This window comes from Mixophyes fleayi, chromosome 4 (genome assembly GCF_038048845.1).
Source record: "Mixophyes fleayi isolate aMixFle1 chromosome 4, aMixFle1.hap1, whole genome shotgun sequence".
In the NCBI taxonomy this organism is placed as follows: domain Eukaryota; kingdom Metazoa; phylum Chordata; class Amphibia; order Anura; family Limnodynastidae; genus Mixophyes; species Mixophyes fleayi.
In genome coordinates, this window is record NC_134405.1 from 304,426,217 (window position 1) to 304,714,574 (window position 288,358).

General features: G+C 40.6%; 3 protein-coding genes across 4 annotated transcripts in view; 1 reads left to right on the plus strand and 2 right to left on the minus strand.

The window, feature by feature from the left end:
* Positions 1 to 47,129: 47,129 nt before the first annotated feature.
* Positions 47,130 to 55,090, plus strand: LOC142150170 (proteinase-activated receptor 3-like). Its single transcript, XM_075205378.1, has 2 exons — positions 47,130 to 47,337; positions 53,696 to 55,090. Exons 1-2 carry the CDS (start codon positions 47,262 to 47,264, stop codon positions 54,721 to 54,723), a joined length of 1,104 nt encoding a protein of 367 aa, XP_075061479.1. The 5' UTR covers positions 47,130 to 47,261; the 3' UTR covers positions 54,724 to 55,090.
* A 16,330-nt stretch (positions 55,091 to 71,420) lies between these two features.
* Positions 71,421 to 206,443, minus strand: ARAP3 (ArfGAP with RhoGAP domain, ankyrin repeat and PH domain 3). Of its 2 annotated transcripts, XM_075210000.1 has the most exons (34): positions 206,088 to 206,442; positions 156,502 to 157,534; positions 143,956 to 144,017; positions 140,704 to 140,774; positions 139,972 to 140,048; positions 139,305 to 139,571; positions 138,258 to 138,327; positions 135,062 to 135,182; positions 128,575 to 128,762; positions 126,541 to 126,647; positions 125,091 to 125,290; positions 123,806 to 123,891; positions 121,851 to 122,033; positions 120,559 to 120,709; positions 116,658 to 116,792; positions 115,148 to 115,301; positions 114,275 to 114,377; positions 113,989 to 114,187; positions 113,029 to 113,092; positions 112,380 to 112,543; positions 111,366 to 111,578; positions 103,969 to 104,074; positions 100,298 to 100,445; positions 99,123 to 99,191; positions 98,874 to 98,948; positions 96,909 to 97,023; positions 96,481 to 96,609; positions 96,160 to 96,293; positions 86,254 to 86,336; positions 80,545 to 80,580; positions 76,899 to 76,962; positions 75,584 to 75,721; positions 74,450 to 74,488; positions 71,421 to 72,696 (listed from the first exon to the last, which is right to left on the minus strand). In XM_075210000.1, exons 2-34 carry the CDS (start codon positions 157,461 to 157,463, stop codon positions 72,061 to 72,063), a joined length of 5,349 nt encoding a protein of 1,782 aa, XP_075066101.1. In that variant the 5' UTR covers positions 157,464 to 157,534; positions 206,088 to 206,442; the 3' UTR covers positions 71,421 to 72,060. The 2 variants fall into 2 exon arrangements, with proteins under 2 accessions (XP_075066101.1, XP_075066102.1); XM_075210001.1 differs by lacking the exon at positions 74,450 to 74,488 and having other exon boundaries at positions 206,088 to 206,443.
* A 62,731-nt stretch (positions 206,444 to 269,174) lies between these two features.
* Positions 269,175 to 288,358, minus strand: part of LOC142150834 (START domain-containing protein 10-like) — a gene marked incomplete at its 5' end in the record, with an annotated part of 54,514 nt that continues 35,330 nt past the window's right edge. The window contains 5 exons of the mRNA XM_075206016.1: positions 269,175 to 270,066; positions 270,830 to 270,882; positions 277,217 to 277,334; positions 286,295 to 286,398; positions 288,057 to 288,204. Coding sequence (XP_075062117.1) covers positions 269,836 to 270,066; positions 270,830 to 270,882; positions 277,217 to 277,334; positions 286,295 to 286,398; positions 288,057 to 288,204 — 654 coding nt within the window. The remainder of the gene's footprint in view (positions 270,067 to 270,829; positions 270,883 to 277,216; positions 277,335 to 286,294; positions 286,399 to 288,056; positions 288,205 to 288,358) is intronic.

Consider the following 288,358-nt stretch of genomic DNA (forward strand, 5'->3'; position numbering starts at 1 on the left):
GAACAGTCTGACACTGTGAGATCCCTGGTTAGGTCTCTCCTCTGCATTTCCTTTATGCAATCTGGGTGTCTGTGTCCTAATCTTCTATGCCACTTGTGAATACAGTCAGCGTGTTTCTGTGCGCTCAGCTTTGCCTGCTGTTCTGCGATATCCAGACAGTATAAATGTTCTCTTATTCTGGCTGTAGCTAGCGTTTCTCTTCCATTTTGGATAAAACACTTATTATTCTGAAACTTTACAGTAAGTCCTTTTTCTACTAGATTATTTACTGACAGCAGTGCTCCTTCAAGCTTGGAAACATATAGCACATCTGTTACGGGTATCTCTGCATAGCTGCCATTACCCTTGGAGCATAGGAATTGACCATTCCCTTTCCCTTCTGCAATGATATTTGTTCCATCTGCCAGGTAGATTGTTTCTTTATGGTTCAAATCAAGTTCAGTAAAGAAGTCCTTGTTGTTTGTCATATGACTAGTCGCTCCTGAGTTTACATACCACTTTTCCGACAATTGGCTTACTGTCGCTTTAAATGTTCCATTCCAATTGTGTGCTCCTGTATCTGTAAGTGTGGCTTTGGCTCTTTGTTTGTGTAATCTTTCTGGTGGTTTATGCTGCTCTGTCTTCCATATGGTGTAATCTTTTTTCAGGTGACCCACTTTCTTGCATCTGAAACATGCTCTTGTTTCCCTGGTGTGTGGCTTAGTGTCCACCATTTTAAGTGCTTTCTCTATGTCACTCTCAGTATTGCACTCTGCAAGCTCCTTTCTGCGTTGATACTCCTCTATAAGCCTATTCTTCACAAAGTCTAGTGTGATTTCTGCTTCAGGTCTCATTTCTAGTGCATTTATAAGTGCACTGTATGTATCTGGTAAGCTGCACAGGAGGATAGTTACTATGTGGTTGCTTTTGATTTCTTCTCCCATTGACCTGAGCTGTATGGTTATCTCTAGTAGTGCACTGATGTGTTCTTGCATTGTCTTGCCTTTGTTAAATCTCATTTGGTATAGTTTTCTTAATAGGAATAGTTTGCTGTTCAAACTTGATCCTTCATGCACCCTCTGTAATGCAATCCACATGTCTTTAGATGTACTCTCTTGTCTTATGTGTATAAGCTGATCATCTTCCACCAGTAAACTTATGGTGGCTCTTGGCTGTTTGTCCTTCTTAATCCACTGCTGATCCTCTCCTTCAGGTCTGTCTGCACTTATGACTTCCCATAAATCATCTCTGGTTAATAGCATTTCTACTTTAAACTTCCATGTCTGATAGTTCTCATTAGAAAGCTTGCTAGCAGCTAGTCTGAGATCTGTGTAATTGGCCATAACCCTTCCTTGTATGAATCTCTCTATTCTTCTGTGGTATTAAACTTGTTTTACTCACAGTTTTCTCTTCAAGGTTCTTCTGGGTGTTTCTTGTGTACGTTACACAGTCTGATGTCTGTGCCTGCTGGGACTTGCAGTGCAGCTCGTGATCTGGATGCTGCTTAGGATGCACTCCTGATAACTTTATCTTGTATAGACTCCAGTCTGGGCCCATAACCTATTGGCATTCTGCGATGGATGATACCATAGGTGTGCAGCAGGAGGTCTCATGGATAAAGAATCACCTCAGGAGTTACCTTATATTCAGACAGAACGAGTCTTGAGATGTATATCTTCTTTATATAGTACTAAGTACCAGGATCAGTATAACAACAGCTTTCAGTAACAGCTTCTTAACATAACATATCAGTAACATGAGCTGCTCAGCTCATCTCCTTTCCCGGAGAGAATCTTCTAGAACACACAGAGTTGGGACAGGAAATATACAAACAAGTACATGCATATACAGCAGACAAACAATACACCTCTGTATGAATACAGCGCCATCTGCTGACCCTCCATGGTAACTACATGCATATAAACAAACCCATAGTCTGTTGTACATATTTCAACATGGTACTGCAGCATCACAGATTTCCATTAACAATGCTATGGGGTGCGAACAGAAAACTTCGGTATTGCGCTAACACGAAGTGCCTTCGGGTCTGTTCCGAATATGCCCATTAAAGCTCCATACTATGTATTACAAAATAGCCATATATGACACATTATTTAAAAGCTATGCAATCCAATTCTTCTCTTACCACTATGCATATCACAGTAGTAACTCTCATAACATCATAATTTTCACACATTCTGGGTCCTTCCGGAGGCACTTCGTGCTTAGTTGAATATGCCCCATAATATGATGCCCACTCAGTTCTCCCTTTGGTTGAAAAAAAAAAAAAGAAAATAAGTGGTTGAAGCACTTTGTGATGATAAAATGTTTGTTCTATTATTTTTTTTTACTGATCCCTGTATTTGTATGTACTAGCTCTCACACAGCTGGAGGCGATGGAGTACATGTGGGGATTCCTTGAGTATGGCACCTAAGGAAGCTGTATTGGAGGTCCAGAAAACAATATTTCAACACTTTTCCACTTTGATGCAGTGGTTATTGCACCTAATAACACAACACTAGACAACAATACTCTGACACTATCCCCATTTACTGTGGTCTCTTGGAATGTTGGTGGTCTAAAGTCTACAATAAAATGAAAGCGGGCAGTGGCACATCTTAAAATATGATGTCCTAAAGTAGTGTTTCCTCAAGAGACACAGTGGGATAATGGAGACCGTTCCATCATTAGGGTTCAAGGACATGGAAGTGTATCTCAGTTTCTTTTCATAGGAAAGCTAGATGAGTGGCAGTGCTTCTCCATAGGGATCTACAATACACTATTTTAAACAAAATTATAGACCCGGAAGCTCACTATTTGATCTTACATAATGGGATTTGGCAAAACAAATATTTACATTGGTAAACACATGAGGGCTACTAAAGAATTGTTCTGTAAACTTTTACAGACTCTGGCTCAGATAGATAACTACCCTCTTATTCTTGGAGACCTAAATATGGTTGATGATTCCTCAATAAATAAGTAACCTCCAATTTGAGGCAATCATGTCACTGGATGGAGGTATATTCAGTTACTCAAACACATACCAGTTGACAGACCCTTGGCATATACAGCGCCCTTCTGAAAAAGCCTTCCCATGTTATTTTGCTGTCCATCAATCATGGTTATGTTAAGGGCAAGTTGTATGTAATTCTCAACTACTAGAACCGGGTTTAGCAGCCCTATTTTCCCAGGGACTAGATACGTTCCACAGTACTCAGTTGCCCCCAGGACTTAAGCTCGGGTAGTAGAAGTTGTTGATTTACAATTGACTGGGGAGTGGTCAGAACATGGTAGGAAGTAGTGAGCAACCAAGATATATTGACAGAACTCAGAGGCAGACAGGCAGAGGATAACACGGATTGATCTGGAATTTGCCTTGTGAAATGGACCGCACAAGGTAGCACATAGTGAGCAAACAGATTGTGTAGTGTTACAAACTGACAATCTGACAGGCAATGGTTAATGCAAACTACAGACAGACCATGCTCTCTGGCTTTTATCACCTCTTACTCCCATTCATTGGGAGACTAATTATCCCACAGGAAATTTAAAGAACCTTTTCCACAGCTTTCCCCAGCGCTCAGATTTGGCTTCCTCTGCTCTTCTGCTCCTTGGACCGCAGATTATTGCTCCAGTCTCCAGAAACTCTGCAGCAAACCACAATGGTCTCTATAACCGCCGCAGACTATCGCTCCTATCTCCAGAAACTCTGCAGCAATCCACAGTGGTTTCTATAACACATATGTATGGCCCAAATATATGGGACTCTCATTGTTTAGAGTAGGACCACCCTATTAGCAAAAACACCTTGGCGTGGTGGGTGGCTTCAACATACATTTGCAAATGTGTGCAACTGAGACTTTTGCATTTTTATCTACAGTAGAAATAGCAGATCTGTTGCTGGCTATAGCAGTGTGCTGGGGAAATTTGTCTCGGTCTCTATAACTGTCTCAGACTATCGCTCCTGTCTCCAGCAACTCTGCAGCAATCCACAGTGGCCTCTATAACTGCCGCAGACTATGGCTTCTGTCTCCATCAACCGCAGCAATCCACAGGGGTCTCTATAACTGCCGCAGACTATCGCTTCTGTCTCCATCAACTGCAGCAATTCACAGTGGTCTCTATATTTGACGCAGACTATCGCTCCTGTCTCCAGCAACTCTGCAGCAATCCACAGTGGTCTCTATATGTCACGGGCACTAGGAGTCTTTACCCAGGGATCACCAGGTGATGGACTTACCAGAGCCGTATAGATGGTAATATGGTACTCTGGTAGCGGGGTGATCACGGAACAGGAGACAGCAGATGGTAGAGAATGCTCGTGAAAGTCTATGACTAGCAGCACTGGTAATATAGATGTAATAGTACACGAGGAACTGAATGGACAAAGGAAACGTGAGCGTAGTCAGTGGTCTGCGGTAGCAAGTTGTACCACTGCTATAGTGAGGAGGAATGTCCAGAAGCAACGAGGAGGTGATGAAAGTCAGCGGTCTGCATTTAGCAAGTTGTACCGCTGTCTAGGTGAGGGAACGGAATCCAGGTGGGGGTATTCGGGAAGTCAGTGGTCTGCGTTAGCAAGTTGTACCACTGCTATATGGAAGGATACTGGAACAGGAATCAGTGGTCTGCCTCTAGCAAGTTGTACCACTGAAATATATATGTGAGGAGGAGCACGGGGAGACAAATGTAAAGCAAAGTATACACGGGCACACTGAACTTGATCCCACGAAGATATGCACAAAGTAGTAATAACAGAGCAGCACTGCAATAATATACAAAGTCACAGGAACTATCCAGACTACAAGGTAACACAGTCAAATGATGGCAATAGTCTCAGTGGATAGGCAACTTCAGGAGAACAACTCAGTCCAGCAAGGTATGCAATACACGAGCACAGTCAATGATAAGTATGCATACCGTGGTTCAGAAGAGCAGGCTGTCAGAAAGGAGTGCAGAGATACCTGAGCTGCAGGAGGCCGGCAGGGTGCGGAGTCCCAGGGAAATGGAAGCGGTATCCAAGTAGGTACAGCGCACAGGTAGGTGGACCAGCAACGATGGAACAATACTCAGGAAGCAGTAGTATATAGGACTGGTCACCAGGAGATCACTGAAGAGTAGCAGCGGTATCCAAGTAGGTGCAGCGCACATGTAGGTAGACCAGCAACGATGGAACAATACTCAGGAAGCAGTAGTATATAGGACTGGTCACCAGGAGATCACTGAAGAGTAGAAGCGGTATGGCAGCGAAGACAGCAGCGGAGCGTTGATCCAATGCAGACAGGCAAGTAGACACAGGCAGGAACGCTGTAGAAGCACGGAGAGCGGATCAGCTGGCTGCAGACACGAGTAGGACTGAAGGGTAGCGGCAATCAGGACACTGCAGGTACACGGAGGTAGCGGATAGGATTCAGCAGGTGCAGTCGCGAGGAAACACGGGAGAGTAGAGGTGAGCAGGAACTGTTGAGCACGGAGGCAGCAGATAGGAATCAGCTGGAGCAGTCTCGTTGAAACACGGGAGAGTTGAAAAGAGTAGATGACTGTGGTGCACGGAGGCAGCGGATAGGAATCAGCTAATACAGTCACGATGAAACACAGGAGAGCTGAAGTGAGTAGATAACTGTAGTGCACGGAGGCAGCGGATAGGAATCAGCTAATACAGTCACGATGAAACACAGGAGAGTTGAAGTGAGTAGATAACTGTAGTGCACGGAGGCAGCGGATAGGAATCAGCTAATACAGTCACGATGAAACACAGGAGAGTTGAAGTGAGTAGATAACTGTAGTGCACGGAGGCAGCGGATAGGAATCAGCTAATACAGTCACGATGAAACACAGGAGAGTTGAAGTGAGTAGATAACTGTAGTGCACGGAGGCAGCGGATAGGAATCAGCTAATACAGTCACGATGAAACACAGGGGAGTTAAAGTGGTCTGGAAACCACAGGAGAGTTGAAGTGGTCTGGAAACCACAGGAATCAGCTGGGCTGAATACACGAGGAAACACAGGAACACCTTCAGAGGCTCATGGGGAATGAGACTCCAAGATCAGGCAACGAGGTATAGACAGCAGGTGCTTAAATAGGGAGTGTTGCCTGATCAGCCAATTAACTAAAAGGAACAGGTACTGAAGGTTTGAAAGGGCTGCACATGCGCAGACCCTCAGGATGGTGGACGGCCACGGTTCCTAAACACACGGGAAGAAGCACTCACAGTCTGGTGAGTGACACTATAACTGCCGCAGACTATCGCTTCTGTCTCCATCAACTGCAGCTATCCACAGTGGTCTCCAAATCCACTGCAGTCTATAGCTCCTTAACTTTAGCTACACTGCAGCTGTCCTCAGTGGTTTCCACACTTACTGCAGGCTATCTTACCGGGCCTTCTCATGTCTCAGTTGGATCATAACCTATTCTCAGCCTCTGGGTTCTCTCTCTGGGTTCTCTCTCTGAGTGAGTGCTAGGCGAGACGCTTAGCACTCATTCAGAGGACCAGGACTTGCGGAGCAGAGGCCGCAAAGTCCATTCCTCCTTCCAGGGATCCCTGGCGAAAACCATCTGCCTCGTTAGACCTGTGGGCTGGGTAGCGCCTAGCCAGATAGACCTCAGGGTTCCGATCATCATAGTGACTTTGACACGGGGAGGAATAGTTTTCCTGTAAGTCACAGGTTGTAGTTGGGGTGGTTCACTGTTAGGAACCGAGAAATCTATAGGCGCTGATATACGAAACGTGGACTAGTGTCCGGAGAAGACAGTGAGTCCCGGTGAGTATCACCATCCAGGTAAGTGGTCTTCTTCGTGCAAAGGCCCTCACCAGTATGATGGTGGGTAAGATACTCCAGCGGGATTTGTGCTTGTCCCGAGTGTATGCAACCCCGTGATCAGGCCAGAGTAATTTGAGGACCAGCAAGTCTCTATACTCCTAACTGATACCTCATACACCCCTTTACTTAAGTGGTTGCCTGCCTTTAATTGTGTTACTCTCCACCCTAGGTGGTTTGATGGAGAAGTTGGACACTTAGGTTGATCCATGGTGTTCTCTGGAAAAGAGCATCTGGTGCATGCAATAGTTGTCCCTCAGGATCAGGTACCTGTGGGTGCAGAGAAGGAAGCTGTGGTTTGTTTGGCCCTGTTTCCTAGGCAGCCTTACACATAGACAAAATACTACATACCTTGGCTTCAATGAAGCCCATACTAACCTGATTCTCAAGTCTAGCTATGACCCTCATATGGTGGGCTCCTACCAACATATAAACACAGATTGTAAAATGTGGGCCAAAATAGGGTAGTTTTAGGAATACTTCAGAGAAACCAAAGAACCACAGGTAAACCAGGTAAGCGCACCGAACGACCATAGGCATGCCGGAGGATCCTTGTTATAACCTTTACCACTCTGGGCCAGTACACTGGGGCAGCCAAGTATTGCTCACCTGTCCAGTACTATTATTTTGTTAAATTGCAGCGATAATTTTGTTTTGGCATTAAAAACAAAAACAGCATTATTTCCGCAATTGGGGCTCTAATGATAAATGCCTACTTAGACTTTGAAGGCTCGTCCTTACTGACAATATAAAAATCTATATCCCCATTGCAGGAGCTGTAACTTCAGGAAAAGAGGATTTTTATACTTACGTTATATGCGCCTCATACAGCCCCTGGTAGCAGGGGTTGGGTATAGTATACCGACTACCACAATCCCGATAACACTTAACACTTAACCTGACAAGGATTGGCTGACAGTCTGTTTCCTGACACAGTTGTAATCCCAAATGATTGTTAAACTGATTTGCAAGAATTCCAAACAGCAGAGCCGTAACTTAGAATACTAGTGCCTGGGGCAAGAAAGACAAATGCCTCCCCCCTAGCACTCAATTTTAAGCAAATGAACCTAAAATATTCCTAAATAGCGCCCCCCTTCAGTGTTGTGCCATGGGCGATCACCCCTGTCACACAGCCCTAGTTACGGCCCTGCCAAACAGATAACACGCCAGCAGCTTTAAATGACATCACTTTTAAAAGCAGCAGTATTATTTCTGGGATAATTTGAGGAGGTGCCGGCTCTACAGTTTGTTTTAGTATGGATTTTAAATTATAGAGACGGCGCCTCCTTAAATTATCCATTTAAGACCAGAAATAATAATACTGTCGCCATTAAAAGTGACGTCATTTAGAGGTGCCGGCATGTTATCTGATCAGTCAACATTCGGGTTTACAACTGTTTAGGGAAACAGACGTTTGAGTAGTCCTTGTCGAGGAAAGTGTTATCGGGTTTGTGGTAGTCAGTGTAATGACTACCATCGGGTAGCAGTGTCCCCCAGAGTGGATGATGGAGAAATACTTTTTATATAGCAGTCTGTTACTATAATGTATTACCAATAGGTATTCATAGTATAACATAATTCCACCTACAGACAGACTGCTGTGTCCTGTTTAGAGCATACTTGCCAACTCTCCCGGAATGTCCGGGAGACTCCCACATTTCGGGTGGGTCTCCCGGACTCCCGGGAGAGAGTGACAATCTCCCGCATCTGCCCGAATTGGGGCCAAAATGCTGCGATTCTCCGGGAATCGCGGCATTTGGCCCCACCCCCACTGTCAAATGACGCGATTTGCGCCATTACGTCACAGGGGCGGGGGCAAAATGACACGATTTCGGAGCCCCGCCCCCCGCACAGCCATCTGCCACAGAGAGTCTCCCGGACACCAACTGAAAAAAGTTGGTAAGTATGGTTTAGAGCTCAGTGTATGGTAGGGTTTCCTGCTAAGCTTGTGTAGTGAAATAGATGTAAAGGTCATTCCTGGAAGTAACAATTTGTGCAATGGAGATGTGGATTTAAGCCTTTTTACAGAATTAGTCTTGGTCAGCACATATTACAGAGGAAAAATGAACTGTTGCAGGAATTAATACATGCTAGTGTGCTGGCACCCACCACTTCCTGATGAAGTCATGTTGTGGTTTCAAGAGTTCTCACTTTGTGTTACTGGAAAATATAGTACACAATACAACGGAAGTCAGCGAAAAATAAAACAGATAAAAATTCCTAGTGAAAATCAGATATTACCTGAAATGAAGCCTCCAGGATGTCCACAAGTCATTCTTTTCCTGACTTACAGTTATGAAGTTAATTCTCATAGCAGAAAAATGGATTTCCATAGCAATCAGATTCTAAAGGTTTTTCTATTGCAGTTAAGAGAATAAAGAAATACGTTCATTGGTTGCTCTGAGCAACACCATCTTTTTTGCACCAGTTTTCAGAAATGTTCCCTAAAGACTGCTGTGGAGATCAATATACTAGATGATTCTCAAAATCACAAAGCCCATACAATAATGTAGAAACAACCAAATCTTACACAGTATGAATTAGATAAAATCTAGAAGCTAATCTGAGGTTTCATAGAAAGACTTTGATGTTAGCATAATGAGAATCATTCATGCAAAAAATAAAAATAAAACTACATATATGTTGTGCCTGCAATACTACATTTTCCACACAGGGTGGTGCCACTAGTGTATTTTTCTTCTGCATTTGTACTGAGACCACTGTTTTGCAGCGCTTCAATACAGTTAAACAAACTAGCTCTTTACCAGGAAAAATTATTTTGAATCATAAAGTAGAAAATGTATAACTAAGTAATTGAAGAAAAGACAAGATTAAAGCAAATACTGTGATAAGATTAGAGAGAAGTTTCTAAATACAGATCTCTTCCGGGACACATTAAGGCATACTTGCCAACATAGGCAACTTGTTTCCTGGGAGCTGGAGGGGACAGGTGGGTGTGTGGGGGCAGAGCTTGGAGAATCACGTCATTAGCCACGCACCCTAAACTGTCATTGCTGCGATGACGTGTCCACTGCATCACTAAGCCCTGCCCCTCCATTTAATTTACAGAACTGGTCGGGATGCGGGAGAATAGCCTGCTCTCATGGGAGTCCGGGAAGACTCCCAGAAATTCGTTAGTCTCCTGGACATTTCGGGAGAGTAGGCAACTATACATTAGGGTAGGCCTGGCCAACCTGTGGCTTTCCAGGAGCTGTGAAACTACAAGTCCCAGCATGCCCTGCTAGTTATAGGCTGACTATCTACTGGCAAAGTATGCTGGGGCTTTATAGCTTCATAACACCTGGAGACTAGGGGATATTCTGGCAACTTGTAGCCCGGGAAGCAAGACTCAACTCATCAGCCGAATAGGAACATTTTAAAGGAAAAAAAATGCAGGTGGCCCAGTGACCCAGCCCAAGGTAGCCCACTGTGGGACTGGCCCAGGGGCATATGCCCCCTGACCCTCAGCCCAGACTGCCCCTGCTGGAGAGCCACGGGTTAGCCAGGCCTATATTAGGGGATATAGGGAGGGTGGTATGATGACTACACACACATTTACAGTCATCTCCTGACTGTTATTACCAACATGCCCAATAATCACTCACATTATTATTGGGATCATTTTGGAGCCACAGACACTGTGATAATGAGACAATTGCCCAACATTCTGACCTTTTATTTTCTTTCCACTGTAATTACTCATACCCATGAACTGTTTATTATAATATGCACCTCTGCAGCCAGCCACTAAGCATCCATATACAGGAGATTCAGTAAAACATATAGAAGCTGGTGTTATAGAAGAAAACCCATTCACTCATTTGGCTGTAACACAAGAGAGAGGGTGCGATTGTATAGCTGTAAATACTATACTCTCACTACTATCTCTACCATCTCTCTACAACTTCCTATCAGTATATATTAATAACAAGGTAAACATTATGATCTGATAACTGCAAGGGGGAAGGATATCAGACAGTCACAAACCTCCACGTATACAGAGCCGGATTAAGGGAATGGAGGCCCCTGGGCTAAGGGGCCCTCCATTCCCCGCGAGGCCCCCAATGTGAGCCGTCCGCCGCCCCCCACCCCCCGCGAGGACCCCCCCAAGCACTTACCTGTCAGTGCAGTCCTCCGTCCCGGCGCGCTGTAAGCTCCTTACTGAGGAGATCTCGCGAGAGTTCATGAACTCTCGCGAGATATCCTCAGTAAGCAGACTACAGCGCGCCGGGACGGAGGACTGCACTGACAGTACTCAGCAGCATCGATCGGGCCGGGGGCGCCCCCGCCCCCGACCGATCAATAATGCTGCTGAGGAGTTTGAAGGGCCCCCTGGATGCCCGAGGCCCCTGGGCTATAGCCCAGTTAGACCTCGGGTTAATCCGGCCCTGCACGTATATGAGCGAGCAACCAGTGATAATTCTTTTAAAGCTTCAATTTATATAGCACTAAATGTGTCTGGGACACAAGTTGAAGAGCAGAACATGATAACACTTAAAATACAACAGAATCTGTTATAAGAAAGTGTCACCCACGAATTAAGTTTTTTCAGCTAACAAAAATCAGCAGACCCCAGCATCATGGAACTCTTCAATCAGATAATATATTTATATACAATTTACAAGAATGAAGGGTGCCTTAGGAAGGTGACTGGTCATTGCTTGCCCCCCCTCCCCTCTTAGCCCCGTAGCGGCTGCGCCCCAAGCAATGTTGGTAGCACCATCACTGTTTACTGCTTTGAACCAGTATAGCCAGGGCCATGGATCATTACTTTTATGATAAATTGTGTTGATAAGGAAAAAAGGGGGGTCTATTGTTATTGTGGTCATTGCTTTGACAAACTACTGTTCTGCAACAAGATAAAATGACTGCATGCAACATAAACTCAAGATCGATAAAACTTTTACAATAAACTGGGCACTGCAGTGACAACTCAAGGTCCAAACATGTAAAAGAAAATTATGGGATAAAACATTTCAACAACCATCAAATAGCCTATATATAATCTCAAATCATTTTATTTGATTTAAGGAAGCAACTGAAATGGACATTTAACAGTAACAGAAGTAAGTAGATTTAACAAAAAATTAATAGTTTGGAAACAGAAGGTTTGACTTTTTTTGACTGTGGGTTCCGTAAATTGTTTTAGCTTTTCTTCTTGTTGTCCTATCTGGATTATCTTATTATCTTATTATTTCTGTTTTACTAGAGTTTTGTATAGTGTTTAGAAGGAGAGTAAAATCTGCTTTTGTTGCTAAGGATGTCAAGTAAGTGACAGGATCATCATCATCATCATCATCATCATCATTTATTCATCAGGATCTTTTTTCCCCAGAAATCCTCCAGCTGCTCTACATCTCCGAGATCAAAATCCTGCTCTGACTCCGGTAAAATGAAATCTGGGCTGAGCTAGAACCATCTTTGCTGAACTATGCCCACATGCCCAGGCAAGTAGGTGTCCCCAATAATGTTTGGTTTTAGTTTGTTAAGAGACGCACCTGTGTTCTTGTGGGGGGTTTTTAATTTTGTCCATCGTGGGTTTAGGACTGAGATCCAAGCAGATTCCCCACTACCTGGGAGCTCTGTCCCCCAAAACAGGAAATCCAGCTCAATGTTAATGGGCGGTCTGGCTTCCTGCTTCTGGCTCTCTGCTTCTTTAAGCAACGCGGATGTCAACTACTGACAATGCAACCAGGGGTGGATTGGGAACTCAAAGTGACCCTGTAAAAAATTCTGGAAGTGATCTTATGTGGGCAGGACCAAATCAATTGTGGGCAGGGCTAACGCAAAAGTAGGCGGGATTAGCAGACAGTTATCCATACCCACACTGGTGGTAGGTGATGCTAGTGCAACACGCAATGGTAGGCAGAGTCATATCAACGCAAGGCAGAATAGCACTCACAAAAATGGCTATAACGTATTGTGCTCTACCCAAAGTATTTAATGAATGCAAAGGTCTGAAAACTGGGCTGCGACCACATTAAGTAAACAAAAATATTTTTGCTCCTCTGTCCTTACCAAATACATTATTAATGCTATTCTAGCTCCTTCAAGCTGTACAGGGAGTGTTAGTTCCCCATTCTGCTATATATGTTAAGCTGACCAACCAACGCCAAAGTCCAGTCCTATGCTGAATATAAATATAAATTCAATCTAAATTTTAACATGACCATTGCTATCCTCTGTAACTGGGTTGAGTGCACATAGCTTGTGCAGGCCCAAGCAATAGCAGCTAGTAGACACTGAGGGATCACCTGACACAAGTTGGATGGAAAGGGAACTTAAAATAAGGGTTTGGTCACGAAACCCATTTTAACAAAAAAGGCTATAAAATATTATTCTCTATCCCAAGTATTTAATGAATGTAAAGTACTGAATTAATGTAAGTAAATGAAAACACAATGTTCAGGAGAAAATGTACTCCTTTTTTGCCTTACCTTCCTTAATGAATCAGGCCCAGTGTGTATAAACTCACAGTTAAAATCTGTGGTTCTGTATGACAAGCAGGGGAGGATTAACAACTTTTGGCCTGGGGAGGAAATACAGGAAAGTGTCCCAGGCTCCTCTACCAGTGCACTCACGAGCAACAGAAAAACGGGCTTTTAAGAAAACTGTACAGATGTGGTTTGTCTCATGGGGGTGTGATTATATATGATGATAATCGTTTCTTTATACGGCGCTATAGATTCCGTAGCATCAGACATATACATACATTAGAACAGTAAGAGTAACAATGGGAACAGAGATGCAAAATAATAAATGCATTTAACAGCAAATCACATGGCATACAGAAACAGTTCAGCATAAGACATGACATTGACAATTTCTCGAGACATATTGTTGTAAGGCAGGTGTGGTGCACTGTGGGAATATGTCGAGCTATATATAATATATACAGTAATTGTCAGGCGCTCCTTCAGGACAGCCGCCTGTTACTGCCCCCATCCAGACGCAATACTTCCGGCCGGCCCTGGTGTGCATGCGCGTCCGTTTGCCAGGCAACGGGACGCTGCTTGGATCTCTGGCGGCAGCGGCCGATGACCTCACGCCGTCGGCATTTTCATTGGCGTCCTGCCCTATTTAAACCAGACTTGCTGGTGCCAGAGTATTGGATTTTCCCTGCTCCAGCGTTCCAGTGTGTGTCTTGGCTTGTCCTGACCTTTATCCTGTTCCTCTGCGTTTCCTATTGACCCGGCTTGTTTGACCACTCTGTTTGGGTTCTCCCTGTGCATTGATATTGTTTGGAAGTTACCGACCCGGCTTGCCTGACCATTCTTCTGGATTCCTCCCTGTGTACCTCCATTGCCAGCACATTACCGAACTGGCTCACCTGACTACTCTCTCTGGTACTTCGCTATATGGCTCAGTAAAGGGCCGCGACCTGTGCGTCTCCTGCAGCACAAACCCATACCTGCTTGCGGGGGTTCCTGGCGAAGAACTCGAGCTGCGTCAACATTAGCAGGTACCCCTCGTGTATAATTGTGACAGTAATGATATCCAGGAAGATATAATTTACCCAGCAATTGTGCTCAGAACAAAAATTAGTGATAATCCCCAGCAAAGTGCAGTTTGCCCGGTGAAATATCCTAGTCAGCGTCGGTGCTATTGTCCTTGGCGCCCTAGGCACACTGTGAAAATCAGCGCCCCCCCCCCTTTAAAAATCGGCGCCCCCCCGCCGTGGGTACCCTGTTAAAATTGGCGCTTCCCTCCCCTCCCCACGTCTTTCTTTATCTTACCTGCATTAAGCTGCTCCTCTCTGCTCTGTCTTCTCCCCTCCACTCACAGACACTGTCGGGCCGTGATGATGATGTCACGCCCGACAGTCAGTAAGCGGAGGGGAGGAGACAGAGCAGAGAGGAGCAGCTTAATGCAAGTAAGATTCATAGCCCCTTCCCCCCTCCCCTCCCCTCCCCGTGGACTTCTCGGCCGCCGCACAGTTTTAAACAACCATAGGCATTTTTTTTAAATTTTGAGGCGCCCTGCAGAGCCCTGCGCCCTAGGCAATTGCCTAACCTTGCCTAATGGGAGCGCCGGGCCTGATCCTAGTGATGATGCCCAGCAAGATGAAATTTCCTCAGGAGTATTGTCCCGCATGCATATAATATGCAGTTAAGATGCACAGCACGATCTAGTGTGTAAGTGATAATATGCAATAATATGTAAAATATCACTTAAAATGCACAGCAGGATGTGTTATATGCAATACAATGTAAAATACCTGAAATAATGTCCATTAGATTTTAATATGTCAGTGGGTCACCATGATTCTCTTTTTGTAAACTGATTAATCTATTTTCTAAACATATTTGGATGTTATTATTTTGTGTATTTGTTATTTTGATTCACAATGATATGCTTAAGTAGACACCAGTAAAGTAATTATCAGGAAGTACATCAAGTAAAAATGAAACCATGAGCACCGAGACGGATTTACAGACGTATACAGGACAATGACCACATTTTATCACTCACATTTATAGACATATAGCACCGGTAGACTTATGAATAATCTCACAACAACAAACAACCACAATTTCTGTTTATCAGAGATGATTTTAGGATAAAGAAATTTTTCAAGATCCTCAATCTGGGTTTGCTTTGAATCATCACCATCATCTATTTATTTCTATAGCGCCACTAATTCCACAGCGCTGCACAGAGAACTCATTCACATCAGTCCCTACCCCATTGGAGCTTACAGTCTAATTCCCCTAACATACACACACAGACACACAGACTGAGAGAGGCTAAGGGCGGTTTAATAGCAGCCAATTAACCTACCAGTATGTTTTTGGAGTGTGGGAGGAAACCGGAGCACCTGGAGGAAACCCACACTAACACGGGAGGAACATACAAACTCCACACAGATAAGGCCATCCAAAACTCAGTTCAGTAATCAGCTATAATAATGTTTTAAGCAAAGTTTATGAGTTTGAATGAAGTCTTAGAATTTAGCTAATTGAAATTGAATGTTGATTTTCCTGAGATCTGCCATAGCCCACAGCAACTGGTCACACATTGTTATTTGTATCTAACCTGAACACCATCAATCAATACTCATTTATGATTAGTTGCTATGTGTTACTGCACTTTTTCACCTTGTTAGTAAACTAGCTAGACCTGTGCTGTATAATATGTGTCCCAGAAAAATTGTTTGCGTCCTTGTTGGAAGCTGAACAGATAGAGAGAGACCAGGGACATGAATAATATTTAAAGCATTAATTGAATTCAATTTTATTGTGTTTGTAATCACACATATCCAGCAGCAGGGCAACACTTATAGAAACAGCGTGAATACTATATGATTTGTTCATCCGAGTTACATCAAGCTAATACTATGAATGAATTCACAAACACATATTTGCTGTTTTATATGACTAATAATTAACATGCATATGACAGTAACTTTAAACCCTTTTTCTGGGTTCCATCCAGAGTGGAGGCATTAACTTAATCTATCTACTGTTAGAATTTTTGTAGGACACTACATGCGTCCTCTCCCTCAATTTGTAGTGCAAGCATTGCCCATAGCTGATAGAGCATGCTGAATCTTGGAACTACAAGCACCAGTATACCCTGGCTACCAGGGTCCACAGAAACATGTGGTTCCACAATAACACATAAGACATCTAATTTCAGAGACTTTTAATTAAAATAAAAACTCCCCTAAAGCCTTTGATTACCTCTTTATCAGACTCCTAAATCCAGAAGCAATGACATTTATTCTTTCCAGAATGTCAAATGGATTAAAAATAAAAAAAAACTGTGTCAGAATGACATTATTGCTCCTTGAGACACAAATTAATTTTCTTAATTGACTTAGGGGTAGATAGGCGACAAACCAATCAGGACTGTTTTCCTACGGTCCAGGTAATCAGACGCAAGCCTCTCAGATTTGATTTTCTCCTACTGACTCTTTGATTCACGGTGTTATAGTAACGTATTTTGCACTTGTGGGCCCTTATCTTTGGAGAGATAGATCAGGGGTGTTAATACTGTACATTAAGCGGGCGCAGGCAAGCTAAGCACATCTCTTAAAGATGCATCTTATATTGAGTGTCCTGAATCTTGAAATATGCTACCCAAGAGGGAACATTTTTCACCTAGTTGAACCTAGAAAAATAAAAGCAAGTTTTGAAGTTGATGATTATTGTTGCATTGTTGCTCCGGATGCATCGATAAGCTAGTTTAAGGTTGCACGTATTTTAAGATCAAAACACAGACATGTAAAACCAAATGTGTAAACACATCTCTGCTCATATGCAATATGTAATTGGCTCATCTTTATGTACTCTGCATTAGGCTAATGAACCTGTTGTTCCATGTTGTTTTGTGTGTTTGTGTTCGGATTTTTGATTTACAAAAATAACTTCCGGACAAAAAATATGTTTGCTTCACATGTGTAAATGATATGTCTTTTAAATATCCGTATCTGACAATGTAAAAAAAAATAGTCATACTTGTTTCCCAGTTATGTACTTGTGTTTAAATAAGACATTTTATATAAAACAACATCTGCAGAGAAAGGCTGCAAGGAGGACATATGTGTGACAAAATAATAGTATAAAGTTTGATTTAACTTATATGGTTTGAAGTGTTTTGTTTTTTCCACAGCTGACAGGGTGTGTCTGTAGTCAGAGCAAGCAAGAACAGCTAATGAGAACTCTCTTTTAAAGGGAAGGTGGGAGTGTCACCTGCCCATCAAGTTAGGGCTGTGGGAGGAGTGTAAGGTATAAATGCCTGATTGTTTCACTGTTCAGTGTGACCGATGCTAGAGAAGCTGGCTGGTGGCTAGAGAGCTGGTCTCTGTTTATTTAGTGTTTAGGGTCACAAGAAACTGTGTGGAATCATTAATTTATGGTGTCAAATACTTTACCATCATGATATTAAAACAAAGTAAAAAGCAAAAAGTTGCTCATGTGTGTTTCTAACTCCCATTTAGTGGTCTACATGCCGTAAACTGGATGAGTTGGGAGCACAACCAGCCGGATCAGGAATCAATGGTAGGATCAGAAGATTTAAAAGGCTCTTTCCAATTCCCATTAAAAAAAGCCGTAGAGAGCCTTATACCTAGCAATGGGGAGTCCATTGGAGCTTGACATATTATTTGAATCTAGTTCAAGTTCAAGAATATCAATATAGCATTGACCTTGCCTAGTGACTGATCAGAGTTATATAGTCCCGTCAATTGTTACTCTGGTTGAGTTCTGAATAGGAGATTAGTGAGAGTCTGCAGAGCTGCTGAGACTTAAAGTGTATATGAGGACACAGTGGTACCAATAGTGCACCAAGATTATCCCACTATCTAAAGACAGGTCACCAAGCTTACAGATAGAACCCATCACTATTGCAATAAGACATGGAGTGACCTGATGCTGGATGATCAGGGGACCTTTCGAGAAGGATAATGCATAAGTCGAGAGACTGAGTGATAATTATCCCAATGGCACGTGAGTGTCAGCTCCTGTATAGAACTTGTGAATCAATTTCAAATATTGATTGCGACTACTGGACGAGTTTAATAAAGGAGTGAGTTTTATAGAGAGATAGTCTGACATACATTAAAATAATATGGTATGGTAAGCACATTTTCATCATCACCATCTATTTATTTATTTATATATAGGGCAACTTATTCCGCAGCGCTGTACAGAGAACTCATTCACATCTGTCTCTGCCCCATTGGAGCTTACAGATTAATTTTCTTCTTTATCCTATTTTTGTATTCAATAGAAGTTTCTTAAACTTATTAATCCATCAATTCCTGATGGTCTATTATGTGCTCAATTTATTAGCAATAATACCACCATAATGTTGGCAGCAGCAGTAAATAAGTGTGCAGATCTTGTGAGTGGCAGACATATCAACGCCTGGAATTGTGAAAGTGTGGATAAGGGTTTCAAGTGACATAAACCGTGGCAGGATTTGTGTTGCGTAACCTCAAATATCAATACACAAAATGTGAATTTTCTATGGATTCTGCTACGTAAGAAATACCACTCAGTAATGGAGTCTGCTCTCTGAATAGGAATTGCAATCATATTTAAATAGATACTGGCAGATAATAAATATTGTATGTTTAGCCATACTTTTCACAATCCTCAGAATGTATATTGGTTTGCAGTATTGGATGCAATATAAGCATATCCATTCATAAATTGTTCCACCTGTTTAGTAGAATGCTAGAAACATTGGGACATGTTTAAATAACTATATAAATATTTAATTCTTACGTATAACAAGGAGATTAAAGACACACACACTTTACAGACTGTTTTGGCAAATGAAAAGATGGGGTGCATTGTGGGGGAGATGGCCTTAATCTGGGAGCACAAGCTCTATCTCGGCTGTGGGTCTGGTTGTGTGGCTGGTGATGGTAACTCTGCCTCAGGAGAAGTTGGACAGGTCAGGGTACCCTGGTTTGCCAAAAAGGAGCTTCAAGAAGATGGAATAAAGGGCATTTTTATAAGAGGGCTCAAGGCCATTTTTCTGGTGATATCACTTATTTAACCGACTTCATTGATCGTTGCGGTGAGCCCTGATTGGCTCGCGACGGCGCAAAAAGTTCAAATGGCCGGAGGCGAGTCAGGATTGGCTCGCCTGTTCGGCCACTGATTGGCCCGCAGCGGGAAGTAAACCCTTATTGGATCACTTGCCCGCGGCCACTAGGTCCTGCAAGGAAAGAAGGAGAATATTCACCACTGGAAAGCCGGACGGTGAGTAGCTTCCTTCTTCGTTCTTCGCCCACTTTACGGGCACCTCATCCGTGGGGCACCTCTCCACATATTCAAACCACATTTAAAGTAATTATGTGAATCTGAAAAAAGTAAAGGCCTCACTTCAAGCTGAGCACCATTTTGGGGCCTGAACCTATGCTTAAAATGTGGTACACAAATAGTGACTCCATCCCCTCTCTCCCCAAAGTGAAACTAGCAATTGTGCTTATAGCCTGCCTGCATACAGCTAATGCAGAGAGTCAACAACTGCAGGACCCCCTTCTCCCATAAGAGTTGCAACTAGCAACCAAGCAATGACAGGCTGGGCCTGGTCACATTGTAACAGTGAAAGTGAAAATGAAGAAAAAGAAGAACATGTGAGCTGGCATGTTTAATATTTTCAAAGTGTGGCCAATGTGAATAAAAGTGGAGAGCTGAATCCAATTTAGGAGGAAAGTAAAAACTAATATTAGTGATTTAGGAGCTTCTTTAACATTCATCATCATCATTTATTTATATAGCGCCACTAATTCCACAGTGCTGTACAGAGAGTTCATTCATGGTCGGGAATTGAACTCATGATCCCACTGCTGTGAGGCAGAAGTGTTAACTACTAAGCCACCATGCTGCCACATATTCCCCTGTTATGTAGCATTCTTTATCACCTTATTTTGAAACAATAAGGGCTGCATCTTCGCAGCTATTTACCATGAAATAATGACAAAATAATGAACCCGATAGTGACTCAATGGGCCTGAGTCATTAAGGCAAGCAAAGGAGTAAATGTTCTCTGGGACAAACCATGTTACAATGCAAGGGGTGCAAATCAGTTTATTATTTTGTACATAAGTTAAATACTAGGGATGTGCACCGGCGACTTTTGAGGTCTCGTGTTTTGTGTTTTGGATCCGGATTTTCGTTATTTTTGGGGTTCGGATTTGTCTCACAAAACACTTGACGAAAGGTCTCGGTTCGGATTTAAGGTTTTGGATTCGGATTTTTTTTGAAAAAAACATAAAAAGTTTAAAAATCAAGTTTTGGGGCTTATTTTCACTCCTAGGCTATTATTAACCTCAATAACATTCAATAACAAGCATTTCCACTAATTTACAGTGTATTCTGAACACCTCACAATATAGTTATTAGTCCAAAACGTTGCAACAAGGTATCTTTCTGGACTGCGTAGAGGAGTGGGTCACCACAATATATATTAAAAACCCTGAACTTTTATGATTCGCACCAATAAATGTACCTGGACTGCGTAGAGGAGTGGGTCACCACAATATATATTAAAAACCCTGAACTTTTATGAATCGCACCAATAAATGTACCTGGACTGCGTAGAGGAGTGGGTCACCACAATATATATTAAAAACCCTGAACTTTTATGAATCGCACCAATAAATGTACCTGGACTGCGTAGAGGAGTGGGTCACCACAATATATATTAAAAACCCTGAACTTTTATGATTCGCACCAATAAATGTACCTGGACTGCGTAGAGGAGTGGGTCACCACAATATATATTAAAAACCCTGAACTTTTATGAATCGCACCAATAAATGTACCTGGACTGCGTAGAGGAGTGGGTCACCACAATATATATTAAAAACCCTGAACTTTTATGAATCGCACCAATAAATGTACCTGGACTGCGTAGAGGAGTGGGTCACCACAATATATATTAAAAACCCTGAACTTTTATGATTCGCACCAATAAATGTACCTGGACTGCCTAGAGGAGTGGGTCACCACAATATATATTAAAAACCCTGAACTTTTATGAATCGCACCAATAAATGTACCTGGACTGCGTAGAGGAGTGGGTCACCACAATATATATAATAAGAAAACCATCAACTTTTATGAATCGCACCAATAAATGTACCTGGACTGCGTAGAGGAGTGGGTCACCACAATATATTAAAAACCCTGAACTTTTATGAATCGCACCAATAAATGTACCTGGACTGCGTAGAGGAGTGGGTCACCACAATATATTAAAAACCCTGAACTTTTATGAATCGCACCAATAAATGTACCTGGACTGCGTAGAGGAGTGGGTCACCACAATATATATTAAAAACCCTGAACTTTTATGATTCGCACCAATAAATGTACCTGGACTGCGTAGAGGAGTGGGTCACCACAATATATTAAAAACCCTGAACTTTTATGATTCGCACCAATAAATGTACCTGGACTGCGTAGAGGAGTGGTTCACCACAATATATATTAAAAACCCTGAACTTTTATGATTCGCACCAATAAATGTACCTGGACTGCGTAGAGAAGTGGGTCACCACAATATATTAAAAACCCTGAACTTTTATGAATCGCACCAATAAATGTACCTGGACTGCGTAGAGGAGTGGGTCACCACAATATATATAATAAGAAAACCATCAACTTTTATGAATCGCACCAATAAATGTACCTGGACTGCGTAGAGGAGTGGGTCACCACAATATATTAAAAACCCTGAACTTTTATGAATCGCACCAATAAATGTACCTGGACTGCGTAGAGGAGTGGGTCACCACAATATATTAAAAACCCTGAACTTTTATGAATCGCAGCAATAAATGTACCTGGACTGCGTAGAGGAGTGGGTCACCACAATATATATTAAAAACCCTGAACTTTTATGATTCGCACCAATAAATGTACCTGGACTGCGTAGAGGAGTGGGTCACCACAATATATTAAAAACCCTGAACTTTTATGAATCGCACCAATAAATGTACCTGGACTGCGTAGAGGAGTGGGTCACCACAATATATATTAAAAACCCTGAACTTTTATGATTCGCACCAATAAATGTACCTGGACTGCGTAGAGGAGTGGGTCACCACAATATATTAAAAACCCTGAACTTTTATGAATCGCACCAATAAATGTACCTGGACTGCGTAGAGGAGTGGGTCACCACAATATATATAATAAGAAAACCATCAACTTGTTTGATTCGCACCAATAAATGTACCTGGACTGCGTAGAGGAGTGGGTCACCACAATATATTAAAAACCCTGAACTTTTATGAATCGCACCAATAAATGTACCTGGACTGCGTAGAGGAGTGGGTCACCACAATATATATAATAAGAAAACCATCAACTTGTTTGATTCGCACCAATAAATGTACCTGGACTGCGTAGAGGAGTGGGTCACCACAATATATTAAAAACCCTGAACTTTTATGAATCGCACCAATAAATGTACCTGGACTGCGTAGAGGAGTGGGTCACCACAATATATATAATAAGAAAACCATCAACTTGTTTGATTCGCACCAATAAATGTACCTGGACTGCGTAGAGGAGTGGGTCACCACAATTTATTAAAAACCCTGAACTTTTATGAATCTCACCAATAAATGTACCTGGACTGCGTAGAGGAGTGGGTCACCACAATATATATAATAAGAAAACCATCAACTTGTTTGATTCGCACCAATAAATGTACCTGGACTGCGTAGAGGAGTGGGTCACCACAATATATTAAAAACCATGAACTTTTATGAATCGCACCAATAAATGTACCTGGACTGCCTAGAGGAGTGGGCACTAGGCACCACAATAAAATATATAAAAAACCTTCAACAGGTCTGCATTACACTACACATACGGCTGCTCCTCCATCCTCTCCATCATATACATGTTGGAGTTTTAGCGTGTGACAACCTCTTGTTTTTGATAATGTCAGTGCATTTTGAATATTTTTCAATTTGCCCCACACCACTGAATGTACTTTATCTATGATACGCATCTACTGCGTAGTGTGGTGGCCCCGGTACACAATTTGGTACCGAGGCCACAATATAATTAAAAAACCCTCCACGTGTCAGAATTCCACCAAACAAGTATCTGGACTGCGTAGTGGGGTGGCCCCGGTACCCAATTTGATACCGGGGCCACAATAAAATAAATACACCCTCCACGTGTCAGAATTCCACCAAACAAGTATCTGGACTGCGTAGTGGGGTGGCCCCGGTACCCAATTTGATACCGGGGCCACAATACCTCCTCCAAACATGGTACAGACAATTCGTCATTGAGATCCCATCAAGTATGTTAAAGACAGACAGGGTCCAAGTGTTATTGGTTGACTTTGTAAACCAAAAAACTGTCCCGGTTGCACATAGTCGTGCAATGAAGACTGACTTTTTCATTTAAAGGCACCATCTTTCAAGTGTAGTGTTTGTAAGTCTAAGTCATATTATACTTTTGGTAAAATTGGTTTATTTTGTTCCTCTTTATGGTAACTACTAATAGAATTAAAGTATTAAATAGAAGCGGCAGTTCCTCTTTATGGTAATTAGTAATAGAATTAAAGTATTAAATAGAATTAAAGTATGAAATAGAATTAAAGTATTAAATAGAATTAAAGTATGAAATAGAATTAAAGTATTAAATAGAATTAAAGTATGAAATAGAGTGGTATAGAGTTGTAGTGTGGTATAGATAGAGTGGTCCCCACAATATAATAATAAAACCCTCAACTGGTCTGAATTCCACCAAACAAGTATCTGGACTGCGTAGTGTGGTGGCCCCGGTACACAATTTGGTACCGAGGCCACAATATAATTAAAAAATTGGGCATCAACTGTCACCGTTGTTTAATATCTGATACACCTAAATATGGACTGCACAGTGGAGTGGCCCCGGTAGTAAATTTGGTGCCGGGGCCACAATACCTCCTCCAACTTCCAAGTGTAGTGTTTATAAAGACAGACAGCGTCGAAGTGTTATTAGTTGACTTTCTTAACCCTAAAATTGTCCCTGTTGCAAATATTCGTGCAATGGACAGTTACTTTTTTATTGAAAGACTCAAGCTTTCAAGTGTAGTGTTTATAAAATATAAACAACAATACAGTAGTTTTAGAGCACGTCAATACCTCTTGTTTTAAATTATGACACGGCATTTTACTTTTGGTTTAATTTCTTGAATTTTTTAAAATTTGGTTTTACTTTTTGAACATGGCAAACGACTGTTGATTGGTCATATAATGCAAAAAAAAAAGTTCCAATGGAATTGTCCTTGGGCCCTCACACCCACCCTTATGTTGTTGAAATAGGACATGCACACTTTAACAAACCAATCATTTCAGCGACAGGGCCTACCAAACAACTTTGGCTGAAATGATTGGTTTGTTTGGGCCCCCACACCAAAAAAGCTATTCATCTCTCCCTGTACAGACTAAACAGGCTCTACTGAGGCAAGATGTCATCCTCATCCTCAACCTCTGATTCCTCTCCCCCTACAGTGTGTACTTCCTCCTCATCACACATTATCAATTTGTCCCCGCTGGACTCCACAACCACAGGTCCCTCTGTAGTATCTGGAGGGCAGTGCTGTACTTCATTGAGGAATTGATTATTCATTTTTATAAACATCATTTTTTTAACGTTGTGAGGAAGCAACCTCCTTCGCCGCTCACTGACCAGGTTCCCCGCTGCACTAAAAACTCTTTCCGAGTACACACTGGAGGGGGGACAACTCAGGTAAAATAGAGCCAGTTTGTACAGGGGCTTCCAAACTGCCTTTTTTTCCTGCCAGTAACAATATGGACTGTCTGACATGTCTACTTGGATGGTGTCAGCAAAGTAATCATCCACAATTTTTTCTATTGTGACAGCATCCAATGCAGCGAGAGTAGACATGTCTGCAATGGTTGGCAGGTCCTTCAGTCCGGACCAGATGTTATCAGCATCCCCGCCAGTGCCTCTTTTGGGAAAACTGAGCTTTTTCCTCGCAGCCATAGATGTGGAAGAAAATGAGGGTGGAGCTGTTGGCATGTCACGGTCCTCTTCAGAGGACAATCTCCTGACCAGCAGGTCTTTGCACCGCTGTAGACTTGTGTCCGCCGGAAACAGAGACACAACATACGCTTTAAACCGAGGATCGAGCACGGTGGCCAGAATGTATTCCTCTGACTTTAAAAGAGTGACCACCCTCGGATCCTGGCAAAGCGTACGAAGGGCTACATCCACAAGAGCTACATGCTTGGTGTAATCGCAATGGCTTACCAGCTCCTCCCTCACTTTCTCCAGCTGCTTTTGCAACAGCCTGATCAGGGGAATGACCTGACTCAAGCTGGCAGTGTCGGAACTGACTTCTCGTGTGGCAAGTTCAAATGGCTGCAGAACCTTGCACAACACGGAAATCAGTCTCCACTGCGCTTGACTGAGGCGCATCCCCACTCCTTTGCCTATGTCGTAGGTGGCTGTGTAGGCCTGAATGGCCTTTTGCTGCTCCTCCATCCTCTGCAGCATATAGAGGGTGGAGTTCCAGCGCGTCACAACCTCTTGTTTGAGGTGATGGCAGGGCAGGTTCATGCTTTTTTGATGTGCCTCTAGTCTGCGGTAGGCACTGGCTGAATGCCGAAAGTGTCCAGCAATTTTGCGCGCCACCGCAAGCATCTCCTGCACACCCCTGTCACTCTTGAGGTAATGCTGCACCACCAAATTAATGGTGTAGGCAAAACATGGGGCGTGCTGGAAATTGCCCATATTTAATGCCCGCACAATGTTACTGGCATTGTCTGACACCACAAATCCCCATGAGAGTCTAAGTGGGGTAAGCCACTGGGAGATAATTTCCCTCATTTTCTCTAATATGTTGTCAGCGTTGTGCCTCTTATTAAAGCCTGTAATACACAATGTTGCCTGCCTTTGCATGAGCAGCCATTTTGTAGATGCTGCTACTGATGCAGCTGTTGCTGTTGCTGCGGAAGGGGATGCATCTACCCAGTGGGCTGTCACAGTCATATAGTCCTTCGTTTGCCCAGAACCACTTGTCCACATGTCCGTGGTTAAGTGGACAGTGGGTACAACCGCATTTTTAAGAGCACTGAGGACACTTGATCGTACTTCTCTGTACATTTTTGGTATCGCCTGCCTAGTGAAGTGGAATCTCGAGGGGATTTGGTACCGGGGACACAATACCTCCATCAACCCTCTAAATCCCACTCCACTGATGGCGGACACCGGGCGCACGTCTAACACCAACATTGCAGTTACAGCCGCAGTTATACGCTTTGCAATAGGGTGACTACTATCGTATTTTGTGGTCATGGCAAACGACTGTTGGATGGACAATTGTTTTGTGAAAGACTTAGCGGTCTTACGACTTCCCCTCTGGGAAGATGACCGACTAACAGCAGCAACAGCAGCAGTGGCAGTAGTAGGCGTACCGCTGCAGGATTCCTCGGATGAATCCCGTATTGAGGAGGACTCAGTCTGGCTGCTGACTTGGGCTGCAGGACTGAATCTGATGGAGATTGTGGAGGAAGTTGACGAGGAGGGTGTTGCTGGTGTGTATCCAACTGGACCACGGGATTTAGGTGTCCCTGTACCGATGAGGGTCCTAGCCCCAGTTCCTGAACTAACCACTGAACTATGAAGGTTATTCAGGTGACGTATAAGGGAGGATGTTCCTAGGTGGGCAAGATCCTTACCCCTGCTTATTTGAGCTTTACATAAGCTACATATGGCCATACATTGGTTGTCTGGATTTGGATAAAAATAACTCCAGACCGAAGAGGTGCATTTTTTGGTCTTCTGACCAGGCATGACGATGGGCTTTTTCATCCCATGGACATCAGCTGTTTCCCCCCCTGGTGCCTCATTTACAATAACCACATCACCATCCTCATCATCAAGTTCCTCCACAGCGCCAGCTACATCATCAATAGCCTCCTCCCGAGCCACCTCTTCCCGTACAGTGATGGGAAGGTCAGGCTTGACAACCACCAACATCCTTGGACTCGCCTTGTGGATTTGTGATAATTTCTCTTTAGAAGGCAGAGTTGTTTGCTGTTTTGTTGCTGACAGCATAACTCTCTTCAATTTTTTGTAGGGGGGGGAGGAGGAGGAGGGCTAAGATCCGTGGGTGAAGCTGAACCACTAGTCATGAACACGGGCCAGGGCCTAAGCCGTTCCTTGCCACTCCGTGTCGTAAATGGCATATTGGCAACTTTACGTTTCTCCTCAGATGATTTTAAGTTTCTCTTTTTGCTACTTTTTCTTAACTTGGGCTTTTTGGATTTTACATGCCCGGTACTACGAGATTGGGCATCGGGCTTGGAAGACGACGTTGATGGCATTTCATCGTCTATGTCATGACTAGTGGCAGCAGCTTCAGCATTAGGAGGAAGTGGGTCTTGATCTTTCCCTACTTTATCCTCCAAATTTTTGGTCTCCATTATATGTAGCACAAGATACTGCAGAATGTGTGAACTTGGTAATATTGCAGTACCAATGGACTTATACTGCTGTATTGGTTTTGCAAATTTGGTTATAATTATTATATATTTTTTTTTTTACTTTTTTTTTTTTTTTAAAAAACTTGGGAATAGTGGGGAAATAACTATGCCCTTAGAAGCACAGAGCACAGGACACAGCACCACTGGACTGAACAGGACACGGCACAGGACCCAGCAGCACTACGGAACTCAGCAGGACAGAGCACAGGACACAGCACCACTGGACTGATACTGCAGAATGTGTGAACTTTGTAATATTGCAGTACCAATGGACTTATACTGCTGGATTGGTTTTGCAAATTTGGTTATAATTATTATATATATTATTTTTTTTTTACATTTTTTATTTTTTTTTACTTTTTTTTTATTTTTTAAAAACTTGGGAATAATAGGGAAATAACTATGCCCTTAGAAGCACAGAGCACAGGACACAGCACCACTGGACTGAACAGGACACGGCACAGGACCCAGCAGCACTACGGAACTCAGCAGGACAGAGCACAGGACACAGCACCACTGGACTGATACTGCAGAATGTGTAAACTTTGTAATATTGCAGTACCACTGGACTTTTACTGCTGAATGTGTGAACTTGGTAATATTGCAGTACCAATGGGCTTATACTGCAGGATTGGTTGTGCAAATTTTGTGGTAATTAAAAAAAATTAAAGTAGTTTTTGGTATTTTTTTAAAAAACTTTTTTTTATTTTTTTAAACACAGGGGAATATTGGGGAAATAACTATGCCCTTAGAAGCACAGAGCACAGGACACAGCACCACTGGACTGAACAGGACACAGCACAGGACCCAGCAGCACCACTGACCTCAGAAGGACAGAGCACAGCACACAGCACCACTGGACTGATACTGCAGAACACAGCACAGCACAGCACAGCACAGCACAGCAAAGCACAGAACTAAACAGCACAGCACAGAACTAAACAGCACAGCACGAGATCTACCAGGACAGAGGACCACCTAACACACCCTCCCTCTACCCTGATCAATGCCCGAGTGAAGATGGCGGCGACTAGCGGGGAATTTATAGGATCCGAGTATCGCGAGATCCGACAACGGGATTATGAGTCAGAGCCTCAGTTTCACATTTGAATTTGGCGCCAATACCCGGATCTGTCTCGGATCCGACTCGGATCCGCAACGTTCGGGTGGGCTCGGATTTCATAAATCCGAGTGCGCTCATCCCTATTAAATACTGGCTGTTTTTTTATCTAGCACACAAATACTTGCTAGCTTTGTTATTACATTGAAATATAAAGATGATCTAGGACATGCCCTACCCAAACTATAAATCTGCCTCACATTTTAAATTTATCTCCCCCTCCAATACAACATGGTTTTGCCCAGGTGCAAATGTTACTCCTTTTTTATGCTTTACTCTCCTTAATGACTCAGGCCCAATGTCTTTACTACATATGTGTAGCCAGGTTCCATTAAAATTAAACAAAGAAACCTTAAGACCGCCTACTCTGAGCTGGTGCAAAATTCAAATTGTTTTGCATTGCGGTGGCATGCACATATAAACTTCTTTCTTCTTATTGTCTATGTAGCAGCTGTGCTGACAAAGATCCTGTACTGCACTGAAACAATGACATACTATGTAAGAGATATTAACCTGAAATAGAGAATATATAGATAGAATATATCAAAATGGTGAGTGCCCTCTATAACTTGAAGATATATTAGTCTCTGTCAAAATGGAACTATTGACTTCTTGAAGATGTGAGTGCAGATTTTTAATTTTTTTCATATATATATATATTTACAGAGATATATATATATATATATATATATATATATATATATATATATATTGTCGAAGTCAGCAAATTGGATAAAGTCATTTCAATTAAAATCGAGCAAACTTGGTTGTCTTTGTCTGAAAAGATGCGTACGGTACGCTACGGCGTAAAAGGGCGTACGCAGCCGCAACATGTGGCAGCAACAGTATTTCGCCTTTTACATACATTCGGACAAACATGCATACTTGTAAAATAGTACACATTAATGGTAGTTGCAACACATAGTCATTTATGTCAAAATATAGTAGTATTTATGTTATATATTATAAGTTATATGCACATTAGTGAAATATATGGAACAGGTTGAAGGAATCATATCATGTGTGGTATCATAATAAACCTCTTAACATTTGCTACTGTTTGGTTCACTCTGCGAAGGAATCGCAGAGTGCATACACAAGTTATGAATGATAGGGAATTATGAACTACTTAAGACTAAGGAATCTTGGCGGGAAGAGCAGAGCATACCCCCTGGAGAGATGACCCCCTCCTTTGGATTCTTTAGGATGAACTAGCCAATGATTGACAACCCCTTGGACCTTCCTGAAACCTGGACCAATAGAAGCAAGCTATACCATCTTCATTGTTTTACTGTATTTCTGTGTGCATATAAGCAGCAGCTTCTCATCTAGTGTTCAGACATCTTGTCCCCAGACTTCAGGATTGAATGACTGTACACTGGATCCAGAGCGCCTGCGATAAGTGACGGCTGTACTTATTATTATTTCGCTTGAATATATTTTGCTACTTTAAGAGAATAAATCTTTGTGCGTTGGAAACACAAATCGAGATTCGACAATCGTTATTGGTTAGCGACAATACGCACTTAACAATATATATATATATATATTCTTGTGAGGAAACCACCCTTAGCTGGGACAGTGGTCATCCTTCGAGGGAGTCAAGTCACTTGAGCATACCAGGATATATCCAACATAAGGCTTTATTGTGACAACAAAACAACTTAAGACCCTCCACAGCCTTGCAGCCCTCTTCTTCATCTCTTGCCTCTGAGCATTAGGGTGGTAGGTCTTCTGGGGTGTCTCAAATCCATACCTCACAGATGTCCAACTGGCCTCCCTGTTTGGGGCACCATCTCTCTGATGTGCCCCAGGTGCCCACACTTATGGCACCATCGTCTGACATTTCCAGAGAGTGCAAGTCCTGGGATGTGGATGTGTCTCCTGTTTTCTTTTCAACTTGGGATATTGACACTTCTCCATCCAGGTCGAATGGATGCTGCTGCGTCTGCCAATTCTGTCCTCAGCACCCAGTGTACGGTTTCCACCATCTCAGCCTCCTCCCCATAGGTTCACCGATTCATTAACTACCGCAGCTCCCAGCAAAGCTCAAGTAGTCTGCATTTCTGCTGTGAACATTCTGCTGTGCTCCTCTCGCAGTGGTAACGCCTGGTAGCTTAAACCGGCCATCTGGGACATTTCTCCACTTGGGGACGAACAGCCTTCTTTCCTTCGACCTCCATTACTTGCTGCAACTTGACAGGGATCCACTGGAGAAGGCACTTCCTTCAGGTGTGAACAGAGAAGTACAAATTTGGAGGGGGTCGTAACTATGAACCCTCCATCACTCAACGCCATTAGATGAGGCTTCTCTCGCTCCTCTTTCAAGTTGCTATCCTCTGGCACCTTCTTGTCATAAGCCCAGCTATGGGCTTCCTTGATCTCCTTATGATCATGGCTATTAGTTCCACTGACTCCTGGGACGTCCACGATATCAGTCTCAATATCCTCATCAAACTGGCTCATGTCCCACTGGCATAGCTTCTCTGCCAGCACCTCCCGTGAGTCCCCTTGGCTGACAGTTTCTGCAGCAGTGCTAATTTTAAGAACTGTAAGTGTGATCCATGCTTCTGGTCACTGCTTTCTCCACTGACTGAACGGCTTCTCCTTTGAAAAGCATACACTGTTACTCTGCTGTTTTTGGAGTGTGGGATTCCTTTTTGGGTGATATGCTTGGTAACCGTGCTGTCCTTGAAAGGCTCTGGTTGCAGCCTTACTGGTTCTTGCGACACCAGACCAAGTGATCCAACTGCTTGCCACCAAATTTGAGGAAACCATCCTTAGCTGGTCACCCTCCATGGAATTCAGCTCACTCGGACATACCAGAATATATCCAAACTAAGGCTTTATTACAACAGTACAACACCATAAGACATTCACAAGGTACAGGGTAAATGACAGTGTGTACGATCCAGTAACCTCTTGCAGTCAGCACTCCAAAGTAACAATTTCAGTATCCTTCAAAGTCATATCCACCCACTACAGTTTAGTTAGTTTCTATATCGCCCAGCCTGGCATAGTGGCTCACACAGGCCCTGTCCTGGAAGGTTTTCCTCCCGCAGCACTACAATGCCTGGCCCAGTGTACTTTGTGCTGGTGTTACAAACACCAGGATCCTCCAAGATAAATTAATCTATTGACATTCTGCTCTCCTTATATTCATGGGGCTAAATTTATCAAGCTGCGGGTTGCCTATAGCAACCAATCAGATTCTAGTTATCATTTATTTAGTACATTATACAAATTGACAGCTAGAATCTGATTGGTTGATATAGGCAGCATCTCCACTTTTTCAAACCATAAGCTTGATAAATTTACCTTAAGGCTGCCTACACATGGAGTAAGGTTAAGATGTCCCAATCCTCCCTCTTTCAACAGGAGTCTATCATTAGACTTTTAAATTATTTAACTGTTAGACATACCACCTCTGTTACCTTGATTATACAATAGAATGACTTTACTGAATTAACTATATGGCTGGATACACTTAACAGAGGGTTACAATAATACATCAGGGAATAGCATGACACTTCACATTTGCACGAAACATTAAGACATTTGACACACTGCATCTGCAGCATTACAAAATCAAAGTCTGAGATAAATTTTGATACAATAGCATTTATATTGATGCATATTAATACATTTCCCAATGCTATTTCAGGCAGTATAGTTTTGTGTATTGTAGAGACACATTGCATATCATCTGACCTAATTACCTCTCGGATTACCTGTTGAGCAAGGTAATTGACTAGGGTTGCCAGCTAGCTTTCTCAGCAGTCACTCAGACATCATCCTAATTACATTACTAAAAAGCCAGATCTTAACCACAACTCATAGCAATGGACATTTGAGATAAATGGTAATTACCTTAGCTAGCGCAAGCAAAATGGTTTCTGCTGTGTTTTCACGCAATATGGCAACAGTCTTTATATTTGTAATAGATACCATATTTCAGGTAATAGCAAGGGCAAAATGTAGCTAATAACATGAAATATCATACACATAATTGTCATGAGCCGCAGCGGTACTCCGCATCCTGGCGTGATCTAGCAGCCGGGCGCGTGCATTGGTTACAATGCACTGTTATTTTTCCTTGAGCTTATCTTTGTGGCATAGAGTAGGAGGGTGTAGGGACATCCTCCAACACCAGGGGGAGCTCTCCTATGATTTAAATTGGTTCATTTATATATTTAAACATGTTACTGGTTTATGTTATTATCTATGCCAGTTCTAGCTAGTAAATTAATTAGCAGCCTCCTGAGGCTGATTGTCAGCCCTGTCCTCCTATTTTCTGATTGGCCCACCAAAGTATTTAAGGGAGGGCTTAGCCTCACTGCCGGTTATAGCGTCCAGTTCCCTGTCTGCTAACCTGCTCCTGTGCTGTTTGGTGTATATCTTCTGGATTGAACTTCTGTGTATGGCCCGTGCCTGTACCTTGGACCTTGCCTGTTTGCCTGTGACCCTGATTCGTTTGCCTGTAACTTGGACCCCACTGTAATGCCTGTGACCCTGACCTTTGGCATGTTACCTGATTATTCTGCTTGCTAGTGACCTCTGACCACTGCTATCGTCTGACCATCCGCTGCCATCTACGCTGCCTCCTGGCCTGCCGCTACGTTTTTTTATTACAAACTTACACTACATCTGGAGTTAAGTCCTGGGGACATCTGAGTACCGGTGAGCATATAAAGCTCTATGGGAAAGGCGGCTGCTAAGGTGAAGACCTCCGTCAACTAGTTCTGTGAGTTTGTGAACAGACCGTCAGCGTAACAATAATACACCAATGCTCTGGTGTGTATACTTAGACTGGGCCAAGGATTAAAAAGTACATTAAACTGTGAGAAACGGGTGATAAATTAAAAGTCTATAGTCCAGTGGGACCCCATTTCTTTACAATATTGCTGCTTAAAGATTAATAGATATTACACATCTGGTGAGTGCTATTCTATTCTTACTTGTATTGGATTAGCTGAAGAATTTTACAGGATCTACAAGGGAGCAGCCCAACTAAATATAGTGTACTCGTGAGTTCAAGCCTTATGTGGATATATTTATATGTACAAAATAGAGGCGCTTATCTTGTGAAGTTTGTATGTAAGCCAAGGAGGGAACTATCATCACCATAAATCTTTATTGACAGATAAGCTATCTTAATTGCAAAGTTTTATTTAAGTGTTTTTAATCTTTGTGGAAATAAAAATGGTTTAATGACATTACACTTTGCTCTATTCCCATTTTTGTATTAATAAGGCATCACTCTGCATCAAAAACAGAGCACTGCAGCTCTATGTACATCAGTACATAGATCTAGGAAGTCAAGAGAAACTTCGGCCCTTAGTACAGTGGCTTTGTGGTCCTCTTCCCTAGGCTACATCTGCAGCCTAGAAGGGTATGACTGCATGAACCACGTCTATGGCTGTGTGCATAGCTTTGGCAAAGCGTGTGTGTGTGTGTGCGTGTGTGTGTGTTAGGGAATTTATAAAGTTCCAATGGGGCAGGGACTGGTGTAAATGATTCAATAGAGTAGTAGGTGAGCCCATCCAAAATGGCTGCCTTAGTCTCTAAAACAATGTAAAGTGCTTTGAATCCTATTGAGTGCTGTGTAAATAAAAAAATATTATTATTATTATTATTATTTTTAGAATAGTATACATTCCAGTGCTACCCTTACAATAGTAGATACCAATCAGAACAACAATAGTCCAATATACTAGCTGCTCCGCCATGCAGGGGTTGTCATATCACTGGTCCACTCATTTACACCGACACTGTAAATAGAACTGTGTTCATGCTATAGATTTCAAAGGCCAGTCCTTTTTCATCAGGCTCTGGATCACAAGTATTGTCACTCACTCACTGTTAGTTCCTCTGGCTCAAGACCTAGGTCTCTCTCCACTCTGCCGGCGCCTGTCTTGCGCCACGGCCATCCGCCATCTTGACCAGGGGTCTGCGCATGTGCAGACCTATAGGACTGATAAAACCTTGTTCCTCTCCTCATTGGATGATTAATTACTTCTCACTATTTAAGACACCTGCTGCCCTACTACCTTTGCCTGTTCTTGGTCCTCATTCCTCTGAGGTAACCAAGGAGTTCTCTGTTCCTGTTCGTGGTTCCTGTTTGCTGTGGACGCTTACCTGCAATCTGGACAAGTCTCTACTCCACGCCAGTGGTAATATCTGTCAGCCGCAGACCGCTCCACGCTACCTTTTATCTTACCTGCACCTGGACAAGTCTCTACTCCACGGCAGTGGTAATACCTGTCAGCCGCAGACCGCTCCACGCTACCTTGTATCTTATCTGCACCTGGACAAGTCTCTACTCCACGCCAGTGGTAATACCTGTCAGCCGCAGACCGCTCCACGCTACCTTGTATCTTACCTGCTCCTGGACAAGTCTCTACTCCACGCCAGTGGTAATACCTGTCAGCCGAAGACCGCTCCACGCTACCTTGTATCTTACCTGCACAAGTCTCTACTCCACGCCAGTGGTAATACCTGTCAGCCGCAGACCGTTCCACGCTACCTTGTATCTTACCTGCACCAGGACAAGTCTCTACTCCACGCCAGTGGTAATACCTGTCAGCCGCAGACCGCTCCACGCTACCTTGTATCTTACCTGCTCCTGGACAAGTCTCTACTCCACGCCAGTGGTAATACCTGTCAGCCGAAGACCGCTCCACGCTACCTTGTATCTTACCTGCACCTGGACAAGTCTCTACTCCACGCTAGTGGTAATACCTGTCAGCCGCAGACCGCTCCACGCTACCTTGTATCTTACCTGCTCCTGGACAAGTCTCTACTCCACGCCAGTGGTAATACCTGTCAGCCGAAGACCGCTCCACGCTACCTTGTATCTTACCTGCACCTGGACAAGTCTCTACTCCATGCCAGTGGTAATACCTGTCAGTCGCAGACCGCTCCACGCTACCTTGTATCTTACCTGCAATCTGGACAAGTCTCTATTCCACGCCAGTGGTAATACCTGTCAGTCGCAGACCACTCCAAGCTACTTTGTATCTTTCCTGCACCTGGACAAGTCTCTACTCCATGCCAGTGGTAAAACCTGTCAGCCGCAGACTGCTCCACGCTACCTTGTATCTTACCTGCAATCTGGACAAGTCTCTATTCCACGCCAGTGGTAATACCTGTCAGTCGCAGACCACTCCACGCTACTTTGTATCTTACCTGCACCTGGACAAGTCTCTACTCCACGCCAGTGGTAATACCTGTCAGTCGCAGACCGCTCCATGCTACCTTGTATGTTATCTATTACAGGGACTAAGTTTCTACTTTGCATCTGTGGTAATATCTGCTAGTCGCTGACTTCTCTGCTACTTCATAGTTTGGCTGCTCGTATAGTCTTTTCCTACAGCTGTGAAGTATCCATGTGCTACAGTTTACCTGCACTCTAGGCACTGCGGAACTTCTCATTCCCAGTTACTACTGGTCATCATTCTCGCTGTGTCAGTACTACTCCTATTACTCAGAGACTATCTAATCTCCTGGCATTCCTCCTCCTATCCAGCTCAAGTAGGTCCTTGCTCTCATCGTGTATAGCTGTATCCGTCAATTTACCATACTCTCCAGGGGGCCGCGACCTGCACAGTGGAAGCCGCTAAAACCTATACTTCCTTGCGGGAGTTCCTGGAGAAGACCAGCCACTGTGTTAGACTCCGCGCCTCTGGTGAATAAAGCTACATCTGGTAAATTCTGGGTCAAGACTCCTAGTTACCGTGACAATCATCAACTATTTTGTAGCTGCAATTTTAATTGCTAATACATTTTCCATTTTCCAATAACCCGCCTGGGCTATGTGCGGTTTCCTTGTCATTTAAAGCGCCTTACATATCTATATGGCATATACTGTGTATATATATATATATATATATATATATATATACATACATACATGCAGCCAGATGGTCGGCACTCCTCCTTAACATATTTCTCTGCCCGGGTGCCCTCCCGGAAAAAAACTTTTTCAAAATATATCACCACATGGGGGTGGCACTCCTTGGACTTCCAAAGAATCTATACACAAAGTTGTTCTTATTCCAACGTTTCAACCACGTTTAATGATTTTCCTCAGGGATAGAACATAGTACCCACATTCACCATGTGCACATCACCCAGCAACTCCCCCTGGAAGTGAGCTCATTCTGGTGTTTTCAGCCCACTTCCAGGGGGGACTACAATCAGAGTGGCAGAAATCTGTAAGACACCTCACGTTGATTTTTTTTTTGCAGAAATCTCACTCATTTGTGCTTGCACCCCATAAATGTTCATTTTTACCGTACTACCAGTAAAAAATGCACGGCCGCAGTGTTCCTCAGAGCAATTGAATCTGCCCCGAAATGTCTCAATTTTCCCAGAACATTGAATTTTTCTCTTGAAACAACTTAGAATGCTAATTTCCTTGGTATTCAGACTACTGATGATCTTAATTAACAGGTCATGTGGAATAGATTACTATAATGTTTTGCCTATATTTGGCACTTAATAGAAAGCATAGGATTGTTTATATTATGGACATGATGGATATGATGTTAAACTGCAAAAGCTCATGTTACAGGGGTTTCCTTTGCAGTATATGGCTATTAATTCTGAGTGTGTCCTGTAAAATTGTTATGTTTATCTCTTCTGATTGCCGTGTTTTTCTTGCGGAGCAGCTGGGGGTAGAATTCTACAAGGGTGTTGCCTGCATAGTTGTGTATGTTTCTTTATAGCTGTTTATTCAGAATAAACACAGGAGGGGTCTGTTATTGTTAACTCTGCATTTTACATTCTGAAATAAATTTAGCTAAGTTGGATGTGTGAGCATCACTTAAATAGAATCCCGCTCCACAACTGAAACTAGCTATAGATGTGTTTTTCCGTTTCATGCATGGAACCCTGCACATTCACATGACGCTTATTATTTATTTATTTATAATGCAACGCAGATTCTGTAGCGCCAATCGTACAAATACAAATAGGACATAACTAAGAAAATAAGCATAATCACAAAAATATGAGGCAGTTACACATAAGTAGCACAGATGAGTGTGAGCAACTGTGTGGAACTCACACAGAATGTAGCAAAAGCCTTGACATGACATACGAGGAGGACTTTTACAGAGGTGGTGAGGGCTGGGCTATTAATTTAATTGTAAGAGTGGGTGCTAATCATTTAATAATGGGTGAGAGCTCCATCCGTCTGTCCCCTAATCTGAGCACCTTAAAAGTGCTCTCAAAACCCATCTGTTCCTTAAAGCCTACCAGCCATCCACCTAACCTGCTCCTTCCTTGCTCTCCCTACTTTCCACTTCCCTGTTTGCGCTCCTCATGCGCTTGCTTCCCACCACTGACTCCTCTTGTGCCTGATGCCTAGTTCCCCTCCTTTAGTATGTAAGTTCTTATGAGCAGGGCCCTCTTCCCTTCTGTTTCAACACCATTTCTACTTCTCCTAAGTCATTGTACTGGTTTCCTTGGAGCTTTTGGAGTCTTGGTATTACTCGTTTATGCCCTGTACTGTTGCACTCTGTCTGGTCTACTGTTTGTATTATATTTTGTATTTTGTACGACGCTGTGGAAACCTTGTAGCGATATATAAATAAAGACTAATAATAATCTTGGTGGTGCCAATTTATTTGATGGTGGAGACTATTTAACCTAATAGTGGGGTCATAGTAGTGCCTATTAATGTAAAGTGGGGTTTTGGGTGCTAGCAATTATTTAATATTAGGACAGTTTGGGGGAAATAGGTTTATTTATTAAATATAAATGTTGTTAATGTAATGTTGGGTTGTTTGGGGGGGACTGACTGCAAGGACAGTTGAGAGGTTCCTCTTCACACTGCTCTGCTTGTGAAGGATGAACTGCATGCACTTAACAGGTTGAGGGCATTGGAGAGCAGCCTAATGCTGTATACAATAATAGTCTCTTCCTTGCATGATGTTCACGAACACTCTGGCATCATAACATGGAACCCTATGCAATGCTACTTCTATTGCCCAGTATATAATGCAGGCTGTAATACATACTTGGCAATGGAAGGGGTAAGAAAATTTATACAGGGATCCCTCTCTCAAATTTTGCATTGGGGCCCATTTACCAATAGCTATGTCACTGCTACTAGTGTTAAGCATGTTAATTATGAATTACTCAAGTATTGTATGGATGCGTGATATCTGAAAATGTATTTTGAGGTTACCATAGGTTAATAAAACAAAGGGTAGATAAGATGGGCCAAGCGGTTCTTATCTGCCGTCAAATTCTATGTTTCTATTGTGAAAAAACATATTTTGCTTTATTTGTAATGTTATAAATATATAATTGTAACCCCTGGACAGACCTACTCCAGGGCTATGGAATATCAATGACAAAGTTGCTCACTGATGTTATTGCAGTGCCTCTAGCCAGGTCTTAGGTCTTGGAGCTGATCATAGGTGATTTATACACCCTACCAAGGTTTGAACCAGGAGAAGCCCTCTCTGACTTGCCAGACAATAAGTAATTTACACAGATGAATGGAGAAAAAGCCAGTTTGGCACATTTATTATTGGGGCATAGATTGGTAAAATGGGTATGCAAATATGGGTAAAGCAGTAATGAGCAAAAGGTCACAGACAAAATATCATAGTTGCTTACTCTCCTGGTATGTCATGAGACATTCTGGGAGAGTAGGGAGTCCTTTTTTGCAGACGTGGGGCTTAGTGACGCAATTCGCGAGTCATAGTCGCCCTGCCCGCCACTGTAACTGCCCATAATTTGTGATGCACGTCTAGGGGGTGAGGCCAATTGACACAATTTTCCGTGCCCCGCCCCCAAATGCCCACCTGCCTCCCGGACCCCCCGGAGAGGAATATGCCAAAGTTGGCAAGTATGCAAAATATGTAGACAAATATAAACTTGGCATATTTAGTTAGAAATGGCTGCACTTTAGATCAGTTTTGTGCCCAACATTCCACTTAAATCATCTTCTCACACAAACAAAACACCTAAAATTTGTGAAGACAGCAGGGAAATTCCATGGTAGTGCGGATGAGTGTCATGAAGCCAAAGGCAAAGTTGTTTAGAAGCTCTACTAAATACCATCTCAATTCAGCTGCTGCAGTATATGTGGAACAAGTTTCTTGACTTCCTTGTTTTCAGCAGTGAGCACAATGCTAAAGAAAGACAGTGAGCTCAGCTGCTTTAAACTGGTGGATAACCACAAGTGTGTGTGTGCAGTACAAAAGTGAAAGCCTTATCTAGCACTATAAAAGGAAAGAGGTTAAGATAAAGGATGAAGGACAGTAATGTTTACCAGCAGCTGATTTTTACAATGATGTTTCATTTTTTTTGTCTCCACCTACCACTGTCTCTCCTTATTTCAATCATATTGATACTGCCTAGTACACTTGAATAAAGAAATAACACACCCCTTGTCAAGATTATATCCTAATCAGGATAATTATTAAACTAATATGTTAATGTTATCATGATCTATCCTAAAATCGGAAGTTTCTGTAGTCAAAATGGGGTCCAGCAAATTGTGCGCATGCAAAACAGGAGTTAATATATTTTGATAAAGATAACAGACATACTTCAGAAGCCTCCTTTATATTGATTGGTATCAAAACACAATACAATAATACATTGATTGTAAAACAGATTAGCATGCCTACACACCTCTTTTGGTGAGATTAAATAGGAAGGTCAGGGGGTTTGGGCAAGAAAGGTACAATTTTGTACGGTATTGAAATTATTTGGGCAATTTAGTAATCAGATAACGTGAAGGAGTATGTGGGTGTAGTTTCTGTTTCTGTGTTTGATTTCTGTATTATGCTAAGAAACTGTTTTGCATTCATATTGGCTTTGCTAAATTGTTATAACTATTTTTGTTCAATAAGCATTGTGAATTTTGTCATATTGAATCCCATTTAATAACTTGTATTTGTGTTCTTAAAAAAATGATGTGCCAGATTTAATTTGGTTTTTATAACATTGCATTTATGCAGGTGATTGTTTGGATTATGGTAAATCTGATTAGATTAGATTGTGGGTGCATTTTAGCATTTGTGAGGGATTACTTGAAGGCTTCCTAAGAGTGTCAGCTCTTGAACTAAAAACTCAATGTTGGCACCACTTTGTGTTTAATAATCAGTATCAGTTTTTTGGGGGATTTTAGTCAATTTTAGATAGATCAGTTGGATTTGTGCTGATAAACCCTTTCACAGCCATAATACACACATGCCCAGGTGAAACAACTTTAATCAATTGCTCAACTACTGCTATGACAGCTCCTTGGGGCTAGTATGGGGCCCAGCAATAAGTGGTCAGGCTTGGCAATATGTGTACATCCACTCCTTAGGACCCTGCTCTACTCTTCTGAGCATGCACTGTTCTACTATGATGCAACTGAAAGCCCAAACAGGGCTCTACTGGAGGAAGAGCGGATCTCTACACAGGTGGAGGGTAAGGTAATGTGATATTTGGTATTGTGTAGTTTACAATTTCTAACTTAGCGAGCATTCATACACATTAGCCTATAAAATGTAAGTATGGCTTTGAATATAACTTTAATTGTAGTCATCTTGGCCGCAGCTTTGTACTTTATATGGTAACAGAAATTCTATTTGACGTCTGTAAACTTTATCATTTACATTAGAGATGTTCATTGACCCCCGTGTTTTGGTTTTGGATCTGTATTTTTTTTAAAAATTGCTAAAATATGCTAAAATCACATAATGTTGCTCTTTTTTTTGTTCCTACATTATTATTAACCTCAATAACACTAATTTCCAGTCATTTTCAGTCAATTTTGAAAACCTCACAGGTCCCAATATTATTTTCATCCACTTTCAGCCAAGGACTGCAGCAAGTTGGCTGGATACTAAGCGACAGAACAATGGCACAAACACACGGCAGTTCACAGCACATCTAGGTAACATTGCCACACAGCAGTGGCAGAAAAGAAAAGTGGTGCAAGATGGAGTTGTCCCTTCCAACCACCTTTATGTAAGATATTGAAAAGAACATGTACAGTTTAACAAATCAAGCACTGCAGCAACAAGGGGTGAAACTTTTTTTGCTCAAATGCTTGGTTTGTTTGAGCCCCCACAAAACAAGCTAACAATAGCTTAGGTGCCTTAAGTCCAACAGTGCTGTCAATGAACTCTACAGTGGCAAAATATTGTTGTCATCATCCTCAGCCCTCACCCTCACCAGTGTGTACATCATCCTCCCACAATATTGAATCATCCCCAATGGAATGCACCATTTGGTGTAATTGCCGGTAAAGTCCTTCCTCATGGAATTTGTAGTTCATTTTCATGAACTACATGCTCTCACAATATTGGTGGCATTATCAGAAATGACATATCCTGAGGAGAGTCGAAGTGGGATACGCCATATATCAATGACATCCCTTAGTTTTTGTAACAGATTGTCAGCTGTATGCCTCTTAGTGAAGCCGGTGATACACAGAGTAGCCTGCCTGGGAAAAATCTGATGTAGTTGGGTACATACTGCTGCTGTTCCTGCTTGTTAAGGCGAATCACCAACCCCGTGGGCTGTCAAAGTCATATAATCTTTAATTTGCTCACTTCCGCTTGTCCACATATCTGTAGTCAAGTGTACAGTGGGTAGAATGGCATTTTTACATTTTTACTAACCTTCAGGTAGAGGTGAGAAATAGATTTTCTAGTAAAATGGTGTTGTGATGGACACAAGACCTGGGGACACAAGACCTCAATTAACTGTCAAAAACCAGCTGCATTAATAGTGAATATTGGACGCAGATCTAACACTAGCATAATCACCATAGCGTCTGTGATCTAATTTGCAACTGGGTGACAGCTTTCATACTTGCTTCCTCTTGCAAAGGTTTGTTTAACAATCAATTATTGCAAACTACTAGTAGTCTTCTTCTTGGTCTGCTTCTGGGATGAAGATTCACCCCCAGCAGCAGCAGCAGAATGGGGACTAACGCTAAAGAATTCTTCTGAGGAATCCTGGATAGTGGGGGAGTCATCTAGCCTTAGCAACTTGGATGCAGGACTAACTCTGATCACTAGTGAGGATATTGATGAGGACAGTGTTGTGGGTGTAGATTGCATTTAGGTGAGAGAAGGAAGCTAGCTGATGCTGGACTGCATATTGTTATTTTTTTAGCATAAGTTTCTGATTTTCCCAAAAGCTTCCCATGAAATCTCTTCAAATGACGTAACATGGATGAAGTTCCTAGATGGTTAAGGTCCCTACCTTTACTGACTGTGGCTTTACAAACGCTACAAATGGCTAGACAACTGTTGTCAGGATTTGAGTAAAAATAATTTCACACATAAGAGGTGGATTTTTTGGTCTTATGCCCAGGCATGACAATGGCCTTCTTATCACTGACAAGAACTGCTTCTACTGTTGCAGGACTTACACAAACAACATCATCAACATCCTCAATAGCGCCATCGTCAGCTACACAAATATCCCCCTTATCCTGTTGCAATACCAAAGTGGCATCCTCAATTTGTGTATCACCGGCTACACTTGGGCTGCTCATCTACACATCTGCAGAAATGCTGAGGTTTCTTAAAGAGTATAGTATCAGAAAGTTCAGGCTTACACATAGCACTCGTGGATAGATTCTCCTCAGTGATTTGTGTAATTTTTGAATCTGAACATACTGTTTCTTCTAATGCCTTACTGTTTTCTTCCACTTCTTTTACAATTAAAAGTATTTGGGAACCACTTTTTGAGTCAGAATGACAAGGTCTTGCATCATCATGACTGATCTTACAAGAAGATGCCTCAACGGCAGTTGCAGAACTAGCACTCATAAAGAAAGGCAAATGCCTGATTCTTTCCTTTCCACTGCATGTTTAGAATGGCATGTTAGCAATTTTATTTCTTTCTACAGTTAACTTTGCCTTGATTACAGGTGTTTTTTTTCTTTACCAAGGTAAAAGGTGTTTTTTTACATTTTAGTTTCCCTGACTTAAAAACATTATGCACTTTAAAATAGGCTTTAGCAGATGACGTAGAGGAATTACTATCATTATGACTGGTGCCAGCAGCTGCTTCTAGTCTTCTGTGGACTGATGTGAATCCATATCGATGGCACAGAGCAATGTAACTGGAGACTTTTATGAACACTGCCAGCCCTATAATTTCTGTTTCAGCGCTGACAATGAGCAATTGTAGACTGGCAAGAACACTGCCACCTCTCCTGTTTCTGTGTGAGCTATTGCGCAGTACAATGTCGCTGGAGACTTTTAAGAACACTGTCAGCCCTATTATTTCTGTTTCAGCACTAAACACTGCCAACTCTCCTGTTTCTGTGTGAGCTATGGCACAGTACAATGTCAATGGAGACTTTTAAGAACTCTGCTGTTAGGAACCCCTCCAGCCAGTGCGACAAAACCCGGAGTCTGCTCTGAAAGTCTGGTGTTCGCTGGAGCCTCTACTGGTGGGGACAGACTTGGCAGCAGACAAACAGAGGGTCGTGAGATGTGCACTGACTGGGGAGAACCCAGCGATAGTGTGTAGGAGCAAACAGCAGAGTGAATCCAAGCAAGGGTCGAGGGCCGGCAGTAGACAGCAAAACCAGTAAACAAGCCGAGGTCAGAGGTCACAGGCAAAACAGCAGCGTAAGAGTCCAGGCAATAGATCAGGGTCAGAAGCACAGGTTCAGAGTCCAGGAACAGGCAAGGGTCATACACGGGTAATCAATCAGAGGTAGAAACACCAACACAGGAACAAGGTAGCAGGCAGCACAACTGAAAACAGGACGCTATAACCAGCAGTGAGGCTTAGATCTCACTGCCTTAAATAGTACTAAGAGCCAATCAGGACAGAGGAGGATAGGGCTGACAATCAGCCTCAGGAGGCAGCTAATTAATTACTAGCTAGAACTAGCATAGGTAATAACATAACCATGAAGCATGTATAAAAATATAAGTGAACCAGTTTAAATCATATGAGAGCTCCCCCTGGTGTTGGAGGATGTCCCTATACCCTCTAACATCTATGCCACAAGAATAATAACAGAGCACAGAAACTAAAGCACACGCCCGGCTGCTAGTTCACACCAGGATGTGGCGTACCGCCGCAGCTCGTGACAACTGCCAGCCCTTTTATTTTTGTTTCAGCACTGAACACTGCCACCTCTTCTGTTTCTGTGTGAGCCATGGCTCAGTACAATGTCACTGGAGACTTTTAAGAACACTGCCAGCCCTATTATTTCTATTTCAGCACTGAACACTGCCACCTCTCCTGTTTCTGTCTGAGCTATGGCACAGTACAATGTCACTGGAGTCTTTTATGAACACTGGCAGCCCTATTATTTCTGTTTCAGCACTGAACATTATCTCCTGTTTCTGGGTGAGCTATGGCACAGTACAATGTCAATGGAGACTTTTAAGAACACTGCCAGCCCTCCTCTTTCTCTTTCATTAATCACGCTGCCCAACTGAACTGGAGACTACCAAGAACCCTACTACCCTTTCTGTGTCTCTCTGTGAAATGGTGCCGGATCTCAGTAGAGGGTGATACTTATAGAATCCAAAAACGATGACGTTTTGCCACGTTTCCAGTTCAGAGGAAATGCGGAGGAAGCGTGAAAGTACCGTGCCGAGCCGGCTCGATACTGCAATGTTCAGGTGGGGTCGGTTTTCGGAAAAACCGAGCCCGAGCATCTCTAATTTGCGCTAGGGTGCCCAAAATGCCTTTGCATTACTAAACTATACATTGTTTTTTATATACTTTATAATAATATATAACAGTAATGTAGACCTATAGGTAGGCCTAAAGTGTCCCAATTTTTAAAAATGGGGAATAAGGGGCAAATGCAGTATTTGTAGAGGGGAATTCCAAAGGCTTAATTTCAGAACAAAGCCAAAAATCTTGCTACAATGAGCCTGCAACAGACAGTTGTTTGTAGTCAAATTGAGTTTCCTACCACAGGCACATACCAATACCACAGCAGAGCTGACCCAGAAGTCAACTAACTTATGTATTTAGATTGTGAAAGGAATGTCACAAAAACAAAAAAACAAAGGACATACATACAACATCTGTTCTGATAATGCCATCATCCTCAAATGGTGTTACTAGAACAGAATCATTAAAATGTTTAATTCTTAGAATAACCTAGCCTAAACTAGCGTTATCCATATAGCCATGGGGCTTGCCAAATTTTGTTTATGTTAAACTAACCAGTTACTGCATGTACAGTGGAACTGAAAGTTCAGATTTGGACTTTCCGATTCACTAACATAAAAAAAAGTAAAAACAATATGAAACAGACTTGTGGTTAACAGATTCAGGTGATAAGAAATCATTGCTCGCAAGCAAAAATATAGTACAGAAAAATTGGATAAGACTTTTGCGTCCAACATATACTTTCTATAGGGAAATGAAAGGCGTGAAAAGCCAATAATTTTGTTGTCATAGCATAAAAAAATAAGGAATAGAAAGCCACGAAGATTTAAGTGTATTGTGTTTTGATTTGTGAAGCATTACCACATGCAAAAATGGGGAATTGTATTCCCCCAAAATAGTAGAATTGTGTACTGATGGTTTGAAAAATAGGAACTACCCCCAAGTGCGCTTTTGAAATTGTTGGGCAATTGATAGATATGTAGGTCTATATGTATGTCCAAAAACATACAAAACATACTGGTAGGTTAATTGGCTGGTAATAAATTTCTCTGTCTTGGTGTGTGTGTATGTTAGGGCATTTAGATTGTAAGCTCCAATGGCTCAGGGACTGATGTGAATGAGCTCTCTGTACAGAGCTGCGGAATTAGTGACATTATATAAATAAATAGATGATGATGATGATGATGATGATAACAATGCTGGTTTTGTTACAATACACAAAAAAAAACCTGTTTTTTTAAACTTACACTTATTCTCATTATACAAACTATTTATGATCTTATTTAAAAAGGAATAATACTTAGGATCCTGAATCATCTTGATCTGATGTAGTCCAGAGGAAAAAAAGGAAAAAATATCCCCAAATCTCTTGTGAACCCCCTAAAATTGGCCAATGTTTTATAGCTTTAAAGGTTTACTGGTTTATATAATAATACTGATGTAGGCATCATTGTTGCACAACTGATCTAGAAGTAAGTAGCCTACAGAAAACAAAACAAAATGAGATATCTAGTGATAACGTCATATCTACTATTGTAACACTGAAAGCAATTAACAAGAAAGGATGTGAGGGGAGGTATTCTGCTTTTTGACTTCCATTTACGCAAGGAACAGATGCCACTGCAGGACTTAGTTTTCTGGTGATAGATGTGTACCGTTAAACAGAAGAGTTGAGCAAGAGTGGAAGCAGCTAAGTGAAGTCGAGAAATAAAGATTTAAAACTACAGCATTTCACCATGTCTTCACGTGCTCTGTGCACTATTGTGATCCTATTAACTCTCCTGAGTGTCTCCAAGGCAGCCTGCACCAAAGGTAAATGTAACTCTTGTATGTTCGTGCTTTAAATGTTTTTCTTTTTCAGTGTTCATATTTGTAAAGTTTAGAAAGCTTGTACAAGCTTTGCCTTCAGACTAGCACAACAGAGGATGCATTAATCAATCATGCAATTAAAAGCAGAAAATGAAAAACACATTTCAGAAGAATCTTTTTGATCTTCAACAATAAAGAGTAGATAAATCTAAAACAGATGCACTTCTAAGATTGTGGATATGTTGTGAGCAGAAAATCCTACAGATAGGGGAGATTTTAAGGACATTTGTGCCCCAGTAGTCTTATTTTAGATTATTGTACACAATTTCATAGATAACACAAGGGGTATATTTACTAAACTGCGGGTTTGAAAAAGTGGAGAGGTTGCCTGTAGCAACCAATCAGATTTTAGCTGTCAATTTGTAGAATATACTACATAAATGATAACTAGAATCTCATTGGTTGCTATAGGCAACCTCTCCACTTTTTCAAACCCTCAGTTTAGTAAATATACCCCATTATCATCCAACAGTTTCTATCGTGTTTGCTACAGTCTACTAGCCAAAAATCAGACGATTGTTCTAAACTATTTTTATTTGTGTTTATAATGAACGTTCATTTTTTTCTATTATTATCCTGTATGTATATAATGGCATCATATTCTGTAGTATTTTTCAGTAGAACTCTGGTCAGGATCAAAACCAAATGCCAGTAGCAGTAATGCTTATCACTGTGCCATCCAGCCCTTATAGCTGTTTTCACATTGTGGAGCAATGAGTTAAAATCCTGTCAGGGTAGGACTGGAACTTACAAACAGCCTTGTGATACAAACCCAGCTGTGTCTAAAATCATTACAGGACATTTTTCGTTTACTGATGTTTATGTACTTATCGGTTTGTGTGCAAATTCTGCCTTATATGGTATTTTCGACTGTCTTCAATGTGCGGTTGTGTCTGTAGGATTTCAGAGATGCTACAGCAAAAACTGTTTACTTTTACACTGATTGGAAATACAGTATCCCTCTATGTGTATTTAAAGTATTTGGAGGCATGCCTATAGTATAAACATAAACGGTAGAAAATAACTCGAAACACTTTATCAATTAGCAAATGGTAAATTTAAAGATATATTAAAAAAGAGTAGATATAAAGCAATGGTAAATTTTCTGTAAAACATGATGGGGCTGAGTCATTAAGGCGCGCAAAATGAACGTATTGTGTGTTTTTGTTTTTCTTTAAAAAAAAAACACATTTGCGCGTCTGTATTCAAGTACAAGCGGATCTGAAGAAACGTCTCTTGGTGAATACGGGTCTAGGTCGGCTCTGCTTATACAGCACTGTATTCAGACAGACACAATACACTGCTGGATAGAAACAATACATATATGGAATATAAAGTCCTAGCACAACCCATATAAAATAATCAGTTTTAATTATTGTCACCTGTTAATGATATGTTTAATGAATAACTTAATGCCAATATGTTGTGTTGATTCAATAAACTACAACATCACACTCGAAAATTAAAATAAGGGGGTTGTTCCTTTCATTTATCACCCCTTACCAACTGACTGTCTGGGACATTTGAGCTGGGACTTCCTAAAATTTGTCTCCAGCTTCTCAGCCCTGCGTACTCTCTGAACAAATATGCTTTATTTCAAGAGCATTTTACAGCCTGAAGGAGGCCACATATCTGCTTGGCCATAGTCTTGTCCTGCTTTTGCTGCATTATAATCCTCACCAACTATAGCCAGCAAAAAACAAGATACCACTGACCCCCAGGATTTCTTTAAGGCTCAAGTTCACAACATCATTAAACAAGGAACTGGTCTTATTGCCCTTGTTGGATTTTTAAAATTAAATTTACACCACAGAGTCACAACTTTGGAGGACAAACTGGAGAAGTACCTGGAGGCACCTGGCAAATTTTGGTGCCTCACAGCAGCAACACTTTCCATCTTCTCACGTAGGGTAGAGCTACCATTGGTGGCCACAGGTTCTGGGGAATTTCTATCGCCTGCCCCATGGTTATAGCAAAGTTGTGCAGGATAAAACAGCAGTAGATTTTCCTGCACACCTTAACTGGGTTGCACATTAATGCAGCCCTTGTCTTATCCAAGCATTGCAAGCAGTTTCTGTGTGCACTGCAGGTCCCAGCAAACCCTTCTATACAGAGATCTTCTATCCTATCCTTGGGCCTATAAAATATGAACCTTTCATTGGATATCCGTTGTCACCTGATAATTTAAAAAAAAACAGTTACCTGACACAGGGAGCAAAATTGCTTAGAATATCTTAACTCTATTTAAATTTTTATTGGAATTGTTTATCCCCCAATTAATAACATATGAGAAAATCAACATATTTTTTCTATGTATTTTGTAGCAGTGTAGGTAGACTTCAGGATTTTAGAATCTTTTACATAAATTTATTTATAGGCAATTTTTGTTGTTGTTGTTTAAACTCTTTTATTGATGCAAAGGAAAACAGGATAATAAACATTACCATTCTTACATAAACTTTCCAGTCTTTCCATAACATCACAATAAAGGGGAAATGATAAAACATGTGGGAACAGAAGGAGTCAACAGAGGAAAAGGTAAAGGAAGGAATGGGGGTTTGGGAAGACCGTTAGGAGTCAGATTAAAAGTAGCAACCAGAGAGAGCCCAGGGGGTATATTTATTATTTACTAAACTGCGGGTTTGAAAAAGGGGAGATGTTGCCAATAGCAACCAACCAGAATCTAGCTGTCATTTTGTAGAATGTACTAAATAAATGATAACTAGAATCTGATTGGTTGCTCTAAGCAACATCTCTACTTTTTCAAACTTGCAGTTTAGTAAATCTAGCCCCAAGTGTTTCTGAACTTATAAAAAGGAATAGGAGAGACAGTTGTGGTATTCGTCGGATATCTAAAAACCAAGGACTTAACGTCTGGGGTCATATATTCTTTATAGCAATCTGTATCTTTTAATTTTAACCATTGAAGCCATGTGGCTATAAATTGAGATGACTTGTCATTGACAGCAGTAATTAGATCGTCCATGGTCATATAATAATCTATCTGGGCATACCAATCGTTAAGTGGCAATTATTAACATATAATGAGACACTCACCCACACTACTTAAAGATTTAAAAAACACAGTTATTAAAAGATATATGTTTTTTTTTTGTTTTTTGTTTTTTTATACCCCAGCAACTAAAAAAAATCATCCTATGTTAACGTCAGCTATTTCAGCATTTAGGACCTCATTTAGAGTCGGACGCAAAGTCTGTCTAAGAAGTGTAGGAGTGGGAGTGTGCCGCAGCTTGGTAGGGTATCACGAGTGGCAAGCAACCCCAGTGGCGTCCCACTTGTAATACCCTACTGACCTGCGAGCAGTTCCTGCAGCTAGCTAACTGCTTGCACCACCTAATTCCTGCCGCACAGCTTTAGCCCTTTTTTGAAGTGTGTTGTGTCTGCGCCTCACTGCGACTAGGATTTATTTACATGGTCACGCCTTCACAATTCTGCGTTCCCCCATTCTCTGGAAGTGAGTCGCAAGCTGTCGCAAGTGTTAATTGCGTCCAAGATGCAGGCGGATATGGTGCTAGCTGCACATGCGTGATAGTGGTTTTTTGTTTGATGCGCCTAAAACGGACTTTGCGTTCGACTCTAAATGAGGTCCTTGGTGTTTATTGTTTTGGTGTTTGGTAGCTCTTACCAGAGACATACTTCTTGGCACTGGGCTAGATGTCAGAGTCAGTTACTTCTCCAGCGACCTTCGCTGTCACCATCAATTTTTATTAGTTTTCTATATTCAAAAGTTAGGACATTTCTCCAGCCACACAGCAAAGAATAACATACAAATCATCCCCCATATAAATAATTTTTTGCCTTATAATTAGCTTGTAACATCAGATGGGTTCAATAACTAATATAGAATATACCTAGAATGCCAGTCACTAATGACTGCTTTATTATTATTGGCTGATCATGCTGCTACCTTATAATAGCCACACACAGCTGATACAATTGTTATTCCACTACCGTATGTATCATGTGTTCCCCACACCTCTAAGATTCTAAGATAATTTGGGCATAGTCACCATTACCTTCTGTTTCATGTCTTTGTATGTAATTTGTGTCATGATCCCTTCATTGTACAGCGTTGTGTAATCTGTCAGCACTTAATAAATTCAAATATTATAATAATAATAATAATAATAATAATAATAATAATAATAATAATATACCTGCTTTGAAAAAAACACATATGATCCTAATCTTGAACAACAGATGTGTTTACCACAATGTCAGTTGAGGTACAGTTGTTCTAATATCGATTGTACTAAAATTTGACATTGCGATAGACATTACCAAACAAGAGGACAATAAGGCACCAGCATTCTTAAGACATCCTGTATCAATTATAGTTGATTACCTGGCACAAGGGTGGACTATGATGATATGAGCTGAGCACTAGAGTCTTTTGCCTAATAATTTGCTGTGCGAACTTATGAAATGCACATTGCAAAGAACATATACAAAGTCATTAAGTACTTAGTAGACACAAATGCATCTACTCCTTAGCAACAGGCTCTTCATTTGCGATATGAGATATGGTAGATTTGAGTCCAAGCATTTTTGACATCTTGATAGTGGAATAAGCGTCTATATGTATATGCCATTTGTATACATACTGACATGTCCATGCTATATGCTCCCCTTTGTCCATCTGTGAGGTGCTGTAGGCGCATTCTCCCAGGCACTCTTACTCATTCTCTTACTCACCACCCAGCTCAGTCCTATTCATCCCAGGATCGAGGGGGTATTTACACCCACAGGTGTACCTACACATGCATGTCAAAGAACAATGTATGATTTGTAACATACATCCTAGTTATATAGCCAAGTGGTCTATATATGAACATAAACCATCCTACCAATATACATTATCCTGTTAAGTGTTTTTATAAACTATATATGCCATATGTCTTTAATCATGAACTTAAACCATTGACAAACAGTAAACTTATCACTTTAATCAGGAAACCACACAACAACTTTAAATTGGCAAAAGTTAACTTGTTTATTTATTTTATTTTAATTTTAATCCTGACCTAAATTGGCGGTAAGAGCAGAGCAGTCAGCATGCAAAAGGAATGCCAAACAGTGGGAAGTCATACCCTTGCCCACTGGTCCCAGGAGTAAACTCCTTAAATGTAAACCTTCTATCCCTTTATCTTGGGTTCTGGCTTACTTCTAACTATGTAGCATCTACCATTGTGAGGCTCTTGTAAACCTCCCTAGGCCTGTATTATGTTCCAGATACTGGATTCTGATCTGGCCATTACAATGGGACTGCTGGGAGTATGCCCTCTGGTAAGAATGTCCATCTCCAGTGTTGTAATTGTGGACTACATATATTAAGTGCCTTCATTTAGGAACTTGCCCCTAATATTTGCATGAGTGCAATAGCCCTTCCTCTATCATGTACAGAACTGCAGGACCTACAAACATATGAACATATGGGCATCATTTGTGTGTAATTTATTAATTAACTTTTCACTCTTTTAATGACTTATGGTGATAATTTTAATTATTAACTTTTTTTTTAGATAATCATCTGTTGTATTTTATTAATGCATATTTTTAGCATTCATGTTTCTAAAAAGGTATGTCCATCTCTTCCCATTTCATTGTATTTAGCCAAACCAAATACTGGACTGGGTTCATTATTATTTTCTGTAAATCTAAGTAAGTGTCTCTAAGTAAGAAGAGCCTAGCACTCTACTAGCAGAGAATAAGTGCAGCTATGATTCAGTTGTATCTGCCTACAGACTCTTCACAGGTCTATTAATACAACAATTTTATAAGTGCGTATCAATAGCCTTAATAAGTTGAATAAAATGCAATGTGATGTGAACAAGAGAAGATGACCTCACAAGGTCACAGTTACCTTCAAAGTGACATTCTCATCTTTAAACCTTTTCCTCCCATTGCACCTTTCTTTTGGATCTGTACAAGAGATCACCTCCCAAATGTTTCTGCCTGTAGTGGCTATGGGGTATAGTTACTAAACTGCGGGTTTGAAAAAGTGGAGATGTTGCCTATAGCAGCCAATCAGATTCTAGCTGTCATTTTGTAGAATGTGCTAAATAAATGACAGCTAGAATGTGATTGGTTGCTATAGGCAACATCTCCACTTTTTCAAACCCGTAGTTTAGTAAATATACCCCAAGATGTGCTGTGTGATTTACAAATGTTCTACTTAATTTTTTTTAAAAAAATCAGCTCTGATGTTTTAAAGTCGTAGGTCTTAAAATAAATGTGAATGTAATTAATATTAATTAATGTTGCTTATTTCTTTTGACAGCTGCCAAAAAAGGTAGAGGCTTTTTGCAAACTTGTAACGATTCACGACTAGACATTGACATTCAGAAACATCTGGCATCTACCATCAGTACCAACATTATTCCATCATTCTATACAGTGGTATTCCTCATTGGACTTCCAGCAAACGGTATAGCTTTGTGGGTGTTAATTTTCAAAGCCAAGAAGATCCCATCTACTCTGTTACTAATTAACCTGGCAGCTGCTGACTTGTTACTTATGTTGGCGTTGCCATTTAAGATTGCCTACCATTTCCTGGGAAACAATTGGATTTTTGGTGACGCTATGTGTATTGTAGTTACTGCCGTGTTTTATGGAAACATGTATTGCTCTATCTTCTTTCTCACGGCCATCAGCATTGATCGCTACTTTGCTTTGGTTCATCCCTTTTATTCCAAAGGTCTAAGGGGTTGGAGAAGCTCCACGTCAATTTCTATTGGAATTTGGTTAGCGGTAATAGCCGGTGTTTCTGCATTCTTTTTTGTGCCTCAGACAAAAACATTTATCATACCAGACATTACGACCTGCCATGAAGTTTGGGTCCACTGCTCAGGCTATGACTGGTACACCAAATATTTTATCGGACTTTTTATTGTGGGATTTGTCATTCCTTTGGTCGTCATTTTGTTCTGTTATGTGCCAATTTTGGTGACACTGGCAAAGAAAAAGGGATCTCACAGACATGTGATAAGACTGCTACTATTGGTGCTTCTAATATTCATTCTTTGCTTTACACCCAGTAACATCTTATTGATACTCCATTACTTGGAAACAGACCGGGAATGCCATAACCAACTCTACTTATGGTACATAATGGCACTGTCTGTAACAACATTAAACAGTTGTATTGACCCTTTTATTTACTATTATATGTCTAATGACTTCTGGACAATGGTAAAAGACACACTTTGTATCAGCAAAGAAGGAAACAGGGAGTCAACAGAGTGCACTAAAAGATCGAGGCTTCCATTGTCTTCAGACAGTAAAGAGATTGTAAGAACAGGTGCTTAGCTTATTAACACCACAAAACCAGTTTATCTGGGATCTATATCATACTGACAAATTAAAATGTGTGTATATAAATAATAATCTTTTAGTCTGTTACCTGTAATGAATTAATCGCAGTACATACCTCTGTATGCAATATTTCACTGTATATGTATGTATATATATATACATATATATATATATATATATATATATATATATATATATATATACAAGGCCATGTTTATCTTCCGTTTCATGTCATTGTATGTTATTTATCTGTATCCCCTCAATGTACCAGGCTGCGCTATATGTTAGCGCTTTATAAATTTAAGACGATGATAATATTATATCTTTATTGTGCAAATTTGAAAATCTGCATATTATGTTGCTGAACATTATTAAACAATAATTTCAGATGGTCCTAATTTATTACCTGAATAGTGAATGGTATTGGCTGCTTTAAAGTGTACTTGTCGCCTACTGTGGAGGCAGCCATCAGTTTTGAGGAACGAGTGTAATCAATGTAATATATTACTTTTTCATGCGCCCATTGTGTCCTTTTAGTTGTTTAAGAAGTGGGGTCCAGGGTCACCTTATAAAAAAAAGAAACACAATCAAAAGAAATTAACAAACAATACATACCACACAAATGCTTGATGTTTAGTAGGTCCAACAAAAGCTTTATTCCAACATAGAGACACAGGGCCTGATTCATTAAGGAAAGTTAAGCAAACAATTAAGTAACTTTTCTTACTCAATTTTTCTGGACAAAACCATGTTGTAATGCAAGGGGTGCAAATGAGTTTATTATTTTGCACATAAGGAAACATTTGGCTGTTTTTTCATGTAGCACATAAATTCTTGATAGCTTATGTGTACACTGAAATTTAAAGTTGATCTAGGACACTCCCTTCCCCAAATATAAATCTGCCATCACGTTTTAAATTTACCTCTCCCTCCAATGCAACATGGTTTTGCCTTACTTACTTTTGCTTAACTTTCCTTAATGAATCAGGCCCACAGTCACTACTACAGTGACATCATAGGTGGGTGCTAGCCTGTGATATCACTGCAGCTATGGATGAGAGAGCTGAGCATTCTTCCTGCTTCCAAATCCGAAAAGGTACACACATGATGATCCTGGCCCCTAGCCAGAGTGATCCTGGCCCCTAGCCAGAGACATATCTAGGACAGATCACTTCTTGCATCATTGGAGCCTTTTAACGTGGTCAAAGGTGATCTTTCAACCACGCTTACCAACACCTCATGATGGCGATCTGGTCACAAACTCTGCATTATCATTTTAATTAAATAAAAACTGCAGTATCACCGTGTGTGTGTGTGTGTGTGTGTGTGTGTGTGTGTGGTCGGCATAACCCAACACCTGCTGACTTTACTAAAATAGTAGCAGTTACTTACAACAATATGAGCTGGACTGCTCAGTGTTATCAGAGCCATAGTGACTTTTGGAGCAGGGAGGGGAAGTGACGGTCGCACAATGTGCCCCAATAAATAGGGTACGCAATAGAGATGCTTAAATCATTTAAACCGGTTTGTGGGTCTCAAACTTGTTTGTGATATGCCTGTGATTTTTGAAACAGTACAATTTAGGTTTGAACTTCAAATTTAAGCTGTTGCCTGATGGGGCTACATTTTCTAGTATTTGTAATGTCTTTGTATTCAAGTTTTGATCAATAGTTCAAGTTCACTGTTTATATATATATATATATATATATATATATATATATATATATATATATATATATATATATGGAACACAAAAAGACAGGGGGCGCCCCCTGTCTTTTTCTGTCTTTTTGTGTTCCATTTACTAGGTCTGACACTTGCAGACAGGTGTTGAATGACCGGGGAGCTGCCTATTACATATAAGTATTATCTTTATTTTATCACACTATATAATTAAGCGCTCTGGGCTAAAAGATTTTCTTTGGTATATATATATATATATATATATATAAAAATTAACGTAGCCTTTTAAGCTTAAACGTGTTCGTCGTTTTCAACATGGACGAAGATCGGCCTTGCTGTAATTTAGCTATAAGTTATTAGTTTATTTAGAGTTCAAGAATTTAGCGCAAATTTTCAAAAGTTAGTGGACATTAGACTAAACTGCTCTACAACCACTTTGAAACAAATGTGAGCACCCACAAGACAGCTAACTCCCATTTGTCTAAACTAAGATCTGGGCCTGGTCACCTTATTAGAGTGCAACTTACAGTTGAAATTTGGCCTAGGTAGACTAACATTGTTATATCTGCATTGATCAGCCTTCTTTACGTCTTTCAGTCACAAGTCAGTGTTCTTGTACTTCACAAATTAATTTGATTACAACACCACCTTTTACTTTTGCACAAGTTTTCACCAATGTCCCCAATAGTATATTTACCATACTCTTAAGCAAATTTTGAACCACTACTTCTAAACTCCCTAATATTGTTCTGATGCTTTGTTAAGTTAATTTTACACAATATGTAAAAAAAATATACATTATGGACCTGATTCATTAAGGAAAGTAAGTAAAAAAAATGAGTAAGTTTTTCTCCTGGACAAACCATATCACAATGCAAGGGGTGCAAATGAGTGTATTATTTTGCACATAAGTTAAATACTGGCTGCTTTTTCATGTAGAAAACAAATACTTGATAGCTTTATTTTTACACTAAAATATAAATTTGATCTAGGACATGCCCTATCCCAACTATAAATCTGTCCCCACATTTTAAATTTACCTCCCGCTCCAACCTGGTTTTGCCAAAGTGTAAAGTTACTCATTTTTTTTCGCGTTCCTTTCCTTATTGAATCAAGCCCTATATGTCTGTGAGTCTTTCAGCCTGTTTGTGAATACCTCTTTATCCATAATGCTCCATATTAGAAATAATATAGTATTTGTTCATGTAAGTTGCTTTTATCTAGTGTATTAGCAAAGATTAACATCCCATTTAAACTAGGGGCTTCATAATAGCAGAGGGGTCTTTGGAGGGTGGGCTGGTATCAGCAGGACCGCCCCAAGTTTTGCTATGGGTGCCAGTGTTGCCGTATTCTGCTTTGGAATTGAGGTCAAAAGTGGAAAATAACAGTGTAAAAAAATATTTGATCTCAGCATGCACCTAGATTCCTTTCAAATTGTTTTGCTGAGTAAGGTGGCCAATGGGATGTTGGGTGGAGTGACGTCATACCTTCATAGGTAAGTTCGCCAGTGGTAAGATAAGATTTATTTTTGCAGAAGGAAATTATTGAATGTAGATAAAGGGATGGGGTCAATGTTTAGATGTTTTCCTTGCTGTGCGGAAGGGCACAAAGGCATTGCCGCTCTGCAAAAGTACTTGAACTTTGCACCCCTCTGACACCAGGCTCATTGGTTCTGTTATATCAGAGTGGTTCTATAATCATAGTAACTCCGTAGGGGGAATCTGTTAGTTAAATAGATAAATGTACTGTGTACATACTTGCTTACTCTCGCGTGACTCCCAAGTTTAGGAAGTCTTCACAGGAGAATAGGCTACATCCCTGGTTCCCGCCTCGCTTTTTTGTAAAAGGTGTGGGGCCTTGATGCAATTTGCAAGTCAAAATAGAGATAAAAACAGCTTAGCTGGAGCCAAGGAGATCATTTACCCCCTGAAGAAGTCTTATGAGCTTTAGCACATGATGAAATGCGTTGGGATTTAGTGTGTTTACTTCTGCCTGCTGCTAATTAAAGATCTCTATTGGACAAACAAAAAAAAGAGAAAATACTGGCTGCACTCTCACTTCAATAATCTAGCCTACTATCTTGGAAAATATAGTAATGTTTATTAAAACAATAAATAATAAACATAATATACATTAAAACACCGACCTGTCACAAAGTAGAAGATAATACATAAAAATAGTAATACACCTCACAATTGTTGTTCAATAATAAGTCAGGAGCAATAATGATGTGGTCAATTAGCTGTGGGAGCTATGTCCATCCTTTAAGCAAAGCTTCCTTAGAGACTACCATTGGTGCAAATGTTATGACAATCTTAAAAGATTGCTGGAATAGAAAATATCTTCACTAAAGCATCAATCTCTTATAATCGTATATTTTCCAATATGTACATGTAAACTTGCACTCACTGAAAATCTACTCCTGTGCAGTGTTCTCCGTGTGGCTAGCTCAAACACCGCTATCCCTCATCCGCTACTAAACTGGGACCGCTGTGCGGTCTCCCACGTGTGGCCTGTCACTGTGCCGTGCCAAGAAGTAAAGGTCTACTCCCGTGATGTTCTCCATATGGCTAGTTCAAATACTGCTAAGCCTATAGCCGGCAGAACTGAGACCACTATGTCGTCTCCTCCGTGTGGTTTGTCTCGTTGCTGTTTATAGAATTCAGCTGTTGTTTCTTTAATAAACATTACTATATTTTCAGAGACAGCAGACTTGATTATTAAGTGAGAGCGCAGCCAGTAATTTTTCTATTTTTGTTTGTTTTGCTGCATTCACTTTAATGTAATTATTATTTTGTTCATCTAGCGCTTGAGTGTCCCCTACTCCGTCAATGCCTTTCCTTTTTAGTTGGATCTCCATTGGACGCTGATTTTGTCAACTGAAAGAATAACTGTTATTACAGACCGAATTTGTTCTGTTTGGTGGGACTTATCAGATAAGCTGTTTTTATCTCTATTTTGATGTACATGCATTCTCTATATTGTGCGTATTAAAGTTTGTTAAGAACATATTACACTATATTTGCCTTATTTTTTTACACTTGCCAATTTTCAAAGTTAATGGGGTCTATGCATCAATAAGATGCGGTGCTGCTAAATATGCATCACTGCACATCACAGTGATGCATATTTATGCACTGCTAAGATGCACTATGCCGGGGCTACTCTTGGAGCCCTGGCGAAGTGACCCCTCTGCTGTGATCTGTTTTTCATATACTTGCTTACTCTCGCCTGACTATCAAGTTTGGGAAGTCTTCACAGGAGGATAGGCTTCACCCCTAGTTCCCGCATTACCAGCTTTCCCGCATTTCCCATGTTCTCGCATTACCAGGATTCTCCTATTACCAGCAGCTTAGCGCTTCTGGTAATAGGAGGATCCTATGCGCACAGCACTAGCACTATAGCGGATTCTGCGAAGCCAGAGAGGCTTCAGCAGAATCACTTAGGAAATGAAAGGTAACGCTATCCTGAGATGGCGCTACCTGTCCGTGCAATGCGAAGCTTATCAAAGCTTAATGCATTGCAGAACATCGCAGTAACCATAGTAATCTATGGGGACTGCGATGTATATATAATTTCTCTCTCCATTTATACCCCAGAGATTCTTACCAGCTTTTCCTACAGCTGAAGACACTATTTGGGAAGCTTTTCTCAACCACACACAATCTTCAGATGGTGCTGATATTGCCCGATGCTGTAATTCCCGACAAGAGTTACAGCGACCTTATTACACCGAATCCTTATTTCACCTACAAACTATTCATTCCGATTGTTTAAAAAATTTACGTGGAGTATAGTCGATTGAACAAACAGCCCGACAGCACATAATGACGCGCCTGTGTACGCCGACAGTAATATTAGTACAGTTAAGGGGGAAATTAAAACAGCTGCAGTCTATTCAATGTTTATTAGTAAGGCTTACATAATGTAGCCTTAAGCAATTCCATAACTTCACCCTTACTGTACTAGTATTACTGTTGGTGTACATAGGCACATCATTATGTGTTGTCGGGCTGTTTAATCAATCGACTTTACTACAAGTTAGTTTTTTAAAGATTCACAATTAATAGTTTGTAGGTGACATAAGCGTTCGCTGTAATAATGTCGCTTTAACTCTTGTCGGGAGTTACAGCAACGGAAAATAGTACCCAACCCCAATCTCCCTGGGGTTTAAAGTAATATAAGACAGACAGCCTGGGACATATATACTGCTATTTGCCACTGTCCCAGTATATATAATATATATACAGTATATATCTCACGTGCCCTTATTGTTTTCTTCTATGATCAAATTCCCAACTGCGCTGTGGAAGCCTTGTGGCACCTTATAAATAAAAGAATAAATGATGTAAAACAATAATATTAGTATATCTGCTGTAAAGCAATTAGTGCATGAGATATTTTGCTGCTATAAAGTATTTTAGACTAGCATTAAGTCTAGACGTTATTTCCTGTCAGGAGCACATCATTTTCATTCTGAAACCACATGATCATAAATTCCATTTCTGCTGTTGTAAAAATATACCGTGTCTGGCACATGACTTCTGGTTATTTATGTTACATCATATGAGTGACTGATGTTTTTTGTAGAGATGGTCACTGACTCCTGTGAACTGGTTTTGGTTTTGGATCTGGATTAGCTTAGTGTTTTGGTTTTGGTTTTGGTTTTGGCAAAACCACCCTCGTGTGTTTTGGCTTTGGTTTTGGACTTTTTAGAAAAAAATCCTAAAATATGCTAGCATCACATAATTTTGCTCTTTTTTTGTTCCTACATTATTATTAACCTCAATAACACTAATTTCAAGTAATTTGCAGTCAAATTAGACCACCTCACAGGTCACAATATTATTTCCATACACTTTCGGACAAAGACTGCAGCGACCTGGCTGGATGCTAAGCGGCAGAGCAATGACACAAACATACGCAGTTCCTACCACAACTAGGACACATTGGCACACAGCAGTGGCAGAAAAGAAAAATGGGGGTCCGCCCTCCCTCCCACCCCTCGCTATGTTGGATCTTAAAAAGGAATTCAAAACTCGTGAGATCCGAGATCTGACGCCGTCACGATGACGTTTTGCCTCGTTTTCGATTCCGAGGATGCGCGATAGTACCAAGCCGACTTAGCTCAGTACTCGGATCCCCTAAGTTCGGGTGTGTTCGGTTCTCCAGGAACCGAGCCTGAGCAACTCTAGTTTTTTGTGGTTTGTATGTTATTCCTGATACAGCTGAACCTTGTATATAGCGCTTTCCCAGGATTTATGGCTATGCAAACTTTCATAAATAGGTCTGATGATCCTAATGATAAAGTGAAACTGTATGCACTAATGTATGCACATATTCAAGTACAAGCAGATCTTAAGAAATGTCCTCATTTAATTATGGGTATAAGTACGCTACTCGTTACTTGCCGTATGCAGACAAATACTACACAATACAGGATACGCACAATGCATATATACAATATAAAGTCCCATCCAAATGCATGCAAAAAAACGTTTTTTTATTAAATTAATTTACAACTATTAATATTATAATCATTAAAAAAATGTGTAAAATATATATTTTTTTTTACATGTAATACATAAATCAGGATGTTATTAATGCGTACCGTAAATGCATTTTTACAGTTTCTCTTACTTGTACACACATGTTCTGGCACGTATACGTGACAGTCATCACTATCAGTCGGCACCTACACCTGCCCTGTACCTAAGAGATGCCTAGAGCTTAAATTGGATCAATGTTTGTCTGTTCTACCTCGACACGCACCTCCCTGTACATTGCCTATGTGTGTCCGCCCCTTGACTCCCACGTTCCGCCCTTCAAGTTGTAGGCAGCTGTGTCATGTGCGTTCGGACATGAAGTGCAAGCAATTGCGTTCACTAGTGTATGGTCTGTTTCTTAGCATGCGCAGAGCAATTTCACGCAAGATACAACGCACAACGGGACTTACGTCCAACGATGGATCAGGCCCTGTATTTGGAACTTGAACTTTTCGATGCTTTATTTTTGTGTGGACTTTAGTGATTTGCCGGTAGAATGTCTTCCAGCTGTTGCTTTGTTACTATAAAAGCAGCTTAATTCCCATCATTAGTCACACGTGGTGCTGCAGAAGTGTAATGTTTTGTTTTCCTAAAACAATAACTTCAAAAATTAACCTAATGGGATTAAGATCTAAAATCAGATCTTGTCCTGTTGTTTTGATAACCCTGTACTGACATTAGTAGTCCTGCTTTGCGGAAGTACCAACACATTCTTCCGTCACCTTCTGCATAGACGATTTTCCGTGACCTTTGTGGGCAAGAACTTATGACTTGAAAAAAATATATAGAACTTCTGCAATGTGGCAAACAAACATGACATCAGCATAAAAAACTATTTTTAAACTCTGATGCACCCAAATGAAATCGAGTATGATAAGAGTTACTAATGGGCAATGATTCCACTAACAACAAGCAAGGAAGGAGAGGAATTAGGAGACAGAAAAAACAAATCCTTAAAGAGCAGAGTACATGTTTCCTTGTTGTGGAGTTGTTATAATTTTTCCAACTGTAAATGACGGGATATGCACTGCAGTTGCTGTGCACTTGCGGGTAGTGGCACTGACTGTAGGTAGAACTCTAGCAGACAGAAGCTGAGCACTTGCAGACAGACAGTAATGAGCTCCTCCATTGTGGTAATGGGTAGTGTGGTGCTTGATTATGTCACAGCCCAGAGCTAAACTTCCAGTCTGACAGAAGATGCTGCAGCTACCAACCTCCCAACTGCTCCACATGCAAGAAGGGCGGCCGTTAGGCTCCGCCCCCGACAGCTAACAGCCAAACGGGACGTGGCCAATGGGGATAAGCTCCAAGAGAGGGGAGCCATCTTCTAGCTGGGACCCGGGAGGGAGGAGGTGGTCCTGGGTCCCTGGCAAGCATAAAGGCAAAAGTGGCAAGCACCCCTGTAAGGAGGGGTGCTAGTCCAGTGAAGGCAGTTATGAACCCCTTTATGGGGAATGGAGCCCAGCAAGGGCAGCAACAGCCCCACATTACCCTGTGAGGGGAGGTAAGCAAGGTGGTAAGAGACACCCATTATGCAAGAGAGCCCTATAGTGAAGAATAGGGCTGCAGAGGGGATCCCCACCTTCAGGGGTACCCTAGAAGTGGCACCCGTGCAGAATGAGATAGAGCATGGAGAGGTGCAGCACTGGTATGACAGTGGACAAGAGGTGGAGAGTCCCCCACTACAAAGGCCAGCAGAAAGGTAGAGCCTTTGGAGGAGAAGTGAGCCTGAATGAGAGAGAGGCATGGATGATTATCAGCCAGAGACCCTGGGTAGGGGTGAGTGAGTGGCAGCTGCCACGGAAGCACATTTATGCGACAGCAGGGGGGAAAAGAGAGCCCCTGGATAGAGTCCCGATGAGTGTCAGCACCCGGGGAGAGAGTTCATGGCCAGATGCCCTGTTAGACTGATTTGTGTGTCCTAAGCAGGAGGGAAAGTGCCATGTGTAGCAGTACGGTTGGACCCTGCAGTCAGGGGAGTACTGTGAGCCAGTGTGTGACTATGATGAGGCGATGCAGAAATCCCTGACAACTGGGATGTGCAACATCCAGGGCTTTTTTTCTCATTAAATGCTCCAAACAGTATTCCGGCACCTTTTTCACAAGGGTTTGCGGCTTTTCCACCGGCCTTTGAAAAAAAATAAATCAAAACAAACACCCTATGTCCGGCGCAGCTGCACCCTCCTCCCTTCTCCATTTGCAATGAATGTCGGGTGTGACATCATCACACACATCGCACCCGTCATTCATTACAGACGGAGCAGTGAGGAGCGGTCAGCGGAGGATGAGGCGCACCGCCAATAGCGACAGAAGACTGGAAAAGAAGACAGAAGAGAACAAAGGAGGCAATAGAAAGGTAAGTCAGAGAAAGAAGAAGAAAGGGGCGCAGGTTTAAAGAAAGTGGCAAAAAAAAGAAATGGTGAGAAAAAAATGAAAAACGGCAGCATGAGTGGGTAAAACAATTAGTAGGGGCACAGCATGAAAAGGCAAAGGGGAGAAAAATAATGACAAAGGGCCACAGTTTGAAAGAAAGGGGAGATTAAAAAAAGGCAACGGGGAGAAAAAGTGAGAAAGGGGCTCATAAAAGACATAAAAACAGCATGATGTGCGCATTGTGAATGTGGGGAGACCTAAAAGCTTTATTATATGATTTGTATTAAAAGAAGCAAAGCATTATTGAATTTTTTTGGGCAGGGGGGCTCCATGATAGCACCGGCCCTGTCTGTAGCAGGATCCTATCAACAACGGTCCGTTTTTCCATTCTTCTTACCGTCAGCCCGATGCTCACCGTGCTGAGCCGAGGTAATCATATTTTATTGGCATTATTGAACTGAGTCTAAATTAACAGCCACGGATTTCTGGACTGCAGTAAAATCTACATGTAACATGATTGCATCTAATACAGTTTTCTTGAAGCTCCCTCTTGTGGACACATTGTAGAACTTAAGTGATCTTTGCAAAAAGACAGAGATTAACAGCCCATGTTTTAATTGTGAGTAACCTATTATAGTGGAGTTAGTACAAGACTGTCAAATGGACTCTATGCAACAAAACCATAATGGGATATTAAACATTTGGGCTGTATTTATTGACTATATAGATATCTATTATCATATATTATTACAGGCATTGGATTCAGAAAAAAAATATATTTATTGTGCTATTATATGGATGTAATTTTTTGATAAATATGGATGTGACATCAAAGTCACATTATTAATAACTAATAAAATGTTTACTTTTTAGCATCGTGTTGATCTGACTAGTCTCTGCACTGTCTATTGCTATTTCATTTTGTTCCGCATCTGTGTGCGTCCTGCTTCCGGCAGTGACGTCACTCACGCTGTCAGTGAGAGGAGCCGCGATCTTGCAGTGAAGAGAGAAAAGAGCATGTAAGGTAAGTACAGAGCATGTAGCATAAGTCTGCTTTGTAATATATAGCTGTTATTTAAGGTTCTCCATCAAGGACGACATTACCATAGATACAACAGCAAGGAAAGGAGTCGAGAAGATTTGTTGGACGAGAATTGGACAAAACTTTGGAATTTACTATGATCATTTGCCTTAAATACAATAAATTAAGGTATGTTAAGAACTGAATATATAATTTTTTTAAAATAAAATATTAACAAGATGTGAGTTCCACCACCTTTTTTATTACAAAATAAGCACTGGCAACAACTATAAAATATTATGAAAGTGGTCCCCCCAATAGTTAAATGCAGCTTCAGCAGAGAGATGAGGGGAGGTCCCTGGATAATGGGGAATTACTCTGTACAGCAGGAGTAGGAGCCCCCTTGGAAAGCACCCCCATACTTGAGGGGGGTCACTGCATGGAGGCAGTGTGGTTACAGGTTGAAAAGGAGGGTCCCTGACGTAGGGGATGGAGCGCACGAGCATAGTGCGAGAACCCCTGGACCATGCCTACTGTCTACCTGTGTATATGATTGGCTCTGCTGATGCAGTGTATTAACTGTCCCTATAACATTGGGTGTGTGAACTACCAGAGTTATTTTATTGCTGCAAAGTATGTGCTGGAGGAGTTGAAGTGGTCATACAACCATTATCTGCATCCGTTATGCTTTTCTGTGCTGGAGGAGTTGTAATAAAGTTTTATCCTGCCTTGAACTGAGATGACCTTGCACCCAATATTTCATTTGCACTACACTGGAGTCTGCCCACATGTGACTGTGTTAAACACCCGTGTATTCGGTGGGGGGGGTCCTCTGGTATTGGTTGCCCGTACCCACCAGCTAGCCGGGGCAGAAAGTACTGACCGTAATTGCTGCTATTGCCACCAGAGTGACCCTTCACAGACACAAGGTAATATCCAGCATCAGCATCTGAGTGAGGGGGCAGCGCAGTGTCTGATGGCGAGGGCAATCACCTGAGTGGTTGGGCAGCCTAGGGCACTTCTACAGGCCCTAACTACAGGCCCATCATTCACTAGAATTGCATTTTGATTATCCATAAAGCCAAATAAACTGTTACTGGGAATCACGTCTCCTACAAAAGTTATTTCTGCCATTTATAAAATAAAAGTAAAAACCAGCCATATTTCTCTGTCAAACATTAGCTTATTACAAATATTTTTAAAGATGGAGTTCCCCCTTAAACACTTTCATTGAGCCTACACAGCCCCACACACTCAATTTATAATTAGTCTTTTGCTGGTCTTCCTAAGAGGAATTTTACAATCTTATCCATTCTGACCTTACTAAGGCATTATAATACTTGTGGAGGTCATCAAATATACAGTGTGTAAGGAATTCATCTTAATGAGATGTCATGGGTCCAACATAGTTCCAAACAGACCATTTGTTATGGGGCTATTAATATCCTAAAATCTCCCGGGCCAAGTTTAAAGTCTATCAAAATGCAAATCTAATAAACATTCATCTCTGTTTCTAGCCCAATCCTAACTCTTAGTTCTAACTCTACCCCCAGTAATTAACCAAACTTTATCCATGAATCTAAACTAGTCCCAAGATTTAACTTTAATCTCAACCACAGAGCTAACATTCATCCAAGCAGCCTTCACCCTTGTCCAAGCCTGAGTGTTAAATACATGCTCAGTATACGCTAGTTTTACTTTTAATATAGATGCAAGTTACTGAGTGGACAACCAACTAGTGCATTTTTAGCCCAGGGTCTATTACTGTGTTCACCTAGCCCTGGACAGTCAGATAAGATGTCTGAACACCAGAATTTCATGACATTTTTAAATGTGTTACTGTCAGTGAATGGTTTACGGGTAACCAAGTTGGCTTCTAAAACATCAAAGGGAAGTTCGGACAGTCTGTACAGTGGTAGGTGTTAGGTGTAAACCTACTGATACTGGTACTTATTAACCTCTGTTCTTCTCCTTTCACTTCTCCTACCAGGTATTTTAGGAGATAATGTGGGGATAACATATTACAATAATGCTGAACATTTATGTCACGGTTATTGGGAAGAGCCCTGTAAATGTGGAAGCACTCCTTCTCCTGTATTGAGTACACAGTGATCAGTATGAATGTTGTGTGCAGTTTTTACAGGGCCAGGCACCATCATCATTTATTTCTATTTTGCCACCAATTCCACATTCTTATTTATCATGACCAGCAGAGAATCAATGGCATGAATTCTGGGCATATTCTGGGTCTGTGGTGAACATAGAGAACTTACAGTCATTTATAAGGGTTAACCCTTCACATAATTGTGGGGAATACGGGATAAATCATACCTGCAGTGTAAATATGTTATGTCAAATGAATCCTTTGATAGGTTCAGCTACTAAAGTGTTTAACATTTCAGTGTGAGAAGATAGGAATGTCACCTGTGGCAGATTCAAAGAGCTCCTGCTGTGAGATATATCCTGGCCAGGGAGGGAGTTGTGACACCTGAATAGACGTTTAGGAACCACTCAGCATGTTGTCTGGCTCGAAGAGGCCATGTGCTGATGTTGGCTATATGTGATATAGACATAAAGAATACAGTTTAAAAATATGCCATTTAAAATCATTAAAAGTTGATCAACCACATATTCCTCAATAGCATGATGAAGAGCAGCTCATATGTTAAATGAAGAATTCTGCCCCACAGAGAAGTTAAGGAAATGAGTATAATTTCTACAATTACACTGTATGTGGGCGTGTTTGATATCAAAAGATGGACCAGTTCATAGGGGATTTAATAATGATAAAATTGCATCTGTCTGACACTCCACAGAAAAGTTAGGTCACATAGTAGAATTGGTTAGTAAATCAGGCAACATGTAAATGGTGATTGAAAAAAGTGTCACAGGCCACAAACCCCTGGGGGTAGAAAGAGGTGTGGAAGTGTCTTTAAAAGGCTGAGACCAGGTACAGCAAATTGGCAGACTTTGGGAAATCAATTCACATTGATAAACTGTTCATCTTCCAAGTCAATTTCCCTTGGCCAGAAAATGCATCTCATGTAAGTGCTACTCTGAATGTAACCCCTTTTATTTTAAACTGCTTTGCTTGTATATGTTATCTCAATCTATTAATTGTTTATTAATTATTTTTTATATCTGAATGCCCTGTACTTTTGTATATTAAATCTATAATTTGTTTGTTGCGTCCTTGATACTCCTAACAAATCCATTAGCCTTTTAAGAAGAATATAGCTTAACCAAGTTAACCCTTTGAATGCCAGTGTGTGATTTGTTGATACATTTGATTAACAAGTTTAGTGTGTGCTTGCATTTACATTTGTGTAACAGTCTGGAGGTGTGAAGAATTAACCCTTTGTTCGCTGGTGTGGGTCTTGCTAGTCTGTGAGCAGCTATTAGCCTTGTGTGCCAGTGTGGGACACTATATTGGAGTCCTATTGCCTGTATTCAATAGGTGGTGGCAAATCTGAAGTGTGTGGAGGGTGTTAGAGCGCTGTTTAGGGCCAATTCAGTAGGTCTATAACCTGTGTGATAGGTAGAGACTGCGGGCTGGAATCATGTGTTACTTCATACAGTAAACACCCCAAAGTCACGGCAGCTGAGAGCGTGTCCATGACCTGGTCTATGAATGGTGCATCCAATATTTTCTTGGACATTTTGCCACATGTGGTGAAACGAGGTATTAATACCCAGCCTGTCCCTCATTTCTCACAAAATGTGGATTATAGTATGTACTTTTTATAGCCCTTGCTTTTGTTCCCCAGCTCAACAGAGTACAACTGCAGTGTCTAATTACGTGTGGATAAAGGGACATTATAGCTCATTGTAAATATGCATATTGTTTATTGTATATTGTTGATGTGGCAGTGAGGTTGTTATTCATTGTCTTTAAAGTGAAGCCAGGGGGGTTATGGGTAGAGATCAGGTTGCAATATACTGGTTAGGGGAAAGGTTAATAATTATCCATTGTTCTCCCAAGACTACTCCAAGGGATAAATGTATAAAGCTCCGGGTTCTTCAACACCCGCAAGTTCGGCGTCTTCGGTGTTTAAATTTAAAGCGGCGCTGCCTTGTAAAGGGAAACTTCCCTTTACAAGGCAGTGCCGCTTTAAATTTAAAAGCAGAAGACGCCGAACTCGTGGGTGTTGAAGAACCCGGAGCTTAATACATTTACCCCCAGATGTTTGGTCTACAATCTGGCAGGGGAGTTTGTCTGAGTGACTAAAAGAACCTTAGAAGGTACTGGTAAGGCTTCCCTGGCCTAGGAAGGCACCCGTGGTTGGCCAGCCAGAGTGAAGTGAGTAGAATTGGGCCAGAAAACCCGGTATCTTCACACCACACATACAGGTGTTTTTACCAATTACATTTATGGTACTATGTGCACGCCTTAACGCATGAGAAACAGGGTGTGCTGCATCCTAACATTTTAAATGCAGCATTAAAATTTTAAAATGCAATTGTGTTAACATCTTATATGTCTTACATTGAGACTCTTCTTTTATTACGTCACTATTACATTTGTGAAGTGTACTATGGAGCTCATTCACGCAAAGAGAAGCCTCGTTTGGCTTTTCAGTTCTACTCTTTTAGCCAAACTGAAACTTTAAAATCTATAGCTGTTCATCAGCCTGTACTGTCATCTCGGAATTGTAGACACCACTCCCCCATCCCCCAATCTTGTATCATTTCTTTGTCTAAAAACATAAATGAGGGTCTTACAACCCAAAAAATTATAAAACAATATCTGCAGTTTTGAGCTGGTGCAAACATGGCCATGATCATAAAATTACTCCCTTCCCACTCTTTTATTTCTTTTAAATAATTTTTTTTCCGCAAAAAAAATCTCTGAAAAGTCTCAAACATTTTAAAGGTATAATATGTTTTTCTTAACTTCCTCCCATCTCAATAACTTGTTCACAGCAACAGAGTACATAGGGAAATGTGGGATGCTATCATGGCTGGGGGTGCTGATGAAAAGCGTATTCTTGTGCAGTGTGTGTCGCTCCTCTAGACCTGGCTTAGGGCACAATTATATGCTAATCTGGAAACAGAATATAAAACAGGACTGGGTAAAATATATTGTTTAAATTCTTCAGAAATTCTAATGCTAATAAAGTTATTTTGTTTTTCTGTAACAATATGCACGAAGGTGCTTTATATCCAATTAGATCAGTGCGTCTAATGTACTGAAAATCTTGTATCACATTAGGATAAAGTGTTCATCATCACATTACCTTGATTTGAAGTTTGTTTAACTTTGGGACATCTGCGCCAATACACTATTTTGATGATTGTAGCTAGAACTACATTACACAATTTGTTTCTATCCTTTAATTGCATTCTGCATAGAGATGTTCACTGACCCCAGTGTTCTGATTTTGGATCTGTATTAACTTTGTGTTTTGGTTTTGGCAAAACCGCCCTTGCATGTTTTGGTTTTGGATCCTGATTTTTTTCTAAAATCCCTATTTCAATTCCGAGGGCGCGTGAAAGTACCGAGCCGAGCCAGCTCGGTACTCATATCTGCTAAGTTCAGGTGTGTTCGGTTCTCGGGGCACCGAGCCTGAGCATCTCTAATTCTGCATAGGTTAGCATGTGTGTAAACTCTGTGTATACTGTGTATATTTTCAATGTCCAATAAGCGTATGAGTTATACGTTTTTTCACTTTAAGTGTAAGTGGTTCTGATATTGTCTGATTACTGGTGTTCCCATTCCCTCTGTGTCTGTAACTGGCAAGGGTAGTATCAGCCTCCTGCTGCATATATCTGCAATAAGCTGAAAAAAATGAGGAGGAGGTAACGTTTGGAACAGGTTCAGGAAAAAACCTGTTATATAATTAAACAAAACTCTTCTTGATGTTGATTGTCTTTTTACACTGTTGCAGAAGGTGTGGGAAGCCATGTAGTAGGAATATTATAAGATATAGTTTTCTTCATTCCTACATTGTAAAAACAAAATATCAAAATAGACTGCCCTTGAGGACCGAGCCTGCATCGTGCAAATGTTCAAACTTTGTGTTAAAGTAGCCAAATATTTAAAATGTAAGAATTTACAGGTACATGGATGATATTTACATATTTTAATTAACAAAAAAAACTCATAGCTCAAACACACATATATATACTTACAACTTAGCTGCCAACCTTACAGCAGCCAGCCCTTTCTTCATTCTAAAGCACTTTATATTCAAGTGAAATTTACTATTGAGTAGGCTGATTACTCCAGTTGGTGATGAAGACATGAATTTGTCAAAGCCGCTGTCATGTAATTGTGCAACTCATGATTACCCCGTGTTTATTTTTTTTTACATCAATTCACAGGATTTCCTACCAACGGCAGGAAATCAAGGGTGTGATACTAAATCCGGCAGCCTTTCTTCATAAAAAATATAACTTAGTAGTTTCATGAATTAAATAGTTCTAACACGACAAGTACTCTATACATGAATGTGTGTTGAATAACATTGTGCAGAATCATATTCCTGTTCTAAAGACATACATGACCATGAATTGCTGTTTATACAAATAATATATTTAGATTACATATAACACAAGTCAAAGTTAAAAGCCAATCAGTTCCTTGCAACCATGTTAGCTCAGACTGCAGTCACCATTTCTCTGTCTACACTGTATTGAAAGACACCATGGTGCGGTATTACAGTTCAAGGTTATCCTAGTTATTCTTTGGGATGTGACTGCACTTGGTCACGTGACTTGCTGACCCGGTCCCGATCCAGTGTCATTTTTCTTATTAAGCATGGTATTGAGTTCCTGAAGCAGTTTGTCTTGCATATTATTAGAAAGAGGAGAAGTCTTCTTCCATGCAGGAATCTTGGAGTCTGAAGGGGCTGTTGGCTCAAAAAACAACGGCAATGTGCTCAAGTCCAGTGTGCTTTTTGCCCCCTGGCTTCTTGCATGGCTTGATTGAGTCCAGTTTGGCTCCACCTGCCTTTCTAGAGAAGAGGATTTTATTGCGTTAGCGCCAGCTCCTCTGTCAGGCATGGTTGTTCGAATGCTATCACTTGGGGCTGTCTTACAATTGTCCGCATTAAGGTTTCTGTCTAGAGACTGAGTCTTATTATAGTTCTCCCTTTCCGGTTTCTCCGGGGAGTGGGGCTTCATCGGGACTGAACCTGGTGGCTTTATTTGTTTTTGGCTAAGTACTGGCTTTTTTGTCCGGTCCAAGGGAGGAGGCAACTGGAGTCGTTCCGTTGAAAGGACGCAGTCCAGGTCCGGAGGTGGAACGCTCTGGAAATTTCCAACCTCTTCATACACAGGCTCGTGCTCATCATCATGTTTTTCCTGAAGCTCCTCCAGAGAGTCATGATGCATCTTCATCGGCTAGAAAATAACAGAGGGTTTTGTTAAAGAAATAAAATAAAATAACTGCAATGCATAATGTTATAACTGTATCAGGAAAACATGGTAGTTTTCACAAGTGTAGTTATTCATGCAGAGAGTGGTACAGAAACATACAAGTATGTGTACACAACAAGCACATGCCACGTGCATGCTAAGTGTAGTGCATTCATGTTAGTACTCAAACACCACACATATGATTTTTTAAGTGCCTCAGTCCTAAAGAGAACATGGGACTGTACTATATATAAAGTCTATCAGTCTCAATAATAAGTATATAATGCATTTAGACATAACAATTTAATTTCAGAATATAAACAGCATTATAGAGCAAGTCATACATTATAATCAATGTTCAGGTAAACATATATTTTTTGGTGGGGGAGAGGAGAGGTTAATAGGATTTAAAAACTTCATTAAGAAGTAACGTAACGTATTGTTTTGCTGACATACAAGTAGTGGACAAAAAACCGGAAACACCTGGGTAAATGAGGCACACCAAACATATTGAAAGAAAGGGCTTCCACACATGTTAATTAAGGAACATTCTGCATAACAATTCTGGACTGCCCTGGTTGCCTCCATAATTATGGCTAGCATGGTTGCAAGCGAACACAGTGACTCTAAAAGAGAGGTGGTTGTTGGGGCAAGTTTGACCAAGACAGCTCAACTTGCTAATATTTTCTGAGCAACGTTGTCTAAGGTGATGTTAGAAACTCTGTGGGAAAAACCTCTTCGCAATGGCAACAGTGGGCAGAAGTGCATCCACCTGTGGCAAAAGCAGAACGTTTTGTTTTACTTAAATCAAAAATGGTTCAACAAGATGTCCACAAAGCAGGAATCATAGTTGATTGCAGGGCATAAACCGCTCATCAAGCCTGGCTTGGTGCGAATTCAGAAGAGCACATGCAGTTAACTCCCGAGCAGTGGAGGATGTTGACATGGACAGATGATTCATATCTCACATGTCCTTGACAAACAGAAGAGTGAGTATGTGGCACCAACCTAAAGATCTCTATAGCCTTGAATACTTGTGAAGAGTTTCTGGTGGTTCCGTCATGTTAAGGGGTGAATTTTCCTGGAATGGTTTTTGTGTAGTCATGACCTTACAAGCCAAGGTCAATGATGCTCAGTAATTTGTAACTGAATGAACATTTTCAACCCATGTTGCAGCATTTCTTTCTGGACAGGAGGAGTGTCTTCCAGGATGTCCATCATTCACACAGCATGTAGGATCATCCGATGGTTTCATGAGCATGACACTGCTGTTATCCATATGTCATGGCCGTCTCAGTCACCAGATCTGCATCCAATCAAACATTTATAGGATAATCTGGAATGGTACCTGAGAAATCATTTTCTACCACCATGAGCCAGGTTTTAGTAGAATGACTTTTTATCGAGGAATGGCCATGTGTACCTCCTCCACAAATACAGTGATTGGTTAGTTAAATGACCCGGCACATACAGACCGCACTAGTCCTACGTGGTGGCTGAACGCCCTTGTTAGGTGACTTTATATTGGTGTTTCCAATTTTTTTGCCCATTACCTGAATTTTTTGCTTTAGCTTTGTCTCTTGCAGAAGTAGTGGTTACGGGTAACAGAATAGGAAGAGAAACCTGTTAATGCATTTGTGTCTGTCATAATAAACCTGCGGGCTAGTAAATTGCCATGCAATATGCAAAGCTTGATAGGAGCACATGCAGTTGTATATACTGCCATGTAAATACTTACAAAGAACATGGACAGAGTCCTTCGTGTGTGGAGACGACGCTGAGGAACAAGGAATAAGGTATGAAAGAGAAACAGGAAAGTGGATGACATTCTGAAAAAGGGTGACAGGGCGAAAGAACCACTCAGGGACAGGCAGTAAACAACGTGGTAGTGAGGACAGACAGTTGAGCGTTTTTAAGTTCACCTTTAAGCTTAAGGTCATTTTTATTTCCCAATTTTAGAAAGGACCCACATCAACCACACATATACCAACCATAAAGACTTTAGAACATGACACAGGTAACTGTCTGGCTGACTTGCTGAAATACTGGGTAGAGTTAAAGTTAAATTGTCCTAATATTGCAGTGATGGTCCCAAAACAACTGTGTTGCTGGATAATGATCCTATCAAAATCGATATTGTGGGCAATATGGTGAGAAGATGAGCATTCTTGTCATTGCACAGTCGGAAGATGTCTGCACTCAAATAGGCTACAGGGAAGATTAAAGGGATCCAGTTGCTCAACCTAAGAGATGTCCGCATCTCATCGGATTTGGACACTCATGTGTGCGGCCAAATTTAGAAAGATCGTTAAGTAAACTTTTGGGGGCAATATGGAAATCGGTCACTTATATTCAGGGGAAAATACTGTTGGGAAATTCTATGTTCAACTTACCACCCTAAGGGGTATATTTACTAAACTGCGGGTTTGAAATAGTGGAGATGTTGCCTATAGCAACCAATCAGATTCTAGCTGTCATTTTGTAGAGTGCACTAAATAAATGACAGCTAGAACCTGATTGGTTGCTATAGGCAACATCTCCACTTTTTCAAACCTGTAGTTTAGTAAATCTAGCCCTAAATGTTTTTGGAGGCTAGCAACTGCTAAATCACCAATTATCTTTATATAATAATCTTATTCACCATTGCAGATGGAGCAGCCTTTAATTATGTAAATTGCAATAGGAGGATAAGTGCATGGACTTCACATGTAATATTGTTTTTATACACTAAAACAGTAACCTAACACCTAACACCTAACAGTACACAACACATACGGCTCTTACAGCACATGAGTATACCATTTAATTAAACCTGCTCTACCTGTGTTTCAGTCCCATCTGTCAGCCGTGATGTGAATTTAAATAAACTCACCAATGTCTGATTAGCAGAGACCATGGTGGAATTGGTGTCATCCCCACGAATAGGCACTAAAGGCATGGTGCCAAATTTTTGTTTGGTCACATCGGAGGAGGAGTGACGTCTCAAAATGACGGGGCGGAGATCATCGTGCTGGAAAAAAAGACGGATTGTTTACTTTGCAATTATTATTAATAATGTAACTACAATCACAACTCATAGCTGTGATTTTATTATGGTATTTTTACTAATGCAGAATACAAAAATATATTCCTGGGGAAAAAATCTGTAGCTAAGCTTTAACTAATATCTAGACAGATCTTCACAAAATATATTTATGCAACCTTACAGGAAAAATATTATATTGTAACAATTAAACTGAAATCCTAGTCTATATAGATCCATTTTTCTACATTAAACCTGATTCTGTGTATCCTGTTGGAGCAGAAATAAGCATCAGTGAGGCATTATTAGTGTTATAATATACAAATGATGTGAATAATTATAAATATTGTATATGTATAAACTGCTGTAAATAATATCTGTATAAACAGTGAGTTCTGATGTCATAACATCAGTGTTTATTAGGAAAACCTATTTGTATTATAAAGGAATAAAGCACCTAGTGTAAAATAGTTTGCATATTCAAACTAACCTAATATATAATAACACTCCAGCTACAGCCTTATGCTTTTATAAAGCAATAGAACTCTTTGGTGCATTATAATACCCATATAATTAACAATGGGGAGTGCGTATGTGATTACTCAGTGGAATTGATTGATTATTTGATTACTTAGAATAGATTGTAAAATTATTAATATTTCATTTTTAGTAACTGTCTCAAAGTAATAAACAGCGCTGTTCCCTCGAGGATGTGCACTGTAAATAAGAGAGAAAAGGCCTTAATATAATGATTACTAATATAACAGTAGTGTGCTCATGGAAGCATTTTTGAGACCTCACAGAAAAATATGTAACGTGTCATTATTTTCAAAACAAGGTGCAAAGTGGTAGATTTACTAAAGCTTTAAAAAAGGAAAAGTGGGGGTGCATCCAATCAGATTCTAGCTATCATTTTCTAGAATGTACTGGATACATGATATCTACAATCTGATTGGTTGATATGGGAAACACCTCCATGTTGCACTTTTAGAAGGTTTAGTAAACCTACCCCTAAGTTATTGGACTTTTATTAGAGACAAAGTGACTCTAGAGACTGAAAGTACAAATAGTTACATGTATTGTTTAATAAGTTCAAATAGTCAAGTTTACATTAATTTTCATTAGGTTTTACCTTAAATATTAGTCATGATACTAGGATTATTACCTGGGCCTTGAGAATACTCGTAATCCAGTCCCACATCTCTGCCTGTGCTGTGCAACTTAGGTACCTGCAAAATGCAAAATGTGTATTCTTTCAAGTTAACCCATGAGGGATTACATAATCTGTGAGCAAAATAGGTTGTATTTAATATTAACCGAGCAGCAGTGCCGTAACTAGCCATTTTAGTGCCCTGGGCGAGACAGGGAATCGGCGCCCCCCATCTAAGTGGGAGTGTCAATTGTCGGGTGGGTGTGGTCAACCTACTGTGGGGGCGTGGCTAGCACTTTACAAGTTCTAGACCGCACTGAAACCCCCTCCCTCTCCATTATTCTTGGTCTGGCTTTGTAAGGATCTTTATGTAATAAGCCTTCATAGAATCAAAGTACTTTAAATGCAGCTATCACATGCTAGCTGTATAAAAAAATTAATTGGTTATTGAAATAAAACTCACTGAAACAAATTAAAACATAAATGTAATGGTACCATCTGTATCACACTGCCCCTTCATCCCACTGTGCTCTCCATAACAGTTTCTCCTTTATCACACCGTGCCATGGAGCCATCTCTATCATTGTGCCCCCTTGTCACCATCACACTGAATATAATATATATATATATATATATATATATATATATATATATATATATATAACACAAAACAAATGGGAGGGGGCGCCAAATAGTATAATACTGTATATAAAAATACAGAAAGGTATACCAAAAGTCAGAATCTTAACCACTAAATAGATATAGACACTCAGGTAATAATAGTGGATCAACAGGAAGAAGGAAATGAGGAACCACTCTAGAACACCAGCGCCGTGCCAATATAATATGCGTACCAGATAAAAGATCTTTAAAGCTTATCTGTAGGTATAACCGGTATCTTCACCAATCAAGTTGAGCCTTATTACCCCATGGGAATAGCAGATGCTTCATACAATCAGTAGTATTCAGGATAATGGAGAGGAAGAAACTCACATAGTGTAATGCTGTATAGCAATACATTTATTACATAAATAATGTGGATGTGCACTTACATAAAAAATATATATATATACACACACATGTACACACACACATACAATATAAAGAGCCTCCTAGTGTCCGCCATACCTTACAGAGAGCATTCCTGTGACCGCCATACCTTACAGAGAGCATTCCTGTGACCTCCATACTATACAGAGAGCATTCCTGTGACCGCCATACTATACAGAGAGCATTCCTGTGACCTCCATACTATACAGAGAGCATTCCTATGACCTCCATACTATACAGAGAGCATTCCTGTGACCTCCATACTATACAGAGAGCATTCCTATGACCGTCATACTATACAGAGAGCATTCCTATGACCGTCATACTATACAGAGAGCATTCCTATGACCGCCATACCTTACAGAGAGCATTCCAATGACCACCATACAATACAGAGAGCATTCCTATGACCGCCATACTATACAGAGAGCATTCCTATGACAGCCATACTATACAGAGAGCATTTCTATGACCACCATACTATACAGAGAGCATTCTTGTGACTGCAATACAGATAAATACCTCACCTGAAATTAATAGACCCCACCATTAAATTAAAAAGCCCCATCAATAAATTAAATTGACCCACCAGCACCTCACAAATAAACTAGTACCCATTAAATAATTAGCCCCCACCTAAACGTCACCATTAAATTAATAGCCTAACTCCCACCCATGTACTAAGACACCCAACCTCCCTACCCTCATATCACACATTATATTAATACATACCCCCCTTCCCTCACACATTATGGCAGCATACCACCCCATCCCTCATAAAGCATAGCAGCATCCCCCCCTCCATAATAGCAAGATGCAGCACACATTCCTCCCCTCCCTAATAGCAGCACACATTCCCCCCTCCCTAATAGCAGCATACATCCCCTCCCCCCTCCATAATTGCAGCTTACATTCCCCCCCTGCCTCCCTCCATAATTTCAGCTTACATTTCCCCCCCCCCCTTGCCTCCATCCATAATTGCAGCTTACTTTCCCCCTCCCCTTGCCTCCATCCATAATTGCAGCTTACATTCCCCCCCCCTGCCTCCATCCATAATTGCAGCTTACATCCCCCCCTCCCCTCCATAATTGCAGCTTACATCTCCTCCATAATTGCAGCTTACATCTCCTCCATAATTGCAGCTTACATCCCCTCCATAATTGAAGCTTACATCCCCCTTCCCCTGCTTTGAAACTTACCTCCTGTCCAGCCGTCGCTGCCTGGCTCCTCTCTGCTTCTCTGCTCCTCTGCTGCCTAGCAACGTCATGACATCAGACGCTGAGGCAGAGGGCAGAGTTCAGAAGGGGGTGGAGCCGGGTGCCGGCCGCCATCTTGGATGCGCCGGGCGGCCGGCAGTCTGAATCTGAGGTCTGTTTAATTTTTTTTTTTTCTTTTCACTCCTCACACAGAAGTCGGTGCGGGCGGCCACTGCGCCCCCTTGGGACTGCGCCCGGGGCGGTGGCACCGCCCGCACCGGCCTCGTTACGGCTCTGCCGAGCAGATTCAAGCTGTCATTTTTCTAGTGCTGCTTTCAAATTCATAGAGAGTGTCTGATTGCTATGGGTTACTGTCCATTTATGGCATATTTGCCTACTCTCCCGGAATGTCCGGGAGACTCCCGAATTCCTGGGAGTTCTCCCGGACTCCCGGGAGAGCAGGCAAACCTCCCGGTTACTGGCCATGTCTTTAGATGAGTGGTGGGGTGGGGGGCGTGGCTTATGATGCGATTTCTGCTTTATTGTGGCCCCACCTTCTGCTGGTATAGGCTTAGAAAGATTATGACAAGTTAGGGGGCGGGGCCACTATAACGCGATTCATCGAGCCCCGCCCTCACACGCCCACCTCTCCCTAATCCCCCGCATCGCAACTTGCCATTGGCAATGAAATACTATTACAGTGGGCAGGGCATTTGCACCATGCCACATACAGCACTGATACTACCAGTAATGGTCATTTAGAAAATTGCAGTGTAAATACTGATTTGTGATGTAACATTTATGCAAATGCAACCATTTTAATGAATAAGCACATGGATTTACGTGCCTAGATGGGGGTGCAGAAGTTTATAGCGTCTGATGGGAGGAGCTAGGCAGATCAGGAGCATTCAAATAGATCTTAGCAGTCTAGTGTTGTCAGACTAATGGAAGCTTATATGTGATTGGTTGCTATGAGTTACAGTATACAGTAGCGGCAATTCTTTTTAATTAAATAAGACTTTTGGTTCTGTGTCTAGAAACCTACAAAATATCACAGTGCAAAGACAAACCTAAAGCAACCAATCAGATATCAGCTATGTACTAGACTAAATACAGTTAATATTGGTTGCTGTGGGTTACAGCGCATGGGCTCGACTTGCATTATTTTATTATATAAACCATTTTAGGATTATTTCACAAACAGTTATTCTGTGATTAACAATTGGTCATTTTTAAATTGTATTGATTGTCCAAATTGAAAGCACAATGCAGAGCAGAAATAAGAATGTCTTTAAAACGTGAGACTATCCTGGATCTATTCACTGATTAGAGGCTCACAATACATAGTCTAGTTTCTTTAGTCATTACCAGTTTTCATTAATTGATACAAATATATTAGCACCCAATATACTTACAACTGCTGTTTATCCAAGTAAATCGTGAAACCCCACCTAGTAAATAAGCCAAAAATTGCAATTAGCACATGAACTAAATAAACACACAACACAGAAACATACTCTGGTCCTTAGGCTTTTATCTCAATACTTTTTTTAAAAAAATCGGTGATTTTCCATCTCAAAGTGGTACACTATCTTCATGAAAACATTAATATTTAGATTTCTTTTTTAAGAGAAGAGATATAGGGCAAGGTCAGGAGTTTCATGTGGGGGAGAGATGTGGGTGCTCACACTGGGCCTCATGCTGAGTTGGGTGTTCGCCAGTTTGCTTCGTGTAAGCAAACTGTGCTTGCCTAGAAAAAACAGGTGTACATCTACGGCTGCATGCAGACTTGGAACTTAAAGAAGCGGTATAAAGGAGGAAAGGGAGTGGAAATGCAGGCCGAGTAAGTTATGGCATGTTCGTGCGTCAGTAGCCATATCACTTGCAGAGCTTTAGGGTGTGTGCAAATACATATTGATGATGATGATGGTTGCCAGCACTAGCTAGCTGCTTCTGATTGCGGATTCACCTCTGAAGTAGATAGGTGCTTCCCTCATTGATCGTGCCTGTATTATATGATTTTTTGGGTGTATTTTAGAATTAATATCATGCTACTTATAATAATAATAATTCGTACATGAAATGGAAGATTATACCTGCTGCATTATAGTTTTTTTTTTTTTTAAATAAATAAAGCCTTCCAGTGAATGCATTTTCCCTAACAAAACAAATGGTAAACAACTTTTCTTGTGCTTATAGCCTGGCAGGATGTAAATGTTTAATTATATCTGGGTGTATCTGACATAAACCAATGCGACTGGTGCAGAGCTGGATGCAACGCAGAATATAGGTGTATATATGTATTTTTTATGTGTGTCTATTTAGAGCATATGCCCTCTACCTCACAATTTGCCAAGCTGTGCTATTTTCTTGTATGTGTAGCATATACACCGATCAGCCACCTGCCTAATATTGTGTAGGTCCCCCCTCGTGCCACCAAAACAGCTCTGACCCTTCGAGGTATGGACTACACAAGAGCTCTGAAGGTGTCCTCTGGTATCTGGCATTAAGTATTATAAGTTGCAAGGTGGGGCCTCCATGGCTCGGACTTGTTTTTACAGCACTTCCCACAGATACTCGACCAGATTGAGAACTGGGGACTTTCTAGTCAACACCATCAGGGAATACTGTTGCCATAAAAGGGTGTACTTGGACTGCAACAACGTTTAGGTAGGTGGCACGTGTCAAAGTAACATCCACATGAATGCCAGGACCCAAGATTTCCTAGCAGAACATTGCGCAGAGCATCACACTGCCTCCGCCGGCTTGACATAGTGTATCCTGGTGCCATCTCTTCCCCAGGTAAACGATGCACACACACCTGGACCTCCACATGATGCAAAGGAAAACATGATTCATCAGTCCAAGCCACCTTCTTCCACTGCACCATGGGCCAGTTCTGGTGCTCACATGCCCATTGTATGAGCTGTCGGTGGTGGGCAGGGGTCAGCATTGGCACTCTGACCAGTCTATGGCTATACAGCCCCATATACAAGAGCTGTGATGCACTGTGTGTTCTTACACCTTTCTATCATAGTCAGCATTAACATTTTCAGCAATTTGTTCTACAGTAGTTATTCTGTGGGATTGGACCAGACGGACTAGCCTTAGCTCCCCACGCCTTGAGCCTTAGCACCCGTGACCCTGTCGCCAGTTCACAGATTGTCCTTCCTTGGACCACTTTTGGTAGGTACAAACCACTGCATAATGGAAACCGGTTCTAGTCAATATCACAGCTATGTAAAAGCCGACATAGTTTTAAATGATGTGACCATAACGATGGGTGTAATGGCGATAATAATAAAATGACTACTTACCATATAACAGATAACAACTTTTTCCGAAGCTTGAAATGACCGCCCATTGTAACATCTGAATGGGCTCTACAGCTACACTACCAAATTATGTCATTTACCATGGGCAGAGTGAAATGCTGCTTTTAAAGCGGCAATCCCCGGACTTCACGCCATGTATAAATGAATGCTCTGACCGATCGGTGTATGTAATATATACACATACAAATGGCAAGTTTACAGGGTATATTTTCCTTGCCTTTCAATAGTCTAACTCGCAAAAAAAATTCTACAAGGGTTTAATAAATTAACACTTGAAGAATAATTTAGCTCTGTATCACCACCTGTTAAAAAGATCTCTTGTTCCTCTTGGGTCTGTTGATTTAGAGCTTTGATAACATCTCTGATAAGCTGGCTACCTGGCTACTCAGCTCCCCCATGGGGCTAGATGTCTATTAGCTAGCCATTGGAATAAAACAGCGGATCCCCTCTCCATGCAGCAAGTATACAATAAAATACGGTTCCTTGCAAATATGGAAAAAATCTCTGCCTATCTAAACAATAAAATCCACAAATTCCCCCAAATTTGGAGCTTATGGTATTTCTACAACTCTTCAGTCGGCAAAAATTCCCCACTAATGGACTCTGAGACCTTATCTTGTAGCTAACATTTACTCAACTTAATGCCCAGTTACTGAATTCAATGTTTTTTTCTATTTCCTTTTCACTGTATTTATCTGTTTATTTGGGTTTACCAGGCTCCCAGAGGTTGTCCTCAAATCCCCACCCTTTCCTTCTTCCCCCCCTCCCCACCTCTTCCTTATTATTAACTTTGTTGTGCATCTTTCTAGCTCACAGACATTTCTTTTACCTGAATATCCAAGATTCACACTTGAAGCTTTACTTTGAACGCCATTGCATGGGGAAACCTATTTCACACCTCAAGATGGCGAACACAGAGCTATTTTAAATTGTACCAAGACTAAGCCTGCTCTGTCCGGGAGCGGTAAGAGCAGGCTTACCGGCTCGCCTGGCCGGTGTCCGTGGATATGCCCATGCGAGCCCTGCTTGGGATGGAGATATCAGATGAATGATTGTGGTGGTGCGTGTACTGCTGCGATCCTTGTTAAGGTAGGTTATTGCTAGCAGGCCAGGGTTACTGCCAGCGGGGGTTACTTCTGGCTGTTAACCCCTTCATAGGCTTTTCTGTTGCCGATAGGGCCCTCCATCTCCAAGTCTGTCTCCATAATAACTTGCTTTACTCACCTTATCTGTTGCAATTTTTGCCACCTAATCTGACTTACAATACCCACCCACAGTGTTATATTACAGGTTTCTTCACCCCTCGTTTCCTTTAGATTGTAAGTTGTTTGGTGCTGGGTTCTTGTAACTATAGTTATTGATGTTGTGTAAATGTTAAAACGCTGCTGTCATAATGCCCTGCATGTACTGCTTAGTTTGTAAAGCGCTGTAGGATATACTGGCATTTTATAAAGCAATAATGATGAATTAAAAAATTATATTAATAATAATTGAACTATGAAGGCAAGATGGAAGATTGTCACATACAGCTAGGGCTGTAAAGGCAAGGGGTAAGAAGTTCATTGGTAGCATTAGCGCCCCATCTAATGTATACACAGATGGCACTGATGCCAATTGTGGTATAAATATGCCATATTTATTAGTAGAACAGTCAACATAATTTACACACAACAGCATTTCTCTCATAGTTTGAAAATAAATAAAAATAACAGAAATAGCTCTGTCACAATCTGCTCGAGCCACATCTTAATACTCCCAACCACCCCACATCTTAATACTCCCAACCACCCCACATCTTAATACTCCCAACCACCCCACATCTTAATACTCCCAACCACCCCACATCTTAATACTCCCAACCACCCCACATCTTAATACTCCCAACCACCCCACATCTTAATACTCCCAACCACCCCACATCTTAATACTCCCAACCATCCCACATCTTAATACTCCCAACCACCCCACATCTTAATACTCCCAACCATCCCACATCTAAATACTCCCAACCACCCCACATTTTACTATGTCACGTCCATACCCGTATTCACACCTGCTGCGTCCCTTTTAACCACAGAAATTGGGACCATCACAGCAAAAATAGGACTGTTGGACAATGATCTTTAAAATATGATCTATGTCAGGTGTTTTTCAAGCCTTGTTGGAGATAGAAACGTTGCCACTTGTTTGGGAGATGGATTAATACAATTGTTTTAGTTAAGATCTCCACGTTTTGCAGATCCATCACCTGTAACCCAGCACAATTTGCTGAAGCAATTTTTTTAAACACTACACCCAAAGCTTAAACTTTAGTATTGGATGGATACATTAAAATTCTTATTTTTACCTACCTGGGGTGCGCCATTTGCCAGAACCACAAGAGCATCCAAAACCTTTAATGGTCTTCTCTATACTGATACTTGTTTCAAACTATGTTGTTGATACCCCTCCACTTTAAGCTTCCCATTCAAAGTCAATGATGCCTGTTACAAACAAGACATCGGCAGTTGCAATGAGCAGGGAAAACTGAAGCACTGGAGGATTTGGGGGCTCAGTAGAACAGAATGCGGGCGTTCTCCAGGTAAGTATAACTACTAAAGTTTTGGTGGAGGTGCTGTTAAAAAGCAATCATTTTGTGATTTACATTAAACAGCTATCCTAAGAAAGGTCAAATCATCTGAAACCAGCCTACCAATGTTACCATTCTAAAGCACTAGTATTAGTAAAAATATTTTGTATAGCTAGCGTTATTACAATAGCATAACCATCATTGTAGGATGTATTTACAATGCTGCATAACAAGGAATCCAGCTGTAGCTATAGATGGCAATTACAACGTTGCCATCTGCAGGCTAAAAGAGGGTACTACAGCCCACTTAATAGGAACAAAACAAATATAGTCACAGTACTATATTATTTTTAGTGAAACTAAATGAAAAGGTCAATAATTTATTTACATACATATTTAAAAATTACAGTTTGATGATAACACTCCTTTAACAACTTGCTGACTGCTCACCAAATTAAAATGGCGGAGAGGTGGCCTCCCAAGTCAGCACTGCTGGCAGAAAATTGTGTCTGGGTTTGTGTTGATATCATCATCATCATCATTTATTTATATAGCGCCAACATATTCCATAGCGCATATTCCCTTTTGTTATTAGCAGTCAATGGAATGGGGGATCCAAAAGAAACCAGTTTCTGGCATGGAACTGATTCCTTGTTAACAGGACATCCTGTGATGTCACTTCATCCAGCACAGGGTGTGCAGGAGAGAACAGTATTATCAGGTCTCTCCTGCCTGCTAACACTATTGGATTCAAGTTCCCTGAATCTAATGAAAGCAGCTCTATTAGATCCTGGTTGCACTGAATCCTCTAATGTTGGCAAAATAAGAGACCTAACATACAAAACAGGAACTTCACAAGTAATAAATAATAATATGTAAAAAAAATACAATGGGAACAAATACTTCACTCCTTCAATTTTAAGATAAATGACAGATATTGTGTAGAGCTCATTATTTAATTAGATACATAGTGGGCTTTCACTGAGTAAAACTTATAAAAAAATTGGAAAAAGTTTATATTTTCATAGATTACCTATGTTTATTTATATACCTTTTTTTATATCAAAAATATACATATTTTAATATGCTAGCAGATGAAAGCCTTACTTCCAGCTTTGATGAACTAAAATAAATAAAAGTTTATTCTTGATGAAACTGATTCACCCTGAATGCAAAGAAAATAGTACTTAAAACATACATAAAACAACTTCATCACTTACGGAGTTGGAGGTTTTAATTTCTTCCGAATCCCCATGTAAACTTTGGCAATTTCAAGAGGCCACTCTCTCTCTGGCTTAGAACTCTGTACAATAAATAAAGACATTTTTAAATATGAATTTTTATGTAAAGGGCAGTAGACATCTGCACATAAGGAAACCATGTTGTGCACGGAACCAATATGTAAATGCAGTCTACCAATTTACTAGGAAGTAGTAAGAGCCACTCCAAGAATCAGTGATGTCACTAGCTGGAAAGCTTTCTTATTCACATATTGGTTCAGCCCACAAAATGGCTTTGAAGGAATGCTGCGGGCTCATCTTAAACAGGATGTTAAGGAAAAAATATGGAGTGATAACTACATGGACATATTTTCTTTACTTCCACTAGAATGCATTATAGACTAATCTCCAGGACATTTGAAAAGCGGTCTCACTTGATTTGTGTCACTTTGGGTAGCATAATTGGGAAAAGAGGCTGATTAGATGCTCGTCTGGTTTTGGACATATGGGGCCTGAGTCATTAAGGAGAGCACAGCATAGAAAAGGAGTAATTTTGCATGTGGGCAAAACCATGTTGCATTGGAGGAGGATGGTAAATTTAAAATATGGGGATATATTTATAGGTGGGTAAGGGCATGTCCTACATAAACATTAATTTCAGTGTAAAAATAAAGTAGAGCTGTTTACTGATTCCCGTGTTTTGTTTTTTCTAAAATCACATAATTTGTCTCTTTTTTATCCCTACATTACTATTAACCTCAATAACATTCATTTTCAATCATCTCAAGTCAATTTTTGTCAAGTGACAAGAACACTGCTTCTCCTCCTGTTTCTGTATGAGCAATGGCACTGAGTAATGTCACTAGAGACTGGAGAGTGACAAGAACACTGCTACCCCTGTTTCTGTGTGAGCAATGGCGCTGGATCTCCTGGGGAGGAATGTACTAGGAAGGTACTAGGTAAAATCCAAAACCCATGAGATCTGACAACGCAACAATGACATTTTGCCTCAATTCAGATCCGAGGACACGCGAAAGTAACGAGCCGCCTCGCAAGCCCTAAGTTCGGGTGGGTTCGGTTTTCAGAAAACCGAGCCTGAGCATCTCTAAAAAAAAGTTGTCAAGTATTTCTTTGCTACATGACAAAATAGTCAGTTTTTAACTTATGTGCAAAATAATAAGCTAATTTGCACCCTTTGCTTTGTAACATGGTTTGTCCTAGAGAACATTTACTCCTTTCTTTGCCTTACTTTCCTTAATGACTCAGGCCCATGGACACCATATTTCATTTGCTCCCAGTACATCCTGAACATCCTGAATGTGTTCTCCTGTTGGGTTGAGCATGGAAGGAATATTTCTTGGACAAATGTTGGCCCATGGGCTGTTCGATATTTTATGCTCTTTTTTTTAAAGTGTTTAGCTGCCTTCTACAGTGAGTAGTAAGAGAGGAGATGGAGATCTGCTCAATCATTCCCTGTTTGGAGGTACATGAGTAAAATGAAGGGGGATTTGTTATGATTATGGGAACTGTTTCCCAGTGGTGTGGTCAGAGATGGTTACTGTGTGTTGCTGGCAGTAGGCTAGATCTAACAGATGTGTGGCCAGGATATAAATTAAGTTTCTGATGACAAACTTTGTAACTTGCAGCAGGTGCAGATTTGTCCTAAATATATATTGGTTGAAGGAAAGAAAGAGATGGGTGTGTGGCGGGCTGCACGGATTTGAAGAGTCAGATCTGCTTGCTGTGCAGAGATCCCAGGGTGTCTTGGATTATGTGGATGCCCTTATATTGGTAAGGGAGCAGATGCATGTAAATGGGCAAGGGCTAGGTACCAAGGAGATGATGGGTATGGAAAAGATACCACCAACGGGAAAGTCTGGAGAGGATGACGGTGTTTGGTGTGGTCGAACTGTTGGGCATATATATTCAGATTTATGTGATGTTAACTGCTTTCTCCATTTATGTAATTAATAAATGCTGTTGGCATCCACACAAGTGTCGGTGTCAGCTCATGATGAGTTACAGAAATGTCATTGTGTGAGTGATGGAGAAGAGTGGAACTGACCCAGAACAGTTAAGAGCTCAGTCACACATTTCATACAATTACAGTCAGTTTGTTGACCTGAAAACCTTATGCAAAACCAAAGCACATTAAAGTTAATGTGACTGTTGCTTCATATGCAGCCAAATCACAGGAACACAGCAACTGAATTTTCCTTTACATAATGAAAGTTAAAAAATATAATCATCAGTCTGCATAAAATCCATATGCAGAGATTTACATGTGTAAAAAGTGCAATGTAAGCTTTAAGACACTTTCAAAAAGATTTGAGGATATAGAAGAGGGTGAAGCCTGTCAATTCAATAAGAACAGGATAGGTAGGCTGAGCAAGCACAATATGTATCTTTGCCTTTGACTAAACACACATAAACAGACAGTGAAGGTTTAACACTGTTGTTTTGTGGTGCATTTTGACTGGTGATGTGAAACAGTTCACACATACAATGTGTTGCCTCTGCTATCACAGAGATCAATCATGCCTATGTGGCCAGTCGCTTCTTGTCGTTTCCTAGGGTCATTGAAGACCAATGAGCTCAGTCCTGAATGGATCCTGAACTGAAAGAGCTATGCGGAGGCACTGAGAGCTTCAGAAGTGGACTGTAAGCTCCTGGGGTAGGGGATCTCTGTAAACAGGTGGTGGCTGTTGGGTGAGAGGTCTCTGTGTAACAGATGGCAGCCATGAGTGCCAAGAGGGGAGTGAGGAAGGTACAAAGTATCCGGGGCCTGTTTTGGTGCCAGCTTATGGTGAGATATGTCCATCCACGATCCCATCTGAGCCGCATTAAAGGCTGGGAAAGTGTCTGCGCGGACCAATAAGTTCTTATTGGTCTATGCAGTCACACCTCTCCGTGCACAGCCTGGGGCCAATGCAGACACACATGCACAGCATGGGGGCATCCCAGGCTATGGAAGCCCTAACCGAGATTACTATCGGCAACCCTGGGGATGGCAGTGGGGTTTCGGGTCTTCGTCCAACATACGACTGTAAGGCTAGCACCTAGAACTTGAACTCTATAGGGTGTGTAGCCGAAAATCAAAAATCAATTGTTTTACATTTGCATTGAACACAGAGGAAGCTGCAGACTTGGGAGCGGCACTAGTCCTTTAAAGTAAGGGATTGAGAATGTACAATTTTATTAGGGATGTGCACCGGCGACTTTTGAGGTCTCGTGTTTTGTGTTTTGGATCCGGATTTTCGTTATTTTTGAGGTTCGGATTTGTCTCGCAAAACACTTGAGGAAAGGTCTCGGTTCGGATTTAAGGTATTGGATTCGGATTTTTTTTGAAAAAAACATAAAAAGTTTAAAAATCAAGTTTTTGGGCTTATTTTCACTCCTAGGCTATTATTAACCTCAATAACATTCAATAACAAGCATTTCCACTAATTTACAGTGTATTCTGAACACCTCACAATATAGTTATTAGTCCAAAACGTTGCAACAAGGTATCTTTCTGGACTGCGTAGAGGAGTGGGTCACCACAATATATTATAAACCCTGAACTTTTATGATTCGCACCAATAATTGTACCTGGACTGCGTAGAGGAGTGGGTCACCACAATATATTATAAACCCTGAACTTGTATGATTCGCACCAATAATTGTACCTGGACTGCGTAGAGGAGTGGGTCACCACAATATATATTAAAAACCCTGAACTTTTATGATTCGCACCAATAATTGTACCTGGACTGCGTAGAGGAGTGGGTCACCACAATATATATTAAAAACCCTGAACTTTTATGATTCGCACCAATAAATGTACCTGGACTGCGTAGAGGAGTGGGTCACCACAATATATATTAAAAACCCTGAACTTTTATGATTCGCACCAATAAATGTACCTGGACTGCGTAGAGGAGTGGGTCACCACAATATCTTAAAAACCCTGAACTTTTATGATTCGCACCAATAATTGTACCTGGACTGCGTAGAGGAGTGGGTCACCACAATATCTTAAAAACCCTGAACTTTTATGATTCGCACCAATAATTGTACCTGGACTGCGTAGAGGAGTGGGTCACCACAATATCTTAATAACCCTGAACTTTTATGATTCGCACCAATAATTGTACCTGGACTGCGTAGAGGAGTGGGTCACCACAATATCTTAAAAACCCTGAACTTTTATGATTCGCACCAATAATTGTACCTGGACTGCGTAGAGGAGTGGGCACTGGGCACCACAATAAAATATATAAAAAACCTTCAACAGATCTGCATTACACTACACATACGGCTGCTCCTCCATCCTCTCCATCATATACATGTTGGAGTTTTAGCGTGTGACAACCTCTTGTTTTTGATAATGTCAGTGCATTTTGAATATTTTTCAATTTGCCCCACACCACTGAATGTACTTTATCTATGATACGCAATACGCATCTATCTATCTTGACTGCGTAGTGTGGTGGCCCCGGTACACAATTTGGTACCGAGGCCACAATATAATTAAAAAACCCTCCACGTGTCTGAATTCCACCAAACAAGTATCTGGACTGCATAGTGGGGTGGCCCCGGTACCCAATTTGATACCGGGGCCACAATACCTCCTCCAAACATGGTACAGACAATTCGTCATTGAGAGACCCCAGACAGACAGGGTCGAAGTGTTATTGTTTGACTTTGTAAACCCAAAAAAATGTCCCTGTTGCACATAGTCGTGCAATGAAGACTGACTTTTTCATTTAAAGGCACGATCTTTAAAGTGTAGTGTTTGTAAGTCTAAGTCATATTATACTTTTGGTAAAATTGGTTTATTTTGTTCCTCTTTATGGTAATTAATTAGTAATAGAATTAAAGTAGGAAATAGAATTAAAGTATGAAATAGAATTAAAGTAGGAAATAGAATTAAAGTATGAAATAGAATTAAAGTAGGAAATAGAGTGGTATAGAGTTGTAGTGTGGTATAGATAGAGTGGTCCACACAATATAATAATAAAACCCTCAACTGGTCTGAATTCCACCAAACAAGTATCTGGACTGCGTAGTGGGGTGGCCCCGGTACACAATTTGGTACCGAGGCCACAATATAATTAAAAAATTGGGCATCAACTGTCACCGTTGTTTAATATCTGATACACCTAAATATGGACTGCACAGTGGAGTGGCCCCGGTAGTAAATTTGGTGCCGGGGCCACAATACCTCCTCCAACTTCCAAGTGTAGTGTTTATAAAGACACACAGCGTCGAAGTGTTATTATTAGTTGACTTTCTTAACCCTAAAATTGTCCCTGTTGCAAATATTCGTGCAATGGACAGTTACTTTTCTATTGAAAGACTCAAGCTTTCAAGTGTAGTGTTTATAAAATATAAACAACAATACAGTAGTTTTAGAGCACGTCAATACCTCTTGTTTTAAATTATGACACGGCATTTTACTTTTGGTTTAATTTCTTGAATTTTTTTACATTTGGTTTTACTTTTTGAACATGGCAAACGACTGTTGCTTGGTCATATAATGCAAAAAAAAAAGTTCCAAGATGGAATTGTCCTTGGGCCCTCACACCCACCCTTATGTTGTTGAAATAGGACATGCACACTTTAACAAACCAATCATTTCAGCGACAGGGCCTACCAAACAACTTTGGCTGAAATGATTGGTTTGTTTGGGCCCCCACACCAAAAAAGCTATTCATCTCTCCCTGTACAGACTAAACAGGCTCTACTGAGGCAAGATGTCGTCCTCATCCTCAACCTCTGATTCCTCTCCCCCTACAGTGTGTACTTCCTCCTCATCACACATTATCAATTCGTCCCCGCTGGACTCCACAACCACAGGTCCCTCTGTAGTATCTGGAGGGCAGTGCTGTACTTCATTGAGGAATTGATTATTCATTTTTATAAACATCATTTTTTCAACGTTGTGAGGAAGCAACCTCCTTCGCCGCTCACTGACCAGGTTCCCCGCTGCACTAAAAACTCTTTCCGAGTACACACTGGAGGGGGGACAACTCAGGTAAAATAGAGCCAGTTTGTACAGGGGCTTCCAAACTGCCTTTTTTTCCTGCCAGTAACAATATGGACTGTCTGACATGTCTACTTGGATGGTGTCAGCAAAGTAATCATCCACAATTTTTTCTATTGTGACAGCATCCAATGCAGCGAGAGTAGACATGTCTGCAATGGTTGGCAGGTCCTTCAGTCCGGACCAGATGTTATCAGCATCCCCGCCAGTGCCTCTTTTGGGAAAACTGAGCTTTTTCCTCGCAGCCATAGATGTGGAAGAAAATGAGGGTGGAGCTGTTGGCATGTCACGGTCCTCTTCAGAGGACAATCTCCTGACCAGCAGGTCTTTGCACCGCTGTAGACTTGTGTCCGCCGGAAACAGAGACACAACATACGCTTTAAACCGAGGATCGAGCACGGTGGCCAGAATGTATTCCTCTGACTTTAAAAGAGTGACCACCCTCGGATCCTGGCAAAGCGTACGAAGGGCTACATCCACAAGAGCTACATGCTTGGTGTAATCGCAATGGCTTACCAGCTCCTCCCTCACTTTCTCCAGCTGCTTCTGCAACAGCCTGATCAGGGGAATGACCTGACTCAAGCTGGCAGTGTCGGAACTGACTTCTCGTGTGGCAAGTTCAAATGGCTGCAGAACCTTGCACAACACGAAAATCAGTCTCCACTGCGCTTGACTGAGGCGCATCCCCACTCCTTTGCCTATGTCGTAGGTGGCTGTGTAGGCCTGAATGGCCTTTTGCTGCTCCTCCATCCTCTGCAGCATATAGAGGGTGGAGTTCCAGCGCATCACAACCTCTTGTTTGAGGTGATGGCAGGGCAGGTTCATGCTTTTTTGATGTGCCTCTAGTCTGCGGTAGGCACTGGCTGAATGCCGAAAGTGTCCAGCAATTTTGCGCGCCACCGCAAGCATCTCCTGCACACCCCTGTCACTCTTGAGGTAATGCTGCACCACCAAATTAATGGTGTGGGCAAAACATGGGACGTGCTGGAAATTGCCCATATTTAATGCCCGCACAATGTTACTGGCATTGTCTGACACCACAAATCCCCATGAGAGTCTAAGTGGGGTAAGCCACTGGGAGATAATTTCCCTCATTTTCTCTAATATGTTGTCAGCGTTGTGCCTCTTATTAAAGCCTGTAATGCACAATGTTGCCTGCCTTTGCATGAGCAGCCATTTTGTAGATGCTGCTACTGATGCAGCTGTTGCTGTTGCTGCGGAAGGGGATGCATCTACCCAGTGGGCTGTCACAGTCATATAGTCCTTCGTTTGCCCAGAACCACTTGTCCACATGTCCGTGGTTAAGTGGACAGTGGGTACAACCGCATTTTTAAGAGCACTGAGGACACTTGATCATACTTCTCTGTACATTTTTGGTATCGCCTGCCTAGTGAAGTGGAATCTCGAGGGGATTTGGTACCGGGGACACAATACCTCCATCAACCCTCTAAATCCCACTCCACTGATGGCGGACACCGGGCGCACGTCTAACACCAACATTGCAGTTACAGCCGCAGTTATACGCTTTGCAATAGGGTGACTACTATCGTATTTGGTGGTCATGGCAAACGACTGTTGGACGGTCAATTGTTTTGTGAAAGACTTAGCGGTCTTACGACTTCCCCTCTGGGAAGATGACCGACTAACAGCAGCAACAGCAGCAGTGGCAGTAGTAGGCGTACCGCTGCAGGATTCCTCGGATGAATCCCGTATTGAGGAGGACTCAGTCTGGCTGCTGACTTGGGCTGCAGGACTGAATCTGATGGAGATTGTGGAGGAAGTTGACGAGGAGGGTGTTGCTGGTGTGTATCCAACTGGACCACGGGATTTAGGTGTCCCTGTACCGATGAGGGTCCTAGCCCCAGTTCCTGAACTAACCACTGAACTATGAAGGTTATTCAGGTGACGTATAAGGGAGGATGTTCCTAGGTGGGCAAGATCCTTACCCCTGCTTATTTGAGCTTTACATAAGCTACATATTGCCATACATTGGTTGTCTGGATTTGGATAAAAATAACTCCAGACCGAAGAGGTGCATTTTTTGGTCTTCTGACCAGGCATGACGATGGGCTTTTTCATCCCATGGACATCAGCTGTTTCCCCCCCTGGTGCCTCATTTACAATAACCACATCACCATCCTCATCATCAAGTTCCTCCACAGCGCCAGCTACATCATCAATAGCCTCCTCCCGAGCCACCTCTTCCCGTACAGTGATGGGAAGGTCAGGCTTGACAACCACCAACACCCTTGGACTCGCCTTGGGGATTTGTGATAATTTCTCTTTAGAAGGCAGAGTTGTTTGCTGTTTTGTTGCTGACAGCATAACTCTCTTCAATTTTTTGTAGGGGGGGGGAGGAGGAGGAGGGCTAAGATCCGTGGGTGAAGCTGAACCACTAGTCATGAACACGGGCCAGGGCCTAAGCCGTTCCTTGCCACTCCGTGTCGTAAATGGCATATTGGCAACTTTACGTTTCTCCTCAGATGATTTTAAGTTTCTCTTTTTGCTACTTTTTCTTAACTTGGGCTTTTTGGATTTTACATGCCCGGTACTACGAGATTGGGCATCGGGCTTGGAAGACGACGTTGATGGCATTTCATCATCTATGTCATGACTAGTGGCAGCAGCTTCAGCATTAGGAGGAAGTGGGTCTTGATCTTTCCCTACTTTATCCTCCAAATTTTTGGTCTCCATTATATGTAGCACAAGATACTGCAGAATGTGTGAACTTGGTAATATTGCAGTACCAATGGACTTATACTGCTGGATTGGTTTTGCAAATTTGGTTATAATTATTATATATATTTTTTTTTTTAAATTTTTTTTTTTTTTTTACTTTTTTTTTATTTTTTAAAAACTTGGGAATAATGGGGAAATAACTATGCCCTTAGAAGCACAGAGTACAGGACACAGCACCACTGGACTGAACAGGACACGGCACAGGACCCAGCAGCACTACGGAACTCAGCAGGACAGAGCACAGGACACAGCACCACTGGACTGATACTGCAGAATGTGTAAACTTTGTAATATTGCAGTACCACTGGACTTTTACTGCTGAATGTGTGAACTTGGTAATATTGCAGTACCAATGGGCTTATACTGCAGGATTGGTTGTGCAAATTTTGTGGTAATTAAAAAATATTAAAGTAGTTTTTGGTATTTTTTAAAAAAACTTTTTTTTATTTTTTTAAACACAGGGGAATATTGGGGAAATAACTATGCCCTTAGAAGCACAGAGCACAGGACACAGCACCACTGGACTGAACAGGACACAGCACAGGACCCAGCAGCACCACTGACCTCAGAAGGACAGAGCACAGCACACAGCACCACTGGACTGATACTGCAGAACACAGCACAGCACAGCACAGCACAGCACAGCACAGCACAGAACTAAACAGCACAGAACTAAACAGCACAGAACTAAACAGCACAGAACTAAACAGCACAGAGGACCACCTAACACACCCTCCCTCTACCCTGATCAATGCCCGAGTGAAGATGGCGGCGACTAGCGGGGAATTTATAGGATCCGAGTATCGCGAGATCCGACAACGGGATTATGAGTCAGAGCCTCAGTTTCACTTTTGAATTTGGCGCCAATACCCGGATCTGTCTCGGATCCGACTCGGATCCGCAACGTTCGGGTGGGCTCGGATTTCATAAATCCGAGTGCGCTCATCCCTAAATTTTATATTGTAGAAAGTTCAAAAATAAATAAAACAAGCATGCAAGTTTTTACTAGGCTTCGGGATTGGGACACATCCTAAAATAGTGGATTCGGTACATCCCTACATGATTCATCATAATAAACTGTGTTCTATCTGAAAGGTTGGATTCTTGTAGAAGTTATTATAAGTTCTATATTTGTATACCTTTTTCTCCTTAAGCAGCAGAAGCTTATGATCCCGGATAACAAAATATCTCTCCTGGAACTTACTCCCCAGCAGCTTTGGCGTTTCTTCTCTGCACTTTAGCAGTCCACACTTTGGAGATTCTCTCTTTGTACCTAATTAAAATAAAGTTGCTATAAAAGCCATATGTATAATTAGGCCTACTAGATCTTTGTCTATGCAATGTATTTATACTGTTGCCCAGTCCCTCTCATGTAGGCATAGTCTGGATTTGCTTTAAGTATTGTATTTTCTTTAAACTCTTTGAATATATTTCTTCCAAAACCTGAAGTTATAATTTACCTGTGAAAAGACAGCTTCCTTCCCCAAATGAGACCTTCTTTACAAGAAGAAAAGCAGAACTTGGCTCGGCCAACTTGCACCACTGCAGAGCTTGCTCTAGGACCTTCTCCTTTGGATGTAGAGGTCTCTCTGGGCAAAGATAATAACTGAATAAATACTGTCATACATTCAGCTGTGTGCTAAATCCCACACCTATCATGGGCTTATTGCTTTCCCTTAGTTACGCTTTAAGTGTAGGTGGTTAGGACAGTCCATCACTGGACAGTCACGAGGTAGGGAAGGGGTTCAGACTAACATAGGGATACAATATAGGAGAACATGCAGATAGAAGATTTTTATGTTAGCTACTCTAATTAAAACAAATTTATGCAAGAATCGCTTTCGATTACTTTTAAAGGGGATCTAGGTTCACTGCATGGTGAACTTACCCAATTCACCATTTTCAAAGACTTCAAAAGTCAACCAGATGTCCACGCTGGCTGCTATATTCCGCATATCCAGAACCTGATTGGTGAGTTCTTCTGCTGTCATTACTGGAGAGACCTAACAGTGAATGATGTCACAAGTCAGCTCAGTAACATTGCTCAAATAGAGTAAAACAGTTCAATTCATATATGCATCCTCCCCTTATATGTTTCTGTCCTTCAATAAAGCTTCAAGCCTGTGATCACCCTCACTTACCCACTTCACTTACCTCCCCCTCACATACATTGCGTGTTGAAACTGTGGGTCTTGTTGAAGTGATGCATAAGTAGTGCACTACTTGATGTATAGTGTAGGATGGCATATCTTGTACCATATTGTATTGTACTACAAAGTATATCTGAGTGGTTAGCACTTCTGCCTCACAGCACTGGGGTCATGAGTTCGATTCCCGACCATGGCCTTATCTGTGAGGAGTTTGTATGTTCTCCCCGTGTTTGTGTGGGTTTTCTCTGGGTGCTCTGGTTTCCTCCCACACTCCAAAAACATACTGGTAGGTTAATTGGCTGCTATTAAATTGCACTTAGTCTCTCTCAATTAGGGGATTTAGATTGTCAGCTCCAATGGGGCAGGGTCTGATGTGAGTGAGTTCTCTGTACAGCACTGCGGAATTAGTGGCGCTATATAAATAAATAGATGATGATGATGATTATGTTTCTCTGTGTATTGTGTTTTCAGCTGAATGTAATTCTTTGTGCAAAATAAAGTCAGTTCAAACAGTGTTACCTGTGTGTCAGACTGTTCTATAAGGGCTGTTTCTTCTATTTTAACACCACACAAAAAATATTTAAGTAGTTTGCCCTAATTGCCTTTCTCACTCATTTACAGCTTTAACTGGATCTATGTGTTAGTTGTTTGTCTGTAACTTTATTTACCTAGTTTATATCTGCATACAGACTGAGCACCTTTTGTTTTTGGTGAATGGCACATTGAGCATTCGTGCTCAGCATGCCCCCTCTAACAATGAAATAGACTGGACCTGAGGTGTTACTGGGGTGTAAAATGTGCTTCAGTGGTCTCCATATTGCACTTTTAACCTAAAAGACTCATCTGTAGGTATTTTAATTAATATAGTACTTTACATGAAAGTAAGAAGACCTTTAATACAACAGTGTTTAATGAAATACATCTATATTTAACAAACGCTGCTAATTGATGACACAAGAAAAAAAGGTCCCCGCACAAGGTCAATGCATATGAAAGATGTCATGATTTACAGAGTCACTATCTTTTCAGCCGATGGTTATGACAGATGAAGAGCACCGACCTTAGGGTAAACCGTGTAATATCGTGTAGGCGTGTACACATGAAACGTCATGCAGATCAGGACTTTTAGTCATTGCTGAAATCGTTAAAAATATCGCACCAGGAAAAAATTTCTGTAGGATGTACCTGGCTTTAGGAGTAACTTTAGCTGTTTTGCACCTTGGCTAAAACATGGAGCGCTGCAGGGGGGCAAATTTAAAATGTGCAGAGATTGGAGGGGGCGTGTCCTAGCTCAACAGTAATTGTGTGCCCCTTACATTGCTCCATGGCTTATTCATGTGCAAATTGGCACCTGGATTTGCTCCTAAATGAGGTCCTATATTTTTAGAAGATCAGAAGCATTTGGAGCCTCAATATTCCCCAAACTCTGATGATTTAAGTGTATTTTGCTTTATATGTTCTAGAAATGTGCCATAAACAAACAGGAGTTATAACAATATAATTATTCTTAAATATACTTACAAGGAACGAGTTCTCTCCTGAACTGATTTATTATTGCGTGACTATACACCACGGTTATCATGTACTGCTATATAAACTGCATAGTAATTACTTTACAGTCTTCACCGTTACTGCAGACCTATTGAAATACAATTATATAAAGGAAAATGTGACACATTTTAAGAGTTGTTAGAATTACTGACCTTTAAGGTGACACAGCAGTCTTGCTCCTTTCTTTCCAAGTAAATCTCAATAATGAGATCTCCAGCTTGTGATAACTGTTGACATAAAAGAGAGGTTTTCGTGTCTTGAGTACAATTGTGTTAAATCAAGTGCAAAGCGTTATTTTCTTTAGATTAAACATTTGACAAGTCTAGGCAGCAGACACGTGAAGGTTTTGCAGAACCTACATATAGGTCATGTGGTGTTAATATACTGTAGGTAGTCATTACCTGGACATCTTTCCAAGTGGTAATTAGGCTGTTTTCTAAATCCATTTGTGTCACATGCTCTTCGTCAATCTGGAGAAGAGAAAAACATATTATATATATATATATACAGAGAGAGATAACCACTATGTCAAACAGACAGTTTTTTCCAATGTTTCCTAATGTTGTCCAAGTAATGATAATTAGATTAACCAGAAACATATAGCAGAGACACAGATCATGATTAATAGGGGATGAGTATTTGGTATTTTCCCCTGTAAAAATTTTGGGTTTGCCCAGGGCCTTTCTGGTATTGAGGTGAGCCTAACTCAAGCTTAGATTATTTTATCTACTTGAGATTTATAGTACATTGGAATGTGCAGCTCTTTCCTCCATATTTGTCTTGATATTTGGACCCCTTAGTGTCTTCAAGTTATCGATAGTGCATAGTTTAATAGTGACAGAGAAACCCTGTTTTTATCTTATAAATGTGTGAAAATGACACTACATTTTTTGACTATAAGTAAATGTACTGACTGTTCTATAATGGTACACAAAAGTATTAGCATGAAAATGCCTCTAGTCATCAATGTATTTCCATCTGCTACCAGACCCTAACCTTATCTCTGCCTTTTCTAATATGTACAGTACCTGCAACCTTTAGTAACACGGAATGACAAGAGATTATGGGATACTGCTTCAGTCTGCCATCTACTGGCAGAATTGTGGAGATGCATTCAAGTCTGTGGTTGTCGAACAGATATCATCATCATCATCACCATTTATTTATATAATACCACTAATTCCGCAGCGCTGTACAGAGAACTCACTCACATCAGTTCCTGCCCCATTGGGGCTTACAGTCTAAATTCCCTAACACCCACACAGACTAGGGTCAATTTGTTAGCAACCAATTAATCTACCAGTATGTTTTTGGAGTGTGGGAGGAAACCGGAGCACCCGGAGGAAACCCACGTAAACACGGGGAGAACATACAAACTCCTCACAGATAAGGCCATGGTTGGGAATTGAACTCATGACCCCAGCGCTGTAAGGCAGAAGTGCTAACCACTTAGCCACCGTGCTGCCCATATATATGTTTCAATATGGAGAGGCGAGATGTAGGCCTGCCCAGTTATAAATACATAGGTAAGAAATCATGAAAGGTAACATAAAACACACACAAAAAAATAACTTACGCAGAAAACACTAGCATAGTTGTCTATCAAATCCTCCATGATCTTCACCTCGTGTTCTCCTTTCCCCTCAGTCTGAAACAAACTGGGAGCGAATAAAAGGGAAAGATTCTTGGTACACATCTGGTTTAAAGCTGCACATTTCTGGACCCTGAAAAAAAGGCAGATAATTTAATTTTGGAAACAATAAGATACAAAAGTTAATTCATAATTCCACCTACACTGATGCCATTGTCTCAATTAGCAAAATATTTTAAAAATGTAAATTAACGGAGAATCCTGAAAATCACAGCAGTATGCTACAGATTCTGCATGCAGACATGATCAAATCCCTAGGCTAGTGTATACATTGTTAGCACAATGCTGCACTTGAATTGAGATCAGTCTTAATGGCATAAATCCCAACATTCAATGTTTGGTAATCTGGGAAAGACTATGCCCCGTCAAAAAGAGGGTGTATCCATGTCGTGCATTTGCCCCAGAGGTGTGGCTAGCTCCTCTTGAGAGTAAGGCTGCCCTTAACCCCATCTCTTAAATACATCCCTGCAGTGCAAAGGACACACCCATTCACCACTGACTTAGAGCCGGGACTGTCCCACTTAAACTGGGACAGTTGGGAGGTATGTACTGGGACTTTCTACATTAAATAACTAATGTAATAATTACCCTCCCTAGTATTTTGATGGGTGTTCCTACTACGGCGCCTCCAGTATATGCTCTATTTAGTAAGGTCACATAACTTACAGACAGGGCTGCCATCAGATCCCAGGACAGAAGATAAGAGCAGGTTCCCTTTTCCCCATATTTCTGCCCTTTGTGCGTGGACATCTTGTGGCTGACATCTTCACCCCATCCCCACAGTTCCCACCAATCTAGTACCCACTCCTGCACTGACTTTGATAATGAACTCCACCACACGTTACATGGGAAATATTACACTCTCCCCTGGTCACATATGTCCCCCACCTTCCCTTCTGTTGTCAAATATGCCCTGAGCTTGCTCTATTATGTCACATATGCCCCGAACCCTCTTGATCTTGTCACATATGCCTCCTATCCTCCCACATCTTGTCCCAACTTTTTCCTTGTCACTTATGCCTCTCCCTACTGTCCCCTTGTCAGTTATAACCACCACACTCTCTCCTTGACACATATGATCCTGCCTCCCTACCACGTCATATATGACCTCCTCACGCTCCCCTTGTCACATATGCTCCGCCACCACTCTCTCCTTGTAACATATGCTCCGCCATCTCCAACCCATTCCCTAGTTACCCCAATCCCCATCCCACAGGTACCGAACTGCTGCATTGCAAGTTGGAGGAGGGAACTAGTCTTCCTCAAGGCAGCTCATGGCACTGCTGCTCCATGTGGGAAAGAACCCCTGCCACAACTTTAACCCCAGCCATTATATAGGAATATTATATTTTCCCCTTGTCACATATAAATCCAACCTTCCCATCCTTGTCACACATGCCCTCCATCCTTCCACTCTTGTCACATGACCTCCACACTCCATGCTATCGTCACATATAGTCTCCACTCTCCCTCTAATTGTCACATATGTCCTCCATCCTCCCACCATTTTCATATGACCTACACACTCGCTCCTATTGTCACATGACCTCCACACTCGCTTCTATTGTCACATGACCTCCACACTTACTCCTATTGTCACATGACCTCCACACTCACTCCTATTGTCACATGACCTCCACACTTGTTTATGTTGTCACATGACCTCCACACACACACTCCTATTGTTTCATATGGCCCCCATTCTCCATTTCATTGTCACGTATGGCCCCACTCTCTCATTGTCACATATGTTCCCCTCACTCTTTATTTGTTAAATATGACCCTGCCTCCCTACATTGTTACATATGTCCTCTCAACTCTATCCTTGTCACAAATGGTCCCCCAACACTGTAGCCTGATCACGTATGCGCCTCACTTTCCTTCCTCTCTCTGGGCCTGGGTGGGCTGATCCTGGTGAACCAGCCCAGGAGAGCTACCCCTGTTGTCCCCTCCTGGTGGGACATCTGCAGCTAATTTTTCGGTAGTGCTTGGGTCTCTCCGCAGCAGTAAAGCTTAGACAAAGAAATTGTAAGGCTTACAGAGAAAGTCAAGCAGTCCCAAAGGTGGTCATCAGAGGTATCTGTGAATATGTGAGTGCTTGGACCATTCTAAATTAAGCGAATGCTGTGGTATCCTATGGGAGAATCCCACCAAAGTACTATTATTGGAAAGGGTGGGGATCTAGCACAGAGGTTATTTAGAGGTTATTTAAATATTCACATTAGGAATCTGTCTTTCCACAAGAATATACATTCCTCTTTACTTCCACAGTGAATGTTTATACATTACTGGTTTATGTATAAATATATATATATCTACAGTCAACACTCCCATTGTGTATGTTCCAAACCATGGAGTCTATTTAGTTTGTGTTATAGATGATTTCACAAAACAATTTGGACTGTATACTAAAATAACGTCATTGTTTACATCTTCACAATATCTTCACTTGGCTCATGTACACATGATGTACAGCTAGGTTGGTAGATAATGGCAACGTAATGTACCTAGGTTGCTTTTTACATAAGCCAAGATGCTGATGAAACCTAAAATATCTGAGATGAATAAGATTACTATGTTTTTTCATGAAACTCTTTTGCCTCAAGTCTATGTTTTTTTCATATACATCACTTTACTACATAGCAGGTTAACAAAAAAAAGTCATTTAATAGGTATTGGGTACTGTACTGTAAATGCACAAACTAGATGCAATTCAGTTTCCACGGGCATATCGTCCCACTATATCACGTGACATCCCCCATCCAATGGCCACTCACCTCTGTCCTTATCCACCCCCCCTCCATGTAACCCCATAACCAGCAGTGATGACTCCAATCCTCTGTATGAGACAGAGCACGGTGATACACACAGTGTTGGAGCAGTGCTGTTATAGGCGGCGGTATGATAGAGAGGAGGAAAAGGAAGTAACCTATCTTTCCTGCGCCACATTTACTGCCACTGTGAGTTATCTCGCTCCTCAAACAAGAGTGCAAGAGGAATCACCCAGTGATATGTGTCACTGTGCACTTCTCATACAATGAATGTAGAAAGCAGTAATTGCAGCAGGGTGTTGGAGAGGGAATAAAAGTATGCAGGTGCCAGGAGGCTTGGTGAGAACCTCAAGTATACTGGCCCTAGCACTGCCAATGGCCTGGACGAGTTCTGAAATGGGGCTGATGCTGGATACACATGTAGTAATATCACTTATGATGTTGGTAAGATGGCCCAATATTGCCATGGGCCATGGGCGTGCTGCCCCAAAGCAATCAGCATAGCCAAACAAATCTGATCTAAATACATCAGATCATTTACAGTCATGCCCACAGGTCTGGTTGGCCTGTGTGGGCAATTATCCAACAACTGAAATAACAGCCTCCACATGGGATCTGGTTGCTCAGCCTGAAGCGCCCAATGACTGGATCTATCACATTGGCCAGCAATGTAAACTGATGCTGTAGTCATGTCCCTCTGGCCCAGGATCAGACCATGTTTGGCCAGTTTTAGTGTTACTACCATATGAAAACCACTGTATACTGTATGTACTGCACAGCTCCTTGGAACTTATAGCAATATTTGAGATTCCTAAAGCTCGTTACCGGTAGAGATGACCGATCAGTGCAACCAGTGTAGCTCGGTTGACCTTAGGAAGATGATTAATCAGCTCCATGTATTTCTCCAGTCTCTTCGACCTTTCAGGGTGTTCTGAAAAATAAGCCAGTTGGGTCACAAACCAGGACAATAATGCATGAAAGAAAAAGTTTTTTTAAACAATAGTTTGCAAGCAGAAAGCTGCCTTCAAGATTTGCTTTTGTTCTAAAAGTCTTCTGCAAGACATATAATATAACTCGGGCTGCCATCACTTTGAAATGAAAAGATAGGACTGTAATGTGACCTGTGGATTCCTCAGGCTATAAAATGAACCCAGTACTTCCTTGTAGGTCCGAAACAGGGAAAGACATAATAGGAACCTAATCCTATTCCTATTTTAATTTGAGTTTATCAGGAGTTAACATAATGGCAAACGAGAATAGTGCGTGTGCTATTTCGGGACTATAGACCAGCCTCTATCAAAAACTTGTACTAGTAATTATCTTGTTGTGTTGCACAGAAATCAAAGCTTTGTTTTTAATAGGTTTATCATTTCATCACATTTGCTACTGTTGCATATTTCTATTGCAATGTGCAGTATTACATAATTCTGCCAAGTGACGCCCAATAACTTCTGTTCTTAAGAGTACAGTATTTGTTAGTAACTAAACTGTAAAACCTTACAACCACAGCAGAATAAAACAGTAAAGGAGCCAAAATTCTCCACCCTACCAGTGGTTCCCAAACATTTTAGTGCCATGATGCCTCTGCCTGAACAAATCCCAAAATGATTTTTGTTGTGACACTCCATTGCTAACATATTGCAATAAATAACACCAGAATTATGATTAAATATGAGAATATTTAAAAATAAATTGAATTACAGCTCATATGTGTACTTTAAAATAAAAGTACACAACTACAGTACACCTGGATTGCCTCTGCTTATTTTAGGATCTTTTCCTGTTACCCATAAATTCTAGACCTACGTTTGATGTTGCAATAAACATATGTGTGCTGACACGATAGTTGGAGCCAGTAAATTCAGTGAGGCCTAAATTGGGACCATATGAAAACTCTTGTAACTGAGTAACAATATATTTCAATTAGCAAACTTTTAAATGTCACATAAATGCAGACATTGCTGCAACATGAAGCTTAGAAAAAACCCTGCATGTTTCCAGGGTCAGGTGTAATGTTAGGCAGCTGGGAGGAGGAAACAAAAATTAACTCAAGGAATTAACTGTTAACTGTCTTACATATTGTATGCTTGTATTTCTAACAGGTTTATGCTACACACATACATCCCTACACCCATACAGACCTATATCCTGTGTTCAGAACAAAGATTGAGGGGCCTATTTATAAAAGGGAGAAGATCTTTTTATTTTTCAAAGGGCTGTCCAAAAGTTTCCCAAAACATGGGGAAGCCTATTTACGAATGTTATAAGGATGGGGGGGTAGCATAGGAATTTAATAGAATTTTTTTTTTTATCTACAGTATCTTTTATCTAAAGTATTTTTTTCTAATAGGAACGGCTATGAAAGATTTTTTTCTTTACTAGTGGAACTGGAAGCCCGAATGATAGCTTCCAGTTCCACCTTGTATGTACAGGGCCGGATTAACCCGAGGTCTAACTGGGCTATAGCCCAGGGGCCTCGGGCATCCAGGGGGCCCTTCAAAGTCCCAGTCCGATCAATGCTGCTGAGCACTGTCAGTGCAGTCATCCGTCCCTGGCGCTCAGTAATCTGCTTACTGAGGAGATCTCGCGAGAGTGAACTCAGTAAAAAGATTACAGCACGCCGCGGAAGGAGGACTGTACTGACAGGTAAGCGCTTGGGGGGGCCTCACGGGGGGCGTCGGGTGACTCACATTGGGGGCCTCACGGGGGAATGGAAGCCCCCTTAGCCCAGGGGCCTCCATTCCCTTAATCCGGCCCTGTGTATGTTTGATCGGGAAGAGCCAGGTCAGGTATGTACAGATGGCAGTAGTGCCACACCTGCACTTTGGAACACCGTCCTGAACATGTGGGATTATTATTATTATTATCCTTTATTTGTTAGGCACCACAAGGTTTCCGCGGCGCTGTACACAGTACAAAACAGTCGACTATACAGGGTGAAACAGTACAAAACAATAAACAAAAATACCAATACTTCAGAAACTCTAGGCAGGCTGGTGCAAAAAACGGAGTAGAAGAACAGGTAGGGAGACATGAGGGAAGAGGGCCCTGCTCAAGTGAGCTTACATCCTAAGGGAGGGAGAACAGAACAGGCACAGGGGGAGCCAGATAAGGTAAGGGGGAGAGCGAGTTGAGAGCGAGAGGCGGGATTATGTGGATGGTTGGTAGGCTTTGAGGAAGAGGTGGGTTTTCAGCGCATGTTTGAAGGAGCACAGAGTAGGAGAGAGGCGGATGGAACGAGGGAGTTCATTCCAGTGAAGGGGGGCAGCGCGGGAAAAGTCTTGGATTCTGGAGTGGGAAGAGGTGATAAGGGTTGAGGAGAGGCGTCGATCGTAGGGCCGAGCGCAGGGAGCGGGCAGGAGTGTGAATGGAAAGGAGGCTAGAGATATAAGGGGCAGTAGAGTTGGAGAGAGCCTTGTAAGTGGTGGTGAGGAGTTTGAAAACAATTCTGTAGGGGAAGGGGAGCCAGTGTAAGGCAAGGCAGAGAGGGGAGGCAGAGGAGGAGCAGCGTGAGAGGAAGATGAGTCTCGGGCCGCATTGAGTATAGAGCGGAGGGGGGAGAGATGGGAGTGGGGGAGGCCGGTGAAGAGGAGGTTGCAGTAATCCAGGCGGGAGATGATGAGTGCGTGGATGATAGTCTTAGTGGCATCCTGAGAGAGAAAGGGACGGAATGCGGGCGATGTTGCGTAGTTGGAAGCGACAGGCTTGGGCAAGAGCATGAATATGGGGGGCAAAAGAGAGAGAGGAGTCGAGGGTGACACCCAGGCAGCGAAGTTGGGTGACAGAGGAGATGGTGGTGTTGTTGACGACAATAGAGAGGTCGTGGCGGGATGGGAGTCTGGACGGAGGAAAGACAATGAGTTCCGTCTTAGAGATATTGATTTTGAGAAAACGCTCTGACATCCAGGAGGAGATGGCGGAGAGGCAGTCAGATATACGAGAGAGGAGGGTAGAAGAAAGATCAGGAGAAGAGGTGTAGAGTTGAATGTCGTCAGCAAAAAGGTGATATTGAAGACCGAAGGAGGAGATGAGAGCACCAAGGGAGGAAGTGTAGAGCAAGAAGAGAAGAGGGCTGAGGACGGAGCTCTGCGGGACTCCTACAGGGAGAGGGTAGGAGGAGGAGGAAGAGCCGGACGTGGATACAGAGAAGGAGCGGTTAGCAAGGTATGAGGTGAACCATGCGTGGACAGATCCGGAGAGGCCGAAAGAGAGAAGGGTTTGCAGCAAGAGGGGTGATTCACGGTGTCAAAGGCTGCAGAGAGGTCAAGGAGGATTAGTAGGGAGAAGTGACCCTTGGATTTGGCGATAGGAGGTCATTAGTAACCTTGGCCAGTGCAGTTTCGGTGGAGTGAAGAGGACGGTAGCCGGATTGGAGGGGGTCAAGGAGGGAAAAGACCGAGAGGTGCCTGGTTAGTCGGCTGCAGACAATCCGCTCAAGTAATTTGGAGGCAAAGGGGAGCAGTGAGATGGGGCGATAATTAGCGAGAAAGGTGGGGTCAAGATTGGGTTTTTTGAGGATGGGAGAGATAAGAGCGTGTTTAAAGGAGGAGGGGACTACACCAGAGGAGAGTGATAAGTTGAAGAGGTGAGCAAGGTAGGAGCAGACAGTGGGAGAAAGAGAGCGAAGGAGGTGGGAGGGGATGGGATCGAGAGGACAGGTCGAGGGAGGAGAGGAAAGAATGAGGGAGCTAACTTCTTCCCCTGTTGTGGGGCAAAAGGAGCACCAGAGTTGATTGTTGGCGGGAGGAGAGGCGATGAGGGTGGCGGGAGAAGGGGAAGAGGAGATGTTCAGTCTGATGGCCTCAATTTTGGAAGAGAAAAAGGTGGCAAAGTTCGAAGCGGAGAGGGAGGGCGGGACGGGAGAGGAAGGGGGAGAGAGGAGGGAGTTGAAGGTGGCAAAGAGGCGGCGGGGGTTGGAGGATTGAGAAGAAATGAGGGACTTGAAGAAGGATTGTTTAGCGAGGGAAAGGGCGGAGCAGAAAGAGGAGAGAATGAATTTAAAGTGAAGGAAGTCGGCCAGGGAGCGAGATTTCCTCCAGAGGCGTTCAGCAGTGCGAGAGCACTTTTGCAGGAAGCGGGTGAGTTTGGAGTGCCAGAGTTGGGGAATAAGGCGGCGTCTGCAGATAGCGGAGGCCGGGGCAACAGCATCAAGGGCAGTGGTGAGGGAGAAGTTGTAGAGAGAGGACGCCTCGTCAGGACAGGCCAGGGAAGGAAGAGGTGATATTAGAGTTTTAAGAGAGGAGGAGAAAGAGGAAGGGTCAATAGCATCAAGGTTGCGCCTAGTGAGGGTGACTTTAGGCGAGGCGGGAGCGGGGGAGGACGACAGAGTGAAGGAGAGGAGATGGTGGTCAGAGAGTGGGAAGGGAGAGTTAGAGAAGTCAGAGAGATCACAGAGATGAGAGAAGACAAGGTCGAGGGAGTGACCAAGACAGTGGGTGGGGGAAGAGGTCCACTGAGTGAGGCCAAGAGAGGAGGAAAGGGCGAGAAGTTTGATGGTGGCGGGGTCAGAACGGTTGTCAATGGGGATGTTAAAGTCGCCAAGTATGATGGAGGGGAGGTCAGAGGCGAGGTAGTGGGGGAGCCAGGCAGCGAAGTTGTCGAGGAAGAGGGACAGGGGGATGGTAGATGACGGAGACACGAAGGTGGATAGGGGAGAAGAGACGGATGGAGTGAACTTCGAAGGAGGAGAAGGAGAGGGAAGGTAAAGTAGGAATAACCCGAAAAGTACAGTTAGGGGACAGGAGGAGGCCCACTCCACCTCCTGGGCGCTCATCCGGTCTGGTGGAGTGAGTGAAGGAGAGACCCCCATAGGAGAGAGCAGCAGGAGAGGCAGTGTCAGAGGAAGTAAGCCAGGTTTCAGTGATGGCAAGAAGATTTAGAGAGTTAGAGATGAAGAGGGATGACCTTCAGCTGTGTGTTATGGAGTGGGAAGGTAATTATTTACTTTTTACAGAGCTGTAATGGAAAGTGAATTTAATACTGAACAATGTATTTAACTTCCATTCTTCATTCCTGCAAATTCCAATTTTGCAGTTTAGTGATCCTTTAAGTGTCCCTTTGGCCTTTTGAAATGCTGAGATGTATGTATGTAAGAGAAATTTGAAAAATAAGCAAAACAAATTGTAAAAATCTGAAATAAATTTAATGCAAGAGGAATGTGTAAGCGTACACTCTGCCTTCCTGTTGCTTCTCGCGGGTTTTAATTTCATGGTTTACTGAGCAGTACCTTCGTTTTAGGGTAAACTAACAACAAACATAAATCTATATAGCAAGATACTGAACGTTATGTATGGAAAATAGCAACTTCAATTGTTCACATGCCTACTACAGTATAATGATGACATCTGAACATATATAACACACTGCTATTGTGTATGAGTCTCTGTGGCTGTAACGTACTTTCATTAACTGCAAAACGTAGTTTTCACCAACATTTCACATTTTTGAAAGTTGCTATTTTCCCCCCATTTATTAATGATTATTCGTCCAATGGTTAATTAATGTGCACACTAGGCGGACCAGGATTTGTGAAAAGGCCACAAAGACCAAGGCTGGCAGGTTTGCCTCTGTGCTCACTCACTGTACATATTATTGATTTTAATCTTTTTCAAATTGTATATATTAATGATGTGTTCAGGGGCTCAACACTCCACTAATCATGGGGGCTGACGCATGTGTGTGAGGCCCTGTTTGGATTCTCAGTACAGTTCTTGAACTAAAGGCCCAAACAAGGCCTCACTGAGCACAAGCTCCTTCCACAGAAGAGCACTGACCAGCATCTCTGAGACCTCCATACCTCTGGGTCCTATAGCAGCCGCATGGGCTGCTCCAGGGTAGTTCCACCAATGAATACATTATTTGTATATTATAAACATTTAACCACAATTTGTGCTAAATTATTTTCAGATACTTTTTTCATACAAATGGCAGCTGTATGGCTTAAAATCAGGGAGAGTTCATAAAATGTTGGTGTGGGCATAACACTAGGGCCATTATACCGAACCATTACTTAAAATACCACCGGCATCAAAACTGTTCTGAGCTTAATTGTGCCCAGTAAGGTGAATGTATATGATAGATATAGCTCTATGCAGGCAGGAAGCATAATTATGAAGTTGTGTTTATCACCTCCTTGACAGCTCTCTGCCATATTTTGGACCTTTCCAAACCTGACCAAGTTCTCAGTGATGCCACCCCAATGATGCCACACATATCCCTTGCCACTGGGCTATGCCCCCAAGCTATTATGTTACGATTGCTCACAAATTAATTTGATAGGAGAGCTCTGGGATGATATAACGGGATTTTGGCAGCATGAAAGAAACTAGGTAAAGTCCTATAACAAGAACATCTACAATATTCAGTCATCCTTTAACATTTATATATAACAAGTACAATGGGACAATAAAACATGTAGAGTCAGAGTCCCTTTAACCAGTGTAGCAATTTTGATGGACATTTTGGTCATTTTAGACCACATGTTTAGACCTGGTGCAAAATGCTGATGATGGTGATCAGACAGCGTGCGCAGGCAGCGGCTGAATACACCAACTGGGCCATAGCACCTAACGGCCTGATCTTTCCAGCTCTGCTCTGCACTGAAACTCATATACAAGTAACCTATAAGAACGCAGTATACATATATCATAAATCATTACTGTTACCATAGAACCTTCCCTGCTCTCAGTCTAGACAGCACAACATGCCAACTTGGACAGAACACATTATGGAAGCCCCCAGCCAGTAAAGACCAGATACTATAGTATTGATGTAACCCAGTACAAAGTACCCATCTATTATGTCCACATTTATGAATAGATAGTTCATACCTGGATTCTTAAAATAAGTGTTTTATTTATTGATTATTTTAGTTCCACTTTTAATAGTGTCACTCAGTGGCGGAACTACCATTGGTGCTGCAGGTGCGGTGCACCGGGGTCCATGGAGATAATAGGACCCGCTGCATGGGGATCTAGCAAGCTGTGGACCCCGGTCCCCTCCTCACTGCTACCCTGCACCGGGGCCCACAGCTCACTAGTTCCTCCTCTGGTGTCACTGATACTAAAAACAAGCTATATAATATACAGGAGCGTATCCCAATAAGAGTTTTCATTGCCTGCATTACAATACAGGAGTATAATGACAAGGGGCATGTAGCATTGTTTCTTAGAAGGTAACAAGAGAAAACTGTTTGGCTTACTCTTATGTAAATGTGGCATTACCTGCAGCCTCTTTCCACTGTGGGTGAAGTTCTGTGGTGAAAATGGGATCATCCAACTCCCTGAAAAACCTCTTCAATACATCTGTCACATCTTCAATAAAGTTGTCACTGATGCGGAGTTTGACGTTTCGGGCGTCTCTGCGGAATTCGTCCATCAGCAGCTTTATCCGAGACTTGGCACCGTTTTTACGGTATATTCCCTCGTGACAAAGGCCTGCAGAGAGATTCATATCAGACCATAACACTCTGATAACACTGCGTGACACTGATATTAGACATGTGATTAGTAATCCAATGTAGATACCTGCTGAGGCTTTTACAGGGGCATACGGTATTATTTTTACAGTATATTTTGGGAAGTAAATATCTGTGGATTTATTTGGTAATTTGCTGCAGTAAAATGCACAGCCAGCTATAGCATCTAGAAATGACTGCAATCTTCTAAACAATTCAATGAAATATTCATGTATCACTGGCAGGAATTTAAGTGTTCACAGGCCTTCCCCAACCACGCCAAACATCAGAGTAAGTCGTCAGTCTTTGTCCCTGCTTTATTCATCAATTGTGAAATGTGAATTTACAAAATCTGCGCGTTTGGTCATCTCTACTAGCAGCCAATGAGACATAAATTTTATTAGTCTAGCACATCTGTGCTATCTGCACCAAGGGCCTGATTCATTAAGGATCTTAACTTGAGAAACTTCTTATTTCAGTCTCCTGGACAAAACCATGCAAGGGGTGGAAATTAGATTTCTGTTTTGCACATGAAAAAACAGTCAGTATTTAACTTATGTGCAAAACAGGATACTAATTTGCACCCCTTGCATTGTTACATGGTTTTGTCCAGGAGACTGAAATAAGAAGTTTCTCAAGCTAAGATCCTTAATGAATCAGGCCCCAAGTTAGTAAATTACACCATACATCTAAATAATTATATCCACGAATACTAACTAGTTTACATTGCTGTATGAAATAGTTTGTCTTGGATGTAATATCTCTACAATACACGGCTCACCATATTGAGTAAGGAAAGCGATGCAGCTGTCCACAATGATGGGAATGTCGTTTCTACTAAGCTGCTGGTCTCGTAACATGTTGCCACCGCTGCATGCTGCTGCCTGGATGTCCGTGCTCCACGCCAAGAAGTCAGCACGTGTAAAGCCTTGTAAATATAAGGTCCTTTTAGGAGAAATAAGAAGCACAACATCATTCGGCTGACACAGGAAGGAAAGACTAGTCCCTGTGCACAATAGAAGAATAGCAGCTTCCAGAGGTCAGCATAGAAAATGACCATAAAGAAAGCAAAGTTCAAGGTCAACACAATGAAAACAAGCTGAATATATGATCTTTAATTTTAGCAAACACACTTTCATTATTTTACTGGTTCACCAATAAGGTAAATACAGTCATGGATGTAGATCTCAGACACATCAATCATTTGGTTAGCACAGCCTAAACTTTCAGATATAAAATACAAAATCATGAACACGTTTTAGCATTAAGATTGCTCTGTGAGTATCTTTGGTTTTTGTGTGTGATGTGTGTGACACACTGCAAGTTAAAATGTAATCTATGATCTGCTCTTCTGAACAGTGACCACCAGGTGGCACATGTTTCCCATGTATAGTCATCCATCTATTCCTAGGATTTCACATAAAACTTACCTTCCTTTCTCCACCAGTATTAATATATCTTTCTTTTCAGAATTTTCTGCAATTGGCGATACAGCTAGTGTCAAAAGAAAAAAGAAAGTATACAAGGATCACTATAGGCAGGAGACATATTTCACTCCAGTTACCATTATTTTAAATGTATAATTAAATAATGTACGACAGGTACTACAATGTGAACATACTATATTGTGTTCCTTACCAATGTGGTTTATTGGATAGATGGCAGGTTCTCCGACTCGCCTGTACTGGGGACCTTTGCAGGAGGTAAGGCGAAAGGTGCTGTTGTAGGGGTACAGTGTGCCCCTACTTTACAGTGTGTGAAATACAGACATGTAATGGTTGAAAGCCAACGACACTCATCCAGTTATAGTCATATGTAAATGTGATAGAACCAACCTCTCTTTTGGGGTTTAAACTTATCCTCAACCGAAGTAACCAGTTGAACTGAGTACTTGAGGCACAAGGTTGAAAATCCTCACCAAAGAAAAACTCTTTACTTAAATCTGATGTGTGCTATTATCTTATTACATTACCACTTTTACCTTGTTGTTTTGAACCATACTTGCCAACTTTCCCGGAATGTTCGGGAGACTCCCGCATTTTGCGAGAGTCTCACAGACTCCCGGGAGAGTGTGGCAATCTCCCGGATCTGCCCACTTCACTAGGAAGTGCCTACTTCCTAGTGAAATGGCCAGAATTAGGTCCCAAACGCCGCGATTCCCGGCGCAATTTGGAACCCTGCCCCCATCACGCCCACCTCCCCCAGCAGGCTCCCGGAAACCAACTTTCTACTAAAGCTGGTAAGTATGTTTTGAACTTAGCCTTTAACCTTTTATAGCCAGCATCCAGACACTGACCTGACGGTTATCTGAAAAGCATTTGCAAAGTGACTGGTGTCTTTATTGGTGACAAGAACATCAAAAATCTTCCTTTGTAAATAATAAAACTCACTGAGCTCTTGGAGACCACGCAGGTTGACGCTGTCCTCTGCCGCCCCTTGCTCCTCGGGGCAGATGAACAGGTGACATTTCTGTAACAGGAAAAAGCCTTCCATCCACTGGTTTGGGTTCAGCATTGCTTTGTAACGCATCTTCCCCACACGCTGGAACTCGTACCCCAAAAGGCAGTGACAACTGATTGGGGTGAACCACTGCAGAGAGATGAACATCTTCTATCAGCACCTCCAAACAGCATTCACAAAGAAATCTCTGAATTATTGCTAAAATAATCCCCTCACCTTCCCTATTGCACTTGTCCAGGTCTGGAGTGTTTCGGCAGCGTCAGTTCCAAATTGGTGCACTTTTTCTGACGTCAGGAAAATGTCAAATGTGAATCGAAACCTAAAACATAGGACACGTATCTTAGAGGTATTGTCCAACAAGAGCTTTCATCTACACAACAGTGGATCAGTTTTACATAATCATGTTCCAGTGACATTACATTTAGGAAAATATCTTTACTCTACTAAAAATATGTGAGCGCGGCAATGGAAATCTGTTTATGTGTTTGGTCATTTAACCAAACACCATTTGTGGTATGAGATTGTTATATGTGATTAAATTATAGGGCTAGCTAATTATAGTAGCACAAACATGTTGGTCAGTGAATAGACTGTTTTAACCTCTTCAGTGCTAAGAATAAGAGTCCCACATGTGCTTAGCACTGCAGGAGTATAAATGCAAAAATCTAGAAGCATTGGCAAGGCATTAAAACCCAGTGGAAGCTGGGGGGAGAGAAGCGGCCTTGATGATATCATCACATTGTCACGGTGACATTATAAATTGTCTACCCTACACATCCACTAAACTGCAGTAAATTGTGAAGAGTCAGGGGATGGGGATAGGGCACTAAGAGTACCAAATCTCCTCCATCCTGGGACCTAAAGACTAAGGGGTACCCTCATTCAAAAAATTAAGAGAGGAGCGACCCCTCTCTGAAATGATGTGATCCCTTAGTAGATATTGTTTGGTGATCACTTGTAATGTTACACTTAAACACCACTAGTGTAGTATTCTATGTATGCTTCTTAATGTGGGTGGCTTTTCTGTGATGATTGATTTGTAATGAACAATTTAAATCTCTACATGCACAACTTCCCCCTGACCCATACCTCTCTACGGGAACTGGGCTGTTTAAAATGTCCAGTTTATTTACTCCCATACAAACAACTTCCGATGGTTCAATCTTTCCGATTTGCTCTGTGTTCTTGTCATTCTCGTAGAAGATGAGGGTTTTCTCCAAGACACACCAGTGTTTGTGGAATTCTGAACAAAGGAAAATACACATTATATGTTCTACTACAAGGATTCAATAAAATAATCTTATAGATTGTACCAGCCTGTGTCATGTGACAGCTTCTGGTTGGCTTAGTGGACTTGATGATTTTTTTTTTTAGCTTGTCCCAACTACATCTATTTGTGGATGAGGCAAAAATGAGATTTAAGTTTGTGGACTCAGATTACTAAAATTAATTAAAGGGCTAGAGAGGGAGCATTGTGTGGAAGCTCCTTGCTTGTAGTATGATGCACAGCCATCAGCATTAGGTTTTTGCAGCAATTTAGAGGCGGGAGAAAGGAACTTATCCTATATTTTTAATGGGGCGTATTTTGCAACTTCCAGTTGCACTTCTGTCGAGAAGCGCGTTTTACCAGTGCATAAAAAATACTTGAAACATTCAAGAGTTATGTAATAAAAGCAGTTCTGATGCCCCCATCATGCTCATGATTAACTGAAGTCATAAATGAAAGTAGATCTTACAGGTATAGACTGGAATTTCCCTTTCAGGGTATTCACCAGTTAAAATCACTATCCATTTAGGGGCATCTATTATCATCAGAGTCTATTACTGCACCTAAAAGTGGGCGTGGTTTATAGTCAAGTGTAATTCTCTACCTAATGTTCCAGGAAAGAGTTCCCAGCCATGTTTACAAGGTAACCAGCCAATCAGAATGTCGGTGTAACTATATTGTTTCTGATATCTGACATTAGGATACATATTTTACTCCTGTATAGTATCACACAACATCTTAGAATGTCCGAGGTATCACAGAACAGCATATACTGAGGAGAGAAACATATCTGTCATTGATGCAGCTTAATATTGTTTCCCTAGGACAGATCAGGCCTAAAGAGGTCAAACTTCAGACTCTGAATGGTCAATGATGCTCCCAGAAGATTTTTTCAAGGGCCCCACATGTAAATGGGCCCCTAGCATGATAGATACAAAGACAGCATATGAATACTGACTTTATTACCCACTAATATAACAAAATGATATCACAAAATCAATCATTAAACAAGGTCATATTGTTGAGCACTTTGTATTTGAGGTATAAGATATTATGTGTGCTACATGAAATATATTCAAATCTATCCTTGTCGTTGAAGTGGCTGGTGGGCCTGCGCACCTCACACATTCTTAACAAGACTTTGATAGATGATTTGGTGAAGTGGTTTCACACATTTCTATATATTTTATTCCCTAGGGGTTTTCATTAGAAGCAGGTTGGTTTCACAGGATCACAGGTTTGCAATATTTTTATTTTTGCTTGCTTTTTTACTTTGTGATAATTATTTTCCACTAACTACTATGACCTGTATGTTAAACCACAGAACTTTACCATCTTTCGACTTCTTGGCTGTGAATGTCTTGCTCATGACAGCGGCCTTGTTCAAATACCCAGAATGCACCACTGGCTGCATGATCTCATCGTAGACTCTGGCTTGGTTGGAGTCATCTGGAGGAAGTCCTTCTGCTACTGAAGTAACAAGCACAACATTATAATTGGTACCGTCATCCAAACGTACTCATTGACCCTACAACACTGAAAAGATGAATCAATGTGCTAAATATGCTATCTTCCCTTCCCTTTCATCTCACACGTCATACAAATATGTTAACTAACGTCAAGCAAAACGGATGTATTCTATTGTGGTGTTTAATCATTTTGTTAACAAACGTTATAACATACTAATGTTGCAACCAGAGATTTATTTAAGTGTTTTGCAGTTTGTTTAATGTGTTACATTGTTTTATAAACCATCATATTAAGTCAGACTGCAAATACAGATCTCTGGGGAAAATTCTAACCATATAGTTGTTAGTTAAGGGCAGTAGATTAATATTTTTTCGAATGCAGTTTTAGCTCTGGTTTCCCCCACTGTCCAAAATCATAGTGTTATATTAAATGGCTGCTTCCAAAATGGACCTTAGCGTGATTTTGTGTGTTAGAAAACGTAGAATTTAAGGTCCAAATGGGCAGGGACTGATGTGAATGATTCCATATTCTCTGCACTGCATAATGTATATGAATGATAATCAATAAAAAAAATAATGTTATGTGAATGATGTAACAGGGGAAGTAGGCTGGCCAATAGACTAAACACTTACATCCGCATACACAACCAGGTCATTAGCGCAATAAGACTTTGTAAACATTTCCAAGGGGAAAACACAAGGTCCTATAATATGTGCATGATCAACTAAGAGAGCAGCCAGCTTCTTCAGAAGTGAAATCACAATCACCCAATTAGAAGCAGTTAGTTAGTGATAACGATCGCCATTATCATTACCATGTATCTGCACCATTCTCTAGGCTGGTGCACACTCTACAGCTGTAAAAGGTAGAGTGCATCTGTCTAGGTTCTGATCTTCATCAGCTCAAAATTCCGCAAACACGTCTTTACTGTACTTGCCCTATGTTAGAAGGCCCCTTCCCTCCCCCGTCACGCCTCTTGGGTGTACACAGCTCTTCACAGACGTAGCTTATTTTTTTGTGAGCATGTGTATAGTGAAATCACACAATTTATGCAAACAGGCGTACATTCAACTCTGCATAAGACCTTTTGTCTGCAGAAGGATTACCCTGCAGACAGGTTAAGCTGTTTATAGAATGGAGCTTTTACTGAAAGAACGCTGTAACCTGAAAAAAATGCAACAGATGATGTAATGTGAGGGGAAAATATATTCAGTATACAGTACATAGGGCCTGATTTTGAGTTTGGAGCAAAGCAAAGAAAATAAGCAACTTTGCACCTTGGCAAAACCACGTTGCGCTGGAGGGGGGAGGTAAATTTAAAATATAGAGACATATTTATCATTGGGATAGGGCATGTCATAGATAAACTTTAATTTCAGTGTAAAAATAAAATTATCAAGTATTTGTGTGCTACATGAAAAAACAGCCAGGGCATGAGTTATTAAGGAAAGTAAGGCAAGACAAGGAGTAAATGTTCTCTGGGGCAAACCATATTACAATGTAATGGGTGTAAACTAGTTTATTATTTTGCACATAAGTTAAATGCTGTCAGTTTTTTCATATAGAACACAAATAGTTGATAGCTTTATTTTTACACTGAAATTTAAAGTTGATCTAGAACATGTCCTACCCCAACTATAAATCTGTCCCACATTTTAAATTAACCTCTCCCTCCAATGCAACATGGTTTTGCCCAGGTGAAAAGTTACTCCTTTTTTATGCTGTGCTCTCCTTAATGACTCAGTCCCAGTATTTTCATGTCGTGCAAAAGAATAAGTCAATTTGTACCCCTTGCATTGTAACATGGTTTGTCCAGGTGCAAAGTTGCTCATTTTCTTGTCTTTGCTCCCAACTCCCAATCAGGCCCATAGTCTTTAATTTTAGTCATCAAAAACTCTTGCAGGGGGAGTTTTTCTTCAAATCAATTTATCTCCAAAATGTCCAGTGTTTTGAAGCTTTAAGATATAACTGTCAGAGTCAGCAATAGAATAGGTGGAACGGTGACTTGTAAAATACCAGACATCAGTATATGACAATACCTGGGACATCACTTAGATTATTACACATGATCAGACTGTCTAGTACAAACTACAAAGTAAGTTTTAAAAAAAGATTAATGTTTCATTCCTGTATTTCCACCTGATCTTTATATTTTTATGCTGGTGGACAATGAAACAGTAAGTAGAATTTACTGCTGTGGTATCCACAGTGCTCCTGATTATAGGGTGAGTCGGTTTTTTTTATGAATCAGATGTAAATGGCTCCATGTAGTATTCAGGCAGAAAAGCTCCCTGTGGGCAGCACGTGGACTCAAACAATGAGCTCTTGTGTTCAGTTCAGTGGAAATAAAGTTTAAGGGGAATTTATAAGCAGACTTGATTTGGGCAGTAAAAGACATGAGCTTGGCTATTGTATGCGAACAAACATGTCATCTCTCAAAGATACCACTTAGACATTGCACATATTGTTCTGCACAAATCTTGCTGATGTTTTGTAATTACTGCACAAGGTACAGAAGTGTAGCTTAAACTCTGCCAGAAATTCACTAAAGCCTATATGTATCCATACATGGGCATTAGGACTGTAAATTAATTATTTTGAAAACAATACATCTGTTTTATATGTTCCCCTATGTATTGAGTTAAATTTCCAAGTCTGAGAGATCATTCAGTCAAAAGACATTATTTTCTAACATTTCATGATCATTTAATGTAGCGGGGTGCAGTGGGAATTTCGATAATGGACATGTCGACTATCAGATGTTCGACAGCATAAGGTCGACAGTCAGAATATCGACAAAGCCTAGTGCTGGTAAAAGTTAAATCGTGGGGACGCCTCGCTTTTTGTCCCTCTAATTTCTCTAGTACCAGCCTAGGCTGGCATGACTATGATTGGTTAAGCTGTTTGGGGTGGGGGCGTATTTTTTTTTTACATTGACTTTCCTTTTATACCATTGTACTGCATTGCCGACGGTATTGCCGATTTAAATATAATGCTTTATGTGGACATTGTGACTGTCGACTTGACAGCCTGTCGATATTCACAATGTCGTCATTTTAACCATGTCAACCTAATGGACATGTCAACATTTTGAATGTCGACCTTTAAACTGTGTCGGCATTCTGACTGTTGACCTTATTGTGTCGATGTATAACGTATGTGACCCAAAGAGGCCTCCCCCTGGTGCAGGTGAGAATACAGTTAATCCCTCCACCTTTCCCATTCTGTACTCCCTCATCTTCTTCCCCCTAACACCCAGAGTAATCCCAGTGATGATTAGTAGAATAACTACCATAAGTAATAGATTGTATTGTTCTAGTGATGGCAAAAATGTATCACACAGTGGGGGTAGTCATTTTCTGGACTGAACCAATATTCATTAAAATAAAATCAATTTCTAAGAACCAATAACATCACAGAGGCACTTAATAACTAATATTTATGAGTTTGCCTAAAATTCATGAGCTGATGATTTCTAGAGACTTCACCAACTACATTCACATATTGGTTCAGCACACAAAATGGCTGTTTGCGCTGTGTGCAAGCAACAAGTGCAGTTTAAGGATTATACTTCTTTTTACCTCAGAACTTAACATGCCATCTCCTAATAACAAACATAACAACATTTTAGGCTTAGGCCACTAGTGGCTATATATTTTACTGAACATTCACAGAAAGAATAACGAATATAACATCTACTAATAAGTATTGTTTTCTTATTGGCTGTAGGTTTTAGCCTGAAATACAGCAGTGATGTAATTACTATTTATGCTGTAGGAGCTCGCTCTCCAGTTCTCAGCTGATTGCATGGACAATGTCGGACTGTCAGATGGATTGGCAACGGACTCGGCATCTGAGAAAAACTGCATAACAGTCTTCAGTAAGTTAGGTCCTGCCACAGCACCACAGAGTACCTGGAAAACATGGCAATCCTAATAAGTCACCAACACCTCTGCATTGAATACTGCAATGTTTACATTATCTTTATAACTGTGGTCGTTTGTATACCCATAATTCCTAGGAGTATTTTTCTGCTGTTAATCGATCCACGCCTACATTTTATACAAGGTTATGGAAGTATGAGACATTTTACCACAATTTCCAACTAAAGTCATTTTAAATGCACTGTCTATGGTGGGGAATAATACAGACAGCGAATTAAAACGGTCACTAAAGTAATTTTTTTTAACAGTTTCTATCAATGTAAATAGCATGTAATCTAATCCATCATTAGTGAGCTAAACAGTCATTCTGTATTTGTTCTTTACTTCTAAATAGCCTGTGTGAACTTCCACATGTGTTTACTGTTTGCTCTTCATGTTTGTTAAGCAACTGATAAAAGTCCAATAAGATAAATGCTTCAAGATAAGGGGGTAAATGTATCAATATGCGGGTTCTTCAACACCCGCGTGTTCAGCCTCTTCCGCGATTAAATTTCAAGCGGCGCTGCATTGTAAAGGGAACCCTTTACAATGCAGCGCCGCTTGAAATTTAATCGCGGAAGAGGCTGAACACGCGGGTGTTGAAGAACCCGCATATTGATACATTTACCCCTAGATTTGTTTTCTTTAACATGGACTCATCTCGCCCAGTGCATTCAATAATACATATCACTTGGCATGAGTTTGTATAAGAAATAGCAATGCAGACAACTGTCACATGTTCAAATAAGAAAAAGAAAAATACTATATTAATGAATATTGATCAATTCCAATATCTGGGGGTAAATGTATTAATGTCCGGATTCTTCAACTCCGGCGTGTTCAGCGTCTTCGGCGATTAAATTTAAAGCGGCGCTGCATTGTAAAGGGAAACTTCCCTTTACAATGCAGCGCCACTTTAAATTTAATCGCCGAAGACGCTGAACACGCCAGAGTTGAAGAATCCGGACATTAATACATTTACCCCCTGGTGTGATTGGTTACTGTTTTTTTCCTGATAAATGTGGGTGTCTTCAACCCAAAGAGCTTACATTATCCCAGGAAAGGTATGCTGAGAACACAAGGCACTACTCGGATTTACCAGTCTAACACTACCATGGTGTAATAAAAATACCTTTAGAATCTCCTCCTGTGTGCTGTATTGGGGGTGTGGCCCTCTATATTTTCCATCTCGGTACTTGTGTGCTATAAAGTCTCGTCTCTGTTCCATTCCGTCATCAGGATGAAGAACCTCTGAGGGTGGCACATGTGCAGACCAGAACCGGTTTGCTCGATCATTACCCAGGATGATGAATAGCTGCAAATGTTAACCATAGTTTTCAATGACAAACAGGACAATGGTATCCAATTAGACAGAGGCCTCTATAACAAACATAAGACCAGACACTCGAAACTGGAGGAGCGTTATCTGCAAACCCAGCCAAAATTCTAAACTTACAGTATGTCAAGGAGAGCTCAGACCCCTCCCCTTCAATTAGTAAAAAGAAAGACAATTATTGTCTTGTGCCACTGATTTATACACAGACGAGGAATATTTTTGTTTCGGGTGACTTACAAACTACCCTTCTTGTGCTGCAAAAGAAAACAGGTCCCTTTAATAAGCTCTTTGCCCAGGGCCCCATAAATATGGGTTACATTAACTAGTTAACTACTTGTCAGCAGAGCGCCAGTCATGGGGATAAGGATGAATTATATGAATGATTATTGCGTAAAGCTTAGAACTAGTTAAAATGTGTTTAAAAAAGTACAATATTTAGGACCTTTTATTCATTAAAAAATGCTTTAGTGAAAGAATAAAGCATTTTATAAACGATTATAATCTAGGATAGCGATAGCACTACCACTGCGACACTTGTTAAACAGGCTTCCTTTGCAAAAGAATGTTAAAGCGCAAATCTTAACACTGACAGGGTTATTGTGCGCAATAGCTATATTATAATGGCAGTAACACTATGATGTATAGGGCAAAATGAAGAAAAAAGCCATATCACCAGCTAAAAGTCTCATTTTCACTAGCAATAGGGCTTTTCTAAATCTGCCCGTTAGCCCTCAGACAGGGGAGAAGGGGGGACACAAACTATGTCCTAAGCATCTATGGACGGGGCCACAAAAAGTTGAAGGCTAGGCCACTAATTCCTCTTGGTGGCCATGAGTCTATCTGAAGGAACATTGTCCCACTTGTAGACCCACAAATCCCCCAGTAATGCCCATTAAGCGTACTATACACATCCGCAAACAAATACTTTTTATACAGAGAGATGCCATTTACTTTCACACAAGCAGACGCCTGTGTGCCAAAATACCCCCAATAAAACAAACTAAACGACATAATTTTTTTTATAATGAAAAAAATATCACTAATGCCTGATTTTACACAATACACCTGGGGGTAAATGTATTAACTTGCGATTTTTGCAAGTCGCCGCTATTCGGAGAGTTTTCAGTGAAATGTTAAAGCAGAAATGGCTTTAAAATGATAGTTTTGCCTTTAAAGCCATTGCCATTTTAAAATTTCACTGCAAACTCGTTGAATAGCGGCGACCTGCAAAAATTACAAGTTAATACATTTACCCCCTGGGTTTTAAACAAGCTTAGCCCAATGTTTTACTGCAATCCCATAAATGTAGATGGGAACTACTGACCCAGAGATTTCGGCAGTCTGTTAGACCTGCCGAACGGAGGCAGGGCCTATCATAAAATGACAACACCAGGTGGTTGGATGAATTACCGCGGCAGATACTGAATATTCTAATACCTGTCACAATAAATTTCACCACCACCCTGGGCGCTGATAATTACTTTGATGTATATCCATGCCTAAATCATAGAGTGTAATACACTGCCGATATCTACAAGTCGGATGTCTCTATCTCTGACTATAAAGGGCAGGTACTGCTGAGGTCTAGGGTAGGCTTAGCCCTACAGCGTACAAGGCAGGAGGAAGCTGGAGAATTACAGGATGCTTAAACCTGTCCAGACAAATAGTGTGAGACCAGATGTTATTCACAATAAATCAGTGCTTCACAACAGTAGTAGTTAGCTTAATCCGTAGACAAACACACATCACACCTGCACAATCTCATTGCTCCAGATGCTTGTGTCTAGTTTCAGACTCTGCACTTTGGAGATGTTTGTTCCCAGGCTCCTGTGCTGACCTGCAGAACAAACACAACATGTTAGTGACATGTCCCTGAGCTTCAAGGGAATTATATATACCTATAAAATATATGTAAACAAACAACGGGTGAATAAGCACACTGTACATGTAATAATATAGTCTACGCCACTCATTAACTAATTAATGAGATTAGAGAAATGTACATGCAAATAGTGAACACCAGTCAGCAAATGCGAAATGAGATGCCACCAGTTATTAATAATAAAAGGGTTTCCATAAGTTCTCCATGAAAGACTCTGTGGGGTATATTTACTAAACTGCGGGTTTGAAAAAGTGGAGATGTTGCCTATAGCAACCAATCAGATTCTAGCTGTCATTTTGTAGAATGTACTAGATAAATGATAACTAGAATCTGATTGGTTGCTATAGGCAACATCTCCACTTTTTCAAAGCCGCAGTTTAGTAAAACTAGCCCTGAATGTTGGACCAATATCTAAGGATATTAAAAGTACAATTGTTTGTGTGTTATTTGTGTTGTTTTTTAAGCTTTTACTTTTCTATTTTTGTATCAGTATGAATTACACGAAGATCACATGACACTTTAAGGTCAAATTAACACAATGATTCTAAAAACTGAAAACATATCCCACATTACAATCATACTACTAACGTGGGATGGTCTTTCTTATGCAGATAATTATTTCTCAAATTTTTGGCTGACTAAGTAAGCTAAATTTGAGAACATCGCGAAAGTTCGGCCATGTTGGAGCCCAAGCACATGGTTGAGCCAGATTTCTCATGAACGAGCTTGAATTGATAACTTTTAACCATTTTTAATTGTGAAAAGACAAACACGGCCCTGTTTGCTGTTCAAATTAAAAAAAAATATGTTAAGATACTTTCTTATTTTTTTCTAAATACTAAGTAGTGATTAAAAATAGACTTATTTAAAAACACCAATTAAAATGCGAACACAAGCTTTGAACCACAAACTTGAGTCAGGTCTACTGATGATTGTACAGCGAACATTTTCATTGGCCATAGAACTGATCAAATTTCAAACTGATTCACAATTTTTAAGCGCATCTAATTATGACATCATATAGTAGTTCTGACAATCCAGTAAGTTAGAACCCTGCTGTCCTCTAGCTCTATAAACAGATGGATAGTAGGTTTTATAGCTGGAGTTAGCAGAATTGTGGATATTACTCAGTGTTACCGCAGTCCAGCACCCACCTGCACACTGCTTGCATATTATGACACACAGGTTAATGGAGGCCCAATCAGGGTTGCAGGCTTTGCAGTCAGCGCAGGTCTTGTTTCCTTTGTTTGACCAGATCTTCTCAGCCACTTCATAGTCTGAGAGTGACTCAGATATACATTCCAGCAAGGCTTCCATCCACTCCTTCTTCTCCCTATCTGACTCTGCAGTGAAACTGGAAACAGATTTTCGTTACAGTTGAAATGTATGACGGAAATGTTTTGTTGTAGCATATATTACTGCTGCCAAGGTACGTGTAACACTAAGATTTGAATTTAGTATGGACTCTCAGAGAAATATGGCAGTGTGCATTGAGCACAAGCTGAGCTGTATTAGTTTTCATAGAAAGATGCAACCCCTAGTCTCTTTACGTTTGGCGTTTTATCAAATTTATGTTGCATGCATTGTTCTTTACAACTGAATCATAACTAGTCACTATTTTCATATTTTTCAGTAAAAGGAAAGCATGGTGGCTTAGTGGTTAGCATTTCTGCCTCACAGCACTGGGGTCATCAGTTTGATTCCCGACCATGGCCTTATCTGTGTGGAGTTTGTATGTTCTTCCTGTGTTTGCGTGGGTTTCCTCCAGGTGCTTCAGTTTCCTCCCACACTCCAAAAACATACTAGTAGGTTATTTGGCTGCTATCAAATTTACCCTAGTGTTTCTGACTGTGTGTATGTTAGGTATTTAGACTGTAAGCTCTAATGGGGCAGGGACTGATGTGAGCGAGTTCTCTGTACAGCGCTGCGGAATTAGTGGCGCTATATAAATAGCTGATGATGATGTAATTCTTGATGCTTGTGTGAGTTCTATTGCAGATCTTTCATGCAAAACAACTGATTATATATACCTTTACTAACCTCACCCTTAAGAGCAAGCTGTTTTTCTTTAAGCTCTTTTCTCAAAGCCATTTTAGGCTCTAAAAGTTTCCCTTCTATGCCATATTAATGCCATACTAACCCAAAACATGGGCAATAAACAAAAACGTATCATGTTTTCACGAGTGATAACAGCTAAAACACAAAAATGTTAGTTCAGTTTTAATATGTTTTCAAAAGTATCAGCATTATTATATGAGACAATAGAGATGTCAGTACATTTGGAATGTTACTCCTTTATGGAAAAGTTTGTACATGTATGACAAAATAACAATATGATATTCCAGACATATGGAAACATGGGGTATAACACAGGCTTTTCCAACGATAAAATTATTTGTAAACATAAAAATAGGATTACAAATATTAAGTACAAATATGATGTAAAACATAGCAAACAGACATTAGCTTTCATTGTATAATTTCCACTAGATCAATCAAGTATAATTGTTGGAAGGTTGGTTGCTATGCATACTTGCACTCTGATAGTAAATAACTCTGACAATCTTCATTCAAATCACAAATATATATCTCCTTTTGTATTACCTGAAGGTTTTATGCGGCGTAATCAACTCAAAGGTCTTGTTGCGTGCATCTCGTATGGTAGAACCATGCATTTCAATCACAAACATTCCAATCCCCATTTTGAAATACTACAAGAAACAGTTACAAACAGTGATAGTGACATTGAATTTATTACATTTATTTACTACAGTTCACATATTTTCTTCTTCTTAGCTAGATGCAAAAAGCATTATACATTATGCTATATAATATTGCAAAATGTGGCACCAAAAATGGCAGCAATCCAGCCACTCGGTCCCAGCACCAAACAGTTAGCTCTCGTGTAATTTGGCCATCCAAGTTTAGCTCCATGCAGCCACCACGTGCTGTCAAGCCATGTGACAGGAAGGCAGAGTGTCTGCTCAACTTTCAGTTGTATCTAAAATTCTTGGGGGCAGATTCAATTGTAAAAAACGGGCGCAGTGATTTTCTTTTTTAGTAAAATATCCACTCACTTTGTTTGTGCCCCATAGAGACCCAAGCAAAAGTGAGCATTACCTTTTACCCAGTGCTTTTTTTGTAAGAAAAAAGGTGCCGGACCTCACATGACGCAATCACTGTACACACTCAGGGCCTGATCAGCCAATAGGCTGACCAGCCTGCAGCCTGGGGCGCTGGAGCCTGGGGGGCGCAGCGTCACGGAGATTAATTTTTTTTCACTGCCTTTTTTTTTTTTAATTTAGGCAGCGCTGGGCCTGCATCATCGGGATCGCCCCTGGTGTAAAGGGGGCGGCCCGACTGTCACTACTACATGACAGGCAGTCTGGCAGCGATCGCTGCTAGCTGCCTGTCAGGACGGCCGCGGGAGCTTCTTACTGTGGTCACGTGAGATCAGGACTTCAGCGAGGCGGGGGAGGCGGGGGAGGCGGAGGGAGGCGGGGGGGGCGCACTGCGGCGGTAATAGCCTAGGGCGGCTGGTACCCTTGATCGGGCCCTGTACACACCTACACACGTCAGTTGTGTAACGAAACATAACGGTCGCCGCCTGCAGTAAGCTCTCAGCGCGCGACCACACGACCAATCACAAGCTGAGCAGCGCTACAAGCCGAGCAGTGCCAGTGCGGAGTAAGTACGCATCCATCGGACTCAACACACAAGCAGCCCGCATGGACCGTTTTAATGATTTTGCCGCCGACCTGGTACGCTCGACAGGGTGATTCAAGTCCACGTGGACTAAACATCAAATGTTAAAAAGTTACTTTGAAAATTTGGAAAATTTGTTGAAAAAAAGGTGCCGAAACTCAGTTCCTGTGAGTTCTATGACAAAAAAAGCACTGCTTTTACCGTACAAAAGGTAAAAATGAACAGCTAATTGAATCTGCCCCTTTGATTGTACCCAGGTGCAGTATAGAATATTTACACATAGCTGCCTATGTGTAAATTCGCAAATTAGGAAGATACCTTCTGGATTTCACAGAGAGCAAGTAATTTTCCCGCAGCAAGGTGGGTGGGGCCATGACGTCAACCAAATTATCAAGCCCAGTCCACCCCAGTAAATACCTAGTGACATGATCACACCCCTAGTGACACGATCACGCCCTTGCAACTCAGGGTGTACTGAGGTGGGTGGGGCTTGATAAAGCAACTGTCAACTCTTACCCACATTTCGTTGCAATCCGCATCAGTAAGCCCCAGCCAGCACATATATGCAATGGCTGCATTTTTAAACAATGCTCCTACAAAGCCACATTTTATTGGGAGATTCAATTGGCCGCGATGTGCCGCATACTTTGCTGGTCATTACAGCACGGAAATCCATCCTCCAAATTGGCGCAATATATTTTGTGGACTGTTCCAGAGACACATTGGGCTGAATTGAATCTCCCCCTATGAATACATGAAAACTATTTAGAATATTTGTTACTTTCACCATTGTACCTTATAAACAGATATATTTTTGGCACTTGTAGGTAAAGTAACATACTATTTATGCCATAAATATTTGCACTATATCTGTCCACATTTCCAATGAAAAAAATGACTTTCGACAACCATTTAGCAAATGGGATTCCTTACCTGTTCATTTTTATGAATCCACAATTCATCTGTAGTGAGGACAGCAAAGATCTTTGACTTAAAACCTTTTAACTCTAGGAATCCCGACCTCTGACTAGAGAAGATGCAGCTTGAGCGTGCGCGAGGGTTAAACATGCGCTGCTCTTTCACTCTGTTCTGTATCGTTGAGCACCATTCACTCCTTTGTGCTGTGGGAACAAATACAAGCAAAAATATTAAGAGAAATCCAAAGTAAAGCATTGGAACAGGACAACAATTGGTGGCCTGTTACCATTTGCAAATGCCCAAAGTGATATTCCTAAACCAGTATCAGAAGTGTGAACTCCCTCGATAAATACATTATCCCAAATTCTAAGGGGCAATAAATCATCAAACTTGGTCATGCTGTGATCCCGCCACCAGGCCTCCAGTAAACTAACCACATTTTTAAAGTGAAACCCACTTTGTCAGTTAAACTCTGAAAATTCTGGATGGGTGGGGGTTGGCTCCAACAACAAATTACCAAAATATTCTGTTACAGTCAAGTCTTTAAATACCTGTCCTTATTGATAGTAATGAAATGGGTGTGGTCTATGATGGAGTGGGCGGCCTCCTTGGAAATGGCTGTGGCACAGCAGGTCAGGCAATGGTGTCAGCAGACTGGAGATGTGGCCTAGTTTATCCAATTTTTAGATCAGGAATGTTGTGAGGTATTCATTTATGAGAACAAATTGTGGCCCACCAACACTTCCCCAATAAGGTCTGTCAGTTCTGCATTTAGTATTCAGTCACTTTATATAGCACCTGTTTGGTTTTGTGGATGCCCCACAGCCAGGTCCGCCATCAGGAGGGTATGGCCAGTACTGCTGTGAGGGTCCCGGACTGACTAGGGGGCTCGGACAGATCTCTCCATCTGTCCGAACTCCCTGGCCTGTCCGGGCCCCGCAGTCACCGACCGTGCTGCCCCTTTTTTTTCTTACCTTCTTCTCTGCGATGCTGCAGCTCCGCCTCCCAGACTCTGATAGGCTGGGAGCATGGAGCAGTGATGTCATCACTGCGCAATGCGTTCCCAGTGTATCAGTGACTGGGAGCTGCAGCATTGCGGAGGAGAAGGTAAGTTAATTAGCTATTCGTTTTTTTGAGGGGGGGGGAGAGCCCGGGGGACCTTAACTGTGGAGGGAGGGGGAAGAGCCGGGGGACCTTAACTGTGGAGGGAGGGGGGAGAGCCAGGGGGACCTTAACTGTGGAGGGAGGGGGGAGAGCCTGGGGGACCATAACTGTGGAGGGAGGGGGAAGAGGGGGACCTTAACTGTGGAGGGGGGGGGGAGGGAGAAGGAGAAGGGGACCTTAACTGTGATTGCGGGGGAGAGGGGGACCTTAACTGTGGGGGAGGGGGATTAACTGTGGGGGTTGGGAGAGGGGGACATTAACTGTGATTGGGGGGGAGAGGGGGACATTAACTGTGATTGGGGGGGAGGGGACATTAACTGTTTGCGGGGAGGGGAGAGGGGGACATTTATTTTGGGGGGAGGGGAACATTTACTGTGATGAGAGTGTGGGGGGAAATGTACTGTGATGAGGATAGGGGGCACATGTATGGCGAAGAGGGAGGGGGGTACATGTATGGGGGGGGGGGGGGGGCAGCCAGATTAATTTGTGCTGGGCCCCACAGTTTCTGATGGCAGCCCTGTCCACACCAGCAGTCACACAGCAGATCCCTCCATACAGTTCAAGGTGAGAGTATATAGTATACAAGTTCATGAGGACATACCCCACCCTACTTTTGCTATGGTGCCCGGCAATGCACTGTTCTGATCTTGGTTTCAACTACATCCAATCAGTTCAATAAAGGTTCACAAACTGCAACATATGGTGACCCACATATGGTGACCCGCATATTGCCCACTAACACACATTTCAAGGTGTGCACTCTCTTTGGAAAAATACCTGTAGAATTGCGGATTGGTGGAGGGTCTTCTGTTTTTTTCCCTTATCTACTAATTGGTTTAGCTTTATTTATGTCTTAAATTAATCACAAGAGCGAGGGAACATAAGGACTTACTACCTATCACTTTTGTGTGTTTGAACGTTTTTATTACATTACTTTGGTCCAAGTGAACCAAGAAATGTGATTTCCTGCAGAAGTGTGACTGGAAAGTTTGTTCCATTATGAGCAATCGGAGACGGGAATTTGATCCACACACCCTAATACAAAGTATGGAAAAGTGCTACACTGAAGTGTCTGTAAGCACTGAACACATTCTGAACAGTAAGCTCTGCAATATTGCTGTTTAAAATACAGTCTGAAAAAAATAGGTATTTAAGCAATGACCACAGAGAGAGGTCCCATGTTCCAGAAATAAACTAGGTGTAGGCACCCATCTGAAAGAGGCCACCTTGCTGTGGTAGATGGGTAACCACAATTTGCTAAAAATGTGTACTAGGAACCTAGGGCCTGATTCATTAGGGTTTTAACTTAAGAAACTTCTTATTTAAGTCTCCTGGACAAAACCATGTTACAATGCAAGGGGTGCAAATTAGTATTCTGTTTTGCACATAAGTTAAATACTGACTGCTAATTTGCACCCCTTGCATTGTAACATGGTTTTGTCCAGGAAACTTACATAAGAAGTTTCCTAAGTTAAGATCCTTAATGAATCAGGCCCGTAATGTTTACAGATTTTATATTACAGAGTAATATTGCAGGGATCGCTGGGACCACAGAGTTGGAACAGAATTCAAGCACTTTTTTCAAAGAGGAAAAATCTGCGCATGCTACCGTAAAACATGGGATACCCCTGAAAATCTGCACTTTACATCTCTTTATCTAATTTAAATAATCCTGTCTTGCAAAATAAAATCTCATTAGCAAGGAACTCCCTCAATCAGCCCAACTCCTCGGCCAATGTAACTTTTTCCACCACCGACACAACCATCTTTGCCCGTATACCTGCATGCTTCTTCATAAAGACAGCCGCACTTGCACATTTGATGTCACAAAAGAGCATTTTTAAATTATTGCTGTTTGTGGATGACCTTTAAAGATTTTTCCCCACTCATGGTTATTAGTACAAATAAAACCAATTCCCTTATAATTACTAAATAACAGAAACATATTATCTTCATACAAGTTGCACCAATGTTATAATAGTAAAATCTAATAATATAATAATAAAATTTAGAATTTGTCGGCTACACTCACAGAAACGTGAGGTGTCTGCTTATTGCGGGACTCCAGGATGCCAGCTATACACACTGAGAACTTAACACTCACCCAATACCACTGAGCATACAGTAAATACAGCCGCTGTCAAATAAACATTTAATTTATACAGTATGTGTGATGCGAGATAATCACATATTACAGAGTTCAGTAACTGAATTATCCCAGATAGACCATATTTACAGAACATCCAGGACAGGGACCGAACACAGCAGCCGTGCACCATAGTAAAACTTGTGGGGAGGCCTAGATGTTGCCGCTCCAACCTCCCAAGACCCCACTCTGCTGTTACATGGACCACCATATGCTCAGAACAGGACCCCGCTCAGGGGACGTGGGACCCATTGCCAGGCCTCCCAACCTCCGGGGCCGTAGCCGCCGCACCCCCTGCAGTGTCACCACTGATCTAGAATCCCTACTGAGGAAGTTGCATTATTACAGTATTATTGTTATCACCTGTTACTATATATAGACCTATACACATCCCACAGCAAGGTGCAATATGGGTTACATGTAGTGCTGTAAATAGTTTCTTATTTTCTTTAAATACTGAACACGTTGACTACTACACTGGTACCATAGAGGATCAACCATACCTCGTAACTGTCCCGCTTTTGGTCTAATGACTACCTAGCTCCACCTCCATCAGGGAACTCTTAGGATAGTTGGATGCAATTTATGCTTACAACTTAAATTGCATGCCATAATTTAGGTAGGATTCCAAGCCGCATATATCTAAAGATACATGCGACTCATAATACTATGCAAATAGCACACAGTTCTTGAGATACACTTCTTTATCTGTCTTACAGGGACACTTGGACTGATAGGCTTAATTCGTATCAGTCGCAGCGGCTCCATAAGGGTGATAAATAAATAAACAAAACACAGCGTCTTCCCCCGAAACATCTTAACCAGCCTTGGTACTGATAGCCTAGGCTGGTACTAGCGAAATTAGGGGGACAAAAAGCATGGGGTACCCTGAATTCACTAGTCCCAGCACAGGGCTGCTGGCGCTATAGCTAAGAAACCTGCAGCTCATTTGCAACGGGGCCTCTTAGGAGCTAGTATTGCGTCGTCTATTAGGGGTTTATATGGTTGAATATGCAGGGGCATTATGATGCAATATGCGCCATAATACACCTCGTCCTGCTCATTTCATGATGCAAACTGCATCATCCATCCCATCCATGTTCTCTTTTCATACAAGGAAGGTTAAAAAGTAGGTAAGTATGATTTACCCTATAGTCTTTTATGTATTAGTACTCTGCGGTGGGTATTTAGTTTCTAGGGTGCAGAACATTGACATTATAGCCATATTCAGTGAATATATAAAGATGGGTATTGTAGAGCACCAAACTCCATCCAGACAGTAGCTAGTTAGATGCACATCTACACAAGAAAATGTTGGCAAAATGTGCTCTATACCCAATAACATAAGGATGGATGAAAACCCAACAAAACTTTACTAAAAAGGCATAACATAGATTTGTATGGTAATACTGTGTCCTGAATGTTTCGCTTCCTGATCTGTTAATTTTGTGGCAAAGCATTTTCTTTTTCTATAAAATCCAGACATCCTGCTTTGTAGAACAGGAAGTCCTATTGTGCAGCTAGTAAAGGTTATGAAGCAGGAAGTAACTGAGAACAACTTATCTAACCTTGCAGAAGATAGTTGCCTGCATTCTATCTTTGTATGGAAACATTTACATGTTTATTTTATGTTTGACCTACTTAAAATGTAGGTTTAGTCACCTATAGATTTCTAAGAAATGATCACAACTTGTATATCTGCATTAATCTTCTTCAGTTTGTTTCGGCATGTTTAATTCTGCTTACAACACATTTTAGAGTTACCTTAATGAAGGCTAATATGCACATAACCAATGGAGAACACATACGTGAAAGGACAACTAATGAAAAAAAAGTAATTAAAAGCTTCTACTGCAAATTACTCATCCTCTTCTCGCCCATGTTGTTTCCCCCAAATGAATTGACAGAGAAGTCGTTTTGGAAAAACACAGTTTCCCATTATACCAGGTATTCCGTCTCCCGTTGAAGTCAATCTGTTACTATAATGACTCAGGACCACATCAGAAGACTCTTACAACATCCGTGGAGCTAGCCCTAAAGCACTTTAACTCTGTCTCTAATCATCTAAATGTCCACTTAGTACTTCTAAGAGTTTGATAATCTCACATCCATATACATTTATTTTAGTTATTACATTTATTTATATAGTGCCAGTATACTTCGCAGCCCTGTACAATTGGAAACAAACAGAGTAATAAAAGAAGAATTGGCATTGACAGACAAAGAGGTAAGCTTACAATCTATACCAAAATAGGAGTTATACACATGAGGCTAAGAGCCATAGTAAGACCAGTAAGACGGGAATTGCAATAGTCAATGTGAGAAATTGTGAGTGCATGAATTCATATTTTTACAGTGTCTTGTGTGAGATACATTCACTTTGAGATATAGGTTGTATAGATATTGCTGCATTCTCCCCATTAAGGAGCGGCTAGTCCATTTCCTATGAGATGCACTTGTGCCTCATGTACCATATATCTTATTTTCTTAGATTGTAAGCTCTTGCAAACAGGAAACACATTGTTTCATATGATGTTCTTCTCTGTACTGTAACGTAAGTAATTTTTATACTTTATACTAGCTGTTATATAAAATGAAAGCGGGGTCGGGCAGTACATGGTATTATTGTATAATCAAAGAAGTATTCCCTGGTGGTAAAAGGAAACTGAGTTTTGCTGTCCAGCTCTGCGCAACAGAAGAGACAGGGGAATGGTTAATATGGGAAGAGGGGTTTCAGTCATACTTGCCAACTCTCCCTGAATGTCAGGGAGACTCCCTGAAATAGGGGTGAGCTCCCTCACTCCCTGAAGAGTCTGGCATTCTCCCTGATGCTGAGCCAGTACAAGACATGGTTGGCTTCGCCGTCTGTGGCATGGTGACACAGTTCAGAAATTGTGTCCATGTATTATGGAGGTGGCCATTTTCATGGAGACCAAGTTATCGTATCATCTTAGCCCCGCCCCCTGCTGTAATTGACCAAAATTGTGACAATGGTTTAGAAGGTGGTGCCAAAATGATGCAATTCGTCAAGCCCCGCCCCCGCGCCCACCTCCCCCGGGATCTCCCTGAAGCCAATAAGGAAAAGTTGGCAAGTATGGTTTCAGTATAAGGTTCTTTATTTAGTCCTCCTTTAATGTTACCCCACATAATCACTGTAATAAATCTGGGTGTAGTAGAATTCGTTCAGCGCACCTTCACTCTCTGCTCTGAAGACAAAAATCCTGTGTTTTGTGACTACTTCAAACTTGTTTTCCTTGGTGGAACGGGCCATTTCAATGGAGGTCAGCGGAATCACACCTTTAGAATAGATGTCCTGAGGTGAGAAAGGAAAGAAAAGGTTTATTTCTGTATGTCTATCGCTGTTTATTTAATTACTCATAATTAACTTTTTGTATAATATTGCTTGGTCCTTTATATTTATCAATGCATCATATTTGGCTTTTATGTTTATGTGTTTATCTAACAGTTCAATTGCAGCTTAAAACATTAACCAAAGGTCAGAGACAACAACAGTTGCAATGAGGAAGTGAGTCACACCCATAAAACCATCAATTTTAAAAACTAGTTATTTTCCCCAAAGTTCTGTTTTTGGATGAACATTGTTGCTATATTGTTATATTCCTTAGCAATAAAAGCAAATTAAGACTGTAGAGAGCATCCGTTTTTACTAGTCATATATCAAGTTAACTGTGGATAAAACAGCAAAAATCATTTGAATTTAAAGCCATATAACAATTAAACCAGCTTTTAATTGCTCTCTGGTCATAATTGTATCCAGTGGACAAAGCACAGTAGGGCTAGGTACACACTGGCCTAATGATTGCACGAAAAACCTCCAATAAGCCGACATCGGACCGTTTGGTCAGCTATCGTGTGAGTGTGTATAGTGACACGATGATTTAAAGTCGTCCCAAAGTGCCAATCATCGTTTCATTTGGTTGGTCGTACTGTTTAATATGTTCTGACCAATCACCGACCGATCATGTAGTGTGTATGCACTCATGCTCGCGATCTCCATAGAGTTTACAGAGTCGGGCTCTTTTCATGCGATGCTAGCGATGAATGTCCCGGGAATAAATGTAGAGAGTGTTGTAGAAGGAATAATTCATTTGTTCGTTCTGAGACAGAATGTTTAGTGTCAGAGTCACAGAAGCTAACGAAATTCGTTAGGACATGTGGATAGCTATAACAAGGCGGTTTTAATCAGTGTGACAATATGACAAGAATGAATGAATATTGTGCTGTCATATTCCGGACTAGAGGACCAGATGAAGGACCAGATGAAGAACACAGATCTGAAGGTAAATCATGTCAGTGTGTATGGATGAATCGTCAGACTGATCGGATCTTCAGTCGTAGGTTCAATGATCGTTTGAGATAACACGTCGGTCGGAAAATTCTTCAGTGTGTACCTAGCCCAGCACAGTAGAGCTATAGACAATCTTTAAGCAAATATAATAAACAACTATGCCCGATCATATGAAGACAAGGATTAAAAGCAAGGGATGAAGTCAGAAAGATAAACAATGTACTTAGTAAAAAAGAGCTTTTATAACACATATCCAGTAAACCGACATTCATTGAAAATACGACTTTCATAATTTCATAATTTTGCATAATTGTAAAAGTCATTTTCAACAGTACAAAAGTGCAATATCACAGTGCCAATGTTGTGTTACTTTTTAACAGGAAAGTGTATGAATTTGCAGGCTAAGATGGGCATATCTATGGGGGGTGCAAAAGTTTGAATCAGCTGGTGGGAGGTTTGGCCGATCGAGGGTGTCCTGTGCTGATTACAGATTAGGCACAAGTCCAAAGGAGAAATGGAGAGAGAAGGTAGAAAAACAGCCCGGGGATCGTTACGCTCTAATGCTGCAAATACATGGAACACAGAGCAGAGTAAAGAGTTCAGTACTACAATGTAGAAAACAATAATTTTCTGTATTCCGTAATGATATGATACATTCGAAACTGCAGATCTGCAATGTTCTTTGGCATAACTCCCATCTAAAATTATTGCTTTGCTGTTCATGCCCCATCAGAACTTGACAAATCTTTATGGTTATAATGATTAGTCAGCATACTGATTTTAAAGGGATTTTTTCCCACTAACTTCATCAACATCATGACTTATAGAAGATGAAGGCAACCTACATCTCTCCAGCAGTTGAGTACATAAAGCAGAATGCCTTTCCAAGCTTTGTCATTTAGGCCGTTTTAGTCTTTAGATGACTTACATAGGGCTTACATAGACCACTGACCACAATTTACATCTGATGTGGAGAGATCAGAAGTTAGTCAGGGTGCTGGTAGATACTAACAGAGTATGTGTCCATCGTCCAACCTCGCTTATGGTGCCCTGTTGGATCCAGTTGTTCAGATTTGTACATAGACATGTAAGGCCCAATCTGATAGTGATGCATCTTCTCAACAATCAGGATGGTGGTCGGATTGTCCAGTGTATGCTCAGTCTAATTCTAGAGGTTTTAATATAAGTCTTGAAACCTTTATTGTCTTCCTTCATGAAATAACTGGCATGAATAATTATTTATTGCTTATATTTTTTTAACTGGAATTAAGGGGTTTATTGACAAATTTAGATAAAGTTAATATTTTAACACCAGTGATTACCCTGTAAAATTACCTCACTTTAGGTCCAGTTCCTTTGGCAAGGCAATAGAGAAGAAAAAAACAGAAGTATGGTTAGTTAAAGACAAAAAAAGTAAGAAGAAAAATGAAGGATAACTGATACTGGTACATATATAGTATAACCTATAAAGGAGCGGGCATCCATTAAATGTTAGTGGGAAATTAAAATAGATAATTTATTTTTTTTCACAAGTTCCTCTCTTACACTTATTTTTTTCCTCCCTAACTTATTTAGTTGAGTGTGCCATGTAAGTTCATATTTTCATTTTAATTTGCACATGCAATCAGTATATTGTTTAACTTAAAGGGGCTGTGCACTTAAACTTCTCCTCTTTAGTTTGAGCCCCCAGCCATATAACGGTTCCCAGTGGGTCCAATGTAATTTGCTCAGCAGTACCAGAGAAAGCAATGCTGAGCAGACAGGTTTGAGAGCTGGATAATTCAGATCTACTGTGAATGGGAGGTGTGCACTGAATGCAGCATCTGATTGGATGGCCACAGAATCTGTTCAATCAGGCTGCGCATCAACTTCCTTGCCTCCATCCATAGCAGTGGAAATCTCAAGGATGCCTCCGGTCCTTCAGTGTTGAAACTCTGCTTCCCAGCTTTGGAAACAGCATGGTCTGGCACTCATGATCAGGTAAAGGTTGAGATGGAAGTTTGGCTAAAGAGGAATAGAGGTAAGATAAAAAGGGTCAGCCTGTGAAATGGCCGTTTTCAATGGATATCTGCTTCTTACCTTGTCATTGCTGAAGTACATTAGATTCTTGCAATCAAATTTTACAAATCTTCTCTGGAAAACATAGTTCCTGGAAAAATATAAGTAGGAATTAATTACAGATCATATTTGAAATGAATTCTGGCTAACACTGCAGACATCTCAGCCTAGATCACACCATAAATTGATACTTATTAAAGATGATTATTTAAAATGCAAAACATATGTTACAATCAAATATAGGAAACACGACTTAATGGGGGTAGTGCTCCAAGGAACACTGTGACTGTATCGCGTGTCACGTACTTAGATGCACAAAATATCCCTGAAGCGATTTTAAAATATTGGCAACTTTGCTATAACACGCTCTTTACATATCCTCTGACCGCACTGATCTCATGTCCCCTGATCCCCATTTTCAACTCTCCACAGAGTTACACCTTTTCCTGGCCTCCCCAGTTCATCCCAATAATAACATTAGTACCTATCTCAACTGCCAGGGGCTCTTCCTGACAGCGCTATCATCAGATACATCCATAGTTGTCAATATTTCAAAATAATCCAGTGACACTTTGCAGACAAGTACAGCACACTCAATACTATCCCAGTGGGCTTTGGTACACTAAAATCCCCACCATGGCATGTCACTGGCAGAACCAGGGGTGGGCGAAAAGGGCAATCACCCCCCCCCCCCTCCCCAGCAGCACAATCACGCCTTTTAAATTGCCAAGACTCCGATCAAAGGGGGAGGGGCCAATCAGGTTCAGGGGTGTGGTCATCTGGGACTAACCAATCAGAATGAAGGGGGCGTGACTATGTTGAATCCCCCCCCCCCCGACCTAAAAATAAAGTTTAGGTCTGCCCCTGTGTCATGTTTACTGATTTCTGACTATACATTCTCTGCATCTTAATTACTTCTCTTCAATAAATATTCACTTATAAAGCCCAGATAATAATAGAACTGCATATAGAAAATGGAATTTTTAAAACTTGGGACAGTCCCTCTAAATGACCATAGCATTCTCTTGCACTGATGAGAATTTTACACATGACTCTGTGATAACTTACCCCTGTGGAGATAGCTTGTCCAGCCATCCACTATGTACTGGCCTTGATTTGTCATGGATGGATGTGAAGCTGGCATACGGTGATATGGTCAAGTCATCTAGTATTTCATCTTTGTACAAGTGTGAGGGAAGGCTAAACCTCTTGTTATCAGCAGGGGAATCCACAGTAGAGTAACCTTCCTGTTCATTGGTTACAATCTGTGTGATTCGCTGTGTTTTTCCCTCCTCTCCATCAATCTTCCTCTCCTTGGCCGGATCGCCAATATTCCTGTAATAAAACAACAACAAAGAACAGTAAGTTTCTACCACTCAAATTTGTTTGTGGACCATATAAAGGCGGTGAGGACACTGAAGGCGTGAAATTATGTAACCATGCACATAAAAAGAAAAATCAAACATAAAGGACTAATAATTTCAATAAAAAATATATGTTCATAATGACTTGTCTATTAATTTCCTCAATGCTACAGTGGCATTGGATTATCTTTTTAAACTACTAGAATACCTGCTGGATCTGTCTCTCCAATAGTTTATAACATATTGTCTAACAGATCAGGTTTATGACAAGTTCAATATTTGTCAAGCAAAACATTAATTAATATACAATTGTTTTTCTGCTGCCCCTAAACAGTGGGCCTTGGTCATATGGTACATACAACAAGCCTTACCTGACATGGCCTCTATCCTCCCCAGGAGTAAACATGGGCATTGTGGCACATGTTCGAATTTTGGTGTTCTTGCCATCCTGTGTAATCAAAATTAAGAAAAGTTCACTTCAGTCCTTTGGTACCCTAATGTCATATACAGGCAGCACGGTGGCTCAGTGGTTAGCACTTCTGCCTCACAGTGCTGGGGTCATGAATTCGATTCCCGACCATGGCCTTATCTGTGTGGAGTTTGTATGTTCTCCCCGAGTTTGCGTGGGTTTCCTCCGGGCGCTCTGGTTTCCTCTCATAACCCAAAAACATTCTAGTAGGTTAATTGGCTGCTATCAAATTGACCTAGTCTGTCTGTCTCTGTCTGTGTTTATGTGTGCTAGGGAATTTAGACTATAAGCTTCAATGCGGCAGGGACTGATGTGTGTGTTCTCTGTACATCGCTGCGGAATTAGTGGCGCTATATATATAAATAAATTAACGATGATGATGATATATCCTTCTAACATCTCAGATAAACTTATAACTAACAATAATATATTTTCCAGACCACGATACCCTTATTTTACCACAGGGCAGACAGTTTCTGTATAAGTCAATGTCTTAGGCTCTCCCATTAAAGATAGCATGTGATGAATGTAGGTTTTGACTACTGCACTACTTCTTCAGCATGGTTTATATTATTAATGTACCTTCCATATAATACACCCCAGGAATGTTGGCATGGCCAGTCCTAGTTTTTACCTTTGATTCTTGTGTTTGAGGGACTCGGTTGAAGACAGTTTCACAGTATGGGTTGATAACTTCAGCTGTTACTAAATTAGAACAAGCAGAATTCAGTAAATAGAATAAGATACAGTATTCTAAGTAATATCACAAAATCCTGTCATGACATAGGCATTCTTCTAGAACATTCTGGTCTCAATAAGGATACGCATGATGGCTGAGCCATCTTTTCAAACTCACTGGATCACAATGTGACCTCATAACAAACTGGAGGTGTAAGCATAGCATTAAAGTAAAACTATATTCAAGGGTGTAAACTTAGATTAAATTAAATCTTTTTTGTAATTAGAAAAATAAACTTTTTCCTTATAAAATATATTGCTGTGAAGTTTAACTTAATTATAATGAATGTAATACAGTGTAAGTTCATGTCACTTGCTGTGGTCTGCAAGGGTGTGGTTAACATGCGCCACCGTGCAGACACAAGGTAACCACATCCCTTTGCAATGCAGCCAATGTTATGTTACGTATTTTGTTCCTACCTTTGGGTTGTATTTTTCCTATTAATTATAAATCAGACACGTATTTATAGGCAACACACTCAAAGCATACAATCTATCACAATCTATCAACACGTATCACAACGGCACTAGTCTTTTCCGTGCAGTTTTGCAGACCGCTGCTTGATACATCGCACCATAGTTATTTGCATATTGATGTGCGAGTTTTACTTTGCTAAATTGCACTTTGAAAATTGCACATAAAGACATATTTGAAAGTGCAAATAATAATCTAAATAACTGCGTCCTGGATCATTTTACTCAGTATATTAAGACTTCCAGTTTACATTTCCAAATAAAACTTTAATTTTTGTCAGTTAAGTTCTCATTTTTACTTGCTGAGGATAAGAAAAGGCTTGTCATTTGCACACATTGTTCGGAAGAAAAGTTGCTAGTTAGTCCTAGTCGCCCCTAGACACAGGCTACTATAAAGTGCTGAAAAGTACATCTTTCCTCCTATTGGACAGAGCGAAGGCATTCTTAAAGCAGGGAGATGGTTCACTGAGAAATCACTACTCCACAAAAAAAAACAAGAGTTTTAGGGCATTAATATCTCTTACAACTTTACTAACGTACCAGCATATGCAGCCACAAAAACACAACCTACAGGTTGAGAGAAGTAGTGCAGGCTAAACATGTTTATTCCATAAATATCTTCCTTCACAAGGAATGAAGATCAAACGGGATCAGTGAGAGTGGCTTCTTCTGGGATTCCGAGAGGATTCCCCGAGAATCGGGAGCCTTACAGTCATACTAGGAAAGTATGCATTGGTTTGTCAAGTGGACGGGCAAGCCATATAATTATAATAATTTTATCATCTCGCCTCTGTCTACTCAATCATTTTGGAAGTGGGTTGGGTTTCATGACTATTCACATCATCAAATAGGTGGGGCAAGGTGTATGTTGATGGAATTAGAGTAACCCCGGCACATCCGGGGTTTGGCTTCCGGGAGCTGCCGGGGGGAGGTGGGCGTGCAGGGGGCGGGGCTCCGAAAATTGCGTAATTTTCTGGGAGTCTCTAAAACATTCATGGAGAGTAGGCAACTATGGGTTTAGTACAAATTTTCCCCAACATGTAATGTTAGTAAACACTCCGCAATGACTGGAGATTGTCTGAGCTATGTCATATGCCAGGACAACAAAAATAAATAACTCTCACTGCTGACAGCACTGGGGTCATGAGTTCAATTCCCGTACATGGCCTAATCTGTGTGGAGTTTGTATGTTCTCCCCGTGTTTGCGTGGGTTTCCTCCGGGTGCTCCGGTTTCCTCCCACACTCCAAAAACATACTAGTAGGTTAATTGGCTGCTATAAAAAAAAATTGACCCTAGTCTGTGTGTGTCTGTCTGTGTTTGTGAATGTTAGGGAATTTAGACTGTAAGCTCCAATGGAGCAGGGACTGATGTGAATGAGTTCTCTGTACAGCGCTGCAGATTCAGTGGCGCTATATAAATAAATGGTGATGATGATGATATAAATTGTTGAAAAACACAAAAGGCAGCCAAAAAGACAAAACAATGCATTTTATAAAAGTTACAAGAGGGTGCCTTTTAGCATTAAAATCATTTGAATGTGTAAAATTCCTTAAAGATAATATAATGTTAGTATATCTATAAATTAACTGTCTAAGATTCTAGAGCTTATTTACTAATATTGCATTTGATGCAAAATGAACATTGAACCTCAGCAACCAATTAGCAATTAGCTTTTATATATCTAATGCAAGTTAGAAAGTATGGTTTATTACTTAACACTGCCTTTAGGAGCACTGCAACCAATCAGAGACTTTCTTTCAATGCTTAACATAATAAATCAGCTATAATGAGAGCATGTGTCTGGGTGCTATGGTTAAGTGCACATTTTGCACCTAAAAGCATTGTTAGTAAGTGCCTACTCCCCAACTTGTGGGACAGTCCTGATTTTTAGACTCTGTTCCACCAGTTGGAATGTTGGGATTTATGTCCTGTTGATCGCTGCTCTGCCACACACATCTGCCACTGACGTGTGTGAATGAATAAATAAAGGGCAGTCTAGACGCAGGGCCCTCTTAACAACATTTTGGGCCCCCGGGCAAAGCAGTGCACCGTGGCCCCTATATATACATATATATATATATATATATAAAAAAAAAAAATGATTATATATATATGGGCCCTGCAGCCCAGGGGGGCCCGTCGGAGGCAGCAAACAAAAAAACAAAACAAAAAAAAAAAAGACAATATTTACCTTGCGGTCAGCTGGCGATCCGGCTCCCTCCCTGGTCTCCTCCTCCGTCGCGCTCTGCAATGGATGTCGGGCGGGCGTGATGACGTCACGCCCGACATGTACTGCGAGCGCCGCACGGAGGAGGAGACCAGGGAGGGAGCCGGATCGCCAGCTGACCACAAGGTAAGTATTGTCTTCTTTTCTTTTCAGGTTTTTTTTTTTTTGCTGCCTCCCACGGACCTGCCAATTGTGCCCAATGGGAAAGACGGCCCTGCCTAGACGTCAGAAACACTGGGCACGCCATGGGGTGTGTCCATGTCCCACTGTGATGTGGCCACTCCCTCTTTCACAGCTTTCCCTGATTCCAGGACCTTCAAAGTTTGACATGTCTGTGACATTATAGGAAATATATCACTGATCTGTCAAGATACATGTTTTATCTTGGTTTGATTTTTCTTTAGCAGGAATGGAGGAAAAATAGAGACAAAATTCCAATTTCTTACCTAAACTAGAGATGGGTCTTTCGGGAACAACTGGCAAATCTACCTCTGCAGACGCCGAACAGCTTTTTAGGGGAGAAAAAAATAGTTTAAAAAAAAACATTACGATATAGACTTAAAGCATTTATTTACTGTCTCTGAAAAATAAATTAATAGCATTGACATTTCTTATTGTGCAATATACAGCAGCAAAATAAAAATATGATTAGAGATGGCCACACAATCTTTAATTATTTTTCTTGTAACCAAATTTTGCTTTTCTGTACAATCATATAACTAAACAACGGAGACATACACATTACAATCCCATAGTTATAAATCCAAATATTTTTAATTAGATTGTAAGTAAGAAAAAAACTGATGTCAGCTTCATACACTATGATTTTGATCGAATAGAGCAGAATGTGCTTGCACAATGTAGGATAGATATAGGATCATAACACTTTATTGTTTCCATTACAATATACACATTTTAATCAGTTCAGTCCCTTACCTCCCAACATTGAGACATGTAAAATCAGGACAAAAGATGCCCTGTCACCGATCCACCCAAACCCGCAAAAAAACTCCCTAAAGAGGTTGGTATTCGAGATTGTCCCTCCGAAATTAGGACAGTTGGGACGTATGCAATCATACATACCTCCCAACCGTGGCCAAATCAATTGATTGGCCACCTACAGTACATTTTATTGTCGATTTAAGAAAAAGCTGTTTAAATGATCGGATTGGAAGTGGAACCTCATATTCATCTTCAATAAGAACAGATAGCAAAAGGCATTTAGAAAAGAGGAATTGTACTGTAAAGTTGGTCAATATTGAAATTAGGGTCATTTCTAGGAATGCAAAAAATAGTCTAGTATCATATTCTTAAAATTTGTGACTGTGCCTAAAAATTAGGAACAGTTGACAACAAATAAGATCGCTATTCAAAAAACGTTATGTATACCATAATGTATCATTATCAACATGCATTTTTTGTTTAGCAATTAGATTTCAAGATCTTTGAGACAGACCTCAGTTCTATTGTTTTGTTTTTTTGCTGCACTTATCCCATACTTACCTACTTTCTAGAATCTCTTTCCGGGAGAGGGGCGTGACTGGAGGGCAGGAGGGGGCGGGGCATGGTGTATTGCGTCATTTTTGGACACACCCCCGCGACGGAAATGCCGTTTTGCTGCGGGGGCGGGGCCAAAATTACGCAATTCTCTGTGAATCGTGTCATTTTGTGGTGGCTGTAGCGGGATGAGGGGGATTTGCCAGCTCTCCCGGGAGTCCTTGAGACTGACCCGAATTTCGGGAGTCTCGCAGGCATTCCGGAAGAGTTGGCAAGTATGACTTATCCATGTCAATTTTGTATAGTTTTTCTGTCCCTACACTACACAGTGTAGTGGTAATATAAATAATAATAAGGAATGGCATACACCTATCAGAAGTTAGATTGGAGTTACATGACCTCTACAACACTGTACATAAGGCCCCTAACTGGCATCCAAGATCTGTTCAGCCTTAATGTCACAAAGGAAGGTGTATTCCCAGATCATCCTCTGTGGCTTCAAATGTGAAAGCCTTTCCGTCATCACAAGCAGCGAGTATACCCACGTCAACCTATGTGGCTTCCAATGGCAAAGCCTCTTTCTGCATCTCAAGCAACGAGTATACCCACATCAACCTATGTGGCTTCAAATGAAAACCACATCAAACATTTACAAAAAATAATAGATTCAATTTCTTCCATCACATTCCACCCCTGTGTCAGATATTACTTTACCATTCAATAGTACTATCATTCTACCTGCTTCCCAAATTTTGGTGTTGCCCTCAACTGTGCACTCTCCTTTATTCGTCACATTCAGGTAAGTCATTCTGGTGCACTTAGGTTGTGTGGAATCTCCTCAAAAACAGAAATAAATGCCTGGTCTATTAAAATGATAAATAGGAGAACCCCAGCTTTATTACTATGTATGACCAATAAGTAAAGCCCTACCATGCTATTTGCGGAATATCTGTGTTACAATAACGCTTACCATTATTTACCTGTGTGTTTTTTGCTATTATTGCTGGTTGTTTATGTAAGATATTGCATGTTTTATGAACCATTAAATGATTGACCCAAAGGGAACTAAAAAAAGTTGGATGTGTGTAAGTTAATTTCATATAGAACTGTGCTTGATTAATAACATCATTTTCCAGTATCAGTTAACAGAAGCGTCACATTACTGTTCTGTTGGGGAAACCTGCTCTTTCTGCTTTCTAACTCTTAGTCTGTGGTTTTCCTCTTGGCTCAATTCCACTCTTCTCATCACATGTAGCCTCTAAGATAATCATCCGTTTATACGTGGGCAGAGCAACTCAACCACCTCCTGAAATATTCTGTGCTGCTGTGGGCACTCTGATTATCTGAATGGCTACAGGTACTTACTACTATTCTCATCCACTTCAAAACTGTGGAAATAATAGACGAGAAGGAAGTAAGAATTTAATACAATAAGGTGAACACACTCTAATAACAGGCTCATCATTTGTACATTAACCATCATTTCCATAAGCTGCTGAAGTAATGTGCACCCATACTAGTGATGCAGCCTACAAGTTCACTAAAACCCTAGAGATGTCACTTAGGCAGACATGGCCTCTGGTCTTAGTGATATCACTAGCTCATACTTGCCAACTTGTGGCAGTAGGCGTCCGGGAGCTGCGGGAGGAGGTGGGCGTGCGAGGGGGGGGGGGCTCAGAAAATTGTGTCATTTTGGCCAAATGTCGCGATTCTCAGGGAATCACAGCATTTTGGATTTAATTCTGTCCACTTTACTAGGAAGTGGGCAGATGCAGGAGGCTGCCATACTCTCCTGGGAGTCTGGGAGACCCACCCGGTATCCGGGAGTCTCTTGGACATTCCGAGAGAATTGCCAAGTGTGTACTAGCTCTTAGTAAATTCATAGGTTGTATTCTCTTAAATATCAGTTCAGAACACAAAATCGCTACCTCCACTGGATCTCATTTATAAAGCAAAACACCTAGATGGTCCACCCAGCATACATCAAGGAGGATGCCAACTCTCCGCTCCCACAAGCCAAATTTGCTGGGAGGCATAGAAATCTGAAGAGAATTTAGAAACACCTCTTTCTCTCTTTTTCTTTTCTTTGGCTGCAATCTTGTCCCACAAGTCAATGCTCTTTGGTGGGAATATCGGTGCAGCTGCGCAAATCTAAATACATTATCTCCAGTCGATGTAGATCTGTCCCTCAGTTGTTTTGTGCGTCATAAATAGGGCCCACTGTGTGTAAGCAACGTGCACAATTTAAAAACTAATATATGTTATGACGTAAAACCAAAATGTATTTCCACTAGGGAGAAATAAAACTATATTTCTTTTTGAAAGGGTGAATGTATTCTCTTTCTAATTAAAATACAATTTATTTTAACAATTAGTATTCAATATAGCATCACCTATACATTTTCCTGAATATCTGTCTATAGTTACATTTTATACTTATTGAACAAGAGATTCCAGTTTGCGCGCTTACTTGAGATGAAATGAACTAGCGACCATACATCTACAGAACGCTGCCCCTAGTGGCTAAATTGCAATGAACAAAAACAATGAAGGTTTTTAGTAACATTGCATTTAGGTGAAATCTAATCAACTACTAGTTTTTATCCATCTAGACAATCAAGTCAAAGGCAATGTTAGTTAATAAGCCTCTCGGTCAGTGGTATACCAGTAAGGTAGCAGTAGTAGTAATTATTATTCGGCCCAAGGCTCCTATGTGCATATTTGCCAACTCTCTTGGAATGTCTAAATGACCTCCGGAATAGTGGGTGATCTGCCGGACTCTTGATAGAATCTGTTAATCTCATTGAAGCCAGGTCAGACATAGAGGCAGTGGGCGGTAGCCAGCATAGTGACACTATTTGTAACATCGCGCTCCACCCACTGCGGCATGACACGATACCATCACACTAGGAAAATTGCATTATGGCACTGCAGTGGGCAGGGAACAATGACACAAGTCACTTCATTAGCTCCCAACCATGCTTAGCTTCAGGGAGCTTCCGTCTGTCGTCAAAAAAGTCAGCAGCTATGTCTGTGGACCCTGCTGTGATTCCTATATGCTGCACAGGCTCACGGATGCTCGTCTATTTCTCTACCCATATCACTCAAGCACCGATTTTAGAGTCCCAGAAAAAGCAGATAGTGCTGGTAAAATGTTTATGTATGGTGGGTTACTAGAAATGAGGAAATCTTAGGACGGCCCAGTCCTAACCCTGCACAGAGGCCCAGCATATGGTTTTAACAAGCAATATATTTTCTCACACGTTTCACTATATGAAAAAACTAGCAAATTCAAAACAAACGCAGAAAGAATCTGAGTGACAACAATATGCTGTTCAGAATATTTATTGTTTTATTGTTGAAACTCAATCACACACAGATGTGTTCTACAAAAAAAAGAACAAATGAAAAGAAAGTCAAAATCTGTAATATGTGTGTTTTACAACACAAGAGGGGTTATTAAACAACAAAGTGCAAAAGCCCATAACAACCACCCATAAACTCTCTTTGATTGGTTGATTTGCACCATATCAATAATCCTTACCACATGTTGAGGTATTGCAGCCGGTTATGGTCAGTTGGCCTAATGTCCCTCTGTGGCCTGATCGGAAACCAAATGGATCATTATCAGTCATGTTGGTAAATTGTACTGTATAGTAATAGTGCCTCATTTAGAGAGAGGCTCAAATCCAGCTAAAGGGTGCAAGTTTACACCTGAACAAACCATGTTGCGATGAAAGGAGGGCAAATGAAATCTATGTTTTGCATACAGGTAAAATACTGCCTGCTTTTGCATGTAGCACACAAATCCTAGGCAGATTTATTTTAACACCGATTTAGAGTTGAGCTTGGATGAGCCCCCCTCCCAACTCTATAGAGTCTATTTAAATTGATGATTTTGTATCTCTGCCTATCTCAGCAATAGAAAATCATTGTTCGTACAATTTATCAATAAAATCTCCCCGGGGTAGCTGAGCAGTGACACTGGCCAGCAGCATAAGAGGAGTCTTACTGATCGCCAAGCCAGTGCAGGGTTCCTCTGCCCATGGGGGAGCCAGCTTGCGCATGCGTACTGAAATCGGAAACCCAGACAGGGGCTTCCATTTACAGATCCAATAAAAGAAGAAATAATAAACTTTTCTAAAAAAAATAACTATTAAAAAAAAAGTAAAAAAAATAAAAAAAAATATTGCTATCAACATCCTGAGATGGCGGCAGCTATAGCAGGACAGCAGTGGTACTTGTATCACCGTTCTCCATGATAAACAGGCTTCCTTTGCTGGACAGACCCAGCAATAGAGATCGCCAGCGAAAACTACCATCCAGAGGGAGGTCTTGATAAAAAGGGAGAAGCCCCAAAGCCAGCGGAAGCTCCCGCTTTTTAGGCTTTTCCCTAGTTGACAAATAGAATAGACCCCTAATCCTGTCCGCACATTAGTCCCACCCTGCAGCACAACATGGTTTTAACAAGGTGCAAAAATGCACCTACTGGCTTGGTTTACTCCTAGCCCTAAATCTGGCCCTACGTATGTGGCCAAATTTGGCATTAGGCCCCCGCTTAAAAGCTAATTGCTGATTGAGTGTTATAGGTAACTGCACATTTGCACTTTGGAAATAACTCTCAAGTTTTGGCTAGAGATGCAATGACAGATTAGGACAGTCAGAATAACCGATACAAATACTTTTAAGTGAAAAAGCATAATGTAGTTTTATCTTTTTAAGAAATAGATCCTGTGAGATAAGAAGCTGAAACGACATACATACAGTATGTTTCACTAAGTATTGTAAAATGAAGCAGATATTTGAAGAATTTATGTATAAGTTTAAGTGAAACTTCTAAAAATAAATTGGGTATTACATACATTTCAATCTTATTTAAATAATACTGCTAGGACATTTCATAGTTCCAGGGCAACAATAATTGGACTTTTTTAGCGGAGATACTAAATGAAAAGGTCCATCCACATTATTCAGATGTCAATCAAAGTTATAAATCACTCCTATTGACAGTCAGCTGTAACAGCCAATCACATTACAGTAAGGGATTATCCTGACAAGAAGTTTCTCATGCTACGTTCCAAACACAACTCCAGAAACCTGTCACGGTGATAGCTGCTTATATAGATGACACCGCATAGAGATAGATGGATTATGTGGTTGGCTGTTTCTACTGACTGTCAACAGGGACAACCAATAACAGAGCCGACAAAAATGTACTATTGAGATGTTAGGATCGCGACTTCAGAAAACTCTAGCGTTAATGATTGCTAAGAAAAGAGGAACAGTGCTGATAACTCTATCATTGAGACAGCTGTAAAAAGATTGAAGTCAGACAACCCTGCATCAGGCTTTATAAACCTTTACCAGGTGACGTGAAGCTTTCAAAAACATATGTATAATTGGTTCCTGCAGAGTAACTATTTTAATAATAGACAATTGAATATGTCCCAATATACTTATATGTTTCATCAGAAACAAGTAGTACAAGTGTTTCAGCACTAATTTTTTATTCTCACCAATGGATTTTTACTTTATTTACAGCCCTTGATGATATATATGTACACAAATGGCAACTTTATGGAAATAAGAAAGTAGAGTCAGATGCAACCAATTAGATAATTGCTTTAGCCAAACTGCTCTGAAGCCTACCAATGAGAGCAAACATCTGATTGCTAATAGTTACAAAAATGTTATTAATTTAATATAGGTATATCTTGTTAAAGGAAAACTATTATTTAAATAAGACTAAGGGCTAGATTTACTAAGCTGCGGGTTTGAAAAAGTGGGGATGTTGCCTATAGCAACCAATCAGATTCTAGCTTTCATTTATTTAGTACATTCTATAAAATGACAGCTAGAATCTGATTGGTTGCTATAGGCAACATCCCCACTTTTTCAAACCCGCAGCTTAGTAAATCTAGTCCTAAATGTGTTGTGGATGTTTAACATGAGTCAATGTTTTCTTTTTAAAGTTTTAATTATTATATTTAGTGTTTTATTTATGATGTAACATCCTGTTTATTATGCTGCTGTCTACAATGGGTATTAAGTTATAGACTAACAGGATAATTTACTAAAGACTTTAACATTGCAAGCTCATCAGATCTCAGTTTGACTCCTTCCTGTCTAATAAGGAATGGGGGTGAGGTGGAAATACAAGTGTTCTTTATTTTCCTCCACACCTAATTGTCCAGGATGTAGACAAACTCAGAATTGAGCTTTTTTTACCCATTTTACCTTTTCAAGGATATTATTAGAAACAATGACATAAGCAATGCAAAGCGAACACAATTAACAAACTGAAATTGGAGGATCACTTGAGAAAACGTTAAAGGAAAATCCTCCCTTCCTTATACACTTACCTTTGCACTTTAGGCTATGCAGGGCTTTATTGAGAAGCCCTGCTGGGGAACATAGTTTCCCAATACTGAGGCTTGAAGCAATACCGATGTAATACTCCATTATAGTAGGCCTACAGTATCATGATCCTGCTCCTGGAAAAAGTAGCGTGGACATTTTACACTGTCAGCCATGCAGCTGTAGAGTAATGCAACATTTTTTGCATGGTGGTGACTGTAAATGTTTTTTTTCTCATAAAAAAAGCCAGATTCAATTATATTAAATTACATTTTCCCCTTTAAAAGGCATTGTGTTTAATCATTAAGCCCTCCTTCATTAAAAATATAATAGTTCAAAACCTGGAGTAATAAGAACTGCCATTTAAATCTCAATTCTGTCCACAAAAGTATATGCAATAAACCACAAAACAACCGGCAAAATAATGCACATAGTATTTTTTAAAAATATCAAGAAAATTTAAACAGTGCAAAAGAAGAAAATCAGTCTTTCAAAATTATTGCCTTGAAGGTTAAAAATAATGTGTATATATATATATATATATTACATATCCTTGTATTCATTTGTTTTAGAATACTACAAAAATATAGAATTGATTCAATCTTAAAATGTAACAAGTGCTTAGAAAAAAAGCAAAAATAAACATGGGATTAGGTTTCCACTATCCAGTAGTGGCAGCAACATAATAAAAGTATATGTTTGACATAAATGTCATATTATGCTACTTCTTTATGATTAAATATTTAGAAAGCACTGTTGTGTTTAAATATGGGTTGCTTTGTCATCCAATACTGAACACAGATGAACACTGTTCTCTCTCTCCGTTGAGCTATATGGAAATGAAATAGTTAATAGCTTGGACTAATGCAAACACCCTTCCTCCTTTGAAGGACTGCATTTAGAATTTGTTGTTCATTGCAAACTTGCACAAGCTATTTCCTAATTTGTTCGGTTTTTACCATGATTATTTTGAGATCCCTCGCTTATGATAGTGCATATAAAATACATATTTTCCATTGCTGCAATGGATTTAGTTCAGATGCATATTGCATTCCCGCATTTTCCTTGCACCAAACCAAACACAGAGGGGCATATTTACTACGGGTTTGATGCCTATAGCAACCAATCAGAATCTAGTTATAATTTATTTAGTACATTCTACAAAATGACAGCTAGAATCTAATTGGTTGCTACAGGCAACATGTCCACTTTTTCAAACCCGCAGTTTAGTAAATATACCCCAGAGACTATGTTTTAAAGAATACTTGCACTTTTTTAGAGTTTTTTGAGGAAAAATGTGTAAAACAGACCTAAAGAAACTGTTTTGTGATATAACTCTGATCATGGCTTGTTGGGATAGATTTACTCTCTAGCATGTTTCTAACTTGTGCATTTTTGTGAAGAATCTCGATCTCCAGTGGGCCAGGCATATGCAGAAAGTGGGCCGGGATCATGCAGTCCTCGGCATCTGCCCAACATTAGCATTAGCAATATATATAAAATATAAAATATGATTTGGGATGGGGGCCAGGCTCATGCATTTTACCCACTGACCATTGAAACATTCACAAAAGCTACTAGTAAAATGTTGCTCTTTAACGATTGCAAACAGAACTCTTTATCCCAAAAAAAGACTACCAAACTGCATGAAATTTAAACATTTTTGGAGAGTGTAGAGAAAATGTCTTGCCAATCAGAATTTGATTAGAAAGCAACACTACAAACATAACTTGGTAAACAAACAAGCACAAATAACAATGTGAAGCTGCCAATTGAGGGTGTGTTTTAAGGTAGAAAAGAATCTATGAAAATATTCCATATCACTACCCGTCTTTCGTTTTGGAACTCCAATATTTTTGGTCAAGAAATGTGTCACTTAAATGAGATCCCAATAGCCTCGGCCTAACAAGGACTAAGTGTTCATCCTGAATTGGTTTAAATGAAGCGGCGTTCGCTCTAAGTGCTGCTTCTAGAGACTCTTCGGTTAGGTTCATCTCCCAGGAGTCTGTATATGTTTTCTGCATGTCGAGACTGTCCTCAAATGGAGATAAATCCTGCAGTGGATTTATACCATCCTCCTCCTCCTCCTCTGTTAGACTAGGAGCAGTTTTCCTCCCTGGAGAACAGACTAAATAATTGTTCTCTCCTGCTCTGGAAACGGAAGTCTTCATGAGGGAAATTTTAGGAGGAAACTTTTTCTGCATAAACGGCAGTCTTGGTAAAAGATGGCTAGTTATTGTTTTCGTTGGAGTTCGAACAATACTTTCAGATGGTTTTCCACTGTTTAACGAAACTTTGCTCTTTGATTTAGGTGCATTGGATGAAATATTTCCCACTGGTTGTGGTCTTGTTGCAGTAGTGTTTGGCACTGTAATATCCTTTTGTTTCGGTCTTGCTGAGGGAATATTCTTAATCACTTTTGATAGTGATATGGCAGTATTACTTGAAGGCCTTGTGACCTCAGCATTACCCAGTGGCCTTTGCAAAGCACCACTAGGCTGTGGATTTTTCATACTTGACACAACATTCCTGCATTTAGGCGGTTGTGAACCAGCGTTTCCTGTTTGCTTTGGCCTCTGGAAAGTTACACTTCCTGAAGATTTCTGTATTGATAATCCACATTTTTCTGCTGGTTTCTGCTTCAATGAAAACTTATTTCCCTTTAATTTTGTTTTTTCTGGTGAGCATTGTTCCACCTCTATTTGCCTGAGCGATGAATCGCTTTTTGTAATTTTTACTTTTTGTGTGGCAGCATTCCCAATACATTTTGTCCTTGGCATCCACCCAGTTGACTTTGTTTTTGGCATAGCAGCAATTTCAGGTGATCCTTGATGTGGTAGACAAAGGTCTCCTACCTTTGCTTTTGGTGTAGGCAAACCACTTACTGCTGTTCTTGGTGAGGGAATACTTGGAACAGGTTTCCCAATAAATGACTTTTTAAGAGTTGAAGATGGTGAAATTCCCATAGTAGTGGGTCTCTTTGCAACATGACTGTTTACAGTCACCACATTTTTCATGTAATCTTGCTCTGATACATCTGACTGTGTTGGAGAAGTTGCTTTCAGTGGACCTGAAGGTGTTGCAGGACCACTTTTTTGCACTTGAGGTCTTTTTGGAGTTGTGTACCTCATCAAAAATGATTTCTGGGACGGAACACTACTGGATGGTTTGCAGGAAGAACCTGCATTCCCAACTGGAGCTGGTCTATGAGAAATGTCATTTACCACCACAGATTTTGTGGAATTGCTTCTGACATCTGGAGCAGGTCGCAAAAATGTGTTTTTTGTGACAGACTTTGTTCTCTGTGGGGCTGTGATTCCCGTTAATTCTTGTTGCATTGCAGACTGTTTATTCTTCACTTGCCTGGAAGATGTAGGGTTAGTTAAGCATATAGGAATGCTATCATTCTTTGTGCCATTTGTCATTTGTGAAGGAGAATTCCTCCCACGGGACAACATTGGAGAAGAAGAATGCCCAATCGGTGCAGGTCGTGGGAAAGCAACATGTCCTGTCCGTGGAAGTCTCGGTGATCCAGAATCTCCTACTGGATTTGGTCTCAGAGATGCAGTAGAAAATGTAGACGGTGCAATACTCCTTTTCTGGCTTGGTAGTAGCTGCGTTTGATTACCAACTGGCACTGGTCTCACTGGAACAGTAGTCCTCAACCTTGACGTAGTCGGTGAAGCAGAAATTCCTACAGGTGCAGGCCTTGGTGAAACACCATCTTGTATCCATCCTGCATTTGGTGACGGTGTGTTCCTCATTTGGGCTGGTTTTAGAGCTGAACTCCTCATCTCTGGTGATCTAAACGAAGCAGCCACTAATCAGGTTTAAATGCTAGTCACGGTGAAGTAACAAAATGCATCCACCCTGCTCTTGCTGCAGCAGTACCTATTATCCATACATGTTGAAAATCCTATTTCACCAGAAAAAAAAATGTAATGTGGATCTTTCTCCCCAAAGCAGGTATAGCTTGGGTGTAGCTATTGCCTTTAACAAGTTATGTAAAGTCATTATTAGAATTTCAGCAAGGTCAAGACTTCCTTCAATTGTCTGAATCCAGCTGTAATGTGATCTCCACCCTTTCCTTTACCATTGACTCCAGGAAACTATCTAAGACTTCCATGGTTGGCTCCCTCAGTACACTTATCTGTAGGAACCCACTGTTCCCAGCACTAAGACCTATACAGACTTTAAATTAACCTCCTCCTACCCACTGTATACACCTATCTTATTCACTACTTAAATGTCTAAAAATGTTAATGAAAATAAGATCTAGATTCGCATTGTCTCAACTTATACATCCTTTTTGATTTTGGCAGGAAGCAGTCATTTATGTTTTGAATGACAAATTATTAGTGTCTGAAACAAGTCCGGTTTCCAAATGGTTAATTTTAAGAATCAGCCCTGGTATTGAGTTATTTTCCCATGAAACTTATTGTTTTGAATTTGGTTTAAAGATTTTACATATGGGTGTAATTTTATATTTTCATGTTGCTGCAGCACAGATTGTACATAATTTACAGTTTGTATAGTAACACACATAATTAAAATATGCATGCACACAAAATACAACTTTGGATCAACAGCAACCTACAGGGGTTGTAGCTGTTGAAAAACACGCTTTAAAGTAGACCCAACCCAAAAACTTATGAGGAGATTCTTAAAAAAATATGACTAAATAGAATGGAGATCATGTGACAATTACAGCTTTTAACATCAATTTTAAACGCATTACAAAGCTTTTAGATTTTAAGTCATAGTGCTGAGACAGAAGTTATATACTTCGTCAAAGACTTTGATATTTCAAACATGCATTTTCATGCATTTGACAATTAAACAGTGAATCCCAAATTATGTTATTCTATGTAATTTTTAATGTTTGCTGAATTTTAAGACAGTAATGTCATTAGGATGATTGCTTTTTATAAAGCCGAATATTTAAGAATTCTCCCACAGTCACAGACGATGTGAAAATTGTAATTTTCAAACAGAAATAAATACATTAATGAAATCCACTTCCCACTAGATTATTTCAATGCTATCTTGTCATTGTATAAAGTAAACGCAATTCACAAAGAAATATACACATTAAAAGGTTTATGTTATAATATTGTAGTATATTGTAATATACTTACTTTATCCTTTCTGGTGCTGACGTTGTTTCTTGCCTAATCATGTCAAGAGGGTTTAAATGTATTGGTGGTGTTTCAATGTCTGTAGCACAGCTGAAAGATCCAGTCCTGGGACCAAACCCAGAATAGATCTCATTGGATATCATTGTTAGTGTTTCCTGTGGAGAAGGAGGACTGGTTGAGAAGGAGGTGACTTCCTCTTTACTTCCAGCAAAGGAAGGTGAAATCGATAACGGAGCACACTGTATGGTATCCGCTTCCATCTGAAGCTTGTATTGCTGGTAAGATGAGCCAGGCTGTGAAGTTTCTTTGTTCTGACGCACCAGGAGAGAAGAAATGGGATGAAATGGTTTTCCAGCCCCAGCGGATGTATACTTAGGAGTCCCAGCCTCCAGCTCCACCCCTCCTGGCTTCGGCCCCACACACGAATTACAGTTCTCTGAGTCCAAGCTGCTTCCTCTTGGAACAGTTGTTTCCTGCAGAGAAGGTCTTCTAGTGGAATTTGGATGGTTGTCTAAACAAACAGGTGATATGGTTGTGGATATCACAGCTGGTGCAAAGTCTTTATTTGCAGTTATTTTGTTAAATACAGTTCTAGGTTTTGGCACTGGTCTGACAACAGTTTCTGAAGCACCTATTTTTCCGTCTGTGTTATTTTTATCAACAGGGCCATTGTCTTGTTCTTCTCTCCAGTAATATTCCTGAGAGTCTGCATTCTCTATGGTACCAGAAGTGGGTGACGGACTTGTTTCATCAGAAATGTGTCGCAAACGACTCATAATTCTTTTTCTGTGGCCGGTGGCCCCAACACCGATGTGCTGTAGGACTTCATTGTCCACTGAGAGAATGTCTCTTACTCTGTGGTAGCCGTGCTGCTTAAAGCTGTCCTGGTACCTTTCAAGATGGATGGCAATAAGCCAATCAGCAATGTCCAGCTCTTCATCACCGGTGGAAGTCATGGCCATGGTGGCCACCGATCAGCCGCTTACCAAACAAATTGCCAATATATCATTTTCACAGTGTGGGCAGCATCAACCTAAAAGATAAAGAACATAATTCAGATGTGAAGTTGTACAATATTTTGACAATTGAGAAAAAAAACACATAATTATATTTTAATAAAACACTACACATACATATGTGTGTAAGATAGGGGCAAAGGTGGGGGAATGCTGACTACATGGTGGCCTCCTAGAGGTTATATAAGGAACAGCAGAAAAAGAGGCAGAAGTGTATTTCAGAAGTCCTGGGATTAAGTAATTGTTAGACCCCAGTGAAAAGTGTATAAGAAAATGCTTTGTAGTCATTGGCCTACATGTCACTAGCAAAGGCTATGGTTGTAATTATTAATTACCTTATTTTAATATAGCACCAATAAATTAAAATCGGTGGAATGTTCCAGTTGTGACTGCAGGAGGAAAAACATACCTGTCAACTGTCCTGGTTTTATGTATGTAAAGCTGTACCCCCGCAGAATACATGTGGGTGCACCGAAAGGTACATAAATGCTATTTAAACTTTAGAACTGCAGTTACTTTTATTACATTGGAACTGTACTTATACACTAAACTAAATCACGATTCGCATAGAACCGATACAGGACATAATAAGTTAGACGACCACTAAAAGTATTACATCCACACCATCATTAATATAGTTTACTGCAGTCGAGGAACCAAGAGCCTAGTACTAGACCAGACTGTAGATTATAAATATGGTAGCTCTACACTTAGGGAAAACTGAGTTATAAATAGCCATTGAGTGACTAGGTTTAAGAGGATATTATAGTTGAAGTCCCACCAAACTCCAAAAGTGGACACTGTTTAATCTTTCACTTTAGTATTGTGATTAAAAGATGTGTTTTATGTGGAACGTATACATATACACATATGTCAAATAAGTAACAATAAAGTGTGAATGTTACTAAAATATCCTTAGTCGTACTACAGACTATAAACATGTAGGCATACTTGTGGTTGCTACATGTATTTCCAGATATTATTGTTACACTGGAATTTATATAAGACAAACATTAATTCATAAAAGTACAGTAACCAGTTAGTTATCTTTCATTTCCACTTATTTGCACTGCTTCATAATTATTCTGATTCCAAAAATTATTTTGCTTGATCCTTCAGTTTTGATATCTTTCCATGGTTCAGCCAGAAGTTGGACTATCCTCTGGCTGAACCAATTGTATTATACAACACTATATAACACCGTCTGAAAGGAGCAGCTGGTGTTCTACTGAGGTGGGGTCACGTGATTCAATGTGAGGCACCATGTGATTGAAAGTGAGGCAGTCACGTCATGCTTAGATTAAATCATGCCCCCCCCTTTTCTATCTCCTGGCCAATGACAAGACCACCTCTTTAGCCAATATATAATGCAGCCATTTAAGCTCAAACAATTTCAAACATGTTCAAGCTGGTTGGATGATGGTCAAACCTGCTCTCCTTAGCTTGAATTTAACTCAGTGTTTTAAAGTTTGAGAATTTATCGCAAATTTTAAAACTTTAGAGCCAATCTGACAAATTAGAGGATCTTTAATAATAAAAGATTGACGTGACCATGGTATGCAATGTTCTCCAAGCACCCACAACAGTTTTTACCAAGTTGTACTGAGCAGTGGTTTTACAAGGACATTTTATGATAACTGAATAAAACAATAGAATTAACATTTATGTTTTAGATACTTAAAAGCCGAGTATTGATTGACAATAATGCACGAAAATAGATTTAGATTACATATGTACCAGATATTATCCAGATATTTTAAGTGTGAATGTTGTATAGGCTGCCATCAAATCCCCACCAGACAGTGCAAATGCTGAAGTTGCAAGGAAATACCACTTCCATGACCTATTTAGTTAAACACCTTGATAGGAACTCTGGGATGGTGTTCCCAGGGTGGTTGTCTAAATCATGACATTTTTCTGCTTTAGCACATTAATATATAGCACCAATTTCTTTGCCCTTGTCCCTTAATAAGCTCCTAAAAACTTGCCTTTTTTTCTGCTACCACAGCTTTGTATCACAGAGCCAGTGAATGTCCATAATATCATTTGGACTAGTTGTAATTTCAGACTGGATAGGCATTCTGTACTGCGAAAATCACCTCTTACTACTTTGTAACCATTGCTACAGTCACAGCTCACTGAACTGGACCCATTGCTTCAGTCACAGCTCATTGATCTGGAGTCCTATCTATCCAATCTGCCTGATCAACAATCATTCAGTGTATAGAAGTCAGGGGCTGACTGGGCTGGGGGGCAACTTCCTCTCTTATCCCATTGCAGGCTACCTTGGACTGCGTCCCTGGGCCCCCTGCAGGTTTTTTTTTTCCTTTAAAATGTTACTAATAGGCTGCTGACCCCCCAGGCTAAAATTTGCCAGCCCTCCCCTGCTAGTAGCTGCTTTCTGGACTCAGTTGTATCTACTGCAGAGAGTACATTAGAGATCACAGAGCAACAATAATAATCAGCTCTACCTAATTCATCATCATCATCACCATTTATTTATATAGCGCCACTGATTCTGCAGCGCTGTACAGAGAACTCATTCACATCAGTCCCTGCCCTATTGGGGCTTACAGTCTAAATTCCCTAACATACACACACACAGACACACACACACACACACACACACACACACAGACTAGCATCAATTTTGATAGCAGCCAATTATCCAACCAGTATGTATGTATGTTTTTAGAGTGTGGGAAGAAACCAGAGCACCTGGAGGAAAGCCATACAAACACGGGGAGAACATACAAACTCCACACAGATAAGGCCATGGACGGGAATTGAACTCATGACCCCAGTGCTGTGAGGCGAAGTGCTAACCACTAAGCCACCATGCTGCCCATATTATATAAATACATGGCTGAAAATCAGAATAGGAAGACAGAAAGATAAAACAACACATTTTTTAAAAGCTGCAGAAGGACATGAATCAAGTAAAAAATTAAAGCCTGGACAACCCTTCATTATTTAACCCCTTCACGGCTGAGGATTTTCTCATCCCCGTGCCGAGCCTATTTTGACGCTTTTTGGGGTGGTCACATTCCAACATCAATATCAGTAATTTTGTTCCTGCACTAGCCACACACATTATCCCCTGCTTTTTTCAGAAGACTTTGCATTTTCAGAAAATACAATTAGTTTGCTTATACCTCCTGACACAGCAAAGAAAATGGCCCAAAATTAACAAAAAAGTGTTTTTTTTATATTGAAAATGAACTAAAAGCAAATGTGTATTTTTATTCTACACACCGCAAATAGTAGCCTTTGTATAAAGATAGGTACCCATATCAAATATGGGTACCACTAATTTTATTGAAGCCAGGATGGGGGAAATCTGAGCATTATAACCCTCCCACCACCCACCTCCCCTATCTCTAGGCTGTTTAATGATTAATGTAGTGTAGAGGTTATTCTCTGATGGTCACGTACACATGATCTCAGGGGCCACAAAGTTTGAAAGAGGTGATTCTCCTCTTTGAAACGAAGGTATCCCTGAGTTCCTAGGTGCCCAAGTAGGAGTAGATACTGCACTATTAGTGCCCTCACGTCATTTTTTGGTTCTTCAAAATATACTGTAGTGCAATAAATGGGTAGGTGCAGAGATTGATGACATCATTATGATGCAGTGATGACATCATCGAGCCTTGCCTTTTCCCCCCAGCCCTCAGTGGCATTCACTTAATTAGAAGTACTTCTAGTTTAAGTTTTTATTTTCATATATCAATTTATGCAGTGCTATACCTCAGCAAATACCTTTCAAGGACGGGATTAAAAAAATAAAAAGCTTTTCAAAACAACCATGATCGTTTAATAAATAACAATGGAGAATATAGCAAAAGTATAATGTAAAATATAACAGAAAAAGTAAAAAACACATTATTTATTTATAGCCTTTTTATTGTTATTGCTGGTTACATACATTGTTTGGGTGCCTGAGCAATGCAAAATATATAAATATATACATAGAAATATGTTTTGTGTGTAAAGAAAACCCTGTTAAAATCTCTAGCATTTGAGATAAGTGGGAATATTCAGAAACAACATTTTAACAGTACAATTTAATATGACAATTTTGTTACAAAACATTTAATTTAATGTCCAATTTAATTAAGAAAGTTTCTGGGTCCCTTGATTAAATTCTTTACTTGGTGCAAATCGACTAGCCCTGTTGTAATGCAAGAGGTGCAAACGCAATTTTTTTTTTTTGCATGCAGGGAATATAAATTTGCTTTTTTTAATGTAGCATACAAATACTTATTTTTACACTGTGATTTTTATTTTATTTATATTTAACTCTAAGTCTGATGTTTAAATTGTTAAATCGGATTTGTTATAGACACTTGTTAAATAGCCGAATCATTGCCAGTGGGGGATGCATTTGTAAACATTCACCAGTAGAGTGGAGGATTTGCAGTTCTGAGAGGACTAAGATAATGGGATAATTAACCCCAGCCCCTCAATTCTATATTCAAAATGACCATATACAAATGAGGTCGCTGGGAGCCCTAGACCTTAGGGAAGGTAGGTATAAACATATTTTTAGGGACAAGGTATATTAATATGGGGATGTTTATTTTAGGACAACAAACTCACCTTAAGCGCAGAAACGAGACTGAGAAACTCCAACATGGTGGAGCCTACAACTGGATTAATATAAAATCAAGGACTGATGTGCAATTTTCCATAGCTACAGCTAAACATTGAAGCTTAATCCTCTCAGGGGCCTATTTATGAAACAGTATTCCTTTGTTAAAACTGACATTTTCGGGGGTTAAAGGCAAAATTAAGTGAAATTGACGGTTATAAACATTGCATCACAGCAGATATCGTAGATCTTGCATCTGTGTTCGTTTTACTGAGCAGTCCCCATGCACTAGCCGAAATTGAAAAAAAATCTATTTTTTTTCATGTTAACGTACATTTTCTTTATTGGAAACTTTTATTGCTGTCGGCTCTGCTCCGAAGAGCAGAACTGGATAGCGCATGTGTGGAGGGATCATGTGATCCCTTCCTGTCACATGATAATAGTTCCCATTATTACACTAGGACAGGTCTCTCTGATACTTTCGGTCGATGCATGCGCACTAGGATTTGAATGAAGATGCCGTAATCTCAGTTTTCTTCACACTGAAGAGGCAGTGAAAAGGTAAGGGCTACACTTCACAAGGACATCCGTTTAACGCGACGGCTGTCCCTGTTGAAGTTTTTTGATACATATGAAAGATAGTTCAATCCTTATCTATGCGATGAGGACTGAAAACTATTCTTTCATATTATTTGATGCTACATAAATAGGGGCCCTAGACTCAGGTGCTGCAACAGTTGCTCCTTTGTATTACGAATGAATGTTTCATTTAATTCATATACAAAATTGTGAACATTTATAAACTTTATGAAACTGTTGAAATAAATATTGTTTATGTCATCTGCAACAAGCAAAATATTTTTGGCAACTGGAGACATCGCTGAAATCTTATGTGTGGAAAACATAAGCATGACGTCTCGTGGTTCTATAAACAAATATAAAATAAAATGACTGTGTCTAGACTTACTGAGGCTAGCTGACTGAAGTTTAACAATCAGCGGAGAAGAGGAGAGAAGCCAGAATATCTTGTGTCTCCCCAGCTAGAGCATGAGAGAGGTCAGCAAGCCACGTAGAAAAAAAAAATATAGGAAGGAGGAAATCTGCAAATTTTAGACATTTCTATCTCTTATCTGGAGACTACTCTGCTCCCTGATCCTACCAAGTTCCTAGCAAAAATCTGAGAAATTAGCATGTGATGCTCATTAGTTATTTATATTAACCCTTTGGATGACATTTGCAAACTATCCAGAAATTGTAGGAATTTAAGATTACAGTGGAATTCACAGAGAATCAAGAGTTTGACAAAAATCAGGCTTATCAACCCCCCTAGTTTTACTAAGCTGCGGGTTTGAAAAAGCGGGGATGTTGCCTATAGCAACCATTCAGATTCTAGCTATAATTTATTTAGTACTTTCTGAAAAATGACAGCTAGAATCTGATTGGTTGCTATAGGCAACATCCCCACTTTTTCAAACCCGCAGCTTAGTAAATCTAGCCCCCTGTTTTCAAGAATAGGTTCTAACCTATGCCATATCTGGTTTCCAAAGGTTTGCAAAATGTTATTTTGAAAGTATTATTGTTTGGTTTGACATATGTGTTGGCAAACGTGTATGAACTTCAATGCGGAGTCTCTCAAATCAATGCCCTCAGTTGTTTCTCTGTGATTATGGAAGGATTTTTAAACCTTGCTGTTTTGCTTTGATGGACAAACAACTTATATATTATATATCTTCCTTTTTAGTATTGCTAATGTCTTTGTATCCCTAACTTGGTTAAGAACATTATTTAATCCAGCATACACATGATTGCATGGTCCTTAATTGCTCTCAACATTTCCACGCCTGAACCAAATTATTGACTATGGTGCCTGAATGATTCCCCATTGACTAGCCACAAATTTTTTCAGATACACAAAAGGCACTCCAGGGGGTAAATGCATCAATCTGAGAGTTTTCCGACGGGTTTGAAAAACCAATCAGATTCTAGCAATCATTTATTTAGTACATTCTACAAAATGATAACTAGAATCTGATTGGTTGCTATAGGCAACATCTGCACTTTTCAAACCCGCCGGAAAACTCTCAGCTTGATACATTTACCCCCAAGACTTTTTTGCACTGAATGAGGGTTCTGTCTCTGACACTGCTATGCAATGCAAAGGTGATAAGGCTTTTGTATGGACCCATATTAATAGCTACCTTTATGAAGCAATCTTGGTTATTACAAGTAATTGCCCAACTAAATCTATGCATAAACCCAACAATCCTAGAGATCTGACTCACTTAACCAAGTTGTGGGATGAGCTCAATAAATTGCATTATTATTATTATTATTATTATCGTTTATTTGTAAGGCGCCACTTGGTTTCCGCAGCGCCGTACATAGTACAAACAGTAGACCATACAGGGCAAAACAGTACAGAACATTAAACATAAAATACCAATACTTCGTAAACTCCGGGCAGGCAAATACAGTAGAGACGGAGCGGAAGAACAGGTATGGAGACAGGAGGAAAGAGGGCCCTGCTCATACGAGCTTACATCCTAAGGGAGGGTGGACAGAATCAGGCACAGAAGGGAGCCAGTGAGGCAAAGGGGAGAACCGAAGAGATGCATTAGATCATGTTGAGCTCATTAACATGGACAGATAGCTTTTTTTTTATTTTTATAAAAGTCCACGACATATTGGCATAAAAGTTTAGGGTTGAGCATAATAAATTTAAATCGACCACTGTAGAGAGTTCACTAACATGGACTAGGCAGCATTTTTTATTTTTTCGAAAACTATATTGGGACAAAAGTTTAGGGTTCTAAATCTAACCAAATAATTTGTAATCTAAGATATGATTTTGGGAACCTTGAATTTGATCCCAAACATATTTCTGAGTTTTATGGTATTTACAAGTCTTAGTATAATATATCCCTAGGTTTAGACCCGGTTTTGCATCCAAGCCAAGTCTTCAGCTTGTCCCAAACCAAATTAAGGTTCCTGAATCTAATCACAGGAGAGGAATATTGGTAACATCTCCACTTTTTCAAACCCGCAGATTAGTAAAGTGTCTTAATCCATTGATTATATACAGGTAAAACATTTTGTTATTAGTAGATCTTGTAAATTACAGTTTTCTGAAAAGACAAAGTTTAAATTGTTCTGCCTGTGAGAGCCAGGGCTAAAGTGCTCTCACTGCTTTATGAAGTGCTAACTGCATTCTCTGAACCAGACTTTTACTGAGCATCCTTAAACATTAAAGTGGGAGGAGGGTTTTGGCTGTGAGATAAACTTGAAACCTTGAATCACTTTATGCTTGAAAGACTTCCATGTGCACTCAGATTACAAGGAACATTTGTCAAGTTGGTATTAAACACTGGAAGTGACTTGCTGATAGTTACCCAGGGTCCTCTCCTGGACCCCTCTTTATCATGGAGCAGTGATAACATAGATTATCGCAGCAATAGAAAATCTATTATCACTGCTATTCACCATGAAAATTATCTTACCGCTTTACCAGTCTATTTTCAGTGCCTCTGCCCATGCAAGATCCTGCTTTCCAAGTTCAAACATGCGCAGTGGAACTGGAAACCCAGACTCGAGCTTCCAGTTCCACTTTCCATAAAAAAAAAAAAAAATAGGTGGGGGGAAATTTGTAAAATATAGAACAACATTTTTTATAAATACTTAAAGTCTGAAAAATGTTTTATTTAAATAATAAAGCATTTTGCCTTCTCCTATTGTCAATTGTCATCCTGATATGGCACACAATATCAGGCAATAGGGCTAAGTCCAAAATCCAGGAAAAACAGGCCTTTCTGTTTAATAAATAGGCCCCATGATGTTACTAAAGCTTGCAGCACTGGTATTAAATAGAGTGCCTTATTTATTGACATTGCTACAACCCTCATTAATAACATCTGGGGGTAAATGTATTAATCTGAGAGTTTGCCGGCGGGTTTGAAAAGTAGAGATGTTGCCTATAGCAGCCAATCAGATTCTAGCTGTCATGTTGTAGAATGCACGAAATAAATCAGTGGCGCACGCAGGTGGGGGGGGGGGTTTCTGAGTCTCCAGACTCAGTGCCCACCATAGCGGCACTGTTCTATACAGCAGCCGCGGCACTGTCAAAGAAGCGTCCGCGGCGGTGCTGTGCCGCGGATGCTTCTTTGGCAGCACCGTGGCTGCTGTATAGGACAGCGCTGCTGAAACGGAGCTACTGTGCATGCGCCCGCTCTCTCGTGGTTGTTTTTTTTTTGGTCAGGGGGGGGGGAACCCCCCCATGACAATCCTGCGTGCGCCCCTGTAAATGATAGCTAGTATCTGATTGGTAAATGCAAATTTACAATGGAAATATGTTTATTAATGTTTAGTTATATGGTGTTCACTGTGTATAAAATGTGTTTCTTCAGCAGTGTACGCCATCGCCTGATGAAGTCATTGTGACAAAATGCGTCATTGTTGAAATAGAAGGTGACCTGCACCTAAGACGGAAGATTCAATCAGTTTACATCAGCTGGTTATCAGTCTAACTGTCTGCTTTGCCTAATGCCGAGGAGAGAACTTCGGGGCGGCAGTGGAGGAAATGATTCTGTCGCACTGCTCGTATAACATAGCAGACAGCAGAGCGACTAAGCCTGTAGTTAAAACAGAAAAGCACTTTTACATTTTTATTTTGAACCATGCTAGCCCATTTCCAAATTTCAGGTCCCCTGGGAGAGCAGGCCATTCTCCAGCATATTGCCCACCGTATAGAAATAAAATCCTAACTTGAACTTACTGCCACACATTCTTCTATGTATTTCAGCCCCTACCTGTTAAAGTTCCGTCCTTAGTCTTACAGATTTTGCAGAAAAAAAATTGCCCACTTTGTCTGGGCGGGTAGATGCTCCAGAGTGAAGGCTCGCACATTATACTGCCATGCCTCAGAGGGCGTCTTAGGCCTTCTGACTATTCAAAAGTACTATGTTGCAGCCATTAAACTCAAGCTGTTCTTTTTCACTTGCCCTCATTTACGAGACTTTTGACCTCCCCGTACACTTTGCTATAGATCTCCATCAAACATCGTTCACCTCATTTACTTCTTTCCCCTACCACACTATACTACCAGGACATATGGGATTATTGCACCCGCACTTACTAATTAGCAATGTCTCTTATGACAACCCGGCTTTTTTACCTGGTACGCACCACTACTCCTTTAAGATATGTTCCTCTCATAACATTAGATTCTTATCGGACATCACTCCCATACAATTTTTTTTCCTGTATTTGCAGACCTTCAATGTCGTTTTGATATTCCTTATGGTCGATTTTACCAATACCTTTAACTGTGACATCTATTGCACTCCTGAATTTAAACTGATTTACCAGCTCACTCTCTTAGAAACGTTCTGTGGGCCTGAGTCATTATGGAGAGCAAAGAATAAACAAGGAGTAACTTTGCACCTGGGCAAAACTATGTTGCATTGGAGGGGGAGGTAAATTTAAAAGGTGGGGACAGATTTATAGTTGGGGTAGGACATGTCCTAGTTCAACTTTAAATTTCAGTGTAAAAATAAAGCTATCAAGTATTTGTGTGCTACGTAAACAGCCAGTATTTAACTTATGTGCAAAATAATAAACTAATTTGCACCCCTTGCATTGTAGCATGGTTTGTCCTTTTTTCACTTACTTTCCTTAATGACTCAGGCCCTGTATGTGTAAGTCCCCTTCCGGTGGTCTAATCTCCACTTTCTATCGTGTCTTTATCGCCCATCGTCAACCTGATAGGGATTGGTATGTGTTTAAATGGGAGCAGGATATGGGGGGTGGATCTTGACATGGATGAATGGTTAAAAATCAGAATGCGGGTTGCTAAGAGTTCTATATGTGTGCGCACCAAAGACAAAATTACTTTATAGATGGTATTTGGTACCTACCCGCTTGCATGCAATATACCCTGACTTGTCAGAGCTCTGCTGGTGACTTTGTGGTTAGGAGGGTACTTTCCATCCCATCTGGTGGACCTGCCCTAAGATGCGTGATGTGTGATTATGGTAAGTATGCATAACTTGATCTGCACCATTACTTCTCTCTCCCACCCTGTTTGTTCATTTCCCTTTTGCCCCGTCCTGTTTTGGTCACGGATAAATACATGATCTCCTTGACTAGCCATATCCTTAATGCTGCTAAATGCACTACCGCGGCTGCCTGGTAGCAACCTGACCCCCCTAGCTTGCCGACAGTAATTAACAGAATATGCCAGACTTATTGGTGTGAATATATTACATTAAGCATAGAAGCATCATCAACAACCACCCCAATAACTTTCACACCGTGTGGTATCCCTGGCTCACACACTTTGAGGCTACTACCTAATTTCTGTCCCCCCCTACTCCCCTGCCTTTTTTTGTTTCTCCCATGACTACCTGCTGTTTACAGGATCTTGATAGACTGGACTTTTCCTCCTTCCACTATTCTTCCCTTACCCTCACCTGCCCTTTGCTAACGTTATCTCCTGACATAGACTTTTACATGACTTATTGATATTTGTCCTTATCTGAGCCCTTGTCATCAATATCTGTGAGTACATGATCGAAACTCATTTACTGTTCACCGATTGGACCATGTCAGGTGATAATGAACGATTACCGTTATCTCCGCCCCTGCCATTTTTACCCCCACATGCCCCCCGCATTTCCTTTGGCCTTTTTCCTCTCTATATTATTCTACTATGTTACTGTTTCTCTTTGCATTGTAGTAAAACTCTGTAAAAATGTTATAAAATATATTTTTTTAAAAAAAGAGAGAAAATCCTTTTTAATGGTGGTCCACTATTTGCAGTGCCCTTTTTCTCCAAAACCTAATACCCACTAGGAGGATTAGCATACAAATTTTAATATCAATGTTACTAATAGATTTAAGGAGTGCAGTATGTTTAAGAATAGGAGAACCTCGAGAACAAATGGATATACTTTGAAAATGAAGGGTAACAATATACAGTGGAGGCTGCACGGTGACTTAGTGGTTAGCACTTCTGCCTCACAGCGCTGGGGTCATGAGTTCAATTCCCGAGCATGGCCTTATCTGTGTGGAATTTGTGTGTTCTCCCCGTGTTTGCGTGGGTTTCTTCCAGGTGCTCCGGTTTCCTCCCACACTCCAAAAACATACTGGTAGGTTAATTTGCTGCTATCAAAAAATAGACCCTAGTCTGTCTGTCTGTCTGTGTATATTAAGGAATTTAGACTGTTAACTCCAATGGGGCAGGGACTAATGTGAATGAGTTCTCTGTACAGCGCTGCGGAATCAGTGGCGCTATATAAATTTATTCAGGCAACAAAAAAGTCCTAATAATGACATTTTGCTATTTTCACATGGGAGTTATAATTTACAATATAGGAGAATTTAAATAAAAAAATGCATAGGACTACATACGGCTATCATAAGTAGCAAAACAGTTTTAATGATAGTAATAAAAACATGGGGACAGACTAGATCAGTTATTTTCTGCTGTTAAATTGTATCTTTCCAAGAAGTTGCTGATTTCACATGTTATTTATAATGTAGCCAATGCATGGTAAGGAAGAATATATTTATCTTTAATTACTAAAGTTAACTGACCACAACATTGAGGTTCACAGTGAGTCATGGTGAGTCTGTGCATTGTATACACATCACCAGTGAGTAAGGGCAATAAAGCTTGGCTAATGGAAAGAACTAAGGCTGATCATCCATCCACAATGGATATTAGTAGTAATGCTGGAATTTGAAGATAAGGAGATTGACTGGTGGATGATTTTCAAACAATGCAGAGATATGTCCTGGTCTGTTACATACAATAGTACCTAGAAACACAGAGTAAAACAAAAACAATCCACAGCAATTTCCTCGGTACTCTTGGGAGTTGTGCTATGAATGAGCTATACTTATCCATGTGAAGTCAATTCTGTGGTTTAACAATTGCAACTTTGCAACAGTGGAAACAATTAAAAACAAATGTAACAGTAACTGGCCCATCAAAAAATAAATAAGTACAAAATATTAAAAACAAAAAATACATAATAAAAATCTCACATATTTAACAATGCCAAACAAAAATAATTGTCTAATGCATTAGGAAAAAATAAAACCATGGACTACTGGTTTAAACTGTGATTAAATTTGATCAGGTATGTCCGAAAATCTGATTAGCTGATGTCCTTAGCAGCATGTATGTATGTCCAACTAGACAGAAATGCTTTTATTTGGTTGTTTGACATGAACCCTTAATGCATAGATAGTAGTTTGGTCCTCATTGCCTGTGGCCAAATTGGTCAAAGATCATCATCATCATCAGCTATTTCTATAGCGCCACTAACAGAGAACTCACTCACATCAGTCCCTACCCCATTGGAGCTTACAGTCTAAATTCTCTAACACACACACACACACACACACACACACACACACACACACAGACACACACAGAACGAGAGGTCAATTTAATAGCAGCCAATCAACCTACTAGTATGTTTTTGGAGTGTGGGAAGAAACCGGAGCACCCAGAGGAAACCCACGCAAACACGGGGACAACATACAAATTCCGTACAGATAAGATCATGAACTCATGACCCAAGTGCTGTGAGGCAGAAGTGCTAACCACTAAGCCAGCGTGCAGCCCACATGCACTTATTCAGTGATTGGGCTCAATATAGTAAATGGTTGTCCTGTATTAGACATGAATATGCATCTTGGTAGACTTCTGTATCAAAATTAAAATAAATTACATATTTACACAGCTATAGAAAAACACTAGGATTCAAAGATAACAAAAATGCATAGGACAGAAACTAAGAGGTCTATTTATGAACCTCTAAAGAAGTAAAATGACTGCATAATTAAGTAACATGGCTATTTATTATAAAAGGTCCCAGCCTCATTGATTGCAAATCCAGTCCCCATAGCTGTCTATGGGAAGTGTGATAGGCCCTATGTACTAAGCTTCGAAATACGAAGTTTGCTGTTCTATCCTATGGGGAGAGAGCATTGCAGGAGAGGGATTTTTGGATCCCTCCACGACAGGCTTCGTGCTCTCCCCATTGCAAGTTGTGCAAGGGAATAAGAACCTGTACTATAGATTATTCACAGAGACAGGCTCCTATCCAAGCTGCTGTCCTGGCTAATCAATTGTAATAAATAGTCATGTTAATTCATTCCTTATCATTGCGATAAGCAATGATAATTAACATGAGCAATTTGAGATGGGTCATAGACACCTACACCAATCAAACAGACAATTTTTTGAGGCAGTGGATGGGATTATCCAAACAGCAGAGCTACAACTCAACAACAAATTTCACAAGGTGGTTTTAGAAGAAGTTCTCTAAAATGTACATCTGACACCAGGAATAGGACAAAAATCCTCAACCTGTCCTCATGCACCCACAACTGGTCAAGTTATGTGGGCTTATTTAGTCATGTAAAAGTTGAATAACAAACATTTTATAGCCAAAAGCATGAGAAACTGTTTGGAAACAGGGACTGAATCCTAATCAGAAACTCAAAGGGATTCCCATAGTAATTGTACAATGTTAAAGCATCATTTAAGAGTCGTATAATCCTTAAGCAATGACTGTTTATTATTGTTGAAGTATATGTCAATATGTCATCTGATTAGTACATGACTGTTGGGCATCTCATCACATGTATTTTGCATACAGCTATAAACAATGGGAGCAAACATAAAGACTTCCTTCTGTTAGTATTAATTAATGGATTGTTGTCTTTAATCTGGTTATATGTATATGCATTGATTTTACATATATTTGCAAATAAAATTAAAGGTCCCAGTAGTAGGACTCCCACTAGACTTATACTGGGAGGACACTTTCTTATTTGGGTAAACTCAATTTTCAGTTGAGTTCTCCTTTAACATTATTTTCAAACACAAGCCTAAAAAATCTAACTGTCAAATCTATACATGTTTTTTGAGTTTAAAGAATGAATGTGAAGCTAAACAAAATAAAGAAGTATTTATAGTTATGCAAAGATTATATGCAAATGCCTAGGGGTTGTGGCTCAGAAGAAGCAGAAGAAGCTATCGTTGTTGGTTTGTTATGGTTATCCACAGACTTGGGATTTACTCTAGCCATGGGACTTACATTCACCTCTTCTCTCTGTATGGCGTATATACAACAATATACATTATACAGTATTGTCACAAATCAGTTAATCAGTTAAGTTACCAGAACCTGTTGTTGACGAGAGCTTTAACTTTAGTAACCCCCTTTCCCATAGAACCAGATATGTTCGCCGGTACTCGGTTGTCCTCAGGACTTCATCTCGAATAGTAGTAACCTAACTCAGGTAGGTGGGCACTACAGAATACTGGGCAGTGGGATGCTGAGCAGTGATAGTGTGTCTATGACAACAAGGATGCAGAATACACCTGGACCAGATAAGGCAGATATACTGAGTTGCAATACGATGTAGTATCAATCTCCATCAGTATAACTGCTTGGCAGTGTTGAGTAGAAGATGGGTGTAGTACCAGTAGTGGCCTGTGTGGAGATGGAGCAAAGTGCCAGAGCAAGATCGAGCTGGAATTCTAGAAGAAGAAGCAAAGCTGACACTGGTGAGTCTGATGGAACGGACATCTGGCAACACAATCCTGAGGCTGGGAGATGATCTCCCAACAGCTAAAAGGCAAAGTCAAATAACAAGCAAAGGGTCAGTCCAAGCAGCGAAATACGAAGTCAGGGTCACAAGCAAAAGGTCTATCGAGGCAGCAAACAGGAATGGTCAGGTCACAGGCAGAGGTCAAAACCTAATATCAAACAGGAGCAGACAATTCACAGAAACAGGAGCAACAAGTGTGTGAACACTATACCCAGCAAGGGTTCAGTGAAGCTGACAGGTATTTAAAGCAGTAGTAGCCAATCAGGACAGGTGTCAGAATTAGCTGCAGGTGAGAGGACTTCAAATGATCACACCCAGGCAGACAGCAACCCTGCAGCAGACAGAATGAAATCGACAATTACCTGCTGTTCCTAACAAGTATAGTATTTTATAGAATAGTATTTTTCCCTGCCTGTTTCTTCAGTGTCACATTAAGTTCCTAATAGCTTTTCTTAGATTTGAGGTGAGTAATAGGAGTCCCCACAGTATCGCTACTGCTTTAATTCTTCTCACACTAGAAGGTTTCCCTACTCCTTTTTTGTACAAATGTTAGTGATGTGGTTATACAACAAAGGAACCAAAGGAACATATATATCTACATTTTTTACAGAAATCTCTCTCTCTCTCTGTATATATATATATATATATATATATATATATATATATATATATATATATATACGCACTGCACAGTCTGTCAATCTCGATGACAAGCATAATATCCAGTAGTGTCCATCATAAAACACCCTTGACATAACCTAGCAGTTCTTACAATGTTATATTCAGCAATGCCCATCATATTATACCTATCAGTGTCCATGATATAACACCCAGCAGTTCACTTCATATTACACCCAGCAGTATCCAGCACATAATACCCAGCAGTGCCCAAACAGTATACTAAGAAATGCACATAACAATATATAGCCAACACATTATACAGCCATCAGTGCCAACCACATACTACCCTTTGTGCCTGACTCACAAAGATTATGTATAGGTGAACCTAGTTCTGCAGAGTAAAGAAAAAACATGATTTCATTTTGCTGAGTAAGATTATTGCAATGAGACAGAAGGCACATTTTAAGGGACTCCCTTGCTTTGTGGAAGGGTGCACAGCCAATTTCACTCCACCAAAAGACTTTAATTTAGCACCAGCTGGAGAAAAGTTCTCACGAACCTCATGTCTTAATTTGTACTTCTCATCTGTACAACTGTGTTATTTAAAAAAAATGTACATCAACTGCTGCAACTCCCATCCTCTCCTAATCTGAACCTCATATCATTAATTTGTACTTCTCATCTGTGCAACTGTGCTTTTTTTTTTTTTTTTTAAAGTATGTAACAGGAATTTGTTATCTATTGCTATAACTTGTGTTGAGTTGAGCAAACATGTGTTTTCTACACAATTTTTCTCACAAAGTGTTTAGAAAATACAGTTAAACGACACAGTTAAGCAAACAATGAACAACATCTGAAGACATCTAGAAATACAACAAGGAATCACAGAGAATTGGAGAAATAAGAAAGGAACCTAAAGAAGGTAATTTAAAATCTTTACAAAGCTAAACATAAGGTGAACCCTGTTCCGTTATATTAAAAAAATTACTTCCATATTTCTCGGTTGGTGTGGACCAGCTCAGCAGCAAGCCTGGCCAGACCCAAGGAGGGACAGCATAAAGTGATTTCAAGCAGTGTCCAAGGTGAGCAAATGGTAGTAGTCTCTCTGATAAAAAAGATGTAGTGTTCCGCTCCTTCGTTAAATATAATTAAAATACTTTCTTCATATAGATACCGATGTCATCATATCTGATAAAAGTTCGGAAGGAGAGAAGGAGGGAACACACACCAATATTTATAGTACAGGGTGATTCAAAAGTCGCAGTACACCCTTTTATTTCAAAAACTCTACAGGAATTGGGCCGATTGGCCGATTTCAAGATGGCGCCCATGTTTGGTACATACCGTAAAAGATAGACCACGTCACCCATACCTTACTGGAGCATTCAGGTTTCCCAATTTCCTGTAGAGTTTTTGAAATAAAAGGGTGTATTGCGACTTTTGAATCACCCTGTACTTACGATGATGACAAAGTTGTGGCTGAGAATTATGGAAAAGCTAAACGAATATTTTAAAGAATTGAGGGCTAATGATGTTAAGAAAAAGTTCCACAAATTGGAAAAAAATTACCCGGAATTGTTTCAAATATATTGAGAAAGTAATGTTAGAATGCAGTAGTCAGATTAACCATTAAATCTGCTAATGGATTAAGAAGTTCTGCTATTTCTTTTTTTCTACATTCATTTTTAGTGGATAATGTTTAAAAATAAATGATATTGAAAACAACTTTCTGGTTTATTGGAAGCACTTGCAAGAAAGATACACTTCAAATAAATGCAAAACCAATTAACATGTTCAATACACATGTTCTTTGGGACAGACACAGGGTGGATGCAGGTGTACAATTATGCAAGGTGACATATCAATACACAGATATCTTTTGGTAGACATGGTGGACAATGGTGTACAATTAATATATAAATAAACAAATAAATGATAATGATGATGATGATGATGAAGGTGACATAGCAATACACATCTATATAAACTGATTCCTACTCAGCCATTATTTTAAGTTCAATACACATAGAGGTGTTCATGGCCAATATGTACAATCAATACACATAAATATATGACTATTATCCCATTGTATTTAAAATAGAATTAAATATAATAATTTGAAATCAAATAGATGGACACATGTCAATTCAGGAAATAAATGATACTTTAATGAGAATTTGTATTTTCACATGTGATAAGAATGCATGTATACACTTACATACAGGAACACATAAATGACACATGGGGCCTGTAAAACAGATTTATTATTGCTTCTCCATTAAAATCACATTATTCCCATTTGATAGATGTTTTGACCCAGCACCCAGATGTAGAGACAACATCATAAATTTAAATACACACTCCCAGAAAAGGAGTCGCTGTTTGAGGAACTATCAGCTGTTGGTCGTGATTTTGTACACACTGCAGGATTGGAAGGACGTTGAAACGAGAGCTATAGTTCTGCTGAGCAATCATATTAAACAATGATTGGTACTTTGGAATGACTGTCGTTCATCGTTTAAGTATACACACTTATGCGATATTGACCCGAACGGTCACTTTTTCGCTCGATTGACTCAATAGTCAGCTGGAAAAGCTGTAATGTGCACCCGGCCTAAACCACATCGACTACTCGATCTCATTCTGCACTTCTTGTCCAGCTGCACTGGACATTTCAACTAGGTATTTTTTATTTCCCTCAGTTTCTTGCCCATTATTCTTAAATCCCAATGCTTAACAAATTGCTTTTTTTATTATCCTTTCATGGCATTATCTATATTACTATATCATCCTTCATTCTCCCTGCAACACACACCTTTATCCACATTGTCCCTTCACTAAACCACTCGCCTCTATTTAACACTCATGAACTTTATTCCTATTATATTGAATATTGTGAATTCCTCATCCTGTCACCATAAATTAAAAGGTCACACATCTTACAATCATCTTTCCTATATTTCTCTCTCTCTCTCTGCTTCTTTTAGCTGGTGATATATCACCTAATTCAGCTCTCACATACACATATATCTTATTTAAAACACTATCAAAATCCAGCAAACCTCAAACACATCACCTGTCTCCCATTCTTCCTCCAAAGTCCTTTAAATGTGCCCTTTGGAATGCACACTCTCTTTGTAACAAACTTAACTCAGTCCACGACCTCTTCATCTCAAATCAATCTCAACCTTCTGGCAATAACAGAAACATGGCTTATACAGTCAGCCACTGCCTCTTGAGCAGCCCTTTCACATGGTGACCTTCATTTCACCCACATGTCCAGCATGGAAACAGACAAGGTGGTGGGTTTGGAATACTTATTTCCCGCATTGCACATTCACAGTTCCCTTCTATGTCCCTTCAATCACGTTCATATCTTTTAAAGTACATGCTATTCAGAGTTTTAATCCATTCTCTATGCGTGTTGCTGTGATCTATCGCCCCCCTGGGCCACACCAACTATTTCTTGAACATTTCTCTTCATGGCTCCCTCACTTCTTATCTTCCAACATCCTCACCATCATCATCATGGGTGATTTCAACACCCATTGATAATCCATGTTCCAATTTTGCTTCCAAACTACTCTCTCTAGCTTCCTCCCTCGGCCTCTCCCTGTGGATTGAATCCTATACTCATCAGGATGGCCACTGCGTTGATCTAGTTTTCTCTAGGCTATGCTCAGTTTCTGATTTCCGTAACACTCCTTTACCCCTCTTGGATCATCACCTGATCAGCTACAAGCTCTCCCCCAGTAGTTTAACTTTTCTTTTGTGAAACTCTTCCAAGCCTCCTCATACCCGCAGAAATATTAACTATTGATTTTCAACAGTTTTCCACCTCTCTCCAACACCTCCTCTCCCTAATTTCTACATTCTCCTCCCCTGAAATGGCAGTAACTGATTTTCACTAAACCCTAGCAACAGCCCTTGATCAAGTGGCTGCAGCAACTCTTCATACTCTGTGCCGACTTCCATGTCAGCCGTGGTACACCAGGGTAACACAAAATGTTCAAAAACTTTCTCATAAAGCAGGACAACACTAGTGTACATCTTGTACCTCTAATGATTTTCTCACATATACTGATATCTACCACTCCTATCGAAATGCTCTGGACACTGCTAAACAAACAATTCTTCCAATATTTCAACTCTGCTCAGGCTTCTAACCCCAAATGCATTTTTTTTTTTGCAAAAATCTTTTATTGAAGAACTTCAGACATGTACATATCAAAAAGCATTTGTAATCAGAAAGACATGCATATATTTAGATTTCAAAATCAACATTAAAGGCAATATTAATAACATTCAAGGCACAGCTACACGGAGAGATCGGGATTCTGAGAGCAATCAGTGACTGAGAGAGGTAGGTGGATCTTGCAAAACACTATTCTCGTCTCATACCAAAGAATTTGGCAAAATAATTTCTGCAGTTGTTCTCTCATAGGAATAGACAAGGTATAAATAAGACTCTCTCAAGTTTCAAAAAATATACCTGTGAGTTTTGTTTTTTGCAGAGAGGCCTCCAGCCAGTCCATTCTCATAACAAACAATCCCAAATGCATTTTTAACACATTTAAATCTCTTTTCAATCCTCTCACCCCAAACACTACGACTATTATCAGTGCCCAAGATCTTGCTTCCTATTCAAAGGACTAGATTGATAAGATCTAACTTAAAATGGTCTTCCTCAACAAGCAAGCAGCTCAATTCCTCCCAGCACCCTCTGACACCATCTCTTCAATTGATCACACAAATGAAGATTAAGTATCTACGTATCTTCCTACTCTACCTCCTGTCCTCTTGATCCTATACCCTCAGAAACCGATAGATCCCTGTGCCCATCCCACCGCTAACTAAAATGTGTAACATTTCTCTCTACTGGTATCTTTGTGTCATTATTCAAGCATGCAGTCCTATTCTGAAAAAACAAAATTCTGACCCAAACTCTCTTTCTAATTATCATCCCATCTCTCAGCCTCATGTCCCTCCAAGCTTCTCCACAGAGTTACCTACACCTGCCTCACATGCTTTCTTTCCTCACACAATCTATTAGATTTTCTTTAGGGTTTCGTTCTCAAAACTCCACAGAGACTTCATTGACTAAGGTTGACACTGTATAGTCACTGCTAAATCTACAGGCCATTACTCGCTTCTAATTCTCCTAGATCTCTCTGCTGCATTTGATACTGCTGACCACTCTCTTCTTATACAAATCCTACAAGACACTGTTCTATCCTGGTTCTCAGCCTACCTATGTAATTGCTCTTTCAGTGTTAATATCTCTGGATCCACCGCCGCTCAGTTTCTTTATCAGTTGGAGTACCATAAGGCTCAGTACTAGGTTCTCTGTTGTTTTCTATCTATACCACTTCTCTTGGAAATCTGATAAGCGCCTTTGGATTTCAGTATCATCTCTACATTGATGATACCCAAATTTATCTATCCACTCCTGATCTCTCACTGTGTTGGCCCACGCTTCTGATTGTCTTTCTGCCATTTCATCTTGGATGTCCTCTCAACAAGTCAAACTCAATCTTTCATTCAAAAACAGAGTAAATAATATTCCCACCCACCAACAGAAGTTACCTACCTTACATTTCTGTTTCTGTTGACATGACAATAAATCCCACCCCGCAAGCTTGCTGCCTAAGTTTGATCCTTGACTCACAACTAAACTTTGTTCCCCACATCGACTCTATATTTAAATAAACATTTTCATAATATGCACATATCTCACACAAGAAACTGGAAAAAAACTTTAATTCTTGCACTCATCATCTCCCATATTGACTATTAAAATTCCCTTCTTACTGGTCTTTCACGAATCAGACTCTAATCTTACAATTTATTTTGCACGCAGCAGCTAGATTAATTTTCCTTGCATATCGTTCTTCCTCTGCTGAGCCAACTATGTCAGTCTCTACACTGGCTGCTTGTTTTTCACCAAATTCAATATAAATTACATCTAATAACATACAAGGCCTTCATCAAAACTGCACCAACATACATCTTCTCACTTCTCTCAAGATATCTCCCAACTAGACACCTCCGTTCTGCACAAAATCTCTTCAGGCAAGTTTATAAAATTCCTCAACCAACCTAACCTCCTTAGATTACCCTATTACCATCCTTTACACAGTTAACACGAGACAACAACCAGTTCACCAACATTGCTGTGTGACTGGATCATATAGCCCACTAAGCACTTTTTATCTTTGTAATCTGGCTGGACCAATAAGCAATATGTAGTACTTACCCTCATGTCTTTCTACCTCTCTGTCTATCTGTATTACCCAGTATTGTTTTATTACTGTGTTTGTTCCCAATTGTAAAGCACCTGGAATTTGCTGGCGCTATTTAAATAAAAGTTGATGATGATGATGAATGGGACGCGTTTGAAGGCTCCAGTTGCATTACAAAGGACACGTATACTTCTAATCACAAACTGCCAAACAAAAAAAGTTTCAAAAACACAAAAGTACCATATGTAATAAAGACAATCCTGATATTGCTCTCAACCAAGGCAATGTGCAGTGTGTGGACATTCAGTGTGATTCAGAAATTGCTGTAGGATTGGATTGGGTGCTGTGCTATCACTAGACCCCAGCTGTACTATCAATACAACTTCTACAATTGATTCAAGTATGTTCTGATGTCACTGTTAGTATGCCACCATACTGGAGCCAAGATTAGTAGGGAGTGCTGGTTCTATGTGTTGGGAACAACTACAACTAATATACTCGAATCATCTCCTTGTTCTTCACACAGAACTTAGGCAGCCAATCAACATTCAGAACTGAACTGAACTCTGACTGACAGCTGGAGCTCACCATGTAGAACAAGGAATGGAAACATATCAATCAGATTGTATTAGTCATAACAGTTCCTCAAATCCATTGGAAACGTCCAACCTGATGTTCTTTGCTTTTGTTCTGTGGCTCTGGCCTGCCAAGACAGACAGTATCCTATGTTGGATACATAGGAGGTTATTTACAAAGCTAAATATGTTTGATGCAAAGTAAAAAAAAATCATCTGTATTCACTATGCGCCTAGACCTGCACAAGTGACAAGTGTGCCATCGTGGTGCACTGGTTTGGCGAGCAGGACACTTACTTTTTACTTTTACATTACTTTTTCTAAGACCCATTTTGTGCCTTCATCTTGCACTTCGAGACACAATCTGGGCAATGTAATAAAAAGTTTCACATACAAATAAATGACCAAACATTTACCAAATTACACAAGCAGTTCCCATGTCTCCTTACTCTTATGATTAACCTAACCAACAAATGTGATGAAAATTAGCAATTTTTTATAGAAGGAAAGATGTGTGCTGAGCAGGTCATCCAGGCTCCACGCTAAGGCGCTACGCAGTGCACATCAAATGTGCTTTGTTAATGACTTTAAAAAATTGATGTCCTGGTAATCTATCACTACAGGCAACCCTAGAAATACACAAATTAATCCCAATGCACATACACAGCATATGTATTTTATACGCATATAGTTTTAAACACATCCTTTTTAGCAAACAAAATAAAATTATTGGACAAGTGAATAGGTCAAGTCTGATATTACTCTTAAACTACAATACAATCTGCAAAAAAAAATCATAGTGACAGCTCCAGATTTTTTTTTATCATCAATAATTTTTATTGAGAAAAAGGGGTGAGATAGCAGCATTGGGGTGGGGGTGGGGGGCATGGTTGGGAGAGACACAATGTTGTTAACAGTCACCATATAACATATTATTCATTACATTCTTTGCAAACCAGTGATTAAGTACAGGCCATATGAACGTAGTACAGATTTGTGGGTTTAAGCTAAAGGGTCAGGGGTCAAGGTTGTTTTATAGTTCTGAGTATGGAAGAGTTCTCCATCTATGACATATTCATGCCACTTAAACAACTTAATGATGGGTGAAGACAGCTCTACTTTTAACCTTTTATGTGCTACAATGTCACATGTCCACATCCTCTACAGTTTCTATATGACAATGACGTGTCATGTGCGAAAACAGAGAGACAGAGAAAGAAGCACTAAGGAGATGTGGGTTTGTGAGCACAATTTAAAACACATATGTTTTTGTTTCTGTCTCTATTCTGAGAGGTTTATGTGTATTCATTATACTCACTGGACACAGAACCTGGTCATCAGTGGGCTGTCCTAGGTAACCAGCCTAATACTATAAGCCAGAAACTGAACTCAGAAGAAAAGAATGTGCTTAGCACCAACAGCTTTGTGTTCTCTCATATTAAGGTGGACTTCGCATTTAATACGAGACAGAGTTAAAGGTCCCAATAAATATGCAGCTAGAATAATAGAAGCATTGTGTTACTGATACCAGGATTTGCTGCTTTGTGCATGTTGCCAGCACACAGCATATCACTAAATGTATTTTATTAACTGAAATTACATTCCCAGCATTTGTTACCTTTTTCTGAATTAGGAGATCTAGCGATGCCCATCTCCTCTTACCAAGTACTGTCTCTGGTAAGCAAATCTGGGTGAATGCCAGGCTCTGTCAGCGTGGTAGCTGTGTGGTAGGATTTGGGTATCCTCCTAGCTAGGACATCTTTTTTGCACTAGGCATCAGGGCTATTATGCAAAGGAAAAGGAAAGGGAAGTGACAACAGCTGAGAAATGAACTGTAAGCACTCACCATTACTGTTAGTGTTATCAGAAATAGTCCTGGCTTATCTTCCATATCATACAGCTCTAACTGCTGCCCCTTCCTGTGTGCTGGGACACGTTCTATCATTTAAAATACACATTCACTATGCACTGTGTGGCCTATTGACCAATACAATGAAAACAGCTCAGATGTATTATAATACATAACAACCAATCAGGTACTTGTGTTCCGCAGTCCAGTGCAGGGTTCTAAAACGTTTCTTATCATTTACACCCGTCTCTCTGTATTGTTTGACAAGTACAGTGGTGATGGGCAACAGCCAGCCCTAGGGTCGCATGCAGCTCGCCGAGCATTCATCTACAGCCAACAGCTCCTTCCTCCGCTATCATCAGTTTTATTTGTTAGATCTTGTAACACGTGTTTAATATGCCTGCTGATATGTTATTACAGATAGGTGTCTCTTTATTTGATGACATGTATTGTTGTATCTTATTACTGAGACTAAGGGTAATGTGCAGCCCATTTGAAGGTTAGAGGTCATCCATGCTGCCCCTGAAGTACATCAAGTTACCTATCACTGTCCTACAGTGTGTACATTTATACAAAATAACCTCATGTCTTTAAAGTTCTAAAAAGTGGCCACTAAGGGGTCTGTGCATCAAGGCAAATAGACAGACATTTTGCGTAGCCGACCATCAAAGCGAGTTAAGAAGGAGCAAGTGTGTACAAGTATTGTAATGAGATTAATCCTTACCATGAGGTGTGCCCAGGGGCGGACCTAGTCTTTATTTTTAAGGGGGGATTTAGCATAATTATGACCCCTCCTTCATTCTGAATGGCTGGTCCGGTAGGCCCCTCCGCCCCTCCCTTTTTTTTATTGCCAGCGTCTTGGAGCAATTTAAAGTTAGATTTGTGCTGTTAGGAGGGGGGGGGGGGGGTGACTGCCCCGATCATCCCCCCTTCCCCCCTGGATCCTCCACTGGGTGTGCCCCTCTTTCTCCCCTTCTCCATGTGGGCTGAAATTCTTGGTCACCTTTGAGGTGGTGTAAGTCAGCTCTGCTCTGTTTTTGAGCAGTGTTGCGTCATTTGTAATAACTCAATGTTACATAGAATGGAACACTGGAGATATGATTGATACATTTTTAGAATAAATGTTATTCTTCTCTAATACACTAGAGCAGTGGTTCCCAAACTTTCGCAGTTTGGAGCACCCTTAGGGTCTTCATAATTTTTTCAAGGCACCCCTTAGCCAAAATAATTACCAAGCAGTCCAGATTTTCAGGTAGTTGGGTCAAAATAAGTTAATAAGTATATAGGTCAGGACAGAAATACTTATAAGTTGTTTGCAAAAATGATACACATAAATCCAAGGAAAAACAATATTTTTTATATTTTTTTTCCAACTACATTTCTTTCTAAGAACAATTTCATTCATTAAACAGGAATAAGATCAAACAAAATAAAACAACAAGATGTACAAAAATGTGCTTGGTTATTAAAGAATGTTATAAAAAATACCAAACTTATTTATTAATGGGATGTGTGCGAGTTGTTGTGCACTACACAATTTTTCAAACCTTGGGATGATCAGCTTGGACACTGCCACCCTAAAGCTGGGTACACACTACAGAAATTTCAACCAACTTTTTATGCCGAGCAATTTTACATGCGATCGATGGTCCGATCGCTCGGTCCATGGACTGCATACACACTAGCCTTGTTTAGGACGAGAAAGGGAAGAGCGGACGTCCTATTAGCGACTTTTTACAGCCATGTTGTCGTGAGCAATGACTGTAATTTCGAACTCACTGTTGTGGATCGGTCGGAAGTTTATACACACTACACAGCGGAAACGAGATTGGAACGAAAATATTAAACGGTACGACCAACCAAATGAGGCGATAATCGTCCATTTGGGCAGACTTTTGACCATCGTGTCACTGTACACACTGACCCGACTTTTGAACGAGCGGTCGTATGTCGTCTGTTTGAGCCGATTATTGGATGAAAACAGTGTAGTGTGTACCCAGCTTTATTTCCTGTTCCACATTAATTTTTGAACAGTACTTGCTTTTTATTACAGCAACAGCTGAAAACCCAGCTTCACAAAGATATTTTGTTGCAAATGGAACGAGGATTCGCTGTCCTATAGCCCATTGGGCGCTCTTTTCACACTGTCCCCCTTTTCACACTGTCCCCCTTTTCACACTGTACCCCTTTTCACACGGTCCCCCTCATCACATTGTCCCCCTTTTCACACTGTGCCCTCCTTCATCACTATGCGCCCTCCTTCATCACACTGTATCCCCTTCACCACACTGTGCCCCTTCACAATCGCACTGTGCCCCTTCAGTATCACACTGTGCCACTTCACCATCGCACTGTGCTCCTTCACCATCACGCTGTGCCTTTTCACCATCACACTGTGCTTCTTCATCATCACACTGTGCCCCTTCACCATCAAACTGTGCCCCCCTTCATCATCACACTGTGCCTCTTCACTATCACTGCACTGTGCCCCTTCACCATCACACTGTGCCCCTTCACCATCACACTGTGCCCCTTCACCATCACACTGTGCCTCTTCACCATCACACAGTGCCCTTTATCATCTCACTGTGCCCCTTCATAAACACACTGTGCCCCTTCACTATCACACTTTGCCTCTTCACCATCACACTGTGCTCCTTCATCACACTGTGCCCCTTCATCATCACACCATGCCTCTTCACTATCACACTTTGCCCCTTCACCATCACACTGTGCTCCTTCATCACACTGTGCCCTTTCACCACCGCACTGTGCCCTTTCACCACCGCACTGTGCCCCTTCACCATCACACTGTGCCCCTTCACCACGGCACTGTGCCCGTTCATCATCACACTGTGCCTCTTCACTATCACAATTTGCCCCTTCACCATCACACTGTGCTCCTTCATCACACTGTGCCCTTTCGCCACCGCACTGTGCCCCTTAACCATCACACTGTGCCCCTTCACCATCACACTGTGCCACTTCACCATCACACTGTGCCTCTTCACCATCACACAGTGCCCCTTTATCATCTCACTGTGCCCCTTCATCAACACACTGTGCCTCTTCACTATCACGCTTTGCCCCTTCACCATCACACTGTGCTCCTTCATCACACTGTGCCCCTTCACTACTGCACTGTACCCCTTCACTATCACACTTTGCCCCTTCACCATTACACTGTGCCTCTTCACCATCACACAGTGCCCCTTTATCATCTCACTGTGCCCCTTCATCAACACACTGTGCCTCTTCACTATCACACTTTGCCCCTTCACCATCACACTGTGCTCCTTCATCACACTGTGCCCCTTCACTACTGCACTGTACCCATTCACTATCACACTTTGCCCCTTCACCATCACACTGTGCCCCTTCACCATCACACTGTTCCTTTATCATCACACTGTGCCCCTTCACCATCACACTGTGCCTCTTCACCATCACACAGTGCCCCTTTATCATCTCACTGTGCCCCTTCATTCACACACTGTGCCCTTTCATCATCACACTGTGCCCCTTCACTATCACAGTTTGCCCCTTCACCATCACACTGTGCTCCTTCATCACACTGTGCCCCTTCACCACCGCACTGTGCCCCTTCATCATCACACTGTGCCTCTTCACTATCACACTTTGCCCCTTCACCATCACACTGTGCCCCTTCTCCATCACACTGTTCCCCTTTATCATCACACTGTGCCCCTTCACTATCACACTTTGCCCCTTCACCATCACACTGTGCTCCTTCATCACACTGTGTCCCATCACCATCACACTGTGCCCCTTCATCATCACACTGTGCCTCTTCACTATCACACTTTGCCCCTTCACCATCACACTGTGCTCCTTCATCACACTGTGCCTGTTCACCACCGCACTGTGACCCTTCACCATCACACTGTGCCCCTTCTCCATCACACTGTTCCCCTTTATCATCACACTGTGCCCCTTCACTATCACACTTTGCCCCTTCACCATCACACTGTGCTCCTTCATCACACTGTGCCCATTCACTACTGCACTGTGCCCCTTCACCATCACACTGTTCCCCTTTATCATCACACTGTGCCCCTTCACCCTCACACTTTGCCCCTTTATCATCTCACTGTGCCCCTTCATCAACACACTGTGCCCTTTCATCATCACACTGTGCCCCTTCACTATCACACTTTGCCCCTTCACCATCACACTGTGCTCCTTCATCACACTGTGCCCTTTCACCACCACACTGTGCCCCTTCATCATCACACTGTGCCTCTTCACTATCACACTTTGCCCCTTCACCATCACAGTGTCCCTTTATCATCACACTGTACCCTCCATCATTATTTTGCTCCTTCATCACAGTTTCGCTTAAACACACAGACTAGGGTCCATTTTGACAACAGCGAATTAACAGACCAGTATATTTTTTGGGGTTGTGGGAGGCAATTGAAGCAAACTCCACAATCCAAGCTCAATGTGTCAGCAATGCTAACCACCATGCCACAATGGTACCAACCTACTTATTAAGATTCCATGTGCTAAAATTATAGCTAAATTTATAGCTAAGGGACAATCCCAGATCGCACTTAATGATGTTAGATGTTTGTTTTTTGTTTTCCTTTTTGTACACATGGATTGCTTAATTGACATGTTTACCTTCCCCCCTCATCCTTAAAATGCTTTAAAGGCGAAAACTTCAATAACAATGTCCTGTGACAAAGCATATAATGAATGATATGTTTTTAAAACCTCATGTGGAAAATGTTGTGTATCTGTGAGCAATCATCGTTGTCTTGTGTATCTATAGTTGTACATAAATCTGGATGACATCAATGGTTTTTTTCTTAATTTATATAAAATATGGTAATGAAATTAGTTTTCAAATGATTGAACAGCTTTAAATTCAACTTCAGAGTGCCACTTGGAAAATACCTATTGTTTGTGTATGGACAATTCTAATTTATATAGAGCTATAGGGGCACGGATCACTTTACAACAAACAATGAAAACAATAGGCTTTAAATAAACACCATTAGATACAATTAATTCTGACAACTGAATGGTGAAAAGGAAAGATGTCCCTGCCCAGCAGAACTCAGTCTATTGTTATAGAATTTTACACTATAGAAATTAACTACGTACCTGTAAAATTAGAATGTTGGCTTATATTGTTAATGGGCAGCACGGTGGCTAAGTGGTTAGCACTTCTACCTCACAGCGCTGGGGTCATGAGTTCATTTCAATTCTGTGCGGAATTTGTATGTTCTCCCCGTTTTTGCGTGGGTTTCCTCCGGGTGCTCTGGTTTCCTCCCATACTCCAAAAACAGTACCTAGTAGGTTAATTGGCTGCTATCAAATTGACCCTAGTGTGTGTGTGTGTGTTAGGAAATTTAGACTGTAAGCTCCAACGAGGCAGGGACTGATGTGAATGAGTTCTCTGTACAGCGCTGCGGAAATAGTGGCACTATATAAATAGATGATGATGATGATATTGTTGGAACCTTGTTTATTTTCTGATAATATAAAATATACTATTTCCTTAGGTGAAGAACCTCACAACAACACCAGTGAAGTCACATCACAAACACGTTACATTAAAAAAAATAAAAATAATATATACTGTAAATATACACATACATACAAGCCTTTTCTGCATATATTTGTACACATTCATCTGCATACAGATAGGGCAGGCTTGTTTTAGGAGTGTTCTGGCACATCTAACGGATGTAAATCTTCTGGAGCACACCGGATTAGCCCCACTCATTGACATAATCTTCACTGGCATGCTCAGCAACAGGCACCTATCTCTACCATTTGTCTAAAACAATGTCCCTGTTTTGGAGATGGAGTGTTTTTTGGAACCAAAATCCCTTTCACTCTCCTTTCATCTTATTGGCCTTCATTAAGGACTGATACAGATTTGGATTGAGAAATTCACCTCCCAACATTTATACAGGCAACAGCTGGACAAAATACAAAATCTGCACAAACCATGTCCCTTACGCTGTTTACTCACTATAGAAAATTACTGCAGAAGCGATTTCTGCAACAATGTTACCAATGACTGAAAGTCCTGATGAAAATGCTGCAGATTCATGCGTACACATGATTTACCTTCAGATCTATGATTTTCATCTCATATCCATCTGCTGAAAAGATTGTGACTCTGCACACTCTATAGAGATCTGCCAACACTGCTGGCCATGAGTGCGTACACACTTCCACGTTTGCCCGATATCCTTCCATCGTTTATCGCATACTTGCCTACTGTCCCGGAATTCCCGGGAGCCTCCCAAATTTCGGGGAGTCCTCCTGGACTCCCGGAAGAGTAGGCAAAGCTCCCGCATTTGCCGAAATTCACAAAAGTGAATGGATGGGGCGGGCTTAATAGCGTAATTAAGCTCTGCCCCCTCCATCCAATGCCGTGAATTGCGGCTTTTTATAGTGGGGGCGTGGCAATGTCACCACGCCCTCCTCCTACCACATGAGAAATGGGAGCATACATGCTAAAGCAAGTTTGAACAAACGGCCATTTATCGTGTGATCTGCACGATATTTGGATGAAAAACCTGTACTGTGTACCCAGTTTAATTCATACAAATACAGTGCTAGTGTACAAAATCATCTCTTTTACTATGAATCTTCACCTATCCCCTCGCAAGCCCCACCCATGGTCCATGAATCAGGACAGTTCACAGATAGACACAATGTTCAGCCATATACTGACTTTTGACATCTCACTTTTATAACTAGATACATTAATAAATTACTTGCAGAATAATATCCTAACCCACAGGAGAGACCTGAATTATTAAACTTAGTCGACTATGAAAATGTAAAATAATTTGAATTCCAGGATATTGTAAATTATACTGCAAGACGGAGGGAACAAATTTACACACAACTGATACATCCCAGTTCGGTAACAGCTGAAGTGCTGAATATGATGAATTCAGAAATACAAAATATGCAAACCGAACCATTTGGATCACACGAATATTTGCAATAACAAAAATGGCAGGAGCAAGAGCTTAACATGTACCCATTTACTACACACAATGGAGGCAGACATTTTGTGGGCTGAGCCAATTATCATAAGATTGGAGCCTAATAATTCCCTAGGAACCAGTGACAGTGTAAGGTACCTCATGCCCTGTACCTCAGTCATGTCACCATTTCGTAGTCAATAAAAAGACTTCATTCTCAAGAATATTGGTTCAGATTACAAAATGGCTGCCTCCATGTTCTGTAGGTGACGGACCCACTTTAAGTATAATGCAGAGCGTCTAACGGTCTATACAATTTTACAACAATGATAGCAAATCAATGGGAAGAAATGAAGCCAGTCTTTGTTCTATCAATGTTAATCGATTGTGCCCTTGCAAACCAACAGCTGTGTTGCTGTATCCAGCCTGCTAGTTGCCAGTTTCCATCTTCTTGTCTGTTTCCAGCTATTGTTAAAAATTCAGACTTCCTTCCTCTCTCCAGATCTCCCACGCGCCCTCTCCCCAGGAGAAAGAATAACAGTCACACTCAGTCTCACTTAACTGCAAATACTGTAATATTTTCTACAAAGCCCATAAGCCAGATCAGAGTCCCACCTGGGGATGGAAATCAAAGAAACACAAAGGACTATGAGACATACAGCAGCATAAACAATGTACCCAAATTATAGACCTTTCCAAAATGTGCATCCAGAGGCAGAGCATTATTAAAGGGTCTGTTAACACATCTGGAAACTGGCTTTGGTTACTTGCTAACAACAAATCTGCTATTACTCTTGAATGATCTGTAATATGTACTTAAGAGGTAATACCACTAAAAATGATTTTGCCTAATTAAGATCATTATGATAGGTAGAACATTGGAATAACTCCATACACATGAAAAAGTACTGCTGTCTGTCATTGCCACTTCACATCTGAGGAACATACTGTTGCAGCCCTTTGACAGATAAGAACTGACCTTCCTTAACAACTCTGTCACCATGGAAACAATCGGCATGGTTTAATGTTTGTACTGATGGTTACAGAAATTGTTAAAGGTCAGTTCATCACAACCTAGCTATCAAATGGCAGCAATGGAGTGAATCTGAGATTTCAAGAAATTTCAAGCAGAAGTTCTATTTTAAGTTATTCCAGTAAGTTGTAATACTCAGTGTAAGGATGTTAATTAAGCAACTTCACCAGAGCCGGATTTAGACCTCATGGGGCCCTAGGCAGGATATTGGATCCAGGCCGCCCCCCCAAAAAATGGAAAATGGATGATGGGTGAATCTCCGCAGCATATGCCTGAATATGGGGTTATCTCTGTAATATAACACTGACAACGAGGGATTCTTCTACACAACAAATTGCTGGCAATTGTGATGGGGTTATCTTGCAATACATGGTTGTCAATGGGACACAAACACACTAATTAGAAGATAAATCCTCATATATCTAAGAAATATAATCATTATCTATGTAATGCATGTCAGACTTGCACGGGTGTGATGATGGGGCTGTTTGCTACATATGATAATGGTGATGTTTAGTGGGTATAATAATGAAGGATAAGTTCAGGATAGGAGAATAGTGATCATTTGCTGTGCGGGATATTTTCTGGGTAATTGGTTTCTAGTTAAGAGATCCCATACTTGATTTCTCCAAATCTATGTTAGAACAAGGAAAAAAAACACATTTTATGTAAAGCACTCTATTTTTCTTATGATCTACATTTTAGTTATAGGGGATTTCCAGCCCACAATCACCCCTCCCTCAATTCCCAAAGGTAGTAGAATTGGGGGTCCAGTAAGTACCACACAGAACTATAAGTTGCCAGTCAACAATCCTTCATAGATATGTTTATATAGGATCTTCTCTATGTTGTGAACTTGGAGAAGCTGAGGTACCAAATTGGGTAAGTATTTCCCAAACCACATGGATCTATACCCAGGAACCCTGTAATTGGGGAAATACCAAAGTTGGTTCTACTACTTGTGTGAGTTGCATTTAAAGGAGCAAAGAAATTATAGGCTGAAGTCACGTTGGCCTTGCTTTTCATGGCACTAGACTTGTAAAGATAAACATAATTAGACTGTGACACACATAATCTTTTTGACATTAATATACAGGGAATTATGTATATTGCTGAGCTAAGTAATATAATTGAAATAAATAATGCAATTGTACTTCACTAATGGGCCTATTAAAAATGGACAGATGCCATAAGTAATGCGGAAATGGACGTTTCCCCATGAGTTTCCTTATGATGTAAGAAAGTTGAAAACGCAGGAGACATCGTAATATTTTCTTGTGTTACTTGCATACCCGATGTGGACTGCAGAAGTCCACCATCCTCAAGAGCCACAATGGGAGCAGCTGTGATTTAATATTTATGTCATTTTGATTAGCTTGTGTAATCTGAATATTACCCCTGTAGCAAACGCCATATCAGGATGGTGTTACCTGCTTGCAGTCCATTAAAATCACTCCTGTAAACGAGAACATGAATGGGGGCAGAGCGATCTTTGAAGATCCCTCCCCTTTGTCACTGCAGCTCCACCTTGATTCGTACACACATTAAAAGACCCCGTGGACATGATTGCACATACCACAGTGCCAGCAAGGAAAGTTATGTATAATGTACTTTATCGCACTCTAATAAAAACTACATCAATCAATATTTTTTTTGGCTTTTTTTGTTTCATATTCAGTATGTGCATTATATTGCATCTTAATTTTCCAGTTTTTATTTTATAACAATTAAAGTTATATTTATAATGGCCTCCAGTGTGTATCTGAGTGTATGTTAAGAGTGGCAATCTCATTACCATGTGTGTGCACACTTGTTGTACCCAGACACCTCCCTTGCATATACCCATCCTAGAGGAAAAGCCTCTAGGGCAGCACAGTGGCGTAGTGGTTAGCACCTCTGCCTCACAGCACTGGGGTCATGAGTTCAATTCCCAACCATGGCCTTATCTGTGAGGAGTTTGTATGTTCTCCCCATGTTTGAGTGGGTTTCCTTCAGGTGCTCCAGTTTCTTCCCACACTCCAAAAACATACTGGTAGGTTAATTGGCTGCTATCAAAATTCACCCTAGTCTGTCTCTCTCTGTCTGTGTGTATTAGGGAATTTAGACTGTAAGCTCCAATGGGGCAGGGACTGATGTGAATGAGTTCTCTGTACAGCGCTGCAGAATCAGTGGCACTATATAAATAAATGGTGATGATGATGATATTCCTTCAAATTTGCCTTAATATTAGACTCCAATGTACTTTACCTTCCGGCTTCATATATTAAAATCTCCTTTTTTAAATTTCTAAGGACACATCATAACTAGACATCAAAATGTTGGTCTTTTGTAACAAAATGACAATTTTTAGCAAGGGCAGTAGAAAGTAATTCATTCTTAGGCATATCAAAGGCAGGTACATTTAACACACCATGATTAAATACTGCTAATAAACGTATACGTTTTCCTTTGAAGTTCCTCTTATAAAACACAAAGGGCTAGATTTACTAAGCTGAGGGTTTGAAAAAGTGGGGATGTTGCCTATAGCAACCAATCAGATTCTAGCTTTCATTTATTTAGTACCTTCTACAAAATTATAGCTAGAATCTGATTGGTTGCTATAGGCAACATCCCCACTTTTTCAAACCCGCAGCTTAGTAAATCTAGCCCAATATCTGCTTTAAAATGGATTTCAGGCTGAATCTTTAGAAAACAAGGGTTAATTGTAATGTTTAATGAGGCTTTACACAACTTACAGTAATTTAAACAAATTAAATAATGAATAACTTTAGCAATGATTTGAACAATACACACAGTCTTCTTTTTAAGCCCGAACCCACATAATTCTCAGGCGTACTTAAAAAAAAAAAGAAGAAGAAGCTTTTTTTTCTTTCTCTTCTCGCCCACTGTTCACAGGTCTTTGAAACTGACTCCTACTACAAATATACAAGGATCTATTCACTTGGCTCCTGTAATGCGTTTTTTTATTTTATTACTTGGCATCAGAGATTATACATGTCACAACTAACTCACTGTAGAAACATGCTGCTTTCAAATCAGATTAAATAAGTTTCTATAGAACCCTTGAATATTAAGAATATTTTTTTTTATATTTAATTTAAATGTGAATTTAATTTTATTTAGTATATGGGTTTTAAAAAAAACCCAAAAACAAAACAAAAAAATTAAAATGGAATTCATAACATTAAGATGTCTAAATCTAGAATGTACATTAGTACAATGTGAGAATGTATACCCCTATAATAGACATGATTTCATTCAGACGCATGTCCTCATGATAAATGGGCGGATTTGGGACATGGCCAAACTTGTTTCCATTTCTTCAATTAAGACTGTTTGGAGGTATGAAAATACATTATGCCAATTAGCTAAATTTGAATGATTTAGAGACTGGTGTAATCTCCTATAGGTGGAAATAAATATCTCAATTATTCAAAATGTTTTCTCAGCAGAGAATATTAAATACATTTTGATATTTTTTTTAGCGTCATTTTTTTATTACATTTTTATCAAACTTGAAGGGAATAAAACGCAAAATAAGGGGAATACAGGATACAGAGCAAATGGATAAGGAAAGAAGGGTATGGGCAGCACGGTGGCTCAGTGGTTAGCACTTCTGCTTCACAGCACTGGGGTCATAAGTTTGATTCCCGACCATGGCCTTATCTGTGTGGAGCTTGTATGTTCTACCTGTGTTTTCATTGGTTTCCTCCGGGTGCTCCGGTTTCCTCCCACACTCCAAAAACATACTGGTAGGTTAACTGGCTGCTGTCAAATTGACCCTAGTCTTTCTCTCTTTGTCTGTGTATGTATGTTAGGCTCCAATGGGGCAGGGACTAATGTGAATGAGTTCTCTGTACAGCGCTGCGGAATTAGTGGCGCTATATAAATAGATGATGATGATGATGATGAAGGGTACATAGTGGGGAATGAACACAATAGTAAAATCATATCAGCCATAACATTTTCTGTGTAGCAGGTAACATATCTATAACAGTTTGTGGACTCGTCAACTCAATTATGGATCTAAACTTGCAATGGCTGTGGTGATTCTAACATAGAAATAAATATATGGTGAGATCATCAATTTGGTAGACTGGGTATGTGATCCCCCACCAATTGTGGCATATTCATGCCGACTGAACCAGTTCAATAAGGGTGGAGGATGTCGCAGTGGAGTAGGGCATTCCAAGCGTCTCCTTCTCGATGTAGAGCTGCAGCTTAGAGATTCATTTGTTAAGAGTTGGAGGTAAAGGGTTTTTACAGTTTTGGGCAATAGCTGCCCCGGAGGCTATTAAAATATGGCCTAAAGCAAATCTATCTTTGTTTGGAACCTGGGGAGGAAAGTGGTGTAGGAGCGCTAATTCAGGTGAAGAGGGTATTGGTTTGTTAGCCACTTTACTGGCTAAAGTAAAGACTTCTCAACAAAAGTTCTCGATTACAGGCCAATTCCAGAATATGTGAATTTCCCCCCATCGATACTTAAAATGTGAAGGCTGCATTTTATCTAGTCTTGCTGGGGTGAGATATAACCTGATGATCACTCATATCAGCATCTCTGTGTGGTTGAGGAACTCGGACATAATAAAGTTCTTAAATATATGTTCCAACTCGTCTAAAGAGAAAATCACTTCGTAGATCCGTTTCCCATGTCACTTGTAAAGCTGATGCCTGAGGGTCATCTGCTAATGTTATATGTAGATACCAGAAGGTGATGTTCGCTTTACCATCATCCTTTGTTAATTTTATCAAGAGACATGGAGGGGGTTGGCTTAAGGGAAGGTGATTTTGTGTTATCTATTGCCTAACATGGAGGTGATTGAAGGTATTTATATTTGTCAAGCTCTATGGTTTCTTACTGACACTTGTTTTTTCTGACATTTAAGGATTAATTGCTTCTGGCCAGAAGCCAGCACCTTGTAGTGCACACTGTGTTTACTGTTTATATCCTTTATGCATTGATTCACATCAACATATGTCTTTTGAGTCTTTATTACATTTACTATTATTCTATTACCTTTACTATCTGTGGTGACTGTTTATTACATACTACATTTTGCGCCCTGGGTCACACACAATTTTTCTATTCTCTAGAGGGTTGGAGTTCCCCCTCTTTAGCACCCCGAGTGGAAGAATTTCCTACACCTAAAGAGGCAGAGCAGATTCCCATTCTGTATTATTGCCTAATTTGGAGGTATTTGTTAAAATCGTGTGGGAGGAGGTGGTGGTTTTTCAATTTGTATATGTATGATGATCATTTTTACAAAATTCATAATAATATCGACTACACAGCATTGTGAAATCATAAATTCTATAAAGGTTTGTGGACCATTATATATCTATTTGAGAATGTTATTAATAGTTCTTATATTTAGGAGAATTTTAAAATTTTAGGTCGAGGGGAGCTTGTTGTCTGGAAAATCAGGTATTTTTGCGATAGCGGGATATACTCATCCCCCAGAATCTGCTCTATGGTGTATACTCCTGCCAGAGGGGGCAGAAGTGTGAACATTAATCACTTGGACACTACTTTCTAAAGCCGGGGGCGACAACTAAATGGCTGGAAAGGTGAATTTCAAACTCCTCTTGTCTCTACTACACCAAGGGAAAATATAGCAAGGGTCTCAGACACCAGACACTGTAGTTGTTCTAATACCGGGGTCGGGGTGGGGGGGAGGGGGGGCATGGGATGAGTGACATTTATTTCTGTATGGACTTCTCCCTTAAAGGGTTCTCCACCATCATTGTGTTTTGTCTAATCCAATGTTTGGCACTTGCCTTTAGTCCCTGTTTTGGTCCCATATTCTGCAATATGACTGGTGACATTGGGAAACTGCCCCAATACGCTGCATGAATGGCTCAAAATGAGCCCGATGAACCACATGTAATTGTTGAAGTTATTATTGGTCACTTCCTTAAATTGATTGAATTGGCCCGTGAGTACAGTCAGCTTGGAACTACTCTAACAGGCCACACGTGGACGGGAAGTGACTTGGTAGAATGACTGTCTGAGCTTTGAATGGATGGAACTCGTCCAATTTCACCAGTACAATGTTTGGCCTACTTAACTGATTGTGTGGTGCAGGTTTAAGAACATGTATAGAACATGATACGTGCATGTAATATTTACATGCCTGAAAAAACACACCCCAGCACTGAATTTTTAATTTAATTTGTGAAAATGCACCTATTTATTCACCGTTGTGCATGTATAGGTGTATTTCCACATCCCAGCTTATGAACCTGCCCCCGGAAACGCACACTGGGCTACCTTTTGTAAGGTTGTGAATTGGCTGGTAATGTACATGACGGAGAGCATAAAAACATGTTTCAAATTCCTACCAGTTTGGGACAATTCCCTTCATCACTCTTTTATTTTCTTCTAAAACACAGCATTAAGTCTTTAATTAAATATACATTTAATACCCTTGTCTCTATCATATAGTTTCATGTTTTATTACACCGGCCAAAATGGGCCTATATGCTCTCTTACAACTAAATGAAGCTGGAGATGGGATTCTAGTAAAATTATAGCCGAAGCTCTATCTCAATCGATTTAAAAATCAAGTCCTTAGATAAAGGCATTGTGGCCTCCCACTAATCAAGTCTGGTCCCCAGCCTAAACACACAGCGAGGGTTATTTACTCAGAGGTGCAATTCTGCACTAAGATCATAGCAACCAATTAGGACTCAAATACTAACACTGTATTTAGGTGCAAACCTCACAATGAACTAAAGCAACCAATTACCAACTAACTGTTATCTTTCTAGTGCAAGATTGACAATGGCCGCTAATATCTGATTGATTTCAATGCTAGTTTTGCAAATGGAAAGAGGATCAAGGGGTCAATATTTGTGGAATAGGAACATAACTGATAGTTATGAAAGTAAAGTATGGGGCTTGGTCAAAGGAGCTAGTGGGTGGTCCTATGATTATGATGGTATATATAGAGTTGGGTAACAGTGTTCTTGGATGGTAGTTTGCAAGTGACAAAGCATCTACACATGGCAAGTGGTAATATTTTACAATGTCTGACATTGAGGAAATGCTGGTCTACCTGTGAGTGCTGGTGAAAGTGCGGGCTACGATCAGAAATCTGAATTTAGAAATGGGAGCTGGCGCTAGTGAAGTCAGCAGGGGTCTCAATGCACGTGTTGAGCAGTCAAGGTCGCTAGAGCTTTTGAGTTCTACACCACCCCGCCAGCCTTGTGCCGCAAAGCCTCCTTTGCTGTTTACTTCAGGAGCAACTTCAGAGCACAGTATGGCTCCAGCAAGAACCCCCTTTGTGGGTACCTTCAGTTATAACTGTAGAACACAGTATGGCTCCAGTAAGAACCCCCTTTGTGGGTACCTTCAGGAATACCTGCAGAGCACAGTATGGCTCCAGCAAGAACCCCCTTTGAGGATACCTTCAGGAATACCTGCAGAGCACATTATGGCTCCAGCAGGAGCCCCCTTTATGGGTACCTTCAGGAATACCTGCAGAGCACAGTATGGCTCCAGCAAGAACCCCCTTTGTGGGTACCTTCAGGAATACCTACAGAGTACAGTACGGCTCCAGCAAGAACCCCCTTTGTGGTTACCTTCAGGAATGCCTGCAGAGCACAGTATGGCTCCAGCAAGAACCCCCATTGTGGGTAGTGGGTACCTTCAGGAATACCTTCAGAGCACAGTAAGGCTCCAGCAAGAGCTCCCTTTTGTGGATACCTTCAAGAATACCTGCAGAGCACAGTATGGCTCCAGCAAGAACCTCTTTTGTAGATACCTTCAGGAATACCTGCAGAGCACAGTATGGCTCCAGCAAGAGCCCCCTTTGTGGATACCATCAGGAATACCTGCAGAGCACAGTATGGCTCCAGCAAGAACCCCCTTTGTGGGTACCTTCAAGAATACCTGCAGAGCACAGTATGGCTCCAGCAAGAACCCCTTTGTAGATACCTTCAGGAATACCTGCAGAGCACAGTAAGGCTCCAGCAAGAGCCCACTTTGCGGATACCATCAGGAATACCTGCAGAGCACAGTATGGCTTCAGCAAGAACTCCCTTTGTGGATACCTTCAGGAATACCTGCAGTGCACAGTATGGCTCCAGCAAGAACCCCCATTGTGGGTACCTTCAGGAATACCTGCAGAGCACAGTATGGCTTCAGCAAGAACTCCCTTTGTGGATACCTTCAGGAATACCTGCAGAGCACAGTATGGCTCACAGAACAAGATCAAACACTCATGTTTGACCATGAATACGTATAAAAACTGACTCTTCGTGGATGGAATGTAATGGTAAATGGCTAGAAGTATGGATTAAGGCAGTCTTGATAAATTATATGGCACTGCTTGATCTGATCCTAATTGTATCGGCAGTGGAACTATGAGGTAAAAGCTTCACACACAAGAGAGTAGATATGCTCCGTCTACTTGGCCCTCTCTCTGGCCTGTTTTCAGGCAATAGGGGAGCAGTGCGCAAATCAAAGACAAGTAAAACTGTTGTGCAATGGAGTGATGCGCAGGTGAAGCTTTGCACCTGATGCTAAAACAGATCACTTGCAAGAAAGCTGCAGTACCAGCCTTTCCCCTTAAAGTGCTACGTTTATGTTATCTTATTACGATAGGATGCTTACTGCTTTTCTCCATTTATGTCATTAAAAACACCTTGGCCAATGTGCATCAGACTGTGTCAGTTCTTGGTGAGTTACAGGTTCGTCATCATGACTGTGGATATGAGCGGATTTGCCACAGACATGAACCGAAGTGTCTAGATGAATTCTCAAATGGAACAGGAGTTATTTTTATACATGAAATACTGATAAATTGCAGCAGCTACTGATAAACAAAAGGTTTTTTTTGTACATGTTGCATAACATTTCTTTTCATTTTAGTTCCCCTTTAAAAAGATAAAATACTATTTTGTTGCTTGTGTAGACTATGCAAAAAAAGTAAAATTTTAAAAACCAACCTCCCTTAAAGAGGAAGTATACATTTTATAAGTATACAAGTATACAAGTTTCTGTAATATGTATGCAGTCTGCTTAGACCAAATCAAAGGGGTAGATTCACCAAACCTTATAAAAAGGAAATGTGGAAATATAATTAGGTCCAATAGCGATCCTACTGTAACCGAGACAATCATTAGTAGGCAAGGCTGTAAATGTGGACAGAAGAACACAATCGGCTTGTGTACATCTTTTGACTGCACTAACAGTTCAATGATGCCGAGAGTGATTTTAAACAGCTTAATAGACCTATGTATCTCAGGACAATGTGCCATATATATATATATATATATATATATATATATATATATATATATATATATATATCTATATATATATGTATATAAAAACAACTGATGAGCTTAGCAAACACTTGCACATATAATGACTGCAAATAAGATAAGCAATTAAAAAAATATATATTTAAATAACTGTAAAATAAAGAATTGCAGCTTGATTGCAAGTTTTAGAATCATGTCTTGAAGATATAGTATAAGGCAGGGTACACACTACAGGGTTTTCAGACTATTATAGGGGCCAATCACACGATGAACGACCGTTCGGCCCAATTTTGCATTAGTGTACACACTCCAATGATGAACAATTATCATTCCAAAGCTCCTCGTATTGTTTCATTTGATTTTTAACCTGAACTAAAAATCTCGTTCAACGACGGAACAATGTTGTTCCAATTCTTCAGTGTGTATACACTCACGACCGGCAGTGTCCGTAGATCTGTTTAGGAGATGGAAGGAGCACTGATCTGAAGGTAAATCATGTAAAATGTGTTTTGTGTCTACAGATGAATCGGCCTGCTAATCGGGGCTTTTTTGCTTTGTTTTTCAGTCGTTGATAAAATTGTTAACAATATCGCAGCGGGAGAAATTTTCTGTAGTGTGTACCCACACTACAGAAAAATTATTAAAATAAAATAAAGATAAATTATTCACAACAAACATTGTCACTCTAAATATAGATGTGATAAGATAAAAAATTGTACTGTTTATGTGTTTATTTATTTCAAAGATAATCAGTAAATATATATTTAATCCAGTTGGAAATATTTGTTTAATGACAGAGTTGTTCTCTTGGTGATCTAGATAAAAATGTTCCCAGCCTGGCAGAAAATATTAGACACTAGTTCCATTACAAGGGCGGAACATGAGAATTCCTTTCATTAAGCAAATAATTCCATCTGATGATTCCATCATGAGGACTTAAGATGATATTTTTTTTTATTTTATAAACTTACTGGAGAAGATCAGATTGATGTTTCCAGAAGTGTAAAGGGATAGTCTGTTTAATACTAAAGGAACGAAAAAAAAAAGTATTATTTATTTTTGTTGGCCTGTTATGTGACACAGCTCTCCTGTGATCTTTACATTGGATACAATTATATCCTCTGAGCAGCTGTGTGTTTTATCCCAGGAAAATGAAAATAAACAAACTGCATATACATCTAGAGCCTGATTCATCAAGGAACGCAAAGTGAACGCAATTTGCGTTTTTTGAAATCGAACGGAAACTGTACGCACATACGTCCATATTCAAGTACAAGCGGATCTGAAGAAAGGTTTCCTGTTGTATACGGGTATAAGTACACTCTGCCTATACGGCACTTGCTGTATGCAAATAGACACAACACAGTGCAGGAAACAAAAAAATATTAAATACATTCACACCTGGTAATAATATAATCATTAATAAAATAACATTGAAAAAAATACAAAAACATTTTTTCATTTTTTTTACATGAAATACATAAATCAGGATGTTATTAATGCCTACTGTATATAAAATGCATTTTTACAGTTGCTCTTAATTGCTGACATATGTTCTAGCATACATAAGTGACTGTCATCACTATCAATCAGCACTTACACCCAACCTGTAGCTGGTGCGGCTAAAAATCATCCACCCGAGAGATGCCAAGAGCTTGATTTGGACGAATGTGCGTCCGCTTGACCTTGACACGCCCTTATTGTACATCGCCTATGTCCATACGCCCCTTCCCTCCAACATTCCGCCCTTGAAATGGTAAACTGTTGAAAGTGTTCTTTGCCTTCAAAATTAATTGCATGCCCTTGCGTCCACTGGCGTATCAGTTTTTGAGCATGGTGATTTACGCTGATTAATGCATCAGGCCCCTAGAGAGAATACACAGCAATAAAGTAGAACTTCACCCACTATTCTTATTATCTTCTTGCCCTCACTAGTAAAGCCGCGACAGGTCCATGTGTGAGGCCTTCGCACTTCATGGATTATTTACAACTACTGAGGCCTGTAACAATCACTTCCGCCAGGCCATGGATGGTCTGCAATAGAGGTAATTAGATGATTGACATGATTTTGTTATAGTCAATTTCATCAATGCTAAAAGCCAGGGATAAGTGACAGTTGCAGGTATATGCAGGGGTGAGTAGCTTCAACCTACCTGAGTGGTTCTACGAGAGTGTATGTGTGTGTCTGTTTTGGGGGGGATACTAGGAAAATATAGAGTTCAGTGGAGTTAGCAATTAATGAACTCAAAATAAGAAGGCTAAACAGCTAAGTCTAAGGGCTAGATTTACTAAGCTGCGGGTTTGAAAAAGTGGGGATGTTGCCTATAGCAACCAGATTCTAGCTGTCATTTTGTAGAAGGTACTAAATAAATGAAAGCTAGAATCTGATTGGTTGCTATAGGCAACATCCCCACTTTTTCAAAACCGCAGCTTAGTAAATCTAGCCCTAAGTGTGGAGAGGTAAAGCCGGTGTATATAACCTAATATTTAACAAGAATTGTGCAGCACAGCATTGCTATACAATAAACGCACAGCATTGCTATACAATAAACGCATGGGCCAGGTACCCACAGTTGTAGCCAGTGAAAAACACCAGGGGAAATGCACGTTAAATGTATTTGACATGTGTTTCCTAGTGGTTTTATTATTATAATTTGAAGCTTACTTGGAGCTCCTTCAAGACTTCCACAAAGCTTTTACCCATTGTTAATGGATGTGGATAGAACACTATGATTAAAAAAATGGCATACAAACAATGCTAGCAAATACTAGTAATAGTTGTAGTGGGTATAGTGACATTAGAAACAATAGCTTATACTGTCACACCATTTACATGTGTTTTACTAGTGCTGAAAATGCTAGGTGAATGCATGTAAATGGGGTGGCATGAAGATATGGAGACATAGTACCTCCTAGTACTGGAGCACTGGATACAATTCCTACCAGGGCATTACCTGAGTGGCATTCTGCCTGTGCTCATATGGCCATTACATGCAAGGCCATCAACAAAATTGCACCAACATACATCTCCTCACTTGTCTCAAAATATCTTCCAACTGGACACCTCCGTTCTGTACAAGATTTGCCTCTCTCATCCACTCTCATCACTTTCTCCCGTTCCCGGTTACAGGACTTTTTTCGAGCTGCACCCGCTCTGTGGAATTCCCTCCCTTGTACAATAAGACTTTCCTTTGGTCTACAACCTTTCAAGAGTTCTCTGAAATCCCACCTCTTCAGACACACTTATAATATTCCTCTACCACCCTTTTAATCATCCTGGGTTACCACCTGACCAACATTGCTGTGTGACTGGATCACATAGCTTACAAGTCACTTTTTACCTTTGCAATCTGGCTGGACCAATATGCCATATATAGATTTAACCTCATGTATCTGACTCACATTGACCTATAGATTGTAAGTTTGTGAGCAGGGCCATCATACCTCTCTGATGTATTACCCAGTATTGTTTATTACTGTGTTTGCCCCAATTGTAAAGCGCTACAGAATTTGCTGGCGCTATAAAATAAATGTTGATGATGATGATGATGATGATGAGTTTCATCCAGGGGCTTTAGCTTCCTTCCACAGTCTAAAAACACTGATAGGTTAGTTGGCTTCTGACAAAACTGACCCTAGTGTGTGTTCAATGTAATATAAATAATATTTCCAGTAAAGGAAATGCGTTAGTATCAAAATTTTAATAACCGAGTGTCAGGTAAACAATTTTATAGATATGGTCTAAAAAAAATAAAGGAAGTGAGGAACAGAACTGCTTTGAATATCAGTAGACTTTTGATTACATATAATTTGTCATATATTATCCTTATATTTCACACTAAGGGTTATATTTACTGAACTGTAGGTTTGAAAAAGTGGAGATGTTAAATACAGCAACCAATCAGATTCTTGTTATCGTTTGTTTAGTACATTCTACACAATGACAGCTAGAATCTGATTGGTTGCTATAGGCAACATCTCCACTTTTTCAAACCCGCAGTTTAGTAAATATACCCTGAAGCACATTATATATATTTATTTTGGGGTTATAACTTAAAAAAATGACATCACACCTAATAAAGATTACATTTTAACATTGATAGATCTATCTATCTACAATTTATTAGTTTCTGTTTGAGTCTAAGCTTGAGAGTGCCACCATTTTCTGTTAGTTTTTCTCTAATTACTTGTATCACTCCAGCAGCGCACCTCAATATTACACTTTCCTACATTTCAGAATATCAATTGAAATGTCCATATTTTATCCTTACACTTTGACACAACAACAGTCTCACTATATAACCCATTGTCGTGCAGAATATTTTTTCTTTTTTTCTTTTTGTAAAAGAATTTAGGCAAAGTGGTTAGCACTTCTGCCTTACAGCAGTGGGGCCATGAGTTCAATTCCTGACCGTGGCCTTATCTGTGAGGAGTCTGTATGTTCTCCCATTGTTCCCATGGGTTTCCTCCGGGTGCTCTGGTTTCCTCCCACACTCCAAAAACATACTGGTAGGTTAATTGGCTGCTAACAAAATTGACCCTAGTCTGTGTGTGTGTGTGTGTGTGTGTGTGTGTGTGTGTGTGTGTGTGTGTGTTAGGGAATTTAGACTGTAAGCTCCAATGAGGCAGGGACTGATGTGAGTGAGTTCTCTGTACAGCGCTGCGGAATCAGTGGCGCTATATAAATAAATGGTGATGATGACTATAAGCTCCACTGAGGGGGACTGATGAGAATGACTGGACATTCTCTGAAAACTGCTGGTGCCATTTAAATAAACGTCAAAGTAATGTAGAACACACCGATTTGTCTGAGGTCTTAGTAAAATAAACGCTTACTAAACTGACACTGCATTAAAGACTGTACTGTAAATTGTTGTTAAGGAATTGTTGACAATGGGAACTAGTTTGCAAAAAATTACCAGAAGACTTACCGACAGTACGAAAATTACATTGTATCACTTGCTGACTAGGTTTAAAGTTGCACTACAAATTGGGAAGCTCATACCAAATGCAAAACAAAGCACAACATTTTATTCCAATAACAGAAACCAAAAATCTAAAAATGCATGGATCTCTAGTATGTGAACCTTTGCTACCTAGTGTAAAAGAACTAAACCAATCTTTCACTATTCTCTATTTATGCAGACAAAAAAAGCTCCTGTAAATACATAATAAGCCCTCAGTGGAACAAATGGGTTAAACTGTAAACAGGCACTTCTCTGACTTGGCAAAAGTTTAATCAGCCACTTCCTGCAAAGAACAGAGGTTTAAGTTTGAGGTGGTTTTAGTGCATGTCCAGTTACAATTTTTCTTTTCTAGCATATAGTGCTATTTCCTGTTAAAAGAATAGTGGGCTTATTTTAGGAAATCCCTTGTCTTCCTTTCCACTTTCTAAGCCTGGTTTCTGGATAAAGATTTCTATTATGCTTAGATTAGCTTCCCCCCCTCCCCGATATGAAAAATAGAACTGCCACACTAACAACAGACCAGCCATCATACATCCGAGCTGATGATTTGGATCCATGTGGACTGCTTTAATGACAAGTATTTAACTCAATGTTGTTTTAAAGATAAATTATCGCTGGGGACGTACTGAATCATGGATTCTGTTCGGTATTCAGCAGAGGATTTTTATTTAACCTATGGATTTTTAGCAAGTTGTAGGTTTGGCCAAATTGGTGAAGATTCAACGGAAAACAAATATACAAATCCTGGTTTCCTGAGATAAGATGACATTCGGTCATTGATACCCTCCTCCCCTTCTAAATTGTAATATACAAATTTGGGTTTCAATTCTGTTTGGTATTTAGCAGAAAGATTTCTAAAAGGATGCAGTATTTAACTGATTCCTAAATTACGGCAAAAAATAATATGTTCCCCAAACAGAAACATATATAAACAAAGATAAATAGATAGATAGATAGATAGATAGATAGATAGATAGATAGATAGATAGATAGGTAGATAGATAGATGTGGACCTTGTAATACAAGGAATCACAATGTGAACAAGCACTTCAGTCATATATCTGGGTACTGCAGTCATTGTTGGTCAGCAGCATGAGTCATCATTCTCATAAGAAAGCATAGCTGCCAACAACTGTCCCTTATTTCCAGGACCAGCAAGAGGATTTGTCCCTGGAATTACTCATTCCTTGTAAATGTCCCTAATTTTGCTAATTTTGAATATTGACAAACTGCCAATAAAATTCCACGTCTGAACGCAATTCGTACCATGTATTCTTATCCTCTGGGTTTTCGGTGTCAATAATTATTAAAGAGATGCATTTAAAAAGCAAAAAGCATGTTAAATGCATGTTATCATTAAGTTCAGTGAAGTTGTCATGATGGGGATAATAGTGCTTCAAGGTCCATGCTGCATCAATGCATTGGCTCAGCAGCAAAATGTCCCTGGTTGCTTTTTTATAAACAAAAAACAAAAAAACGTTTGCAACTATGAGACAATATTTTACTTCAGTAAAGTACAAATGAATCAGGGGCCAATAAGTCTATTTAAGATATTTAGAAAGCAACCAAGGCTGCTACAGGAATGTCCCTTAGTAATATAGCTGCAGTTACTATGACAACACCCGTGAATGTTGATTCATTTTAGAAAAGTTATTACACTGTGGGCAAAGAATCCAGTGGACCATAGCAAAATATCTTATTTTTGTTCACATTTTGAGATGTGAAAAAAATGCCTGCATGATCTATTTGTAATTTCTATATGAGACAAGCAGTTCCTATTTGTATCTTAGACTACAGAGCAGATTCTTCTACTCACCGCAATCAGTGGCAGGACTCAGAGGGCTCTTTCTCATGCACAGACTGTGGGGGATGATGACCTTATCTCTGGGTAGTCCTATCGCCTCAATATCGCTGCATCCTCTGTGATAGGAGCTGTGCTCTTCGCCGGGGGCGAGTTTCCTTTGTAAATCCCAGCAGAAAGCTTTTTGTGTACAACGCCACGGCGTACAGATACACCACTGCTATCGGTTACAGACGTGCAGACATCGCTCCCCCAGCCCTGGACCCGGCTTGCCCTTCCTCCCCGTCCTCAAGCACTTTATCCGGCAGTACGAGCTATACAGGAGCTGCAGAGCGTTCTCCTAGTTAAAGGGGAGGATGGGAGATATCTCACTGCCGACAGCAATCCCCTTGATACAATCTTCAGCTCACTGCTTACCCCTCCTATCTGTGTCCTGACTAGCACAGCCTACGTTCCCTTGTGATGCTGGACAGCCCCCAGTGGGCTATGAGATAAAAAACAAAAATGCCAAAAAAAATAACTGCACAGTTAATGCATATACTATGTTTGGAATATGCAATGTATACTGTTCTTTTTCTGTTTATAACATATACACGTTTGAAAAGAGGAAAATGTAAATTATTTAAGTTATAGTTATTGTTACAGCATGAACAATGCTAAACATTTCAACCTCTTCCTATAACAGAATGGTGGGCGTACAGCTCTGCGGAATATGTTAAATGTACAATTAGAACATTATGGAATTTAGTTATAATTCCTCACATGTGGTAGTAAACTCAGACCCTTTGGGGTCATGAGTTCAATTCCCGACCATGGCCTTATCTGTGTGGAGTTTGTATGTTCTCCCTGTGTTTGTGTGGGTTTCCTCCGGGTGCTCCGGTTTCCTCCCACACTCCAAAAACATACTGGTAGGTTAATTGGCTGCTATCAAAATTGACCGTAGTCTCTGTCTGTCTGTCTGTCTGTCTCCCTCTATGTCTGTCTGTGGGGTCTATTTATGAAGGATTTTTCCTGTGTTAAACACCCGAAAACAACAGTTTTCGGGTGTTTACCGTGAAATTGCTATGTATTATTGAAGCATCGCAGCAGATATCTCAGATATCTGCTGCTTTGCATTTGCTATCGTTTTTCTGAGCACTCCCCATAACAGTGTATGGGAAGTGCTCAGAACCGCTATGTATGAAAGTCTATTTAGAGAAACTTTTCACCTTTCTGAAGCTGGCGTACATTAACATATTTGAAAACTTTCGCGCTGTCCAGCTCTGCTCTGAAGAGCAGAGCTGGACAGCGCATGTGTGGAGGGATCATGTGATCCCTCCCTGTCAATCATCTTGCAGTTTGCCGTCCAGTATGCTAGTGCGCATGCACCAACTTTTTCAGTCGGTGCATGCGCACTAACAAAAAAGGAAAAAAAAAGAGAAGATCACCGCAGCCCTTTAAACTTGAGAAAAGACTGCGATGATCAGGTGAGTCACTTCTCAGGGACAGCAGGTTATCGCCACTGCTGTCCCTGAGAAGTTTTTTAATACATAGCCGTTACTTTTCAATCCTTATCAAGGAGATAAGGATTGAAAAGTATCAAGTTAAAAAAAAGAAGGGTCATAAATAGACCCCTGTGTGTGAGTGTGTGTCTATATTAGGGAATTTAGACTGTAAGCTCCAATGGGGCAGGGACTGATGTGAATGAGTTCTCTGTACAGCGCTACGGAATTAGTGGCGCTATATAAATAAATGATGATGATGAAAAATAATATTAATTTATTCGAAGCATTTTTTTGGCAATAGCATCATCATCATCACCAACATATATTTATATAGCGCCAGCAGATTTCGTAGTGCTTTACAATTGGGAACAAACAGTAATAAAACAATACTGGGTAATACATACATACGTAGAGGTAAGAAAGCCCTGCTCACAAGCTTACAGTCTATGGGACAATGGTTTGATACACAAGGGTAAAGCTAGGTACACACTACAGAAATTCCAACCAACTTTTTATGCCGAGCGATTTTACATGCGATCGATGGTCCGATCGCTCGGTCCATGGACTGCATACACACTAGCCTTGTTTAGGACGATAAAGGGAAGAGCGGACGTCCCTTTAGCGACTTTTTACAGCCATGTTGTCGTGAGCAATTACTAATTTCGTACTCACTGTTGTGGATCGGTCGTAAGTTTATACACACTGCACAGCGGAAACGAGATTGGAACGAAAATATTAAACGGTTTGATCCAACCAAATGAGGCGACAATCGTCCATTTGGGCAGACTTTCGACCATCGTGTCACTGCACACACTGACCCGACTTTTGAACGAGCGGTCGTATGTCGGCTGATTTAGCCGATTATTGGATGAAAACTGTGTAGTGTGTACCCAGCTTAAGTGCTACATCATATTGAATATTTGTACAGATAGAATGCAAAGGTTACAAAGTATTTAGTGGGCTGTATGCTCAGTCACACAACTATGTTGGTCAGAGGGTTGTTGTCTTGTGTTAGCAGTGTAGAGAGTGGTAATAAGGTAACCAAGTGAGATTAAGAGGGTGGTAGAGGAATACTATAAGCTTGTCTAAAGGGGTGGGTTTTTTAGAGAACGCTTGAAGGTTTGAAGACTAGAGGAAAGTCTTGTGGTGCGAGGGAGTGAATTCCATAAAGTTCCATAGCGCTTGACAATTGATAGTATACAGTAATAAACAATACTGGGTAATATAGACGAAGAGGTAAGCAGGATCTACTAACAAGCTTACAATCTATGGGATCCTAAAAAATATATTGAGTTTTATGATATGGTTGATTCAGATTTCAGTGTTTTGGAAAAAAATTTAACAGTGATGCTGTTATTGGATTATTCCACAGTATATTTGAGACCCTCAGGGTTCTCAGGATTCTACAGTAAAGCTGTAAGCTCTGCTATTGGTCCGTGTAGTCACTTGGCACAGGTGCTGGAGAGCTTGGATATTATACATGCAATCCACTTCCTGCCTTGGGGGCCCACAGTGGTGTCAAATTAAAAATTACTGCCCAGAGCAGTAGGGGGTGCTGCTCCCTACTGCTCCTTGACCCTCTCCAATCTGACCCTCTCCCTCCTTGACCTCTCTCCCTCCTTGACCCTCTCCAATCTGGCTTCCGCCCTCTCCACTCCACCGAAACTGCCCTGGCCACAGTCTCCAATGATCTCCCTTCTGCCAAGGCCAGGGGCCACTTCTCCCTTCTCATTCTCTTGGATCTCTCAGCGGCCTTTGACACCGTTGACCACCCACTCCTGCTCCACACCCTTCAATCCTTTGGCCTCTCTGGCTCCGTCCTGTCCTGGTTCACCTCTTACCTTGCTGATCGTTCCTTCTCGGTCACCACCTCTGGATCTCTCTCCCCCCCTCCTCCCTTCCAGTAGGGGTCCCCCAAGGCTCTGTTCTCGGACCCCTACTGTTCTCTCTTTACACCTCTTCCCTGGGCAAACTCATCAGCTCCTTTGGTCTCAAGTACCACCTTTATGCGGATGACACCCAACTCTACCTTTCCTCTCCTGATCTCTCTCCCTCCCTCCTCTCCAGGGTGTCCGACTGCCTCTCTGCCATCTCCTCCTGGATGTCCTCTAAATTTCTCAAACTTAATCTTGCGAAAACCGAACTAATTGTCTTTCCTCCTGCTCATTCCCCCTGCCCTTCCGACCTCTCTATCACTGTACTCAACTCCTCTCTTTCCCCTGTTCCTCAAATTCGCTGCCTCGGTGTCATCCTCGACTCCTCTCTCTCCTTTGCCCCTCACATTCTCTCACTTGCTAAATCTTGCCGCTTCCAGCTGCGCAACATCGCGCGCATTCGGCCCTTCCTTTCCCAAGATGCCACTAAAGCTCTTGTCCACTCTCTTATCATCTCCCGCTTAGACTACTGCAACCTCCTCCTTACTGGAATCCCCCGCTCTCATCTCGCCCCCCTTCTCTCCGTTCTCAATGCTGCCGCTCGGCTTATTTTCCTTTCTCGCCGCTCCTCCTCTGTCTCCCCCCTCTACCAATCCCTTCACTGGCTCCCCTTCCCCTACAGAATCGTGTTCAAGCTCCTTACACTTACCTTCAAGGCCCTCTCCAACTCCACCGCTCCCTACATCTCCAGCCTCATCTCCATCCATGCTCCATCCCGCCCTCTGCGTTCGGCCAATGACCGTCGCCTCTCTTCCCCCCTGGTCACCTCCTCCCACGCTCGCATCCAAGACTTCTCCCGTACTGCCCCACTCCACTGGAACCAGCTCCCCCGCTCCATCAGAACTTCACCCAACTTGTCCAGCTTCAAACGGGCCTTAAAAACCCACCTCTTCCTTATAGCCTTCCAGTCCCCCACTTAACTGCCCTCCTTCCTGTCTCCCACCTACCTTCCTCCTCGTCGCTCTCCTCTCCCCCCCCTCCCCTCCGTCTTTGCCTCCACTCTCCCCCTCTCCTCCTCCTACCCTTGCGTCTCTGTCCGTCCTACCCTCCCCTTAGATTGTACGCTCCTCCGAGCAGGGCCTCCTCTCCTCCTGTTCTCCACCACCTTAACTCTGCTCTCCAGCTCCTTGTCTCTTCTGTGAGGCCCTTCTACTCCTCTAGCTACCCCGCTGGGGCTCTCGCCTGTCATCTAGCTGTACTTTGAGCTTCTGAGTTACTGTGCTTTTTGTTAACTGTTCCGTGATGTCTCACCCTGTACTGTATTTCTGTCTGTCCCTGTACGGCGCTACGGATACCTAGTGGCGCCCTATAAATAAATAATAATAATAATAATAATAATAATATATAATCTACCACTGATGTGGCCCCCGAGGTAAGCCAGTACCGGGGTTCTTTGTACCCTAACACCCTTAACACCCCTGTACTCAGGAGCCACTATTATGTAGAAAATTGCTGTTCTGTCTGTCAGGGCACATGAATAAGTGTATGTTTGAAAGCAATTTTGCAAAGGGTCACAAACATAGCATGGTGGAGCGCTATGGGTTGTTTTTTTTTGTTTTTTTAATAATTTTCTAATACTTATTTTCATTTTCATCATCATTTATTTATATAGCCACACTGATTCCGCAGCTCTGTACAGAGAACTCACTCACATCAGTCCCTGCCCGAATGGAGCGTACAGTCTAAATTCCCTAACATACATACACACAGACAGAGAGAGAGAGACTAGGGTCAATTTTGATAGCAGCCAATTAACCTACTAGTATGTTTTTGAAGTGTGGGAGGAAACCAGAGCACCCGGAGGAAACCCACGCAAACACAGGGAGAACATACAAACTCCACACAGATAAGGCCATGGTTAGGAATTGAACTCATGACCCCAGTGCTGTGAGGCAGAAGTGCTAACCACCATACTAACCATTGTGCTGCCTTCTACTTACCTATCTAAATAAAATTGCTCTCTTCTGAATCCATTCCAAGGGGTATATTTACGAAACAGCGGGTTTGAAAAAGTGGAGATGTTGCCTATAGCAACAAATCAGCTTCCAGGGGGTAAATGTACGAAGGAGCGATTTCTGATATCTGCGACTTTGCAGGGGAAAATGAAAGCGGCGGTGGCTTGTGAAGGCAAGTTTCACTCCTTCATATATTTACCCCAGAGGTCATTTTGTGGAATGTACTAAATAAATGATTAGAATCTGATTTGTTGATATAGGCAACATCTCCACAATTCTCCAATGTCCTTCTCACAGTGAGGTGCCCAGTGCTGTAACTCATAGTCAAGCTAGTTACTTTTACAATTGTGATACTATGTTTGACCATGTACATTTATCCCTGAAATTTATGAATATTTTAAACTAATTTGATTACAATTGAAGACTAGGGCTCTGCAGTTTTGTTTCTCACCCCAGGCGCTAAAATTTTAAGTTACGGCTCTGCTTTCCACAATTATATTCCAATTAGTATGTAAGTAAAAAAGTTATTAACAGGGCCTAGGTGCATAAACATACATTTATGTACATTTAATGTCATCTGCCTTTTCATGGTCCAGTTCTTCATGTTGTCTAAGTCTTTCTGTAGCAAGCATTGCTTCCAAATGTCCTCACAAGTTCTGTCTTTTTAGTACAGTGGAACTGAGTCACAAAATCCCTCTCACGCTTTTATTAAAATCCCACACTCTTTCTCTGTAATTAATCCCACCCCCATAACTATATCTTGCAAAAGTTTAATATGATCATAATTTATTTATATAGCGCCACTAATTCTGCAGCGCTGTACAGAGAACTTACTCACATCAGTCCCTGCCCCAATGGAGATTACAGTCTAATTTCTCTAACACACACAGACAGACTGAGATAATTTTGATAGGAGCCAATTAACCTACCAGTATGTTTTTGGAGTGTGGGAGGAAACTGGAGCACCCGGAGGAAAGCCATACAAACACGGGGAGAACATACAAACTCCACACAGATAAGTTCATGGTCAGGAATTAAACTCATGACACCAGTGCTATGAGGCAGAAGTGCTGTCCCATATGTTAAATACAAAGTTGGACAGTGGGACCCTTTCCATATCCAGGGAAACATTCAATTTCACTTGAAGTGTGGGTGTCAGAGTAAATAGTTTTATAGTGATGTTTATTAATAGATTCACTTTAAGAGACTATAAAGTTGATTGCATGAGAAAGTACATGGGAGGTACAACAATGAAGTGTTCTGTATTCAGGATGAATGAGGAATGTTACAACATTCCAGAGTTCTGTTCCAGAGGTCTTCACTCTGTACATCCCTGCTATCCTCTCAAAGCACAACTTCCCTCCCTTAAAATAGCCAATACTGTCAGGTGACAAATCATAAGCTGCCATGTCTCGTTTATAATTGGTTTATCTAGAAAGCTACTGCAAATACTTATTATGTGTTTCTTTCAAGGATGCTGTCAGTTCATTTATCATTCATCTACATTTAGACAGTTTTAATAATATTGGCATATCTTACAACTTGTCTGGCGGTGCAACATTTATTTAATTATAGTAATTTTCTCCTCCACATACTGGAAGCAGATTTAGAGAAGTTAGTACTCTTTTTACACATCTCTCTTTTTTAAAAGCCTCTCTCTTCTCTCTAATTATATATTTTTGTGTTTTTTTTTGTTTTTGTTGTCAGAATAATGTTATTACATGCAACAGTTACAATAATTATATATCTCTGTAGAAATCATTACATTGCATGTTACAGTTACGGTATTTAAAACTCTTTATTGTCAGAATGTCAGAATGGTTACATTACATGCAGCAGTTACAGTAGTTATATGTTTCTGTTGTCAGAGTAATTATATTTCATGCAACAGTAACAGTATTTATATTTATCTCTTCAGAATTAATCCATGGCATGCAACAGTTACAGTATTCATATGATTTTGTTGCTAGAATAAGTGTATTACAGGCAACAATTACAGTATTTATATGTCTCTGTTGTCAGGATCATTACATTACATGTCACACTTACACTATGCATATGTTTTTCGTCACCATTATTCCATTACAGATACAGTATTTATTTGTCTTTGATGTTAAAATCATTCCATTACATGCAGCAGTTACAATATTTATATGTGTCTGTTATTAGTATCATTCCATTACATACTACAGTTACAATATTTATATGTGTCTGTTATTCATATCATTCCATTACATGCCACAGTTATAATATTATTATCATTCCATTACATGACACAGTTACAATATGTATATGTATCTGTTATTAGTATCATTCCATTACATGACACAGTTACAATATTTATATGTGACTGTTATTAGTATCATTTCATTACATACCACAGGCAGCACGGTGGCTAAGTGGTTAGCACTTCTGCCTCACAGCAATAGGGCCATGAGTTCAATTTCCGACCATGGCCTTATCTGGGTGGAGTTTGTATGTTCTCCCTGTGTTTGTGTGGGTTTCCTCCAGGTGCTCTGGTTTCCTCCCACACTCCAAAAACATACTGGTAGGTTAATTGGCTTTTATCAAAATAGACCCTAGTCTCTCTGTGTCTGGCTCTGTCTGTGTGTGTTAGGGAATTTAGACTGTAAGCTCCAATGGGGCAGGGACTGATGTGAGTGAGTTCTCTGTGCAGCGCTGCAGAATTAGTGGCGCTATATAAATAAATGATGATGATGATACCACAGTTACAATATTTATATGTGACTGCAATTAGTATCATTCCATTATATGGCACAGTTACAATATTTATATGTATCTGTTACTCATATTATTCCATTACATACCACAGTTACAATATTTATATGTGTCTGTTATTAGTATCATTCCATTACATACCACAGTTACAATATTTATATGTGTCTTTTATTCATATGATTCCATTACTTGCCACAGTTATAATATTTATATGTTTGTTATTAGTATCATTCCATTACATGGTACAGTTACAATATTTATATGTGTATGTTGTTCATATAATTCCATTTCTTGCCACAGTTATAATATTTATATGTGTCTGTTATTAGTATCATTCCATTATATGCCACAGTTACAGTATTTATATAGTATTGTTGTCAGCATAATTACATTACATACAACATGCAAGCACTAGTTACGGAGATGGGGGATTGGCCACTCCAATATTGTGACGTTGTCATGCCTTATTCCGTTACATGCCACAGTTACTCTATTTATATGTCTCTGTTGCCAGCATCATTACACTACAAACAACAGTTACAATAAATATATATTTTTTAATGTCAGAAAAATTATATTACATGGAAAATGCAAGTGCTAGACACGCTTCTGGGGAGTGACCATTTTCCCTACTGTGAAGTGGCCACACAACGTTTCCTGCGTGCACTACTACAAAGCTATGTCCCAATTTGAAGTCTTGTAAAGTCAGGCGGTAGGTCCTAAGTCAACTGTAAATTGCAGTGCTAAAATAAAGTACAAAAAAAATACATTTGCACCCTTGCATTACAATATTGTTTGTTCCGGATTTGCTACTAACTCCAGACCAATAGAATGTTGTAGACTGACTGTGGGGTAAGGAAATCTTTCAGTGTCATTGTTATTTTTTGAGTGTATTTTACTGCTAGTTACTTGCTTTTATAATATTATTACAATATTACCTGCTTAACTGTATTTTTTGCTACCTCTCCCTCCTTTCTAGGCTAGCCTGTTACTGTAACTGTAGTCCAGCACTGACTGCTGTTCCTGATTGCCCTGTATTGCTGTCCTGCCTTGGGTGTAAGTGGTGTATGTACAATGGATTCTCAGATGAGGCTCAGTCCTAATCTTTTCATTTGTTTTATTTTTTGCCTGGGAGGATACAGTGACATCACCGGCCCTCACCCAGACTTTGCTATGGGTCCCATCGATGCCAAGTTCTACCCCTGAGCAGCGCTGTACATTAAAAGGATTGTGGCATAAATTACATACAATGACATAAAACGGAAGGTAAAGATGGCCCAAATGAACTTACAATCCAGAGTTGTTGGGAACACATAATACATAAGGTAGAGGAATAACAACTGTAGCTGCTGGTGTTGAAAGTGCTTGAGGCTAATGTAAGGCACCATGATTAACAGCCATAGATAATAAAGCAGTCATTGGCGGCTGACATTTTTACTTAAAATGTTAAAATACAGCCATATAGTAAACAAACTTGGGCACACCTTCAGGCGATGACTCATGGTCAACAATTAGAGAAAGAGTGTCAAAATCCTTAATCTCAACCCTTATTAATGAAAATACATAGAAAATCTACTACAAATGGTAATTTTTACCAACTAGACTCTTTTCCCCACATCTGGGGACATAGCCATCATTATACCCAATGTTGCATTAACACCCTTCTCTAAAACTCCACGGTCATTGCTCTTGGGGTCGCTGATGGAGGGCTTGGATAATACCTCTGACAAATTGGTTACTCAATTTCTCAGTGCTGCTAGATGGCTAGTAGCTTGTTACTGGAAAAATATGATCCCCCCTGCCATGCAACAAGTGTACAGCAAAATTTGGTACCTCGAAATTATGTGAAGAAATTCTGCTTACTTGAATAATGAAACCCACAAATTTAACCAAATACGAAGTCTATGGTATTATTATAACGTGTAAACCCATCAAAATTCTCCCGTGGCGGACTCTTAGACCTTGCACTGGCGGACTTTTAGACATTGCACTGGCAGACTCTCAGGCCTTGCACTGGCGGACTCTCAGACCTTGCACTGGCGGACTCTTAGACCTTGCACTGGCGGACTCTCAGACCTTGCACTGGCGGATTCTCAGACCTTGCACTGGCGGACTCTCAGACCTTGCACTGGCGGACTCTCAGACCTTGCATTGGCGGACTCTCAGACCTTGCACTGGCGGACTCTCAGACCTTGCACTGGCGGATTCTCAGACCTTGCACTGGCGGACTCTCAGACCTTGCACTGGCGGACTCTCAGACCTTGCACTGGCAGACTCTTAGACTTTGCACTGGCGGACTCTCAAACTTTGCACTGGCGGACTCTCAGACCTTGCACTGGCCGACTCTCAGACCTTGCACTGGTGGACTTTCAGACCTTGCACTGGAAGACTCTCAGACCTTGCACTGGCGGACTCTTAGACATTGCACTGGCAGACTCTCAGGCCTTGCACTGGCGGACTCTCAGACCTTGCACTGGCGGACTCTTAGACCTTGCACTGGCGGACTCTCAGACCTTGCACTGGCGGATTCTCAGACCTTGCACTGGCGGACTCTCAGACCTTGCACTGGCGGACTCTTAGACATTGCACTGGCGGACTCTCAGACCTTGCACTGGCGGACTCTCAGACCTTGCACTGGCCGACTCTCAGACCTTGCACTGGTGGACTTTCAGACCTTGCACTGGAAGACTCTCAGACCTTGCACTGGCGGACTCTCAGACTTTGCTTGGTAGTTGTAGTTGTTTAGTTTGTATGTACTGCTCTTGATGGTTCCTTCCAGGCTTTGTATATTCTATTGTGCTTGCCAGGCCGTGGAGGCCAACCTCACCCCCCTGTCCCCCCTTTACTCCCCTCCGCCCTCCTATTATTACATTTTAATATGCACGTTCAGAGCACACAGGTCTTCCTCTACTTGGATATTTCCATTTCACATTTGCAACTTTACTTTGGTGTCATTAAGGATTTTGCTGTTTGTTTTGTGTGTAATTGTTGCACACATACTGTGATGAAACAGGGTCTGACTGGACTGAGAGCTTTTTATTCATCACCTGTTTCTCACAGCACTTTTAATCCTTGGCCCAGTCTAAGTATATGCACCAGAGCTTTGGTGTATTATATGTATTGTTATTTCTTATTATTAGGTGCATTTGTCCTTGCTATTACCTGCAATATTGTATGTATTAGAAATATAAAGACTTTTGGCATATTGTATGAAAATAGCAGGACAGCAGAAGTCATACTGCATGACAGGTTGGAAAGTTGTATTAGCTAAGGTATTTGAGTTAGCTAAGGTACTTACCATTTGTCTCAAATGTCTATTGTTATGAGGTGTGGCATAGATGTGGGCTGTTAGTAATCAGAACAATGTCTGAGTGACAGTTAATATAAGTAGCTGGCAGCCCAAGTTAGATATCTAGATCAACAGGTAATCTAGGAGGTAATTAGGTTAGAACTTCCAAATTATGAAAAATGTGTCTCCACAGTACTATACTGGCTGAAATATTATTGGACAATGCATTAATATGCATCAATATAAATGTTATTTATTAAAATGCATCACAGGCTCGACCGGCCTGGATTTTTTCTCTCAGACGATGGTCCTTTTTGTAGCTCCAGTTAGTGTTCACTGTGTTAGATGCAGGGCCGCCAAGAGGAATTTAGGACCCTAGTACAGCATAGATGAGAAGGTAAAAGGCCGAAGAGGGCAAGGCCACAGTTTTGGGGGCGTTATCAACATGGGGCGTGGCTGCGTCACTTTAAACATGACATATTGGGGGAGATTCAATTAGAAAGAAATGTGTGCAATGTGTCTCCGGAACGGCCACGGAGAGACCTCACGCATATATTTTATTGAAATATCCGCTGATTTTTGCTTGCGTCCAATAGAGGTGTGAGCAAAAATGACCGTATATTTGTTCCATACTACCAGTAAAAATAAGCACCAAGGTGTTCTTGAATCTCCCCCATTATGTATTAAAAGCAGTATATAATGCATACATTATAATAAAACATTACATTTATCATACCACCCCCAACCACATCACACTAAACACCAGCAACATCATTAACCCACACCCTAGGCACATTACTACCCCCCCCAACTACATCTGTAACCCCCACAGACACATCAGTAACCCCTCCCAAACACATCAGTAACCCCCCAGGCACATCATTACCCCACCCAAATACACCATTAACCCCCCCAGACACATCATTAACCCCCCCCAGACACATCATTAACCCGTGAGAACAAAAAAACACCAGCACAAAACAGGTATTACTGTGAAAGAAAAATAATAATATAATAATAAGCAATAATCATAGAGATCCAATCTATTTAAAATATCCTATAAAACAAAGGAAATAAATAAATAAGATGCTAATAGCAATATTGCACATAAGCTTGGCCTCATATGATCAGACAATGGCAATAAATCATACAGCTACAACACAGTAGTGAGAAAGACTAGTCTCTTATACCAGTGTAGCAGAGACTAAATATCTAGCTGTGACATGAACAACTGTCAAATCATGGACACATGAACATATTTAAATAGCAATAACAGAAACATGACTCAGCAATCAGACACTGCCTCACCTGCAGCCCTTTCACATGGTAGATTCCATTTCACCCACACCCCCAGACCGGAAGACAGACAAGGAGAGGGGTTGGACTACTTCTCTCCCCACAGTGCACATTCACAGTTCTACCAAATGTCCCATCACTCACGTTCACATCTTTTGAAGTACATGCTGTTAGGATTTTTAACCCGTTCTCTATGCGTGTTGCTGTCATCTATTGCCCCCCTGGTCCACACCAACAATTTCTTGAACACTTCTCTGCATGGCTTCCTCACTTTTTATCTACTGATATCCCCACCATCATCATGGGTGATTTCAACATCCCTATTTCTAATGCACGTTCCAATGCTGCTTCAAAACTACTCTCTCTAACCTCCTCACTTGACCTCTCCCAGTGGATTGAATCTGCTACTCATCAGGGTGGCCACTGTCTTGATCTTGTTTTCTCTAGACTATGCTCAGTTTCTCATTTCCTTAACACTCCTTTCCCCCTCTCGGATCATCACCTTATTAGCTACTCGCTCACCCCCAGTTCTTTACTCTCCCTAGTGTCAAACTCTTCCAAGCCTCCTCACAACCGCAGGAATTTCAACTCTATTGATTTTCAACAGTTTTCCACCTCTCTCCAACACCTTCTCTCCCCAATTTCTACATTCTCCTCCCCTGATCGGGCAATACCCCATTTTCATCAAACCCTAGCAACTACCCTGGATCAAGTGGCTCCAGCGACACTACATACTTTGCATAGAATTCGTTGCCAACCGTGGCCCACTACAGTAACACGAACTCTACAAAAACTTTCTCGTAAAGCAGAACGTCACTGGCATAAATCTTGCACCTCTAATGATTTGATCACATATACTGATATCTACCACTCCTATAGAAATGCTCTGGACACTGCTAAACAAACCTATTTCCAATCTCTCATCTATGCTCAGGCTTCTAACCCCAAATGTCTCTTTTACATATTTAAATCTCTTCTGATTCCTCCTGCCCCAAATCCTCCAACTACCATCAGTGCACAGGATCTTGCTTCCTATTTCAAGGGCAAAATTGATAAGATCAGACTTGAAATGATATCATCTCCCTTGACAAGCAATCAGCTCAATTCCTTTGTAGCACCCTCTGACACTCTCTCTTTATTTGATCCCACACATGAAGAGGAAGTTTCTACTCTCTTCTCATCCTTCTACGCTACCTCCTGTCCTCTTGATCCCATTCCTTCACAAATTGGTATGTCCCTGTCTCCTGTGCTTATTGCACCTCTAACTAAAATCTGTAATCCAACTCTCTCTACTGGTATTATTCCATCACTATTCAAGCATGCAGTGATTACTCCCATTTAAAAAAACAGAATTCTGACCCTAACTCTCTCATAAATTACCGCCCCATCTCCCAGCTCCCATGCCCCTCCAAACTTCTCAAAAGCATTGCCTACACTCGCCTCACACACTTTCTTACAGCAAACAACCTATTGGATCCTCTTCAGTCAGGCTTTCGCTCTCAACACTCCACAGAGACTATGCTGACCAAGGTTGTGAATGATTTGATCACAGCAAAAAATAATAACCATTACTCTCTTCTAATTCTCCTGGATCTCTCTGTTGCATTTGACACGGTTGACCACTCTCACCTCATACAAACGCTACAATCCCTAGGTCTTGAAGGCACAGTCCTATCCTGGTTCTCATCCTACCTATCTAATCGCTCTTTCAGTGTTAATTTCTCTGGATCCACCTCTGCTCCGCTTCCTTTATCAGTTGGATGACCGCAATGCTCAGTCCTAGGTCCTCTGCTATTCTCTATCTACACCACTTCTCTTGGAAAACTAATAAGCTCCTTTGGATTTCAGTATCATCTCTATGCGGATGATACACAAATCTATCTATCGTCTCCTGATCTTTCACCATCTGTGTTGTCTAGCGTTACTGACTGTCTCTCTGCCATATCATCATGGATGTCTTCTCGCCAACTCAAACTCAATCTTTCAAAAACTGAATTAATAATATTCCCACCCAAAAACAGAAGCTTCCTGCCTGACATTTCTATTTCTGTTGATAACATGACCATAAATCCCACCCTGCAAGCTCGTTGCCTAGGTGTAATCCTTGATTCACAACTGTCATTTATTCTCCACATCAACTCTATATCTAAATCATGTTACATACACCTAAAGAACATTTCCAGAATACGCACATATCTGATACAAGACACCGCAAAAACATTAATTCATGCACTCATCATCTCCCGCATCGACTATTGCAATTCCCTCCTTACTGGTCTTCCCAAAGTCAGACTTGAACTCCTACAATCTATTTTGCATGCAGCGGCTAGATTGATTTTCCTTGCAAACCGTTATTCCTCTGCTGAGCCACTCTGTCAGTCTCTACATTGGCTGCCTATATTTCAACGAATCCAATATAAAATTCTTCTACAAACATATAAGGCCATCAACAAAATTGCACTGACATACATTTCCTCAGATGTCTCAAAATATTTCCCAACTCGACACCTCTGTTCTGCACAAGATCTATGTCTCTCTTCCACTCTCATCACATCCTCCCATTCTCGGTTACAGGATTTTTTCCAGGCTGCACCCACTTTGTGGAATTCCCTCCCTCGCACAGTAAGACTTTCCTCTAGTCTTCAAACCTTCAAGCGTTCACTGAAAACCCACCTCTTCAGACAAGGTTATGATATTCCTCAACCACCATCTTAATTTCCCTAGATTACCCTATTACCATCCTCTACACAGCTATAGCAAGACAACAACCCTGTGACCAACATTGCCACACACAGCCCACTCAATACTTTTACCTTTGCATTCTAGCTGGTCCATTGTGCAATATGATGTAGCACATGCCCTTGTGTTTCAAACTCCCATTGTCCTATAGATTGTAAGCTTGCGAGCAGGGTTCTCTTACCTCTCTGTCTGTATGTATTACCCATACAGACAGATATACCCATATCGCCTTATTAATGTTTGTTCCCAATTGTAAAGCGCTACGGAATTTGCTGGCGCTATGTAAATAAATGTTGATGATGATGTTGATTAATAGCTAGTAATTAAAAATTATTAGAATCCAGAACGAGCTGAGGTTTCTAACTTGCATTAGTACTCCATTAGGGAACAACGTCTCATATTGAATATAATACCGTAGAAGTCACAATAAGCAGATTCAGTAAAACAACGAGTGGATCTCTGGATAGATATGGCCGCTAAATTGTCCGGCTGTAGTAGATATACAAAAGTTGAAAGAACAATATGTCTCACAGTTTCCACGTTTATTCACTGACTGCAGCTCTCTGGCTTGAATTGATTGTAGAAATCACGCTGGATGAGGTGCGCACCACTAGAACTGCCTGGGCAGAAATCCAATCATCAGTTAAAGGTTCGTCCTAAGAAAAGTATCTTCTTCAGTAATCATCATCATCATCATCACCATTTACTTATATAGCGCCACTGATTCCGCAGCGCTGTACAGAGAACTCATTCGCATCAGTCCCTGCCCCATTGGATGTGAGGATGCTCATGCAGCTGAGCCAAGAGGGTAAATAAAGTAAGTAAATCCCCAGTGCAGGGTGGGAGAGCAGTAGTAAGGAAATAAATGAGGCATGTTGGAGCAAAAAACTGCAGAGTAGCGAACAGCCAAAAGAACCTCAATCTGGATGGGGGGAAGCACATGATAGATGAGAGAGCAGAGAGTGGTGAGCAATGAGACAAAACTGAGGTAGAGCAGTGGGGAGGAATAACAATTAGATTCCATTAGCATAGGTCAGTGGTTCCCAAACTGTGCGCCACGGCTCCCTGGGGTGCCGCGGCGATCTCAAAGGGGTGCCACGGCCAGGGCCGGTGGTATGCATGGCAGGTGACTACTTGGTAATTATTTTGGCTTAGGGGCGCCTTGAAAAAATTATGGAGACCCTAAGGGTGCCTCGACCTGAGAAAGTTTGGGATCCACTGGCATAGGTTGTTCAGTGAGGATGAGACAGGGAGCTGGAGAGTTTATTTGTGCAGGATATTATTATTATTATTATTACCATAGATTTGTAAAGCGCCACAGTGCTCCACAGTGCCGTACAGTAGGGAAAACAGGACAGACATAAAACAGGAACATACAAGACAGACAAAATAAATTTAGATATGAAAACAAAGCGTATGGTGGACCCTGCTCATCAGAGAGCTTACATTCTAAGTGGAAGAGGGCACAGCTGGAACAAGAGGAGCGAGTGTGGCTTACAGTGGAGATTGGGACAGGTGTGAGGGTGCATTAGTGTATATAGTATAATCAGGGATAAGGTAAGTTTTAATAAATAGATTTTTTTAGACAATGTCTAAAGATTTGAAGTCTGTGGGAAAGCCTGACCGAGCGTGGTAGGGAATTCCATAAGTGGGGAGCAGCACGGGTTAAGTCTTGTAGTTGTGAGTGAGAAGTGGTTACCAGAGACAAGACAAGGCACAGGTCAGAGGTAGATCTAAGAGGGCGGCAGGGAGAGTATTTTGATGGTATTATGCTCTTACTTCTCTACACTAATGCTACTTATCTGCCGGTGTGGTAAAGTCTTATGCCATAAACAAAGAGAATATTCCCACAAGTTTATGCAGTATTAGCCCTGTGTTCCTTGTTTTATTCCAACACTACTGGGGGGACCTTCGCCTCTCTACCATACCATACCACCGAGCCTGTAGAATCCTTCCTTAAACTACTTTTGGGGTGCCAACCATCCACCGTGTTACAAGTGGGTATGGGAAATAGATGAGGTGATTTAAACAGGAGTTTGGGGGTGTTATAGGAACATGCAGAAGAGTATGTATTACATGAGGTGAATAGAGAAAGAGATTGGGGAAGAGTAGTATATTCCGGGCTGGAGGTGCAGTGATTGAGACCTGGTAGAATCCTTGAAGTTGCAGTTCATATTTACCTACAGTGAATCCTGATGAGCATGTGAGTTATCACAGAGATAGCGGTGCCCATGTGTGCAGGATATTATCAGGTAGCCAGAAGAATACTTGATTGCTTTCTAAATGTGAGCTAGGTCTCCCATGGCTCACTGACGTTCTCAGCAGTGACCAGCAACCATGCATCTGTTAGCCGCTATACAATGTACAGTGATGGTGCCAGCAATCAAATCTCTCATTGTCTTTGAAGAAATAGAAACTTTTACTTAGATGTATGGAAATGCTACAAGTAGCTCTTTAAAAAACAACTAAATCTAAAATGCAAGTAGGTTTACATTAAAGTGCTACTTATAGCAATAAGATATTTGGGAAAATGTTGTAATCATAGGAGGTAATATTTTCCTAAGTAATCCCTGACATCATCTATTAGCAAAACCCGGCTGATAACAGTGAGCACAAGCTTGCGTATTTTTGAACAGCAAATGCAAATATAGGGCCTGATTCAAGTCCGAATTTTAAAAAAAGAGCACGGAACTTGGTCATAGCTCTGACCATATAAAAATCCAAGTGTATCTCAAGATACTTTCTATCTACACAGTACTTGCCATATTTAGACAGAACAGACTGCAGTATACGCACAAGTGTATGTGCAATATAAGGTCACATCATAAAAAAAATATATTATATAATAAATGGAAAACTCTTAACAGTATAATCATTACTAAAAATATGGATTTAGAAAAAATTTAATTTTAAAATATTTTATTAACATAAAGTACATAAATATGATTTTAATGTGTACTGTACATACAATGCCTTTTTATAGTTTATGTTACTTGTATACACATGTTCTGTAATAGGTAGTGGCACGCATACGTGTAGTTTTTAGATCAAAGACTATGCCGTGTTGGTCATCACTAGTCGGCTCATACACGCGGTTACTGTACATGGCATACGTTCGTACACCGCTCCCCTCCCCCCGTTCTGCCCCTTAAATCGCACGCTGTCGTAATTGTTATTTGTGCTCGGACATGAGTACATTGACCTGAGGTCTGTTTATGAGCATGCACATATGTTATGTCCGTCTAGTCGCTATTCAATGAAAATTGTCCAATTCGAATAGTGTGGTTCCAACTCACAAAGTGATTTAATAGCAAAAAGTAGCAGAGTAACAATTAATAAAATAAGTACAGCCAATTTCATACACAGGCGCCCTGGATCCAGCATACAGTCATTCAATCCTGAAGTCTGTGGTCGAGAAGACTGACTGTTGGTCCCAGAGCTCCTGTTTCTATAAAGTTGGTGTTACAATACAATAGAGCATGATTTGGCATGTTTCCATTGGTTCAGGCTTCAGGACAGTCTGGTATAATGCAGGTCATTGGTCAGTTCAAACGATGCCCTCCAAGGGTGAGGGTCAGCTCTCCAACAGCTCTATAAGTATCTTCCCGCCGAAAAGCTGGTTCAAGCTGGTCTATTTACATTACGCACACAATACCATTCTGATAATTAATTCTCTATCATCCATAACTAACATAAGCAAAGTGTGATCTCTTAGCCGATAGGAACGGATCTCTGAGGATAAATAGAGGATTAGAATGATACTAAACATGTTATATTTCCTGTATCCTGAACCTTAGATCTCAATAAAGTGCATTTAACATTATACTTAACTATAAACTCTATTACATTTGATTATAAACGACTATGTGTTGGAACTATTTTAAGGTGAACTATTTACAAGTGGGTGTGTAAGTGTAAATGTGTGTTGAAATGTTCATACGTGTTGTGGTTGAAAACGCCCTTCCACGCCATAGCATGCTGTTCGCATATTTTCAAACAAAGTCAAACAGATTGATGGATATTAATTTGAAACGACTACATCCAATTATTTGACTTCGACACATAAGATACGCTACTCAAACGGATGGACGTCCGAACATGAATCTGGCCCATATATATGGAAGTGTTATTTGTAGCACTTTTATATACAGTAACATGTGTTTTAGGCTTTTTGATATATAAAAGGCATTTACATGTGTTTAAAGTTGTTGCCATAGCTTTCCGTTAAAACATTGTGTTAGGCCTCATTTTAGTTATTCATCTATGTAATATAACTTGTGCGATACAGCTGTACTTCTCAGAAACTTTGCAAAACTTGCAACCAGGAAATGACTATGTGATATTAGTGTGCTACAATATATTTTTGGCAGATGCTGAAGTGTCAAATTTATTAATAAATTATTGAACAAAAAACAAATTATCAATGTATTGATGTGAGATGAAGCTGCTGTAAACACCATCTTAAGGAGGGGGGGGGGATCAATTGGCTGCGTTACCAGTCTCATAAAGTAGTGAAAATATGAGTGCAGGTAGAGAGCTGGCAGACACAACTTTTTTTTTCTCCTAGCCTGTGCAGGGGTATAACATCAAATGAAGTCTTGCATATACAAAGAACTACAAATTGGATTCTTGGACCCCATTGTTATGGAACACCCTCCACATGCAGCCTTTGCAAAAGTCCATGCTGCTGTGCACTACTTAGTAGGCATGATCATGCTAACCCCTCTCAAGTCTGTATACGCATCTTTGGCAAAAGCAGGTCCTATGCACACAGCCTAGCAGGTGTGGAATTACCTACCTCGCACCACAAGACTTTCCTCTAGTCTTCAAACCTTCAAGCGTTCTCTGAAAACCCACCTCTTCAGGCAAGCTTATAATATTCTAGAAGAAAATACCGCTGCACTAGGTATCGCTACCAGTTTAATAATATCTATAACTTCTAAGATTGAAAATTGTATCTTTACTGGTGGGTGCACTCCTACACCATCATTAATGTAGAAGCGAAAAGGAGAGGGATAGGGAAGAATTGTGTAATTGGAGGCACTCAGCGATCATAGTTACTAAAATATCTATGTCTTTATTGATATACATTAAAATAATCCCTCCTAGTTCAGATAGCGAAATATTAAAATAATTGGGACTATAATTGTGAGTTAAAATAGCAAAATTTGCTATGCCCTGCTACTTTATACCAACATATATAAATTGTCACTGTATGATATTATTAGTCACTCTCTTATTGAAAACGTTTTGATATTCTGAGGTAACATTCAATAATAAAGATATATGTGGTGTGAATTAATTATTGCGGTGACGGTTGTTCAATAAGGACCTTTACATTGCTTCAATTCACTCTGAAGCAGTTAATTTATAAATGACACAATGTATTGTCACTTTGGTCTTTTAGAGTGGTTACTTAATCACTGTTCATACCACTGATGTAATAAAGACTACATATAGATTTGAAATGTGTCCGTTATTGTTGACCTATCCAGTACATATACATACTATCTTGTAAAGCCCAGTGAGGGTTAAACTTTAATATGCTCAGACCCAGCTGTTAATCCACAAGCTTAGACCGTTCTATCCATATATGCTAATATACCAAGGACTAAGCAGACTACAGAGTTAGCATGTGCTCTCTAATCTAGCAGTATATGCTGGTAATGCTGATAATGTATTGTTCCATTTATCATTTAGTGAATTAGTTTTGTTGTTATAGGTCAGTCATCTATATGTTAAGTTAATGTCCTTCTAAATTACAGCCATATCGTTTAGCGTTTCAAGCCTTGAAAAAGCATGTAGCGAAATGCGCGTTGGCGTTTACCCTGCTACTGCTCTCACTCACTCTCTGTTATAATTGTTTAAACTTAGTAATCCTTAGGATGCATCAACCCTATATGGGTGATAGATATCAGTAGATGTGTGTGTGTATGCGTGTGACGGCTAAACGATATGGCTGTAATTTAGAAGGACATTCACTTAACATATAGATGACTGACCTATAACAACAAAACTAATTCACTAAATGATAAATGGAACAATACATTATCAGCATTACCAGCATATACTGCTAGATTAGAGAGCACATGCTAACTCTGTAGTCTGCTTAGTCCTTGGTATATTACCATATATGGATAGAACGGTCTAAACTTGTGGATTAACAGCTGGGTCTGAGCATATTAAAGTTTAACCCTCACTGGGCTTTACAAGATAGTATGTATATGTACTGGATAGGTCAACAATAACGGACACATTTCAAATCTATATGTAGTCTTTATTACATCAGTGGTATGAACAGTGATTAAGTAACCACTCTAAAAGACCAAAGTGACAATACATTGTGTCATTTATAAATTAACTGCTTCAGAGTGAATTGAAGCAATGTAAAGGTCCTTATTGAACAACCGTCACCGCAATAATTAATTCACACCACATATATCTTTATTATTGAATGTTACCTCAGAATATCAAAACGTTTTCAATAAGAGAGTGACTAATAATATCATACAGTGACAATTTATATATGTTGGTATAAAGTAGCAGGGCATAGCAAATTTTGCTATTTTAACTCACAATTATAGTCACAATTATTTTAATATTTTGCTATCTGAACTAGGAGGGATTATTTTAATGTATATCAATAAAGACATAGATATTTTAGTAACTATGATCGCTGAGTGCCTCCAATTACACAATTCTTCCCTATCCCTCTCCTTTTCGCTTCTAAGCTTATAATATTCCTCATCTACACTCTAACCTCCTTATGTTAACCTATTACCACCCTTTACACAGCTAACACAAGATCACAACTCTTTGACGAACATTGCTGTGTGACTGGGTCATATAACTCACTAAGCACTTTTTACCTTTGCGATCTGGCTGTACCAATATACATTATGTAGCGCTAAAGCTCATGTTTCATCATCATTTATCATCATTTATTTATATAGCACCACCAATTCTGCAGCGCTCAAACTCCCATTGTCCCATAGATGTTAAGCTTGTAATCAGGCCCTTCTAACCTCTCTGTCTGTATTACACAGTATTATTTTATTACAGTGTTTGTTCCCAATTGTAAAGCACTACGAAACTTGCTGGCGCTGTATAAATAAATAATGATTATGATGATGGCTAAAACACTGACACAATCTTATATTTCCCCACTATTGGGCTTGACTCATTAAGGAGACCAAAGCAAAAAAAAAAAAAAAAGAGTAAATTTGCTCCTGGACAAACCATGTTACAATGCAAGGGGTTTAGTTAATTATTTTGCAGTGGCTGCATTTTCAAGTGGCACACAAATATTTGATAGCTTTATTTTAACACTTAAATTTAAAGTTGATCTAGGACATGATCTAACCCAACTACAAATCTGTCCCCACATTTTAAATTTACCTCCATCTCCAATGCAACATGGTTTTGCCAAGGTGAAAATTTACTCCTTTTTATTGCTTTACTCTCTTTAATGAGTCAGACCCTATTGTGTGTAAACAGTGATTTTAGATCAGACCTGCCAGGTTTAGTATAGACAATAGTGGCGCTGTTGCAGAGTTGGTTGCATAATGGGAGTAAATAATAAATAAAAATAAATAAAAAAAGAGCATGGAAAAATAGTGTATTCCCGTCCATAGTGCATCCACCTCCGAATCAGCAGCATGTTCTCCTGGTTTACAACAAGTCATTGTCATCAGTGAGTATTTGCACCTGCCTTATAACAATAACATAAGACATATATGCGTGTTTCTGCAGGTCTGCATGAGCTGCATTTGCATAAACACACCTTTACTGTACTTGGTCAACCTCAGAACACTCATTCCCTCCCCTGGCGCATCTCTCCAGGCGCAGGTGGGCCTAAGTGCCAGAATCACTAAAGTCTGCATAGTCACATACAAGTGCACTCACTTTCTGGGCTTGCGCAGAGGAAATTCGCACAAGATGCTCTACACAAACTGGCGTATGTCCCATTGTAAGCAAAAATATAAAAAAGTCAAGCAAAAACAATCCAAACACAGGTATTAAAGTTAAATTAAGGGGCTCAATGTCCTGAGAAAAATTATCTGTTTGCCCTTCTGAAACAGTGGCCCTAACAATTAAAAAAGGTTAAAGTCTTTCTTTGCCTTTACAGATTGACGCTTAGCTGGTCATCTCTTTCTATTATGCTTTGTACTGTGCTGTTTATTGTGAAAGAAAAGCTATGCTCAAAGTAATGACAAAACTTCAACTGCTTTAGAATAACGAGTTGTGCAAAGGTAACAGAGTCTGCTGCTAAATATTCTAACAGTACACTTGATGCTCAGTCCAAGTCAATGACTAATGGAATAAATTTGCGCACCAAGTGATCAAAAAGCTAATAATATATTTCCTAAGGAAAAAGAGCTGCTGAATTAAAAAAAAAACAAAAAAAACAGTAAAACAGTACAGTATCCTCAGTACTATAAAATAAAGTGAGAGTTCCAATGGAATGTATAAGGGTGTAGGTAAAATGATGTAGGTGTAGGCAAATCTGGTCCTAAGTCTCTATACTGTAGGCCCCTCTCTACCCTATGTCTCATGCCTCCTTTGCCTACCGCGAATGTACTTGTTATGTTTAACTTGTATTTAAGTTATTTTCATGTTTTTATGTTTAATTTGCAGTTCTGGAATCTGTACCTCTATATTTGTTTCTTACAATTGTACCTGCTTCATAAATATAATTTGCACATGTATGATTTGTTATTATGTTTGGTTTGCATTTGTGACATATGTATGCTGACTATCTGGTGCTGTGGAATTCTTGGCACCTTACAAAAACAATAATAATGATGATTTTAGATGGACAGCACTTTAAAAAAGTAGAAATAGAAATCGGATATATTATACAGAAATACTACAACGGACTTTAACCGTTACAGCTTCAAACAACGAAAAGTCAGTGGAAATAAGACAAAGTAACTGAGAACCGTTAAAGTTTCCATCAAGAGGGGGATATCTGGCAAAATAGTTGTTTTTTTCTGGGGTTTTTTGCTTCTTTGCTAAGTGCTGATAAGGTCTTGTTTAATTTCCTCTTAGAGACTGTGCCAATGTCAAAGAGGAAGCATTAAAAGCAATTGACACATACTCTGTGTCCACATATATTTACACTTGACACACACTGTGCTGTGCAGAAGCATATACAGAATATTACGAAGCAATGTCTTGAAAGATATGATGAATAAAATATTGACTTCAATTGCTGGTTGACAAACTAAATTTAGCACCGATCAATGCTAATGTATTCATATTAAAGCTTCAGTGTTAGTTAGTTAGTTATGGTTGTGTTACGCTACTGGCCCTATCTACCTATCAGACTTATTGTCTATAGAGATGGCAGGATACTGATAACAGTGCTGCAGAAAGTACATAATAAAAAGCAGAAGAGACCTTAATAAGGTGCACAACCCAAAAGAAGTAAATGAAACATATATCAAAAAGTCATAAGACTTTTACTAAAAACAATTACATTTTCTTCCACATTTTTAGTAACGTTTGGTAAAATCCTATCCCTTTCCAGTTAAATTAATTCAGTGGTTTAGCCCATGGACCACTCCTGTCTGTTTTTCTGTTGTCTGTGTTGGACCTGACCTGACCCTGAGAGGCTTGATGATCAATGAAGATGCTTGGCAGAGGTCACGGCTACTTAAAATCTGCTTGATAGAAGAAATTACTATTGTTGTCCATATATTTTACAGCGCTCAGCAGTGCTGGAATGTGGGGAAAACAAAGAATACATAAAACAGGACATTTAAGCCCGGCCAAGTAAGTGTAGGCATGAAAGCAAAGGGTAGGTAGGGCACTTACCATCCAGTGTGAAAGTGGCACTGATGAGACAAGTGTGACTGAGTGGATAATGGGATAGTACAGAGGGTGTACCTGTTGTGAATAGGGATGTGCACCGGCGACTTTTGAGGTCTCGTGTTTTGTGTTTTGGATCCGGATTTTCGTTATTTTTGGGGTTCGGATTTGTCTCGCAAAACACTTGACGAAAGGTCTCAGTTCGGATTTAAGGTTTTGGATTCGGATTTTTTTTGAAAAAAACATAAAAAATTTAAAAATCAAGTTTTTGGGCTTATTTTCACTCCTACGCTATTATTAACCTCAATAACATTCAATAACAAGCATTTCCACTAATTTACAGTGTATTCTGAACACCTCACAATATAGTTATTAGTCCAAAACGTTGCAACGAGGTATCTTTCTGGACTGCGTAAAGGAGTGGGTCACCACAATATATATTAAAAACCCTGAACTTTTATGATTCGCACCAATAAATGTATCTGGACTGCGTAGAGGAGTGGGTCACCACAATATATTAAAAACCCTGAACTTTTATGAATCGCACCAATAAATGTACCTGGACTGCGTAGAGGAGTGGGTCACCACAATATATTAAAAACCCTGAACTTTTATGATTCGCACCAATAAATGTATCTGGACTGCGTAGAGGAGTGGGTCACCACAATATATATTAAAAACCCTGAACTTTTATTATTCGCACCAATAAATGTATCTGGACTGCGTAGAGGAGTGGGTCACCACAATATATATAATAAGAAAACCATCAACTTGTATGATTCGCACCAATAAATGTACCTGGACTGCGTAGAGGAGTGGGTCACCACAATATATATTAAAAACCCTGAACTTTTATGAATCGCACCAATAAATGTATCTGGACTGCGTAGAGGAGTGGGTCACCACAATATATTAAAAACCCTGAACTTTTATGAATCGCACCAATAAATGTACCTGGACTGCGTAGAGGAGTGGGTCACCACAATATATATTAAAAACCCTGAACTTTTATGATTCGCACCAATAAATGTATCTGGACTGCGTAGAGGAGTGGGTCACCACAATATATATAATAAGAAAACCATCAACTTGTATGATTCACACCAATAAATGTATCTTGACTGCGTAGAGGAGTGGGTCACCACAATATATATAATAAGAAAACCATCAACTTGTATGATTCGCACCAATAAATGTACCTGGACTGCGTAGAGGAGTGGGTCACCACAATATATATTAAAAACCCTGAACTTTTATGAATCGCACCAATAAATGTACCTGGACTGCGTAGAGGAGTGGGTCACCACAATATATTAAAAACCCTGAACTTTTATGAATCGCACCAATAAATGTACCTGGACTGCGTAGAGGAGTGGGTCACCACAATATATATTAAAAACCCTGAACTTTTATGATTCGCACCAATAAATGTATCTGGACTGCGTAGAGGAGTGGGTCACCACAATATATATAAAAAACCCTGAACTTTTATGAATCGCACCAATAAATGTACCTGGACTGCGTAGAGGAGTGGGTCACCACAATATATATTAAAAACCCTGAACTTTTATGATTCGCACCAATAAATGTACCTTGACTGCGTAGAGGAGTGGGCACTGGGCACCACAATAAAATATATAAAAAACCTTCAACAGGTCTGCATTACACTACACATACGGCTGCTCCTCCATCCTCTCCATCATATACATGTTGGAGTTTTAGCGTGTGACAACCTCTTGTTTTTGATAATGTCAGTGCATTTTGAATATTTTTCAATTTGCCCCACACCACTGAATGTACTTTATCTATGATACGCATCTATCTATCTTGACTGCGTAGTGTGGTGGCCCCGGTACACAATTTGGTACCGAGCCCACAATATAATTAAAAAATTGGGCATCAACTGTCACCGTTGTTTAATATCTGATACACCTAAATATGGACTGCACAGTGGAGTGGCCCCGGTAGTAAATTTGGTGCCGGGGCCACAATAAAATAAATACACCCTCAACTGGTCTGAATTCCACCAAACAAGTATCTGGACTGCGTAGAGGGGTGGCCCCGGTACCCAATTTGATACCGGGGCCACAATACCTCCTCCAAACATGGTACAGACAATTCGTCATTGAGATCCCATCAAGTATGTTAAAGACAGACAGGGTCGAAGTGTTATTGGTTGACTTTGTAAACCAAAAAACTGTCCCTGTTGCACATAGTCGTGCAATGAAGACTGACTTTTTCATTTAAAGGCACCATCTTTCAAGTGTAGTGTTTGTAAGTGTAAGTCATATTATACTTTTGGTAAAATTGGTTTATTTTGTTCCTCTTTATGGTAACTACTAATAGAATTAAAGTATTAAATAGAAGCGGCAGTTCCTTTTTATGATAATTAGTAATAGAATTAAAGTATTAAATAGAATTAAAGTATTAAATAGAGTGGTATAGAGTTGTAGTGTGGTATAGATAGAGTGGTCCCCACAATATAATAATAAAACCCTCAACTGGTCTGAATTCCACCAAACAAGTATCTGGACTGCGTAGTGGGGTGGCCCCGGTACCCAATTTGATACCGGGGCCACAATAAAATAAATACACCCTCAACTGGTCTGAATTCCACCAAACAAGTATCTGGACTGCGTAGTGTGGTGGCCCCGGTACCCATTTTGATACCGGGGCCACAATAAAATAAATACACCCTCAACTGGTCTGAATTCCACCAAACAAGTATCTGGACTCCGTAGTGGGGTGGCCCCGGTACCCAATTTGATACCGGGCCACAATAAAATAAATACACCCTCAACTGGTCTGAATTCCACCAAACAAGTATCTGGACTGCGTAGTGGGGTGGCCCCGGTACCCAATTTGATACCGGGGCCACATTACCTCCTCCAATTTCCAAGTGTAGTGTTTATAACATCTTAACACTACACTAATTCTAGCACGTCAAAACCTCTTGTTTTAAATAATGACAGGGCATTTAACTTTTGATTTAATTTATTGAATTTGTTGGCATTTTCTTTTACTTTTTGAACATGGCAAACGACTGTTGAATGGTCACATAATGCCAAAAAAAAAGTTGCAAGAAGGAATTGTCCTTGGGCCCTCCCACCCACCCTTATGTTGTTGAAATAGGACATGCACACTTTAACAAACCAATCAATTCAGCGACAGGGCCTACCAAACAACTGTGGCTGAAATGATTGGTTTGTTTGGGCCCCCACACCAATAAAACAATTCATCTCTCCCTGTACAAACTAAACAGGCTCTACTGAGGAAAGATGTCGTCCTCATCCTCAACCTCTGATTCCTCTCCCCCTACAGTGTGTACTTCCTCCTCCTCACACATTCTCAATTCGTCCCCGCTGGACTCCACAACCACAGTCCCTCTGTACTGTCTGGAGGGCAGTGCTGTACTTCATTGAGGAATTGATTATTCATTTTTATAAACATCATTTTTTCAACGTTGTGAGGAAGCAACCTCCTTCGCCGCTCACTGACCAGGTTTCCCGCTGCACTAAAAACTCTTTCCGAGTACACACTGGAGGGGGGACAACTCAGTTAAAAAATAGAGCCAGTTTGTACAGGGGCTTCCAAACTGCCTTTTGGAGTTCTACCACGTCACTACCTCTAGTTAATTTAGATTGCAAGGCTTGTAAATATAAATACTTTGAAGATAAAAAAAGCAGGCTGCACAGACTGAGGAGCAAGAAAGTGAAATTAAATGGACCACGTTACTTTGGTGGCTATCTATGCCCCCCCCCCCCCCGCCCTACACTTGTAGTTGAATATAAATAAAGCAGCCTGCATAGACTGTAGAACTAGAAATTCAAATATACAAAGAAATGGACAAAGGCAGTTTGGTATCTGTCTGCATCAGATCCCCTCTCCACTAGGAGTAAAACAGAAAACTTTTCAGCCGTTATATAATCTAGAATATAAATAGAAATTGAGAAAGGCAATTTGGTATCTGTCTGCATCATAATCATCAACATCCTCCTCAGCGCCAGCTACATCAATATCCTCCTCCCAGTGTACAACATTCACACCTTCATTAGCCAAATCTGTAACTGGACTGTGGGTGATCCTTCCAGCATATGCAGAGGGCATGCTGCAAATGCTGGATGGAGTCACCTCTTCCCGTACAGTGATGGGAAGGTCAGGGTTCACAACCAACAACACCCTTGGACTCGCCTTGGGGATTTGTGATGTCATCTGTTTAGAAGGCAGAGTTCTTTGCTGTTTTGTTGTTGTTGCTGACAGCATAACTCTCTTAAATTTTTTGTAGGGGGGGGGAGGAGGGCTTAGATCCTTGGGTGAAGCTGGACCACTAGTCATGAACACGGGCCAGGGCCTAAGCCGTTCCTTGCCACTACGTGTCGTAATTGGCATATTGCCAACTTTACGTTTCTCCTCAGATGATTTTAAGTTTCTTTTTTTGCTGTTTTTTGAGAACTTGGGCTTTTTGGATTTTACATGCCCTGTACTAGGAGATTGGGCATCGTGCTTGCCAGACGACGTTGATGGCATTTCATCGTCTATGTCATGACTAGTGGCAGCAGCTTCAGCATTAGGAGGAAGTGGGTCTGGATCTTTCCCTACTTTATCCTCCAATTTTTTGGTCTCCATTATATGTAGCACAAGATACTGCAGAATGTGTGAACTTGGTAATATTGCAGTACCAATGGACTTATACTGCTGGATTGGTTTTGCAAATTTGGTTATAATTATATATATTTTTTTTAATTTTTTGTTTTTTATTTTTTTTTACTTTTTTTTTATTTTTTAAAAACTTGGGAATAATGGGGAAATAACTATGCCCTTAGAAGCACAGAGCACAGGACACAGCACCACTGGACTGAACAGGACACGGCACAGGACCCAGCAGCACTATGAAACTCAGCAGGACAGAGCACAGGACACAGCACCAATGGACTGATACTGCAGAATGTGTGAACTTTGTAATATTGCAGTACCACTGGACTTTTACTGCTGAATGTGTGAACTTGGTAATATTGCAGTACCAATGGGCTTATACTGCAGGATTGGTTGTGCAAATTTTGTGGTAATTAAAAAAAATTAAATTAGTTTTTGGTATTTTTTTAAATAACTTTTTTTTATTTTTTTTAAACACAGGGGAATATTGGGGAAATAACTATGCCCTTAGAAGCACAGAGCACAGGACACAGCACCACTGGACTGAACAGGACACAGCACAGGACCCAGCAGCACCACTGACCTCAGAAGGACAGAGCACAGCACACAGCACCACTGGACTGATACTGCAGAACACAGCACAGCACAGCACAGCACAGCACAGCACAGAACTAAACAGCACAGCACAGAACTAAACAGCACAGCACGAGATCTACCAGGACAGAGGACCACCTAACACACCCTCCCTCTACCCTGATCAATGCCCGAGTGAAGATGGCGGCGACTAGCGGGGAATTTATAGGATCCGAGTATCGCGAGATCCGACAACGGGATTATGAGTCAGAGCCTCAGTTTCAGATTTGAATTTGGCGCCAATACCCGGATCTGTCTCGGATCCGACTCGGATCGGCAACGTTCGGGTGGGCTCGGATTTCATAAATCCGAGTGCGCTCATCCCTAGTTGTGAATACTATAGGTGGGAGTATGATAAACTCCAGTAAAATGGTGAGTTTTTCCTGATCAGACGTGGGAGGGAATTCCATATCGGTTGGTGGCATGGAAGAAGTGGTAGTCAGAGGTGGTTTTCATGAAGGAAGGGAGGATACTTTGAGATGAGGTTGGAGATGTATTGGCTGGGGTTTTGAGGGCATTGTAAATGAGGTTTATAAATTTGAATTGGCATATGGAGGATGTGAGGAGCCAGTCTAGGGATTTGCAGATTAGTGATGCAGATGTGTTGCGGTAAGAGAGGAAGATGAGTCTTGTCACACTATTTTTTGTTGCATCTTGGGTAAGAAAAAAACATTCTGGCAATAATTTAGAGATTGAGGTAACAGAACAGCAAGAAAGACTTTTTGTGAGAAGTAAAGCAGAAGGCAGAATCAACGGTGACACCAAGGCAGTGAGCTTGGGAGACGGAGAAAAATCTGGTGTTTATGGTGAGGCAGATGAGGAAGATGTGAGGGGAGGTAATGCCAGAGGTAGAGACACTAGAAGGTGCGTTTAGATAAGTAGGTCGTAAATCAGAAGAGAAAAGTGTCACAAAGGCCAATAGAACACGAAGTATGTGCAGAAGTAGAGGGTGATTAATGGTGTGAAAAGATGCAGAGAAGGTCAGGAGGATGAGTATACTGATGTGACCCTCAGATTTTGCTGTAAGCAGATCATTGATCACTTTCTGATGGCTGTCTCACTGGAATGTTAGGGAATGAAGCCTGCTTACAGAGGGTTGAGATGAGAGTGAGAGAAGGTAAGATAGGTGGCTGAACACAAGCCACTCGAGTAGTTTGGAGGTAAATGAGAGGATAGAAATAGGATGTAGCTGGAGAGAGAGGCTTGGTCAAGTGATGTTTTTAATATTGCAAGAGATAAGTGAATACAGGAGGATTGAAATATTTTGGTGTAGAGAAACAGGTTTAAGAGGTGAGCTAGAGACAGACATGAAATGGTGTGGATGTGAAAGTTGAGAAGGAATATAATCAAGAAGGGGTTTGTGAGTTTAGAATTGTCTTTGTCAGTTACAGGGAGAATATAAAAGTTGATTGGGGGAGTCCAGGAGAAGGGGGGTGGTGCATTTGAGGTCTGGCGTGAGGAAGTACCCTGTCAAATGGTGTCGATTTTGTCTTTGATGTAGGTGGCAAAGTCATGGTTTGGGAGGGAGGAAGGAAGTGGTGCAGGTGGGGAAAGAAGCATGTTGAAGGTGGCATAGAGGCATTGGTGGTTAGAAGAAGAAGTGGATATTATGGAAATTAAGTAGGTTTTTTGCATTTTTTCAAAGGGCAATGTTGTAAGAAAAAAGCATTAATTTATAGTGAGTTGATGTTGGGGCCAGATTTCCTTCAGTAATGCTCAGCAGTGTGGGAGCACTTTTGCAAGTAGCACATCTGATTTGGTGTACCATAGTTGAGTTTTGGGTCACTGGAGACTGTGTTGGCCAGTGCTGCCTTGTTTAATGCTGAAGTAAGAGTTGCAGAAAGAGGCAGCCAGAACAGGGCAGGACAGGATAGTTATAGGAGAGCATAGTAGTGGATTAGGTCAAGAGTGCCTCAGTGTGCATTTTGATTTTGGTACAGACTGAGGGGCATGATGTAAGGTGGGTTGAAGGAAAGTTGGTTGTGTTTGGAGATCTGTATGGTCAAGTTGGAGAAACTAGAGATAGAGCAGAAGCAGGAGAAGATGAGAACTAGGTAGTGTCCATCACAGTGGGTAGAAGATGAACTCCAATGGGAGAGTTTAATGGAGTTAGTAAGCAAAAGAAGTTTTGTGGTGGCAGAAACAGTGGAATTGGGAACTTTTACCTAGTATAGGTAGATAAGTCAAAAGATGGGAAACATGTGAGCCAGGTAGTGAAGTTGACAAGGAATTGGGAGTTTGGACCGGGGGAGGGCAATATGACATCAACACTAAGGTAGATCATAAACAAGAGATGGATGGTGTGGACTTAAAAGAAAGAGAAGTAGAAGAGGAGTTCCGGAAGGTGAAGCTTGGACAGTGTAGGATGTCTGCTCTACCTTTTTGTCTCTTGATCTGGGATTGTGCCTGAGGGAAAGTCCCCACAGGAGAGAGCTACAGGGGACGTACAATCAGAGGAGGTAAGCCAGGTTTCTGCAATGGCTGGAAAGTTGAGAGATTATGAAATGAATAGTCAATCCACGGATGGATGCGTATTTTAATAAACAGATCTGGCATAACTTGGTTACAATTAGAACACCAAATACCCAATCCGTCGGATTAGAGAGAATCCGAACTAATCTCTAGTACATATAGACCACTGTACATACAGCTGTTTGTAACAAATTGAATTATCAAGGCCCGCCCACTTCAGAAGAAAATTAAGTAGATTTGGGAGGTTGGGAGGTTGACTTTCTCTGCTAGGAGCCCGGCAGGACTTCCTGAAATTCAGGAGACTCCCATACATTCCAGGAGAGTAGGCAAGTATGCACTTTCGTAATTTACCAACTAAGAGGCACTATTCTAATTAAGTTATAGAATGGTACATCATTACCTAGGTTCATCTTAATACATGCAAATGAATAAATAATGCTGCTAAGATAGTATTTAAAATATAAAAATATCACAAAATCTGCACAATATTTTAATTTTACCATTATAAATCATGGCTATCAATAGCCTGGTGAAATGGGAGGAATGTTCCGATGCTTACAGACCCTTAGAACGCCAATGTGAAATTTAAAACATTAAAGACAAATACAAAAGTGTACATTGTGTGAGTCGTGAATTCCTGTCTGCTTCCTCAGGGCAGATCTGAGAAACGTATGTTTGATGAGTGGAGGAAAAGAGTTTTATGCAATATTGTTTATATATTATTATTAGTTAATATTAGTAATATTGATTTCTCACAATTTTTTTTTACTTGAGAGTTTTCCACAGAAGAAATTGATTCTAAGCTACCAACAGACATAATGTCCAAAGTGCAAATTCCTCTAAATACAGATGAGGGCATCAGCATAGGGTTTTGCACTGCCCTACAATGTACACTATCGGTGTGTCCATTTTTTTATTTTTTTTGGGAACACGCAGTATCCAGATAAGTGATGAATCAGCTGATAAAGTGTTCCTTGACATCACAGACACAGCAGCCAATACTCCCTACAATTCACCGGTTACATCGACGTAAGAATGTCTAAAGTGCCTCTACCACCAGTAATAGGTGAGTGTTTTTTCAACTTTTGAAGGCATTCTCGAATCCCACAGTGTACACTATTGTATTTCTCGTTATTGTTTTACGTTTCAAGGATCTGCACACAACAGAACATTCCTCACGTTTCCCCAGATGATCCATAGAACCATGATTATAGTCTTCTTTGTTTCCTGGCTGCTGCATTTGATCCTGAGAATTTTCCCTTTTTGGCTCTAGTCACCTTTTCTCTGTAACTCTATCAATAGCCTGAGCCTTTACTCAAGTGGTCACTTAATAAGGGTTTCTGGCAGGAGGACGACCATGTTGTTACAGAGCTTCTCGCTTCTATGCCACTGGAGTAGTGAAATCAATCTCCCCCATAGTGCTGTAAATTATATCATTAGACAGTGCTCCTGAATTAGAAAGCATCTTATAATTGTTAAATATGTCACATATATAACCCCCACCTCCCACACACCCAAAGAGATGAGTCTATAACTGTAAGTAATATTAGGTATATGCTATTTTCTAACTAACGAAAATTGTTATGCTGGCCACACGGCTGATCCTTCTGCTCTATCCAAATAATATGCTCTGCATAATAACTGAAAAGTATCAGGTAAATAAGATTTTCTGTGAGGTACAACATATTCACATTTTTTTTTAAACCAAAGGAAGCACAGACCTAATGTTATATGGGTTATATTTTAATTTAATAATATAACAGAGGAGTCAGACAGCTAAAAGAGACCAATAGGTCATTCAAGGTTCACTGTCTTTGATGTCTGTATTATTTCAGCAACTATTAGGAATTCCTGACCACAGAAAAAAAAATAATTTCTCTTATGTGCTTACTCCAACCCCCCCAGAACCCTGCAGTGTGAGCTCTCCTATGATAAGGCATCCTTTATGTCATTATACGTTATCTTATCTGTTCCCCTCAACCCAGCCCTATGCAGAGGAAAGCAGAGCAGCTGCAGGAAGCTCTTGTGGACCTTGCAATTACCAGCTAACTTATAATGTGCTGTATGTTTGAACCGTGTGTTTGAACGGCAGGCGTTTTTGTTTTGTTTGAAACTGTGACTGATAAACAAACATAATCAGAAATGATAGGTGAACATGTAAATGCATCTCTCCCATTTGTCCTGATTTCAGTGGGACAGTCCTGAATTTAGGGCTCTGTCCCGCTGTCCCGTGCGGGAATATGTTTGTCCCACGGGTGGGAATGTTGGGGGACGGGAGATAGATAATGGGCAGCCTAGCTGGGAGTAAATGAAACATATACATTAAAAACATGGCTCTCTCACCACTTAATCACTGTATAGGTCTGGCAACCTCCTCATCTGTTGTGGTCCCAGCCACCTTGCTGCACATGAACATATTTTTAATTACTTATTATGTGTCATAATACAAAAATATAAAAAAAAAATACGGTGGACGTTTCCTCTTTTGATGGAAATGTGTGTAGTAAACCAAGGGCTCAGTATACTACTGCCAGAGAAAATAAGTTTTTTTTATTTAGTCCTATACAGTCAAGTCCATAAATATTGGGACACAATTCTCATATTTTGGGCTCTATACACCACCACAATGGATTTCAAATGAAACTAACAAGATGTGTTTTAACTGCAGACTTTCAGCTTTAATTTGAGAGTATTTACATCCAAATCAGTGTAGGAATTACAACGGTTTCTGTATGTGCCTCCCACTTGGTAAGGGACCAAAAGTAATGGGACAAACTAAACAATCCTACATCAAACTTTCACTGTTTAATACTTTGTTGCAAATACTTTGGAGTCAAGTACAGCCTGAAGCCTGGAAGGCGTAGACATCACCAGACGCTGGGTTTCATCCCTGGTGATGCTCTGCCAGACTTCTACTGCAAATGTCCTCAGTTCCAAAATCGGGTCATTACGCTCCACCCCCCATTCAATGTCACAACGCCCTCCTCCTACCCCATGTTACATGACTTCTCCCCCGGATCTCCTCAAGGTTGGCATGCACTAGACTGTTGAACATGAAAAAATTAGCAGCTTCTGAGATACTCAAACCACCTTGTCTGGCACCAAAAACCATTCCACGTTCAAAGTCACTTAGATCACATTTCTTCCCCATTCTGGTGTTTCGTCTGATCAACTTAACCTTGTGACCTTGTCTGCATGCTCTTATGCATTAAGTTGCTGCCACATGATTGGCTTAGTAGATATGTGCATTAACGAACAGGAAAACTGGTGAGCCTAATAAAAAAATGTAAACATACATAAAAACATGATAACAATTTTAAGGCATGTGGACAAAATAAGGATGCAAGTAAATGAAAAAAATCCTGCATCTCCATACAATATATTTCCCTACTATACATACTTTCATAGTAAAATATAAGGCGATTCACAGGTGCTCCCTTAAGTGTAAATCTACATAGAAGAGTGGTTTCTCCTGTAGAATATCTATTCACATAATTTTATTCTTAACTTCTGCATTTACAAAACCGTTATGTTGTGTATAAGTAATACTCTAGCTCCCTCTAACTCTTAGGTATTGCTTTCCTAGTGTAAGTGAAAATCTGGCTTCATACAAAGGGGAATTCCCATACTGAAACTATACTGAATTTGTCCTTGTGTATAGTGCCTATGTTTTTTCTGTATCTAAACAAAGGAAAATAAAGTTTGTTGTAGTGCCTTTGTTTGCGAACATGCTCTCTACTGGTTCACAGCTGTCCACTTATCTCAAGCTGAACAGAACTTCCCATTTCCTGCACCATACAGTCTCCGGAAGACAGACGTCAGGACTCAATCAGTGACAGGAAGTCAATGACCTATATTGTTGAGTCAGAAAACAGCCATGAGATTTATTAAATCTGTTCTTTGTCTAATGATCTAATGATGTGTTACAAGATCACACTATGTTGTGTGTAAATGTATTCATATATTTGAAGAACATATATTTGAAGTACATATATTGGAAATTTACTGCGCAATGTTACAGTATTTTTAATGTAGTCATTTATAACATATAATTGTAACATATAATTGATAGCAGCTAGCACTAGCTAATGCTAGTAATACTGATACAAGTACAGTTTATACAATGAAAACAATATACTGGGGGAGATTTATTAAATACTTGCCAACTCTCCCGGAATGTCTGGGAGACTCACGAAATCCGGGTCGGTCTCCCGGACTCCCGGGAGAGCAGGCAATTCTCCCGCATCCGGCATATACCTGGCCAAAATAATGCAATTTGCGGTGAATCTCGTCATTTTGGCCCCCGCCCCCCGCATCAAAACATCATTTTCGACGTGGGGGTGGGGCCAAAATGACGTAATTGACCGCACCCTGCCCCCTACCGTCCTCTAGTCATGCCCCCTGTCTGGGATCTCCCGGACTTCAGGGTTCGAAAACATTTTCACCTCTGCACCAATTTGTATAACTATCCACGGCTTTATTATTTAACAAATTTATTTTCACAAATTTTTGAGAAACGTTTAGTAAAATATTTAGATGTAATTATTTCCTGTTTTTCTATATAGTCACATTTATTATTGTGAAGGAGCTGCCGTTTTAATTGCATTGCATTGCATTGCTTAGATAAAACAAAATATAATTGAGGACTGCAGTGAAGCTGTACTGAGGGACTAACTATAAAGCACAGGGAGCCAATCAAGAGACCCCTCTGAGCTGATTTGCTGCAGTGTGATCACACAATTGCTGTGCACCTCTCATCCGGGTGCTCAGATTCGTCCATTGCAACCTAGCAACTCCCAATGCAAGAGAATGATTGCGGTGGAGTACGTCTGCAAATAACGTTACTTCTGATTGTAACAGTACCCCTAAAATGGGGGGGTATCTTATCTGTAAATTTGTTTGTTCATAATGTCTGGTCTTTGTATTTTGTTCTTCATGTATCATTTAATGTGTTATGGATCACTGCTTTCTGTAAATTACATGTACGGCACTGCGGACCTTTTCGTGGTGCCTTATAAATAAAAGATAATAATAATAATAATAATAATAATAATAATAATAATAATAATAATAATTTGCCTAGAATTGTTTGTGAAATAATCTTTTCAGTCTATCCTCCGAAACATGAGAAGAGGAAATCCAGTAACTGTCCTCCAGACCAATCCCGTTCCAATGGACCTAGTACTGCAGGCAACTTTGAAGCTACTCAGGACCCATTTATCAAGCCCTAAATTATGCAGCTTTTTCCGCATAGTTTAGGCATTATTAATTAAAGTAACAATTTATCAAAAGTCTAAAACAGAAGATATTGGAGATATCTCCTGCATTAGACAAATTACTGCACAATACCGCAGTCCCCATAATACTGAATGGGGATTGCAATGTGGGCAAATTTATAAAGACCTGAAAAGCTTAGATTTTTGGAGCTTGGCCCCTGATGGCTAATGCCACCTGAAGGTGGCGCTAGCCATTCAATTCCATGGGGATAGCATCGCAGGAGAGAGATCTTCGGATCCATCTCCGGCAACCTTCCTGCTCTCCCCTGCGTTAATTAGAGTAAATGACCTCTGCACAAGTGCAATCCATAAAATCTATGGATAGATGTATCCAAAGTATCGGTAAATGCATCAACTGACCTAGAAGACAAGTCCTACCACCCTCACAGGTAATAATAGGTTTAATAACTCAGTAGTTTTAAAAACGTCAGGATGGTTAGAGAGTTTGCTCTCATGAGCTTCAGACAAGACTGCCTGACAAAGCTCTTTAGGGACAAATCCAAGGTGAGAGGGTTTGTCCTTAGATTGTCCTTGAATTTGTAAAACCTGGTGTCAGGATAAAGCTTAGATCTGATATGCTGAAATAGAATATTGGATGTCAGGGCCCAAATAAATCTTTGCATGAATACCTAAATTAACCTGATGGTCAATTCAGATAAAGGTGTGACCAAATGAGGCCAAGAACATGTAATTGAGTTAGGTAAACCCTTTGTGCAGAGACCAGCTTTAGATATGCAGATCACAGACATCCATTGTATTTGATCATGTATTTCCCTAGCTAGTACTTCCCTTCAATAGGTAGTATAAACACAAACTAACCCCTAGGTGTAAATTAGAGAGCTTGCATTTATTTACAAGGGATAATTCATAACTGCAGGGTAAATAGGTTGTATCAAATGAATCCATTGATAAGCTAGTGTAACAGTAAAAGACGCAGAGTCTGATGTAATGGTGTTTGGAGGTTTTTACATCCCAGTGTGAGGAGATAAGCCTGCCACTTTTAGCAGCTTCCAGGACATAGCACTGTTTGCTTGTGACACTTGAATAGACTTGTAGGTACCGCTCAGCATGTGGCCTGGCTCAATGAGGCCAGGGGATAACATAGCCTATATGTAATACTGTATAGACAGAAAGAATTCCGTTTTAAAATATGCCACTTAAAATCAATAAAAGCAGAGATCAACCACCTATTCCTCAATAGCATGAGGAAGGGCAGCTCATATGTTAAATTAAGAATTCTGCCCCACAGAAAAATGAAGAAAAGGAGTGGAAGCTCTGCGAATGCCCTGTACTTAGGCATGTTTGATATGAAAAGATGTACAAAGTCATAGGGGATTGGTTAATGATAAAATTGGATCGATGTAACGCTGTCCAGGACAAATATATCACATTGTAGAATTGGTTAATAAATCAGGCAACAGGTAAATTTGGTTTGAAAAAGTGTCCCAGGACACAACCCCGATTAGCATTAACCCTGCCCCTGTGAATGCCGCACCCATTTGAGGTTGCTTAAAAATCTGTGTTCTGAGGGAACAAATTGTCAGACTTTTGGGGATCAATCTAATTGAAGGACTGTCCATTATTTCTGCCTGCCCCAAGCATACAGATTATTATATGTAAGTAATGCTCTGTAGGTTATCTCTTTTATTTTAAACTGTTCTGCTTGTTATATCAAATTTATTATTTGTTTATTCCTTATTTTTCTTTTTATCTGAATGCCCTGTACCTTTTGTATATTAAATCTAAAATTTAATAAGTTGCGTCCTTGATACTCTAAAGAATCCATAGCCTGTGTAGAAGAGAGATTGCTTGTCCAGGTTACCCAGTGTGTGATTGGTTGATACATTTGATTAACAAGCTGTGTGTGCTTGTATGTACATTTGGGTAACAGTCTGGAGGTGTGAAGAGTTAACCCTGTGGGTGCTGGTGTGAGTCTTGCTAGTTTGTGGAACTAGGAGCCTGTGTGCCAGCGTGGGACAGTATATTGGGGTCCTATTGCCCATAACCAATAGGTGGTGGCTGTACCTGAAGTGTCTGGGGGTGTGAGCGCTGTGTTTGGGGGCGATTCCGTAGGTCTAAGAACCTGTGTGATAGGTGAGAGAGACTGCGGGCTGAAATCGTGTGTGACCTCATACAGCAAACACCCCAACGTCACGGCAGCTGGGAGCGCGTTCGTGACAAATGGCTAGATAGAGCCTGAATCAAAGCTTCTTGAATCTGAGAAGGAGGAATAATATGTATTTTCTCAAGGACTTCAATATGTTCCCATAAAATTCTTCAGGATAAAATAGCTTTGGTAATTCTAGAACTGTAAATAATCTTGTGTTTCTAGGTCTATAAATAATTGTGAAATCAAATTTTGAAAAAAAGTCCCCAATGTAACTATCTAGGATTTTATTCTCTTGTCGGATTCAATGTAATGCAGATTCTTATGATCTGTGTGCACTACAATGCGATAAAAAGACAGGTTCAAGTATTTTCAATAGATTAACCAGTGACTGGGGAGGTGGAAGAGGTTTGAGGAGCATGTGAGGAGGTCTAATGAGCATGTGGGGAGGTCTGATGGGTATGTGAGGAGGTCTGATAGGAATGTGAGGAGGCCTGGTGGGAATGTGAGGAGGCCTGGTGGAGATGTGAGGAGACCTGGTGGGAATATGAGGAGGTCTGATAGGAATGTGAGGAGGCCTGGTTTAAATGTGAGGAAGTCTGATAGGAATGTGAGGAGGCCTGGTGGGAATGTGAGGAGGCCTGGTGGAGATGTGAGGAGGCCTGGTGGGAATGTGAAGAGATCTGATAGGAATGTTAGGAGGCCTGGTGGAAATGTGAGGAAGTCTGATAGGAATGTGAGGAGACCTGGTGGGAATGTGAGGAGGTCTGGTGGAAATGTGAGGAGGCCTGATGGGAATGAGAGGAGGCTTGGTGGGAATGTGAGGAGGTCTGATAGGAATGTGATGAGGCCTGGTGGGAATGTGAGGAGGTCTGATAGGATTGTGAGGAGGCCTGGTGGGAATGCGAGGAGGTCTGATAAGAATGTGAGGAGGCCTGGTGGGAATGTGAGGAGGTCTGATAGGAATGTGAGGAGACCTGGTGGGAATGTGAGGAGGTCTGGTGGAAATGTGAGGAGGCCTGATGGGAATGAGAGGAGGCTTGGTGGGAATGTGAGGAGGTCTGATAGGAATGTGATGAGGCCTGGTGGGAATGTGAGGAGGCCTGGTGGGAATGTGTGGAGGCCTGGTGGGAATGTGAGGAGGTCTAATAGGAATGTGAGGAGGCCTGGTGGGAATGGGAGGAGGTCTGATAGAAATGTGAGGAGGCTTGGTGGGAATGTGAGGAGACATGGTCGGAACGTGAGGAATTCTGAGGGAGATGTGGAGAGGTCTGATGAACATGTGAGAGGCATATAGAGAGGTCTAAAGGGCACGTTGGGATGTTGAGGGTCATGTAGGGGAGTTTTGCACTACATGTGGGCTGCTTAGTGCTTGTGGTGGGCTGAGTGCATGTTGGGGCATTTTGTGGCAATGGTGGGTCTGAAGGCATGTGGGGCTATTTTTGAGCAAGTGGGAATGAGTGATGTGGACGTGCCGCGGTAATTTGGGGCTATTTTTCGTTTTTGAAATTAAGGGTAATGTGTGACCCTTTCAAAGGTAGGCGGGCCACACATATGGCCCTTGAATTAGATTAGGCTGCCCCTCACTGCGGTAATGTGTGCCACAATGGTGGAGAAGGATATAATAAGCAAAACATTAAAATCTTTGGGCACGTCCTACTAATCATAAAGCAATACAATCTATAACTTAAAAAGATCCATGGCAAATGTAGTTTGGCAAGTACCCTAGAAAAGAAACTTCTTTTACTTTACAGGAAGCAAACAGCACACAATGTGAATCCTTGAGGTTCAGAGGTGAATACACTACTTCAAACACAGTGTCATTCTACATGGTCTGGGAGAATAACAGAAGTCAATTTAGTGACAATGAATTATGCCTGTATATGCTTATCGCCAGTAAGTGCATTTTTTTCTATTGTCCATTATGTGTATCAGCTTTGATTCCTTCTCTAATCTTCATCATCACTGTTTATCTATAGGGCGTCACAGATTCTGTGCAAATAAGATTATATGCTCCACTCAAATTAATTTTACAAAAGACAACAGCCCCTTCAATGTGGACAGATAGTTCAGAGGTCAGAGGAAGTGGGTATTTATTTTTAACTGTAATGACAAGAGAGGGCCCAATAGCCAAACACACTTAAAAGCAATGGGTCTGATTCATTAAGGAAAGTAAAGCAAAAAATAAATAGTAACTTTGCACCTTGGCAAAACCATGTTGCATTGGAGGGGGAGCTAAATTTAAAATGTGGGGACAGATTTATAGTTGGGGTAGGGCATGTCCTAGATCAACGTTAAATTTCAGTGTACAAATAAGCTAGCAAGTATTTGTCTGCTACATGAAAAAACAGTCAGTAACTTATGTGCAAAATAATAAACTAATATGCACCCCTTGCATTGTAAAATGGTTTTGTCCAGGAGAAAACGTATTCATTTTTTTGCCTTACTATCCTTAATGAATCAGGCCCAATATGTTTGTGTGATCATACAAGGTGCTTACCTCTTAAAGGTTAAAGTTTTTCAGCCCATTCTCCATCAGCTAATTAGATCTGTAGGTGAGGTCATTTAGATTCCCTATATAGGTTACCACATGGTAAAATACTTCCTCTTTTGGTACACAAAATCCCATGGGACCTGTAAAGCAAAGACTTAGGGATATATTTACTAAACTGCAGGTTTGAAAAAGTGTAGATGTTGCCTATAGCAACCAATTAGATTCTAGTTATCATTTAGTACATTTTACAAAATGACAGTTAGAATCTGATTGGTTTCTATAGGCAACATCTCCACTTTTTCAAACCTGCAGTTTAGTAAATATACCCCCAAGTGTAATAGAAAACATTTATTACTCTACTTCCAGTTTATTAAGAAGCAAATCCAGAGTTTACAGTAAGTTCACTCAAAAGATATTTTCTGCTTAATTAAAATCATCAGCACTTGTGTTAGCCATGTTCCTCCATAATGTCACTGTATTTAAGGTCTACACATAATTTGTTCTCGGAAAGGGGTGTGGGCAGGAGGAGATGAATTTCCTGTCTATTTTAATACAATTTCTCTATTTATATAAGCATTTAAAAATAAATGCTGATTAAAACTAGGAAGGCTTGACAAGGTGCAGCTGGACCCGACTGAAAATGAATAGGGAGGGTAAAACAATAGCCTAGTAAAACTGTATTTAATAATGTATATAAAAGAGGCATAATATAAAACATATGTTTAATTTGGACAATTTTTAAATATATATCAAATAATATATTTATAATGAGTAATCCTAATTAAATATGTAACCACCAGTTTGATTTCGTTGTACAGGAAACAACAGTCTATAATAATAATAAAAAAAACCAAAACACTCACAGGGTTTTCTAATATGCAAACGTATAAGTTAGAGAGCAAACTTTTATTACTATCTATCCTTTGTAATAATAGTATGCACCAAAGAAAGCTCCCTGAGTATGTTGCCATATACGCCCTATGAAAATGTGTAATACATGACACTATAATTTGGGACTTATTTAAGAAAAAGTGATATTCTGATAAGAACTTGCCAGATCAGGGGACATACTGTAATTCCAAATGCCCCTCCTCCTTGCCTACCCCGCTCACCGTCGGCTCTGGGGGGCCCTCTGGGGACCGCTAGGCTCTAGGCAGTTGCCTAGGTTGCCTGGTGGTAAATATGGCCCTGCACCTACCTTTTGCTCAGGGATTCTCCAGGCTAGCTCAGTCTCTCTTGTATCTTCAGGCTCTATCGCTCCCATAGTGGTCTACCATGGGCTGGGTCACTGGGCTACCTGCATGTTTTTTTTCCTAAATATTTTTATTGTTACCGCTCTGTAACAGATTAACATGATATACAAAAATGAAAATTGTAACAAAATATGCAATGGTGTTTGCAAACACAATATGATTGCGCATGATTAAACAATTCACAAATATATAGGTTTAAATTGTTAACCAGAAGACAAAGATGTGTATTCGCTGGTATCCCAAATAGGCGAGAGTCCATATAGCAACCTCAATAATTATTTCCTTGAATGGTGTAACACTGCTGAAAGACGCAGGGGTATATTTACTAAACTGCGAGTTTGAAAAAGTGGAGATGTTGCCTATAGCAACCAATCAGATTCTAGTTATCAACATCTCCACTTTTTCAAACCCACAGTTTAGTAAATATACCCCTCAGTGTGAAAAGATCAATTCAAACTATAGTTAATACAAATGGTAAATTGTAATCCTTAGATGGATAGGTAGTAATGGTCCACAAATTAATCAGGATATAGTCACTGAAGTCCTGGTCCTTGATGTGTAGGTATTAAGATATACGTCGTTGGTCAGTAATTATCGAGCATACAGCTTAAATGATAATCCACTCAACCCTTGATGTGCTCAGAATAAAACTCCCCCTCGTATGGCCCAACACATCTTTTGTGTAATGCAGATGTTCACAAATTTGTACAGAAAATCCAATTATTCAGGAAGAATATCCTCCAAAGGAACGTTGTGCAATGAATAATGACATTTTCTCTGTACAGTGCTTCATAATATGATTGACGTTTTATATAAAAAATATATTAATTTACTTTTTAATGGTCCTAAGTACTTCTGCTAAGCATTCTGTGATTAGGCTGACAACAAGATCAATCATCCTGTAGAAACTGGAGAAATGAAATATCAATGAAAAGGGAAAAATAAACAGAATCAGCATATAGCAGATCGTATCTCCTAATATACCTATGGGAATTTCTCATCTAGAAACTCTTCATCTAGAAAGTTCCAAAAGCCAGAAAGAAAAAAGTCAGTAATTGCCTCTGGTTGGTGGGAATGTCACAGATACGTTCAGTGAGTGCTTTCTACTGTACCGTCACAATATTAAATTAATGAGAAGGATCATTTCAGGAGCCAAGTCGGGAAACACATGGGTACGTTTAAATGTAATTTAAAGCACTTTAGGCACGGTGCTCCAAATTATCCTCATCATTTCGTCATCATTTATTTGTATAGCGCCAGCAGATTTCATAGGGCTTTACTATTGGGAACAAACACAGTAATAAAACAATACTGGGTAATACAGACTAGAGATGGTCACTGACCCCCGTGTTTTGGTTTTGGATCTGGATTACCTTCGGGTTTTGGTTTTGGCAAAACCGCCCTTGCGTGTTTTGGTTTTGGTTTTGGTTTTGTTTGGTTTTGTTTTGCAATTTTGTTTAAAAATCAATTTTTTTGGCCTAAATTAACCCAATTTAGTGCTCCACCTGTTTCTTGGATAAGTAAGGTAATTCTAAAGTTAATATATTAGGAAAAAAACAGTTTAATCCCTGGTAGGCCGTCCTTAATTCTGCACACAAACCTGATTGTCTTCCTCTCCATCTATGCATATTGGCAATGCAGTCATCGTCTTTGGGTGTATATTACACCCTACACTTATAATTAAATATGAAAAGAAATGGACAAAGGCAGTTTGGTCTTTGTCTGCATCAGCCCCCCTCCCCCTCCACTTGTAGTAAAATAGAAAAAAAACATCCGCTCTAGACTGTAGAATATAAATAGAAATGGACAAAGGCAGTTTAGTGTCTGTCTGTGTGACCTTATCATGAAATTGACAAAACAGCAGCCTTTTCAAGACTGTACGTGATATAGAAATGCCCCAAGTCCCTTTCCTATTTGGGGGTAGATTGCACCCTACACTTATATAGAAAGTTTTAAAAAGATGTTATCATCATCATCTTCATCCTCACCCTCATCAGTGTGTACATCATCATCACAGACTATCAATTCATACATCATCTCTGCTTGTGTTTGGAAAGTGCAAATTGGTGCCAGAACCTCACGTGCCAGAACTGCTGCCACTGGTGACACACTGCTGCCTCTGATGCAGGACTTACACAATCAACCGCATCATCATCAGCGCCCTTGTCGGCTACCCAAATCTCCCCCTCATCCTCTTCTAATTCCAGAGTGTCATCCTCAATTTGTGTATCAGCGGCTACACTCGGGCTGCTCAGGCACACATCAGCAGACTGCTGAAAGGGCCCTTCTTTATGGGTACACTATCAGAATGGTCACGATTACACATATCACAGTTGGATGGACTCTCCACAGGGATTGGTGTCATTTCTGATTCTGAGCATATATTTTCCTCTACTGCCTTACTGTTTTTTGCAGCTCGGCTTTCACATGTAACAGTAGTTGTGCACCACTTTTGGAATTCAAATTACTTGGTCTTGCTTGGTCACGAGTGACCGTACAAGAAGAAGGCTCAGTAACATTTTTTGATCTGGCACTAATAGAGAAAGGCGAAGGCCTCATTCTTTCTTTGCCACTGCGTGTGTAAAATAGGATGTTGGCAATTTTTTTTTATCAGCAGTTAACTTTTCCTTAGTTACAGTTCTTTTTCGCTTCAACACGGTAAAACATTTTTGGGGGTGTGTTTATTTCCCTGATTTAAAAAGACTATGTACTTTTTCATAGGCTTTACCAGATGACATACTGGGAACACTACCATCAGGACTGGTGCCAGCACCTGCTTGCTGATCCTGTTCATATGTGGACTGCTTTGAATCCATTTTAATGAGCCCAAAGTACTTGTAGTGCAAAATATTCAATAGATAGTGCTGCTAGATAAGACTTTTTGCAGCCAGAAAAATTATTGTTTCACACTGGGGAATATGGGACACCCCAAAGCACTTGTAGTGCAAAATATTCAATAGATAATGCTGCTAGATAAGACTTTTTGCAGCCAGAAAAATTATTGTTTCACACTGGGAAATATGGGACACCCCAAAGCACTTGTAGTGCAAAATATTCAATAGATAATGCTGCTAGATAAGACTTTATGCAGCCAGAAAAATTGTTGTTTCACACTGGGGAATATGGGACACCCCAAAGCACTTGTAGTGTAAAATATTCAAAAAAATGCCTCCTCTATCCTCCTCTCTTCCTGCTATAACAATTGCTAGAAAAATTGCTAGCAGAATTTCAATAATAATTGAAAGAATAAGGTATACAATAATTGCTCTGTTACTGCTCTAATACAGCCTGGGACCTAACCCTGCTCTCTCCCTCTGTCAAATGGCGATGGATTGCTGTGGAGGTGGGTATTTATGCATTTCAAATATCGCGAGAACCGAGCTCTGAGATCCGACTACGTCACAATGACGTTTTGCCTCAATTTCGAATCCAAATGGGCGGGAGAGTACCGAGATAGGTGAAGTTCGGGTGGGTTTGGTTCTCGGGGAACCGAGCCGGCCATCTCTAACACAGACACACAGAGAGGTAAGAAGGCCCTGCCCGCAAGCTTACAATCTATGGACATTGCCCTTATCTATAAAACCTTATGTCAAAAAGAAGCTTTAATCCATATTCTATAACTTTCAAAATCTCTCTTTAACAGAGAGCAACTGCTACAGAACAATTTTACCCACATATTTTATCCTAGGAATGTAAATGTGTACTACTAATAAGAGTCTCACAATTTGGCAAAGGTATAAGTTTTGGTTACGTTCAAAACATTTGAATACTAATGAAAGATGACAAATACAGGGCAAATCTATAGTCTTACCACCAACACAACTGCTACTGGCCCGTCTCTTAAGGCAATGGGCCCGATATTTTAGTATGTGGACCAAAAACAACGCAATAATCAGGCTTGGCACTAACTGCCAGGAGACTGAACAGCCAGATCTCATCCAAGTTGGCCACTCACATGTGTAGCCGAGCCGGATAATAATTCTGTTGCTCGACCCTCAGGTTTGGTCAGCTTTAGGGGGTCATGGAATCCTGAAGGAACGTATTTGGCAATTGTCCCTTCTTTCCGGTATTAGCCCCAGGTTTTAAAGATTTGTCTCTAAAAATGCCCAGAAATGCCAGTTTTTCATACTTTACCAGTTGCATAATACTAGGGATGTGCACCGGCGACTTTTGAGGTCTCGTGTTTTGTGTTTTGGATCCGGATATTCATTATTTTTGGGGTTCGGATTTTTCTCGCAAAACACTTGACGAAAGGTCTCGGTTCGGATTTAAGGTTTTGGATTCGGATTTTTTTTGAAAAAAACATAAAAAGTTTAAAAATCAAGTTTTTGGGCTTATTTTCACTCCTACGCTATTATTAACCTCAATAACATTCAATAACAAGCATTTCCACTAATTTACAGTGTATTCTGAACACCTCACAATATAGTTATTAGTCCAAAATGTTGCAACGAGGTATCTTTCTGGACTGCGTAGAGGAGTGGGTCACCACAATATATATAATAAGAAAACCATCAACTTGTATGATTCGCACCAATAAATGTACCTGGACTGCGTAGAGGAGTGGGTCACCACAATATATATTAAAAACCCTGAACTTGTATGATTCGCACCAATAAATGTACCTGGATTGCGTAGAGGAGTGGGTCACCACAATATATATTAAAAACCCTGAACTTGTATGATTCGCACCAATAAATGTATCTGGACAGCGTAGAGGAGTGGGTCACCACAATATATATAATAAGAAAACCATCAACTTGTATGATTCGCACCAATAAATGTACCTGGACTGCATAGAGGAGTGGGTCACCACAATATATATTAAAAACCCTGAACTTGTATGATTCGCACCAATAAATGTACCTGGACTGCGTAGAGGAGTGGGTCACCACAATATATATTAAAAATCCTGAACTTGTATGATTCGCACCAATAAATGTACCTGGACTGCATAGAGTAGTGGGCACTGGGCACCACAATAAAAAATATATAGAAAACCTTCAACAGGTCAGAATTACACCCAAAAATAGTATCTGGACTGCATAGAGGACTGGCCACTGGCCACCACAATATAATATATAGAAAACCTTCAACAGGTCAGAATTACACCCAAAAATAGTATCTGGACTGCGTAGAGTAGTGGGCACTGGGCACCACAATAAAAAATATATAGAAAACCTTTAACAGGTCAGAATTACACCCAAAAATAGTATCTGGACTGCATAGAGGACTGGCCACTGGCCACCACAATATAATATATAGAAAACCTTCAACAGGTCAGAATTACACCCAAAAATAGTATCTGGACTGCATAGAGGACTGGCCACTGGCCACCACAATATAATATTTAGAAAACCTTCAACAGGTCAGAATTACACCCAAAAATAGTATCTGGACTGCGTAGAGTAGTGGGCACTGGGCACCACAATAAAATATATAAAAAACCTTCAACAGGTCTGCATTACACTGCACATACGGCTGCTCCTCCATCCTCTCCATCATATACATGTTGGAGTTTCAGCGTGTGAAAACCTCTTGTTTTTGATAATGTCAGTGCATTTTGAATATTTTTCAGTTTGCCCCACACCACTGAATGTACTTTATCTATGATACGCATCTATCTATCTTGACTGCGTAGTGTGGTGGCCCCGATACACAATTTGGTACCGAGGCCACAATATAATTAAAAAACCCTCCATGGGTCAGAATTCCACCAAAAAAGGGTATGGACTGCGTAGTGTGGTGGCCCCGGTACACAATTTGGTACCGAGGCCACAATATAATTAAAAAATTGGGCATCAACTGTCACCGTTGTTTAATATCTGATACACCTAAATATGGACTGCACAGTGGAGTGGCCACGGTAGTAAATTTGGTGCCGGGGCCACAATACCTCCTCCAACTTCCAAGTGTAGTGTTTATAAAGACAGACAGCGTTGAAGTGTTATTAGTTGACTTTCTTAACCCTAAAATTGTCCCTGTTGCAAATATTCGTGCAATGGACAGTTACTTTTTTATTGAAAGACTCAAGCTTTCAAGTGTAGTGTTTATAAAATATAAACAACAATACAGTAGTTTTAGAGCACGTCAATACCTCTTGTTTTGAATTATGACAGGGCATTTTACTTTTGGTTTAATTTCTTGAATTTGTTTAAATTTGGTTTTACTTTTTGAACATGGCAGACGACTGTTGATTGGTCATATAATGCAAAAAAAAAAGTTCCAAGATGGAATTGTCCTTGGGCCCTCACACCCACCCTTATGTTGTTGAAATAGGACATGCACACTTTAACAAACCAATCATTTCAGCGACAGGGCCTACCAAACAACTGTGGCTGAAATGATTGGTTTGTTTGGGCCCCCACACCAATAAAACAATTAATCTCTCCCTGTACAAACTAAACAGGCTCTACTGAGGAAAGATGTCGTCCTCATCCTCAACCTCTGATTCCTCTCCCCCTACAGTGTGTACTTCCTTCTCCTCACACATTATCAATTCGTCCCCGCTGGACTCCACAACCACAGTCCCTCTGTACTGTCTGGAGGGCAGTGCTGTACTTGATTGAGGAATTGATTATTCATTTTTATAAACATCATTTTTTCAACGTTGTGAGGAAGCAACCTCCTTCGCCGCTCACTGACCAGGTTCCCCGCTGCACTAAAAACTCTTTCCGAGTACACACTGGAGGGGGGACAACTCAGTTAAAAAATAGAGCCAGTTTGTACAGGGGCTTCCAAACTGCCTTTTGGAGTTCTACCACGTCACTACCTCTAGTTAATTAAGATTGCAAGGCTTGTAAATATAAATACTTTGAAGATAAAAAAAGCAGGCTGCACAGACTGTGGAGCTAGAAAGTGAAATTAAATGGACCACGTTACTTTGGTGGCTATCTATGCCCCCCCCGCCCTACACTTGTAGTTGAATATAAATAAAGCAGCCTGCATAGACTGTAGAACTAGAAATTGAAATATACAAAGAAATGGACAAAGGCAGTTTGGTATCTGTCTGCATCAGATCCCCTCTCCACTAGGAGTAAAACAGAAAACTTTTCAGCCGTTATATAATCTAGAATATAAATAGAAATTGAGAAAGGCAATTTGGTATCTGTCTGCATCATAATCATCAACATCCTCCTCAGCGCCAGCTACATCAATATCCTCCTCCCAGTGTACAACATTCACACCTTCATTAGCCAAATCTGTAACTGGACTGTGGGTGATCCTTCCAGCATATGCAGAGAACGTGCTGCAAATGCTGGATGGAGTCACCTCTTCCCGTACAGTGATGGGAAGGTCAGGGTTCACAACCAACAACACCCTTGGACTCGCCTTGGGGATTTGTGATGTCATCTGTTTAGAAGGCAGAGTTCTTTGCTGTTTTGTTGTTGTTGCTGACAGCATAACTCTCTTAAATTTTTTGTAGGGGGGGGGAGGAGGGCTTAGATCCTTGGGTGAAGCTGGACCACTAGTCATGAACACGGGCCAGGGCCTAAGCCGTTCCTTGCCACTACGTTTCGTAAATGGCATATTGCCAACTTTACGTTTCTCCTCAGATGATGTTAAGTTTCTCTTTTTGCTATTTTTTGAGAACTTGGGCTTTTTAGATTTTACATGCCCTGTACTAGGAGATTGGGCATCGGGCTTGCCAGACGACGTTGATGGCATTTCATCGTCTATGTCATGACTAGTGGCAGCAGCTTCAGCATTAGGAGGAAGTGGGTCTTGATCTTTCCCTACTTTATCCTCCAAATTTTGGTTTTCCATTATATGTAGCACAAGAGAGCGTACCCCTAAGCCACACACACTCGGCAAAGCCTTTAAAAATTATATGCGGCACAGGAGAGTAGCACTGGACTTATACTGCTGAATCAGTGAACTTTGTAATAGCAGTACCACTGGACTTATACACTGCTGAATCAGTGAACCTTGTAATAGCAGTACCACTGGACTTTTACTGCTGAATGTGTGAACTTGGTAATATTGCAGTACCAATGGGCTTATATACTGCTGGATTGGCTTTGCAAATTTGGTTATAATTATTTTTTTTTTTAATTTTTAATTTTTATTTTTTTTATAACTTTTTTTTTATTTTTTAAAAACTTGGGAATAATGGGGAAATAACTATGCCCTTAGAAGCACAGAGCACAGGACACAGCACCACTGGACTGAACAGGACACAGCGCAGGACCCAGCAGCACTACTGAACTCAGCAGGACAGAGCACAGGACACAGCACCACTGGACTGATACTGCAGAATGTGTGAACTTTGTAATATTGCAGAACCACTGGACTTTTACTGCTGAATGTGTGAACTTGGTAATATTGCAGTACCAATGGGCTTATACTGCAGGATTGGTTGTGCAAATTTTGTTGTAATTAAAAAAAAATGTAATTATTTTTTTGTATTTTTTTTAAATAACTTTTTTTTATTTTTTTAAACACTTTGGAATATTGGGGAAATAACTATGCCCTTAGAAGCACAGAGCACAGGACACAGCACCACTGGACTGAACAGGACACAGCACAGGACCCAGCAGCACCACTGACCTCAGAAGGACAGAGCACAGGACCAGGGCCATCTTAACAACATTATGGGCCCCCGGGCAAAACAGTGCACCGGGCCCCTACATATACATATATAAATATATAGATGTATAGAGATACAGATATAGATATAGATATATAGAGATAGAGATAGATGTACTTGCTCAGTGACCCTTGAATGGTTTTTTGCAGGTTTTTTCTTTTGCAGGATTATTTATTCTAATTAAGAGCCCTGCTTATTGGGCCCCCTTGCCCGTGGGGCCCCCGGGCACCTGCCCATCGTGCCCAATGGAAAAGATGGCCCTGCACAGGACACAGCACCACTGGACTGAGCACAGCACAGCACAGCACAGCACAGAACTTAACTGAACAGCACAGAACTTAACTGAACAGCACGAGATATAGCAGGACAGAGGACCACCTAACACACCCTCCCTCTACCCTGATCAATGCCCGAGTGAAGATGGCGGCGACTAGCGGGGAATTTATAGGATCCGAGTATCGCGAGATCCGACAACGGGATTATGAGTCAGAGCCTCAGTTTTAGATTTGAATTTGGCGCCAATACCCGGATCTGTCTCGGATCCGACTCGGATCGGCAACGTTCGGGTGGGCTCGGATTCAGGAAATCCGAGTGCGCTCATCTCTACATAATACCCATACTTGCCAACTCTCCCGGAATGTCCGGGAGACTCACAAAATTCGGGTCGGTTTCCCGGACTCCCAGGAGAGCAGGTAATTCTCCTGATTCCCGTCCGTCTCTGCAAATTAAACGGAGGGGGCAGGGCTTAGTGGCGTCGTGTACGTGTCATTGTGGCCCCACCCTTATTTTTATTGGCCGAAAAAGTGATGACTGATTTGTGGGCGGGGCTAATGACACAATTCTTTGAGCCCCGCCCCCACACACCCACCTGCCCACCGGACCTCCCGGGACACAAGTTGCCAATGTTGGCAACTATGCTAATACCTTTTCTCTTCATGTGTATGTAAATACAATAATCACTAAATCTTTCCATTCTCTGGGTTATATAAGTATGAAAAATAGAAAAAAAGTACTGTACTGTATCTATAAGAGAATGTGTTATTAGTGTGTTGACTATTGGTTTGTTATCAATGTTGCTCAGAGAGTGTGATTTGAACAGAGCCTGAAAGTTGTCTAGTGAGACAGAATACTCTTTACATTTTTGACATAGTAACTATCCCAGCATTTGTAGTTACACTCCTGAGTGTAGCACTTGATCTATTTCACAAGCTAAACCTATATATTGGGTGAAGACTTGCCTATCAGTGTTTTAAATCCACATTAATCTTTGCAACTTCAGACACCAATCTATACTGCAATTTTGAGTACATTTTATAAGCTGTATGCCAAAAAAAAAACAAAGAAAAAATAAACCAGTGTGTTTCACAGAGTTTTATTGTTTAAGAAATAAATAAAATCAATGTATATAAGCACGCGTCTTTAAATAAAATACATGTCAGGACATACTGACATTTTACAGAAGTTTTAGTTGCAGTCAAATTAGTTAAACAATGCTGCATTGTATAGATTTTTATTTTTTAAAAAAAGCATTGATTAATCAAAGTATTAGAAGTTAAAGGTAATCGATCACAAATTTTTCGGTGGTTACTATAGAGAAGTCGGTTACACTGGTACAGCATAGCAAACATGAACAGTGTATAACCAGCTCTGAAAGACGCTGCCTAGCTGAAGTGGGTATGGGGTCATTGGAGCGAATAGGTTCCATCCCCACACCTGTGTGCTAGGTTTTTCTGACAGTACTAACCGCATGCCGTTTAAGGTTAGTGTGTAACCAGCCTAACAGTAGGAATAATTAGATAGCTCTGCAACACAGCTTTTTTTCAGTCTTAGTGTGGGTCAAATTTAGGGCTTCCATGGAAAATTGGGATACCCATGTGATATCAAATTTAATTAAGGCATAAAATACATTCTTAGTTTTGTGTACCAGATAAGTTTCTATAGTAATTTTTAATTATCCTCACCACTCATTTTAATTTTGGAGCATTAAGAGATTAAATCATGGGAAAAAAATAATTTTAGGTTAAAGATTTAAAGTGTGAAAAAGGGGAACTATCCGGGTTATACTGGGACATATGCCTTAGCCAAGGATGGTGGCTAAGTGGTTAGCACTTCTGCCTCACAGTCATGAGTTCGATTCCCGACCATGGCCTTCTCCCCGTGTTTGCGTGGGTATCCTCTGGGTGCTCCGGTTTCCTCCCACACTCCAAAAACATACTAGTAGGTTAATTGGCTGCTATTAAATTGCCCTTAGTCTCTCTCGGTCTGTGTGTGTATGTTAGGGGACTGTAAGCTCCAATGGGGCAGGGACTGATGTGAATGAGTTCTGTGTGCAGCGCTGTGGAATTAGTGGCGCTATAAAAATAAATAGATGATGATGATGACATCTTTCTCTTTGGGCACAAATTAGTTATGCATAAAGTATATCATCATGTATTTATATAGCGCCACTGATTCCGCAGCGCTGTACAGAGAACATATTCACATCAGTCCCTGCACCACTGGAGCTTACAGTCTAAATTCTCTAACATACACAGACAGAGAGAGAGAGAGAGACTAGGGTCAATTTTGATATCAGCCAATTAACCTACTAGCATATTATTGGAGTGTGGGAGGAAACCCACGCAAACACAGGGAGAACATACAAACTCCACACAGATAAGGCCATGGTCGGGAATTGAACTCATGAACCCAGCGTTGTGAGGCAGAAGTGCTAACCACTTAGCCACCGTGCAGTATAATGAAACATCTCAATTCTTTTTTACATTATAATTAATGCCAACTTAAGACTAAGACTGAAGACACACAGTGATTCTGCTGCTCGGCCTGAGAGGCATGCAACCTGATCCCGGCCCAGCCTGGTCACATGTATGGGTGGCCACACTGTACGATCTCCAGCTGTTTGTACTCAGACTCTGCAATTTACCGGGTGCAGTCAGTGCCGTTTTAGGTTGAATACACACAAGACAATGGGTGTCTTCTTCCACATTTATCAACATATCAGACAGTGATTATATGGATTTCAATAGCATTATTAATATGCCTTTGTTTTGGGGCCATGCACATGGCAACGTTGGCCCAATTGCCTTATATGGCCTACAATACTAAATAATGCATGGCCAGTATCACCGCTGTGAGAAAGCTGCTTGCATCATAGGAATCTATATATTAGAGTTGGGGTACTAATAACGGTCACAAATACAATGAAAATGTCCCCATACACGGACAGAACTACAACATTTCACATTGTATTTCCATCTGTCTTGCAGCTGAATGCCAACTGTTGTTTTCTGATATCAGACATCACAGGCTCACAAGATGTGTGTGTGTGTGTACCAATGTTATTTTATGTAGTTCCTTAAGGGAAGCCTTTTTAGGTTTTAAAGTTATTTAAATTGTGAAAGCCACAATGTCCAGATGTTTCACCAGACATGACACTAAAAATAATTCACCAACTCACAACCAAACTAAACCCATGGTTTCCTATGGGGGAAGTTCCTGTCTACCGGATAAGCTTAACACATTTTTATTTCTGAATAATAAACAGAGAGCAACTTGTATAATATTTTTGGTCAAACATATATTTATATACATACACACACACATAAATAAATATATTTAAAAGGCTACACAACTAGGTCAAATTTTAATTATGGGGGATTTTAATTATCCGGACATTGATTGGAGTACTGAGACCTGCGGTACAGCTAGGGGAAATAGGTTTCTGAGCACGCTAAAAGACCATTACATGTCCCAATTAGTAGAGGAACCAACTAGGAACCGGACTATACTGGACCTAGTAATAACAAACAATGTAGACGTAATATCAAATATGCAAGTAAAGGAGCACTTGGGAAACAGTGATCATAATATGGTCTCATTTGAAATTAGTTTCCAGAAACAACAGTATAAGGGATCAACTAGGACTTTAAACTTTAAAAAGGCAAATTTTAATATCCTAAAGGAGTCTATAAAGAGCATAGACTGGGACAAAGCCTTTGAAGGAAAAAATACGGAAGAAATGTGGGCTGTCTTTAAAATGTTGTTGGAAACATACACGTATAAGTTCATTCCTATGGGAAATAAATGTAAAAGAATGAAGTCTAAACCAATGTGGCTAAATAAAAAGGTAAGGGAAGAAATGCAAAGGAAGAAGCGTGCATTTAAATTGTTTAAGTCTGAAGGGTCAGAGGAGTCCTTCCATAGGTACAAGGAATGTAATAAAACATGCAAAAAGGAAATTAGATTGGCTAAATTAGAAAATGAAAGGCACGTTGCAAAAGAAAGTAAGACAAACCCCAAAAAGTTTTTTAAGTATATAAATGGCAAAAGGATTAAAAAAGATAATATAGGACCCCTAAGAAGTGAGATGGGTGAATTGATAAATGATACTAAGGAAAAAGCAGAGGTATTAAACACGTTCTTTTCTTCAGTATTTACCAGAGAGGAACAAATGGCAGGAGTAATACATAAAAATGGAAATGAAACCATGCCATTAATTAATACTTGGTTGTCAGAGGAAGAAGTCCAAAGGCGACTGAAGAATATTAAGATAAATAAAGCTCCAGGTCCAGATGGCATGCACCCAAGGGTCCTTATGGAGTTAAACTCGGAAATAGCTAGACCGCTATTCTTAATTTTCAGAGATTCAATCTCATCAGGCTCAGTACCAAGGGATTGGCGAATAGCAGATGTGGTGCCGTTGTTTAAAAAGGGGACAAGATCACAACCAGAGAATTATAGACCTGTAAGCCTGACATCAATAGTGGGGAAACTACTGGAAGGTATTTTAAGGGACAGTATTCAGTATTACTTGGTACGCAATAAAATTATTAGTGGGAATCAACATGGATTTGTGAGGGATAGGTCATGTCAAACTAATCTAATTAGTTTCTACGAGGAAGTTAGTGGGAACTTAGACCAGGGCAGGACAGTAGATGTGAACTACTTAGATTTTGCAAAGGCCTTTGATACAGTGCCACACAAGAGGTTGATTTACAAAATAAGGGAACTGGGTCTAGGAATCAAAATTTGTACTTGGATCGAAAACTGGTTAGAGAATAGGTAACAGAGAGTTGTGATAAATGGAACATTTTCTAATTGGTCAAAAGTCTTAAGTGGAGTACCTCAAGGTTCCGTGCTGGGACCACTCCTTTTTAATATATTTATTAATGACCTTGGTGATGGTTTAGAGAGTAAAGTTTCTATTTTAGCAGATGACACTAAACTCTGTAAGGTAATAAAATCAGAGCAAGATGTAGCTTCTCTACAGAGGGACTTAAATAAACTGGAGGATTGGGCGGCCAAATGGAATATGAGGTTTAACACAGATAAATGTAAGGTTATGCATTCAGGGATCAAAAACAAGAATGCAATCTATAAATTAAATGGAATTAATTTAGGAGAATCTATAATGGAAAAGGATTTGGGAGTGCTCGTAGACAGTAGACTTAGCAATAGTGCTCAATGTCAAGCAGCAGCTGCAAGGGCAAACAAAGTATTGGCATGCATAAAAAGGGGCATAGATGCAAGGGAAGACAGTGTAATTTTGACACTGTATAAATCGTTGGTAAGACCTCATCTTGAATATGCAGTACAGTTCTGGGCACCACTCTATAAAAAAGATAATTTGGAACTAGAAAGGGTTCAGAGAAGGGCGACAAAATTGATAAAGGGTATGGAGTCATTAAGTTATGAGGAAAGGTTAGCCAGTTTAGGCATGTTTACTTTAGAAAAGAGGCGTCTAAGGGGAGATATGATTACTATGTACAAATACATTAGGGGTCAATACGGAGAGCTTTCATGGGAACTTTTTACCCCAAGGACCATACACAGGACACGTGGTCATCCCCTAAGGTTAGAGGAGAGGAAATTTCACAACCAGCAAAGGAAGGGGTTCTTTACAGTAAGGGCAGTCAAGATATGGAATTCATTGCCAGGGAAGGTTGTGATGGCAGATTCAATAGATATGTTTAAGAAAGGGTTAGACACATTTTTAGCGGAAAGGTGTATCCAGGGATACGACCGTTAATTTAAAATAAAGGATAGTAGTGGATATAGGGTAAAAATTGGATTGCAATATTGAGTCTGGGGGGATTTTCAAAATTGAAACAGATTGGCGGTTGCTTACTCTGGATTAATTTCAAATATAAGTGCAGGATCGCAGGAGATCCAAAATAGGTTGAACTTGATGGACTGGTGTCTTTTTTCAACCTCATCAACTATGTTACTATGTATATATATATATATGTGTATATATATATATATATATATATATATATATATATATATATATATATATAAAACATATGTCATAGCCAAAAATATTGTTGGCTTTGATATTGAAGTTTTTTCTGATCAGAGGTTGCCGCACAGGATTGTTTGGATGGTGGTGGAAGCACCAAGATCAGCTGCCAAGCTGACCTTCAGGCACCAGGTGCAACAGTTTCCACTCACACCATCTATTACCAACACAATCAAAGGAGGTTATAAGGTAGGGGGCCCAGGAGGGCCCCACTGCTGAGAGACAGACACAAGAGAGCCAGATGGAATTTACCAAAAACACATCTGAACAAACCAAATTCCTTCTGGGAGAATGTACTGAGAACAGATGACTTCACATTAGGGCTTTTTGGTAAAGCACATCATACCAATGTTTACAATAGCAAAATTTAGAGAACACCTTCGGTACAGTCAAACATGAAGGAGGTTCAGTGATGTTTTCGAGTTGCTGTGCTGCATCTGGCACCAGGTGTGGGTGTCTTGAAAATGTGCATGGTATTATGACATCTGGAGAATACCTGGCCATTTTGGAGAACAATATTGAACCCAGTTCAGAAAGCTGTGTTGTCCTCAGAGGTAACGTGTCTTCCAGTTGGACAATGACCCGTAACACACTTCAATAAGTACCCAGGAGTTCAAGACAAGATGCTGGACTGTTCTAAAGTGGCCTGCAATGAGCCCAGATCTAAATCCCATAGAACACCTGTGGAGGGATCTGAAGGCAGCAGGTGAAAGAAGGAACCCTTCAAATCCAGGAGACTGGAGCAGTTTTTACAAGAAGAGAGACTTGCACAAACTGTCGGTAGAGAGGGGTTTTTAATCAGAATCGTCTAGTTCCTACCAATATTCCTTGTAGTTTACAGACACATACTGTCAGCCAGCTGTGAGAAAAGACACTCTCAAACAATGAACCAGCTCAGTAGCACAGCGGTGTATATACTGGATCTACCACTGGTCTGACAATACTACACTATTTTTGGTATTTTTACTTTTCTTTGTATGAGTGCCTGAGATTGGAGTTAATATACATGTTCCAAGTGAAACTGTCCAGAGTCCTGGTTTGATGAGCACTTTTCAAGTCGAGTTCTGGTACGCCTTTATTTACACCTATGGTTTTTGGATTACTTTCCTGAAACTACTACACTATTATCCCCCCCTCTGTGTTTTGTTTCCCAGATTTGCTATCGGTTTAACCAACCGGATTTTTGAAGGAAGGCAGCCTTCTTACAAGGAAGAAGTGTTATGGTGTGAACTTACTTACTATTGATATTTACACAATCCTGTTTGAGCACCATTGTTTATTGTATTGTGTGCTATAACATGCAAAGCCATCAACAAAATTACCTCAACATACTTGTCTCAAAATATCTCCCAACTTGAAAGATCTTATCGCCTGCTTCCATTCCCAGGTAAGGGACCTTTTTGGTGGCTGCACCAATTCTGTGGAATTCCCTCCCTCGCACAACAAGACTTTGCTCTAATCTCCAAACCTTTAAGTGTTCCCTGAAAACCCACCTCTTCATGCAAGCTTATGAAATACCTCTACCTCCCTCTAAACCTCCCTAGACCATTCTACCCCATCACCTTCCCTGTACAAATATCACACAAGACTTGCCTGTGTTCTTTCTATACTCAAACCACCATCGGACCCCCTGACCAACACTGCGGTGTGACTAGATCATATAGCCCACTTAGCACTTTTTACCTTTGCAATCTAGCTGGACTAATAAGTAGCATGCAATATTTAAGCTCATGTATAAAACTCCTATCGTCCTATAGAGTAAAAGTTTGCCACCAGGGTCCTCCTGCATCTCTGTCTGTAATACCCAGTCTCGTTTTATTACAGTTTGTTCCCAATTGTAAAGCAATACGGAATATGCTGGCGCTATATAAATAAATGTTAAAAATAATAATAATCTACAGCGTACATCTAGCCACCAAATGGTTTGATAAACAGGAAACTGATGTTATTGATAAGTCATGGCCTTCTCAGGCACCCGATCTCAACCCAAGGACATTTTGAAATGATGCCTGAGATCACTAGCAACCAGGCATCAGCTGAGCGGCTTTCTCGTGGAACAAAGATGCTGCAAAACTCCTGCATATACCAGATCGTATGTGGTGGCCCAGTGCTCTATATTGTCACTTTAGATGGTTTTTCTTCCAATGTTTTTTGCCCACTAGCTGTTACATACATATACACACACCCCATTTTCAGAGAATACTGTGTTTTATAAGTTTTCTGTTTTTCATCTTATCCCAGACTTCGTCTGTGCCATTCCATACCCTCTTCCAACCATAGCGCTCTGTCGCTCCAATCCCTCACTCTATAAACACATGAAAATGATGGATCCCTTTTACAGAAAATGGTCAAATATTTCAAGTACAGAAATTAAGCATATAGAGCTAAAAAGTAATAATAATAAAAAAAACAAACATGTATGATACATTGCAAGTCTGGCTCCCTAGGCTGTAGCTTTTTCACAAATCCCACTTGGGCTTTAGAGTTTTGAGTATAACCAGGGCTTTCATTGACTGCCAGTTAGCAGCTATTTAGATTTGCCAGCTTTCCACAGGTCCAATAATCCGAACATTTTCCAGGGCTGCACCAGAATTAACTAGATCATTTTGGTAGACCCCGGCAAAGGAACAAAACATTCTACTGGTTGGCTGGGGGCAGAATTTAGGAAAAGTGTTGTTTGAAGACTGCAATTCTTCCTTCAAAGGGATTTTGTTTCTTTCTTTTGTTCCTGTACTTTCAACAAACAGTATGTTGAAACGCATTTCTAGGCATGTCACCATTCAAAACAATATAAATCTCTAACACAGATAATGCCAAAAACTTTGTGGAATTCCAGATGGATTCAGCAGAATACACCAATTACTTCTGTTTGGCAGACCACAGCACCCAATCAGAGGAATCAATTTAAAAGGGAACGATTCCACCCACTTCAGAATTCGTTTGTAGGGATGTCATCTTAAGAGCACACAATTCTACTAGATGGACGGGGGAGATTTTTCTCATAGATTCTCTTCTCAGAAAAGGATTATTCTATAGTTTTATTTTACATTAGCTTGTTTCTTGATAAACTCTGACCTAACCTACCATTGTTTTGTTATCAAAGCCTAACCATGTATTTCTTTAACTGTTTCACCTAGGGCACTACAATGTCATATATATATATATATATATAAAATAACATTTTAAAAGTAGTGCCTTTATTCATTTGCTGCCGATGCAGAACAATACTACTCCTTGTATTGTTATACAACTTAATGGGCTTCCCTGCCATTTAATTATGAGTCAAGATTTACTATACTGTGATTTTCACGTAAAACTCAACATGACATGTAGAGAGAAAAGCCCTGCTCCCCTCTCCACGTACTTCATACTCTGACGTTTGATTTTTTTTTTTTTCTTATAAGATGTTAGGCTCTTAATGATAACCCCTATGTCACCATCACTTAAAAATGGATTCCCATTTAGGAGATTTTTTTAAGTCCTCTCACTTTGAGGAAAGTTAGGACTTTAGCTCCTCAGAAGACAATCATTATTTCAGAAAGAAAAACCCTTGTGCAAAAAATGATTAGCCACATCGAATTTTACCCTGGGGGGCAAGACTTGACTCAGCAGCCTATTAGGAACATTTTAGAGGAAAAAAAATGCACTATGGGACCAGCCCGGGGCCTGGTCTCATAGTGTCCCAAGCTTTTAGGAAACACAAATAAATCTTCTGACTAAGGGGTGACATTGGTGCCTTTTGGGGGTCACATATTATACTCTTAAAGTTTGAACCTGGTGCAAATTTGTGTGTTTCTATGCGAGGGTCAGCTGCCAGAGAGTTCCCAAGTTGTAGTGTTACAGAAGATCGCCCTAATCATGGTGAGAAACCTCATAGGACTGATGTGAATGAGTTCTCTGTGCAGCGCGTCAGAATTAGTGTCGCTATATAAATAAATAGATTATGATAATGATGATGATGATGGATCTAGAGACCAGATTGGCCACTGGCTTGTCAAACATTCCATTCATTTTAGTTGGGCTACAGTATCCACACTCTTTGACACCACAGTCAATAGAAAATCTGACACAAAATAATGTGGAAACCAAGGCATTTATAACAGCTCTTTCCCAATAAATATTGTGGAAAATAGATTTACAGAGTTTTTTTTAATGTCCAAAGTTATGAAATAGTTATCAAACTTTAATAAACAGCTTATGGAACTAAAGAAAGGAGCAGTGTGTGTAGTCTGTCATACTTTCAACTTTTGCTTTAAAGGGGGTTTAAAAACAGCAAAGACCTATCTTTAAAACAGTTGAATCTAATACCTAGCAGATTCTCTTCTCTAGCTTTGACAGCAGCATGTGATTGGATAGCCAAAGCACTAAGATGAAATGCTTTAATTTTAAATGTCTCCTAAACCAGATACAAAGCTCAGGCCATTAATCCCTTGAACAACAATCATAATGTGCAAATATTTGTAATAATTTTAAATCATACCTACCGACATTGGGTAGAGGTCACTTATATTTATGGCTATCCCTTCAAAGCCTTTGTAAAAGAACATTTCAATATATCTTAATTTATAATTGAGATATGAAAAGAATTAAGAATAATATGGAGACAATGTTGGAGTAGAAGATGAGAGATCATATACGGATTATGGGAAGCAGGTGACCAATTTTGGTAGCTGGTCAAAAGAAATGGAAAATCATAACATTTTATAGAATATCATGAAATAGTACAAATATCTATTTAAGATTCCTTTGAAAGCCCATCTTCGTCATCGCTGATGTGCGTTCTCTCTTCAGACACTCCACTCTCATCGATGTTCTCCAGCTCATCTGCCCGCTGAATGGCCAAGTCTTCCAAATTCACGGTTTGGAGCGTGTTTTGCTCTGGATACACCCAAGGTTTGAAATGTGGGTCATGCTTTCGTTTCCATTCAGGATACTTTATCCCAGCTTTGTAGATTTTCTTCATAGCCTGTGCAGAGTCAAATATATTATGTGAAAATGATATATGGTACAATATTCAGAATTGTATATTCATTCCATGCAATTTCCTAATAAAAGTGTTAAAAGCATCTAGAATTAAAACTATTAGGACCCGGTGGTAGTCACTTTAGCGGCACTTATAATGATGACACAGTTTACAACAACCCAGAAATGACGAAGACTCACTACGACAATCTGAAGATACAAATTTACTATATCACAGACAGGCAGTATATCCGGCAGTTGAAATCACCTCCAGATGTAAAGAGCAACTTTCCCGAATATGTACAGTGACAAATCATGTAACTGCTAATGGTCAGACTGAACATCCTGTAATCCCAACCATTGGTTACATGCAGCAGGGTCACATATTTAAATATGTTAAGGAAGCTATGCTGAAGTATTACTGTAATACTGTAGTAGAGTTGAAGGACCCAATGCAACCTCTTGATTAGATAGCCATGGATATATCCTGCAGCTACGCTTCTCACGCCTGCTCGCAGTATGTTGTCCATAGACCACACACTGCCTGTCTGAAAGATACCAGCTCTTATTTAATACTCCATGAACAAGATAAAAGGTTACCATTGTACAAAGCATGTGAACTTTCACAATCACTGAAAAATATCCAGTTTTACAATGTGTTTTATACAGGACAAATGAGAATGATAATGTTATAATTGCTCTTGTGGGCATATTTTATTTTGGGCGAAAATGCTCACTGCACATATGTATATATACGTAAAACTTACCTTTGGAGCCACAAACTGGGAAACTTTATTTACTACCCACTTTGGTAACGAACCTTTAATTAAGAAAAAAGAAACAAAAAATGGTCAATCATAAACAGGGTAATCTGTATGTAGCAGAACTGTAGCAATGAAAATATATTCAATTCTACTCTGTTACATAGAAATTCAGTGAGAAACGTCCATTTTTTTGTATTATGTGTGATTAAGGCCTATAAATTTAGAATATGTCCATTGATTTAATGTTGCTCAGGTCTTGCTTGCCTGCCTGTATTGTTACTATAAAACTCATTACAATCTCATACTATGGTGCAATGGGTAAACAATATCTTCTTCACAAAGACAACAGCACCACCTAATGGTAAAATATCCTAACTGCTTACTAGCAATCTCTATTCTGAAAGTGCACCCCATGCAAGACACTTATCAAAAGGGAGAAAAATCCTTTTGCGGTTGAAAGTAGGAAGATTTTATCTTCACCTTATAATATTATTGGGTGAAATGAAGTGGGAAGGATGGGAGCCTCCATGGCGCGACAGGTGGTGAATTGCATCATTTTGGCCCCACCCCCTGTGGCAAAATGATGCTTTCACCAGACCTGCCATCTTCCATCCTCACATTTTACCTCCCCTCAGGGACCTCCCGAAGGGAAAGAATAAAAAGTTAGTAACTTGTTTAAAATGGGCACACCTAAAATACCAAACAAGTTCTTACATGATAATCAGAATTCTAACCAACCCATGATTGATTATTCAAAATACTGAACACATAAATGGGACATACATTTAAAAATGCTTAAAATCCGTAATTACATACACACATTTTCTAATTTTTTTTCAAAGCATTGGAGAGCAAGACATTCTGACAATGCACGGTAGCTAAGTGCTTAGCACTTCTGCCTCACAGCCCTGGGGTCATGAGTTAAATTCCCAACCATGGCCTTATCTGGGTGGAGTTTGTATGTTCTCCCTGTGTTTGCATGGGTTTCCTCCGGGTGCTCCAGTTTTCTCCCACACTCCAAAAACATACTAGTAAGTTAATTGGCTGCTATCAAAATTGATCCTAGTCTTTCTCTGTCTGTGTGTGTATGTTAGGGAATTTAGACTGTAAGCTCCAATGGGACAGGGACTTATGTGAATGAGTTCTCTGTACAGCACTGCGGAATCAGTGGCGCTGATGATGAATGCTTTTGCATTGCTGTGTGCCAGAAGAGAAGAGTACGAGTGTGGCCAGAGAAAATGTAGATGTGGCCATTGCCCTGACTGCAACCTTACCATAGCGATAGAGAGAAAAAAGTATTGCCGCCAAGCCTATTGATCATCCCAAGGCGATGGAGATTCACTGTTAGATTGACTACTGTGTAGTGGAGTGCTGATGAGAAAAGCAAAAACAGAGAGGTCTCTGAAAATTAAGGCGATGAGGCGGTCTGTAAACCGCTTAGCGAGTGTTGCCAACTTTACAGAGAAAGCTGCCAGTCTTGCAGAAAGAGCTGCCAATCTAATAGGGAGAGCTGGCAGATTACTATAGACTGCCACAATCACAGAGTGAACTTCCATTGCCAGAGGTGTAAGCAGCCAGAGGTCCCAGGGGAGAGCAGATCCAGTCCTGAGCTTAGCCCAGTTGTCCAGATGGAGTACAGATCCAGTTCGAGGGAGTCTGGAACCATTCCAGTGCTTTGTAAAGTGTCCTGATCTTTTCCAATTGGTCCAGGTGCCTTTTGCTATCTCCTCTATTGAGGTTAGACACTGGGAACCAATCCAAGCTTTTGATCCCTGTTTCAAGAGACTACCAGGTTACCAGAACTGGTCAGTGTCCACAGTATGTGTGAGGAACCCATTACTTACTGCACTGTACCATACAGGGGACTAATCATCTGTAATGCGCCCACCAGAGGTCTGGCCTTGAACTGCATAATACTGCCTGTACTACTCCTCCCTCGTCTTAAGCAAACATCTGTGCCTATTCTTGTTTAAGGTGCCATTACCAAGATCATTAACATTACCATTGTTGGGACTATAAATCCCCCCCCCCATCTTGTTGTTCTTTAAGACAGAATCTAATTCTGAATTGTTCTTATAATGTAGGGTGAAACTCTATCATTGTCTTCATATTAGTTGATGTTGTGATCCTTCCATGCTGCTGTCTCATCATCATCATCAGCTATTTATATAGCGACACCAATTCCACAGCGTTGTACAGAGAACGCACTCACACCAGTCCCTGCCCCATTGGAGCTTACAGTCTAAATTCCCTCACACACAAACACAGAGACAGACTAAGAGAGACTAAGGTCATCCTTTTCAAACTTTGAGAACAGGTTATACCTAGAGTTTAAGTCTTTATGGTTTTTCCATTTCATCTAGTGTCCTTAAAGAGGCTTGAGCCAGTTCAGTGTATGTGCTCCTATAAAAAAAACCCTTTTTAATATGTTCCCATAATGAACACTTTTGGTAAAACAATTACAAAAACATTAAAAGAAAAAACCCCACAAAAAACTAAATTAAAATTATAACCTCATATGTAGCATTACTGAGTTCTTGTCAGCTAATATATTTCAATGGAAATTGTACTATTATCTTATTACTTGTTATTTACATTTCATTAGTTATATCTGTACTTGAAAAAGATAAGGTGGCAGAGTCCTTTTTCCCTACTCCTTATTAAGTTACCAACCTTTCAGCTATCAGGCCATCTAATAAATGTGCCAAGTGGCTTTTCCCTTTTTATCTGGTGTGTATGTACCAAACATTTATACTCAGTCGGGTTGGGGATTCCCCAGAGTCACCTCCTGATAGACGTTGCCAAGATATGCAACTCCAAATAGCTTGCTCTTCTCAGCGGCAGTGTTCTCTAACTGTGAAATTAACCAACCCTCCCCGTATCAGGTATGCAGAGGTACCCACCACAGGGGCTGCATAAACTTCACTAGAACAGGGACTTATGAATTTGCTGATTTTATAGCACAGCGTTAGCGCTGTATAAATAAAATGATAATAAATTAAAAGTAATGCAACGCTTTGGATGATCTCGAACACTGCACGCCATTGCAGTGAATGCAGACATAAAAGTCCATGTAGCTGCTACCGAGCCTCATCCAGCTGTCAGCTATGCTCAAAACTTTTAGATTGAAAAAATTGCTAAATGATCTCTAGACTTTGCAATCTATTAAACTCTATTATAGGTATTCTGGCTGGAGCACTTCTAAATAAGTTACTGCATGCATTTATTTCAATTAGTGGCGCAGTGCACAAATCTATATCAATGCACTGATTTTTGTATTAGAAATGTATTGATTTTTGATGCAGTAGGCAAATGTTGGAGGAAATGTTTTTGTAACAAAGGAAGAAAGGAAATCCCATGCTAGTTAGGCCTTTTCATTTGTGAGTGATCAAGGCCTCTTTAGCCTGAATGCACATGAGGGGATTGCTATGTTTCCAATCTCTTTAAGATACAGGATGAAAGTTTAACAGCAAGTAATTTAGTAAATAACAGATTGATGTAAATTGCATTTAAATCCGAACATATTACATTCTTATGCTAATCACTGAATGTAATATCTCAAACCTTGTGGTGCCAAGTAGGAAAGGGGGCTGGTTTACCCCCTGTCTACATGTGTCAAACACAGTACATAAAGAGCACTGTTTGACCATGTAATGTATTCTACCATCTGTACTTCTGGGTGATCACTGGTACCTCCAACTAGTATGTAATGGTCCTTGTAAGGAACCCCTTGAGCAGATAAACATCACTGCTTGAAGATTCTGCCCGACGACTATTGCATGCTGTATCCTGTGACCAAAAGATAAGAGCTTACACTCTAATCCGTCCCCGGCTGTCCTGTGTTGAACCAAGCATCTCTGTGTCAACGCTCTACACACTACCCAGCAGTCCTGATCCATAGTAGAGGTCAGGAGGTACAAGCCAACCCACAGCATAGAGGAACTGTAGCAGCTATACCACCTACCCCAGAAGTAAGCGGTTATGGGTGCCATGAAGGAGCCTAGTGGCGACAACGAGATTCTCCTACAACTATAGTGCAGTTAGCATTCGAAGTTGGCGAGTGTCTGGTGGCAAGGCGACACCAGTAGGAGTGATCAGTAACAGTTGGTTACGGACTGTGAGAAAGAAACCCAGATAAGTTGTGCAGGAAGAACATCCAGTCATCCTTCTTCATCCCCCAACAGACCGGGTGGTGAAGCAAGTCCTTCCAGTCACAGTATTTTTGCAAAATTACGTTGGAGCGGTCAATCTATAATAAAAACATTATTGCAAAAACTGTTCCCTGATAAGCTGGAACATCACAAGATGCCAAACACTTTTTTTTTAACCAAGTTAAAAGATAAGTTCATATGGGATCACTTATACATACATATGAAACTGTATGAGAAATTTGATTCCTATAACCTTCTAGATAATTGCAACATTATGTACATATGGTCTGGGCCACTCAGATGGGTCATAATCTTAAAATCAGTTATCTCCTGCATCTCTCCATTTGATTTAGGCCAGGTACACACTGAGATAACAAGTCAGTCTGAAAATCCTTCAAACGATTGAACCTGCGACTGAAAGTCTGATCAGTCGGACGATTCATGCATACATACGGACACCGTTTTCAGATCTGTGCTCTTCATCTAGTCCTTCATCTGGTCCTCTAGTCTTAAGAGAATGACAGCACACAATATTCATTCATTCTTGTCACATTGTCACACTGATTAAAACCACCTTGTTATAGCTATCCACATGTCCTAACAAATGTTGTTAGCTTCTGTGACTCTGAAAGGAAACATTCTGTCTCAGAACGAACAAATGAAGTATTCCTTCTACAGCACTGTCTACATTTATTCACCAGGACATTCTTTGTTAGCATTGGCTGAAAAGAGGCCGACTCTGTAAACTCTATGGCGTTTGTGAGCATGAGTGCATACACACTACATGATTGGTCGGTGATTGATCAGAAAATATTAAACAGTACGACCAACCAAATGAAACAATGATCGGCACTTTGGACGACTTTAAATCGTGTCACTATACACACTCACGATATCTAAGCAAACGGTCGGCTGATTGGAGTTTTTTTGTGCAATCATTGGGCCAGTGTATATACCCTTACAATGTGCTGCTATGTCTTTTGACATTTACAGGAAGTGCATGATGTGTTGCAGCTCCCATAGTTTCTCAGTTGACCTGTGCAGTGTACATGGCTTGTTGTGAAGTATGGGGTTTAAGAACATACAGCAAACAGATAGAATACTAGTTAGAACTTACCAAGAAGCAGGGGGTGGGGATGGCAAATTTCAGCCTAGGGGGCAAGACTTGACTTGGCAACCTATTAGGAACATTTTAAAAAAAACAAAATGCAGGTAGCCCAGTCACCCAGCCTAAGGTAGCCCACTATGGGATCGGCCTGGGGGACATGTGCCCCCCTGATCCCCCAGCCCAGGCTGCCAAGCATATTAGCAGTCCTGTAGGTTGGTATCCCAAAGGGGTGTGGCCTACAGGACAAAGTTGTTTCCTTGAAAGAAGATCACTTTTATAGCAAATGTAGCACTGACATTTTTACAATAATGCTTTATAAAGAAAAAAAAACAAAAAAAAAACACATACCAAAAAAACCCTACCTCAAAACTTGGGAGGATGGATATTAAAATGCAGCAAAATAGGCAGTGGGAGATTGAGCTTGTATTAAAAATAGAAGTGGCCAGAAAACGTAGGCAGCAATTTTTACTGTAAATCCCAATAAATAAATATTTTCACAATATAATACTTTTAAACAGACCCTGGGCATACCAAAAATATTGCTGACCCTCAAAATTGAAGTTTTCCGGTCTAAACCATGAAGGTAGAATATATTTGTTAGGCAATTTACCTCCCTGCTATATTACAGAAAAATAAAGCTGTACCCACATATTAAAGACTGTGTTCTAATGCACACATTTGAGATACTGAGACATTACTCCAAGTGCATTGTATGAATCAACCCATCAACCCTGTCACTGCAACCAGTTGTCATGTTAGGAAGGAGGTGCTTCCTTAATACAGCAAACCCCGAGAGAAGGATAGACTTCTTCATTAAAATATAAACAATCCAGTTATTGCACATGTATTTTTCAGCTCCGTTATGCACATATTAAAATGAAAGAAAAGAAAAGCCAGCATTTTAAACATGTAGACTAAAAACTGGGGAGCTTTATAATTAACATGAGCAAAATGCTGTAAACTATTTTACTATAAATGGATCACTATAAACACTCAGCAGAATTATATTAACAATATAAATTACAGTGTAAAGAATGGGACAAAAAATGGTACTGTCAAAAAATAAATCACAGAATAAAAAGATGAGGAAAAGAAAACAAATATGACAAACACTGAAAAATGTGATATTACCTTTGGGGTCCACTTGGGTGAGGTAGTAGACAACACAGCTGTTGTCGCCATTTGCTTTAATAAAATACCCGGTCTGCAAGGAAACTGCTCTCACAAAGTCCTTGCGCGGAGGATGTTTCTGCAACCAGAAGATATTCCATTTACAAAACAGTCAAATCATCATCGACATTTCTTTATATAGCGCCAGCAAATTCCATAGAGCTTTAAATCAAATATAGCTCCCCATTATTAACTAACAGGTCCCCAATAATATCACTTTAAGTAAGCAAGTATCTTAGCATACCATAGGAGGATTCAGCACAAAAATTAAAATAAAAATGAATGGGGGAGACCAGCTAATTAGAAGTTTAAAAGCCTAAAACATATTCATTAATAATGTCTCTCATAGCGCATGTATTTCCCTGACTGCACCATTCCTCCATTTCACTGAAATTGATGGTGCCCAGTTGTGTTAGAAGCCCTGACAACTCCTTACTTCCTTCATATAAGCAGCGTCTATGGTCTGCTCTTACCCACCTAGTTTAGTTGATGTCTGCATGAAGTCTATGACTGAACAGAGAAACTGCAGACACAGAAACCGGTGGTAATGATTATAATGGTGCTAATAACACAGACAACGACTTTATAGACAAAATATACCCGAACGTGACTTTGCCAACATTAAAAAGATCCAGACTTACCTCTTTAATGACAACAGAACTATCCGACTGTCTTCTCAAAGATCCCGGTCAGAAGTAATAACAGTACTGAGTTTTTACGTCATTGAAAATGGCGACCGCATTATTGTCACTTTTAAAGTGGCAATGCCGTCTGTACGTAAGGTAAGTGTCACCGTTAGGGTTAGTGTTAGGGATCGGGTTAGGATTAGGCATTGGGTTAGGGATCGGGTTAGGGATCATTAGCCGGAATTGCAGCTTTAAAAACTTTTAATATGGCAGTCGCCATTTTCAATGACTTAAAAACGCAGTGCCGTCATTACTTCTGATTGTGATCTTTGAGAACACAGTCGGATAGTTCTCGTCATGAAAGAGGCAAGTCTGGATTTTTTTAATGTCTGAAGTCACGTTCGGGCATATTTTGTCTACGAAATTGTTGTCTGTGTTATCAGCACCAATAATTAATATCCCACCCACAGAAACAATCAGGGGCAGAACAAAGCATTGCCTTGCCACATATCAAAATTTGGGGGAGGGCCTTGCAATGCTTGTCCATCCTCTTGAGGCCAGTGTATGGTTTTTCCAACAAAAAGCTCCTCTAGTAGCTGCTACCCTTGCAGTGGCAGTATTTCACCACTGGGAACAATGCATCATAGGACAAGTGACTCTTTGTGCGAGACCAGTCTGCAGAGCCAGGTTAAAATTTAGCTTAACTACTGGATCAACCATATATAGCGTTGGCATCAGAGATGGGCTGGCCATGTGCAACTGACTGGGCTTTGGCTGTCACAGAACAATCTCCCAGCATGCCTAGGGATAAAATTTGACATTCAGAGTCACGCAGAGCGGGAAAGCGAACAGGGAATGCTGGGGTGAAAAAAAAGGCGCGCGAGCGAGCTGTTTGATGAGGAATGGATGCGGCAGCCAGACTCCACACCTGAGAGAAGCCATGCTGCTAGTAGAAGCTGGAGACCACTGGGATAAGTAGAAACAGATCGTTTCTTTCTCCTCCACTTCACATTGTTATTGCTCTGCCACTGCTCTTCTCCTTTTACATTGTCCACATTGCTTTCATTGGTTTCACGGCTTTGTCTCCGCTTCTAATTTGATCTGTTCCACTTCGGACTCCCTTCTGCTACCCTCCTCTCTGTACTTCTCCCCCTCACCTCCTCGCTTCCTCTGGCCGTTCTCTTATTCCCCTGTCTCTCATCATGCCGCCTCGCTCCTTTCCTATACCCATCCTCTCCCCCAGCCCCCGCCAAGGACCCATATCTCTCTATCCTATCTCTCACCCCCCCCTCGCTCCATCAACCCTGACAATCTCATCCATATCTCCTCTTCTTCATCCCTCCCTTTTTCTTCAGCCCTCTGGAACTCCAGGTCTGTCCGTAACAAACTGTCCTCCATTCACGACCTCTTCATCTCTAACTCTCTTAATCTTCTTGCCATAACTGAAACCTGGCTTACTTCTTCTGATACTGCCTCCCCTGCCGCTCTCTACTATGGGGGCCTCTTTCACCCACTCCACCAGACCAGACGAGCGTCCAGGTGGGGGAGTGGGCCTCCTCCTATCCCCTAACTGCACTTTTCGGGTCATACCCACTCTACCTTCCCTCTCCTTCTCCTCCTTTGAAGTCCACTCCATTCGGCTCTTCTCCCCCATCCACCTCCGTGTCTCCGTCATCTACCGTCCCCCTGGCCCTACCTCTCTTTTTCTCGACAACTTCGCCGCCTGGCTCCCCCACTATCTTTCCTCTGACCTGCCCTCCATTATACTGGGCGACTTTAACATCCCTGTTGACAACTGTTCTGACCCTGCCACCATCAAACTTCTCACTCTTTCCTCCTCCCTTGGCCTCACTCAGTGGACCTCCTCACCTACCCACTGTCTTGGTCACTCCCTCGACCTTGTCTTCTCTCACCTCTGTGATCTCTCGGACTTCTCCAACTCTCCCTTCCCACTCTCCGACCACCATCTCCTCTCCTCTCTGTCCTCCTCCCCTTCTCCCACCTCGCCTAAAGCCACCCTCACCAGGCGCAACCTTGACGCCATTGACCCCATCTCCTTCTCCGCCTCTCTTGAAACTCTCCTATCACCCCTTCCCTCTCTGGCCTGCCCTGATCAGGCATCCTCTCTCTACAACCAATCCCTCACTACTGCCCTGGACACCATCGCCCCGGCCTCTTCTATCCGCCGTCGTCGCCTTACTCCCCAACCTTGGCACTCCAAACTCACCCGCTCCCTCCAAAAGTGCTCTCGCACTGCTGAACGCCTCTGGAGGAAATCTCGTTCCCTGGCTGACTTCCTTCACTTCAAATTCATCCTCTCCTCTTTCTGCTCTGCCCCTCGCTAAACAATCCTTCTTCAAGTCGCTCATCTCTTCTCAGTCCTCCAACCCCCGCCGCCTCTTTGCCACATTCAACTCCCTCCTCCCCCCCCCCCACTGTCCCGCCTTCCCTCTCGGCGTCTGACTTCGCCTCCTTTTTCTCCTCCAAAATTGAAGCCATTAGACACAACATCTCCTCCTCCCACCCCTCTCCCCCCACTCCCACCACTTCACCTCCTGCCATCAACCAGGTGTGGTCCTCCTTCATCCCCACATCAGGTGAAGAAGTTTGCTCCCTTATGCTTTCCTCTCCACCCTCTACCTGTCCTCTTGATCCCATCCCCTCCCACGTCCTTCGCTCTCTCTCTCCTACTGCCTGCTCCTACCTCGCACACCTCTTCAACCTATCACTCTCCTCTGGCGTTGTCCCATCCTCATTAAAAAACGCTCTTATCTCCCCTATCCTTATGAAACCCAATCTCGACCCCATCTCTCTTGCTAACTACCGCTCTATCTCTCTTCTCCCATATGCCTTTAAATTACTTGAGCGGATTGTCTGCAGCCGCCTCACCAGACACCTCTATGACAACTCCCCTCCTCCTTGACCCTCTCCAATCCGGCTACCGCCCCCTCCACTCCACTGAAACAGCCCTGGCTAAAGTTACCGATGATCTCATATCAGCCAAATCCAAGGGTCACTACTCCATACTCATCCTCCTTGACCTCTCCGCGGCCTTCGACACCCTGGACCACCCCCTCCTACTGCAAACTCTTCTCTCACTCGGCCTCTCTGGCTCTGTCCATGTATGGTTCACCTCATACCTTGCTAATCGCTCCTTCTCCGTATCCATGTCTGGTTCTTCCTCCACCCCCTCCCCTTTCCCTGTTGGAGTCCCTCAGGGCTCTGTTCTTGGCCCTTTACTCTTTTCGCTCTATACTTTCTCCCTTGGGGCTCTCATTTCCTCTTTCGGTCTTCAGTATCACCTATATGCTGATGATATTCTACATCTCTTCTCCTGATCTTTCCTCCTCCCTCCTCTCTCGTGTAATTGACTGCCTCTCAGCCATCTCATCCTGGATGTCCTCTCGCTTTCTTAAAATTAACATCTCCAAAACCGAACTCATTGTCTTTCCCCCACCCAGGCTCCCTTCCCACCATGACCACTATCGTTGTTAACAACTACACTATCTCCTCTGTCACCCAACTCCGCTGCCTAGGTGTCACTCGACTCCTCTCTCTCTTTTGCCCCCCACATTCAATCCCTTGCGCAAGCCTGTCACTTCCAACTCCATAACATTGCCCGCATCCGTCCCTTCCTCTCTCAAGATGCCACCAAAACTAGGATCCATGCTCTCATCATCTCCCGTCTCGACTACCTCCTTACTGGCCTCCCCTGCTCCCGCCTTGCCCCCCTCCGCTCTATACTCAATGCGGCTGCAAAACTCATTTCCTCTCACGCCGCTCCTCCTCTGCCTCCCCTCTCTGTCTTTCCTTACACTGGCTCCCCTTCCCCTACAGAATCCTTTTCAAACTCCTCACCACCACTTACAAGGCTCTCTCTCAGTCTACTGCCCCTTACATCTCTAACCTCCTCTCCATTCACACTCCCGCCCGCTCCCTGCGCTCAACCAATGATCGCCGCCTCTCCTCCACTCTGATCACCTCTTCCCACGCTAGAATCCAAGACTTCTCCCGTGCTGCCCCCCTTCACTGGACCGACCTCCCTCGCTCCATTCGTCTCTCACCCAATCTGTGCTCCTTCAAGCGGGCTCTTAAAACTCACCTGTTCCTTAAGGCCTACCAACCATCCACTTACCTATCACCTCTTCTGGTTCTCCCCTGCCCCCTTTCTCTCTCCCCATTGCTTCACTGGCTCCCTTATGTACCTGATTCTGTTTACCCTCCCTTAGGATGTAAGCTCGTATGAGCAGGGCCCATCTTCCCTCCTGTCTCCATACCTGTTCTTCCACTCCGTCTCTACTGTATCTGCCTGCCTGGAGTTTCTGAAGTACTGGTACTTTGTGTTTATTGTTCTGTACTGTCTTACCCTGTATAGTCTACTGTTTGTACCATGTACGGCGCTGCGGAAACCTTGTGGCGCCTTACAAATAAACAATAATAATAATAATAATAATAATAGTTATATTACTTATTTACATGGACAGAGTCTTGTACTACTGTTAGACAGGGTACTGGTGGGGGGGCCTGAACAGGTATTTGTAAAAACCCTGTTACAGGACTATGCTTTAGTTATCCAGGGTATAGTACAGGAAGCGATAGATAGGAAGTTTGGGACTGAGAAATTAAGGAGAAAGTGTGTAAAACACTAAATGCAAAGTCTTTTCAGTAGAAAGTGTTATAGGTGCGAATTGTGATACAATTTAGTGAGCTGCGTTATCACAGAAAAATGGCGGATACAGCCAGCATTTACTACACGTGTTTCTGCATCCATTTTGGAGAGATCTTATGTAAAACAGAAGAAAAAAGAAGAAAGAAAAAGGATATCAAATAGTGCATTTGCCGATGATCTTTTGTGTGTGGTCCAGCCCAGTGGCTAAGGGGAACTGTGATATTGATTCATTCCTTCATATTGTATTTGTGCACATCAAAGTCAGGAGCAAGTAACAAGGATCAATATCTATTCCACTTTAACATCAAGGATTTGCACAGTTGTATTGCATGATTTATAGTGCTCTGCTCAAAGTTAGGTTTAATGTGATAACAGTTTATCATCAAAAGACGTTATTTATGTGACTAGATTATTGTGCAAGTTTATAGATAAATGAAACTGGGTATAGAAGGTGGGAAGCATACAAATTATGTTTAAGTATTCGTATATTTATTTTGTTGCTCTGTTAATGTCCATCCAAAGTTAAAGTGTTTTCATTGGTGCAGTATATTTTTTATAACAAAACAAAGCCAAAAAACGTGCTGGTGTGGCTTTTAAAGACCAGTTTGGACTATTGAGATTTCATTTGTGTGCCAAACGTTTTAAGTAGGTGGGCAGAGGGTTCCTTAGCCCCACTCTGGTGTTGCAGATTCATTCAACATTACCCAACGAAGATACTACTGAATCCTGGCTAAGGTGGAATCACTGCGCAGATGATATTAAGGTGAAGATTGGCATTTAGTAAAATGTAAAAGTACACATACATCTTCCCACAAACACACTGGGGAAAGTGGTGTTACACATATATTGAATACAGGCATTTGGAAAGTTTATTTTGCAAGGTAAGGCCTTGTACATATAGGAGTAAAGCCTATTAAAAAGCACTTTGATGTAAATTGTTCTCTCTCTCTCAGTCTCAATTGACTTTTCTCAATGTCCCAGTGTAGCCGTGGCTGTTGGATTGGAGTAACTGAGAGGCTTATGTTTTGTACTATACAGATACCTAAGCTTTCTCCATGAGCACTGGAGTCTACAATTTAATTTTGGTAACTGGACACAACAAAATTACAGTCTGACTCTAATAAGCCCAGGTAAGGATATTTGCACACAGCTAATTTTATTTCTGCCTCCGCTGTTTTTTTTTTACAAGAAGAAAGAAGGGAGTGAAATTTGTAGAGAGATCATTGATGTAGGAGCAGGGACAGAGGGAAGTATGTTTGGATGATTATCTGAACAGGATACAGAAGTAAGTATGGCTGTGTGTACATAGCCTTAAACAGAACAGTGTGATACCTCCTAGCTCCCATAATTATTTTAGTAAATGAACAGAATGACGAGCATTTCTCTCCCTTTTAGCAACCCAACAACATTTACAGGACTATTAGGACAATAATCTATTATTCCAAGGTTAATTAAAACGCACTGGTGCTTGAGGGTTACAATAAGTGCACCATCACCTGAGGAAAGCACCTGCTTAAAACGTTCATTCATGGGGAACAAATTATTGTTGCAGTTATTTAACCTGTATGGAACATGTAATTACTATGTTAGACGTCCCCATTTTCATCGGCTTCTTAACTGCGATTGTAAGAATTGTGGATTAAGAATGCAAAGTTTGATCAACAGGTTTCATTTTAATTATTATTGCATTTCAAACATGTATATAAAATAAATTGTATTATATTTTTGCATTAAACAAAGTCTGTTTATTAAGGCCTAACTACTACATTATTTAGCGCTGTTTTACATGTGTTTATGGCATAAGTATATAACTGGGTCTTTTAGAATTCCTCCTTCTGGGTGGGTACAGACTCTAGTAACTTCTATCAAAGTTCTCTTGGTGGGTTTCGATGGGGTCTATGCACTTTTACCTCCCCGTAGTTCACTGCCCTTACTCCATCTCTGCTTGAGTTACCGAGGAGGAGAGTTTCTCAATTTTTTTCTGACCCCTCTTGGATTCAGGAGGACAGTGTATGCTTACCTTCAGCTACATATCTTTGTCCCTTCTCCAATCACCGTGCAATGTACAGTACATCTCAGCATAGTCTGGGGCCCTTGTCCCTTTTTACTCTTAGGGGACTGCATCAGGGATCACAGTCCTCCTCACTCCCCTCAAATACTAGAGGTAGAGCAGCATTGCAATTTTCCTTTCCACATCCTGTTGCTTGCAAAACTTGTAACGTTTATGCCATTTTACATATGTGTGGCCTCACTCAACTCTTTGCACTCCACATTTTGATTCTGAGATTAGATGATTGGTGAGGCATCACCCTTGAACACCTTTTGTTGGTGTTGGGGGACACAGAGAACGTATGTTCAAGTGCTCCAAAGGCTGGTTTGCCTTGTGTCAGTGTGTAATATCTGAGTTATAACCCTGTTTTGGGCCCCACTTTGGGTGCCAAAAATGGAGTCCCTCATTGTGTGTCAATCTGTAGCCTTCCTTTCATATGTATTAGTTGTGTATGTGCCAACTGGGTCTTTGAGTTCTGACTTAATGCACCATCTCTAATGGTGCACCCACTATTACTCAGTTTACTATTGGGCTATCTCAGTATCTGTACATCACTAGGCTCTATGGGTGGAAAAGTGGACGTTAAGCATACAATTTTCAAAACCAAGTGGACATTTTAAGGGCATCAATACAGCTAACAGTGTTAATGGCATGATCATTAATGCCATCTCTTGATATAATCCACTCTTTATTTAGCACCTGCTGCACAAAGCTTGTGTTAGTTGCAGCAACATTTGACAGTTCATCAATGTTGTGACCAAAGAGCTGACTCTTTATGCCTTGGGGATCAATCGCTCTCACTCTTGTCTCATGTACTCTCCTCAGTAGGAAATCAGGAGGGAGTCATCTGCTACAATCAAGTTCCTTATTCTTCACTTTAATTAATGTTTCACCCGCGCTCTCAAAGGTTACACAGGTTATGAGTCCCTGTGCTTTGTTTATGGATTTAGATCCTGTTGACATTACTCTCAGTATTGGCCTCAGCAAATAAGTAAATGCATTTAAAAGTCTTTGCAGTTCTTCTAGACTCTAGCTCGTCTCCCCCTGGGAAATCCACCTAGCTTTACTCTAGGCTGCACCATAGCTATCAGCTTTCCACATATCACCTCTTACTTCTCAGTTAAGCTTTCTCCCTTTCTTTATCCCGCTATTCCTTTCTATGACCCCAATAGAGGTCTTTGTGGCTTTCTCTGCTGCTCTTGCAGCATGATCAGGCTCTTTATAGGCGAGTTCGTAGATGTGGAGGGAGAGTCTCTTCCGCACATGACTGCGGTCTGAATTATACTCTGAACAGTTTCCATCCATAACTAATGTTATTACTTGTAAGTCTTATTAATGCTTTCCCTTTTTGTATCTTCACTATTATAATAGCAGGTTAATGCTTGCTCTAAAGCCTTCACCCTGTTTGTGGCCCAGACAAACTGCTGTTAAGGTTCTCCTGTGTACTGTACATCGAAAACAGCAGAGTTCTTGTTCCCCAATTGTCGCCATCTGTCCTCTATTACAAAAGAAGCTGAACTTATAGATCAGGATTTTAAAATAGCCTCTTCACTTTCAATTAATATTGATTTTATATTGAACATTTAAATAACCATTTGAATTTTATTCATTACAGATCCATTAAAATTCTGGCAAGTTTAATAACAATCATCTGTTGGTAAAACTTTAGAAATAGATACAAAATATAGACTTACTGGGTGCTTTACGGAGTAATTGATTATCATGTAATCATTGCCAAGGGGCAGCCAAGACCTCAAGGTTACAAAATCTCTGTTCTTAAGTGGACTTGGGCACTTCCCTGTAAAAGAAGGAATAGAAGAAGATATAGTACAGAATTAAATAGCATATAACTCATTGTAAAGCAGTTGATACCAAACATACAAAAGGTCTATTGTGCTCCGTACAATCATTAGCAACATTCCACTGCAGCTTTTAATTCACTTTTTCCAGGAAGGCAAAAATATCTCTTTGGTACTGGGAATTCTGGCAGACCGCTGTTCTAGCTGACCTCTGGCAATCACGGACTTATACTTGTATGGATCATTTATTTATTTTTAACTTATGAGCTTGACAGATTCAGGATCTACCAGAACATTACTTCATGGGTGTCAATAAGGTTGTTTGTTTAACATCAAAATTAATACCAGTTGTTAGTGATGACTAAATGGTGTTTCTGATCCCTTTCACGCATGCATAAAAACCTGTCAATGTAACAGATGTGTCTACAAATAGTGTGATTTGGGCACCTACCTTCCCGATTTAAAAAAAGTAAAATAAAAAAAAATATATATATATATATATAATAAATAAGCCCATTGAGGTGGCAAAGCTGCCATTTCAGTGGTTTCATTTTTGTTAATTACAGTGACCTCCGCAGCCCAGGGGGTTGGGAACCATAGTACAACTTTTGGTAGCCTTTGGGATATAGGGGGCACCAATCCTGTGTTGACCAGCTGGGGTTGGTTTCCAATATAGCAGGGGGAGACCAAACATGTGGTCTCTCGGATATAGTGAACACAATCCCAGTCTGCCACTGGCACTGGTACAGGATTTGGGTAGTGGGACATGCTGCCCGTTTTTGAAAAATTCCAGTCCTGCAAAATCAGAAAAATGACATTGAAGGATCTATTGGACTACGATAATGAGACCAGCCACCATGGGATCAATGGTAGAGCAACAGTGGTCTAGCATTAGAATGATCACTGGTCACTGTGACATTGTAAACTGGGATGTGGCTCCCCAAATCTTCAGTGGATGTATATTTGCTGAATTTTTTGAGAATCGGGGCTGCTTTGCAAATTAATTACCCAATAACAAATCTATGAAATTGTACCAAACTTCAAAATTGGCCAAATCCATTTGCTAATCTCCAGTTGTGCCATCTACATTAATAGCAGCTTGTAAATACGTGACCCTAGATGAAAAATTGCCAGCACTCTCTGAATGATTTATTTTGTTGCCTATTTCCCTATGTTTTTTTTCTTTCATGCAGTACTTCAAAGTAAAGACCTAATGCAGAATCTATATGGCTCTTAGCCTCAATGATGATCTCTATATTGTCCAGTTTTGGATATTTAACGCAAATAATTTGTTTCATGAGCATTTATGGTTAGCAAATTTCTAGGACCGATGTATGCAATAGTCCTTCCAACCAAAAATACTTCCTGGGTTAGAATATACAGATGGTGCAAAAACAGATTTGTCTAGCAGTCCTCCAATTCATCCATTGCTAGTTTACTGAACACCAACTTGTAAGATACTTTAAAACACGGCATATTTATATAGAGCACAACTGTTAACTTGTTGGTCTATGAAAGGTTTTAATATATACTGCATAGATGTACCTGTCGTTCACTTATGGACAATTTTGAAAACTACCCTACTGTACAGATCATAAAAAAAATTACCATAAGGAACACAAAAAAAAAAAAAAAAAAAAAAAAAAGTGTATCTTACATGAGTAGTAACCAACATCTGCATTGGCTGTAAGTCTTCCAATGTCATAGGTATCTATCATGTTGGTGTCCCATTTCTTGCGATAGTTGGTGTCATGAAGAACATCATACATAACCTCAGCAGCAACATCTTTGCAAACAATACGCATCTAAGAAAGAATAGAAAAAGACAACAAAATGTCAATGTCAGGTTATAAAACTGTTAAATCAATACAGACTTCTATTTGCAAGCATATTAATCAGCTTCATCAAATAACTTATTATTCTCTATATCCGATATATTGTTCTGTCAAGTCAATCGGA

Bases quoted from the DNA above. Each gene is read 5' to 3' on its own strand.
- LOC142150170 (XM_075205378.1), top strand. From the start codon at position 47,262: ATGTCTTCACGTGCTCTGTGCACTATTGTGATCCTATTAACTCTCCTG. The intron at 47,338-53,695 runs GTAAATGTAACT...TTCTTTTGACAG, and splicing joins CAAGGCAGCCTGCACCAAAG to CTGCCAAAAAAGGTAGAGGC.
- ARAP3 (XM_075210000.1), bottom strand. From the start codon at position 157,463: ATGGCCATGACTTCCACCGGTGATGAAGAGCTGGACATTGCTGATTGG. The intron at 98,949-99,122 runs GTAATGACTACC...TTATGTCAACAG, and splicing joins CCACTTGGAAAGATGTCCAG to TTATCACAAGCTGGAGATCT. The intron at 80,581-86,253 runs GTAAGTGATGAA...CTTATTTACTAG, and splicing joins AAATTAAAACCTCCAACTCC to GTGGGGTTTCACGATTTACT.